Here is a 223254-nt window from a genome sequence, read left to right as displayed (position 1 = left end):
TTCAGAGGTTTGCGAAGTACTCCTCACGTACAACATTGAGTTACAACAAATACCTTCTTATCAGTTCAACATCTTCAAAGAAGTAGGCAGTGTTGTTAAATCTATGGTTTAAGGACAGAGTCTTTTCTGTTCTTTGTGCTTGTTACCACGTGGCAGCTTTGGCACCACAGAGCCCTTCTATGTAGAGATCACTCCCGAAGCCTCTAGCACCAGTGTATTGCAGCCCACTCAATGGGCCAGAGCTATGCTGGGTTTCCTGGGGCTGCCCCATGCACTCAGCCCACCCAAGGGCTGCACTAAAGGGAAGAGAAGCACTCTCTTCTTCTGTGCCACTCTGTTCACACACACACACACACACACACACACACACACACACACAGTCAATCCATGGCCATACTCTGCTTTTACTTTCTTCAGAGCACTTTCCAATACCTGAAATCATATCATAGACTCATTTGTTTACTGTTTTACTGTTTGTCTTCACCTCCATGAAAACTTGGAATTTTATCTGTTTTGTTCCCTACTATCTCTCCAGCACTTGGAGCAGCATGTGGCACATAATAGGCACTCAATAAATATTTGCTGAACAAATGAATTAATCCAGCAAGAAAGAAAAAATTAACAGAATTGGGAAGAACAGTCAGAACAAATTAACCCAAGAATATGTTGAACTCCCCCAAATTAATTCATTTTAAATTACTGGTCATTTGTTAAACAGCCAACACTGTCTACATCACACCAGACTTCTGTTCTGCAATACCTGAAGACATTACACTTGTATGAAGTAGAAAAGAAACCAATCTATTGTCAGAAACATTGGCGACGCATTGCAGCAACTTGGATGGACCTAGAAATCATCATACTGAGTGAAGTAGGTCAGAAACAGAAAGACAAATACCACATGATATCACTTATACGTGGAATCTAAAATATGACACAAATGAACTTATCTATGAAACAAAAACAGACTCACAGACATAAAGAACTGACTTGTGGTTGCCAGCAGGGAGGGGGAGTGGGGACACGTTGGATTGGAAGTTTGGGTGAGCAGATGCAAACTATAATATATAGAATGGACAAACAAGGTCCTACTGTACAGCACAGGGAACTATATTCAATATCCTGTGATAAACCATAATGGAAAAGAATATGAAAAAGAATGTATATATGTATAACTGAATCACTTTGCTGTACAGCAGAAATTAACTCAACATTGTAAATCAACTATACTTCAATAATTTTTTTAAAAATATCAGCAACGTACTTAAGGCTATGCAAAATTCCATTGTAGTTGTAATGACAATAACTCACATTAAGATTTCTACCGGTTGGTAATTTTCCTTCTTGAAACTGCTCAGTGCTTCAGTATTACAACTGGCTCATTATCCAGATTATTAGAAGATTTAACTCTGCTTTATTTCTCTACTCAGCAAACATTTCAACAATTCAATATTTATTAAGTACCAGGCATGTGCAAGGATTAAAGAGATAAATCAAGATTCTTGAACTTACAGGTTACAGGCAAATAAAAGATCTCACAGCTGGATAAAGCACCAACTAAAAATTAGTTTTTCTTTTGTAGCAGAGCCCTTAAATTCACCTCTGATGTATTTGCCATCTGTTTTTTATGGAAAGCTGAGTGAAGACCCTTTAGGACTCTGGGCAAGTAAACCGGCATGTGTCTTCATGGAATTCTGAATGACCCTCAGAGTTCAGAAATGTTAGATAATTACTAAACAATATCAGAAAAAAATAAAGATGCTATTTCCTTTACACAGTTTAGGCATTTAAAATCTAATCTCAGGCGCTTCCCTGGTGGCGCAGTGGTTAAGAATCTGCTTGCCAATGTGGGGACACAGGTTCGAGCCCTGGTCCGGGAAGATCCCACATGCCGCAGAGCAACTAAGCCCGTGCGCCACAACTACTGAGCTCACGCAACACGTCTGCTGAAGCCCACGTGCCTAGAGCCCGTGCTCCGCAAAAAGAAACCACTGCAATGAGAAGCCCACGCACCACAGTGAAGAGTAGCCCCTGCTTGCCGCAACTAGAGAAAGCCTGCGCACAGCAATGAAGACCCAACACAGCCAAAAAATTAATTAATTTTAAATAAATAAATTAATAAATTAAATCTAGTCTCAGTTTTGTGCATATGTATACACCACCCAGTTACGAGTGGCTATCTCAAGGTAAAGGGATAAGAGCTGATTCTTAACTTCTTTTATATGCTTTTGTTTCTTGTACAAATTTTCTACAATTTAACATTTGCAATGAGAAAAATAGATTATTTTTAAAATATTATTTTAAATCTATCAATTAACTATGAAGTTTTTCTATTGCTGTTTAAATTATTGAAATTAAATCTACAGGTCAAGTCCACATTAAATTTGTCTGGTTCTCATGACAATTAACATTGTGCTTAATGTAGGAAGGAAATAGAGGACTAAAGCAAAAAGTCCATTTTGTGTTTGGTTTCTGTGGCATCTCAAGTCTCCTTCTCCTGAACTTGTCTATTTTTTTCTTAGGCTGGGTACTCCATTACACTCTCCCAGGAGTTTGTGTGAGATAGAAGAACCCACTGTTTGGGTTTCCCAAGGACTAAAGCCTGTCCTGCACTTAATGAACTTATTTCTTTGGGATAACATTCTTCAAACGACAGAAAATATACCCTAGATCCCTGCTAGTACCCGTAACACAAAAACATTCATTTACAAACCATAATATATGAGGAATTCCTTCTTGGAAAATACTAATAATAGCTAACACCTACCACAGGCACCTGTCACCCTGTGCGAGTATCCCATAGTACCCATTCTCATAGGGTTGGTCCTCATCCAGGGGCACATGCCAGTGCTTTACTGATATTACTGCACATTGACATCTACATCAGACCCTACGATGTATTTATTATTATCCCTATCTTAAGGACAGGAAAATATTTGGGATCAGATTGAGTTGCCCAAAGATACATGTGTACTAACCCAGGTCCTTCTGATTCCAGACCCCAACTAACCACACAGACCCAGTTCTGGCTGAGGACTGAGCAAGGTCACTTCCTTTCACATGTGGTTCCCAGGTTAAGAAGTGAGTTGCATGAAGTCCATAAATAGCTCCTCACTTTTAAATTTAATGCATTAATTTAATGTCTTATTATCTAGATTCTAAAAATTAACATATGGAAGGAGTATCTATCTTTTAAATTATTGTGTATCAAATATTTCTGAGTCATTGTGAGGAACCTCTAGGTCTATACTTGCTTAAAAATCTATTTAGCTCATACGTACTTTTATAATGTTTCAGAAAGAGAAAAAATCAGAAAGAAGACTTTTCAAAGAAGGAAAAAGCAACATGATGCAGGGGAAGCCGAGTAGAAGATGGGGCTGAAAGCACAGTAACCAGACACTAATTAGAACTTCACACATAGTTATAGGCTGAAGATCTGAGTCAGGGATGTACGGGGCTTCTTTCAAATTCTTCAAAACTGAGTATTTATTTCATTAGTTTCATTTTCATAGAAATACATAATTTACTGCATCTTGGGTTATATACCCTCTCTCAAGTAAATATGGCTGGAGAAACTTATCAAATACCAAGACAGACAGATCCAGTTCATATGAAAATATACCCTCTAGGTTTTTTGTATCCTGTGAAGCTTAATGGGGACAATCAGCACTTTTTTTCTAAGAACAGCAATAACATTTTGCTTTGCTGCTCTTGAGAGCAGTCAGGCACAGAAGGGACAGCTGAGGGGATGGAGAACGACCTCTACAGACATGGATGAGTCTCCTGGCAGAAAGCCGACGGACACAGTCATTTGAAATCTTCTGCTCATTTCTGCTGTTTCCTAATGAACTAAGTCAATTGGTACAGATAATTCAGATATCAATAATGCAGTGAGACCATGATTATCTCATAGGATAAAGAAAAGCCCAGAACCATGTTTTTCCAGTCTGGTAGCAGTTTTTGAACAGTTTTAGTTGTTTCGGTAAGCAAGTACTCATTCATATAGTTTACATATAATTGGATCAGAATGGACTTAGTTATAACTAGTGATAGAAAGACCACCATCAGACCAAGACTGACCCTTAATGAAGGATCCTAGGACTTTATTGCAGTTCTCAAATTTAACCAAAACCCTTCCTGCTGCGTCTCATCAGTGGGCCACTCCAAGTAGGTCTTAGTGTTCATGATCTTCCGCAACTTACAGAAACGCTGGGGGATGGCCTTTTTCTCAATGGGCTCCAGCAGGATGAGAATGGCGGCATCGTCGTTCTCATCAAAGAGACGAAAATGGGAGAAGTCCAGCTCGTACTTGCACCACTCACTCCTCACAAAGTTCTCAGAAAGCACAAAGATGGTTTTGTGGCTCTTTTCAATGGAGTCAATGATATTGTCGATGATCCACTTGCCAGGAATGAAGTCCCGCTTGTGAAGACACAACTTAAAGGGAGGGTTGAAGTGCTCCAGCTCCTGGACCATGAGGTTTTCCACCCAGTAGGAATCCCGTTCACTGTAGGACACAAAGGCGTCATAGCAGATGTCCCTGCGGGGAGCCTTCCTGGGCTTCCTCTTGGCCTGGAGCCAGGCCCACATCATCTTCATGTACCACAGTCCGTGGAAACGGTGGCACAGAACCCCCGCCAGCAGGAGCAACAGGAAAAGGGTACAGCACACCGCAGACACCACGGCTGCCCTGTGGCACTCAGAAGGCGAGAGCCGGGTGTCCCGAACCCGCTGGCCCCGCACGGAGGATGGAGAGTCACACAGGTAGTCTTCCGGCCAGTCGATCAGGACCCGGACCGGGGCCTGCTGCCCCTGCATGAAAGACAGGAAGTCGCAGGAGCAAACGAAGGTGTTACCACCAGCTTCCAAAGTCTTCAGTTTTTGAAAAGAATCAAGTTGCTCCTTAGAGAAAGTATTTATTATATTTCTGCTGATTCTCATAACTAATAACACAGGTAAGAAGGAGGCATCCGGTAGAGTCTTCAACTTATTTCTGGAAATATAAAGTTCTTTGAGTTCTGGCAAAATCAAAGAAAATGAATCGAGATTGTTATTGCTAATATCTAAAATTTCCAGTGTCTGGGGAATGCAACGGGTTAAACTTTGTATTCTTGTGCTGGATAAGTTCAAATATTTCATTTTTCCTGGCCACTGACAAGTTTCAGGCATTGAATGAAAATTATTCTTACTGATATCAAGGTTAATCAGGTTTTTCAGAGTAAGCAAAATTTCTCCAGCTTTTTCTAATGATTTCAAACGATTCTGCCTTAAAACTAAGGTTTTTAGGAAGGGCCAGGCATGCTCACAGGCTGAGTTTTTCAAGGTTTCTTCAGACATTAAGTTTTCACTGAGATCCAAATATTCTAATGATGTTAAATGTTGTGAAAGTAAACAAGGAACCAGAAAAACCTTACTGTTTTCTACTGTGATTCTTTTAACTTTTCCTATGAGTGAATATGTATTACTCAGATCATGAAATAAGAAAAACTGTGGAATATGCAACTTCCGTATTGTTAATGTCTCCACGTCACCTAGGAATTTAATTGTGTCCAATGTCCTAAAATCACCAACTCCATCATAAGTACAGTCATCAAACTCTACTTCTAAGACTCCAGAAACATAATTAAAGAGTTTCAAAACTTCATTAAAACTTTTGTCAGTGATTTGTACATTTCTAAATGTAAACTTTTTAATTGATGTATTCGTTTCATTGGTGGATACTTCTGAAAAATGAAAAGTGTTCAAATTAGTATCTCTCAGTTCTAAATATTCTAAGGAACTTAAAATATCTACAAAAATCTCCAGCAGTAAAACAGGCTGCTTCAGATGAAGAATCAGATGGCTGATGTTCTGGATTGACTTTAAACTCTTTGGCGCATACGTCTGCAGATTTGGAGCATAAATCTCAAGTTTCTCAAGAAGAGTTAGCCCAGAGAAATCCTTTTCCTGAATCTCAGCGAAGCTGTTACTATTTCCTACTTTCAGGATTCGCAGATTTGGGAGATGAGAAAAAAGAGATCTTTCCCCGAGTGTTTTGTATAAATTTCCCAGTAAGTTTAAGAATTTCAAGGCAGAAAGGGATCTGAACCAGGAGGATGAGAAGTTAGATAAACGATTATAGGATAAGTCCAAATATTCAAGACTCCTCAGGGAAAAAAAAGAATCTTCCTCCACTGTGTGAATTTCATTGGCCCCCAGCCTCAGAGTCCTGAGGTTCACACACCTCCGCAGGTCGCTGTTGCTGACATAGGTGATCTCATTGCTGGACAGGTCAAGGCTTTTCACAGCTGCCGTGAGCCCTGAGGGGATGGAGTTTAAAGATCTGGAGCGGCCATCGCAGACACCAGTGGGGTCACAAGACAGAGAAGAAGCCTGATCAGAGGCTCCTTCCTTGGGGAGGCTGATTACAGACCCCAAGACCCACACTGTCCACAAAGCAGGTGGCATTGTACAGTGATCTCACCTACAAAGAAAAGAGGTTCCAATGAGTGATTGTGTTTGACAGCATAGCTTAATTCCAGTTCTTGAGAAACGTTTTGTAAGATGTAGCACATGCATACACACACACACACACATACACACACACACACCAAGAAATAACTGACAGGGAAATAGAATGTATGAATAAGGATAAAAAATGAATTCCCTGACACATCCAGCAACAGACCACCACTGAAAATGACTTAAAGGCACAGTACCATCTAGGAATATGGAGCAGGACCAAATGTGGGTTGAAAGATGAAAGTAAATGAATGATGGAGCATGAAAAAGCAAGCAGCTTAAGAAAAGGGCTAGGCTTAACCATATGGATTTACCACCTCCTATTTGTATACTTCAGATCTTATATTGGAGCATGCCCCTTGCCTGTCCTGATGCCTCCATGAGTTAGAGATCTCACAGTGCCAAACCACAGCTCTCCTTGAACAACTTTCACTGAATACAGCTCCAGGAGGAGCATGCTCTTTAACCCAAAGGTCCCATGCTTGTCAACCTGTCTTGCACTTGGCACTAGCAGGTGGAAGGGGTGCTGAGAACCCCAGGCAGAGCAAGGTGGTTTGTTGGGCCGAGGGACAATCAGACCATCAGAACCTTCTTATCTGCAGTGAACTAAGTGCAGGAAGCAGTGTTTGACTCAGCACATTTTTCAAAAGATCATTTTGGGGAAACAATCAACAGTATTACCTTTGCCAATACTCACGTGTCCATCTAAGGACACGTTTCAGGGCTGTTTCAGGGCTCTCTAATCTGATCCAATGTCTATTTGTCTATCCTTGTACTGGTAACACACTATATTAAATATATGACATATCTTCATATCCAGGAGAGCAAGGCCTTCCTCCCTGTTCTTAAGTTAGTCTTGGTGCTTTGCATATTCTTATAAATTACAGAATCAGCTTATCAGTCTCAAAAACAAAACCCAATGATTTTTTTAAAATAAATTTATTTATTTTATTTATTTTATTTTTGGCTGTGTTGGGTCTTCATTGCTGCATGTGGGCTTTCTCTAGTTGTTGTGAGCAGGGGCTACTTTTCACTGCAGTGCGCAGGCTTCTCATTGCAGTGGCTTCTCTTGTCGCGGAGTACGGGCTCTAGGCATGCAGGCTTCAGTAGTTGTGGCACTCGGGCTCAGTAATTGTGGTTCACAGGCTTAGTTGCTCTGTGGCATGTGGGATCTTCCCGGACCAGGGCTTGAACCCGTGTTCCCTGCATTGGCAGGCGGATTCTTAACCACTGAGCCACCAGGGAAGCCCAAACCCATTGATTTTAATTGACAATGCCATGAATCTATAGATATTTTGGAATTATTGACATCACTACAATATTGAATCTTTCAATCCATGAGTATGATATATCTTTCCATTTATTTGGGTCTTCATTATCACAATAATGTCTTATGATTTTCTACACAGAGGTCTTGAGCACATTTTGTGAGGTTTATTTCTAGGCATCTGATACTTTTGAAGTTTTGAAAATAGTATTACTTACTTATATGTGGCATATATCTATATATACAGAGAGAAAAATTCACTTAAGTTTTACATATTTACCATGCATTGAGCAACCTTGCAAAACTAATTCAGCAATTTCACAGTTTGTAGATTCCTTTTAATTTTCTACATACACAATCATATCATCCAGGTATAATGATGGTTTTATTTACTTTTTCCAATCCTTATACCTTTACTTCATTGTCTTGATTAGTGAATGTTGAATTTTACCAAAAATTTTTTTTCTTCCTGTAACTATTGAGATAAGAACATTTCCTCCTTCACTTTGTTAATAAATATTGGTGACTACAATGGATAAATGTCTGTGTTAAAGCAACCTTGCATTTTTAGAATAAACCCACATTCGTCTGGATGTATTATCCTTGTTATATATTGCTGTATTTATAATATTTTGTTTAGAATTTTTGAATCTATATTCAGAAGTAAAATTGCCCTACAAATTTCTTTCTCCTAATGTCCTCATACAGTTTTTGTTGTTGTTTGATTTTGTTAAATACATTAATTTAACAGCTAAGGAATGACTCAGATTTTCTTTTTGATCTTTTGTCAGTTGTGTTTTTCAAAGAATTTATCATTTTCTTCCAAATTTTCAAATTTACTGACATAGTTGCTTACATCCTCTTATTGTTTTAATGTCTGCAGGACCTCTCTTCTATTCCTTAGATGATATTTGTGCCTGCTTTCTTTCTCAATTGTCTTGCCAGAGGTTTATCGTTTTTATTAGCATTTTTTAAAAATTATTTACTTTATCCATTTATTTTTGGCTGTATTGGGTCCTCGTTGCTACGCGCGGGCTTTCTCTAGTTGCAGAGAGCAGGGGCTACTCTTCGTTGCGATGCATGGGCTCCTTATTGCTGTGGCTTCTCTTGTTGTGGAGCACGGGCTCTAGGCACATGGGCTTCGGTAGCTGTGGTGAACGGGCTTCAGTAGGTGCAGCGCACAGGCTTCAGTAGTTGCAGCACACAGGCTTAGTTGCTCCATGGCATGTGGGAGGGATCTTCCCAGACCAGGGATCAAACACATGTCCCCTGCATTGGCAGCCAGATTCTCAACCACTGCACCACCAGGGAAGTCCTATCAGCATTTCTAAATAACCAACTTCTCACTCTATAGAGCCTCTATTTATTTTCTATTTCATTAATTTCTACTCATATTACTATTTACTTCCTTCTGCTTTCTCTAGATTTATTTTATGGTTCTCATTCTAATTTCCTGAGATAGATGCTTCCTCATTAATTTTCAGCCATTCTTCATTTCTAATATATCCATTTCAGGTCATGAATTTTCATCTAAACACTAGTTTAGCTGTATTGTCCATGTCTCTTTCTCTTCTGTTCTTTCCATACTTTTGCCTCTTCAAGTTTCAATCTAGGTATTTTTTTCTGATCTATTTTCTAGTTTATTTTCCTTTCTTCAGCTATGTTTAATTTACTGTTAAATCCATCCACTGCTTTTAAATTTTTTGATTATTACAGTTTTCATCTATATAATTTCTATTTGACTCCTTTCCACTTCTGCTATGTCATTTTTATAGTTTCAAATTCTCTGCCAAAATTTTCAGTTTTGTCTTTTATTGCATTGAACACAGTAAGCACAGTCTGACAGGTTGCAGAGCACTACTGACAGCCTTAGAAAGCAGGGAGTTAAATGTTAAGGTCTGGGGCAGTCATGGATGGGATAGATAAGGCTAAACTAGAGGAAAATAAGTCCTCACAGAGGATACATCACAGCTTTGATTTATCTGGATGGCTCAGGCAGCCTCGATCTCTGAATATGGACTAAGATTATTTTTGGAACACTAGTGCTCATGGGTACCTACAGAAGCAAAGGAAAATTTTCTCCAGAAGAAGAAAACACCATCCTAGCCCTTAGATTTCTTTCTGCAAACAATTTTTCAAATAGAATGTCCAGTAAAAAATGAAACACAACTGGGCACTAATGAAAGCAAGGTGATAAGCATGAGAAAAGCAGAAACAGCAGACAACAGAAACTAACCCATAGAGGCTGTAGATCTAGCATTGTCCCCACCTCTAAAACTGACAGGGTTAAGATGAAATGGCTATTACTATTTGGCACTATGTCTATCCCATTGTCTTTCTGCTTAATTGGTTTTTGGAAAAAAAAAAAATCCTCTTACTGGAGAACCAAAATTTACTTGATTTTTTTCCACTTTGTAACATATTGTACAAATCTTAAGAAATCTATACCAATTTTTGGCTAAGATTTAAGGTCAAATACGTTCATTTTTTATTTTTCCTGGCTTTTTCTCTTTAAAATGTAAAATTTATAAGAGCAGAGATCTTGGGCTATTTCGTATACATATAATATGATACCTATTACATGGTCCGTTTTCAACAAACAATAATTATTGATGATGCTAAAACTATAGTTAACAACTTGACACTTTAGGTCAGAATTACTTGTCTGTCCTCCCATTTCCCCAAAACATTACAGGAGGGGGCAGAGAACTCCTCAATGTAAGACACTGAGAAAGGGAAGGGCGATGGCTCAAGTTAGACAGAGTGGAGTCAGATCTAATAAAGGTTGTGGATCTGCACAAAGTATAAAAATCATCTGATTAAAGAATTCAGAAAGTTGCCAGAGTGGTGAGGAATTATTAGTCCAAGACTCGGGATAGGATGGAAGTCTGAAGAGTAAGCCTGATGTTGGAGGCGACTTAGCTGAGAGGAAGTTGAAGCCCTGTGGCCCAGAGTGAAACCAGGAACAGATGCTCACTTTAGGGCAAGGGCTGAGATGCCTGGGTGAAGCCAGACTGGAGGAGACTCATGGCCCAGCACATGGTAGAGAAGTGAAAGTGGGCTCTCCATAAAGCCAAGCACAGGGAAAAGGCTACGCCATATTTGAACAGGGGCCTCAAAAATCTCTGCCTTCTGACCCAGGGTTTCCACCTGGCTAGAAGCTAGCCTCCTAGTAATCTCCCATAAGAAGTCAAAATCCAGGCCTGCCACATATGCTGGTGTGGATCTAAATATTAAAAGATATAATAACTAAGCATTTTTCAGAACTGAAGAAAAACATAAGTTTACAAATTATAAATGCATATTGAATCCCAAAGAATAGAAATTCCTCATCTGGCCCCAAAACAATGGAATAATAGCCTCAAAGAGCTGAGAAAACGTACCTGTTAGTCTAGACATCTATACCCATTTAAATAATCATCCAAGAGTAAAGATAAGACATTTTCAGACATCTGTAGACCTTCATCGAAAGAAGTACCCAAAAACATATGTTCTTCAACCCATGGAAAATAAACCAGGTAAGAGTAGGCAACAAGAAGCAACGACTGGATTTTTTAGTGTAACGATAGATAAGAAAGACAGCACTCAGAAACTCAGACATGGCTTTCCTGCATGAGGAAAAAGTAATGTAAATTTTAAATGACATTGTGAAGATTAAAAAAAAAATTTTTTGACAAGCAAACTTATTTGGGAGGAGTAAATACAACTTAGATTTACTAAAATATCTTTATGAGGTCACACCCAAGGTGCCACATACAATAAATTATGCTCAATCACTGAAATCAAAACAAGATATTTAACCAACCAAGTCAAATTCTTAAGTAAAGCAATGAAAAAAAAAAAATAACTGATGGCTTAGAAACTTCCAAAACATGTTGTCAGCTTAAGGCAATTTTCATAAAATCGATACATTATAAAAAGTTTAAAGAAGACACAAAGTTTCTCTGCTTAGAACAGGAAGAAGAAGAAACTTAAAATATTGGTGAATAAGTCATTTTCAATTAATCAGGTCAGCATATTTGCCTTTTTTGGTTTTGGGTTTTTTGGGGTTTTTTTTTTTGGTGTCTACTTTCAAGTCAGCCATCCTATCTCCCAGTTGCTTTTTGGTAAAGATGTGAGTAACAGTGCAGACAAGACCTTCTGCAAGATTACAAGCATCTCACCCCTCACCCGGCTGAATTGTTTACACCCGGAACAATTTACCTCTCTCTCTCTCTCCCAGCCCTTCTTTTTTTTTTTTTTCCAAACAGGAAAAACACTATCCTGGCTGACATCCAAGTTCCAAACACAAGTTGTCATTTATAGACGTTGACGAAGTTTTAATGGCGTGAAGCCCACCCCGGAGCAGAAACCAGGCTCGGGGTTGGGGAGTTGGGTCTCCGCGGTAAGCGGTGAGCGCAGACTCACCGCCAGCAGGACGCACCTATGCAACCTTGAAAGCATCTACCTGAACCTCGTCACCGCCGCTCCGTGTGAAGGGGACGGGGGCGACCGGGGCGCCCTGAGCCGCCGGCGAGAGGGCGGCCCTTCGGGAACCGGAGCCACAGGCCACCCCGCCTCCCGGAACGCGGCCGCCCGCGGCAGCTCCCCGCGGCGCCCCCTCGGAGGCTGGATGGCCCGGCCACGGCCCGCGGGCACCGGGACGCCAAGGGCTGGGCGAACCTCGGCCGCACCCCCCGTCCCTTTCCGTGAGGCCCCCGCTTCTCTCACCTCAGCGGGGCTGGTGTCCACATTCCCGTGCGGGGCCTCGCAGGCGGGGCTGCGGGAGCGTCGACGGCCTCGGGGCCGGGCACTCTCCCCTTCCCCGGGCCCGCGCCGCACGACTGGGGTCCTGGATGCCGCCGACTGGGAAGCGGGGATGCCCGGCGCCCGCGTCCGCGCCTCGGCCACCCTGACACCCTGCCCGTCCGGTACGGGGAGGGCTGCGGAGCGAGGAAGCCCGCCGAGCGTATTTTCGGCCCGATGTACCTGGAGAGTGCGCAGCCGCCGCCAGGCCGCGCCCTCTGCAGCCTCCGGCCGGGACCAGCCCGCGCCCCGGAAGAGTGCGCGGGGACGCTGCGTGTGGCCGGCGCCCTCTCCTCCAGGGTGCGGGGACTACCCGTTCCGCGGAGCGCGCCTGGCACCTGGGGCCCGGGGCCCGCTGTCGCCTCCCTTTCCGTGGGCTCCGTCGGGTGACCGTGACCCAGGTGCTACCCCACCGCCGCCTGGTGCCCGGCCCGGGTCGGAGGCGGGCGCTGGGGTCGGGGTGTGGGGAGATGCTTAAGGCCTCCGCGTGGGATTCCCCCAGCACAGAGTTAGATTTCGAAACCAACGAGAAGGCTTATTACCCAACCAGTATTTTCTTGAAGGCTCGGGCACCCAAAGCCTCTTATTGCACTGAAACACGCCGTCTCCATTTCTTCTGCGTCCTTGGACGCCCAAATGCGGGCTCGCGAATCATGCCTCTCATCCACCTCCCACCCCCCCACCACGACCTTTTAAACACAATTTCCCGGTCAGTATATCTCCAGGGTCCACTTCCACCCGCAAGTCTATTCTCTCCTGCATTACAATAACAAACCAGTCACTATCCAAACCAATGCAGCAAGATTTTGCCTGAAGAGCAGATAAGGACAGCCCAGATTTTTAAAAAATTTCAGTCTTGCGGCCGTCCCCTGGTGGTGCGCTGACTTTCCCTAGCACCCACCTCCCATCCCTGCTCTTACCGTGAAAAGATGTGGGCTCTCCCTTATGTCTAAGATTTTGAACGTAAGTCCTTCCCTTGCGCGTTAACATCCCTGTTTCTCAAAGTGGGTAATTCCTAGTACGAACAGTCTTACATTGGCTTTCTTCATTGCCACAGAAACTAGTGAGACATGTTTGTAAGAGAAACTAGCTACCTTTTCAAAATTAAGCTGCCTTAATATTCATAAACTATATTTTATTTTCATAATTACATTTGACCTTCTCAAATTGAGATTGGAGGCTGAAGAAGCATTCTAGTTCCTCTTTGACACAGGAGGAAATGCCATGCAAATTCTAAGTGGCAGAATTGAGATTTGAAACCAGAGTTTTACCCTAAACCCAGGGTTCTTTGTGTTACCCTGTTCCACATGCCTAGTCTTCATCAAAGGCTCTAGCCTCAGGCAAACTTAATCTATAGGCATGAATGTGAACTTGAGGGGATGGGGTCTGTTTTTCTATACAGTTTACTGATAACAGTGGGGACATTTCTCTGCATCCCTGACCATCCAGGCTCTCCAGCTGTCTGAAACACTTTCTTCTTATCATTTCAAAATCTCCCCCTCTCTTCCTCATGATTTCTCGAGTGTGTCCTTCAGAAAACTTCTTTCCAATTTTTTGCCCTGAAACAAAACCTCTGTTCTTTCTCTATATATCTTTTCTAGTTGAGCTGCCTAGATTGACTGATGTTATTGCTTTGTAATCCCAAAGTTGATTAGAATATTCGGACAAAGTTAAGTAGAAATTATGTATTTACCCACAACTTACTGCCAGTGTCATCTACATGCAGTGAATTTTTCTCTACACTCTCAGCAAAGCTATTAGCACCTTCTACTCAGGCACATCCTTATACGTGTTCAGTTCTTCACGTTTTCAAAGCACTTTCACATATATCTTTTCACCTGAGTCTCATAATAACACGTGAAATGAATAGTTCTGATATTATTACGCCTTCAGTTCAAGTGATTAAAGAACTTGCCTCAACTCAGATGGCTCAGAGCCGAGTGGCAAATCCCAGGTTAGACTCCAAAATGCCTTAGCTTCTTTTCAGTATAAGACCTCCTCTAACTGCCTACACAACTTATTTATTTTTTAAGTTAGAAAATGAACACCATATGAAAAGATAATTCGGTAAAAAGTAACTCTCATGGTATCTATATTTTTGAGAATCTGACTGAAATTCTAAAATGAAGTTATAAAAAAACACAGTCTGTCTTGTTCACATAAAATATTTTGTAAGAGAGAAAATAATAAATATATCTGTCAAAAATCACTTAATGAAAATCTGTAATCCTTGCACTAATACACAGATCGTTGTACACAAATGCTCATTCTTCAAAAATTTTCTACTTTGAAGAGATTTCAATAACATCTGTAACTTTTGAAGAATACTATTTAATAGTGCCTATGCAAAATGATAATAGTAAAACTCTGAATCAACATAGAGCTGAGTTTTGAAACCTGAGACTATTTCATTTTATAGATATTTTTCTTTTAAAAACTAGAATTGTTCTTCAACTGAAACCCTTCCTGCTGGGGATGGCCTTTTTCTCAATGGGCTCCAGCAGGATGAGAATGGCGGCATCGTCGTTCTCATCAAAGAGACGAAAATGGGAGAAGTCCAGCTCGTACTTGCACCACTCACCCCTCACAAAGTTCTCAGAAAGCACAAAGATGGTTTTGTGGCTCTTTTCAATGGAGTCAATGATATTGTCGATGATCCACTTGCCAGGAATGAAGTCCCGCTTGTGAAGACACACTTAAAGGGAGGGTTGAAGTGCTCCAGCTCCTGGACCATGAGGTCCAGTAGGAATCGCGTTCACTGTAGGACACAAAAGCGTCATAGCAGATGTCCCTGCAGGGAGCCTTCCTGGGCTTCCTCTTGGCCTGGAGCCAGGCCCACATCATCTTCATGTACCACAGTCCGTGGAAACGGTGGCACAGAACCCCCGCCAGCAGGAGCAACAGGAAAAGGGTACAGCACACCGCAGACACCACGGCTGCCCTGTGGCACTCAGAAGGCGAGAGCCGGGTGTCCCGAGCCCGCTGGCCCCGCACGGGGGATGGAGAGTCACACAGGTAGTCGATCAGGACCTGGACCGGGGCCTGCTGCCTCTGCATGAAAGACAGGAAGTCGCAGGAGCAAACGAAGGTGTTACCACCAGCTTCCAAAGTCTTCAGTTTTTGAAAAGAATCAAGTTGCTCCTTAGAGAAAGTTTTATTTTCTTGCTTACTTTCCAAGAAGAAGGAAGTACCTGGGAGCATCTTCGACATGTACCTGAAAATGTAAAGTTCTTTAAGATGTGACAAAATAAAAGACTATATTGCTAACATCTACTATGCCTAGTGTCTGGGAAACATTGAGTGTTAGATTGTATAGTGTGACACTGGATATATTCAAGTATGTTACCTTTTCTGGCCACTGATAAGAGTTAAGTAAAGAACCAAGGGTACACTGACAAAGATCAATGTTAGTCAGGTTTTTCTAGAGAAAGCAACATTGTCCCGAGTTTATAGATTATTTTGTCTTAAAAAGTATGTAGGGAAAACCTTTGAACTGACTGTTTTTCGAACTGACTGTTTCAGTTATTCTCCAACCATCAAATGTTCACTGAGATCCAAGTATCCTGTGGATTTTAAATATTGAGAAGGGAGATATGGTATTAAGCAAGCTTTGGCAGTTTCAACTGTGAATATCTTTAGTTAATATAAAAGCATGTTTTTAAAGTTCTGTCATTGTGGAAAATTCTCATAGCTAAGCTCTGTTGTTATTACAGTTTCTACTGGGCCTGGTCTGATCATGGAATCGCAGCCATCCCATTTTCCATTTTCCTGAAATACAGTCTTCCAGTTCTACATTCAATAACTGATTTTCAAATCTTATTATTTAATTACTTCAACTTGTTTTACTATTAGTTTTTTCACTGTGGGCCTGAGTGTAAGAATGTCTTCTGTTACTTGTGATCTCATATGGAGAGTAGTATTTCTGAGTTCTAAATATTTTGGAAACTTGAAAGATTGACAAAACCTTTCAGAGTGAAATTGACCTCTTTATATGTGGTCAAAAGGTACAAATTTCCAGTTATAAGATATATACTTCTGGGAATGTAATGTACAGCATGGTGACTGTAGTTAGTAATACTGTTATTACACCTTCGAAAGTTGCTAAGGGTAGATCTTAAAAGTTCTCATCACCAGAAATAAATAGTAACTATGTGAAATGATGGATTTTAACTAAACTTATTATGATGATTATTTCACACTATATATACATATATCAAATCATTATGTTATACATCTTACACTAATACAATACTACATGGCAATCATATCTCAATAAAACTCGGGTGGGGGGTACACGTTGAGATACAACTACATGCCCACTAGAAAGGCTAAAATGAAAGACTGACAATACCTAGTGTTGATTAGGATGTAGAACAACTAAAACTCTCATACATTGCTGCTGGCAATGCAAAACGATACACCCACTTTGGGAAAGTTTGACCGTTTCTTATCAAATTAAATATGTACTTAATGATGCAACAGTCTCAATCCTAGGTAATTACGCACGAGAAATGAAAAAATAAGTCCACACAAAAGTATGTACTTTATTCAGAGCTAGAAATGACCCAAATATCTATCATCTTATGAACAGATAAAGAAATCATTGTATGTGTATACAATAGAATATCTCTCAATAATAAAAAGGCAGAGCTGCTGAAATATGCAAGAATATGGATGATCTGAAAAGAATTATACTAAGTGAAAGAAGTCAGACACAAACAAATACATACTATAGAATTCATTTAAATGAATTCTACACAATTCATTTAGATTTAAATTCTACACAAAGCAAAACTGTGACAGAAAGCAGGGGTATCAGGGAGCCAGGTTGGGGAGGGGATTGATTGCATAGGGGCATATGGGGACTTTTGGGGGTGATAGAAATGTTCTGTATCATGATTGTGATGGTGATTACATGACTGTATCTCTTTGTCAAGCTCATCAAACTGTACTTTTTATATTGATAAATTTTATTATATATAAATTATCTCAATAAAACTAACTTTAAAACACCCTCTTCTCTCCAAGAGCAAAGGATGGATATATCAGGCCTCCAAAATAGAGGAGCTAACCTTTTGCTTGCCTTTTAGAGAAGGAAGGAGAAAACACCTAATTTCTCTAGCAGGTCATCCTGCCTTGCTTATAAAATGTCTCCTTTTACTTTAATAGGTTTACATTAATTTCTCTCACTTGCAACCAAAAGAGACCTGACTAAGATATTTCCTGATGGAAAGAAAATTGTCTCTCAACTCAGGAAGTCCAAACTACCTAGAAATATAATATCATCAAATCTTCTCATATCATATTCAGATGGCTTTATCCCTTCTGGAATGCTCATTTTCAGCTCTCTGCCTTGCAATACCACTCCATGTGTAATCAGAGCAATTCATCACCCAAATTTTACAAAGTCCATTCCAGGACTAAACTCATCAGACTATAATGATTCCAGAAATTAAGATATTCCTAATAAGAATGGTCTATGTTCATTTTTTAAAAAAAGAAAAGAAGAAAGAAAGAAAGAAGAAACAAAGACCAATAAAATCTCTTAGAGTAAAATTGACTGCTTCATCTGTCAGCCCAGTGACTGAACTTCTACATTGATTTCAGACTTCTTGGTACCTAACTCCAAGGATTGGAAGCATCATACTTAAGTTAATTTAGAACAGAAAGTCCATAAAAGTCTTGTGTGTTTTTTTTTTTAATTTAGAGAATCTGTGAATATTTCAGGAATCTAAAACTTGGGAAAATGAAAAAAGAGAGGGAAAGAGACTTTTCTTCAAGTTCTCTGATGCACTATCCCAGATGCAAAGGGCCAAACCATGAAGATGATGTATGAGGTAAGTTTGTATAGGTTAGGTCCAAATATACAAAACTCTCAAGGACAATGCAAATAATTTTCATCTGTTTCAAGACTGGTAGTAGATGATAGAAAAGGAGATTTCAAATTCACACACAGCTGCTGAATGTGGCTGGATGTAAATTTCATGAGGGCATGGACTTTGTTCTCCTTTTTGCAGTGAAGTATTCCCAACCCTGAGAACACAGCAGGCACTAATCAACTATTACTTGCTTTTTTTAAAAATATTTATTTGGCCGATTCGGGTCTTAGTTGTGGCATACGGGATCTTTCATTGCGGCACGAAGGCTCTCTAGTTGCGGTACGGGAGCTGTAGAGTGCGTGGGCTCTAGTTGTGGTGCGCAGGCTTAGTTGGCCCGTGGCATGTGAGGGGTCTTAGCTCTCCAACCAGGGATCAAACCCACGTCTCCTGCATTGGAAGGCGGACTCTTAACCACTGGACCACCAGGTAAGTCCCAACTATTACTTTGTTGAGTGGTGGATTGACATGCCTTTTCAGAACATCAGTTGGGTCTGGAGGAATGGAGTATGGACATTGAGGACACAGGCGGGACTGCAAGAGAGAGAAGTCTGACCAGTGGCTTCTCGCCCCAGCTTCCTACCCTTGCCGCACAATATCTGACCTTGTTTAAAGACGAGAATGAAGAAATATAGTGTATTGTTTCCAACCACAGAGTCAGACAAAACCATGAGCGAGCAGCTGGTATCATTTTAATATCTGTATGGCCTCATCAGTCAGGAAGAATATGAAGAGAAGGCAGAATTTTATCAATTTCTAAGTTCTTTGGAGTGCCTTGGGAAATATATTGAAATATCTTAAGAATCAAATAACTGCTAAATCCAACCATGTGATGTGGCAGTCTGGGTAGAAGTTGCTGCCTTCCATGTGGATGGAAAAAAATGAGCTCATGATAATGACTCAGATCCAGGGACATGAGCTGTGTGACCACTGCCTTCTCTAGGTTCAGTCCTGTTAACAAAGCATAACTAGGGTTCAGTGCGTACCAGTCATGGTCACAGACAAGAATATTGCCGGCTTCCTAGGCCATATCATTGGCCACCTCTCTATGAATGAATTCCCAAATTATGTATGATGATGTAGTGGTTTCCCACATGTGTGTAAGTATCTTTTACCATATTTATAAGTGTATTCATTATATTAGAATTGTTTAAGAACTCAGGAAAGTTTTACTAAGTCAAAGTTTTACTAAGTTTTACTAAAGTTTTACTAAGTCACTTAAAGAGAACATAAAATATATTACATTTATAAATGCTGCTAAAATTAATTAAAAGTTTAATTAGCTAAGTTTGTAAATGGGACCAAACAAAAGCCAAAAAGTCCCTTTTAAACTGATGTTTAAATTTAGTAGATTTACGAATAGTTAGTCAAACCTAGAAGCTTAAGGAAGGACAAGAGTTTTAACTTGGCACATTTAGTTATTTAGATGTTAAATCATAAAGCCAAAGCAAACTCCTGAATTATCTCTTCTGCAGACAAAAAGTTATGAGGACTTTTTTTGAAAAAGAAAGCCAACATTGACAAAATTCAATTGGAGTCACCAAAGAAGCATTTTGCCATGTTCTTCCTTCCTCTTCTGCAGCCTGTGGCCGCGGCTTCCTCTGGCCTGAGCCGGTTACAGCCTCACCTTCTCGTCTGGTCCTGTCAGTGTCCTGCTCTTCCCTCAGCTCGGGAGTCCTTGAGCTGTCAATCACTGGAACAGATTTGACTGTGTATACACTGTTTACCATGTGCCAGCTCCAGCCCTTTCAGATTACTAAGAGATGATTTGTACTAAATATTGGTTTATATGATGGGATTACATCTATGGGATTAAATCCATGGGTAGGGTAGAGTAAGGCATCATCAGATCCAGGAACTCCACTCCCTGATCAAATATGAGAGTCACTGACTTATCTCCCCAACCTTTTGTAAGAAAACCAGTCCCCCTGAGGTTCCCAGCTCACATACACCATTTGCCCTCATGCCCTCCTCTGTCTCTCACCTTCTGCTGACCTGTTCCCTTCCTCTCACTTGTCGAAGACTTTGGCATCTGCTCACAGACTTCTTCTTAAGGTCTTCCAGGAGCCCAGCTGCTTCACTGTTCACAAAGATGACCCACCCGTCACCTCTCGTCTCCTATACCCCCTCGTTCCCCGAGCTCCTCCACTGCACTACCTCAGTCACTCCCTGGACCCAGGGATTACAAAGTTGTCCAAGTTCAAAGTGACTAACTCAGCCTCCTGCATCTTGCTCAGAGTCCACTGGTCCCTCCCCTTCCCCCAACCCATTGGTCATCTCCTGCCTTGTCTTTCTTCCTTATTTAGTGTAGATTCAGGCCAATGCCTGGTGCAGGCTGGAGCTCACAGGTGGAAGGCTCCAAAGCGGGATGGAGGAGTGGGAGTAGATGCGTATACTAAGACTGATCTTGTGTTAATATCTGCTCTTGAAGTTTAATGTATGTTTGTTTAATGCCTTAACAAGTCTATGAGGCAGGTATTATCTGCATTTTAAATTTAAAGAGGCTCAGAAGTGCTCAGGACTTGTCAAGTGACATGGGTAGGATTGGAACCTCACTCTGTCTGATTTCAAAGCCCCTGCACCATGCGTTTCACTAGATCTCCATAGACAAATGCCTATGCTTCATAATCTTGCTAGTTTTACTCAATGAGAATAATACTATTCAATGAGAATGTGACGGAACCCTCAAAGAATAGAAAAGGCTGGATTTTTTATAGTGCGTATGTACGTGCCCCTATTTTGTTGCAAGATTTCTTCGTACAAATGTTGCCCAAATGCATTGCACAATTCAAGTGTGATTGCCTCATATGAGACACTTAAGCAAAACAAACCTTGTCTGAAACGATACCATTTACTATTTTGAGAAGGAAGCTAAATGATGATTATATGGGACCTTCTCGATACCAGTTGACTTTCCCTCCTGTTTAAGCGAGTTTATGCATGTAATGTGCTTAACAGAAACTTGGCATACAGAGAGATCAATAACTGTTAGCTGGTATTATCATGATCACAATCGTTATCCTTCCTGGCTCATAACAGCTTTTCCCTTATTTCCTGCACACGTACTAAAATATAGGTTCATAAAAATATGCTATTCCAGCTCTAAAGGACTCACATGAATCGCCGCCATAAATCAGCTTCTGGACTGAATCAGAGTTCAGCCGCCAACCGTGGCCCATGCATGCACCATCGAGCACAGGTCCAAAGCCGAACTCGACTGGTTTCCAGGGCTCAGCATAACAGAGCCCCGCCCCTCATCCACAGCGTTATGGGGGCAATGGAGCAAAAGGGCCAGAGCTTTGTCATCAGAGAGACTCGGGTTCAAACCTTGCCTCTTCCACATGCTATAGCGTTATGACTGAGCAGATCACAAGACTCGACTCCGTTTTTACATCTGTTAAAGGGGAAGGATAACTCTTAGCCAGGGTATAATGCCCAAAAGCTGGTACATGCTCAGTGTTAGCTATTATTTTTTAAGAGGCATTTAAACTGTGGGAACTTAGTTCCTGCTCTAGTTTGCTGTAGGTCAGCCAGTCTAATCCAATTGTTGATGGATCAGGAGAAAAATAATGAGAACATTTGTCCTGGGGGAAGGAATCTCACACAGTCACTTGCTCTGCCCACAGCCACCTTTCTATTTCCTGATTCAAGGGGCCACTGCCCCCAACCCCCCAGAATCTGGGGAGACAGGAGAAATATCACCTCGACAACCATGAACCTGCCATGGCTACAGTGGGGTCTGGTCCTCCCTTAACTGTCCATCTGTCCAACAGTCCAGATTGACTTTTAGAAAGTTAGGATACTGTGACTTTTGTTTGTTGTGAGAAATACTATTTCAAAGTGTTTTTAAAACAGGTCTGCCATGAAAGTGCAGTAGGGAGGCAGTGTGTGCTGTGGTTACAGAGAGAGGTTGTGGGCCCTCTTGCTAACTGCGTTTTCCTCTCCAGTTATCATCTCTGTACAATGAACTTAATAGGGTTGTTATGACGATTAGGCAAAGTGCCCTCTGCAAAGCTCAAGCGGAAGGCCTTTGGGAGTGCTATGAGTTGTCTGTCAGTAGAGCCAAAAGAATAATTGTATTTATTTTGTGGAAAATCAACTGGAGAAATGAAACTGCCTGTCCATATCTGTGCACAAACATTCAGCATATGAATGATAATAATAGATGACAGAAGTACACAGTGATGGGGTGGATGAGAAGAGAAAGCAGATTATAGCTCTGTTGACTGAGGAACTCTTAGACCCGTGAAATTGCAGAACTCAAAGCTGTGTTGGCAGATAATAAAAATTCCAAGAGAAAATTAAATGATATGAATGGGTGTGGATATCTGGGTAGATTTTTCCCCCCACTCTTTCCTAAAACAGCATTTGTTTCTAATCTTAAGCTGACTGCCAGGAAAATTACCAGATAACTGTTTGCCACTCAAATAATCAGATCCCAAACCTATTTTTCTGGTCCAATGAGGACAGAAGACCCAACAGGTGAGGAAAGACCTTATCCAATGTCAACCAAATATAAAGTCACTGACCCTCCCCCCATGTCACTCTCAAAGAAGCAGGCGTTATCAAGAAAGAATTATTCCTTGAGGGACCTGGAAAGGACTAACTGGCCAGAAATTCTGTATAAAAATGATGCCATAGAAAGCATTCACTTGGATGAATAAGCCCCTTTGATAAAAGGTAAATACACTAAGGAATGTAAATATTATGGGGCTTCCGACTTTAAGATGAATATGGTTTCCCTCTTACCAACTAGATGAGCTCAGTTTCTCCCAGAAAATGAGGGTTTGCTGACACAGGCGGAGGTGCAATTTGGGAGCAAAGGGTGTGGCCTCAGGCAGGTTCAACTGGGACAATGAAGGCGAAGTATTAGGGAACGGGGAGGGGGGGACCCCCTCAGAAGCAGAGAATAGAGTCCAGGAAAGGGGAGGGGACAGAGAAGGGGGGAGGGGAGGAACCCACTCCAGGAAAACCTCATTTGAGAACACCTTTTGCCTCTTTGTCAAGGGACGGCTCCAGGCCACAACCGCAGGCCCAACAATAGCATATTGTTTCGGAGGAGAGACCTAGGACTGCTCTGGGAGGGGAAGGTCGCTGCTCTCCTTTCCAAGCCCGCGGGCCAGCTCTGCTGAGGAAGCTTCCCTGCATTCGCGGGCACACAGGAAGACTTGTTCTGCTTAAAATCTCAGAAACTTGCACAACTGGACCGACCCCAGCTCTGCCAGGAAGCGGGAAGGACAAGCTCTGTCTTGCCACAGGCTGTCCAGGGAGTGGCTTCAGTCAAATTCCACTCTTGCATCACATGTTTCCAGAAATTTCAGTTTTAGGAAATGAAAGCGACTGCTCTGGAGGACCTGAACTTCCTGTTGGAACCAACCCATGCCCAGCACAGGCCATCGTGCGGGAAGCCAACCCAGAAAGGGGCGGCCTGCAAAGGGAGGGTGGCAAGACAGCAGGACTGTCAGGCACCTACGAGGGGCCAGACATTGGCTTTCTGTTGACAACGTTTACTCAGCGTGTCCTTCTGTCAGGCATGGGTGAACAGCACAAAGTCATGGCCCCTGCCCTTGAGAAGCTCACAGTTTTAAAAAGGAATAAATTTAACAAAACAGAAACAGACTTACAGATACAGACACCAGACTGGTGGTTGCCAGAGGGGAGAGGTGTGGGTGAGAGGCAAAATGAGTGAGGGAGGTTAAGGGGTACACACTCGTTGGAATTAAATAGATAAGACGCAAGGATGTACTGTACAGCACAGGGAAAATAGCCAATATTCTATAAGAACTTTACATGGAGTATAATCTATGAAAATATCAAATCACTGTGTCCTACACCTGAAACTAATGTAATATTGTAAGTCATAATTCGATTGAGAACAAAAACTCACAGTCTTAAAGGGAAGACATAAGTTGTTCAAGTAATTCCAAGAGGGGTAACATGAACATTACACATGAGGCGAAAGTCTCTCAGAATCCCTGTGAAAGATTTATGAACCCCATTTTGCAGATGGGCAAACCGAGGCTCGTAGAGGTCAGAGAAGCTAGTAAGAAGCACGGTCAGGATCTGAACTCCAGTCACCTAATTCCATAGCCCATGTTCTTTCTATCAGCTGCCTTTCAGTCTCTACCATGTGTATGTCACTAGGGTGAGAGCTTGAAAAACGATTTACTCTGAGCTTCATACCTTCCAAGGGTGAAGAGCTATAGAAATAGGTGGATTTGCCAAGAGTAGTAGAATCAAAAATGGCGACAGGAAGTGGTGGCCCCACCCTCACTGGGTCGGTGGTCTTCTGAGTGTCAGTCAGTGTTTCTGGGCCTCAATTTCTTGGGGGTGTTACCTTTTTACGGGGTTGTTAAGAAGATTAAATTAGATGGTGGATGTGAAAAGTAGTTTGTGAGTTAAAACCACTGTTCTCATGCTTATTATTCTTACTACTACTTTTCACCTTTGGAAGATACAGTAGTACCTGCCTTAGGAGCAAAGAGCAGGCGTGCTTACTGCCCAATTGGAAAGATTTGAGCCCCCCAAGCTCAGGGATCCTCTGCTGTCATACACCCCACTGTGTGTGCAGGTGTCACAGGGCCCTCTTTACCCTGCCCCGTGGGAATCCGGGCTCAGTGAACCACGCAAAATGCTGATACTCTAGCTGCTGCTATTGCTGTAAGAAATTCTCCTTTGTCACTGGTCTCCTGTGTTCTGCCAGCAACCATGGGACGGTGACAAGCCAACTGGTTAGCTTGCCTTTGGAAGGTGGAAAAGGCAAGGAAACGGACTTTTCTCCAGAAAGGATTTTAGCCCAGTGTCTGACCTCCAAAACTATAAGATTAAAATTTTTTTCTTGTCTTAAAGACACTAAATTTGCAGTGGTTTGTTAAAGCAGCAACAGGAAACTAATACAGCACTGTCCAGAAATGATCGTATGTGAGGTTTTACCCCAATTGCAAGCTAACCAGTCAAGGAACGACCTTGACTCTGATACTCTGGTCTCCTTCTTTCCCTAATTAACACACTTATGATTACATTGGGCCGGCCCAGAGAATCTAGAATAATCTCCCCATTTCAAAACCAGCTGATTAGCCTCCTTAATTCCATCTGCAGCCTTAATTCCTCCTTGCCGCGTAACATAACATATTCACAGGGTCTGGTGATTAAAATGTGGACGTCTTTGGGAGACGATTATTGTGCCTATCACAAGTGGTAGGAAAGGAATCCACAAGTGTGACAGTGGACAAAGGGAAGCCACTTTGCAATATAACATTGTCACAAAATATCCACATGTTCGAGTCTGGCTGTCCCAATTTCCTGCATTTCTCAGGAAAATTATAACCATCACTACGAAATAAATCCTTATAGTATGTTTATGAAGTTCCCTACATGAGAAATGGCTTTACTGTAAATCGAGGCCTGTCCTCATGGCTTTCATTCTGAGGCTCTTATTTGACAACCAGACTCCACTACGTGACTTCCTGTTTGTTACGTAGCCTATGTCGTAAACCAGAGTATTCCAGACATAATCTACAAGTTTGGCAAAAATGCTAACAGCCAATTTCTCATGACACAGATAAGACCAATGACAGTTTTGTTTTATTTATCTGGATTAAGAAACACTCATTTTATATTATCCTATTTTTTGTTTTAGCATAAATTTAGTTCCTACCATGGATCAAATCATATCATCCTTGTGCATAATGAGAATTGGAACTCAGTAATAAACTTATGACAGAGTTTTAGTTGCTTTAGACTTTTCAAAACATATTATATTTAACATGTTATATTTAATGAATAATTTATTATAGGCAAGTATCTCTCTCTTAAGTTAAACAAAACAAAGTGCTTTTCCATTTATTCGTTCATCCAATAAGTACTTATTGAGTGCCCACTATATGCCAAGCAATGCTGGGGAATTAGAAGCGAACGAAACAAATCTCTGCCCTCGTGGAGCTTAATTCTCGTCAGGTGGGTGGGGAGGCCAACCTGGCGGCGTCACTGGGTCCTCTGTTCAGGGGTCTCATCAAGCTGAAATTCAGATACTGACTGGGGCTCTCACCACAGCCTAAACCAGGAAAAGAGTCACTTCCAATATTTCTCAGGGTTTTGGCTGAATTCATTTCTTGAAGCGGTGGGTTGAGGATTTGTCTCTAGCTCAGGGTCGCTGTTGGCTCCTATAGGGGCCACGTGAGCGTCTCCAATACAACCATTTACTTTACGACAGCTGATTCTTCAAAGCCGGAGGCACAGACAGAGTCTGCTAGCAAGACGGGGTCTTATACCACGTGTCATGATTATAGGACCGACACCTCATCACATTCACCACATTCTATTGGTGAGAAGTAAGTCACAGATCTTGCCCACACTCAAGAGGAGAATATTATACGAGGGCATGGACACCAAGATTTAGGGACCGTGGGGACCAGCCTAGGGTCTGCCACATCGGGACCCAGGATGAGTCCAAAGGGGCCAGTTGTTGTGCACAAGGGAAACTCTGGAACATGGCCCCATGCTACATGTCCAGAGGGCGGAGAGATGGAAATATTTGGTGAGCAACATTCACGACCTCCACAAACAAACATGTAAATATACAACATGTCAAGTGATTAATAAATACTATGGAGAAAATAAAGTAGTGTAAGGGGAGAGGGATTGATGGCATGTGGGAATGGGTATCAATCAGAATAGCTTAGGTTATGCTGCTGTAACAAATATACAGAGACCACTGAGGGTCCAGACAAGCCTCCAGGGAAATTTTGCTCTAGGTAGTGACTCAGCGATTCAGGTTAATGTAAGCTGCACCAACCTGTGGTCAAATCATCTGGAACATGTGGTCTGCCCTCTCACTGCAGAAGAAAGCAAACATCGATATGGTACATTGACTCTGAAGTGCTTCAAACCAGGAGTGAAGTGACTTGTGCTCAGATTCATTATCCAAAGCTTCAAAAGTTCATAAAAAAACAGAAGTAAAACCAATGCAAAACTTAAGTGGGAATTAGTAACCTCACTTGTCTTGCAAAACTAAGTTAAACTAAGCTTTGCTTGTATGACGACTCAGGAAATTCTCAAGTCTAGTCTCCGTCTGTGTTTGATTTCAACAAAAGCGATAAAGGGCAAGGAAGTACAGTCTCCACGTGGGCAATAAGGTGAGACCAGGATAGAAGCCTAAAGGGAGAGAGGGAGTGTCACGGGGACATGTAGGGAGTGAGTGTTTTGGGTGGTGAGAACAGCAGGTGCAAGGCCTTGGAGGCAGAAGCTTTCTTGGTGTCTTTGAGAGATGGTAAGGAGGCCAGTGCTTGGCGTAAAGTGAGAAAGAAGATGGGCTGGTGGGAATCATGTCATGCAGACTCTTGGGGGTCATGGCTCTCACGTGTCATGGAAAGCCACGGGTGGGTGTGGAGTGCAAGTGTGACACAGGCTGACAGATTGAAAGTTCCAGCTCCGGTGGCTCTGTTAAGAATAGACTATCTCAACACCTTGTCTTTCAAACCAAAAGCCCACACACTCCATAACCCAACCTTTGTAGGTGGGGCAGGCAGTGCTCTCTTAAAGCTTGGCTCTCTCAGAAGTCACTTGTAATAGGTCTCTGAGTATTGGATCTCGGCATTATTTTAGGTACTCTTTCAGAATGTATCAATTCTCCATTTCACCTTGAATAATTACTGGGCAGAAGCTCCCTAGCCTGTCATTCTTAGAGATCTGATCCCATCTGCAAATAGTCACCTTTCAATAATGTGCTTTTTATGATACCATCAGCTTCGGAGGTTCTGTAGAAAACAGAGAGAGTAGGTATTTGGTTGTCTCTTCCTGAATCCCAGGCTGAAAGACAAGCCTCTATTTGAGCGCGCCCTTCGGTGGCAGAAGGGAAGAGTATGAGACAAATGGCCATGTGGCGCCTATTAAATCTTCTCCTGGAAGTTAGCACACTGTCACTCTGCGCACATTTCACAGCCAAGGCAAGAAAGCAGGCCAAGCCTGACAATGGGGCATGGAGTATATCCCGCCCACAGCGGGTGCTGTTCAGAGAGAGAGTGCATATGATCTACCTCGGTCACTAGATCAAGTCAGTCTGGTCTGAGATCCCCTAGGAGGTCTTCAGCTTAGAAGCGCAAGTTCCAGCTGAGCGTGGGGCTCTTGGGGAATCACTCTCCGAGGAAGGGTGAGGCCAGGAAGAGGCGCGGTTGTGAGGAGGAGAGGAGAAGCTCCGGGTCGCGGCGTCTGCGGTAGGAGAGGTTCACAAAGAGAGGTGGTCTGCAGGAAGTGAAGGATCAGTTGCCTCAACGAGAGACGGCCAATCCCACTGGGGCTATCTTCGAGCCACTGACCTCCTGCTTCAAGTCGCCAGGATATGGTAAAGGCAGCAAAGCCAAGTAACGTCTGCAGCTCAGCCTCCAGCTTTCGCTGGTGTGAGCTTTTCAGTCCCATCACACTTTGCTGTGCACAGGTCACTGTGGTTTGCTGCACTGCCGTGTAGCACCTCCCAGGGGCCAGGCGCCTCACTGAGGTGGGGGGAGTGGGGAGGGAGGCAGGTGTGATTCAGGAAAGGGCACGAGGTACTTGTATCAGTACATATGCCGAAAGCAGGATGCCCAGTAGGAAGATGTCTGAGGAACAGGAAACCCTGCCCTGTGCCTCGTGTCCTGCTCAGTGGCTGAGGTTGGGCGGGGACCAGCCTTGGTCTCTCCCAGTCCTAAGTTTCCATGACCACACCTCTGTATTAGGCCAGCTTTTCTCACAGGAATGACCTGAGTAAAACAAAACTTCTGTATTTAAAACATCGTGTTTTAGCAACAAGGTGGGGCTATTCCACAGTTTATTCTTTTGGCAACAAAACACACAGCTGAGTCTTCCCCTGGCTGACTCACGGCTGCTGACTCAGCTTGGATTTAATATCACATCAAAGACCCCAGTGGTCATGTTCTCACCTAGGGTGATCAACTATCCTGGTTTCCTCCAGACTGTCCTGGTTTTAGCCATGAAAGTCTCACGTCCTAGGCAACTCCTCCAGCCTGGGCCAGTGGGGTGGCTGATCACCCAACTCATCTTTTTTTTTAAAAAAAAAAATTTTATTTACTTTTAAATTGTTATTGGCATATAGTTGATCTACAATGTAGTGTTAGTTTCAGGGGTACAGCAAAGTGAATCAGTCATACATATACATATATCCATTCTTTTTTAGATTCTTTTCCCATATAGGTCATTACAGAGTATTGTGTAGAGTTCCCTGGGCTATGTAGGTCCTTATTAGTCATCTATTTTATATCTAGTAGTGTGTATATGTCAATCCTAATCTCCCAATTTATCCCTTCTCCCCCTTCCCCCCGGGTAACCATAAGCTTGTTTTCTAAGTCTGTGAGTCTGTTTCTGTTTTGTAAATAAGTTCATTTGTATCATTTTTTAAGATTCCACATATAAGCAATATCATATGATATTTGTCTTTCTTTGTCTGATTTACTTCACTCAGTATGACAATCTCTAAGTGCATCCATGTTGCTGCAAATGGCATTAATTCATTCTTTTTCATGGCTGAGTAATATTCCATTGTATATATGTACCGTATCTTCCTTATCCATTCATCTGTCGATGGACACTCAGGTTGCTTCCATGTTCTGGCTATTGTAAATAGTGCTGCAATGAACACTGGGGTGCCTGTATCTTTTCAAATTATGGTTTTCTCCAGATATATGCCCAGGAGTGGAATTGCTGGATCATATGGTAGCTCTATTTGTAGTTTTTTAAGGAACCTCCATACTGTTCTCCATAGTGGCTGCACCAATTTACATTCCCATCAACAGTGCAAGAGGGTTCCCTTTACTGCCCACTCTCTCCAGCGTTTATTGTTTTTAGAGTTTTTGATGATGTCCATTCTGACTGGTGTGAGCAGATACCTCATTGTAGTTTTGATTTGCATTGCTCTAATGATTAATGATGTTGAGCATCTTTTCATGTGCTTTTTGGCCAACTGTATGTCTTCTCTGGAGAAATGTCTATTTAGATCTTCTGCCCATTTTTTGACTGGGTTGTTTGTTTTTTTAATATTGAGCTGCATGAGCTGCTTGTATATTTTGGAGATTAATCCCTTGTCAGTCGCTTGGTTTTCAAATATTTTCTCCCATTCGAAAGGTTGTCTTTTCATCTTGTTTATGGTTTCCTTTGCAACTCATCCCTTCTAGTGGATTCTACAATGAACTGCAGGGTGCTGCTGTGGCAAATACGTGGATTTTAGCATCAGGTAGACCCAAGTTCAAATCTTTGTGTGTGCTACGTCACTTCCAAGCTGTGCGATCTTAGAGAAGTTCCTTGTTATTCCAAAACAGAGACAGTATTTACCTGTGTGATTTGTTATAAGGTCTGTTATAAGGTTCTCACCTCACCAGTCACCACATCCCCATCACTCACTTTCTTCCATGTTACAGGCCTCTGTTCTCTTCCTCAAACACGCAAAGCTCTCTGTCCCCCTGTGCACTTCCTGTTCCCCTGTCAGGGAGGCCTGGGTATTCCCAGACAGGATCCTTCTTGTCATTCAGGTCCCTGCTTACCTGTTCCCTCCTCATGAGGTCTCCCCTGGCTGCTCACTCAGGAGTCCCTTTCCCAACACTCTCAGGCACTCTTTGTCTTCTCCCTGTTTCATTTCCTTCGGAGGGCTGAACATGAGCTGGAATTGTCTTGTCTATTTATGACGGGGGCAGGCGACCTTCTAAAATGGCTCCAAAGGCCCCCACTTCCTGCTACTCATCTCGTCCCCTTGAGTGGGGGGCAGGACCTAGGGACTTGCTCCTAACAAAGAGAATATGGCAAAGTGATGGCAGGTTACTTCTGAGATTATATCCTAAAGGCATGACTTCTGTCTTCCCTTTCTCTTCCGATCTCTCTCTCTCTCTCTCCCCCACCCCCACCCCGCTTGCTTGTTCTGCTGACGCGAGCTGAGATTATATCCTAAAGGCATGACTTCTGTCTTCCCTTTCTCTTCCGATCTCTCTCTCTCTCTCTCCCCCACCCCCGCCCCGCTTGCTTGTTCTGCTGACGCGAGCTGCCCTAATGGGGAGGTGCATGTGGCCAGAAACTGAGGCCAGCCTGCAGCCAACAACCAGCAAGACACCGAATCCTGCCAACAACTACATGAATGAGCTTGGAAACAAATTCTCCCCCAGCTGAAGCCTTGAGGTGACTGCAGCCCTGACACCCCAAACGCAGCTGTGAGAGGAACTCTGAGACAGAAGGCCCCAAGCTGAGCTGTGCTGATTCCTGACCCGCAGAAACTGTGACATAATAACTGTTGTTATTTTCAGTCACTAAGTTGGGGGTCATTTGTCAGGCAGTAATCAAGAACTAATGCAGTGATGTATCGGGTTTTTTTCCCCCTCTAGACTATTAGCACCCTGGTAGAAGGGAGCATGCCTGTCTTGTTTACTGTGGTATGTCCAGAGCACAGAACAAAGTGTGGCACATAATAGCTGCTCAGTTTTATTGAATGAGCAAATCATGAGGACACGGGCTGCCTACAGGGCACTCAGGACAGATGAAACAAACATGTGTTGAATGAATGAGTGATTTAGTGGCCAATTAAACGTGAGGAGGGTTGGGAAGAGAGAGTGTCTGGGCTGACTTATCTGTAACTATCAAGCACCTAGGCCCCTACTGTGGACTCAGAAGGTGGTAAATGAATAAGTTAGTAAATGAACAAACTCAGGCATAGATTTAAGGAAGGGATAGATTAGAAGTGATAAGTTTCATGTTGACACATTGAGAAATATCGGTACAATGTCTAATAGGCATTCAGAAAGAAATCTAGCTTTTCATAGAATGTTAAATGAGAAAAGCAATTCACGGAATAGTGTGTATATCCTATTTTTGTAGAAACACACACACACAAGTCTTGAAGGAAACATACCGAAACGCTGACTGCTGCTTTGTGGGTGGTAGGACTACAGTGGTTTTCTTTTTTTTTTTTTTTCCTTTTGTTTATCCATATTTTCTACAACAGACAGAACAAACAATAAAGGTATTTCCACTTATTCTTAAAAAGTTGAGAAAGAGCCACGATGGATTTAAGTCAGTACCATGTAAGAGGTCATTCCCGGGGTGGAGAAGTAACACAGTGAGAGGAAGAAGAGAGGATTATGGTTGCTGTGGGCAAAACCCCCAGCATGTGTAAAGTAAGACTTCTGGTCGGGTCAGAGAAAAAGCATTTGGTGTTGACTGTCAGCGGTGCGACCACCTCCTCTGCGGCCAAGCTCCCTCTGTGCCTGCCCAGACAGCCCCCTTCTCTGAAATACGTCTCAGGCCTGCCTTTCAAATCCATTTCTGGCCACACCCCAGCCTAGCCTGACTTTCTCTCACACTTGCACGTCTACTGCTTCCTGCTAGCAACCAGCTTTTCCCAGCCCTGGAGGCTGTCTCGCATTTGACACCTAGAATAATATCCATAATTGTTTTGATCACCCTCCTCATTGTAGCCTGGGCATGAAATCGAGAGCTTAAGACTGCTTCAGCCTTCATCTCATCCCCAGTTGAACTTGACCGGACTTTCACTTCCTATCAGGAAGTGAAACATAGGAAACCAACCTGTTACCTCCAGTATAACCACTATCCACTTCTCCCAGATCTGCTCCAGATTTACTCCAGCGATGATCCCTTTCTTGGCTACCTGGGTTTCAGGCCTACTAGTTACTCCAGCAAACTGTTTTTGAATAGCTATTCAGTAATTGACATATATTTGTGCCTGTAGCAACACAGGGAGCACACACTGTGTGTGAGGAGCCAGCTTGGGCTCCTAGGGCAGGCACAGACCGCAGGGACTGTGGGCTGAATCTAGTTCCCCAGGATGTGGGAGCCTGTCGGCGTGGGTGCCGGCCGGTACCACACGGAACAAGTACTCAACTTCGAGGAACTCCCGGAATGGCGGGGCCACAAGTCACATTTCCGCGGGCACTGCAGGGCCTTCTCCCCTGCAGGAGGCCCAGGCCTTGTTGGCTGTGTGGGGTTTAGACTCCATAAACCTCTCCAACTAGGGGGGAAATAAAAAAACCTTCTCCAAGACTGTACAGCGTGGTTACACATTAGGAGGGCTCAGCGGCATCCGCTACCCGCTGCTCGGACAAGTGAAAGCCTCTCTTTCCCCGAGTCGGACCACGTGACTGGTTCCTGCCAACCAGCTGTAGGCGGAAGTGACGTATGAACATACTGTACGTCACTGCCGGAGCCAAGCCCGGAAGAGCAGGGTGGGCATTGTCAGCCACTCCTGTGGATGTGAATGAGGATCCCCCTTGCGGAGATGGTCAAGTCACAAGAGCACAGTGGCCTCGATACTGAGTCCCACCAGAGGACAGTTACCCTGGAGTGTCATTAGGGCCCGTTTGGGGATCCGTTTGTTTCTGCAGCGTAACCTAGCCTTTCCCAACTAATACACAATCAGCTCTGGATTTTGACACATTATTCTGATTTAATGAACTTTTTTAATTAAAGAAGGAAGGCAAACAAGAGGTTGGTTTCTTTTCAGCAGCGCTGTGGTTCAGGAATACGTGATGGATTGGGGGACGTGGCCTAACCCAGCGCTGCTTGCTCCTTTTGTGGCAGGAATTGCATTTCATATTGAAATAGACTCAGTGGTCATGTTTCGCGCCAGTGTTGCAGCCCACCCAGTCCTGAGGTCACGGCGCTTGGTCTGTTCCTTCCATTTTTGTTGTTGTCCCTTCCATTTTTTAAACATTGTCAGTAAGTTCTACATCTACAGAGAATGAATAAACATCCAATTGGAATAAACATCCATCCAGATGAAATGACACTAGGTAAAGTTTTTGTTTTCAGTTTCTAAAGTAAGAGTTTTCCTTTATAAATACTACATACATTCTAGGTACACAAATAAATACATTTTATTTTACTGACATCTTCTCCGTACTCCAGCGTGAGTATTAAATTGTTCAAATGTCTGGGTCACACAGAAATAATTACTCTGAAATGTTAATTAGAGTTTGCATAAATATTATATGTATCTTTTAAAAGTTGTATTTAAAAGGTGATTTTTATAATACTTGCCCTGTATTTTAACTAATTATAACTAGACTGCATTGCATTTTGTATGTTGCCTATACGAGTGTTTAAAGACATTCTTATATGCCTTTAATCCTAGCCCAAGTAATTACCACATACCTCATTTTATAGGATTTTTATTAGGGAATGCTTAGTGAAAGTTTCACTTTGCCTTTGCCTTTAAATTATGTCCTTTTATCGCATCATGTAAATTTTATTAGGACTTTAGCATTTGTTTTTAACATACTTACTTTCACCATTGTTAAATAAAATATATTTTCCCTTAAGATTTAATTAAAAGTTTGGGGAGGAGGTGGAGTGATAGTAATTACATGCTTATACTAGACAATACCCCCAAATATATATCAATACAAAAAAGGAAATGAAAATCACTCACAATCCCACCCAGCAGATGGTGCACCCTCCCCCTCCCCCTGCCCCTGCCCCAAATTCACTATGGGCTCATACTGCGTATAAACTGTATCCTACCTCTTTCATTGCCTATGTCATTCTCTTACAATGATTTTTAGAGGCTTCCTCGTATCCCAACATCTGAATGTACTGTAATTTAAACCTATTCCTATCGTGAAACATTTATTTGCAACTCGTCAGTGTTCTAAACACTGTAATGAATCTGCTCATACATCATAGGCAGAATAACAACACTGCCCCAAAGATGTCCACAGCCTAAACCCTGGAACCTGTGAATATGTGACTGCATAGCAAAAATATGTGACTTTGAAGGTATGATTAAGTTAAGAACTTCGAGATGGGGAGTTAATCTGGGTGGAACCAATCGAATCAATCACATGAGTCCTTAAAAGAAGAGAAACTTTCCCAGCTGTGGTCAGAGAAAAAGATGTGACAATGGAAGCATGGTCAGAGGGGTTCCACGTTGCTGGCTTTGAGGATGGAAAAAGGGGGCCGTGATCCAAGGAATGTGAGCAGCCTCTAGAAGCTGGGGCAGTCGAGAAAGGAGCAGATTCTCCCCTAGAGCCCCCGCAAAGGAACACAGCCTTGCCAACACCTTGATTTTAGCCCAGCAAGACTTGTGTTGGATTTCTGACCTACAAAACTGTAAGATAATACATTTCTGTTGTTTGAAGCCCCCAACTTTGTGGGAACTTTTTACAGCAGCAACAGAAAACTGATTTTTGTGCACAATTTTTTTTTACTGTTTTCCTTGGGAGTCAATTCCTAGAAGAGTCTTCAAGGTACCTAATACACGTTGCCCACCAATTTACCATCTCATCAGCAATGTACAAATGCCTGCTTCACTTGCCCCTTCCCACCCTGAGACTTAAGTTCCTGTGTATCCTGTTGTTTCACGTTCTTTCATTTAAATTGATGATAGTAATTATATGGAATACTGAAAGTAGCCAACTGAGGGTTTACTATGTGCCAAGCACTATCTAAAAACTCATTCATTAGATCTTCCCAGCAACTCTATGAGGTATGTTACCATTATTATCCCCATTTTACAGAAAGAGGAAACTGAGGCATGGGAAATTTAAGAATGTGCTAAAGCTGGACTTAGACCCCACAAAGTCTGGCCCCAAAAGGGATGTTCGTTGATGAGTCTCCCATTAAAATCAAAGCTCCTGATAGGCAGGGTCGGCCTCTGCCACCTTACTTACTCTAGTGATCCTCAGGTTTTCCCCGGTGGTAACATAATCCAATGTAGTAACAGCTGTCATGAAGAGCTCTGTACATGGAGATTGGTATGTAAGAGCATGCATGTATGTATGTGTGTTCACAGTATGTAAGGAACTGTGGTAATTCTCCTGCCTTTGCTTGTGGTCAGCCACAGAATCATCGAAGTATTCCCTAATTATTAAGACTCACTTCTTTACTGCCAGATACTTGTGCTCACGCACGCCCCTCCCACTCATTCCTTTCCACACACTCCTGTGTATCAGACACTACGCCAGGCACCAGAGACAATACTGAACCAGACAAGAGAGGAGGGCTGTACTCGCGCTGATGCTGTAACACAGACCCCACACAGCAGTAGCCAAACAAGAGAGAACTTATGTGTCCCTTCCCAGTGCAGTCGGAGCCCAGGGCTGTGAGGGCAGGTGCCTCTGTGGTGTCGGAGACCCAGGTTCCTGCTCTCTTGTTGCTCTTCCATCCCCTAGAGCAAAGATCAGCAAACTTTTTCTGTAAAGGACTAGAGTAAGCATTTTAGGCTGTGCCCTGTTCGGTAGAGGAATGAGGAGTGGCTGTGTTCCAGTACAACTTTATCCACAAAAACAGGCCGGAGGCCATGGTGTGCAATCTAAACCTGGGCGTCTTGTCACTTCTCTCATAAATAGACCTATTCTGCGCAGGTCTCTGCCGTCCCTCCCACCACGGGGGTGAAGTGCCCCTGTCCATCCAGGCTCAGGTGCCTGCAAGTGACACCCTGGGCCCCACCTGCCCCCTCTCTGCCCAGGCCTCGCCCTCAGCACGCAGCAGGCCCAGCGCTCTCCCACCTTGGCCTCACGTCCCCACGTCAGCTCCCCACAGCTGGCCTTCTCCACTGCCACCTCCATCTCCCGTGTGAACTGGCTGCGGCTGGAACAGCTGAGGACACCGCAAGGGTCATGGGCTGGATGCAGCCCTCAGGGCTCCCTCATCTGACGGGTCCCCCAGCCTCTGACCCAGCCTGGGCCACTGCCTCCCCTCTGGGCCTCCGACCTCCTCAGCGATTCCACCCCAGTCTTCTCTGCCGCCTCCTCCTCTTCTAAACACGAGGGCCCCTGGCTAAGTGCTCGGGACCCTTCTCCTCCCTGAGAGGCCCCAGTCACTCCCATTGCTCTAGAACCATCCGGAGGCCAAGGATAGACGCCCCCCCCCGGTCTCCAGTCCTGAACTCCACCGACCTTCAGATTTGTCGGGGCCACAGCCTCCGTGCCCACTGCACCTGGGTGTGAGGCCCCCCCCCGACACCGAATAGTCCAGCGCCGACCTCTCGGCCCCCGGCCCCCAACCAGACTGACCCTCCCCCCGCCCCGGGGCTCTTCCTCTCGGTCCAGAGCATCAGCAGGACCCAGCCCTCGAGGCTCAGCAGGACCCAGCCCTCGAGGCCCAGCAGGAGCGCTGGCCTCCCTACGCCCCTGCACCCCAGCCTGCTGGCACCGTCCTGTCACCCGCTGCTGCAGGCGACCGGCTGCCAGGACTGTCCCTCCCGCCCCGCCCCCCCAGGACCGCTCTCCATCCAGCCCTCAGTGTCTGACACTCAAATCAGATGACAGTCCCTCTCCCTTAAGACACCCCAGTGGCGTCCAATGCCCTTCCCGTCCTCTCCTCGGAGGCCTACGAGGCCTTAGGGAGGCGGCCCCTGCCCCGCAGCCTCTACGGTTCCTCTGTGCCTGTGGCCCTGACTCGCGGCGCCCCAGCCGCCCTGGCCTCCCGCCGCGGAGGCTTTGCCCTCGCTCTTTCCTCTGCTGGAGGCTCTGGCCCGCTGATCCGGGCGCAGCCGGCTTTCTCATCACCCGGGTTGTACCTCAGATGTACCTCCACAGGGAGATTTCCCCCGAGACCCCAGGTACCCCTGCCACCTCCCCCGCTGGTCACGTCACCCCTTGGCTGCCCTCACCGCTCGCCAGGACCCAAAATACTCGTTGAACGTTTTTGTTTGCTTCTTCCCTGACCCTGCTCCCGGAATGGGCCAGCAGGACCTTGTCTGTCCTGTCCTCTGCTGCACCCACAGCCCCTGGACAGGTCCCAGCTCCTGGGAGGTGCCGGGCAAATATTTTTAAATGAATCAAAACTTCCAGTTCCCCCATCACTGATTTTAGTCTTACGGCTGAAGATAATATTCCAGCTAAAGCACAGATTTTTACTTTCTTTTGTATAGAGTGGAATAAAAACTTGTTTTGGTCTTTCCTGATGGGGAATTGAAGGGTCAGTGAAAGCAGGAAAATAAATTAGATCAACAATCTGAGCCGAGAGAAGAACGTGTATCTAAATGTCTCACACTCTCTCTGGTGGGGAAGTTTTGAATTTGATATTGAAAATGCTTCGGGGCATTCTTCATCAACCTAAATTATTTTATTTTGGTAAACTACACATAACACAAAACTTACCATTTTAACCGTTTTCACGTGTACAGTCTGGTGGCATGAAGTACATTCACAGTTATGTAACCATCCCCGCCATCCGTCTCCAGAACATTTTCACCTCCTCAAACTGAAACTCTGAGCTTATTAAACATTGACTCCCCATTTCCCTCCCCTTCAAGCCCCTGGTAACCTCTATTCTACTTTCTGACTCTGAACTTGACCGCACTAGGTACCTCATGTAAGTGGAATCATACAATACTTGTACTTTTGTGACGGGCTTATTTCACTGAGCATGTTTTCAAGGTGCACCCATGAAGTAGCATGTGTCAGAATTTCCTTCCCTTCTAAGGCTGAATATCCCACATTTTGCTTTTCCATTCTTCCATCAGTGGACATTTAGGTTGTTTCCACCTTCTGGCTCCTGTGAATAGTCCTTCAGTGAACATGGTGCATAAGCATTTGTTTCAGTTCTTTTGCGTATATACCTAGAACCTAAATTACTTTTCAGCACTATTCAGTACTGGGGATGGGGGATTTCAAGCCGGTAGCCTGAGAGGTTTCCGGTAGCCGTGCATGCTCGGAGGTGCTCCTTGCAGGAGGGCGGTCCCAGGTCACGGTACACTCAGCCTTCGTCCAGGGTCCCACACAGCCAAGGCAAAGAGAAAGGAAAAGGAAGTGAACCCAGCATTGCACTCAACAGTCTCTCCCACTCCCTTTCCAGTAAAGACAAGACAAAATGTAAAAATAAGACATTTTTATTAAAAGCTGAAATGTTTTCAAAGTTTATACATGCAAACAGATAGTTCCATCACGTGGATTTCTAAGATCGCTGACAGGCAGATACAAACCAGCCTAGCAAACACGCACCAGCACCCTAACCCGCTCAGTACTTGTATTTGGACTCAGCCCGTGCACTCGGAGGGAAACCGGACACTTACCAGCATGTCCTTACTGCTGTCGTGCCCCTGGTGACTGGCCTGATGGAGGGGAGGGAACATCCCTGTCACACGGTCGAGCAGAATGGTGCCGGGCTCTCTGCTCCACCCCAGCAGCCCTGCCCACCAGGACTGGTCCGTCCAGGCAAGTGACCAGTATAGCTGGCTTCCCAACACTGGAGGCTCGTTTCAATCAACGGAGCACTTGCAACAAACTCCGGGCCGCCTGAGCCACAGGCCCCTTACGGCAGCAACCCTCGGAATGCCACCTGATCAAAGTCACTTTCTGCAAGCTCCCGGAGAGTCCGATGCCACAGAGGGGGCAATCGCTGCAGTGCTTTCCTTCTCGACTCTTACCTTCTTAGGAGCCGCCCTGCTCCTGATTTAAACATTTGGCGTGTCTGACACGCTTCTCGAGTTATGAAGTTAGGACACACGGATGCTTCGTTTCTATCACTGATTTGTGAAGGATTAAAAACAACAGAGCACCCAGATTTCATTAAAAAATTTATTTTCATATAAAAGTGCCAAAATGTCCACCAACGTCAATCTACGTCAACAACCAGTTTACGCTAGTAATCAAAACACAAGCCTCTTGATTCACATTGTTCAAAACTCGAATCTTTTTCACACGTTCCCACAGTAGCTAGAGTCTCTAGACAGTGGGAAGTTTGCGTTCCTGTTCTCTGTGCTAGTCCATATGTCCAGGTCCATATAGGCACGGAACGGGTTAAACCCAGGGTAGTATTCCTTGCACATGACCGCCTGGTTTTCCATGTGAGTTGAGTGTTCCGTGGTGGGGTTGATGGGGCAGCAATTTTCATACACGTCGCTTTGCGGGGCCCAGATGGAACCAAAAAGTCCAGACATCGGAGACAAGCTTCGGGTGCTTGTGAGGTAGGGCTGAAGGATACATGAGGAGAAGAAAAAAAAAAAAAAAAAAAACAAAACAAAAGAAGAAATGTCTAAAAAAATAAAGAAGCCTTAGAAAGGCAACGGCAAGGTTGACTATGTACCCGTGGCTACCACAGTGGAATCAATCCAAGCTACCTGGACATTATTACACTATTCTCAACCACCTGGGTGGCTTTGATTCCATTTTTCTCAAACAGAAGGTCATGAAATTCCCATCAAACTATTGGTAAACTTTTTTCAACCCAAGGAAGGACCCACAGGTCGAACGCCCTCTATTTGTAGAAAAGCGACAGAGTGGGTGTCAGAGAAGCACGGAGGGTGTCCCCAGGCAGGAAGCCCTCCAGACCTGTCGCTGACACTGCCTGACCTTCCTGGAAGGTTCATCTCATCTCCTCCCACAGATGAAAGGTCAGCAGGGCCACAGGAACACAGCTGCATCCCAGACGGCTTCCTGGTCCAAGTTCAATGTCATCGACAACCATGTCTCCTCAGTGTGGTTTGGGGCGTCTTGGCTGCTGGTGTCTGCAAGCCCCCGCCCATCTGACTACATGTGAGCCCCCTGCAGAGGGTGGCTGGTGACCTAAGGGGAACAAGCCGGGCTCTGGCTGATCTGAACCCTACCCTAAAGCTACAGTGAGACCAGGATGAGGCAGGCCCCGGAAAGAACCCGGGCACAGCAGGACCGGGCGGCACTGACCGGAGAGCTGATGAGGCCGGCGTGTCCCCAGGCGGTCGGCACGTTTGGGGGGCTGTTCCAGGCAGACTGGGAGCTGTGGTCAATGAAGTCTGTCTGAACTTCGGGAGGACAGGGGAAGCCATTGGGGTAGTTAATGTTTTCTACGAAGAACGGGAGACATCGACAGAGGTGAACATTTTTCCGGAGAGAATGGAATTCTCACTCTCAGACAAAAAGCTCTCAAGGCCTTACTATATTGACAAGTTAAAGATGGACATAAAATAATTACTCCATGAGACATACCACCTGGGAAGCCCCCAGGAAGTTCTTCCTCTGGGCTTAATTTCTTGTATTTGATAATTTGATGGGACTCTTTCTAATACACTAAAATACTGCTATACTTTCATAGTAGTAAATACTACCACAGATTTGAATAGTGTCAGGGTTCTTACCAGTCCTTAAAATTTTCTTTTATTGCCTGTCATGCCAATGTCGGCTATCTCCACATACACCATATGCACTGGTAGAGCAATAGGAAACCAAGCACTTCTCCAACAGCAGTAAGAAGTTATAAACACAGCCTCACAGGCAGGAAGAAAGTTACCACAGCACCCCCTTGTGATTATCATAGAGCACTGCATATATCAAAACCCAGATAAGTACAAGCATCTTGTACTTAGACTTGGGCCCAAGAATCTGCAATTTTTCACAATTTCCCCTTCAAGCTCCTTCCCTTCCTTCTGCAGCACCACCCAGGGGCATAAGCGTCAGGACATGCTGAGGAACAAGCAGGTAAATGATTCTACCTCGCCTGGGACTTGTTTGTCTCAAAAGAGTAACTAACCCCAGCCTCCCAATGGATAATCCACAGTTTAGGTCCACATAGATCCAAACGACCCCGTTCTACCTAATTTGAAGGGCTAAACAGATCAGGGTTATTTGTACAAGTCCCCAGACACCCGGGTTTAGAGGGCTTTCTGAGGCCATATAAAATTACATACGGCAGGCGTGCTGGACCCACATGAAGGGCTGACTCAGCAGCCTCCTGGAAGATCATTCTCAAAGGCACGTTCTTTGCAGTTAGTGCCTTCAGTCCACACACCCTTCCTGCTTTGACTTTCTGAGAATAAAAGAATGGCACAGGGAACTTCCCTGGCGGTCCAGTGGTAAAGAATCCACCTTCCAATGCAGGCGATGCATGCTCGATCCCTGGTCAGGGAACTAAGATCCCACATGCCGCGGGGCAACTAAGCCCGCGTGCCACAACTACTGAACTCCCGTGCCTCAACAAGAGAGCCCGTGTGCCGCAAACGACAGAGCTCACGCACCCTGGAGCCCGTGCCACAACTAGAGAGAGAAAATCCACATGCCACGACTAGAGAGAAGCCCGTGTGCTGCAATGAAAGATCCCGCGGGCTGCAACTAAGACCCGACACAGCCAAAAAAAAAAAAAAAAAAAAAGAATGGCATTAGGATGTCCAAATAGCTTTACCTTCTGGAAAGGCATTGTAGTCGTTCAATTCCAGGGGGCAGTACACACTGGGAAACTGGCCTTCACACGTTGCATTCCAATCAATGAAACTGCTACGGAAAACAAGGGGTCTAGTTTCAGAAACAGGATGTCAACAGATCAGGGGAAGAAAGAGGAGTACGATGTTACTGCCCAGTGTCCTCATTGATGCTAATTCCTCAACTCTGGAAAATTAAAGAAGTACTTTATTGTCACAGAATCAAAGACTTACTAACTCAACGCTCATCACCAATGATACAGCACTGCAGGGTGGAGGGCTTGGACTGGATGCCCACTTCCTTTTGATGGGGATGCAATTAATGTACAGCATAGGAAACATGGTTAATCACAGTGTAATACTCTGTGTGGTGAGAGATGATGACTAGACTTACAGGCTGATCATTTTGTAATGTATAAAAATAATGAATCACTCTGTTGTACAACTGAAATAGAATACTGCATGTCATTTATAATTCCAAAGAAAGTCAGAGATGGAGTTGGACCTGTTGAGTACAGACAGCCAAGGACTCAGGGAAAAGTGGGGCCAGGGGAGCTTTTCTTTAAATGAGACAAGAAAAAGCAAATAGATTATGCCTAGATACGGGGGATGGATCAAAACCCGGCTTTCAGTTTGCCAGAAAAGTACTTTCACTCAGACTGTAAAAAAACTGGCCCTTGCTTAGGTGTAAACCATGTAAGCAGGATCAAGATTTGAAAGAGAAAATCGCCCTCACTTTTAACTAAAAGGTATTACATTTAAAAACAACAACAACAACACACTAAAACCCAGCCACGTCTGTTAAGTCTAACCAGAGGCAGAACCCGTGGCTGTGGCTCTGTCAGCACGTGGAGGATGGGACACCGCCGAGGGTCCCAGCACCCACCCAGGGGGCTCAAACACATCCGCTACGAACTGCCACCTTCCACTCGGGGCAAGGCCAGACTATGACTCGTGGTAGATGCTTTGATCCCAACTGCAATCTGGATTTTCCTTATAGAAATAAGAAAGTTAACTACCTCTATAATAAGCTGAACTCCACACAAAAACTTCAACCGGACTCTGATTAAACACGGATATTAACATTTTCTCAAGTTTTCATAATCAAATGATAAATCTAATGGCAAGTTGAAGAAGCTGCCACTGTGGAACTATTTTTCGATACTCAAATTATTCGATCTTTAAAAATTTTAAATGTGTTCAAGATTAATGCCAAGGAAAAATGGAAAGTTTTGTTCTGTTAGCGGGTGGGGATTATGAGGGACTGTTTTTGCTTTTTCAGTTTTGCCTCTAATATATGAATAGCTCGTCTTTTCAGTTTAAAAAGGAAAACACTGACGTGGTCACCGGCTGTGTTACTTTTTTCCTTCCCTGTTTCTCTCAATTCCTGGCTTGTAATTTTTCAGACATCACAGCTCAACTCCAAAAGGCAGCTGGCAACACCCAGCTCAGGAGCTGGGGAGGAAGCCCGGACCTGGCCGCTGCTGCTGCCGTCGTCGGGATGGAGCGCATACCTGCTGTGCACCGGGGCGGGCGCGGGCAGCACGGCCGGCCCGCTGCTCTCCAGGGCGCAGCCGAAGCCGCCGGTCACACACACGGGCTGTGCGGGCCACAGGTCCCCCGGGGGGTAGAGACCTGCGGAAGAGAACAGGCCTCTCAGTCCCCCTCCTTCTCATGCAGCCCCCGGCCACCCTTCCTGCAGGACCAGCTCGACTCCTCCTCCCTCCAGGAAGCCCTGCCCCCAGCCCATATCACCCGCGCGGCTTCCCCACCACTAGAGCCCTTCGGTCTGTAAAGTGCAAGGGCCGTGCGCTGCTTTGACCCGCACTTCAGACGGGACACAATCGTCTCCTGGCCCAGATTACGAGATCATGGTAGTGACTCAACAAGCACTGCAGGGCCTGCCTGCTTCCTGCAAAGCCCCGTCAGGATTCCCAGGACACAGCAGTGAACACGATGACATTCAAGCGAGCGGAGACAAACAACAAACAAAAGAAGTAAGAAGCTGGGAAAACGGTGCTGTTACAGCCCCAGGGATGAGACACAAGGATTCTGTGGCAGTGGAGGGGGCCGACCTCAGCACCAGGGGAGAGAACACCCTGCACCCTGCAGGTACCGGGCATGGAGTGACGTGAGTGAGCCCTGTTTTCCACAACTGCCTCCAAGCCTTCCTCGGGAGGGACCCTGTCCCGGCTCGGCGCTCCCAAGACGTGGCAGCGCCTGCCTGCTGCGTGTGCCAACAGTACGGTCCTGACCTCAGTTTGAACACCATCCCCCTAAACCTTTCCAGGGGACACCCGGCTCCTGCTCCTCCCAGCAGACACCTGCAGCACCTCTGCCTGTCTCCACCTTCACCGCCACAGCCGTTGCTCATTCATGGGATGCACGGACGGACGCCACTGGTTGGTGGCATGGATTAAAGGGACAGACTGGCCATCTGCACATGGGCAGGGACTCCACAAAGAAAGAATAGACTCAACTATTCGAGATGCACTGGGAACCCGAAGGTCTACCAGCCAACCAGGCCACATGGGGACGGGGGGAATACATGGACAGGAATACGTGGACACAACTCTCGCTTTCCAGGCAGTGTGTGCACCCCCAGGGCTGCACCCCCCTGTGGGAGCTGGCGGCAATCACCCACCCGGAGACCCGGAGACCTGCAGACCATGGTGGTCAGAGAGACCCTCGAGCGTTTAAAGAAACACCACCAGAGACCACGTAGCTGTCATAGCTGTGGGGGTCTCTCAAGGACGAGGTCCACCTCCTAAGGCCGCCCTGGTGTTTGGGGCCACGCTCAGCGGCCGGGCAGGGACCCTACGGTCAGCCCCGCAGGGCAGGGCATCCTGCCACGAAAGTCCTGTTGAGAATCGCTGGAACCAGAGGCTGCATGAGCCGATTAAGATCAGATCAACCAAGAACCGCCTCTGCACTCAGGTGCTCATGAACAAATGGACCAGAAGCCAAGACCGCACAGAAACGAGGGGGGTGTATGCTGCTTCGAGACAATCTCGGTGGGTCTCACGTTTCTTTGCTTCCTGGAATGGATGCTCTGACTGCCCACATTCTGCCCTATCTTTCCAAGGATATTTGCTAAACAAAGCCTCAGAAGATGGAGACAGGGTCTCCCCCTAGAGCAACGGGCAAGTTTGCTTCGTCCAACATAATAAAGATAATGTCTCCTGCCTATTATTAAAACAACAAAACAGAACAAAAACCTTAGGTTCCCTAAGCTCAGGGCTCCTTTCCTGTAACGGAAAGGGGCCCTTCCAACCACTGACCACTGCAGATGCCGACGGCCACATGGGCGGCCCTGCATCGCCCCCAAGAGACTGGGGGCCTGAAGGAAGTGTGCTTACAAGACGCTCAGGCTGCTTGCTGTGCTAAGCGTCCTATGCTCTGACCCAGGAGTCTCGCAGCAGCTACAGAATCATGGCAGGCTAACTTGTTAGCTCGTAATAAGTAGGGTAAGCGCCTCAGACCCTTCCCCGGTCTTGACAGTGATGTGACCTGACTCACGTTCAATATCATCCCTCTGGCTGCTGTGCTGAAAAGAGACGGTAAGGTGGTGGCGGACGTGTACCAGACTTACTGGGGTGATCGTTTTGCAATACGTACATATGATGAATCATTGCATTAGTTATACCCCTGAAACTAATATAATGTTATGTATCAATTATATCCCCAAAAGAAAGAGAATAAAAGACAATGAGATAGTGAGGTGAGGTGAGAAGTAGAGAGAGACCTGTCGGGAGGCTGCGGCGAGAAAGAATGGTGGACGTGGGGAGAAGTGATCAGAGTCTGGGTCTGTCTGGAAGGCAGAGGCAGAGAGTGAAACAACAGATCCCATGTGGGGATGAGGAAAAGAGTCCAGGACGACGCCCAGACTTCTGGCCTGAGCAACAAGAAAGCCCAGGTGGGAGGCTGTGCGAGGAGTAGGGCTGAGGAGGTGAGCATCCGGGACGGGACGCCGGTGCAGGCCCGAGGACACATGGCAATGGCAGCTGGCTGTGCCGAAGTGGGAGCTGTCGGGGGGCTGGAGGTGGACGGACCACCGGGAAAGCATGACCCAGAGGAACATGGAGATCACTGGGGTCCCGCAGACACTGCTCGGGTATCACGGCACAGCCAGCCCCAGCGGTTTCAGGGAGAACAGGAGGAAAGGAATCTAAGCAGCAGGCAGACGGCTCCCCCAAGCAGCTCTCCCAGAGAGGCGGGCACAGAAGCAGCCGGATAAGGGGGGGGTCAAGGGAGAGAGTCTGGCTGCTTCTGTGTTAAGGACGGGATGGGAGGTCTCGCGGTATGTACGTGTGCTGGTGGGGATGACCCGTTAGAGAAAACCCGACGCCGGTGCGGAGCCGGAGCAGGACCCCGCAGAGGAGGGCAGCCTGACAACGCTCGGGCCGCAGCAGGAGGGCAGCGGGGGTGGCGGGTGGAGGACGGGGCAGGCGGAGCCTCTCTCTTCCCCAGCAAACAGGAAGCATCTGCTAAGAGAACCGGGCAGAGGACTGACAGGTGGACACGGAGGGGGGCCTGCGGGGTGCCGCAGCTGCCGGGAGGCTGGCGGCTGGCCGGCTGTGTGTGTTGCTCTCCAGTCTCTCTCGTCTGCACGGCACGGGGCAGAGAAGCTGGAGAACTGGGCAAAACCACACCCGTGGCTCTGCAAGGAGGGCGCAGCGCAGGGGGAGGGGGCCCAGAGGTGACGTACCAGCAGGGGGGAGGTGAGGCTGGGCGCCTGAGGGAGGTGTGCGCAGAGGAAGGGGACGGCACCGGCCCTGTGGCCAGCGACCGTGAACCAGGGCTGTTTCTGTAGTGACTTCAAGGCCTCAACAGGGATCGCAACGGGTCATCGAAAAGTAACTGCAGATCATTAACAACGACGAGGTAAAAAGGCACTTGAAACACATACACACAACACGGATAAGACACTAGATGACATACGATTCTCCAGCTGACGACAAAGACAGGAGAACGTGTCAGGCGTACCTGTTTTGACACAGGTTTTCTTTTTCCTCACCGTTAATTAAATCCTCTCTCCCCTCTATCACCTCAGAGAGAAAAGGCGGTACCTTCTAAACCTCCCTAAATCTTGCCTAAGCAAATTACTGAATTTAAGAGTATTTTTTCATCAAAAACACTTATTTTTATTGGACCAGTAAGCAGATCCAACTCACGAATAGTTTATTTCTGTTGATAATCTGACAGCAGATAATGTCTCTGTAACCACAGAGCTGGAAGCCTCCTGCCTTCAAAGTAAAAGTGCTCCACTGTGCTGGGCAGCCTTTAGTCCAGCGCGATTCAAACGAGCGAAAGCAAGAGCTCGACGGTGCCGCAGACACCAGGCTCATCCTGCCACCATTCCTGAGCCTGGTTAGGCAGGAAGGAGGCGCGAGGAGAAAAGAGGTGACAGGAAGGCAAGAGAGGTGAAGGCAAGGAGAAGGAAAGAGAGGGGGCCTGGAGTTAAGCTCTGGGGCAGACCCCGGGAGGAGCAGCTTCCCTCCCCGGGCCCCGCGTCCAGGCTCCTGGGCCGCTGTCCCTGCCTGGCTGAGGCCACAGAAGCTCAGCGCTTGGCCTCGGCACCGGGGCAGGAGGGAGGCTGGATCAGTGGACAGGCTTCTGAGACAAGGGGGAGAGGTGGGGACGGGGGACAGGCAGAGACACGGGAGGTGGAAGTCGGCTAACCGGGGCGCCGGACCCTCCACCTGCTCCCCGCTTTTCTGCCATCCTAGATGGGAAAGGGAACTAAAGGTGGAGGCAACCCGTGTAAAGGGGCCCCACCTTGCTCTGGGGCCGCAGGCCACCTGTGCCTTGTGTCCCAGGAGGGAGCTCAGGGTCCGTGCAGAAGGGGCGGCCGAGGCCAGGGGCCCCGAGGACTCCAGGGCAGAGGGCAGGGGCCTTCCTGACGCTCGAGAGCCGGGGCACAGACAAGCCAGCTCCGTCTGTCCTCAAGCTCCCCGGTCAGCAGCGCGACACGGACACCTGGCCGGTGTCCGGAGCAAGAGCAAGGCGCCTCACCTTTATCTTCTTCAACAGCCGCAGGCCCGGCAGGAAGGCTGGGGCAGGGGACGTCCGCGTGCCGGGGGAAGCTACTCACGTCTCTGTGGGGAGAGCAAGATGGGGGGCCATTGACCCTCTCTGTACAAGGAAATGCTGAATTTCTGTAACTAAGTCTGACTGTGTTTTTCCATGAATCCTTCCCCTCAAAAAACATACAGATACTAGAGACATAAAGGTATACACCAAAAAAGGGCTGAGCAATATTAAATTCCCAAGATCCAGGGAAGTCTTTTTTTTTGTTTTAAATAACATCTACCTTCAATCTTCTATTTTGGTGTAAGGGTATGTATGTATGTATGTATGTATGTACTCATTCATTCATTCATTCATTCATTCATTTATGGCTGCGTTGGGTCTTTGTTGTTCTGCACAGGTTTTCTCTAGTCATGGCGGGCGGGGGCTACTCTTTGCTGTGGTGCGCGGGCTTCTCGTTGCGGTGGCTTCTCTTGTTGTGGAGCGTGGGCTCTTAGGTGAACAGGCTTCAGTAGTTGTGGCTCACAGGCTCAACAGTTGGGGCACGTGGGCCCCAGGGTGCGCGGGCTTCAGTAGTTGTGGCTCCCGGGCTCTAGACTGCAGGCTCAGTAGTTGTGGTGCACAGGCTTAGTTGCTCCACGGCACGTGGGATCTTCCCGGACCAGGGCTCGAACCGTGTCCCCTGCACTGGCAGGTAGATTCTTAACCACTGCGCCACCAGGGAAGCACCCAGGGAAGTCTTGTTCTAACAAACACCAACAGCATAATGCTAACTACAGTTGTCTGCAGTTTCCAATCTGCCTTCCAGCAGCTGGCAGCAACCTCCCACTCCTGGTTTACTCTCTGCCCCTAACAGAAAGAGCTCGCATAGAGCTTTCTTCATCCATTCCATTTTTATGACACCACCCCGTGTCCTCTCATGGTGCCTAAAACCTAACCACACTCCTCACTCTGAAACCCTCTCCTTCTAACATACCCTCCTCTTCTCCCTCTCAGTCAACGGTACTTGTTTATTTTGTCCGATGCTGCAGCAATCATCACGCGGTGCAATTGTAAACATGTGAGTGTCTTCTAGGTTCTTGCAAACTTCTCTGAATCATCAGTGCTCAGTTTTACTTCAAGTCCTAGAAAAGAGTAGCTGCTTCCCATACTTATTGTTACTACTGTTCTTCCTACTTTCAGGAGTGACACCTTCTAACGCGGCCGTATCACTGAAAGGACGAGCGATACCAGAGACGTTCCCACGCAAGCGTGTTGTCTTGGAAAGATTGTACGCCCTGAGTTATTAATAAAATCAGATTTTACCTTCTCACATCCTTAAAAGGTTTTCCTATTTTAGCCTGCAGAACCAAGTACAAAGAAGAAACACACAGAATGAAAGAAAAAAGCAGTACCTAAAACATACTGTAAAAGCTGGAAAAGCAAACACTTACGTGGGATTGCAGATGTTATGAGAAAGATTCAAGGAGATGGGAGCTTCAGAGGGAAAGTCATTTTGTGAAACACTGTCTCCTGCATAAAAACAAAAAGGGGGTCACAAGTTTTTATAAGAATAATTCAACTGTGTATATCCTGTGTTAAGATGCAGATCACTAACATCGTTAACCCCTACGAGTGATTTATTTTTCATTTTTAACTGATATTCACATATTCAGTCAATTTTTTAATTAAAAAAACTTTTACAGGGCTTCCCTGGTGGCGCAGTGGTTGGGGGTCCGCCTGCCGATGCGGGGGACGTGGGTTCGTGCCCCGGTCCGGGAGGGTCCCGCGTGCCGCGGAGCGGCTGGGCCCGTGGGCCGTGGCCGCTGGGCCTGCGCGTCCGGAGCCTGTGCTCCGCGGCGGGAGAGGCCGCGGCAGTGAGAGGCCCGCGTACCACAAAAAATTAAAAAAAAAAAAAAAAAAACCTTTTACATATGAATACATATAAAACTGGGATCATACTTCAAACATACTTTGTGTTTTTGATCTTTTACACAATTAATTATATTGGGGGGACTTCCCTGGTGGTCCAGTGGTAAAGAATCCACCTTACAATGCAGGGGAAAATGGGTTCCACCCCTGGTCAGGGAACTAAGATCCCACATGCCGCGGGGCAACGAAGCCCGCACACCACAACTACTGAGCTCATGAGCCTCAACCAGAGCCCTCGTGCTACAAACTACAGAGCCCACGTGCTGGGGAACCCACGTGCCACAACTAGAGAGAGACAACCTGCACACCACAACTAGAGAGAAGCCCACGCGCCACAACAAAAGATGCCGCATACTACAACTAAGACCTGATGCAGCCAAAAATAAATAAAATAAATAGGTACATAATAAACAAATCTTTAAAAAAATTATATTGGGGACATTTTCCTGATATTTATTATACAACCTCTGAACATAACTAGACTGAGTCTTATGCCCTGTGTTACAAGCAAGGCCATCACTCACCTTTCTCATTCTCCTGCTGTTGGCTTTATCCCCCAAGCGAGAGCTGCGCTTCTATTTTTTATTGAGGTTAAGCACCAAGTTTTAAAACTCTCGCGTTAGCACCATCAGGCATGCTGCCTTCAGTGGCCAAGAAGACCATCCCCGCCACCAAACAGAACACCGCAGGCCGCCCTGCATCCAAGCCCTCATGCGTTCTCCAGAACACAGTAATAAACAGATGTACGTGTGTGTCAGTGGGGGGTCATTAGGCAAACAGTGTCTAAAAAGGCACCTGCAGGAAGGGCCAACGATGCGAAAAAGGCTGAGAAACGGACTGAAATCACAAGTGGGCATTTGTCTAGGTTTTTATGGTGCTAGGGCCCACGTCTCCCAGACAGGAGCTTCTTTATAGGTAGTCACTGCTGGCAGGAGACACAGCAGAGGCCGCTGTAAGGAGCAGGAGGCAGTGGGAAATGGGCTGGGCTCGGGGTGGGGGGAGTTAGCGTCCCAGGGCCTCCAGCGAGCCACGCGACCCCTCTGAGCCCAGGTCCCTGGAGGCACGGGGAGCGCCCCCCACGGCCCTGTGTACAGAGTGAGCGTCCCATGGACGCCATGGTGACGCCAATGGAACCCGTCTCCCCCCTGTCCTGATAACAAAGCTTAACCTGCACTATGTTGACCATGACGGTGAAAAGGAGTGAATTAAATCTTTACGTAGACATGGAGGTATAACAAACAATGCGAGTGAAACAGCCAGACGCGGCATACTTACTGAAGCATGATCTCCGTTACGTAAGTTAAAAACAATTCTCGGTTTTGTTGATGGATATATGAATGTAAAATAAAGTATGGATTAAAAGAATACACAGCAAGCCCATGACAGTAGACTACAGTGAGTCTCTCAAGCAGGAGGAAGCGGAACAGACTATAAACTATTACCTCTTAAAAAAAAAAGGAGGGCAAATATGACAAAATTAAGAGTTATTAATTCTAGGTGACAGAAATATAGATGCTTCTTTGACCTTCCCTGTATCTTTAAATTTTTCAAAAACAAGGGAGGACCACTGTTCATAGCAACATTATTCCTAAGACGCAAAAGGTGGAAAAACCTAAGTGTCCATCAACAGATGAATAGAGAGATAAAATGCAGTCTATCCACACACAGCAGAATATTTATTATTCAGCCTTTAAGAAGGAAGGAAATCCTGACATGTCACAACATGGATGAACCTTGAAGACACCATGCTAAGTGAAATAAGCCAGTCACCAAAGGACAAGTATTGTATGACTTCACTTACCAGATACGAGAGTATTAAAATTCATAGACAGAAAGCAGAATAGAGGTTCACAGGGCTGTAGGGGGTGGGGAAGGGAGAGCTACGGTTTAATAGGTACCGAGTTTCTGTTTGGGATGGGGAAAAAGGTCCAAAGATGGACGGTGGTGATGACTGCACAACAATGGGAACATATTTAATGCCACTGAACGGTACACTTAAAACTGGTTAAAATAGTAGATTTTGTGTTACGTATACTTTACCACCACAAAAAAAAAATGTACAAGTGAAAAAATAAACGTGGAAGTTCTTCGGACTGTTTCCAAGATACAGACTTTAAAAAATACTAATAATAATGGAGGGAGGCAGGAAGGAAGAAAGAAAAAAGAAAGTGGATAAAATGCAAAGCAAAGCAAGCACGGGAATGCAGAGCCCACCGCGGGCGGGCGGCACAGGAAGGCAGATCAGGCCCCTGTTCCCGGCGCCGGGGCAGGAGGGCCAGGAGGCCTCAGACCCAGACTCACCAGGCGGCAGGAAGTGCTGAGGGCCCAGCGTGGGCTTCTTGTCCCCGTCAGAGCTGCTGGCACTGCTCCAGCTGCCCCAGCTGCCCCGGCTGGCACGCACGCTGCCCGAGGAGCTGCCACAGTCTGAGCTGGAGTCCGAGCAGGACTTCTCCACGTGCTTCTTCCCCGGCTTCTGGAAGTAACCCTCTGTGGGAAGTGACAGAGGAGTCGTGTTTCGCTTACAGAGTTTTCAGCCTGGTGCCACTTCCAGTAAAAGGAGAGAGGCCAGGGCTTCCCTGGTGGCGCAGTGGTTGAGAGTCCGCCTGCCGATGCAGGGGACGCGGGTTCGGGCCCCGGTCCAGGAAGATCCCACGTGCCACGGAGCGGCTGGGCCCGTGAGCCACGGCCGCTGAGCCTGCGCGTCCGGAGCCTGTGCTCCGCAACGGGAGAGGCCACGACAGTGAGAGGCCCGCGTACCGCAAAAAAAAAAAAAAAGGAGAGAGGCCACGCAAGGCTCAGTTTCAGGATCTGCCAGCCTCTGTTGATCCAGCGAGAAGGAAGATGCTTCCTGAAACTGACAACGGGCCCTGAGGAAGCCGCGGGGCTGAGCCACGGGCCCCACAGGCTGTGCCGTGGGCCGGACAGTGAACCTGGTCCAGCCTGAGAGAGTCAACACCAGTGATAATCTCGACCTAAAAGTGGTTCTGGAAATAACAAGTACTTCTCTCAAGAAAATCAAGGCTACTCTCTCGGACTGGAGACGTGTAGGTAATTTCTCTCTCTTGTATTAAAATGTCCACCAAGATATACGTATGACCGATTCACGCTGCTGTACACCTGAAACTAACACAACATTGTAAATCAACTAGACTCCAATAAAAAGTGTTTTCCAATGTCCACCGAGAGTTTCAGAGTATTGTTTATGTGTGGGTGGGAAGAACCTCCAGGAAGACCAAGAAACAACGCACATGGGTCTGGGAACGTGCGTGTTGGTGTCTCACCCCGCCCCCCCCAACCCCAGTACTTTCCTCTCCTGCCACCTTCCACCCCACCCTGGACCCAGCCCTGGTGCCCCCAGGTCGCTGGCCGGCAGCCCTCGGCAGAGCAGCAGCCTGGCTCTGCGGGAACCACCTGGTGCAGGGGTGTGAGAACGGCCACTGCCCTCCCCTGGCTCTCCCCTACCCCCCTTCTTTCACCAAGGGAGTCCTGTCTTGAGCAAGCACCCACTGTTGTTCAGCAGTCTGCATGACACAGTCGAGAAGGGCCAGATTTTAGAGGAGTGGGAGGTAGGAGGGACAACACTAGGGGCCAGCCCCGGCTCAGAAATAGCGCAGCCTACTGCCTCATCCAGACAGCTTTCCTTCCAGGCTTGAGTGAAGTGATAATCTCACACTGGGCACTTCCCCGAGGAAACAACAATCAGCAACAATCCCGACAGAAGCACTGTTTTGAAGCTCCACGCGGTTCCATACCTGCCTCTCCCTGCGAGGCAGGTAAGCTGCTTCCAATGCCAGCATCTGTCTTACAGGCTTCCCCAGGGTTTTCCTGGATACACCAGCTCCTTAAGTCGATGTCACTGCTCAGCTCAGACCTTTCAAATGCACTGCACACCAGCTTCAATTCACTCTGTTCCGAAGGCCTGGAAGAGCCACAAGAAAATCATGTCTGCATTTTATCGTGCATACACACATACCTGCTTTCCTTGAGACTTGGCAGAGGTGAAATTGTGAATCGGGGACAACTTGAGCCCTCTTCTCTCTGGGTCTGCTGGGAGAAGACGATAAGTAAGGGGGAGAGATCAGGAAGAACAAGATCTTGCTGTTTGGGAACGAGAATTAAGTTGGAGCTCATTTAATCTCTTCATATTTTACAGTGAGAGGAGTAAAACTCCACAGGTTAAATGAGTCCCCCAGGGTCAGCTGGTAAGTGCCAGGTGCAGGACCAGAACCCATGACTCTCTGTACGTCCTCCTTGGTTTTCGTGTAAAACATGACTCTCAGTAGATGAACCTGCTCCTTGGCGCCTGGGGGAAGGTCTGAGCGTTAACTGAAATCTTTTCTCATTCATTCATTTAGCAAACATTTGTGGAGTGATGACCATAAGCCACGTACGTACTGTTAGGAAAGGTGTGGCGTCTACAAAGAAGAATGAAGTTCTTCCCCCAAGGAGTCCACAGTCCAACACTTACATCTCTCTAACTAGACCATGAACTTGAGGGAAAACCTGTAATACAGCTTTGTAAATGGAGACACGGAAATGTGTCAGGGAACGCTACGTGAAGACCGAGGTGATTATTTCACACAGTCCAACTTCCGTACCTCATGTCACATCTGTAGGAGGACAGGCGTGAGATGAAGCCGATGGTCTCAGTGCTTTGTGACCACTCAGGGTAAAGGGTATAGAGACAGACTGGCAACAGACAATCCAACAGCCACCACCTATGTAAGCATCAGGTTCTCAAAACATTCTGATTACCTACAAGCTACTTGAAAGTTATTCTTTAACAACGTCATTTGTTTCTTTAGCGTGTCAGAAATCTGCTTTCAAAAATATACTGTAACATTTAATGGGCGAAATTCCACCCTAATTTTATATCTTTCTATATGTCCACATCAGAAAAACATGCCACTTTAAAGTGAGCACATAAGTCCATCAAATTTTTATGAAAATACAAGGTGTGACTTTCCTTTCTATAGGAGACCACATAGCAGCTTTCAAATAATTTAGCCTAAGTAAGAATAATTACCCATTAGTAAGCAGCATTTAATAATTTAATAATTACCCATCAATAATCTAATAATGTGTATCTTTCCTTTTTTCCTATTTGCATTTTGCTGATTGCAGGACACAGAACTAGAGCTTGAAGGCCCCCTGGGGTCGCCCGGCCCTCCTCCTGCAGAACAGGACATTCGGGGAAGCGGGGGGCATGTGTTACAGGGCTGAATCCCAGGGTCCGAGCTCCGGATCGCAAAGGGGGCAGACACTGTAAGCAGCGTGTTACGTGCCCCCGTGCGGGGGGTCCTGGCCACCACGTGGGCGATTCTGCCACACTTCCCTCCCAACCACAAGAACAACCGCCACAGCAGGGTGGAGTCCCTTCCCCACGCAAATCTGGAACTGCTAGAGAACAAATCTGACAGCAACACATTTAAGTACCTAGCTGAGCTCACAAGAAAGAGAAATCCTCAGATGCTAGCACTCAAAGGAAGAAAAGCCGGAGCGGTGGGGATGGAGGGGCAAGGTGGGAGGAAACAGGCTCCGAAGCCCACTCGGGAAGCCCACTCGGGACAGGAATCAGGGAGCTCGTCAGCACGAGGGCCACCTGAGAGGTTCCCCAGGGACCAGGGCGGAGGGCGCAGGGGCGTGGGTCTGCCAGAGGCACTCCGTATGTGGCGTCAGAACGGACGGACACGCTACTGACCTGGTGGGAAAAAACTCTCGAGCTGCAGAATTTATGTAAAATTAGGCTTGGAGAGCTACTTCTGCGAACCCAGACGTATGGGATCTGCACAAACACGTCAGCACCTTCATTTTACAGGTTAGAAAAGCAGCAAGGTTTCCCAAGGAGGCTGCCTGACTGCCTGGGGTCATGTCTGGCTCTGCCCCCCACCAGCTCTGGGGCTTCAGGCAAACCTCGCAGTATCTATCTGCAGCTCACTTCCCACAGCGGAAGAACCTACCTTCTGCTGGACGATCGATCGGGGCAAAGATTCTATGCGTGGGGACTATTCTCTTGCATTATCAGGACCCCAGACGGTCAGGGTCAAGCTGGGACCGTGGGCCTGCCTGTGCCCAGGGGTCCTCTACCACCTGCTCCACCAACGCCCCTGGTATGGAGGGATGGCTATGCTTTCTCCCTAAAACCTGCTAAAGCTTTTTACATTTTATTAAGTAAAATTTTGCTCATCTTAAGGGGTTTTCAACAAAATAAATAAAAACATAACCAGAAGATATGTTACTTTTAAGAATATATCTTTATCTCAAAACACAAACATCTACACTCTCATATTATCTGTATCCAACGTAACAAAAATAAGATGGAAACATAATAGCTAAATGTAAAATTATAGAGTAAATAATAGATAAAAATTTAAAGGGACTATAAAAATCACACACCTCAAGACCTGGGCAGCACCCCTTTTCTTGTTTTTCCTACATGCTCGATTTTTATTCCAATTTAAATTTTGTAAGTTTCCTTCTTTTTTCTCCTGAAGCTTCTTTTTCCTATAAGGATCTTCCTGCTAAAGAGGAAAAAGAAAACTTTTAGTAAGGGTTTCAACTTACTAACACAAATAAAACCTGTGTATGGTTTTTTCTTTTAACTTTTGAAGACCAACTTCATCTGAATTCAGAACATTCCAGCACTAGTGAAAACAGACAAACATTTCTCAATCTCTTGTCTGTTTTCATTTCCCTCCTTTCTCTACCTCCCCTCAGCCTCTGCAAAAAGAAAAAAAAAAAATTGCCGCCAATAAAATTTCTAAGGGGCTAAAAAAGAAAAACATCTGTTAGTAATTTATGGTCAGCTTGCCATTAACCTCAGCAGCAGTAAATCCTCCGACCTTCACCTGTTTATTTGGTATGTGCAATTCACATGAATTACTACTGAAGAAAAATCGTGTAAAAACTCAACTGAGGAGTAATTTTTGTATTTATGTTTTTATTTGTTTATAGATGAACTTTAGGAGAACAGGCTAAACTCCAGAGAATGCTCCAAACTAGTTTAAGCTTTTCAAGTAAATAATGCTAAGAACATGCTTGATGTTTTTTTAATGTGGTTCTGAAAAACAATTTAGCATGAGACATAAATATATTACATATAATATGTATGCATATATATATATATACATATAAATAAAATTTTTTTTAATTTGTTTTTTTTCCTCTTTTAAATGTTAGGCATGGTCTACTAACAGGCCCAAGGGGAGGGGGATTCCCTTTTTAAGTAGCTCATATCTCTAATGTCTACTAATACTTTCTCCTCTTCTTCCTTCCACCATGCTGCCCCTTTAAAGCAGAAGAAAAATAAAAGGTTTTAGATGCCTGCAAATTACATGTCTGGGGTACTGAAAGCCTCATGTTTCCATCAAAGCAATATGCTCACTACAATAAACGAACACTAGAAATAAAATGATATTTTAAGTGTACATGTGGTGGGATTATGGTATTTTTTGTTTTCTTCTTTACACTCTGTTTTCTCTCCCAATATGTATTACCTTTTTTCTCATTCTGATGGCATTTTTAAAACATGGTAAGTTAAACATACAAAGTCCTATCCTACAGGACCGTATGCTAATCATTTAAGTTTGATGCTAAATAGACCCGTTAAAGACGTCTGATCAGATGCGATCCAATGTTAAACATTAAATACAAACCACATTTATTCAAGTATTGCTCTCTGTGAATTTCCAACTTTTGCTGGGGGGGAGTGGGGGGTGGGGAGAGACTGCCCCTCCCCTGCCTCACTGTCTACTTAAAACACCAAGAAAGGCTTTTCAACACAGCCAGTACCTGAACCTTTCTGTCCCTCCAGCGTCACCCACAAATGAAGGACCAGCCCCAAGTGGAGCCAGGAAGGGTGATCTGAGCAGGAGTCACTCTGGACATGGCTGCCTTCTCAGCACAACCTGGTTAGAATGGCATAACAGGCCACAAGAAGGGAGGCAGTGGAGGGCTACACCCAGCAGGGACTTGGTGGTCAGAAGCATCGCCACCTACTGTGAGTATCAGAGAGTGAGTTTCAGGAGCACGGGGGACATGCTGGATGAGGAGGTGTGGATGGAGTGCTGGAGAAGCAGGGTCCACAGCACACACAGGAGGGCTGGAGAAGAGGGGTGTGTGTGTGTGTGTGTGTGTGTGTGTGTGACACAAAGAGAGACCGAGAGAGAGAAGCACTGGGCAGTGCAGAGGCGTGGGGCCGGGGTCAGCTGGGGGAGGACAGGCCCACAGCGGATGCCGTAGGTGGGGCAGAGGGGAAAGCACCCTGAGAGCCAAAGCAACAGACTTGTCAGGAAATGGGAGGAAGAAGACAGGGGCAATCGGCCCTTTGTTTTCTGGTGGGGAGGTGCCACATGCGAGGAAGCAGGACTAGCCGGGATCGCAAAGGGTCCACGCAGACCTGAAATTAAGACCAGTCTCTGAGGCTAAACCACCTGGTCTGAACCTCAATCCATGTGACAAGCTGACTCATCTTGGGCAAGTGACTTAGCCTCTCTTTGCCTCGGTTTCCCAGGTCTTCCAAAAGGCTGTTGTGAGGATTAAAGTACCTGACAGTAGTAAGCAGTTCACCTAAGACTTAGCTATTATCATCATCATTGTTGAACTAGTTGAACTAAGTTCTCCGATCTCCCTGAATGAGGGACAATTTAGCTGGCCGCAGGGTGGGGAAATAAGATTTCCTAAGCTTTAATAGTAAAAGAAAAGGAAGAAATCAAAGAGAAATCACAGATTGACTGCACAAAGGCATTCTTAAAGCCACTGTACATAAGTCAAAGCGAATAAAAATAAGAGGGAAAGGGCAAACTAAGAAAAAAATCTGTGATACTATTTGACAGACAAAGAGCTAATACCTTCACCTATGTTCTCATAGAAAACAAGAAAAAAACACTAACACTCAATAGAAAAAAAGTGGGTAAAGGACATGAAATGCAAATTCACAAAAGAAATAGAGAAGGCCAAAAACATGAAGAGATCCTCCAAAATACTTAATAATAAAGTATGTCTTTAGGAGAGACCAATTACCTCATCTTTCCATTTTGGCTTTAAAAACACAAGTGTGTTGACACTGCATGTTTATGCCTGCAAACACGAGGATAGGCTAGGGAAGCCACGTGTGGTACCATGTGTGTCTCTCAGCAGAGCAAGAGAAACCAGGTTAGACATTCACTTCCTAACTTAGAAAAAACATATATTTTTTTAAATGCCAGTGGTAGGATCTTGAATGAATGACTTTTTTCTTGTGTTTTTCAGAATTTTACAAAAAATGAAGGAAAATACTTACTCTTTCCCAGTAAGGGAGGTAAACTGAGATGAGAAACAAAACACAATCACTTACCTATCCCACTGACCAAGATTTTGCCAAAAAAACGGTGCTGCTGAGACCAGAGTAACACGATGGCTGTCGCGCACCGTGCACGAGGGGAAACAGGGACCCCACTTCCAGAGAGCGAGCTGGTGGCACACACCAGGGGCCCTGACAGTTGACACTCTAATTCTATTTTTAGAAACCTATAGCAAGGATGTACCAGATATACAGGCCAGACTTAGTTCATCATGCTATTATGAAAATAAAAAGTTGCAAACAACTTTAATGTCCAACTGCAGGGGAATGGTTTGGATTACGGCACAGTTAAATGATGGAATGTTATGCAACCACTGAAAACAAAGTTTCCCATTAATTTCTAACATGAGAAAATTCAGAATTACGACATTAAAACAAAGCTCCATATACACAATAATAATTATCCCAAGTTTTTAGACACTTGCATAGAGAAGGAAGAGAATACAGAAAAATGCAAAAAGTAGTCTATTTTGGACAGATCTTGTCCTCCCTTCTTTATGCTTCTGTAATAATCATGAATTCCTTTTCTAGGAGGGAAAAAAAAAAGATCTGCTTACAAGAAAATAAACAGCCAGGGCTGGGATTAAAATTTAGTTTGTGGCTCCCAAATCTGGGCTTCAACCTCCTTTGCCAATAAATCTGGAGGAATGTTCCCCATGTGCTATAGACAGATCTGTACAATTTTCTAAGCTGCAAAGTCAGGCTCCAAGAACGTACAAGAAAAACAAACACTGAGCACTGCACTTGGGAATGTGTTTATTGAGAATGATTTTCTCCAAATGAACAATGAAATGGAAAGTACACTCAAGGTGGTTTAAAGAAGAACCTACAAAACTGAGAGTGGGCCCCAGAGCCAGCAGAGAGGAAAGCCCACAGCTCCGCCCCCATCCTGCCCAGGTGACTAACAAGGAGCGTCGGAGCCTCAAGCACAGCCCAAGCCCCAGACCCTCGGCCCCGCCGCAGCCTCCCTGCAGCCAAGCCCGCTGCCTGCACCCAGAGCAGACGTCTGTCCCGCCCAGGATCACAGACCAGGAAGGCAAGGAGGAACCTACCCAAGCCCTGGGACCAAGGCCAAGAATTGTCTGAGTGCCACAGACAGGGGTCAAGACACGGCCCGTGCCCTCCTCAACCTGGTGTGCAGACACGGCCGAGGGCACCAGCACAGAGGGCAAGTCTGGGTGGGAGCCAGGGGAGACTTCGGGGCTGGGGGGCATGTGAGGTGGGGGCACGGCACCCACACATGCGGAAGACGGTGCAGCATCCCCAGCCTGACCCCAGGGTCCCCTCCAGACAGCTCTGCACCTAGGGCCCTGCAGTGATCAGTTCCCACCTCTCCTCCCAGGACACATCTGGGAGGGGTCGGCACCGCTCAGCTTCAGCTGCCACTTCATTGCAGGGCAGCACGGACGTCCCCGTTCCCAATGCGTCCAGTCTCTCCTCCCCTAGATCCAATGACTTGACTTCCGCTCCTGACTGCGTGCCCTGTCTCCATGGCCCGGCCGGCGTGCCTGCCCTCCGTCACTATACCTGCTCCATCAAGCAGACTCAGGCCGCTGGTCTCCGTGCACACTTCAGAAAACTCACGTCACCCTTCAATTCTAAACTCCACGGGGACAACTCCCAGGTCCCAGGCCCAGGCCGGCCTCGCCATGGCAGCTCTGGCTCGGTATCTCCCATCTACCAGGCTCTGCCACGTCCAAGTCCAGCCAACCCCCTCTGTCGGCAATGACCACAGTCACACCTGTAACCTCTTTGATTCTTACTACTGGGCAGTGCCTCACAAGTGTTGCTATTCTAACCCACTTGTTATATTCACTCCTCCAGTCCTCACGAACCTATGAGGCAGAGATACTATTATTACTCTCATTTTTCAGATGAGGAAACTGAGATGTTGAGTAACTCGCCCAATGTTACAGAGTAAGTGTCGAGCTGGGCTCTCACCAGCTGCAAAGTCCATGCTGCTAACCACAAGGCAACACAGCCCTGACAAACATAAAAATGAAGCCCCAATTCCCCATCTTTTAGTTACCCAGACTTAAAACCTTGGAGTTGTTTTTCTGCAAATGGCTCTGCAGGCAAAGCCAGCTCCTCCCCTTTATGCAATCAGGTGCTAAGAAGTCCTGCTGCTCTTTCTTCTCCACTGTCTCCTACCTCCTCTTCCCATCCTTTACCCCTGCTCCTGCCCAGACAGAATCTTGATTACATCACACCTCCCAGCAGAGGAGCAGCCTCCTGGTGAGAAGAGAGCTGGTATCCATTTCTGCCCTCCCCAACCCAGCCTCCAAAACGATAGGACTGATCCTTCAGAAATGCATTATTCACACATTCATTCAAGCACTCGCTAAACCACCACACTGGCTCTTTATAACAGGTACCCTGCCCATCTCCATGAAACTGAATTGAAAGATACTCAATTACGACCTTCAAGAAGATCACAGCCCACAGGTGGTTTTTTTCCATTTCTTGTACACCCTCGTCTACCCCCCACCCCCTGCCCGGTTCAGAACCCTTCGATAGCATTCCATGATTTGCAGCAGGGTCCCCAAACTGGCCACCCTCAGGCCAAATCCTCCAAAAAGACTTTTTTGTTTGGACCAAGGTGCTTTTAAAAATTTGATCCTGGGCTTCCCTGGTGGCGCAGTGGTTGAGAGTCCGCCTGCCGATGCAGGGGACACAGGTTCAGGCCCCGGTCTGGGAGGATCCCACATGGCGCGGAGCAGCCATGGCCGCTGAGCCTGCGCGTCCGGAGCCTGTGCTCCGCAACGGGAGAGGCCACAACAGTGAGAGGCCCGCGTACCGCAAAAAAACCAACCAAACAAACAAACAAAATTTGATCCTGAAATTCCTAAGCAGGCAACCTTCCCTTCCTAGTGTACTTGTGCTCACTTACTTCATGTGTCTCCAACTGAAATCCAGGGACTAAAGTCTAAACGAGTTGGCATGCGAGGGCCTTGGCAAGCTGGCAGGACTCTGCCTCTGCCCTCCCTTTCCTTCCCCTCCTGACTGAGCTGCTTCTCGGTCAGACGACTCCCTCACTGCTCCGAACCATGCCACGAGACCCGGTGGTGCCGGCTGACCCCTCCCCTCCTCTGCTTCTCCACACTCCCCCTGCACAAGTTCCTTCCTCCTCGGGGCTTCCCATGGTCCCTGCAAGCTAAGCTGACATTCCCATCTCTGCAATCCCCTCTACTATGCACTGACTTTAGCACTTGACTACATGGAAATGTCTTTCTCGACAGACCACAAATTCCTGGTTTGGAATGTCTGCGATTTTCTTATTTGGCATCACTCTCATTCCATTTACTTAAATGAAAAGTGCATGCTTTTTGTAGAGTTTAAGCAAAAATCCCATCACTCAGAAATAAGCAGGTTCTCCCACTGATTATTTGGCAAACCTTATTCTTTAATGTGTCTTTTTAAGAACCTATACATACATAAGGACGGGAGGACAGATGATGGGAGAAATTTAGAACACCAGGACCATGCATTATTTTTAAATACAAATTTAAGGCTCAATTTTATTTGAACTTAGAAGAAAATGAAGTGGAACCAAAGGAACGCCAACTTTCAATAATTGCTCCTTCTCCACATGTTACATTAATTGCCTAAGGATCTCTCTAAGGTTAAGAAAAAGATGGTGAAAGATATTTTCGTAGGTTTTCACCCTTTTAAACTACATGTTTCAGTTTTGCACAGGATTGGCTAGCTACCGAGAAAGATAAAATTAAAACTTACTTTCACTTACCTTTCAGTCCCACCCCCTGTTTTTGCAGATTTTATTACTATTTTTGTTTTGTTAAAGTTTTAATATTTGCAATCTGCTTTGCAACCATAACTGCCCACTGTTTAACCAAAGTTCTGGATATAAAATGGACAGAAACTTCAAAAGACCTTTAACACAGTTTCCTCAAACTTCTATCCTGGTTGGCTAAATTTTACTAACTTCATTTTTCAAGGAAGGCTCCCAAGTTCATTTGAGTTTACAGATGAATGTCTGTTGCTTTTGTACCTGAGTGCCAGCTTCACTGGACATAATGTTTGTGTTCACATTTTCATTCTCTTGAAGATACTGTTCCACTCATCCACTGTCCTCAGACATTAGATGTTTCTACAGAGTCTGAGGCAAGCCTAGGTGTGTCTTTCTTGATTTTCCTGCCTTTTTGCACAATTCTTTAAGCTTTAAGTTCAACACCTTAGCCAGAATGTGCCTATGTCCAATATCACACATCAGCTTTTCCTGGTGTACACAGTGTGCCTTTGGATCTTTAAGTTCAGTTTTTCACTCTCACTGGGAAATTTTTCTTCTATTACATCTCTGAATACTTTTCTGATCCACTGTTGGGCCACTTACTGAGACAATCATTATTCTGATGTTGGACTGTTTTTGTCTTTGTCCCCTTATCTATCATCATCTTTTTTCCAAAATCTACAATCTCTTAAAACTTTTCCTCCACATTCACTCTGATTATCTCAAAGCCTTTCCTTCAGGTCAATAAGTCAATTTTCGGCCACTGAATAGGTAACGTACTGTCTACATTTATTGACTTAGCTTTATAATATCTCTTCCAACCTCATCGTAGTATATTAATTTGCCTTTAAAAGCTAGAATTTTATTGAATTCATAGTCTATAGTGTAAAGTATTTTCAGAGTTCCCTTCAGGTCTCTGGATATGTTTTCATCTAGATTGGGATCTTGGTCTGTCTTCTGTACGTTCTACTCCTTTCCTTCATTTTTTTACTATAGTATATTTGAACAGTTGCAATGCTATTTTTTTTCACTGTGCTTGTGCTAATACACAGATAGCTCTGTCCTGTTGTGAAGCAGATAAATTCTCCGAAATCCCTTTCCCACCTTTAACTGGGAACTTTAGTTCCTATGAGATACAGGGCTGGGTTCTGCTTTCTAGACACTTTGCAGTGGCCTACACAGTGGAAAGGGAAAGAGCTGGCTGGGTCAGCGCACAAGCTTTGCCCTCTCTTCTGGGATTCTGTCACACCAGGGCCCATGCACTGAAGCTAGAAAGGCATCCCTCTCCTGTGGATCCTGGATAATGTTTCTAACTCAGCAAGATTTTGCCCTAAAAATGGATGTCGGGTAACAACTGGAGAGGCAAGATATGTGATCTGCTTCTACTCCACCATCTTTACCCAGGAGTTAACCCATTTGTTTAAGAGCAGCGTCTCTTGAAAATAAAAGCTATCTCATATCACCAAAAATTGTTTTAGTATCTCCTGTATGATTAGAAGATAAATAAACTTTCCGAATACATGAACCTCACCAATTATCAATGTGGATTCAAATACATAACTATCCTCTTTGAGAAGTATGAAATACAGATGTACAGTTATTACATAGATATTTGCACTCTAAGTCCTAAACTTAGGTTTTGTTCTAACAGGCAAGAAAAAAAGGAATACAGACCTCGACTGAAGGTACGTCCTGCTTCTCAGAACATACGTCTTCTTTAGACGCTTTGTGAATCTTCTTTTCTGAAGACTTTGTGTCAACCTTTTTCAAAGTTTCACAGTTGTCTACTTCATTCTTGACAGGCACTTGCTGGTTATTCCCTTGAATAAATAAAAATGATTCAATTTCTAGCTAATTATTTCCATTCACATTCCCCATAGTTAAATCTTCTTCCTACACCAAACAATCTCATTTGATTTAATGAGATTTAGACTTAAGGACTGTTTTGACATCCACAGTGCTCTAGAAAGGTATTTTGCTTACAGGTGAAAATGTACTTATATTAAGAGTTTTACAAACAGTCGTTAAAAGAGGTCATGGGAAGCAAGAGCAGGGGCCCCCCCATTATTCGTAGCGGCATTATTCATGGAAGTCAAAAGGCAGAAACAGCCCAAATGTGCATGGACGAATGGATGGATAAACAAAATGTGGTAAATACCGTGGAACACCATTAGCCTTAAAAAGGAATGACTCACTGTGCTACAGTGTGAGTATAATTAGCATACTGAACTGCACACACAAAAATGGTTAAGATGAGGGAAAAAGGGAATGAAGTTCCGACACACGACACAACATGGATGAACCTTGAAGACATTATACTGAGTGAAATAAGCCAGTCACAAGACAAATATTGTGTGAACCTATTTGTCTGAGGGACCTAGAGTCATCAACTTCATCGAGATAAAAAGTAGAATGGTGGCTCCCAGGGGGTGGGGGGACGGAGTACGGGTAATTATTGCTTAAGGGGTACGGAGTTTCTGTTTGGGATGATGGAAAAGTTCTGGAAATGGATGACAGTGGTGGTTGTACAATGATTTGAATGTACTTAATGCCACTGAGCTTTACAATTTACAATGGTAACTTTTAGGTTCTATATACTTTACCACAATTTTTTTAAGTTAGGGGAGGGAGAGAGGGAGGTAAGATCTTGGGTTCTGGTCATGACTCAGACACTAATTAGTTTTACTGATCAGAAGTAAGTCTCTTAAGCTCCCTGAGCTCCAGTTTCCTTATTTATGAAATGACAATACCACTTCCTCTGCCTACCCTGACTGTTATGAAGATGCAACCAGAACAGACAGAAATATAAAGGGTCACCGCCAATAGACACATGAACAGCTGGAGGGCAGGGCCTTCTCCTGCAGGAGACACCCACCTGCCCTGGGAACAGCACCCGCGGGGTGAGAACCAAGTGTGAGACAATCACGCTGGCAAGGTCTCCACCAGCAGGAACCACATCTGAAACGTGACCTTTCCTTTGTTTTTTCAAGTGACTTCATTCCTAAGTGTATTTCTTCTTCTATCCTTGACTTCGACATATGGTCAAATAGGCTTCAACCCCACCATAACTGGGCTCAGTGTTCTAATATGAATCAGAAAGGATTTCAATACCTTCCCCTTTTTTCTTTAACTGAAAATCCCTCACGACACCTTGGCCATCTGTGAAAATGTAGATGCCCACGGTGCAAATACATCACAGCAGAGCAGGTTGCTGGCTCCCATCCAGCCCTGCTGAGGGGCCTGGGGCTGCACGAGGCTCTCAACCCAAACGACAGGAGGGGTCAAACACCCTCCAGACCCTGTAATCCTGAAGCTACAAATCAAGCTCACTCAGAGCAAGATGCATACATTTCAACAATAACGCTTAAAATGTAAGCATTCTTTTATTTTGTTAACGGAAAACTATGTAAATATTACGTAGTTATAAAAATGCTGGGGAAGCATAAATTCCTCTGCAACACAGATTGGCTGTGAGACGCCCACAGAGGAAACCATCCAGGACCGCGAATGAGCCGGGAAAGAGCCAAGAGCAAGGGAGACAGGGTCCAAACAGAAAAAGACATCATAAACAAAGACATCACTTCGGATTCCGGAAGCCATCGGTATGAACAGAATATAGATATTCTCCTCCAAAAACGTGCTGTGACTCTCCTAGGGTCTTAATTCATGAGAAAATGGTTTTCCTCAAGTTTTCTTCATGCCAAGAATAGCACTAAAAGTATTAGTCATCGAAGTTTCTTAGGAAGGATCCAAATTTAATATCCAACACTAAACCACCCCCTAAAAAGGGATAAAGCACAGACTCTCCGAAAATTACTAATGCCTATTGTGGGGGCCAAGAATTAGGACCAACAATAAAATGAATTCAAATTCAGCCTTTCAGAAATTCTATCACGACAATGTTCAAGAATTCAAAAATACCACGAGTGGGCTTCCCTGGTGGCGCAGTGGTTGAGAGTCCGCCTGCCGATGCAGGGGATACGGGTTCGTGTCCCAGTCCGGGAAGATCCCATGTGCCGCAGAGCGGCTGGGCCCGTGAGCCATGGCCGCTGAGCCTGCGCGTCCGGAGCCTGTGCTCCGCAACGGGAGAGGCCACAACAGCGAGAGGCCCGCATAGCGGGAAAAAAAAAAATATCGTGAGCATATACTTCATTTAAAAAATGGAGCCATCTCATGGCAGCCTACTAAGGATGCTTACTCACAGAATTATATGCTTTTCTGCCATTTATCTCATGGAGTAGGAGTATTTGAGCCACAAAGATAACAAAACAAATACAAGAACAGGAACAAGTTAATGGGCCAGAATCCTGCTTGGATTCTACTGAATCAAATCTAATTGTATGATATATTTTGAGTAAACCACTAGATCTTCATTTCCAGTTATCAGTATCTGTGCAAATGAGACTATTTTTTGAATTTCTGCAAATATTGGTATTTCAGAAATTTTGGAGGTATCTATCTAATTCAGTGAAAACTTTTATGTGCTATTAATTTCAAGGTTTTAGGGTATTATTAAATTTAAAAGTTCATTACCCTTTACATTATTATAAGCAGAAACAACGAAAAATTTGCTAACTATTCCTGAGGCCAGAAGCAATTTGCCTCTAGCCCTAATTCTAAGTCTGTATTGTTTTGATCATATAATGAAAAAATAACAGTTATAAACATTTTGAAAAGAGACAAATTTCAAAAGATCACTTACATGACACATAAAGCCCTGCTGTTGTCAGAGCATCAAGAGACTCTGGACCGTGTAACACATGCTTGGAAGGCGTCGCTGTTTCACGATCGTTTGACAGGCTGATGCCAAAAATCAAGTGTGTGAAACAGAGCCCTGAAGAATCTGTCAAGAGACTGCACTTCTATCGGCAATTTTAATTTATGATTTATTACAGGCCTCTCAGAAGGAGACAGGAGAAAGAGCAGGAAAGGGGTGACCCATTTTCTGTTATTCAGCACACACTCTGTTTCTCCACAACAACAATGGTGAGCACGTAGCCAGAGCCATTAATGTACAGCCTGGAAGATTTCGTTCTCACACAAGAAGTTACCCTCAGAAAAAAAAAACCGTCTCAGAATAAGAGAAGGTGCAGTGCTTCAGGCACCTCCAGGAGTTCTGGCGGGTTCGGGATGCCATTTCAGGCACTCTCGGGAGAAAGGCCACCTCCCCAGTCCCCTTTCCCAAAGGCAGTCTTGTCATTAGACCTGGTTCTAAGAACGTCTGTGTACTTTGGGAGAAATGGCTAGAATGTGGCACAGACACTGACTGGTTTCAACTGAGTTGAGTGGAAGCTCCCGAGAGGCCATCAGTTCAGCTCGCAAGGCTGAAGCTGTTTTCTTCAGATTCTAGGAAGGCTCTTAAGATGGAAACACAAAGTGAAATCCGTTTCAAAATAAGAAAAGAACTGATGCTCAAAGTTGGAAGTGAAAACTTGGAAGGTTCTTAACATTTTTGGTTTTCTCATTCTTGAGTGTTCTTTACACCCTGTGACCCCCTGCCTGTCACCATCTGCCAGCTTATTACAATGCTTTCCTTCAAATTCTGACAAAGGAACCCTGGACCCTCAATATGACCAAAAGACTCCATATCTTACCTTCAAACTACAATTTGCTTCCCCTAAATTTCTCAGTCCTTTCTTACTTAAAAAATTCTCAATTCTTTAAAATGTTTAAATTGTAAATTGAAGGCAGGCCACTTGTTTACTTTTTAATTTAACCTCTTTGATATTTTCCTAGAATAGTGATGTAAACAGAAAACAGTCAGAACCAAATACATGTCAGTGAGTGGATTTCCCTGTGAGGAGCCTCCAGCTGACAGATTAATTCTGGAGAGAAATACAGGGCTGCAAATTAGCACCTTTGAATTTGCTGGTATGAACATGGTAGAAAGCCAAAGTTCCTTCACTGAATCTTATGTGATCTGACCAGCAATCACCCTGATACTGCTTAAGAGGCTGACAAGTCAGCTAAAGAGCAGTTTAAAAAAAATTCTTGAAGTGAGAGATTGGTTTTCATTTAAAGCATCATAAGCATACCAGTCATCCGTACAGGGAGGAAAGGTTCGGGGCAGGTTTGCCATCTACAATGATACAAGCAAGCCCTATGTTTGTGGGCTCCCTTATTAAAGTTACTCACACTTGCTGAAGTGTTATTAGATATTATATGGTCATCTAGGCTCAACTACAGGCATTAAACAGCATGTACTGGACAAGAGGATCCGGGAGCACCAAGTCAAATCCTCTGACCCACCCTGGCCCTGCATGGCTGGTCCACGCCCTTCAAAGAGCTCTGATGCAGCAAAAGGCCTTCCCATCCATCCTCCCACAAGGCCACAGCCCTTGCATTCTGCAGGCACATCTACCCAGATGTCTGATGGATGCACTGGACCACAGAAGACGCACTTCTGGAGGAACAAGTCCCTCAAACAAGTCTGATTTTAAGTTTGTGTAAAGTCAGCCTATGTCAAATACTGTCCTCGGGCCTAAATGACACATGAAACAAGAGAAAAACCCAGCTAGACTCACTCCATAATTTCACCCTTTCACGAGAGTTTTGTAGTCTGGGCCCTAAACAGTGTCAGGGCAGAAATGGATGAACAGACACCCCACTGCCCCACCATCAACACCCTCAGACAAGGAATGCTGTGGCTTCATGGAGATCTGGTAGAGGCTTCGTCCAGGGGGCGCACTCACACACTGGGGGAGAGGCCGTGGGGAGAGCCGGTCCTGCAAACAGGAGTCCTCTTCAAGCATGCGCACCGCTGCTAGGGAAATGGCACCAACAGGGTGGAAAAAGGGGCACCAGGAGTGATGCACAAATTGCCCAAACCACGTTCTACTCAGAGGACCCTGCCTTCCTTTTGAATTAGAAACGTCCTTTGATGGAACATTTAAAATTCAGGTTGGTATTTTCCCTACTAAATGCATCAAGCTCATTAGAATCAGCCAATCTATGAATATAATCTTCTCTACAATATCAAGGAGTGAAAAATATGATGTTATTTATATTTAGATGTTTCAGATAAGATCAAAGGTAACCGATTCTTCCAGACTAAAAAGTGTCAAAAATTTGACTCTTAATGGGAGTAGAAATGTGCTTATCAAAATGGTCAGGATAAACACACAAAAATAAGCACAGGCTCTTATGCCAGAAGCCAGAGGAATCAGTTAAAGATTTAATGACAAATGTATGTGTAGGTAGCCTTCCTAGTCTAGTTTTGCTTGCATTTTTTTTTTTTTTTTTTTTTTTTGCGGTATGCGGGCCTCTCACTGTTGTGGCCTCTCCCGTTGCGGAGCACAGGCTCCGGACACGCAGGCTCAGTGGCCATGGCTCACGGGCCTAGCCGCTCTGCGCCATGTGGGATGTTCCCGGACCGGGACATGAACCCGCGTCCCCTGCATCGGCAGGCGGACTCTCAACCACTGTGCCACCAGGGAAGCCCTGCTTGCATTTTTATTAACTGCATTTGCTACGAGAGAACATCTACCTTCTTTTAACCAAGGAACACGACCAGAGAAGAACCAGAGACGGAGCATGCAATGGTGGCAGCTGTTACGTACAGAGAGTTGGTAAGTTTTGTTCCGTCAGAAACATGTCATAGGCTGACTGATTTTTGCAAACAGTCTGAAAAGCCAAGATAAAAGATACTTCGGGGCTTCCCTGGTGGCGCAGTGGTTGAGAGTCCGCCTGTCGATGCAGGGGACGCAGGTTCATGCCCCGGTCCGGGAGGATCCCACATGCCGCGGAGCGGCTGGGCCCGTGAGCCATGGCCGCTGAGCCTGCGCGTCCGGAGCCTGTTCTCCGCAACAGTAGAGGCCACAGCAGTGAGAGGCCCACGTACCGCAAAAAAAAAAAAAAGATACTTCGGAAGAGGTGTCCATAAATTCCAACAATACAATATGATATTCACATCATTCTAATGAATGGACTGAAAAAAGTAAACTTCTTAACCACGATGCTCTAAAAACTTGGTGTCCCGTCCTAAACTTTCCTTCTTAGAAATGGTATTTCAACATTTATACCTTTGCTAATAAAACTTTGTGTGTGAACTAAAAATTCAGTGGCCACAGTTCAAACTAAAGTCATAGATGGGAACAAATTCCACTAAGAACAGACTGGAGACAAACAAGAGAGAAGAGTCACCAAGGAGGATGGAAAAATTACCATTATTTTTCCTGGAAATTTCTGGCAAGTCTGACTGGCACTGAGGTGAATTTCTCGGCAAGTGATTTTCAGGTAGTTTCTTAGGGGTCTTCAGAGGACAGACCTCTCGCTCCTTGAGCTCAGCTATGTTTTCTGAAATCTGAAGGTCCGTTTCCTTAGGAAACATACATGTCTGTACTTCCTCCTTCACGTGACATTCGGAAGAAGGATTACTGACAGCAATTGCATTTTTCAGTGTGTTTTCTTCTTTACTCAGTAAGTTTTGAGGAAGAGTTAGATTCTTCTGCAGGTTGACGTTTAGGGCACCTGTGTACTTGAGGCCCACCCAGGTCTCGCCCATCCCAGCAGGGCACGCGTCCTCTTTAGCAGCAGCCAGGGAGCCACCTGGGGCCGAGGCCTGCTTGTCCTCTGCTGGGGCGCTGGCACTGCCGGCGACGGCTGCGCTGGCTTTGTGTTTCCCGTAATAGACCGAGCACTTGTGCTTTTTCTGCGAATGGCTGTAGGTGGCCGGGCTCCTCTTCGTCGCGTTCTGGATCCTGCTCTGCGGGGGGTTTACCGGAAGGCAGCTTTTCCCTCGACCTTTATCGGAGGGGCTGTAGGTATCGAGAAAGTTCTTGCAATTGCTTCTGGATTTAAGAAGAAAAACATTTAACATAAAGGCAAACCAAGTAAACCTCTCCCTCTCTGTTTCTAACTCCATGAGAAAGAGGGAGCTGTCTGGGGTACACCAAAGAGTTCTCACCTTTCGTTCTTCTAAAGCTCTGGGAGTTTAATAAACTAAGTCCTTACGTGAAGTCTATATTATAATAAAAGAAATGGTGTAGCTGTCACACAGTGACTTAAAGGAAATTGTACTGAAACAAATTTGGAACCAAAATGTATATGACCTTAAAATAAAATCAGAAGTGAGTCATACCAAAGGTGAGAACCCTCTCCCCACACTACAAGAATTCTTACTTGTGAGAATGGGAGCTGATTACATCCATTGGACTATTGCTTTGCTGTGAAGAGGAGCTGGCATTTTGCCTCTGTCTCGTTTTCATGAACTCCATCAGAATGTACTGTGCTTGTTGGAAGGCTATTAAAATCACACCCAACAGGGACAAACTGAGGACGAAAGCAACGGGGTTCATTACTGCCCGGTTGTGACTGGCATTAAAAAGACTAGCTCACTAACACAACACTGTAAATCAACTATATGCCAATAAAAATTAAAAAAAAAAAAAAAAGACTAGCTCTACAGAAGAGAGGTGAATCAACTGATGGGAAAAGTCTAAAGAAATGCTATTAAGATCCCATATGTTATGGATATGGAATGACTCCATAATTTCTGACATCTCTTAAAGATTCAAAAAAAACTGTTTCTGAAAATGTGAATATTTATAATTCTGACATACCAGTTCAATTTTTAAAGACATTTCCAGGATAAAATCACATTTTAAAGGGTCATTCTAGTCTTCTAATCTCAAACTGCCGTTGCACTGAGCTAATAACACATCCTATGTCACAGATGATGTTCGTATGTCTTAAATGTTACGTATAACATTCACATCTTCCACCGGGACTGCCAATGAACATATATGGAACACAACTGTCCATTACACTCCTAGGTCCTATGACTCTCCTACAATTAGTTTAGAGAATAGTAAATTCTCTTCAAGCGTACCAGGAACTACTTTTCCACTCAATTCATATGCTTTGATCCCACCGGGCAATATACATTTCCATGTAACTCGGCTGGACGGTGTCTCCACTCAGTGAGGGAGGAACAGTGGAGAAGGTGGCAGCTTACCTGACAAAGAAGACGGTGAGCCTCCAAAACGACTCTTCCCAGCTGGGTCCCGGAACCACGTCCGCACACAGAGGCAGCAGGTGATGAGGGAGGGTCACGTTGAGAGTGAAGCGAAACTCCAGGTCTGCTGCTGTGGCCAGAGTCAGCTCGCGGATGACCCAGGAAGAGGTGAAGTCTGGAGTAAACCTGACAGCAAGAGGCATTTTTATGAACTTTGATGGTTTTAATTTTAGGAACAAAACAAAATAATCAGGCAGCAGAATTTCTTATTTCTGCAAGATAAATACTAACATGAAAACAACTCAAGACATCTTACCAATGAAAAAAAGTTTTTCCCCACAATATAGTAAATGCGACCCCAAACTGAAATGAGGTTAAAGTCCAATGCTCACACAATGCTGATGTCCCGGGATGTGTTGGGGTCCAAGGAAAACTGCTGACAGTCTAGAACTTCAAATCCATAACCTTGGCAATTATACCCATTAATTTTCAGAGATGTCACAGTTATAGGAAGTGGTCCGATATTCTCAACCTTAAAGCTCTTTGTAATTGATAAAATTTGCTTGCTGTCTTTCAGTTCTAGTGTGGATGAAAAGTGATATTTAGTACAGATGAACTGAAAAATTTATTTAAAATAATTTACTGAATCAACATTTACTGAATCCACAAACCATGATCTACATGATTAAAATGTAAAAAAATTCAATACAAGCTCAAAGCATGATTCCTAGCTAAATTCTAGAACAGTTCTAGATTCTACTACCAGAATATGATAAAAATACTTAACTAGTCAAGGTTTTTCTTAAGTTAAATGATCTGCCTATGTACCAAAAGTAACCAAAATCTCTTCTTTGTTCTTTTACTTATTAAAGGTTAAGGTGAAAAGTTTATTCTTCTCAGAAGCCTAATAGTTTGGATTTACCATGAGCCACCATGCACCCCGTGCCCCAGCAGCCTCGTTCACACCCAACAGGACCAGTTAGGAGGGTGTCTGTGCTTCTGTGTAAAACCATCATGGACACTAGAAACACAGTTCAAACTCCCATTACATTAAGAGGTAGTAAATATTTAAATCCTTGCAAATAATGAGAGCACATTTCATGTTGGGAGTTTAAAAAAGGAAGAAGTATCAATTTTTAAAATATTCCTATAAATTTATAACCCACAATTTATTCCATATTAGGACTAACATTTTATCTGGTTCTACGGTTTATACTCCTCCATAGTTCTAACTTTCAAGGCAACTCTAAACTATTGAATGAATGAATGAAAAAAAATGAACACTCTGATGAAGATTTTGAATGCAAAATGGCCAGTCTTTTCAAACTCAGTGCTCATTCAGCATAGTTTTCTAAAACAAAAAAAAATTTACAATCAGGCGTTAAAATAGCTCTACAAATTATCCAATGGTTTCACCAATCAGTTTTCTCCATAGGAAACATACACTAAAATGCTTTCAGTGTGTCCCTGAAATTAAAAATAATAACAGGAAAACAAGACAGAATTTACCAAAAACATTTTACATCTATTGTTTTATTTTTGGCTTAGTTCTTAAGGAAGTTCTTGGAACTAATATAAACAGTTTAAAAGCATTTAATTTAAATACATGCAAAACTTAGAATTTTCTAATGGAACACTTAACAAATTTCTAAATCTGCACTGTCTGATACAGTAGGCACTAGACACATATGGCTACTTAAATTTAAATTAAATAAATTTTAAAATTGAGTTTTTCAGTCACACGAGCTATATTTTAAGCACTCATTAGCAACGTGTAGTGTGAGTGGCTGCCGTACTGGACAACACAGACGTAGAACATTTCCATTACTACAAAAGGGTGGTTAGCTCACCTTCAGCCTTCTCTCTACTTATTATTTTGGTGTGATTTTTTTAGGATTAGGTAACTGATAACCAAATTAACAGTTTCACACTATTTATCTTAAATATCTGACACTCTACTGGTAACTTAACATTATACTTTTCCCCCCATATCTATTATTTAAGTTGGGTTAAATATCTAAGGCTATTGTTTCTAATCAAGTGGTAGCAGCCTACATATGCTCAAATGTTTGCCTGATTTAATTATTAGCATCAATACAATGAATTTACTGTAAATTTTTAAAAGAATCTTCTCATATCTCCTTTTGCTCTTGGCTTTGGCACCAAGCCTGTCCTGTCCAAGTGCCACATACACAGACCACACACACGGACCACACGCAGGGACTCACGTCTCCGGCAGCCCATCAGTGTGGACTCGGGCACCTTAAAGCGCAGTGAACCTCCAGTGCCAGGAAGTCTCCCTCCCACCTTCAGTAGCTCTCTTGCTCCAAATCCTTCCACACCAATCATGTCGATAACAGTCAAGTTATTCCTACAGAGAAAGGAGATGCAAATAAAAATGCACTGCAATAGAACGGTCACAAGATACAATGCACTTGAATTTAACTATTCCTAATTAGCAAAACAAAATTTTTTAAGTTTTGAGAAATAAACTCAGTTTAAATAGTGTGGCATCTCCTGCCATCTCAGAGCATGGAAGCTGCCAAGCCCGGCAGAGTCAAGGCAAGCTGAGTGGGCAAGAACGAGCAAATGATCATGATCGCTCTCCAGTTCCCACCCAAGAATGGAAACCTATATTTTTCTAACCAGGCATCAGGGTGGTGATCAGACCTACAAGAGACAAAAAGTGAAGGAATAAACTGGGGGGAACACAAAGAAACATGAACAAATTTAGACAAATTGATAAAAATTGTTTATAGGGTGAATTAAGGAGTTTTCATAGTAACTGTGATTGTAAGACATTCTTCCTTAGGGATAATTCTAGAAATGAAATCCTACCCTATCTTTTGAACCAAAGATTTAAAACAGCATCCTACAAATAGCATGTATCTACGCAAGTTCTTACTAGTCAAATAGTAATTCAGACTAGCTTTTGCCTTTTCATTAACTGAAATCAGGATTCCTAGGATGGAAAGTTCAGTGGAAATGATGTTTAAATGATGCAGACTGCACTGAAAGTCAGTTGCCCCATTAAGGTAAACCCCAGAAGCAAAAGACACTGAGATATCTTTACACCTTCATCTAAAGGATTAAAACCTTTATTGAACCACTTAAAAGCCTTTAAAGTGGTGTTAGATGAGTGACATTGTTTACAGAAAGATATGGTGTCTCTCAATACAGAAACCACCAAAAATAAATTAACTAGTATAAAAAACTGAGACTTTCTTTTCAAGCCTGGCACAGGCTGGGAAGCTGGGATGAGGTAAAGCTTATCTCTACGCTTCCCATGACCTTAGTTCTTCAACAGAGAATGGGTTTAAAAGGACACACGTTGTCAGCAGAGCACTAAAATACTTACTAAAACATTAGTTATTAGTTTGTTCTAGTCAGCATTACTTATAATGCTTAACAAAGCGGTCTCTTTTATAAATTTAATTAACTTTTTATTGGAGTATAGATGATTTACAATCTTGTGTTACTTTCTGCTGTACAACAAAGTGAATCACTTATACATACATATACATATATCCACTCTTTTTGAGATTCTATTCCCGTATAGGTCATTACAGAGTACTGAATACAGTTCCCTGTGCTTAGTTATCTACGTGGCAAATCTTTGATACAACACCAATATTCAACAAGTGAAGTCTCTTGAAGGTTCTTTATGATGTGAAATCTGAAGCTATATTAATGAATTTTCATAGTTTGTTACATTAAAATCCAGTGGTCTATCTTGCACATTTTACCAGGGATGATTTTTGGATTATCATAATTAGTTATCTGGAAAATACTGTTCACTGTGATATGCAGATCTTCCAAATGTTGACACATTTCATTATACTTATAAAAATCACATTTATTAATATCCTCACTGTGGTTAACAGAAAAGTACTTTAAGTACTGAGAAGCTATGAAGCTCACAGTGGCAGATACCAGTTTTCCAAAACTCTACTTTTCACGCGAATGCTCAAATTTTATCATTGGCAACAAACACTACCCTTGAAGTGACAGGCTCACTTTGTTCATTTTCAAGAAAATGTTTGCCAAGTACCTGAGTCTGAAACAACCATAGTTTTTATGCTAATCATCCTTTCAAGTAAAAATGGTGTTCCATGAAAAAAGGTGGCTAATTCAGCTTATAATTCAAACAGTCGCCAACGTACTTTTCTTGGAGACAACCATGGATGCAGTATGAGTGCTTTATGGGTACTTCTTTTTTTTGGCAGGGGGCGTGTATAGTTGTTTTACAATGAACAAGCAGACACTTTTAAGAACTTTATCTTAGTGCATTTTCTTTTTAGCAGCATTCACTTGCAGAAGAACAAACTCATATATTAAAGGAAGTCCAGAATAAGAAAGTCATTGCCAACTGATATGACACTGGAAAAGCTTAAAAAATATATATAACTAAAACGTCATTAATGAAAAAATTAAATTTGTGTTAGAAGTCTCACCAATGCAGAGAGAGCTTCAACATAGATCTGTATTTACTGTAAATTTTTGAAAGAAGACTCTCAATAAAGAGTAAAGAGGAAAAAAAAATTCAGAATGAAAAACATTTAGCTGCTTAAATCAGCTGGCAATAATTGTTCATTTAAAAGGAAGGAAAAGAAGTAAAACAAGCCAGTGGGCTCAACTAAGGATTTTTTCCATTGTCCTTTGGGGCTACAGAGAATTCCAGAAGCAAGACAGACATGAGAACAGCGTAAATCCAAACACCACGGAATAAAAACATATATGGTAGTGTTTCAATTATTCTTCTGAGCTGAAGACAGAAAAGTAAGTGTGTGTGTGTGTGTGTGTGTGTGTGTGTGGATGTGTGTTCACGTGTGTGCTCTGCCCTCTGTGACGGTGGATGAGATGCCGTGGGAAGGGTACCGCTGCCCTTGGAGAGGTGGGCACATGCTCCCCACGGTACAAGGCAGAAACCTGACACACAGGAGGCCTAAGTGTGGAGCCTCAGGGAGCTGCTCTCCTCAGCCACTGCCTCTCCTAACCTTGGACACAGCTCATCACTGAGGGCCTGAGTGAGTCAACGTCACCTCTTAGCTAAAGAGATTCTTGAGAGAAAGAGAGTCAGCCAGCCAATGAGAAAGGGACACACCTACCGGATTAGGATGAGGGAGGTGACTTTTCCATAGTCAGCTGGTGTGAAAACTACACCGACCCTTTTCCTTTCCAAAGGCTGCAAATTTAGGTGGAGGATGCCAAACCTGGATTCCTCAGAATGCACACCCTGCAAAGTCATTAATAAATGCAATTAACTCCTAGAGAACAAGAGTCCATCTTCATCAAAATGCATAAACATGACTGCTGTTTCTTTAACGTCTGGATCTGACCACCTAAATCAACCTGTGGAACTTGGTTACCTCGAGAGTTCACACCCATCAAAAGTTCCCGAGCCCGGCTGAGAAGCACAGGCAGAGGCTGCAGGACAATCTGACACGGATGCTGGAAAGGGGACTTGCCGCCTGGACCAGATGGGAGCTGGGGCTACAGGCCTTTGATGCAAAGATGCTTTGGATGGAAAACATTACTGAGAAAACAGAGCAATAGCCTCTGCTTGAATGCTACAGGGATCTGACCAAACCACCTGTCCACTGCTGGACAACCCTAAATTCTCTTTAATATTAAGTTTATAAAGAAACCATCTTTATTTAGTTTCTCCATTTAGGAGAAAGATCTTTATTTACTCACATCCTCCTTTATTCTCCCCCAAGATTTCTCACTTTCTCTGAATAAATTTTGTGTTCTAAATTTAATATTCAAGATTTTGTTCTTCATCACTGTGGTAGACTTTCCCTCTTTCCAATGTTTTTTCTAGCTCCTTCTCACTAAAAATAATTTATTAATTCTTTACAACTGTAACCATGTAGTATGCATAATATTTCTCTTTTCTATATTTTTAGTTTTTAAATTTGTTTTATCCCTCAGTTATTGCTCGCATTTCCCATACCATCTGAAAGAAGAAATAGTGATGGTATTTGATTCATTTTCATTAAAATGATAAACTTCATGGAGGGAGGAATTCTGCTTTATACACATATGAATGTTGAAAAAAAGCTGCCGATTTAGGGTATTAAAAGCATAATAGGGCTTCCCTGGTGGCGCAGAGGTTGAGAGTCTGCCTGCCGATGCAGGGGACGTGGGTTCGTGCCCCGGTCCGGGAAGATCCCACATGTCGCAGAGCGGCTGGGCCCGTGAGCTGTGGCCGCTGGGCCTGCGCGTCCGGAGCCTGTGCTCCGCAACGGGAGAGGCCACGACAGTGAGAGACCCAAGTACGGCAAAAAAAAAAAAAAAAAAATTAAAAGCATAATAACAACAGCACCAATTATTAAATAAAATAGTTCTTATATGCCAGGCTCTGGAATATAATTAGGTATATAAAATGCTAAGCATTCTATAAACCTATAGAATCTTCAAACATGAGTGAAAAAGAGGAGACCTGGAGAGGTTAAATAATTTACCCAGGGCTACATGGAGGGGCCTGGATTTGGAACTTTGAATGTCCAATTCCACATGTTCTTAACCAAAGGAACTGCATTTCTAAAAATAAACCAACAAAACAAAAATGTAGGCCTTTCTTATATGACAAAGAATTCTAATAAGAAGTTTAAGTTAAATTTGTAGTATCTCAGAGCCATTGATACTCTTCTTTTAGTCAATGTAATAAATTAACAATGGTGATATTTCCTTTGTCACAAGAGGTGTAACATTCTCGGAGAAAATCTTCAGTCACAGATTAAAAACTTTTTGCGAGTTGCACCATTTGTTTAAATCTGAATAGAACACCGACATGTAAAAGAAACTGGCATTATTTTTGGAATTTCAAATTACATGTGATTAAATAGTCGTGGGACAAAATACCTGTTAGCATTTTGGACTCATTTACCTCCCAACAGTCCTGGGAGACTGCCTGGAATGAGAGGGGCAGGGCAGAACAGGCTTGCTGACACAAGACCCTGCTGCCTAGACCACTGGCCAAGGGAAAGGAGCTTACTGCTCGTGTGTTTCTTACTATAAATAACTCTCTGTTAAAAATCCACTTAAAAGCTTGCTTTGATTCGTTCTAACTCACAGTTGGAGGTTGGCGTCCCTCTTTCAAGTTAATCTAGAGTGAACAGTGTATCTTTGGAGGGTTATGGGTAGAGAAAGAAGAAAATACCCAAGGCATTTGAATACATGTGTGTATTAGAACCACAGTGACATGCACATGTGTCTATGTGTGTATTTTTTTTAAGAGATGCTTCATTTTTTTTTTTTTTTTTTTTTTTTGCGGTATGCGGGCCTCTCACTGTTGTGGCCTCTCCCGTTGCGGAGCACAGGCTCCGGACGTGCAGGCCCAGCGGCCATGGCTCACGGGCTCAGTTGCTCCGCGGCATGTGGGATCCTCCCGGACCAGGGCACGAACCCGCGTCTCCTGCATCGGCAGGCGGATTCTCAACCACTGCGCCACCAGGGAAGCCCGAGATGCTTCATTTTTAATTGATCTCAAGCACAGAATACCAGTGACCCAGAGAACGACCGCGTGCAAACTCAGAAAGCAGGCTGCCAGTTCCCAGGCAAGCAATGTCCTCGCCACGTGACATGATTACTCCCTCCCTGGGTATTTATGCGAGACCTCATGAGGGCCCAGAGGCTCGACTCCCAGAAATCCTGTTTTATAGAGCAGGTGACTATCACAGAAATGGGTGATCTGCTAAAAACATGAGGCCCGTTTAGTAAGAGAAGATTTCTTTTTAACGTATTTGTTTTTACCTTATCTTGCCCTTAAAAGAATTTGATGGGGCCAAGGAATCTTAAGAGAATTATAAATTCTGGGATCTCGAGTTTTATGGTTTTCTACATAGCTCTGATTCAATTGTTGTTTCCTCACTCACATGAATCTAAATAATCAAATTAAAATGATTTACAGGCTCACATGGACCATGGGCTCCTGCTGCATTAGTTAATTGGAGAAAGCTGTTATGTATACTTAACTCCTAGAATATAAAAATAGAGAGCCACATATATTACATAAAGACACTTGAAACACAAATCAGTGAGGCCCATATGCCCTGTGTTTAGTTTGTCAGCATTTTTTTTTCTGTTTAAAGATGACATCCTACCCGGTAAGGGCAAGCTTTGGTGAGCTGGAATTCACTAGTTGTGAAATTAATCATCTGTACATCGGTGCCAAACCTATAAAGATAAAAATGTTTAAAATAGCATTCAGATCACCAAGAAAGAAAGAAAGAACATGCATGTGCATATAGATACATATGCATTTATTTGCACACAGACCCAATTCACCCCGACCTGTCACTCCTGTGTCCCAGCCCCCCACACTGTACCAGACATGTTGTAAGAGCTCAATAAATATTGTTGAATGAATCATGTTGGCAGCACAGAATGTAAAGCGTCATATGGTGACAAAAGCTCCCAACATGAAGCAATTTTTTTTTCCCCAAATGGTTCACAGCTATGGAACCCGAGAGGAAGTGACTCTCAGCCATGGACAGTTCTATTTCCCAGTGGACATCTGGCCACATCTAGAGACACTTTTGGTTGCCACAGCTGGGGAGGTCCTACTGGCATCTACTGGGTGGAAGCCAGGAATGCTGCTAAACATCCTTCAAAGCACAGAACGCCCCTACCCCCACCCCAAACAGAGACTCATGTGGTCCAAAACATCAGGAGTCCTGAAGTTGAGACCCAGGGATGAGGGCAGGTGTCACTGAGCCAGAAGAGGAAACATTCTAAGTGAAACTGTGACTACTGTGCAAAAATAAGATGTAACAGACGTGAACTATGATCATATTTTTATAACAACACTAGGTTAAAAGGCACTGAACCGCTAAACTCATTTCCTGTGTTGCCCAGAGGTCACCGTGATTTCAATTCTACATTTTAGGAGTACATGTGAAAAATCATGATTGTAAAGGTTCCCTGACAAGAAAAGAATATTCTGCTGGGCCCTGGACTTGACATGGTAATAACATTCAAGACCCACACAGTACCCAGAACTTGGAATTGCCATCAGGGGGTCTGCACTGAGGAGATGGGGGTGGTGGTCACGGGCTGATCCCATGCACATCCACACAGAGCTCCCAGGGAAAATGCAAAGGACGTTAAATAATTCCGGGTCTTAACAGGACCTCCCAACACCCCGCGAGAGGTCTTCACCAGCTGGGCATTACCATTTGTGCAGCAGGTGCGCGGCTGCCTCGGGCTTCGGGTACAGGGAGACAGGAAGAAGCTGCAGGGAGACTGGCCGTGAGGAAGGGTTCTTCACCACAAAGTACTTCACCTAGATGTGCAGAGAGGAGAGTCAGACTGCAGGAAAGGCAGAAGCACTCCTGAGATGCCCCTGCAAAAGTGCATCACCTGCATCTAACCACGAACCATCACCCAGTCAATTCCTCTCCCCTCTGAACTTCAAACTCACTCACGCCTACTGAAGCCCGCATTAGTCAGGATCTTCTGTTGTTGCAGTTGAATACTTTCTTAGCTGATAGATTCTGAACTGAATATAGACTTCAGAAAACGTGTTTGTTTCAAGTACTTTCAGTCTGTTCAAGAGTTTTACTCCTTACTTTGTTCTTCTGACACCTCCCTCCTAAAAGCACTGAATGGCATACGTGCATCACTTCATTTCAACTAATTTTGGCTCTGAGACACTATCTCAAGGTGGCGATACTCTGATAACATAAAAACCCAAGAGTCAGGGTGAAATGAAGAGATGAAAAGACGCAGGACCCTCACCACGCTGTTCCTCAGGGCAGTGGCGCTGAAGTTTAACACGAGGCCAGCCTCCGGGATCAAACGAGGCAGGAAGAGAGCAAAGGGTTCTGACTCCTTGGATTTCTTCGAGTGGGCAAACCGAGTCATTCCTAAAACGTTCCTCCTGTGTAATTCATGAACAAAGAAATTATGAAAAATGATTTTGACAGAAGAAAAGGAAATCACTTCCACTAAAAGGAACAAGGGGATCTTGGGAAAAAAATGACTTATTTGGGATCTGGGTGACACAAACTACAAGATGATCCTGGAAGATCCTGGTTTACTAGAAAGCAAGGAAGTGCTCAAAGAATGATGGACACACAGCGCTCCCATCAGGCAAATCTCGGACAAGTCATCAAAAATAATAATGGTGGTAAGGACCAAAGAATCCATAGTGATGCTCAAAAGGAGTGTAGAATGAACAAAATCATTAGAAACATCACCATTTTTGCAGCCATCAATTCAACAACTGATCCCAGGCAAGGATTAGCAATGGATGCCAAAATCATGGGGTGAAACATTCTTAGGGAACAGGAAATGTACATGGTCTCGAATTATCATAGCACATATGTATTAATTGCAAAAGGAAAACTATCTACAATGGAGAGAGTCAAATGATTCAACTGAGCAATGTCAATAATGGGACAAATTGACATTTATGTCCCTCCCTCAGGTGATGAAATGATAAGGACACAAGACTGACCAAGTAATTAGTACTCTTCCCTGAAATGCTTAACAGGAATGTAAACTTGAAGAAGCAACCCCCCAAAATCCAACGTTGAATGTTCTATATAAGACAACTGGCTAGGATGCTTTAAAACACTGACACTATGAAAGATGAAAAAAGGTGGGGATACCAGTCTGAAGAAACTTAAGGAAACATGACAACCAAATGCAATGCATGGTCCTTGAATGGATCCTGGATTTCAAAAAAGGAAAAAGAGAGGAGGGACCTTTAAGATGCCAGAGGAGTAGGATGTGGAGATCACCTTCCTCCCCACAAATACATCAAAACTACAGCCACACGTGGAACAACTCCTACAGAACACCTACTGAATGCTGGCAGAAGACCTCAGACCTCCCAAAAGGCAAAAAGATCCCCACATACCTGGGTAGGGCAAAAGAAAAAAGAAAAAACAGAGACAAAAGAATAGGGACAGGACCCGCACCTCTGGGAGGGAGCTGTGAAGGAGGAAAAGTATCCACACACTAGGAAGCCCCTTCACTGGCGGAGACGGGGCGTGGGCAAGGGGGAAGCTTTGGAGCCACGGAGGAGAGCGCAGCAACAGGGGTGCAGAGGGCAAAGCGGAGAGATTCCCATACACAGGATCGGTGCCAACCAGCACTCACCAGCCCGAGAGGCGTGTCTGCTCACCCACTGGGGCAAGCGGGGGCTGGGAGCTGAGGCTTGGGCTTCGGAGGTCAGATCCCAGGGAGAGGACTGGGGTTGGCTGCGTGAAAACAGCCTGAAGGGGGCTAGTGTGCCACAGGTAGCCGAGAGAGAGTCCAGGAAAAAGTCTGGACCTGCCTCAGAGGCAAGAGACCATTGTTTCAGGGTGCACAAGGAGAGGGGATTCAGGTAACCACCTAAATGAGCTCCAGAGAAGGGTGTGAGCCGTGGCTATCAGCTCAGACTCCAGAGATGGCCATGAACTGCTAAGACTGCTGCTGCTGCCACAGAAAATCCTGTGTGCAAGTGCAGGTCACTATCCACACCCCGCCAGGAGCCTGTGCAGCCCGCCACTGCCAGGGTCCCATGATCCAGGGACAAGCTCCCCAGGAGAACACACAGTATGCCTCAGGCTGGTGCAACATCATGTCAGCCCCTACTGCCGCAGGCTCGTCCAATGTTCCAATTATAACTGCTATACTCCTCCCTCCCTCCTGGCCTGAATGAGCAAGAGCCCCCTAATCAGTCGCTGCTTTATCCCCAACCTGTCTGGGTGGGAACAGATACTTGAGGGCGATCTACAAGCAGAGGCGGGGACAAAACCAAAGCTGAACCTCCGGAGCTGTGCGAACAAAGAAGAGAAAGGGAAATCTCTCTCAGCAGCCTCAGGAGCAGCGGATTAAATCTCCACAATCAACTTGATGCACCCTACATCTGTGGAATACCTGAATAGATAACGAATCATCCCAAAGTTGAAGCAGTGGACTTTGGGAGCAACTGTAAACTTGGGGTTGGCAGTCTGCAACTGATTTGTTTCTGATTTTTATGCTTACCTTACTATACCTTTTAGCACTTGTTAACACTGGTGGATTTGTTTATTGGTTTGGTTATTCTCTACTTTTCTTTTTATTATTATTTTTTTTACTTTAATAATTATTATAAATTATGTATTTATTCTTTTCTTTATTTTTTCTCCCTTTTCTTCTGAGCCATGTGGCTGACAGGGTCTTGGTTCTCTGGCCTGGTGTCAGGCCTGAGCCTCTGAGGTGGGAGAGCCAAGTTCAGGACACTGGACCACCACAGACCTCCTGGACCCACGTAATATCAATTGGTAAGAGCTCTCCCAGAGATCTCTGTCTCAAGCTAAGACCCAGCTCCACCTAATGGCCAGCAAGCTCCAGTGCTGGATGCCCCATGCCAAACAACTAGTAAGACAGGAACACAGAGAGGCTGCCCCAAAAAATACTAAATTCACAGACACCCCAAAATACACCACCAGACATGGTCCTGCCCACCAGAAAGACAAGATCCAGCCTCACCCACCAGAACACAGGCACAGGTCCCCTCCACCAGGAAGCCTACACAACCCACTGAACCAACCTCACCCACTGGGGGCAGACACCAAAAACAATGCAAACTATGAGCCTGCAGCCTGCAAAAAGGAGACCCCAAACACAGTAAGTTAAGCAAAATGAGAAGACAGAGAAACACAAAGCAGATGAAGGAGCAAGGTAAAAACCCACCAGACCTAACAAATGAAGAGGAAACAGAGGCAGTCTACCTGAAAAATAATTCAGAGTAATGATAGTAAAGATGATCCAAAATCTTGGAAATAGAATGGAGAAAATACAAGAAATGTTTAATAAGGACCTAGAAGAACTAAAGAGCAAACAAAAAAATGATGAACAACACAATAAATAAAATAAAAAATTCTCTAGAAGGAATCAATAGCAGAATAACTGCCGTAGAAGAATGGATAAGTGACCTGGAAGATAAAATAGTGGAAATAACTACCGCAGAGCAGAATAAAGAAAAAAGAATGAAAAGAATTGAGGACAGGCTCAGAGACCTCTGGGACAACATTAAACGCACCAACATTAGAATTACAGGGGTCCCAGAAGAAGAAGAGAAAAAGAAAGGGTCTAAGAAAATATTTGAAGAGATTACAGTTGAAAACTTCCCTAATACGGGAAAGGAAATAGTCAATCAAGGTCAGGAAGCACAGAGAGTCCCATACAGGGTAAATCCAAGGAGAAACATGCCAAGACACATTAATCAAACTATCAAAAATTAAATACAAAGAAGAAATATTAAAAGCAGTAAAGGAAAAGCAACAAATAACATACAAGGGAATCCCCATAAGGTTATCAGCTGATCTTTCAGCAGAAACTCTGCAAGCCAGAAGGGAGTGGCAGGACATACCTAAAGTGATGAAAGGAAAAAACCTACAACCAAGATTACTCTACCCAGCAAAGATCTCATTCAGATTGGATGGAGAAATTAAAACCTTTACGACAAGCAAAAGCTAAGAGAATTCTGCACCACCAAACCAGCTTTACAACATATGCTAAAGGAACTTCTCTAGGCAGGAAACACAAGAAAAAGAAAGGACCTACAATAACAAACAATTAAGAAAATGGTAATAGGAACATATATATCGATAACTACCTTAAATGTAAATGGTTTAAATGCTCCCACCAAAAGACACAGACTAGCCGTATGGATACACAAACAAGACCCGTATATATGCTGTCTACAAGAGACCCACTTCAGACCTAGGGACACATAAAGACTGAAAGTAAGGGGGTGGAAAAAGATATTCCATGCACATAGAAAGCAAAAGAAAGCTCGAGTAGCAATTCTCATATCAGACAAAATAAGACTTTAAAATAAAGACTATTACAAGAGACAAAGAAGGACACTAGATAGTGATCAAGGGATCAATCCAAGATAAAGATATAACAATTGTAAATATTTATGCACCCAACATAGGAGCACCTCATTACATAGGGCAAATGCTAACAGCCATAAAAGGGAAAATCAACAGTAACACAATCATAGTAGGGGACTTGAACACCCCACTTTCACCAATGGACAGATCATCCACAATGAAAATAAATAAGGAAACACAAGCTTTAAATGACACATTAAACAAGATGGACTTAATTAGTATTTATAGGACATTCCATCCCCCCCCCCCCCAAAAAAAAAATAGACTGCACTTTCTTCCCAAGTGCTCATGGAACATTCTCCAGGATAGATTATATCTTGGGTCACAAATCAAGCCTCGGGAAATCTAAGAAAATTTAAAGTGTATCAAGTATTTTTTCTGACCACAACACTATGAAACTAGATATCAATTACAGGAAAAAAAACCTGCAAAAGCAGTTCTAAGAGGGAAGTTTATAGCAATACAATCCTACCTCAAGAAATAAGAAAAATCTCAAACAACCTACACTTACACCTAAAGCAATTAGAGGAAGAACCAAAAAAACCCAAAGTTAGTAGAAGGAAAGAAATCATAAAGATCAGATCAGAAATAAATGAAAAAGTAATGAAGGAAATGATAGCAAAGATCAATAAAACTAAAAGCTGGTTCTTTGAGAAGATAAACAAAATCGATAAATCATAATTAGCCAGACTCATCAAGAAAAAAAGGAAGAAGATTCAATTAAACAGAATTAGAAATGAAAAAGGAGAAGTAACAACTGATTCTGCAGAAATACAAAGGATCATGAGAGATTACCACAAGTAACTGTATGCCAATAAAATGGGCAACCTGGAAGAAATTGACAAATTCTTAGAAAAGCACAACCTTCCGAGACTGAACCAGGAAGAAACAGAAAATATAAACAGACCAATCACAAGCACTGAAATTGAAAGTGTGATTAAAAATCTTCCAAGAAACAAAAGCCCAAGAGCAGACGGCTTCACAGGCGAATTCTATCAAACATTTAGAGAAGAGCTAATAACACCTACCCTTCTCAAACTGTTCCAAAATACAGCAGAGGGAGGAACACTCCGAAACTCATTCTACGAGGCCACCATCACCCTGATACCAAAACCAGTCAAAGATGTCACAAAGAAAGAAAACTACAGGCCAATATCACTGATGAACATAGATGCAAAAATCCTCAACAAAATACTAGCAAACAGAATCCAACAGCACATTAAAAGGATCATACACCATGATCAAGTGGGGTTTATGCCAGGAATACAAGGATTCTTCAAAATACGCAAATCAATCAATGAGATACACACCAAATTAAGAAACTGAAGGATAAAAACTATATGATAGTCTCAATAGATGCAGAAAAAGCTTTTGACAAAATTCAACATCGATTTATGATAAAAACTCTACAGAAAGTAGGCATAGAGGGAAACTACTTCAACATAATAAAGGCCATATTTGACAAACCCACAGCCAACATTGTTCTCAGTGGTGAAAAACCGAAACCATTTCCTTTAAGATCAGGAACAAGACAAGGTTGCCTACTCTCACCACTATTATTCAACATAGGTTTGGAAGTTTTAGCCATAGAAATCAGAGAAGAAAAAGAAATAAAAGGAATCCAAATCTGAAAAGAAGTAAAACTGTCACTGTTTGCAGATGACATGATACCACACTACAGAATCCTAAAGATGCTACCAGAAAACTACTAGAGCTACACAATGAATTTGGTAAAGTAGCAGGATACAAAATTAATGCATAGAAATTTCTTGCATTCCTATACAGTAATGATGAAAAATCTGAAAAAGAAATTAAGGAAACACTCCCATTTACCTCTGTAACAAAAAGAATAAAATACCTAGGAATAAACCTACCTAAGGAGACAAAAGACCTGTATGCAGAAAACTATAAGACACTGATGAAAGAAATTAAAGATGATATAAATAGATGGAGAGATATACCATGTTCTTCGATTGGAAGAATCAACATTGTGAAAATGAGTATACTACCCAAAGCAATCTACAGATTCAATGCAAACCCTAGCAAACTACCAATGGCATTTTTCACAGAACTAGAACAAAAAATTTCACAGCTTGTATGGAAACACAAAAGGTCCCAAAGAGCCAAAGAAATCTTGAGAGAGAAAAATGGAGCTGGAGGAATCCGGCTCCCTGACTTCAGATTATACTATAAGGCCACAGTAATCAAGACAGTATAGAACTGGCACAAAAATAGAATTATAGATCAATGGAACAGGATAGAAAGCCCAGAGATAAACCCACACATATGATCACCTTATCTTTGAGGCAAGAATATGCAATGGAGAAAAAACAGCCTCTTCAGTAAGTGGTGCTGGGAAAACTGGACAACTACATGTAAAAGAATGAAATTAGAACACTCCCTAACACCATACACAAAAATAAACTCAAAATGGATTAAAGACCTAAATGTAAGGCCAGACACTATAAAACTCTTAGAGGAAAACATAGGGAGAACACTCTATGACATAAGTCACGGTAAGATCCTTTTTGACCCACCTCCTAGAGAAATAGAAATAACAAACAAATGGGACCTAATGAAACTTAAAAGCTTTTGCACAGCAAAGGAAACCATAAACAAGACGAAAAGACAACCCTCAGAATGGGAGAAAATATTTGCAAACAAAGCAACCGACAAAGGATTAATCTCCAAAATATACAAGCAGCTCATGCAGCTCAATATCAAAAAAACAAACAACCCAATCCAAAAATGGGCAGAAGACCTAAATAGACATTTCTCCAAAGAAGATATACAGATTGCCAACAAACACATGAAAGAATGCTCAACATCACTAATCATTAGAGAAATGCAAATCAAAACTACAATGAGGTATCACCTCACACCAGTCAGAATGGCCATCATCAAAAAATCTACAATCAAGAAATGCTGGAGAAGGTGTGGAGAAAAGGGAACCCCCTTGCACTGTTGGTGGGAATGTAAATTGATACAGCCACTATGGAGAACAGTATGGAGGTTCCTTCAAAAACTAAAAATAGAACTACCATATGATCCAGCAATCCCACTACTGGGCATATACCCTGAGAAAACCATAATTCAGAAGGACACATGCACCCAATGTTCATTGCAGCACTATTTACAATAGCCAGGACATGGAAGCAACCCGAGTATCCATCAACAGATGAATGGATAAAGAAGATGTGGCACATATATACAGTGGAATATGACTCAGCCATAAAAGAAATGAAAGTGAGTTGTTTGTAGTGAGGTGGGTGGACCTAGAATCTGTCATACAGAGTGAAGTAAGTCAGAAAGAGAAAAACAAATACCATATGTAGCATATGGTATTTGTTTAGATTCCATATATATGGAATCTAAAAAACATTAAAAAGATTCTGAAGAACCTAGGGGTGGGACAGAAATAAAGACGCAGACAAAGAGAATGGATTTGAGGACACGGGGAGATGTTTAAAAAAAAAAAAAAAGGAAAAGAAAAAGACAGCTATCATGGATATTTTGGGGTCAACTAGGGAAATGTGAATCCAGACTGTATATCAGGTCATATAATTGCATCAGTGTTAAGTTTGTTGGGTGTGTAACGGCAGTGTAGTTATTTGTAGGATAATGTTCTCCTTTGAAAAGAAAGTCTTTCCTAATAAAGTACTGAGGGTTGAAGTATCATGATGTCTACAGCTTACTTTCAAATGACTCAGCAGAAAGAAAATGTGTGTATGTGCACATAGATACAGACGTAGAGACAGAGAAAAAAGCAAAAGTGGTAAAATGTAAACAACTAGTGAGTCTAGATTGGGAATATTTGAATATTTACCATATTATACGTCAAAATAAAATGCTAGATATTAAAAATTCAGTGCTGAAATTTCAATAAAGTATTATGTCACAGTGTCTCCCCAGTGCTGAACAAAGAGAGGTGAAAACATACTTGCAGACGTCACCGTTTTTTAATTTCTTCCATCTTTCATACAGTGTATTTGCAAGTTCGGAATCCACATCCCAGGTAGACCAATCCAGAGAAAGGCTCCCTTCCCAGTTAGGATTTTCTACAAGTTAGATCAGATGTACTATTTAGATGTACGGAAAACACAATTCACTTAGTAAACAATGCCAAGGGCTGAGGGTTAAAACTTCTCAAACTGAGAGGACGGTAAAGTGATCAATGCCCCCCTGTCCTCGGAGTGCTTTACTAAAAGTCCCTCTAATTCAATGGCAAATGATATATCAAATCAAAGAAACATGTATAAAACAAAACTAAATCGAATTATGTGAAGGTAATAACATAAAAGACACATGGCTCATGAATACAGTCTGAACCAAGTTAAAAATCATACTCGGACCATGTTTAACAGCTTTATACCTAAAAGGCTAAATAACTGCCTCCACATAAGTGTTAGTCATCATCTAAGCCGGGTTACTAGGCAGGATGCTGGTGGGCAAACAGCAAGCCTCAGAAGAGAGCCCAGCGCGGGGCTCAATCTAGAGAAGGTGCGTGTTTACATCTGTAAGCCGGTCTCCGGCTCACCTTGCCCTCTCTACTTATCTGTTCTGTCTTGTCTGTGCTAAAGAGCATTACCAGGGTAGAAAAGTGGGAATCTCCCAAAGGAAATCTCTGTGCTATAACACTGTCCTTAGATTACATATTTTAATAAGTCAAAAAGCAGGAAGAAAACCAGGAACAGCTTTCTCTATCAACACCCTGGCCTTCAGCCTCAGACAACAACTAGCGCTCCCTATACCATGTTTAATGCTCCTGTACTAGAGTCTTCAAACACAATTCCAAATTATTTTTTTACTAACTTCTAGTCAACCCTTTCATAAAAGAACCAGAATCTTCCAGTTGTTCCTGGCAACAAGGTTGCTATGATGATCAGATAACGTGTCTGAAAAAAATCCCTTACAAAAAGTACAGGCTAAGACTTAAGGGGGCTTTCATTACACAAGCACTCGGATGTTTTGGGAGGATTCTTTTTTTTTTTTTTTTTTTGCGGTATGCGGGCCTCTCACTGCTGTGGCCTCTCCCGTTGGGGAGCACAGGCTCCGGACGCGCAGGCTCAGCGGCCATGGCTCACAGGCCCAGCCGCTCCTGCATCAGCAGGCGGACTCCCAACCACTGCGCCACCAGGGAAGCCCTGGGAGGATTCTTAACAATTTCAAGTCGTTCTATCAATGATCATGCTCTTAAAGAACAGAATATGATGCAATGACGTTAATAGGACTAATTATTCCATCTACAAATACGAATTTTTCTCACTACTTCCCACCCAACCCCAAACTAGAGTTCTACGAAAAGCCTAAGGGCAAAATACTTACCCGCTTTTGATTTTCCCATGAAATAATGCATGCCACAATGTGCTATCACTTCAAAACCCAGACTCCCTTCCTAGATTGAAAAGTAATATATGAATAACTTACAACACAACACTAAACACAAAAATCCTAATGCGCTCAAATGCGTAGCAGACGTTGGCCTCCACCTCAGCGAACTTCCCTTTGACCAGAAGCCAAACTGCTAGAAAGGGGTTTCTTGGCTTCCTTTCTCCTTGAATGAGAGCTCTAACTGTCTATCATAGGCAGGGTCACTACAGTGGATTCTGTGCAATAATCAATGCCCACAGGGACACCCCCTGGGCCCGACAGACACCAAGCTGCCTTCTGAATTCAAGATTAAATTAGTCTCAGGACATTCTCAGAAAGGTTTTTAACAAACTGTACTCTAATCCATAGTAACTCCTAAACTACTCAGGACATTTAAATGAATGTCGCACTTCCTAGGCTCAGCAAGCACAGACCTGCTGCTTCCACACTTTCCTGCAGCCTGCCTGCTCCCTCCCAGTCACGCTTGGTATGCATCCCTTGGTGGGAAAAGGAAATTTCTAAGAAACCTCCCCTGCTCAAACTATGGATGAATGAAATTAACCTTACATTTTGTTTAGTGTAATTTTAGAAGCCCTATCTTTAAGCTTTTAGCTAAACATGAGGCACTTCTATCTATGAAACACCAACGCTAGTAAGTGAGAAAAATCATAAAGATGGTTGCATGAATGTCTCATAGTAAAAAATTAGAACCCAGCATTATACAGAAGAGCTTGGATCAAAAAGAAGCAATAACAGTAACTAAATGAAAAGAAATAAACATTAAGAAAAAATGAGACATGTTTAAGATAAGATCTAAATTAAATACTATTTACCCAGATTTTAGAAAGTATTTTCTTTTTTTTTTTTTTTTTTTTTTTTTTTGCGGTACGTGGGCCTCTCACTATTATGGCCTCTCCCGTTGCGGAGCACAGGCTCAGCGGCCATGGCTCACAGGCCCAGCCGCTCTGCGGCATGTGGGATCTTCCCAGACCAGGGCACGAACCTACGTCCCCTGCATCGGCAGGTGGACTCTCAACCACTGCGCCACCAGGGAAGCCCACAGAAAGCATTTTCTTAATTGTGAACCCTTTCAGGCTTTAGATTTGGCCCGCTAAGGAAATTCAAGGATTATGAGCAGCTGGGAGTCAGTTACCAGAGGTCTAAATAAAACATTTAACGATTTAGTTTATTTGAAGTCATTGTAAGTATGTACTAAAAGCTCAACTGTGTTTGCTAGAGCAAGCACATATTCCTTGCTCCATACATTTTGGAAATAAGTGAAAATGAGATCTATCGACCTGTAATGCCTTATTTCATTTGAAAATTACCTCATATCACTTTATGAGAAATAGAAACTCTTTTCAAATAAAGATTTCTGTATCTGAACAATTTATCATCTAAGATTGGCCTGGTAATATCCTTCAACTTCTTAGGCTGCCTTAAAAAACATGAGCTCAACTCGGTCAATAAAGTCCAAGCACCGTAAGATATGTTAATAAAAAGAAACAATAATTATTACAAAAATTATAACACATATGTACTGTGTAAACAATACCTTGGTCGGGGCCAAGTAAATCTGTAGAGGTACTGCAAAAACAGCACCTATGTTTGTAGTCAAAAATACACGGGTGAATAGATTTATGGCAAAGTCTTTAACGGCAAGTTTCAAAGAAAATATTTTCCAACAGCCTGGAGGTAGAAATAAAGGGCCAGTGAAATTCAGAATCTAAAAAGAAAAGAAGTAAGAGAAATTACTTTCCTAACTAACGCTAATTATGATTAAAATCATTATAATGTGTGATACTAAAGTTTTTCTATACTTCGAGAAATACAATTTTACTCAGTTATTTCCACGTCAAATATTGAAATATTTTTATATAAATGATAGGTTTCATTTAATATTTAGCACGCAACTGTTTTTAAATTTCACAAAAGTAATCTTGAAATGTTCATAGGCAGTATTTTACAAAAACCTAGTATTGTATCATGAACCAGGCTTCTTTTTACTAAATATAATCTTTTTAGAATAAATTATAATTTATAATATTTTTAAATAATGGTAACAGCAAATATCTCTAAAAGATGTATCCTGGTCCCTTTGAGCTCCTTGAACAATAGTTTGAAAAAAATAAAGAGAGCCTAAATGTAATTCTGAAAACGTTAAAAGAAACACACTTGCTTTAAAATTCATAAGTGAAAGTGAGATTTTATAAATATCAATTTCATAGTATTTGACTTTAAACGAAGCTTAAAATAGGCTAAACTGGGATAAAAATACCATGTGTACCTTTAAGACACGCTTGGTCTCCTTGGAAACAAACACATCATTCAATACAACACCACGGTCAAAATGGTTGAGGTACCACATTGACCAAAGCCCCGATGTGTTCTCATGAGTCTCTATGTGAAACTGGGTCGCAGCAGAGTCCATTCGAAAATACCTGTGAACACAGGACACGCATGCCATCAGCCCTGTGTGTACAACAGCTGTTAGCATGCAAATGAGCCTCTAACTGCAAAAATGGTAGCTGCATAAAATGTCAGAGAACAAATGTAAGTACTGGCAAGGACCAGACAAGTTGCCTTCTTCAACCTTCCTGCCCACGAATGGAGCATCTGAAAGCCAGAGGGTGCAATGGGGCCAGGACCAGGATGGCTCACAGCGGCCACCAGGCAAAACCAGGACCCGAATGTAACTCAGCAACTGTGCAGGAGTACTTCTTCCTTCTCCCACATGTGGCCTGGATCTGATCCACAACCTCCGTCATTCAGCTTCTTCCCTCCCATCCTGCAAACCACCCTTTCACTTCCTATTAGCAGTGCTAATGTAGGGAAGGCAAGTCCAGAGAGAGAATCATGCAAGTCTCAGTTATATTTTTAAATCATCTCTAGATGGAGGGGGTGGAGGGGAACCACTCAATACCAGAGAAAGCAGAATTTACCCACCCTTGAGCCACAGGAGAGGAGAGGCACGCTTTTAGTGTCGGAGTGTTTTTTTTCTTCCTGTCTTCTCTCATCCCACTGTCACAGGATGGAGCTGTTTTGAGGTAGGAGGAAATAAATGTGAAGTATCAGTATCTTTTCTTTCATTATGCCCAAACGAAAACAAGACAAATGTTTTATTTGTAATGTTTTAGTTCCTTCACTCTTCTGGCTCCAATAAAATCCTTTCTTGAACACTATCTTTCTGCCTTCCTGGCTGGGTGCCCAGGAAGTTACCCCAGAACGTGGTGTCTACCTACCCACCCCTCTTTCCTAAAGCAACTTCTCATTTCTTCTTTGGCAGGGGGGAAAGAGAGTCAATACTCTGTGGCTCTCCTTTTACAAAAATCTTAAGTAAGAGGCAAGTCCTTAGGTCTGCAGAGATGACAAAAGTGAACAGCAAAGAGGCGTGTGTGGAGGCGTGAGTGAGAAAGGAGCAGCTCAACCTGAGAGCACAGAGGAGCTCACAGCCAAAGTGGGCCCGCACTGCAAAATACTGCTGAGGTATCAAATCACTTTCAAGCATTTCTTGAGTCATGGCAGAACATCAAAACGCTGGTACTGAATTCTTGACTCTGATACTCATACCCAATTCTTTCTGTTCTTTTAGCTATATATATGGTTCCCCGCAAAATTCAAACATTAACAAAAAGATGTGAAAATAAAAGTCTACCTTTCCCCCTGACTTCCCCATTACCTTAGACAAAGGAAACAACTGCCAGCAGACTCCCAAGCATCCTTCCAGGTGCTCTAACATATACAAATACACAGATACCCTTAGAAGAACGACACTGCTGATACTTCACGCCCACGTATGCTTCTTAACACCTGCAGATGCTAGCCCCCCCGCCACCGGAGATGAACTACAATTCTCTGTCAGTGGAGGCTTATACTGTTCTGCTGCCACAAACTGCATATTCCTGTATTCCAGTTTTGAACATCTAGAGTGTATCTCTAGATAACCTTCTAGAAGTAGAATCAAGGATCAGAGAGCACATAGGTACACCTTCAATTTTCACAGAGACTGCCAATTTTCCCTCCCAAAAAGGCTGTATCAATTTATACCCATGTCAAAAATATGAGTTTTTTTTTCTTCCTAATCATTACCAACACAGAATATGAACATTCTGTTTGATCTTCATAGATCTAAGTCATAAATTACACCTCACGTATTGCTTTAAGTTAACATTTCTTTCAATGTAAGTGAGGCGGTGCTTGTTTTCTTATGTTTAAAATGCACTTCTTTACAGAAATCTTTTGAACTATAGGTAAGACCCTGAAGACAGGATTGGGTTTATACTCGCTAGACATTCTGCATTGATTGCTACACAAAGAAACAAACCTGGGGCAGCTCAACCTCTCTGTGAAAGCAGTATGTCCATCAGACTCCTATACAACCTGGTCTTTCAAATCACCAACGGAATTATGATCTGTAAACTCAAAATCCTGCACATGTGGCAGAATAAAAGCAGCATCACCATCACTTCTTCCATCATGCTACCTCTTGTGACTGTTAGGTCTGTGGAATTGAAACCGAGCCCATTCACTTGCTAAAGCCTTGCCTACGCTGTAGTTCTGAGTCATTTCCCAGAGAGAACTGCAGGCGTAACAACTGGATAATGAAAATAAAAAGACAATCGCTAATATTTTTAAAATCTGTACCTTTGCAAGTAAAAGAGGCAATTTTTGTAAAGTTTGTTGTGGAAGTAGGTAGGAGGACCGGTTCAAACTGCAGAGACAGGGCATCTCTCTGTGAGAAATGATGTATATCCTGTAACAAAAAAAACAACCCACAGCACTGCTCTTAGCTGGAGAAGACTGATCCAGTTTGAATCAACCCCATTAAAATGACTAAGTAGCTCAGACTGGCACACAGAACAACTGCTCAGCAGACGTGCCCGTGATGGTACGAAGGGCTGCTGGCAACCTTCGTCCAAATATGGGCTCAAGCAAGGGAGAATGATAACAGAGACAAGTGTTTTCTCAAAAATCCTCGTGTTCTGCAATCAAATACACACTTGTAAGTTTAAACTACACTTTACGAAAGTATTTACAATTACCTGTATCCATATGAGGCTGTTTCCTGAATGCAATATATACATATTCACTGCCGAATCATCTGTCCAAAAGAATCAGAGCAATGAGATTAAAAGAAAGGGCTATCTCATCCTCACACCTTAATACAGGAGTTAAAATATCACATTACACATTTCTGTAAAAAAATGTAACTCACTTTTCAACACTAAAATTTTCTGTTGATTAAGTCACAAGGAAAAAGGACCTCGGCAAAAGGACTGACCTGTCAACACAGGCTCTCTAAATAATGAACTCTACCAGTAGAAAAAGTCTGAGTTTAGGGTCATAGCACTACTCCCCTGGATGAAGCTAACCAATTGGACAGCTTCAAATAAAGTTAAGGCCTCCTATTGATTAGACAGCCCCTCATCTCCTTATTTGACAACCACCCTTGGGAAGAATAAAACTCTGGATCTCAAAATGCAGGCTTCCCTTTAATCCTCACCAACCAACAGAAGTACTCCCTATGGGACAGGAGTCTTCTCTACACTGATGTCTCTACCTGGCCATTCCGGCAATCACCAGAAACTATGAACCCAAGGACAGGAAAGCTCCCCTGCTGACCCATGTCTGCTACAGCCAATTCTGAGGAGCGGAAAGTAAACAGTGTTTGACCAACGATGAAGACTGCCAACTTAAAACTATATTTTGGTACCATTTGTTTCTTTGAATGTGTATATGTGTGTACATACACATACACACTCTCACTTACCAGAACAGTCTTGATAACCAATGGATAAGAGCAAACCCTACATGATAAATCACATAGATCATATGTGTCTCCTACAAAATCTCTTAGAAACTTAAACTGATAAGCTAGGTTATTTTGGGTAAGTAGGACACACAATTTCAAATATAAAGTTCATAGAAATGAACACTGAAACTCACACTACTCTTACTGATCAGGCATCCAGGAATAAGCAGCAGACAACCAACTATTAAAAATATAAACAGCATGATTTGGTCAACTGAGCTTCTGCAAATCAGTAAAACAGAAACAAGAGACACAAGACTTCAAATACTTCGTGAATATTTATATTAGATTGTCGTGCCCATTTAATTAGTTTACTATCTTCAGAATGCCAAGAAAAATTCTTCCCAGGGAAACACTGAATGGTTTGCCGTTGCCACTTAATTTATTTCTTATTTATTTATTTGTTTGTTTGTTTATTTTGTTGCTGCACGCGGGCTTTCTCTAGTTGCGGTTAAGTGGGGGCTACTCTTAGTTGCGGTGCACGGGCTTCTCATTGCGGTGGCTTCTCTTGTTGCAAAGCATGGGCTCTAGGTGCGCGGGCTGCAGTACGTGTGGCACGCGGGCTCAGGAGTTATGGCACACAGATTTAGTTGCTCCGCGGCATGTGGGATCTTCCCAGAGCAGGGCTCGAACCCGTGTCCCCTGCACTGGCAGGCAGGTTCTTAACCACTGCGCCACCAGGGAAGTCCGCTGCCACTTAATTTACCCCAAAATAATACAGCCTTACTAGCAGATGCAGATGGAGAACCAGTTACTATTGCACTGTGCTAATAATAAAAGCAAAGCCTCTCCGTCTTGGATTGCAATGATATGACCTACAAGTAAATGATATAGAATGATGATGCAGGTTAATCAAAATATGTTGTAACAGAAAAGTTTAAAGATTCCACCTTACCTGAGGTCTCAGATTTATCTGTAGCTACATAAATAATAGAGAGATGATCTAACAAATCTTGTGTGTTTTCTTCAAATTCTTTCGAGGCATTTTCCATTGTTACAATTATGCTCATTTGTAGCCGTAAAACATCGTCTGATTCCACATAGCAACTCTGAGATCGGAGGGATGGAAAAAAAGGAAAAACTCAAAAATATCATCTGAATTTTTTCGTTTTGAACTTCACAGGGAAAAAAGCACTTAAGGTAAGGGCATGTGCATTTCTGAGAACAGAACATGCTGTTTTATTTTTTATTCCTAAGCAAAGAGGCAGGAAGGAAGGCAGGAAGAAAACACTAAATTTTTTATTTTACCTTTAGTTGCTGACACACTTTATTATGTAAACTGCATTCCAGTTGCACTTGCAAGAGGCTAGTGTTAGTGGTTTCTGCCTAAAAGAAGAAAAAGGGGGAGAAAGAAATTAAAAGGAAGCAAAAGGCACAATCTACTGTCAATAATAAACAATCTATCATTTATTCAGAAAGGACATTTCTTCATTCATTCACCATATATTTGAACTTTTGCTAAAAGCTAGGTTAAAATTCAATTTACTGGAAATACAATGGTGAATAAAACAGAGAAAAATCTTTTCTGTCACTGAGCTTACATCTAATGGAAATCATAAGCTCTCCCTTGGGCAACATGAAAATTCCTATTATGGCAATAAGCAGATAAATATGTTCTAAATATACACAGGAACACTGCAGTTTGGCATTTCTTATACTTTTCAAACATTTTGTTCCAACGTAGGAATCTGCTCTTATTTTAAAGTAGGTTCACCCAGTAAGAGCCAATCAACGGTTCTGATGTCTGCTTCCCATCTGCAGAGTGAGCATAGACGCTATGAGAAAACCATCGGAGATGCCCAAAATTCAACCGGCTATCACTTTTCATGTGTGGAAGAGACGTGGATGGAAGAGACAAAAGTATATGAAAAGACTGCAGAATTTCATAAAGTTCAAAGATCTGAACAGCCACATGGGATGATAATCGACATATGGGGAAGACAACGAAATGCAAAGTCAATCCAGGGATACAGCCATTTGGGTGGGAGGGCGGGGGCAGCACACGGCGAATACACAGAAAAGTCAGGTAGTGCAGCGCATGAATCTAAAGGATCTCCGCTGTGAGATTTCCTCTTCTGTTCAGTGTGACGTGTCTCGCAAAGTGGGTATAAACAAGGCACTTGGCTTGGCAGTCACAGTCGGAACACCCGAAAGTCTCAGCAAGGTGAGAAGGCATCCCCCGAATCCTCGGCTGACTTTCGTTTTACGTGGAATCACCACAATTATGTTTAATTTGTTAGATTTATAAGAACTACCTAAGTGGGCTTCCCTGGTGGTGCAATGGTTGAGAGTCCACCTGCCGATGCAGGGGACATGGGTTCGTGCCCCGGTCCGGGAGGATCCCACGTGCCGCAGAGCGGCTGGGCCCGTGAGCCGTGGCCGCTGAGCCTGTGCGTCCGGAGCCTGTGCTCCGCAACAGGGAGAGGCCACAGCAGTGAGAGGCCCGCGTACCGCAAAAAAAAAAAAAAAAAAAAAAAGAACTATCTAAGTATATTATATAAAAACACATCTTTAACCACTTCAATTGTCATTCAGCAATTAATGTACAAAACAAGAATAAAATACAGTTGATCCTCTGTTCTGTGGATGCAGACTGGAAGGAACTTGAGCCTCCTTGGAGTGTGGTGTCCAAGGGGGGTCCTGTATCCATTCCCCCACAGATGCTGAGGGACCACAGCACGTTACTTTTTTTTTTTTTCACATTACATTTTAAAGTGTAGTAAAAAATAAGGGGTTTAACCAAGCTTGTAAATAGGACCAAACATTAACCAAAGGTTCTTTTAAAAAGTAATTGTGGGTTTCCCTGGTGGCGCAGTGGATAAGAATCTGCCTGCCAATGCAGAGGACACAGGTTTGATCCCTGGTCCAGGAAGATCCCACATGCCATGCAGCAACTAAGCCCGTGCGCCACAACTACTGAGCCTGCACTCTAGGGCCCACGAGCCACAACTACTGAGGCCGTGTGCTGCAACTACTGAAGCTTGCACACCTAGAGCCCGTGCTCTGTAATAAGAGGCGCGCGTGCAGCAACGAAGAGTAGTCCCTGCTCGCCACAACTAGAGAAAGCCCGTGTGCAGCAACAAAGACCCAACGCAGCCAAAAATAAATAAAATTTTTTTAAAAAGTAATTGCTAGTATCAGCTAGACTTAGAGTAATACCACCTGTAAACTGAACCTCAAATCTTAAAGAAGAGCTAGATCTTCGAATATGTTTTTCTGTGAGCAAGTCCCACATCAAAGACATACACAAAGAAAGCCCACTACTCCCTGAAACTGCGTTAATCAAAGTTATAAGTGACCCCCTCGTATCCAAATCTGATGGAAACCTCTTTGGCCCGACACTTCTCCGCCACGTCGCTCTCTCTCTCGGTGTTCCTCCGTCCTCTTAGGCTCCTGCTTCGCTGGCTCTTCCTCCTCGGGTATAAGCTGTTAGTCATTCCAGATTCCACCTCGGCCCCCTTCTCTCTCTCCCGCGGGGGGTCTGCGACACGCTGAAGCCCCCCACGTTCACCTCAGCAGCGCAGGCCTCTCCGCACACCCACACAGGCAACCAGCGGCTGGGCGCCCCTCTGAATCTGCACCCACGCCCAGAGACCCAGGCCCTTGCTGTGGGTCTCATTACTCATCAAGTGGTTTAAGCCAGAAACCTGGAAACCAACTTCACTTCGCCCCCTCACTCAGCTCCAGCAAATAGACCCAGACCCCAGGTTTGCTGACTGGACCTCCTCAGCAGCCCCTGGATCCGTTCACTTCCCTTTATTCCTAACAAACACCTGAAGGATCAGGGGTCAACTCGCTATGCCGGTAGGCCAAATCCAGCCCGCGGCCTGTGTTTGTATATGAAGTCTTGCTGGAACACAGACATGCTCCTTCTCTCACAAAGTGGCTATGGCCGCCTTCGTGCTGCGACAGCAGAGCCGAGTATGGCCTGCAAAACCGAAACTATCTACTCTCTGGGCCTTTACAGAAAAAGCTGATGGACCCCTGCCCTCGTGGGGGGGGGGGGGGGGCGGGCGGGCAGGCAGGCTGGTACAGTAACTTCCTCCTAGTCTCTCTGCCCTCTCCTCTCCCCTGTCCACACTGCACCAGGAACGAGTTTACGAATAAGCAAATCAGCTCACGCCACTACCTGCTTAGAACCCTTCACAGACTTCCTGCTCGGCCAAAGCCCCAAGTCCTTTACTGCAGCTACAGAACCCGGGCACCTGCCTCGTCTCTACATCCTTGTTTATGCTGCAGCCTCGCCGGTCTACTTTCTGCTCCATTTGGCCTTCAACCTCTGAATGTGCTGTTCCTTTGCCTTGAACTCGCATCCCCGAGCCACCCTCCCCTCCATCTACCTAAACCTGATTCATCCTTCATGTCCCAGCTTAAACACCATCCTCAGGGAGGCCGTCCTTGACACCAACAGGGGGTAAGTGCCGTCACTCACATCCACACCGCCTTTTACCTGACCTTCCATAACGCCCCTCGTTACACTGCAGCAACCTGTTCAAGGTCTGCCTGTCCCAGCAGACAGTAAGCCCCCATCTGCGCTTTTACCACAATGCCTGCCACTTAACTGGCTCTCAACAGACAGCTGATGACGGCAGAGAAGTAGGTGCACAGTCACAGATGTTTGCTTGAAAGGGGCAAGAAACTAAAAATAAACAATGGCTCTAAAATAAAAGCACGAAGCAAAACCTGATATCTGGCGTGTGCTTCTGATCTGAAACTTTCCCCAAAGAAAGTGTGTAAAGAAAAACCCGTATCAACACACTTTCAACATATACGTTTATAATTAAGTTGGGTTTTGTTTCATCGACAACAATTTAACTCTAGGTCTTAACCTGACAAGGCAATTTTCTTGCCTAAAATATTCCTTCACATGTTGAAATTATGTTAAAGTTCGAAATTATGACTTTGAACATGATTAAAAATCCTATCTGCACAGTGATTTGATGTGATTTAAAGCCCAATATTTTGTCATTCTTGGGGACAAATTTAGAATTTACCATGAATGAATTTATAAAGATTCTGCTGTTAGCTGAAAACATAACAAAAATAAACTACAACATTGTTTCATTTGCTGTACAACCTATTTCAGACTCCCACCAGGGGGAGATCCTACACCTCCAAACTGCCCTTGAAGCATGCTGATTTTTCTCAAAGAGAAATTTAAATGTTCACGTCTTTCTCTCCCAAAAGAACAAAAGGATTGCAATCTTGACTTAAAATCAGAAACTATAACCAAAACATGAGCCACCTGGGGCAACCACAGGCACGCTGGGGTTACAAATTACCTCTGAAAGGACCCCAGCCGTTTTCACATTTGTTTTGACCCCTTATGCAGAAGTGTGTCTGGGCAGATTATAAAAGAAAAACAAACAAAACCCTACTTCTCTACTTTCGAAACCTCCCACATTATTTTAATACATTAGATCCTAAATTTGACAGCTAAAAGAAATAATAATTCCTTAGTAGTTTTTTTTCAAGATTTTTAAATGTTTTGATGTGGACCACTTTGAAAGTCTTTACTGAATTTGTTACAATATTGATTCTGTTCCCTGAGGCATGTGGGATCCCAGCTCCTTGATCAGGGATGGAACCTGTAACCCCCCCCAAAATTGGGAAGCGAAGTTTCAACCACTGGACCGCCAGGGAAGTCCCCTAAGTAGTTTTCACATAAGTGTACGATACTATCCCAAGGTAAGTTAGTAGAAAAACAGAAAAAAAAAAAAAAAACAGCAGGTCTTTTAACATAAGTCATCAGTATTTTTTCCAAGTAAATTTGAACAGGCCAAGTCTATTTCTCCAAGGTACTTAAAAGCCTAAACATTCTTCACATGAAAATATGTCTTAGAAAACCATACCAGGGGCTTCCCTGGTGGCGCAGTGGTTGAGAGTCCGCCTGCCGATGCGGGGGACGCGGGTTCGTGCCCCAGTCCGGGAGGATCCCATGTGCCGCGGAGCGGCCGGGCCCGTGAGCCATGGCCGCTGAGCCTGCGCGTCCGGAGCCTGTGCCCCGCAACGGGAGAGGTCACGGCAGTGAGAGGCCCGCGTACCGCAAAAAAAAAAAAAAAAAAAAAAAAAAAACACCAAAAAAAAAAAAAAAAAAGAAAACCATACCAGGAGATAATGTAACAGTCAAGAAAATAGCCCTGTTAAGACTTCTTTTGTATGGCATGTATTTTGTGGAGAAGAAGTATGAATTTAGGAAATGGGATGAAAGAGGAAAAAAATCAACTTCCTCTATTTGCTAAAAAATTGGTCTTTGTGTACCAGGCCAGGGGCAGAGTGTGATTCTGGGGGGCTGTGTGCAATTAAACAGGAAAGAAAATGATAGACAAAGTTCTAAGTCATTTGAGATGACTTTCACTAACAAGAGTAAACCATATCCTGACAGGAGTATATGAGAGTCTATAATGCATTAATCCAGACAGAATGAACAACAGATTTGAAATTATGATGTTCCCAGTATTGACCATATAGGAAAACCATTCATTTCAGGAACATAATGTGTGAAATATTAAAAAAATTACTTAGATATATCCCAACCTGAGATTTCTCCTTCTCATTTTTCTTCCCTTTCACAATTCTGAATGCTAAATTGTAGAGGCGCTTACAAAGGTTAAGTCTCTTATACCCACGTGTGTCTCAGTTAGGAACACAGAGCCCACATAAGCCATGTGACCATTCCAGCCAGTGGCCCACACATATGGTGCTTCGTACAATACATTCTATATAGCAAATCATTTTGTATAAAATGAGTGCTTTCCTGGGTCCCTTCTCCACAACACTCACACTCTTTAACTGAACTCCTAATTTAGTGTCTCCTGCATGACAGACAGGCTCAGCTGAGTTCGGATCCTTCACCCTAATATTAACCATCAGTTGTGTTTCCGCCCTCACCACTACCACTAACCTTCTGGTTCTCAGATCTGTAACCACTGAAACAATATCTACCTATGTTGTCAGACCCACTCACGAAAATATTTGTAAAACCCTAAGAACTGGCTGAAATGAGTTGTTTTTATTTGTTTTAAGGGAAAAAGGGTTGAATATGAGCCATGAAAAGGAATGAAACTGGGTCACTTGTAGACATATGGATGGACCTATATAGTCTGTCATACAGAGTGAGGTGAGCCAGAAAGAGAAAAACAAGTATCGTATATTAACGCATATATGTGGAATCTAGAAAAATGGTACAGGTGAACCTATTTCCAGGACAGGAATAGAGATGTAGACGTAGAGAACGGACACGTGGACACAGTGGGGGAAGAGGAGGGTGGAATGAATTGGGAGATTAGGACAGACATATATACACTACCATGCATAAAATAGCTAGCTAGTGGGAACAAGCTATAAAGCACAGGAAGCTCGGCTCAGTGCTCTGTGACGACCTAGATAGGTGGAATGGGGGTGGGGGGGGGGTGGGAGGGAGGCCCAAGAGGGAGGGGATATATGTACAATGAAGCTGATTCACTTCATTATACAGCAGAAACTAACACAACACTGTAAAGCAGTTAGACTCCAATTTTTTAAAAAAGTGAATAGTACCTGGTCAGAGCAACAGATTTCTTTCCAATATATAATTTAATATTAGACATAAATAAAAATCAATTTTATCATTAAAAAAAAGCACATGTATCACATTTTTCCTTATCCACATCTTTTTAGAAAAGGCAGTGTGGCCAAGTGGCTTTGCAGTCAACACGGACTGAAGATGAAACCTTGGGTATAAGCCCTACCTTTTCCAAGACTCAGCTTCCTCTTGAATAAAACAGTTAATGGACTCACAGCCATGCTACCAGCATTAAACGTGATACATATGCCAATCACAGTGCACGCAGCAGGCCCTCAAAAGGGAGCATTTGCTTTTTCATTCACAATTCATGCATTCATTTAGTAAAATTCCACAACAAATCATTTAAATGCTTCTAGGAAGAATTTTCCCCACATCAAAGTTGTTAGAAGGGAAACTCCTCTTCCCCAACCCTTTGGTTTCCAAGAGAAGGGATTTTTTTGTCTTAAACGTTTCAAATTCTTCTTGTCTTATTTCATAAATGGTTCAAAACCCAAGAAAAGAGAGAAGGGTCGTTTACTACGCACCATCTCCCACCCCCCTGAAATGTGCCAAAAACCATTAAAGACAAAACACAATATGGAGAACAAGTTAACAGTGAAATATTAATTGTTTTGATCGGACCAAGTGGCAGTGGCCTGTGTTGTGCAATACCCTGGACTTTTACACTTGGGCAGCTGGCCCTTAACAACCACAACCTGGGCTGGCAGTTCCAGGACAACCATGTGGGATTTCCACCTTGGTAGGTCATGCAGCGTACAGAAGTGCGATCCAAAGACAAGCAGCTATTTTTACACAATTGGCTGCCTCTGGGCCTTAAGCAAATGGCAAGTGAGCCCTGAAGGTCTGGCTCAGCCCTTGAGCTTGGACCCACGCTTGGCCCAAGTTCAGGCTCTGTGATGCAGGCTGCTGTGGCTTGCCCTTGAGCAATACAGCAGGGCTTTGACCTAAGTAAGCATGGCACAGAGAAGGCTGTGAAAGAAAGGATGTTGCAGTGGAAAACAGTACAGTGGTTCCTCAAAAATTTAAACACAGCATTACAATATCCAGCAGTTCCGCTTCTGGGTTTACACCCAAAAGTGACCGGAGGGGCTTGAACAGGTATTTGTACACCTATATTCACAGCAGCATTACACACAGTAGCCAAATGGAAACATCCCAAAATCCACTGATGGATGAATGAATAAACAAAACACGGGATATATATATACAGTGGAATATTATTCAGCCTTAAAAGGGAAGGGAGGACTTCCCTGGTGGTGCAGTGGTTAAGAATCCACCTGCCAATGCAGGGGACAGGGGTTCGAGCCCTGGTCTGGGAAGATTTCACATGCCGCGGAGCAACCAAGCCCGTGCGCCACAACTACTGAGCCTGCGCTCTAGAGCCCATGAGCCACAACTACTGAGCCCACGAGCCACAACTACTGAAGCCCGCGCACCTAGAGCCCGCGCTCCACAACAAGAGAAGCCACCACAATGAGAAGCCCGCGCACCGCAACAAAGAGTAGCCCACACTCTCTCCAACTAGAGAAAAGCCCACGCGCAGCAATGAAAAACCAATGCAGCCAAAAATAAATACATAAATTAATTAATTATTTTTTAAAAAGGGAAAGGAAGGGAATTCTGACACCTGCTACAACATGGAGGAACCTTGAAGACACTGAAATACGTCAGTCATGAAAGGACAAATACTGTATGAGTCCATGTACGAGGGGACCTAGAATATTCAAATTCATAGAGACAGAAAGTAGAATAATGTTTATTAGGGGCTGAGAGGAGGGGGTAATGAGGAATCACTGCTTAATGGGGGACAGAGTTTCAGTTTGGGCAGATGAAAAAGTTCTGGAAGAGGACAGTGGTCATGGCTGCATAGCACTGTAAGTATAATTAATGCCACTGAATACTTTAAAATGGTTAAAATGGTAAATTCTTTGTTATGCATAGTTTACCACAAGAAAAGAAAAGGGAAAGGGCGGGGGAAGGAAAAACAAAACAAAAACAAAATGGTGCCCCAGTCAGGGCTCTCCTCAAAATAGAGAGAGCTTCCAGAATACTATCTGGTGCTTCTATGGCCCGATCTTGAAGAAACTCTGTTGGGTCCAACTCCAGGCAGGCAGTATAGACAGGCTGCTCCAAATTCTGTTCCTTTTTATGCCTTATCTTTATGGATACGAGTCAGAACTTTGAGAAGGTTGATTTTAAATTCATATGGTTGGTCCACAGACTCAAGAGTTTCCCTCCAACTCCCTGGTCCTACAGCTATCAATCACCTAAATGCTAACCGCTGCTTCAGATTTTCAAGATCCAAAGTGGAAGATACATAGATGGGGGCAGATTTTATAAATAAAGAAGCAATAATGATAATCTTATTAAAGAGATATGTTGTCATCTTGGGTTGAGTCAGAAAAGCAATTTGACAAAATTATTGCATGCACGAAGAAGGCAACCGCTAAGGGCTGTCCTTGGAACGATTAGGCTCATTCCGGAAATCAGAAAGGTGCTAGAAGCTTAGAGAAACACTGTCTCATCTTCCTATCAGGACAAGAGGAACAAAAACAAAACAAAACAAAAAAAGCAAGGCAGGTTGATGAAACAGGAGGGAGAGAGGGCCACCCTTTGGAAAAAGGTTGACATCTTGGGGAATAACTGGACAGAGCTGCAACAGAAAAGGAGACCTTGACACCGGCCGGGTTCAACAGACAGAGACAGGGACAGCCTGGAGTCTAACTCAAGTGAGGGAGCAATATCTCTGTGCTTGTTTGAGCCTTAAAAAAAAAACCACCTCTAATAAAGGAAGACAAGCAAGATCTCAGAGGACTGGAATTGTTCCTCCTAAAGGAACCAGGATTCAGTTCTAGGAACTATGGAGAAACACACTTCTAAAGCCAGGTACAAAACCCACAGTGAGAGCAACTGAGGACCTACCTGCATCTCCAAAGACTGACACAGCTCTACCAAGGGTTACACAAACTCGGGACAGGGTGTGAGGGGTGGGGGTAGCGGAGGAGATCGGAGAAGATGCTCGGAGCACATCAGGTGGAGGGACTGTCACCGCCTGTGCCCTGAGGCAACACACTTGCAAAGTTTATGGAACTAGGACTCAGTCTAAGAGAAGGCACAGCATCGAGGAAACCTACTAAAAGGGAACCAGGGAGAACAAGACAGACTGATGCCAGCCCTAAATTAGATACTGGTCTATTGGGAGAGTGTCTCTGATGTAAGAGCACCCAATGCAGGGAAGAGAAGAAGATTCGGCAGACCCAGAACTTAGCAACTGTATCTCTTGCTTTGGGAGAACTCACAAGAAAATATCTAGAGGAACACCTAGAGGACAAAATAGATTTAGACCAAAAAGGAAAGAAAAAGGTTTAAAAAAAGCGGGGGGGGGGGGCGGGAATGCAGCAATTCCAGCAAACAGCAGTAGTGTAAGCTATTAGGGAAGCTAATAGGAAGCATTAGGAAAAAAAAGAGACCAGCAAAAGCAGCTGGTTAAACAGCCAGAAACTCATCTAAGCCTCCCTGTTAGGAAAAGGGGAAAGGAAGAGACCAGCACATCCTGCAGGCAGAACACAGCCTAGAGACAAAGAAGGACACACGCACAAGCTGAGGGAGACAGCGCGGGGCTCGGGGGCCAGGAGCTACCCCCACTGGGCCCCAAGCTCCCCGAGTGTCAACAGCAGTTCCCCGTCAGGAGTCTGCTGCAAACGAGCTCCACTTGAAACAAGCAGGATGAAAAGGGGAAAACCTTCCCAAAGAAGCAGGTTCCAGAAGCCTCTGTGAGCTCCTGGTAAGAGGCAAGGGAAACCACACCACAAACAGGTCACAAAGTCCCCACCCACAGATGCTCCATCCCTTAACGGAGCGGAGACACCACTCAGCACAGGAGTGCCAGAAACAAGGGCTCCCCGCAAAAAGGAGAGGACAGACACACCTGGTGACTGGACTGCACCACTGCAAGGCTCTGACTCCGAGCACAGACCCAAGAATCTGAGCATCTCGGTGTCACTTCCGAAGAGAGGAGGTGGCTCCTCCCCAAACTCGCCCCCAGACAGACAACCTCTGCCCATAGAGTTTAAGGGCACAGGTCTTGGCCTCAGAACAACTGGCATGAGCTGAAGCTGAAACCAAGGTGATGGTTTCAGCCCTCCATCCCTCTCTTTGGCAAAGATGACGTACTGTGAACAATTCTGCTCAAAATTAGTGCCTTGAGGGCTGGGGGCATGTTTTCCAAACTTGGTGGATGTAAGGTTGATAATCTAATATTCCTGTGTGTCTTGTTAAGATTCTAGACTCGGGCTTCCCTGGTGGCGCAGTGGTTAAGAATCTGCCCGCCAATGCAGGGGACATGGGTTCGAGCCCTGGTCCGGGAAGATCCCACATGCCGCGGAGCAACTAAGCCCGTGCGCCACAACTACTGAGCCTGCGTGCCACAACTACTGAAACCCGCGTGCCTAGAGCCCGTGCTTCACAACAAGAGAAGCCACCACAATGAGAAGCCCGCGCACCACCACAAAGAGTAGCCCCCGCTCGCCATGACTAGAGAAAGCCCGCATGCAGCAAAGAAGACCCAACACAGCCAGAAATAAAATAAAAGAAATAAATTTATTTTTTAAAAAAAAAAGATTCTAGACTCAAGCTCCACTTGAAACAAGCAGAGACAAGAGAGACTGAGTGTTGAACTACTGTAATTTCTGAGAAGCCCTGGGGAAGCCACGCACACCCTGGCGGGGGGCTTTCTGAGAAGCCCTGGGCGGGGGGCGGGGGGAGTTACCCCAGCTGCACACAGGCATGGAGAAGCTCTCTGGCTCAGACCAAAAAAAAAAAAAAGGAATTAGGGAGGACTTAAATTCTCTGCATGTTAACTCACAGGCCAACATAATTTGATATGGGACTAGAACCTTGAACTTTCATGTCTTGCCAAGGATTGCTTCTCTGAATTTTAAATTTCTCCCTGAGAGTTTCATAATAGGAGAGGGTTTATATACAAAAACTTTTTAAAGTGATAAATGCATTTTAGCTATGTGCCAGATACTAGGTTCTAAGCTTTTTACATGTATTCATTTATTCAATAACGATAGCACTCCTCTGAGGTAGCGATATTTTCTGTTTTATAGATAAACTGAGACATAAAAGGGTTCAGTAAACTGGCCAAGACCACTCAGGACCAAGACTTTTACCCAGGTGGCTTGGTTTTAGAATTCACTTTCTTATTCACTTCACTATACAGTTCTGTGATGGGACATCCTTATAAGGCTGGGGTTGGTTTTTTTGTGTTTGGTTTTTTTTTTTTTTTTTGGAATATCTTAATTCTGTTATTTGATCCCCTTTCAAAGTTCTGGTGAGCTTTATTGGATACTTGAAAAGAATTTGGGATGGGAAACAGATGAGGATATGAACTTCAGACCTGGGGCATAGTGTGGCTTTGGAGCAGATTATTAATGAATTATTATAATGCATCTCAGAGCTTTCCAGGGTAAAACTCAACTGTGCAACCCAGCGGTCCACAGAGGATCGACAAAGCAGGGCTGGTACCAGCGGGAGAAGGAACAGGCTCAGAAAGGCAGGAGCACGGCCACGGGAAGTCTGCTCATCTCTGTGCGGAGAGGGAGGGCCATGGGCTTAACAACGGGTAAGCCCAAAGGGTCAAAAGTCTAAAACTGAGGGCTTCCCTGGTGGCGCAGTGGTTGAGAGTCCGCCTGCCGATGCAGGGGACACGGGTTCGTGCCCCGGTCTGGGAGGATCCCACATGCCGCGGAGCGGCTGCGCCCGTGAGCCATGGCCGCTGAGCCTGTGCATCCAGAGCCTGTGCTCCGCAATGGGAGAGGCCACAACAGTGAGAGGCCCGCTTACCACAAAAAAAAAAAAAAAAAAAAAAAGTCTAAAACTGAGGAGCGGTATTAGGAAAGTAAACACTAAATACTCCTGATACTCCTCTTCCTTTGCCCCAAGACTTCCTCTCCCCTCAAGGTAGAGGCAGTTGCCTATTAGGGAGCCACAGACAATGACCCTGTACTGCAGGCAGGGTGACAGGGCGGGGGCTCTTGGAGGAGTTGGTTTCTTTTCTCCTTCTCTCTACATCCTGGGTACGGGTGTTTGTCCTTGATTCAAACATCCCTTCCATAAGAGGAAATGCAGATGGTCAACAAGCACGTGAAAAGATGAATGCTAATCATCAGGGAAATGGAAGTCAAAACCACAATGAGATTATCACCTCACACCTGACAGAATGGTTATCCTCAAAAAGAGCACAAATAACAAACGCTGGTGAGCATGTGGAGAAAAGGGAACCTGGTACACTGGTGGTGGGAATGTAAATTGGTGCAGCCACTGTGGAAAACAGTATGGAGGTTTCTCAAAAAACTAAAAATAGAGCTACCACATGACCCAGCAATTCCACTCCGGGGTATATATCCGAAATATACAGAGACACTAATTTGAAAAGATACATGCACCCCAATGTTCATAGCAGTTTTATTTACAATTGTCAAAATATGGAAGCAACCTAACTGTCCAACAACAGATGAATGGATATGGATAAAGAAGATGTGGTGTATACATACACACACACACACACACACACACACACACACACACACACACACACACACACAGTGGAATACTACTCAGCCATGAAGAAGAATGAAATTTTGCCATTTGCAACAATATGGGTGGACTTGGGGGGTATTACGCTAAGTGAAGTAAGTCAGACAGAGAGAGACAAATACTGTATGATTTCACTTCTCTGAAACACAAAACAAACTAGTGAATAAAACAAAAAAGAAGCAGACTCACAGATATAGAGAACAGACTAGTGGTTACCAGTGGGGAAAGGAAAGAGGGGAGGGGCAAGACAGAGGTAGGGGATTAAGAGGCATAAACTATCATGTGTAAAATAAGCTACAAGGGTACATTGTGCAACACAGGGAATATAGCCCACATTTTACAGTAAGTATAAATGGAGTATAATCTTTAAAAATTGTGAATCGGGCTTCCCTGGTGGCGCAGTGGTTGAGGGCCCACCTGCCGATGCAGGGGACACGGGTTCGTACCCCGGTCCGGGAAGATCCCACGTGCCGCAGAGCAGCTGGGCCCGTGAGCCATGGCCACTGAGCCTGCGCGTCCGAAGCCTGTGCTCCGCAACGGGAGAGCCCAGAACAGTGAGAGGCCCGCGTACCACACACACACACAAAAAAAAAAAAAAAAAAAAAAAAAAAAATTGTGAATCACTATATTGTATACCTGTAACTTATGTAATATTGTACATAAACTATACTTCAACTAAAAAAAGAGTCCCTTCCAATGGGCCATACCACGGTCTACCTGGGGGCTTGGAGTTAGCAACTCTGACCCTCTTACGTCAGCTGACACAGGAGAATGTGGCTGATCAGTAATATAAATTTAGTTTTCTAGCTTCTGATTCTTATATATCCACCAGTTCAGAACCTAAGGAAGAGAGGTGCTATCTATTTACTGGGCATCTTCAAGTCTTCTAACAAAAGTTTCAGGAATATTCTAATATAGTGAATGTTGGCAGAATTATAATTTCTTGCTTTTTAAGGTCATTTATTCAATTCTCAATCATTTATTTACTATGTGTTCTGTGGCGAGGCTCTGTGCTAGGTGATAAGAAAACAAATACTGCTTAGGACATGATTCCTGCTCTTTAAGGAGCTTATAATCTTAGTAAAGGAAAACACATACACAGAAACAAAAGCTTTTGCATACTATCCTTGCTAAGACAGGGGTCTCTCAGGACTTTCAGTAAGGAACTAGTCAATTCTCCAGGAGGCAAAAAAGGAACTAAGCAAGTGCTGAGTTAAAAAGAGGGGCCGAGGGCTTCCCTGACGGCACAGTGGTTAAGAATCCGCCTGCCAATGCAGGGGAAACAGGTTCGAGCCCTGGTCCGAGAAGATCCCACATGCCACGGAGTGACTAAGCCCACGAGCCACAACTACAGAGCCTGCGTGTCCGGAGCCTGTGATCCGCAACAAGAGAAGCCACAGCGATGAGAATCCCAAGCACCCCAACAAAGAGTAGCCCCCGCTCGCAGCAACTAGAGAAAGCCTACATGCAGCAATGAAGACCCAACGCAGCCAAAAAATAAATAAATAAATAAATAAATAAATATATATATATATATTTTTGTTGTTGTTGTTGTTGTTGTTTTTTAAAGGAGGGGCCGAGAAACTCTTCTCTCCTGGAACACTGTTCTGTCCTGCCAAGAGAGCAGAGATTTGAGAGAAGCAAACGGGGCTGATGGGGGGAGGAGACTCCGTGGGCTGGGGGGTCTGGGGGGCGGGGCAGGGGGAAGCCGAGGAAAGGGGAACAGCCCCACCGCTGGGTATCTCCTGCAGCTTCCCCAAGCTCCCTTCCTGTCTCCCATTCACCAGCCCTCTATCTCTTCCCAAACTCCCACTCCACGGAATCACTTTCACTGGAGGGGCCAATGAAAAACAGAAAAAATTTAAATTTAAGCAATTTCCTTGCTTTAAAAGCTGCATTCAGAGGCAGGTAGGTAACGGCGTATAGTTTCCTAACATACAGTAATAACTCTCCAGAGTCTGACAGACTAACATTTTTGTGTTAAAAAAGGTAACTTTTATCAGGCAAATAAATGTTATTCAATATGTGATGTTCCCACCCAGATTTGTAGGAATTCTCAGCTATCACACCCAGAAAATCTGTGTATTTCATTTAACTTATCCTGTAAGACAACAGGAAAACAGGGTAGCCACAGTGGCCTTTAACCTCTCCCCGTTTTTATTTTCCATCTCCAGATCCTCGTTCCGACTTCTGCAACTGATCTGTTACTGAGAAACCTGCCCCTTTCCATTTCTCCTCTGTCGAACTGTGATTGGAAACGTTCCTTGTCCTCCTCCCCACACTGACTTTATAGCTTCCCTTCCAGACCACTGCACTTACTCGACAGGGATCAACACCTAGGAGGCGAGTCCCCGGACGGCAACGTGGGGCACCCTCCCCGAGCCTGGCCGGCACCAGGCTCCACGCAGGCTGGCACCGCAGGCCTCTCCAACACCTGTCCCGGGCGGGCAGGCAGGCACAGGGCCTGACGGCAGCACGCCAAAACCAGGCTGTGCCAGTCTTAAAAGGGTAGCAACTCCTGGTCTGAAGTGTATCAGACATCACACACAACCCCCAGAAATAATCTCTCCTTTACACAATCCGGTAACAGGATACTGTAGACACTCTGAAAAGTTCAGAAAGGAGGCGACAAAACATTCCTCCTGGTCACCTATGTTGAGTGTGACTGTGGTCTTGGGGCTTATTTCTAATTTTTCACTTCTCTGGTTTCCTGTGTTTTCTTATAATTACACTGTAATTTTTTATCGTCACAATCTCCTTTTGAGAGAATTCAATACTATGATACTATGTTAGGACACACAGATCCACTGTTACTTCGTGGGAACTGGGTGTCGTCGGCTTTCCTCTAATTGAAAACCTCTCTGTGTTTCCCATATTGCCTTATAATTCCACCTTTAACAATAAATATTATTTTACAGTGATTCCAATAATATTAATTTAAGTTCTTTTAACTCTCTGAGACAAGGTTATTGCTATAGTGACCCTATATGCCGGATTCTGAAAGAATGACAATTTCAAATATTCTGTTTTGCCCAAATAAACCACTGAAACATTCCTCAAATCTCAATGGCTTGGATTCAAAACAACACTAAAGAAAACGTTAAAAAATAAAAATTCTCACTTTTTCATGAGCCTAACACAACTCTATTTACATATTACATCCCACCATATACTTTACAGTTACAATCATAGAGTACAGTCTAGCTTATATTCTACTATTTGCTTGTCAGACATTTCTACATAAGCATCATAGCTGTAACTTGGAAGAACTATTTAATATTCTACTATGTTGATATACTTAAATTTATCAAATCCTTTTTCCACTGTTGAGCCTTTAGGCTGTTTCTACTGTTCTTGCCGTTATAAAAATGCTGCCAAAAATTTTTTTTTTGCGTATACCTTTCCTGTAACATGAATTACAAAGTCAACAATATACAAATCATTACCTGGGGAAAAAAATTAAAGCATACTGAGCGGGGACTGCCAATCCCAGCTCATCCTCAATCTCCACCAAGTAACCTAAACTCTAAGACCATTCTACAATTTCTAAAATAAGAATAATTACCACCTGCCCTGGTAGTAAATCTGTTGAAGGTCATCTGCTTGATGTGGTGAAAAGGTGAAGTTAGACAAATCTTAGATATTACGACTGGAGATACACTACTTGGGGCTCTTAACTTGGATGCCCACTGACTCATCTACCTATGAAAAACTCTGGGGGCCGCCCTCAAAGTACCAAACACTGAGGTGATGCTGAGATTATGAAAATGAAAAAGAAACAGGCCCGGGCCTAGAGAGCCTCATGGAAGAGCAGGGTAGGGAGACAGCCCGGGACACTAAATGTTAAAGCAGCTTTGAACCGAGCGTCGTGGGACCAGAGCAGAGACTGGCCTGGGAACCTGGAGAGGAGGTGATACCTGAACTGGGTCTCAAGGGACAGAATTAGAAGTAAAATTGGAGTTACAACGGGGGACAAGCTTATGAAGGGGAGACAGTCTGTACAAAAGGATGGCATGGTCTGGCAGCGATGGGAGGTTTGTGAGGCCAGAGATGAGAAGAGCAGGGTGGTACCCCCGAGGCTGGAGAAGAAGCTGGACCCAGGTGACGAAGGACCTTGTAGGCCAAGCTAGGGTGCTTGGGCTGGATCCTGCAAACAACAGGGACCCAGCAGTGTAGTGACCAGGGAAATAACGAATAGCTTTGTTTAAGAAGACATCACCAGCATGTGCAGCAGGTGCACCGGAGGGGAGAAAGCCTGACTGGGGGGATAATCCAGGTGCCAAATGATGACAGGACTGCAACTAAAGCAGAGGTACCTCAGATTCTCACTTAAACCCACTGTCATAGTGACGTCTTGTCTGCAGGGAACGCTCCCTCCATAAACGTCAAAACAAATGAAAAAGAAGGACTAAATGAAAAGGCAAATTAATTCCTCGTGTTTGCCCCCTTCTTCCCCAGAGCAGACACACATGGGCAGCGAGAGGCTGCAATGCACCCCCCCCTCCTCTCACTGAGCTCAGCCCCGGCTAGAGAACCCCTGGCCGGCACAAATTCAGACAGAAGACGAATCACTCAGACACTCCTGGCTTCAGCAGAAGAAACGGAGCCATTTAATCCAGTTCGACTGAGCAGGAAAAATGCAAAAGTAAGATATGAATGGACACACACAAAAAGGACTGGAGAGCTCATACTACAAAAAAACAGAGATAACCTAACAATTTTTTCACGGGCACCCTAGTTTATTTCACAAGAGGGACACATTATTTTTTGTTGTTATTCCAAAAAACAAACTGGGGCTTCCCTGGTGGCGCAGTGGTTGGGAGTCCGCCTGCCGACGCAGGAGACACGGGTTCGTGCCCTGGTCCGGGAAGATCCCACATGCCGCGGAGCAACTAAGCCCGTGAGCCATGGCCGCTGGGCCTGCGCGTCCGGAGCCTGTGCTCCGCAACGGGAGAGGCCACAACAGTGAGAGGCCCGCATACGGCAAAAAAAAAAATAAAAAAAAAAAAAACTGAGATCTTGAACCAATTACAATCTATATGACTTTATGAATATTCACACTGGTTTCCCCCCTATTCATAGAAATAAGATCAAATAAAATGGACATATTTCATCTGACCATTTTCCCTAAATGTATGCTCTTTCAGAAAAGGAGGATGAAATATCAAACAATGCCCTTTTCAGGGTGCTTTAGTAAAGTTATACTCTGTGACCTGGGGTCGGGCTCTGTCCTGGGGCTTTACAGGTGTTCATTTAACGATCCAACGAGAGACAGTGAGCTCAGTGGAAGGAGCACAGGCTTGGAAAAAGACAGACAGAGAGAGGAAATTGGCTTTTGACCCTCATGGAAGTACTTAATTTTTCCTCCAGTTTGTATCCCTAAAATAAATCCACGGTTTTTTTTCCTAGCATTATTTAAATTTGATTTGGGAGCTTCCCTGGTGGCACAGTGGTTGAGAGTCCGCCTGCCGACGCAGGGGACGTGGGTTCGTGCCCCGGTCCGGGAGGATCTCACATGCCGCAGAGCGGCTGGGTCCGTGAGCCATGGCCGCTGAGCCTGTGCGTCCGGAGCCTGTGCTCCGCAACGGGAGAGGCCACAACAGTGAGAGGCCCGCGTACCGCAAAAAAAAAAAAAAAAAAAAAAGTTGATTTTGTCATAGCTAACTGAATCTTTTAGCAGCTCAGGAGACAAGACCAAGTGCTGCCACAGTCCCTCTGTGTGAGGTATCATGTGGTAAGCTGCAAGGGAAAGTGAGCCAAAGTGTTCTGATTACATAAATTTCTAGTTGCTACCTTAGGAAGCAGTTTTAAGTATGTGTGAGCAAAGGCCAGTGACAATCCCTGTATCTGAAAGACTCAGGACATATTCATTTCTGCCTAAACCTTCTCGTTCTTTAGCTTTCTACCAGATGCACGTTCCAGCTCTGTCCTGGAGAAGATTCAGCCATGAGCACTCCTTCTCCCACCCTCCTTCCCCGTTGAGAGAAGAGACCTCTTAAACTCAGCAGCCACCCCAGATTATGGGTTCTGGACCACAGGCAAAAGGTAGACAAAAACACGGGACAGAAAGAATATCAAAATAAAGATACTCCTTTCTGGAAAAGGACAGCCGGCAACCTTACAGCCACTTAAAACACAACTTGAACGCATTTTATGTGTGCAGTTTAAATGCAAAAATATTATAGTCAGGATTTTTTCTGAGGAATGCCATAATTATTTCTTAAGTCTAAATTTTGTAGGTTTTTGTTTTTGTTTCTAGGTGTAGTAAGCCTTGAAAAAAAGACTTTAAAGTTTCTTTTTCTGAATCACTGTAAAAATGAAAGAAATTTAAATAATTGCCTTTTAAGAAATATTTTTTGATATTTAGACCTCTCAATACTGGGTTCCAACAAAAGATCAGTCAAAAAAATTGAGTTTTACCTTCAAACTCTGAAATATATCCTACACTGTCACGTCATAAGAGTAGGGACACTGTGCTGTGTTCACTGCCCTATCACTTCCTGGAACATTCAAGAAATGATATCTAATAACTAACTGTTGACTGACTGATAGGGGGAGCTATGCTCAACAGGGGCAGCCTTAGACAGTGACTTGACTAAACTCATAGATCCCAGTATAAATGAAAATGGAGAGAATCTACCATTGGGAACAGAGCTGAAGCTGAGACAGTCAAGAATGCCGAGACACTCCAATGGGGGAAGTGTCTTTTTGTCTTTTCAACAAATGGTACTGGGATTACTGGAAATGCATACGAAAAGAATGAACTTGGATCCCGAGCTCACACTATACACTAAAATGAAGTAAAAATGGGTCACAGACCTCGCTACAAGAGATGAACTATAAAACTCAGAAGAAAACACAGGAGTAAATCTTTACAACCTTGGACCTTGTTAGATTTGACACTAAAAGCATAAGTGACCAAATAAAAAATACGTGAACTGGACTTCATCAAAATTAAAAATAGGGGCCTTCCCTGGTGGCGCAGTGGTTGAGAATCCGCCTGCCAATGCAGGGGACGCGGGTTCGTGCCCCGGTCTGGGAGGATCCCACATGCCGCGGAGCAGCTGGGCCCGTGAGCCATGCCCGCTGAGCCTGTGCGTCCGGAGCCTGTGCTCTGCAATGGGAGGGGCCACAACAGTGAGAGGTCTGCGTACCACAAAAAAATTAATTAATTAATTAATTAAAAATAAATTAAAAATAAAAAGACAACCTAAAAAATGGGAGAAAAATACATACAAATCATGTACCTGATGAAAGTCTACTATCTAGAATATATAAAGAACACTTACATCTCAACAATAAAAAGACAAATAACCCAATTAAAAAATGGGCAAAGGATCTGAATAGACATTTCTCCAAAGAAGATATAAAAATTATCAAAAAGCACATGAAAAGACGCTCAACATCATTAGTGATTAAGGAAACGCAAATAAAAACCACATGAGGTATCACTTCACACCCACTAGGATGGCTATAAAAAACAAAACAACAACAAAAAAGCCAGAAAATAACAAGCTTCGGCAAAGTTGCAGAGAACCGGAATCCTCATATATTGCTGGTGAGATTGTAAAATGATACAACCACTTTAGAAAACAGTTTCACAATTCCTCAAAATGTGAGACATACAATCACCATTATGACCCAGCAAAATTCCACCCTTACATATACACCCAAGAGAACAGAAGACATACGTCCACACAAACTTGTCCATGAATGTTCAAAGGGACATTATTCATAATAGCCAAAAAAACTAAAACCAATCAAAAAAATGAAACCAACTGATAAATGTTTAAACAAAATGTGGTATATGCCTATACAATATATCATTTGTCAATAAAAAGGCAGGCAAGGCTGGTAACATGGATGGAACTTGAAAACACTACGCTAAGTGAAAGAAGCCAATCACAAAAGAGCACACAATTCATTTACATGAAATGTCCAAAACAGACAAATCTATGGAGACAGAAAATAGAGTAATAGTTGCCAGGGACTAAGGCAAAGAAAATGTTCTAAAATTAGACGGTGAGGGCTTCCCTGGTGGCGCAGTGGTTGAGAGTCCGCCTGCCGATGCAGGGGACACGGGTTCGTGCCCTGGTCCGGGAAGATCGCACATGCCGCGGAGCAACTGAGCCCGTGAGCCATGGCCGCTGAGCCTGTGCGTCCGGAGCCTGTGCTCCGCAACGGGAGAGGCCACAGCAGTGAGAGGCCCGCATACCGCAAAAAAAAAAAAAAAAAAAAAAAAAAAAAAAAAAAAAAATTAGACGGTGAGAGAGTGGTGAATGCTGCACAACTCTGTGAGTATGCTAACAACCGGGGGGGTACACTTTAAGTGGGTGACTTTGGCTGTATGCAAATCATACCTCGATAAAGATGTGAAATATAGATAAAAATGCAAAAAAGGAAAAAAAGAAACAAAACAGAGTTTCGTACCAGCTAAAGCAGAAACAAGAAAAGCCAAGTCACCGCCGTGGTAGGGGGAGCTGGCCAAAACTCCCCTCGGCCCAAGTTCATGGGCCCCTGCAAAGGCAGGCCCCGGGCTGGGCCGCGAAGATATGGAAAAGCCAAGTCAGGTGGCCCCCACTCTCGTGGGGCTTAAATTCCACGAGTGAAAGAGACAGTGGCTAAGTAACCACACTATGTAGGCGTGGGATTATTTCACCGGATACGAGTCCTAAGGGGGAAGGAAGTCAGTTGTACTGCGGGCCAGCCGAGGTCTGGAACTGAACGGGAGAGACAGCAAGATCCTTGGAGAAGTCAAGATGAGAAAGGAAGGATGAAGTGAGGGTTAACTGTGAGAAAAGCTGGGGGAGGGGCGTCCGGGGAAACGCCATGCACAGAGGTCCAGGGGCAGGAGGGGAAGAGACAGTGTGAGTTAGCAGAGAGGGAGGGAGGCGGGGGAGGGACAGCGCCAGACCACGCAAGGCCTTCCAGCCACACGAGGGGTTCTGTTTAAGTCCTAAATCCTACGGGAATGCACGGAAGGCAGGTGACTGATGAGGTCCAGCTTGCATTTTGGGGAAGAGGACTTGAAAGGGCCAGAGCAGACGCTGGCAGACCAGTTAAGGGGCTGCTACAGTGGCCCAGGTGAGGATGGCCTGGATGTGGGACAGGGCAGAGGGCACCACGGCAAGGACGGGATCGACCAGGCAGAGTGGACGGCAGGGCACGCTCTCATCACACCGAGGCCTCTGAGGCCCTTAATTCCACGTATCCTTAAATTAACAGCATTAACTAAGGTAATCTGAACACCCGCCTCGGTTTCAGTGCTTTTATCACCACTAACATGGCACCAGGCACTCAAAGCTCTCAGTCACCAGAGAAACCTGGCCATTCTCAGCTGCCCCCTCCCTCCCCCCAGCTGAAGGACAGCCCCAAGATAAGGCTGAAAGTGCTCATAGGAAAAGCCCTCGCTGTCAGCACATGCAAATTAAACTTTCTCTAGGCCTTCCAAGCCCTTACAAAATGCAGGTCAGATCACGGCAGTCTCCAGCCTAAAACCTTTCAATACAGTCCCACTGATTTTAGAACTTAAACCAAATCAAAATTTGCAAATAAAAAGAAATCTTCCTTAAAATCCTGAGGAAGGGCTATTCCATTTTATAAAAAAAAAGGAAATAGTATGTTAAATCCCTAAGAATGACCTATTGGGTGGCAAAGCACCCAGACATTTACATTACAGGTAAATTAATTTTGCTTCTCCCTCCACTGGAACGAGAGCTCCATGGAGACATAGGTGCCAGACTCATGTCTGGCCCGGAGCAGAGGCGCAGTGAAACTAGTGGTGAAGGAAAGCCTTGGTACCACGACCTACAAGAAGTTCGAGCAGTGGGCTTTAGTTATTCATTAGAAAGAAAGGGTAGGTAAGGTGGTACACTTCATAATATGTTGGGTCAAGTGCTTTTGGAATTTCAACACTTATCTGCAGTTGCAAGGAAATATAAATAATCGAAGGGAAAAAACGGCCAACCCCATAAGCGATTAATGAAATACGCATGAAAAGAATTTTAAGGTTCCATTATATACCTACTAAGACATTGCAAACATTTCTCTCCCCTGAGCCACACCCAGGCAGGACTCATGGCAGGAGGGCAGGAGAGGGAAAGACGCTTACAGTAATGTCATTACCAGTGACCAGGGAGGGTCTGGCTCCCTGAAAAGCACCCTGGCAAGATTAACAAGCCCTATAAACCGGTTCGTAGACTTTAACTACAGAATCCTCTTTACAAAATACACCCCAAGGAAACAGGTAGTCCAAAAGAGAAATAAAGAAACCTGTAAAATACATACACGGCCTAATGGTAAAAATAATGAAAAACCGGACACACTGCAAACGACCAACAATAGGACTAGTAAACTATGGAATATCAACACCGTGGACTATACAGCCGTTAAAAAGAAGCATACGGGTTCCACTGACACTTTACATACATACGTTATTTCCATATGCACCAGGATTTTTTCCAAAAGCGGAACATGTTAAAATCCCACTTCTGACTAGGTTAAAAGGTCTGTCTGTGCTCTGTGTAAGACACATAAATGTAGAGGCTACAAAGTTTGGTATTTATCAGCATTCGGAATAAATGTCCTACTAAAATCACCTGTGTTTGTGAAAGCTGAACGCTCTGGACCTGTGGGAGCAGAAAGTAAGCATTTGGTAGCTGTTTCACAGACCCTTCTGCGGAGATTCTGCGAGTGCCAATGCCAGATACCTGCAGGAAAAAATTTAAAAATCTATTACTTTGGAAACACATTTGACATAGTGCTGAAATACCTTTCCAAAGGAAATCTGTGTTCGTCAACTTGGCCGTCAAGACTATTAATCCAATTATTATATTTATCTTTGTCCTCCAAAAACAAAAATGCAAACAAAAGTTGCTGTACTTAAGCTGAATGTTCCTCAATGCAGCAAATCTCTTCAGAAATAGACAGCTTTTCTGATATGGGACCACGAGGTACATGAAATCCTGTAAGAATTAGCCACCAAAGTGATAGATCTTGTCACTTAAATGAAAGGTGTCAGATACTGCTTAAGACAGAGATTCCTGACTCTTTCTTGGGCTTCCCTGGTGGCGCAGTGGTTGAGAGTCCGCCTGCCGATGCAGGGGATACGGTTTCGTGCCCTGGTCCGGGAGGATCCCACATGCCGCGGAGCGGCTGGGCCCGTGAGCCATGGCTGCTGAGCCTGCGCGTCCGGAGCCTGTGCTCCACAACGGGAGAGGCCACAACGGTGAGAGGCCCGCGTACCACAAAAAAAAAAAAAAAAAAAGACAGAGATTCCTGACTCTTTCTGTGAACGACCACAAAAAGGCTCCTCTCACTCCCTCCCCGGTGCTTTGCTAGAATAGAGAGCTCCCTGGGGACGGGCCCCCAAGCATGCAGTCCGTGTCCCCAGAGGAGAAACAGTCCTGAGCCCGGGAGAGGAGGAAGCAAAACCCCCAGGGGCTGCCCTCACAAGCTTCCTATCCCTGGACTGCTGGAGGTGAGTGTCATGCGTTTTGAAACCCCATTATATTTTATACTAGAAAACCGTCCGATAGATTTCTGTTTGGTTCTGATACCCTTTCGAGATCCAAGGTGCATTCCAGCCGTGCACTTTGCATGAAAGATGGCCACCTGGCCCGTGGGGCAGAGGAAGAAGGAGGGCTGGTTAGCTGGACATCAACTAAGCAGCCTTATACTTGAGTGACACAAACTAGGGGGCAACATTTCCAAAAGGATTTTCTTTAACATCCAAACTCCTTCATTACATCAACAGCCAAATTATATGACCAACGGAGAAAGCTACTTACATGATAAGAAAGAACACCATGTGAGGAGGTATTAATAAATAAAGAACTTTCAATGCTTCCTTCTTCAGTAGGTAAGAAAATAATTCTGAAGGACGTTTTCCCCATTGCTGGAATTACCTGAAAGAAAGCTACCTCATTAGCCACTTGGAATGGCCCCTCTTTGACAAACTGTCTTTCACAGTCTTTCTTCTTGACAATTCCTGTTAACAGATATGTGTGTATTCTTGCACCCTTGATTAATGCATATCATGAATCCCCGAGAATGTCCAAACAGATCAACATCCAACAGTCTAAGAGAAAATATCAAAGAACACACCGTGGACTTAGGGCAAGACAGCTTTCACCCCGAGTGGAGCCACGTGCCTCATACCTTTCCTTTGCCCTCTTCTTCCTCCCGCATGTGTTCAAGGGCCTGTGTCTAACACACTTCCACCTCCACTTAAGTAAAGAGAACCACCGGCGTACCGACATGTTGCTACTTAGTAAAAGTCAGGGACGGCGTTTATCTGGACAGACTCTCATGATCAAAATACTGGCCTCCCCCTTATTCCACTTCCCGAGTCCCAGTATTAAGAAAAAATGGGGATAGTAAGGAAAATAAACTCTAGTAGTAACCTGGATCTTCGTTAAAAGTTAAAGACCTTTTAAAAGTTTAAAAATTAAAGTTAAATTGAATTACTAAAATTAAGACTATTAGGGACTTCCCTGATGGTCCGGTGGTAAAGAATCCACCTTCCAATGCAGGGGACGTGGGTTCAATCCCTGGTCGGGGAACTAAGATCCCACATGCCGTGGGGCAACTAAACCCGTGCACCACAACTACTGAGCCCACGCACCGCAACCACTGAGCCCACGCACCGCAACCAGAGGGAAGCCCGCGCTTGCTCCGCAACGAAGAGCCTGCTTGCCACGATGAAGACCGACGCAGCCAAAAAAATAAATAATTTTTTAAAAAAATTTAAATTAAAACTATTAGAAGATCAGGGTTCTGAGCTCTGCGTTATGGTGCAAATTAGCTTCACAAGGATCCACTCACCCCCCTTAGGCCTGTATTTTGAAAAGAGTCCTAACCATCCTAGCACGCTTGCCAGGTGAAGAGATCACCACTGTAAGCTTGTACTAGTTACTAAATGCTTCAGCACTGGTAGTCACTATGAGACAAGTAATATTAAGGTTCTTTAACTATGAAAAAGTCATATTGAATACACATGCATTACTACATAGTTTAAATTCGTTAAACTTTTTTTTTCCACATAGATAATCAAGAGCCACCAAAATTATGAATCTGAACAACTGAAAAAATAAATGCTAAAGCAAACACATAGAAGGAAAGAGTCTGGGTAGCAGAAAAAAGGGGAGACAGGCAACAGAAAGTGAAAAAACTACAGGCAAAGAAAGCAAGAAAAGCTGGCAGCCCGCCACAGCACAGCTTCCAAGACGCGTCCACACTCACCCTGCAGTGAACGGGAGGCACATGGAAATGTCCCGCAGCTGTAAACACGGAATTCACCACGACCTCGCTCTCCCTGCTAGGGTTATAAGCATAGAGAATCTTTGCTGCAGGGTGTCCCAGGAACCTAGGAGGGGAACAAGGGGAAAACGCAAGGGATTGTATGGTTATAAACAAAATCATCCATCCATCCACATATATACTCTAAACCCAGAAAGCTGTTGATCTTCATTACAAAGTTAAAAGCAACAATCCTATTGTTAATAAAGCCTTCTATCCACAACAGTCAAAAAAAATTTTTAATCCTTTCTTTTACAAGACACTCAAACCAACCCACAGTAGCACCCCACTGATTTTTGTATTAGAAGAATTCAACCCATCTAGGCCACTGAATGCTTCCAAAAAAACACCTAGGGGGAACTAGGTATCTGTCTGACTTGGGTCTCTAATGCAAAATAAAATATGTTTAAATAAGAAACTGTACTCATAGAAAAAGCCAACCTTCTTAGGGTTCATTTTCTGAGTAATAAATTTAAAGATACTTTTGGGGGGAATGGATTTCAACTGGCAAAGAGACTGTATTAAGTCTTATAAAAGAAAACTTAATTGTTAAACACCATTCTTCCGAGAAAAATGAAAGCTCTGCAGCACTTTCTAGCTTTGGCTGTTATCCATTTAAATCATGAGTCTTTCAGAAAACTCTAATGAAAGCTTTGGCTCCTCCATCCACAAATATGCATACAAAAGTGTTATAAATACTTTCAAAACTTTCCATGACCCTCAGAGTTAAGAATCTCTGCTCTTCAGCAAATACCCTAACTAATGGAAACCTTGATGTTGAATCTTTTCAGCAGGGCTCTCCATCTACAAAGGTGGGCTCTGACAAAGGAACTGCAAGAAGAAAGGGGCCAGTTTCTAGCCCAGCTACCTGGAGCTACCTGCAATGTTCCCTCAAATTGTTTACTCTGATTGCTACTACCCAATACCAAATTCACTCCAGATAAACCGTGTTGTGATAAATAGAGAGCCAGCAAAAATTTCACTGAAGTCATCTCTCCAGTTTTAACACCCTCAGTGGCAGAGACCCTTAAATAAACGGTTCTCTTTAGTATGGCCTAGAAATGAAACTATATTCTAAATACAGGGGAAAACATCATCTACATTATGTTTGTGTTTCTCTGATTTTGTTCCTATTTCTCATATTAAAAACTAGGGGTTCACAGCTGAATATTTTTTAAAAAAAACGTGTGCTTTAGGAAAAATTAAGTGCATGCTGTTTCTCTTATATATATATAATAGGATTTCCAAAATACTGTATCAGTGGCATCAAACCCTTGGAATTTTTCTTTCAGCTCTTCCTTCAACTTTTAATCACAAGTCTTAGTTGAAGGCTTAGTATGTCCAATATGTATTTTAAAAGTCCTTAACAGCCAGTTACAGATAAAATACAATAAGTGTGATTAAAACTTTGATTTTTTTAGAGTGTTCTTAAATAAAACAACTAAAAATTTTTTATACTATCACAGCACCTCAGAAAGCCCTGTGTCAGGTGTACTAGGCTCACATCTGCCTCTTCCCTCAATTAAATTAAACAAATAAGAACTTCCATGATTTTAGGTTTTACATGAATAATATGAATCAATCAGCAAAGTTATTAATACTTATCCTCAAAGCTTTTGTTTCCTTCACATAATTGGAATACAAGATTTTTAGTTTCAAAGGATACAAAAGAAACACCTTAAAAAATAAGACCACAAAACTGCAATGTAACAGAGCCCAATGGCTGTGTCCACCAGAAACCTCACCAGACCTAACAGAGAATGCTGGCTGAAACCTAGTCACCACAGTACTATTTTTATCCTATTTTTTTTAATTCTATTTTTAAAAGTGTTATGAGGATAAGAATTTCCTTCACTAGTGACAACTGCAAGATACTCTATTAATTTAATACTACAAAAGAATGATTAAAATTTCTTATGAATGATTAGCACTTTTAATCTCAGGACCAGCAGAATATTAACCCTTAACATAAGCCCTAAGAAGTAGGCAGAGGCCAACTGAATAACATGATCCTGATTCTGCATCCTAGAGGGAAACCAGAACTATGGGAAGGAATGAGGTTTGCTCAAGATCAACGCCAAAATAAACAACAGCAAAACCTGACCTAGGGCAGTGAAGAAATGAGAACTCTCTAGTTAAAATATGTATCTAGGGGCTTCCCTGGTGGTGCAGTGGTTGAGAGTACGCCTGCCGATGCAGGGGACACGGGTTCGAGCCCCAGTCCAGGAAGATCCAACATGCCGCGGAGCAGCTGGGCCCATGAGCCATGGCAGCTGAGCCTGCACGTCGGGAGCCTGTGCTCCACAACGGGAGAGGCCACAGCAGTGAGAGGCCAGCGTACCACAAAAAAAAAAAAAATGTGTATCTAATGCCTATGGATTAGACCATTTGTTAGATGCAAGGTAAAACTTGACTAACTTTTAAAAAGTGTTCCAATTTAGTCTATATTTTGTTATTACTGAGATTTTTTTTAACTTCAGCAAAAATAATTTATTCCCATAACCATATCTTGGATCTCAATTATGAGAAAAATAGCATGGTACATGCTGGCTTAGAAATCAAAAGATTTACTCTGTCACTTCCAGTAAAATGACCTTGGGAAAACTGCATTACTTCTCAGCAACAAATATATGAGCATTTGTAGCACATGCTCCAATACAGAGATATTTGGAAATGATTCCCTCTCTTAGACAACACCTACCTCCAATATCCTTCCAGGATTGCTGTAATCCTCAACTCACAAGAGACAAGATTGTACTTTAAAAACTATAAACTACTACATAAACAAAACTGAATTATCCAAAGGTGATTCAAGTCTAAAGCTCAGTAACCTTTTCAAATCAAGAACTTCAAACATTTTTTTTCAACATGCTTCCAGCTATTAGAACCAGAAATTCATGTGCAGAGCTAATTAACATACATAGATAATACATACATACATCCAATCATGTGCACTGACGACTGTAGGATTTTTTTATATTACTGAAGAGTAAATATACTATGGACAGCCAGTGTCCCATGAACTGGAACTGTTATCCTAATCTAAGTGTATTTGCTACTATCCGTCTTGTTATATCTACCAATCTGTAACATACACTTTAAAGTAGGTCCTGCACTGAAATTTCCTTTTACAATACTTTTGACAAAAGCAAAGTGATCTCAGAATTTGAAATCAATGAGGTTTGATTATAAAACCTCATTCTTTACCTAAGAATAAAAATATAAAAATTCAAAAACAAAAAAGTAGACGCCTAGAGTCTTGTAAAATCAGCAAGCTCCCTTCGCACTTTTATCACTTCTTCCTATTACAGACTCTCCTTAAAAAGCTCAACAATGTGCTTTTAAATTTAAAATTCATTATTCTTCATGGCAGCTCTGATATTTTGATGATCAGAAGGAAATGGAAAGAAGGAAACCAGATGAATAAAGGAGAGCACACCAGGGGACCACCACTAACTCACCCCAGATGCTCTCCTAGCACCATGGTTATTTCACTCACATAACTTTTCTTGCAACTCAAAAAAGTTCTTTATAAAATTGAAGTGATGTTCCAGGCTGCTAAAACAAGCAGAGTTTTTAATCCTGAAACACTCGTTTACTTCCACCTTGAAACTCTACTAACGTGAAATTACATCTACTGAGTGCAGCAAAATTCTGCATCCAGGGAGTCTAACACTTCATTACAACCAACACGAGTCCGGAAGTTCCCTCCTGAGCACAGCTTCACCCTTCTCCTCCTTAATTTCTCTGAGTTCCCAGATCAGTCCCTCAACCGACACTCAGATCACATCCCCTTCATCTCATGGTTCTCAACAAGATGTACTACAAGGAATTACAGCTTCCACGCTGTCTTCCCCACTTAACTTGTTTCCAAAGCCTCAATCATAGTAACTAATGTATGTACAATTTTGAATCCCAAAGCATAAGGAGCAGTAAAAACTGAGTGAATAGGTGAATCTAATTTTAAAAATTCAGAAACCATCAATATGTAGTTTTTCATTATAAAATAACCTGCTTCGTTTCAGAAAAACAAAGACTTACTATCAACTTAAATTATAAGGTACATTCATTAAAAACTAAAGAAAGGGCTAAAACAACTCTTAGACTCTCCTTTTCACAAAAATATTCCTTTTAACAAGTTCTAGGATCAATCTCTCTTGATATTATCTATATATTTAAAATATATTTAATGTTATATATATACATAAGAGATATCCTGAAAGCAAATAGTGTAAATAATAAATTATTAAAAATTATAAAGAGAAGATACTTACTGAACTCCAAAATCTAGAACTGATGGCTGAAAATGTAAAGCTTTTCCACTAAATAGCTTGTCTGAGAAGCTAAAAAAGAAAGGACAAGACAGATTAACTTTTGTTGTGTTTTTAAAATTTGAATGCTGAGTTAAGAGGATATACTTAGGCTGATAGCTCTAATGAGATATAATTTTACTCCCTTATAAAGGAGTCTGAACTAGATTTTAAATGTTTAAGTTGAATTATTCAAAGTCTAATATAATTCTACAGCTGCAAAAATTTAAGATACTCTTAGATTATGGTTAGTATAACTTCATACCAAATATATAGATTCTATAAGCATTCAGATAAAAAATGGAGATAGATTTAATTTTTAATAGGCTTCATTTCTGGGTGAATTCAGGAAACATATCTATTTTCACAAACCCCAAATCAAGAAAAGACATACAAGGACGGGGGTTGAGGGTAAGGGGTTGCAGAGGGAGGGAGTTTCCGCCTCTACATTCGTTAGACAAGTTGTAACAGGGAAAGGATTGGGAGCATAGCCAGGGTTGCTCCCAGAGGTTGAAACCATCACCAGGTCTGTATTTTTAAGATTAACAATCAAATAAAATCCCATATGGCAGGTCATATTTTCAGCAGTTGTTAATCATTACTATGATTTCATTTTCCTTCAGAACCAAAAGCCAGAAATTAAAATACTAAAAAACATATAAAGACAGTAAAAAATAAGCTGTAAGAATATATATATACACTTAAAGACATAAAATACAAATTATATGTAAATATATATATAAATATAAAATATATACACGTGGGTGTATCAAGAAAGTAACTGTCATACGACATTTCTTTTAAGAAATTTTTTTTTTCTCTTTTTAAAACAGTAGGTCCTTGTTGGTTATCTATTTTAAATACAGTAGTGTGTACCTGTCAATCCCAAACTCCCAATCTATCCCTCCTCCCCCACCCCTCTCCACTGGTAACCATAAATTCATTCTCTAAGTCTGTGAGTCTGTTTCGGTTTTGTAAATCAGTTCATGTGTATCATTTTTCTTTTTTAGATTCCCCATATAAGCGATATAAGATATTTGTCTTTCTCTGTCTTACTTCACTTAGTGTCACAGGACATTTTAAAAGCCATGTACTCCAAAAATACTTAACTGGAGAAGCTCCTAAATGTAGCATGCATAACTGTTTTCAGAGACTCAAGTAAGTTTTCCAAAATACAATCTTTCCATGTTCTCCTCCCGCAAAGTAGCCCTCCACCGAGCACAGTCCAGAGGCTGGTCCAGGAATAGACATTTGAGTTTGAAACTTGCCAGCTCATAGAAGTGCTATGACCTTCAGCAAGCCCCTCTCCCATTTTTCTTGAAGGTGCAAACAATACAGAGAACCCCTTCCAAAATCCTCTTCTCATAGGAAGAATCCTGGCTGCAATCCCTTCTTCCTCTCTCCACTTTTCTGCCTCTGTGTAAGCTTCCCTTCCTCCATCTCCTCTCCTAAGAATCCTTTCTCTGGTACCTCTTATGTGTATCTCCTTTATTCTACCTCAGCATCAACTGTATTAATAATAAAGGTGACCTCAGTCTCCAACTGCCAACCTCCTCCCTCGCATCCAGTTCAGGCAGGTGAGAGGTATGCTATTTACTGGGCTCTCTCAAGCCCCCAAAGGCCAGTACTAACTCCATGACTTGCTTGCAAAAGAAGGCCACAAACACACACCCAGTTGCCTCCAGAAATGTTTTGAAGAGCCACAGGAGGCGACGTAAAGAGTTGCCAACATCAGACGCACCGCAGTCACCCCCACTCCAGACCGAGCTGGTCAGGGCTCAGCATTCCAGAAGGAAAAGAAAACAGGCAACTTCACAGGCCAAGAATGATCTTAGAAAAGTCAGACTACTGTATTAGTAAAAAGTAAAAGAACTAATGATGGTCTCTTCCTGCCTTGGGTACTGAAAGTGGATTTATCATCAGATTTCACACACAACTTCTGAATGAAGACGAGGTTTTGGAGGATTTAAGTAATTCACCCAAGATCACATAGTTACTAAGAGGCACAGCCAAAATTCCAATGCAGATCTGTCTGTCCAGGTCAGAAACCTGAACCCTGCATGGAGTTCAAGTCCATCCAAGTTCACATGACCTACCCAAGGAACCAAGGCAGTCTCGCCTGCCAGGAGAGGGGCAGGGCTTCAGAGCTGAGACCCAAAGCCGTCACTTACCTTCTCAAAAGTCCCAGCCTTAGTTATCTGTAACATGAAAATGACAACGGTATCCACCTTATAGTTATCATGAGGTTAAAATGAAATAATGATGTCTTTGCTTCACGCCTGGCACATAGTTAAGTGCAATAAACATCAGATCGTGTTACTAAGAGGATGACTGTCATCTAACAGCAAAAGCAATGAGAACAGATGGAGAGGCCAACTGAGTGTGGAGTCAGAGCTGACCTCAGGATTTAGAAGTCCCAAATGGGGTAGTAGTAATTATCTCTGAATAGAACAAGTGAAATATAAACCTGGGCTGCCTCACACCATAACAGAGTTTTCTAAATCCCACAATCAGGAAGTTTTTCATACCCAGTGAAAATCAGACATTTAAGGTTCAACCTAAAGCAATATGGTAGAAACTTCAAAGAAACTATTTTTTGACCTCACAATGGAGAAATAAAACCATGTCAGAATTTTTTCCTACAAGTCACAGAACAGATTTATCTTTCTCATTTGGTCAGTTTCAGCTCACTTGACTTTACAATCTGGAAACTAGATCAAGTTGTACAAGGAGATTTAACATCACTCTATGAGTTAAAAAGTTCGTTCCCATAGATAAAACCATTTTAGACACAGGTACTGACCTGGAGAGATCTCACGCACATACATATGACCTCAAGTATCGAAGACTGAAGGGGGAGAAAAATCAGCAAACTGCCAAAATTTAGTCGACTATGGACATCAACAATTATCCTCAAATATCAGTGCTAGCTGGGAAATTATACTGTGTTTAAAGATGCCAAAGTTTTCATTTCTAAATCGACAACATCAAAGAAATAACTTAAGCCTCAAGAGCTTCAGAAATAAAAGATACACTGTCTTCCCTTTCCTTTTTCTCTCAAAAGTCAGCATTACCCTCTTCACATCTGTACCCTTAACAATACGGATGATTCTTTTATGTGGAAGTCCACCTGGCCTCTTGTACTCTTAGGAGTCCCCACATCTGCCATAAAATAAAGGCATGCATCTTGTAAAACTAAATTATAAATTCATGCCACTTATTTCTAACTTTCACCCTTTCCCCATCTGCAAGACGATTACAAGGAAAAGCCCTTTATTAAAAGAGAAAAATAAGAGCGAGCCCGTTCTGCTTCTATAGCAGGAACAAGGCACAGAAATAAGACATAAAAGTGACAGCAAACTGAGGCGAGGTGCTCCTGTTACATGGACCCCGTCCCGTGCCCACTTATTCTGAAGATGCCCTCCTCCTGCAAAGAGTCGCGCCTTCCCTCAGCTTCAGGACATGTGGACAAGGAATTCCACACGTGCTTTTTTCAAAGAATATCTTTGCCGAAGATTACCTGACATTTTTATCTCCTTTCTCTCTCTCTTTTTTAACTTTGGCCATCTTTATTCTCTGTATATAAAACAAAGAAACACAGTTCGAAAAAGTGGCTAGTAAGAGGAAAGAAATTTCACTGGAAATGAGAAGACCTTGGCTCAGGTCCCAGCCAGGAGCTCCCACGTGACACAAGGCTTGGTCTCCTCTTCAGCAAATCGAGGGGGCTGGGCTGGATGATGCCAAGATCCTTAGAAAAGCCCTCGGGGATGCCCAGTCCTCCTTCCCAGGAAAATTAAATCGATCTGTGAATATCAGATACACCCTTTAAAAAAAATTCAATTCAGTAACTTAGATATAAAAATGAATTAACTGTAACCAACTGTTCTGGCCATTCACAAATGTTATCCATCCAAAACACATCATTTCAGACGCAATGCTCCTCCTCTTGGGAACAAGCCCAGGGGCTCGGGCCCCTGCCTCACAGCCCTCGGCTGAATTCGGTGTGGCCCAGCTGCACGGGGGGGGCGGGCAGCCAGCTCAGAAGAGTCTCCCCTGAAGACCGTGATCCAGGAGGCCGGGCCAGGTTTGTGTGCCAACAGGCGAAACTCAAAGATCAAGAGAGTTCAAAGAGCGGGGCAGGAGAAACTTACTGCAAGAGTCAGGAAAGGCTTCGAGGGCTGGGGCTCCACCGACAGCAACCCTCAATGGAAACTGAACCAAGGCACCTCCAGCCAAGGTAACAGCTTGAGGAAGCACAGGTCACTTTGGAGAACACCCTCTGAGCATCTGGTGGCTCCAGCCAGATGCAGAGCCGGGAGCGCAAAGCCGGGCGGGGCGGTGTGAGCAGGGAGGAAGGAGAGCGCAGACGGGAGGGCAGCCCTGAGACTGAGAAGGCAGCCCTGAGACTGAGAAGGCACTGCCACTGACAAGGCCACTGCACTGTTAATCCCCTGGGACCCTGAGCAGGACAGAGGGACTTGTAGGACTCAGCTGCTATTCCCAGGGACCTTGGAGGAATTCAGCACTTCTCTCTTATGCAATGGAACCGGAACCCACCCCTGTACAGATATAAGAAGCCCCAGCCTGCAGCAGCCCTTAGGAATCCTGCCCACAGTCAGACTGGCCACCGCAGGGCAAGGCCTGCACAGCCCCACCAATGGCACTGACGCTGCCCTGAGTACCGCTCGGATCCATCGGTACCAGCTCTAGGGCCTTCAGTTGAAGAACAAATGGCCCGGGCTGCACGATTTATGAAATGAGTTCTGTAACTACACGAGTTATAAAATTCTACATCATAATTGTGGTAGTACAAGTTGTGTTCTGCTTTACTTTTTTTTTGTTTTTTGCGGTACCTGGGCCTCTCACTGCTGTGGCCTCTCCCGTTGCAGAGCACAGGCTCCAGACGCGCGGGCTCAGCGGGCATGGCTCACGGGCCCAGCCGCTCCGCGGCATGTGGGATCTTCCCGGACAGGGGCACGAACCCGTGTCCCCTGCATCGGCAGGTGGACCTTCAAGCACTGCGCCACCAGGGAAGTCCTCTGCTTTACTTTAATTAAAAAAAAATACTTCTCCCCAGAAGTTTATGGAAAGGAAAAAAATATGAAATACACAGGCATGTCTACTTAAGTCAGAAGTGTCATTCTTCCTGGTAAATTAACGATTCGCAAAGAACCGCTTAAAAATGGAGGCAGAGAGACTCCCTGGCGGTCCAGTGGGTTAAGACTCTGCTCTCTCCCCAACAAGAGCACAAGTTCAATCCCTGGTTGGGGAGCTAAGACCCCGCAAGCCGCAAGCCAAGAGGCGGGGGGGCGGGGCGGGGAATGGAGGCAGAAACCCGTATTCTTCCCCATTAAATTCCCAGAGGGGAAAAAAGTCATTTGGTAGCAGACAATTTTCCTAGTTTCTTCTCCTATAGAAGCCCTGGGCTTCAAAGTTGAGGAAAGTCCTTGGAGCAGTACCAACAGTGGTCTGTTGGAGGCGGTCTCACTGACAAGAGATCTGGGATTTTAAGCCACCTGGCGCGGTGATGGCCAATCCCTCCAAGGCCAGGACAAAAGTCCTCCACAGCAGTCTGTCCCCTGAGTTGCTGATGCCCTTCTCCATCCACAGAGGAGGTGTTCCTTCTCTCAAAGACGACCCCTACCTCGCCTTTCTGCGTGGGTCCTGAGCTGATTCCAGGGCCTCCCAGCCCCATCCTGCCCTCCCCAGGGTTTTCACCATCTCCTTACCCACGCCGTCTTTCTCATCCACTTACACACGTGTAACTCACGCCCCCTCACTTGAGAAGAGGCCCTAATGCTCCTCACCTGCTGCAAGCCCTCTCTGCCCTTTGCAGCAAGCTTCCGGCGCGAGGGACCGATGACGGCAAGCACGTCCACTGAGCACTAGCAGTGCACGGGTGCTGTGCCAAGGGCTGATTACCCCGTGTAACCCCACACACCCCATGGGTGCTGTCAGTACCACACACAGGGACACAGATGCGCTGAGCGCTTGAGTGACTTGCCGAAGCCCATGCAGCCCACTTAGAGGCCGGTGGCTGAAGGGGACCGTGAACCCGGCTCAGAGCCCCTCCCCATGCTGCCTCCGGCCCCCTTCTCTCCCGCATCGCGCCCCTCCCTCACCAAGACTGCTCTTGCTGAGGTCTCCAGGGACAACAAGCTGTGAGCTCGAGGGCCGCGCTGACTCACTCTAGGGGCTACTCTCTCCCGAAGTGCCCTCCCTTGGTTTCTAGGCTGTCTCGCCCGGTCTTCCTCCCCCCACCCCACGGGTCTCCCCCTTCTCACCTCCCCCAGGTCACCCCTTCCTCCGCCCTTCCTCAATTCTCACTCTTTCTGGACCCTCACACTCACCCCTTAGGCTCACCCATCACCAACCGGGTGATGCTTCCCATACAGACATCTGGATTTTTCTGACTGTCCAGCATCTAAGCTTCCTTACCACATTCACAGATTTCCCACTGTCAGCCCTGCTGAGCTGTGAAAGGGCCAATTACAGGTGACCTTGAACAACACTGGGGCTCAGGGGCTCCGCCCCCACACGGTCAAAAGTCTGCCTTACCTTTACAGTCAGCCCTCAGGATCTGCCCCCTAGCTGCGGTTCTGCGCCCACAGGTTCGATCAACTGCGGATCGTGCAGTCCGTATTGATAGAAAGAGAGCACGTTTAAGTTCACCTGCACAGCTCAGACCCGAGTTGTTCGAGGGTCAACCGCCCTAGTTTTAGTGGCCCCGCTTGCTGCCGGGCGCCAGCACACGACCTAGACTTGGCCAGGTTCACCGGCCCGGGGTAGGGCAGCAGCTAATGATGCCACAAGGAAGGAAGGAGGTGGGGCTGTTCTGGGGGAGTAACCACCACAGACGGGGGGCCGCAGGGCCCGGGGCGTCCTCAGCAGTCTCCTTCCAGGACACGCTCTGGCTGTGGTTCTCGCTGCAACGTCCCCTTCTTGCTTGTTTGTTTTCTGAGCCTGGTTCTTAAGTCTTCCTTGAGATTCTGTACTCTGCCTAACATCTTCTCAATGAATTCCTTTTCTGCTTAAATCAGCCAGGGTTGGTTTCTGTGGTCTGACTGATTCATTTCCCAAGCCTGTGTATCTGTGGCCTGGACTCCTCTGCTGAGCTTCTGACTTGTGCTTCCAACTGAAGCGGACACCTTCCCGCAGACGGCCCCCCGGAACCCCCAAACACAATCCAAGATGGAGCTCAGCGTCTTCCTTGGTCTCCCCAGTGGTTCACAGCCCTGTCTGCCCCTCCTGGTGAGCGACAGCCAACCCGCCCAGCCGGGAGCCCTGCTGACACCCTGACTTCTCTACCTTTCTTAACTCCACACGTGGCCGACACTGAGCGCCGTCCTGGCATCTGACACGCTGATACCACACAAAGCCATCCTCTCCTTCTAGTCTCACTAGCAGGACCTTACATTCAAAAGACGTTACATTTGCACGTTAAAGAATTTTAAAATATATTATTGTGTTTACACATTTAACCATACCACAGTCCACATGCTATAAAGAACGCCTTTAGTTAAGTGGTTAAATAACCATGCAAAAACCTATAAAAGAAAAGGCCAGTAATTAAGCGTATGTTTCCTACTCCCAGCCCAACTTTCTCTTTACTGTAAAACATGGCTTCTCATCTATGGTTGAAAGACTTAACATCTTTTCCTAGACTCTACTACATGTTAAAATAGTTTAAAATGATTTTTAAACCTGAAAAATACAAAATACATTTTGCACTACCTTTCAGCTCTAAGACAAGTTAGCATGAAAAAGTAAATCAGTACTAGACGTCTCCAGCAGTAACAGTCTTGGCCAGATGCTACACGTGGTGAAGAGGAAGCCAAACAGAAATTCACACAAATGATAAGTGAGTGGGGAGACTGGGAATGAAGGCCTTTTCCTCCTCAATCATAAGTGGACAATGCCAGTTGGTGCAATACTGTAGCTATATTTAGAAAACCAACCAACCAACCTGCCCATATAAATTTAGATATTAGTTCTCTGAACATGAGCAAGCTGGTTTTGTCTTTTTTTAACTGAAGAATTGTTGACTTACACTATTGTTAGCTTTGGGTGTACAGCAAAGTGATTCTCATATATACACATTCTTTTTCAGATTCTTTTCCATTATAGGTTATTACAAGATACTGAATATAGTTCCCTATGCCATACAGTAAATCCTTGTTGTTTATTTTATATATAGTAATGTGTATCTGTTAATCCCATACTCCTAATTTATCCCCTGCCCTTTCCCCTTTGGTAACAGAAAGATACTCACTGACATGAGAACAAGCTATTTTTTAAAGCTCAACTATGACCCTTTAAGCAACTTGGTATATAAACATCACTTTTTCTTCAACAAAATAATTTTACTTCCTAACACACGGCAAACATATATATCCAATGTGTACTCATCTTGCACATTTATTCACAGATGACTTCCAAACTACAACCGCCTTGATATTTAAGCAGGAACTAAATGTTACCTTAGTTGATATGAAAAATGCTTTTAGATGGATAACAGTATGAATATACTGGATTGGTCATAGCAGAATTTGATTAATTAGATTAGTTCTATAAATTTAAAGCTTGGGAAAGCCATTACTTTTGCACCTGACGCTTTCAGACGAATAGGATGCAGCAATATCGGCTTGTATTCCAGAGAAATTTCTTTAGTTTTTCTGGTGATGGAACCACCATCACCAGAAAAAAGCAGCAATGTCAAACCCCACCAACACTAATTCCTTCACTCTACCTGCATTAGACATTACCGCAGCCAAGGCAGTTTGACCTAAGAATCCAAAGAAGAATAAGAGGCGGCCTAACTTCCATGGGCCTACAGTCTCACGTATCACTCAAGGTGGAGCACAGGCCATAAGAGGGAAAGATGCTGTGAAGCAGGTTCGGAAAAGCTTTCTGGACGAGACAGCATTGAACAGGGCCAGAAGGCTGCATATGCCGTGTTCAGGTGAACATGGAGGAAGGGGTTCCCGACAAGGGAAACAAGTGAAGGCGCACGGACTTCAGGAAGGTTGGTAACACAGAAACGGAAGAACCTAAGGGGATTTCTTATAGCTTCTTGGGAGGATGAAAGAGTAATCCTATATACTTTCAAGGTCCAGAACAACATTTTAATTCAAACACAATGCACTGATTGACTTTTTTTTTTAAATCCCAATGTGAGCAAATACATCAAAACAATTTCAGGCAATTACAAAGAATATTAGCAATATTGTCTAAAAAAATCTAATGAAGGGTTTCCCTGGTAGCGCAGTGGTTGAGAGTCCGCCTGCCAATGCAGGGGACGTGGGTTCGTGCCCCGGTCCGGGAGGATCCCACATGCCGCGGAGCGGCTGGGCCCATGAGCCATGGCTGCTGAGCCTGAGCATCCGGAGCCTGTGTTCCGTGACAGGAGAGGCCACAACAGTGAGAGGCCCGCGTACCGCAAAAAAAAAAAAAAAAAAAAAAAAAAAAAAATCTAATGAAAAATGCCTAAGCGTTTTAACTGTCCTTCGAAGGGCCAGCCCTCCTGGCCACGGCATCAGTGCATTGCAAAGAGCAAGGATTCACGTGCTCTGAACATGCCCCTATTCAACAACCTCAAGTCCTCTCCCTTTAAAAGAGAAAAACAAAATCTACCCTCTGAATGCAAATTTTTTTTTTGAAAATAGGAATGTAGAAGAAGCTTTGTGATTGGCCTATCAGGCTTCCCACTTAACATACTAACACAGAGCCCACACTTGCCCACAGCGCATAACTCACTACTGCCAAGCTCACAGCTTACACGATAGAATCCCACCATCAGCATGGCTTAAACCCTGATTTTTCTCATGTGAAGCCCAAGGCTTACTGACGCTGGAGAAACCATCCCAAGTGTGCCCCGAAAAACAAGGACTTCTTAACACAAGCCAGAGACTGGGGTTTTCTCCTAGGGATGGAGGGGCTGGTAACTTTAAAATGTCTTATGTCAAAACCAACTTGCCCGGGCTTCCCTGGTGGCGCAGTGCTTGAGAGTCCGCCTGCCGGTGCGGGGGACACGGGTTCGTGCCCCGGTCCTGGAGGATCCCACATGCCACGGAGCGCCTGGGCCCATAAGCCATGGCCGCTGAGCCTGCGCGTCCGGAGCCTGTGCTCCGCAACGGGAGAGGCCATAGCAGTGAGAGGCCCGCGTACCGCAAAAAACAAACTAACAAACAAAACAAAACAAAACAAAAACCCACCAATTTGCCCTTGAGAAATAATGGTCACGGTGTCATGGTTTCTCCACTTCCACTTTGTTTTTGGCTGGGCACATTTCCCAAGCTCCCTTGCAGCTAGGTATGGCCATGGCACCAGGCTCCAGCAAATGGGATGTAGGGTACTGTGGCGGGTGTCGGGAACCCTCCGGCCCTCCCTCCACCCTTCCTCCCATCCGCTGCCACGAACACAATGCCGCCACCTCGCACCCTGAGGACCACGCTGGTGCCCTAGGAGAAGGAATGCGGGGATCCTGGGGGAGCGTGGACCCCTGAAGACTGCCTTGAGCCAGAGGCAGTGTAAAGCATGTTTTAAACCTCTGGTACTTTTGTAGCTCTGTTACCTCGAAAGATAAGTCTAATTGAAACAGCCTCGCCCTTTTCGAACATCGGAACTGTCAGGGGCCACTGCTCAACAGAACTAACACTCTCCAAGAGCCCCACCCTCCCAGCCTCTGCTTGCCCTGGCGAGGTGGGTCCAGCAGTGCCAGGCTTTCATGTGGTCCAGAATCAGAGCTTCCCGATAAATCAGCAGGCTGAATGGCTACAGCAATCAAAGTAACCCAAACCTGACAGCAAAACAAAAACTCTAAGCAAAGAAAAGACGGTTCCTGCTGTCCCACACTGCGAAAAGCCAGTGACTATGGGGGTGGCCTGTGGTGGCTCTGGTCACACACTGGTGCCAACTGAGAAACGCCTGTATAGGAACTACCCTCAGGACCGGTAATACAGAAATTACCTTCTAGTTTAGAACCTATTGTTCTACCTCGCAACTGCACATGTAGAGACAAGTCTCACACAGGGACCTGTCAGGACCTCTGTCAGACACTTCAGGGAACCCAGATCCATGTGACCACAGCAGAAATAAAAGAGGTGCTGTAAGGAACACACAGGTGATGTCCCCACCTGGCCTTCTAGGAATAAAGTCTGGGAAGGGGCCTCGCCAATCAGAGCCCGACACCAAATACACTGCGGGGAGGGCAAGGAGTAAAAATTATTCTACTCTTGAAAGACTTGGAACTTCCTCAGTCATTGATACGCATGACTTTCTTCCCCAGGGCGCCTGCAGGAACCCTACAATGGGGAAAGGCTATCTTCCTGCCCTACCCAAAGTCCTTCAACACTGTGACAAAGTGCAGAGCTCATGCAAAACCAGAAGAGGAAAATCGAGGCCAGACTATGTCCTGTTTCCTAGTCAGGCTTGGGAGAAAGGAGTCCAAAAAAGGTTACAGCGGTGAAAGAAAGAAATGTGCTGAATTCCCAGGGCCTAGAGTCACTGGGTCCCCAGCAGAGACCAACTCACAAAGGTAGAATCAATGAGCTAGATGAGTACAAGAGATCATTTGTGTGACCAGAATTTCAGTTTCCGGTATTATAAAGTTAAGATATCACCCCTAGATCCACTGTGAAGATTAAATGAAATCTGTGTGTAGAGAGCTTTGCAAAGTGCCTGGGGTGTGGTGGAGGGGGGTGTCTGTTCTAAGGGCAGCAGAAAAGCAAAATGGTAAAGATTCATGTTCCGGTTTCCACGGACTCTCCAGAAGCAAATCAGGACAAGATCAAAAAATGTTTCAGAATTTCACGTACTGAGGAGGGGGCGGCTTGAGTCTGGGAGGTGGACTGAAACGCCTCTGACAACCCCTGAGAGCTGACAGCACCGGCTGCTCTCCGCTGGAACAGCAGCAAAGTAGCAGGAGCCTCCCTTTCAGTTCAGCCCAGGGAACTTAATTGTTCTTAATTATACAGATGCCACTCATATGTAAATAGTGCATGAAGGGTTTTCCTTTTAAATTGTAATTTTTCTTTCAAACCTTGAAGCACTGAAGTGTTACTGCTGAAGAAAGAATGGCCCTGAGGTCACGGGGCCCAGGAGAGAGGCACCTGGGCACAACCTGCCCTCCCTTTGTACAGCCCTGCGGGCTGGTTACCCTCCCACTGGCCGGGCCTGCCCGGGTCTTGCTCCCAGGTCTCTAACACCCTCCCCTCTCCTTGCAGCATTCTCCAGCCCAGACAAGCACAGTGTGAATCCCCCCACCACGCGTTCCAGAGCCCAGCAGGGCAGGGAGGAACAAGGATCAGCCAGCGGCAATGTAGCTTCAGCCCTTCAATCCTTCTGTCAATGAACTCCAATTGCAAAAGAAGTCCAGCGTGCTCCAGTAAAAACTGTGTTGCTAAGATAATAATACAACTTGGGGGGGCGGGGAAAGTAAATAAACGGAAACAAAACTGTCCTGGGCAACATGATTAAAACTAAAAACATACAGAGGAAAATGAAAAGGCAATAACCAAAATATTAACAGGCCATGTTAGGATGGAGGAATACTAGTAACACTTCCCCTTCCGCCCAATTTTCCAAATTTGTTACAGGGTTCAATGTCTTTGAGAATATTAACAGTTTTCAGTTATGTGCTTTTAGAAAACTCAAGAGCCACAGGAAGGTACATTCTTCTTAAATACAACCGGTAATTATTTCTTTTTATCATTCAAGTAACACATCTTCACATTTACAAGTTATGTGAAAGCTAACGGAAGTGTCAACTCTCAAACACTTCTGGTTACTCTGCTCCACTTCCCGGACTCTCCAGGCTCTGCCTCCTCCACCTCTTTCAACAGAGACCCCCAGGCTCCAGCCCCAGGCCTTCTTCTTCCCCACCTACAACCACTCACCGGCCGATGTGACCCAGTCTCCATCACCTGAAATTTACATCTGGGCCCAGCCCTCTCAGCAATCCCAGTACTCCAGCTGCGACCCACAGGTCTACTGGGATGTCTAAAAGACATTAAAAAAACTCTTCACCCCTGCATCAACAGCCGTCTTGGCTCAGCTGTTCCAGCCAATAATCTTGGAATCATCATTGACTGCTCTCCGCCTTACGCCCCACATCCTTCTACTGGAAATCCTGTGAGCTCTGCTTGCAAAACAGATCCAGAACCACACCGCCTTCCCACCTCCACCCAGGCCTGGGCACCACCCTCTCCTGATCTTTTGACCACTGACTGCAATTAACTGGGCTCAAGTGGCCTTCCCACGGTCTAGGTCAACACCGGCCAGGACAGCCTTTTTGAACCGAATTCAGCTGGTCTCACCGCTCTGCTCAAAGCCCCTAAAGACTCCCCATCTCACGGGTCTCACAGGAACTAACTCCACAGCACACCCTCCCCGTGACTCACCTTCAATTCCCCCCCCACCTTGGGATACTCTGCTGTAGCCCAAGGTCTTCTGGCTGCTCTGTGAACACTCCAGGCACAAATTCCCACCTTTTAGGCCTCTGCACTGGCCATTCTGTCTGGAACATTCTTTTCCCATGTAGCCTCATGGCAAGCTCCCTTACCTCCTCCAAATCTTTGTAAAATCTCACCCAGACACTCTGCTTATAATGACAGCCCCACCCCATGGTCCTCATCCTCTTTTTTCTTGCCCTGTCTTTCAACTTTCTCCACACTACGTATCGCCTTCAAACATCCATACAATTCAGTTGTTTATTATACTCAGATTTGCCGTCTCTTTCCCACACCCTATTAGACTGCAAGCGCCACCGGGACAGGGATTTTGGTCTGTTCTGTGCAGAATGTGTCCCAAGCATTTAGACAACAGTTGCTCAATAGCATTTGCTGCATAGGAGAAAAACTCTTCAACTGGTGTCACGGATTTTTAAAATCACAATCCAGGTCTCAGACTATCTTTCTAATTACCCAGTATAAAGTTAGCCTCACCAAAATATATCAGAGACCACAGGAAATGTCATGAAAAAAGGTTTCCTAAATTTCAATATAAACCTTGACCAAATCTAACTGCTTAATAAAGGAGAAACAGGGCTTCCCTAGTGGCGCAGTGGTTAAGAATCTGCCTGCCGATGCAGGGGACACGAGTTTGAGCCCTGGTCTGGGAAGATCTCATATGCCGCGGAGCAACTAAGCCCGTGAGCCACAACTACTGAACCTGCACGTCTGGAGCCTGTGCTCCACAACGGGAGAGGCCGTGACAGTGAGAGGCCTGTGCACCGCGATGAAGAGTGGCCCCCCCCTTCGCCGCAACTGGAGAAAGCCCTCGCACAGAAATGAAGACCCAAACACAGCCAAAAATAAATAAATTCATTTAAAAAATAAAAAAGGAGAAACAAACTATGTATAGAAAAATTTTTTAAACCAATGTCAGATGCCATGGAGCAACTAAGCCCACGCGCCACAACTACTGAAGCCCACGTGCCACAACTACTGAAGCCCGTGCACCTAGAGGCCATGCTCTGCAACAAGAGAAGCAGCAATGAGAAGCCTGCACACCACAAAGAAGAGTAGCCCCCGCTCGTCTCAACTAGAGAAAGCCCGCGCACAGCAATGAACACCCAACACAGCCAAAAATAAAAATAAATTAATTTTTTTTAAGTTACCTTTTAAAAAAACAAAACAAAACAAAAACCAATGTCAGGCAAGTTATATTTTTTATTCACCTTAAAAAGAAAAAAAAGTCAGGTCTAGTCATGCCAAGGGTATACAAATTAGAGTGACTTACTAAATTACAAATGCCACAATTTTTAATAAAATGCCGAGACAACTAAAATTAAGAAACAGAGAGGATATTGAGTCTACTGAGAGAAATAAGGCCTTGAATCAGGCACTGAACCATGCAGAGATTAGGCTAGGACCTAGGACCGTAAGAAGAGACCCTGTCTGTTAACCCCTGGCTTGGGGAGGAGCTTCAGGAAGCAGCATCCCAAGCCTGGGCCTATTCAAACCTTCTAACTAACATCAAAGCAACAACATGCCTGAGATGTCCACTCTGGTTCCATTGCTTGAATGAGTGGATTCATAATCCCAGAAGGAAGAAATAAATCTAAGCCTATATAAATAAACAGCAGGTACCCAAAAATAGAGGCAAGCTGAGGTGACGCCCGGCACCTGATCCTAAACCTCACTTCTGCTACCTCAGCTGCACCCCGGGTTCAAGCCCCAGTGGGGAGATATGTCCCCCACACCCACATCCAGTGCCCCAGCTACCGTGGTGGCGAATGTGGACAATGTGGAGATAAAAGATCTGAGGAATGGAGAGGAAGTCCCTGACTCTGCTTATTCCCAAAGCCAACAGCCCTCCTTCTTCCAGGTTGTGAGAACTAAATAATAAATTCCTTTTAATTCGAATCTGTCACTTGAGGCTGAAAAGGTCCCAACTAACAGTTAGATGAATCCAGTAACTAAAACCTAATTCACGAGACTGGGTCCAAAAGTCAGGAACACAGGTAACCTCTGGAACATTAAAATACATTTTATCACTATTTATGGAAAAAAAAATGCTTTCTGAGAAACAGGGTGATTCTGCAAAAGCCCTACTAATCTGCATCCCCATCAAAAGACTGTCCCTTAAAAAGTACAAACTATATTTTCTTTATAAAAGAACCACAGCTTCTTTTGAGGGACAGAAACATTCTAAAATTAGACTGTGGTGACAGTAATCCAACCCTGCAGATACACTAAAAAAACCACTGACCTGCACACTTTACATGGGTGAATTGTATGGTATGTGTAATATATTTCAATAAAGCTGTTTCGGAAAAAAAAAAAAAAAAAAAGCAAGTACACATGCCAGCCTCCTAACTCAATCATCCTGTCAGAATTCAACGTAGGAAAGGAACGAGGAGGTCATTTCTACAGATGCATCTTCTCAGACACGTACCCATGGAAGCCCCACAAGCTCATTTCCTTCCTGTGCACACAGATGTCTCTTATGCATAATGAAAATGCCATATGCAGATACGTTTGATTAGCGTGTCCACGATTCCCATTATATTATGCAGCACTTTGTAACAAGCTGCAGTTAATGCCTGCCTATTATCCAAGTGCAAAATCATTCCGCCTAATTTCAAGCAGCCTGGCAGCTGCAGGGGAAGGACAGCCTTGCCCTCCAGTGGAGGCCCATTTGCCATATAACCCCTGTCGCTACAAGGACCCCAATCATCTAGAGCTAATCCATTTCAATCAAGCAGGCACATCTGTTAGCATGTACCTCCCAAATGCCAGCATGAGAAGATGAAGAGAAGGGCAGAAATCAAGACGAGTGTTTTGGGGTTTGGGGATTTGGGGTTTTGGTAGGTTTTGTTTGTTTGTTTGTTGGCAGGGGGAGGGGAGGCAGTGAAGACATAAAATAAGAGCAGAACAGGTGCTTACACCAAGAAATGTTCTCCCCTTGCTGTGTCCACCCCCACACTCATCTTCATGGATGTGTGAGCCCTGATCCTTAAACCACCTGGCCTCTAGAGCTCAATGAACTCCAGTGCTACTCAATAACTCTCAATTTGCCAGTTCTCCAAATAATCCTTTGACCTCTCTTCTGAGGAGGCATTTCCGTGTTTCAAATAGCCTCCATTGTGGTTTTCCTTTAACTATAAACAGAGATAAGAAAATATACTAACAGTACTTCATACAATGAATCAGGGAATTATACTGTGACATTCCATAGTTAGTACAATAACTATGCTGCATATAAAGTATTCAGTTAAATTTTTAACTCTCATTACAAACAACTCAACTTTTTTTTTTTTTTTTTTTTTTTTGCGGCATGCAGGCCTCTCACTGCTGTGGCCTCTCCCGTCGCGGAGCACAGGCTCCGGACGCGCAGGCTCAGCGGCCATGGCTCACGGGCCCAGCCGCTCCAAACTCAACCTTTATTCTGCATTCAGTAACACTTTTCAAAATATATTTCTTTCCTCTCTTAATAACAAAAGAAGGAAATCCTGTATACTCCACACTAGAAATACTGCCACATTCTGGCAGTAGTTACAGAATTAATCCCTTTAAATCCAAGAAAAGGTAAATCCCCTGTAGCAGAATTTTAAAATATGTAGCTCCTAAATATTTCCTTCTTTTTAAAAAGAATCATCCTAAGAACCCGCTTGTAGAGTCAAGAAATTATTTAGTCCGCTGGAATTCAATTTGGCCACCTCTCAGGATAACCAGAAGAAGCTTTTTGAAAATATGGATTCCAGAAATCCACCATTTCCTCCTGAATCAGAATCTCTGGGGACAGAGCTGGCAATGTTTTGGGAAAAACGTCCCCAAGCAATCCCATCACCCTTGCACCCACTAGAAGAACAGGAGTAGATGTGTTTGGGAACCACAGATCCATTCATCCATCTCTCTGCAGCTCATTCTGAGATCCGTCCAGTGATACTTCTGTTTCCAATGCAGCTCATTCCCATTATAAAACGTTTCAGTCTCTGCAAGAGTCAGGTGACAGGAAACACGCTAGCTGTTTTAAGCAGAAAGGGATTTTAATTTAGGGAATTAAGTGCTTATGAGATCATTGAAAGGTTCTAGGGAGCCGGCTCTAGGCTGGGCCTCCAGGAAGGAGCTCCAGAGCAACAGGGAACTGCCCCACCATGGGCGCTGGCCTCTGTCACACGGGAAAGGTGGAGCCCCTTGGGAGGCTGCCCTGGAACCACTGAGCCAGGAGTGTCCCAGGACCTGAAAACACTGCCTCTGCCACCACCAGATGTCCTACGGCAGATATCCACTGAGTCGGAGGGTGGGAAGAATCACTCACTCTAATGCTCCAGAGGTTGAACTTACACGAGCTGCAAGTGCTTTGATGCTACTAGTGCACTGCACAGTGGTCACCAGAAGGCAGTCCAGCGGACGAGCCTACTCTGAGCAGAGGCCCTCACCTCTAACACACACCAGCGCAGCACTGGCCTCCAAGCAGCCTCTGACCCCTCAAGTCTCCCTCCCCTACGTGACCTCCTCACCTCCTCGGGCCTCTGTCCTCTCCGTTTTGCCTTCCTGTGGGGACAATGCTCATTCAGATCCCACGACTGTACCTAATGATACCTTTTGAATTTCTTCTTCTTTAATTCAGCTCATAATGCAGCCAATCTAGATCTTTTAGGGTCCTGATTTTTATCATCCAATAAGCTGACTCTTTGCCCCCAAATCCTGTCATTCACCAAATTAATGATTCTTGAACTGAACAGATAGGATTAATTTTTAAAATATACTAATACCACCTTCACTGGAAAATTCTGAGATCGCATTATCAAGATCTGACCAAATTCAACCAGCATTTTTTACATGGTATTTTCTGGGCTACATGTCCAACACAGCATGAGATGCTACAAATGCCCCTGACCACAAACAAGGAGTTGCTATATTCAGAGGAGTAGCAGAGACTTAAGAAAACTTAAGCGAGAACTTTACGTGTTGCAAATAGAACATCTGACACCAATATGAACCATGAACTGCTCAGACCTGACACAGTGATGGTGGTTCTTAAAACATGGTCTCATGAAATGAACGTACGGAAACATCTTGTGTAACAGCCCACAGAGTCCACTTTTGCAATCAGATCTTAGTTAATTCAATACACTGTGTGACTTCAAAACATGGGCATATATCAAATCTGAAAACTCTCCCACAGTTACCCGGATGGGGTGGGGAGGGAAGGCAGATCTTTCGAGCAAATGAAATCATTCCTGACCCAGGAAGCAGGCCAGAGAACATGTGTGTTCTCTAATGAGTAAAATTAATCTGGTATCGCATTATTACCCACATTAAGATATCCCCCCGAGGATTCAGTCCTCTCTGCTCATTGGTTTTTCACCTCTTTCAACCCACTCCCTTCCAAAGCAGCAGCGTCTGTTTCTAAATAAGGAGTCCACACCGATCTCTTACTTTACATGCTTACTTCCGGTAAGTGGAAACATATACACCGAGTGAGCTCTCTTCAAGGTATGGTTGAAAAGGTGAAAGATGCACACCCACAAATGTTTGCTGATTTAAGTGGAAATTTTACTTTCATTTCTTTTGTAAAAGGATTCCAGCCCATCTACCACACTTTAGAAGCACACTGTATGCAATTTCCTTAAATAGAAAATTCAAACTAATCCATCATTTCTTTTACTACTGCAAGTACAACCAACTCTATGTGGGACGGAACATTTCCATTTTGTACAGATGAAAGTCAAAGTTCATGGACACTAAATTCAGTGTAACTTCTCATAAGCACCAAGATAAAATTAATCACAAAATATCCCAGAAATCACCAATGATCTCGGAACGGACAACAGTGGTGTCCCGAAGCCCTCTGGACAGTGGGGGTAAAAGCAATGGAAGGTTCTTCCTCACCTCCCAGGACCCTTCCTCCTTAATCCAGAGGAGGCCAGCCTCCCAGACCACTGAACACAAAGTTTCCCCACAGAAAGGGAGCAAAACTGCAGCGCCTCATGTGACCCACAACATACATGTCAGATAAGAAACCACGCTGCACAGCCACATAGCACAGGGAGATCAGCTCGGTGCTCTGTGACCACCTACAGGGGTGGGATAGGGAGGGTGGGAGGGAGGGAGATGCAAGAGGGAGGGGATATGGGGATATATGTTCATGTATAGCTGATTCACTTTGTTATACAGCAGAAACTAACACAACAACGTAAAGAAATTATACTCCAATAATGATGTTTAAAAAAAAAAGACACTGAAAAAACAATCACATTAATTTTTTTTTTTAATCACATTAATTTTTAAAAAAAGAAAGAAAGAGAGAAAGAAGCCACGCTGCTGCTTTTCCAGAGCCTAGCCTGTCTCAAGCCCACACTCTCCCAGGGAGGCAACGGCTCCCTCCCCCTCCCCCAACCCACCTGCAGCAAGCCCTTTTCTCCCCCTGCTCTATTAGTCTCAGAAACTCTAAAGCTGAGGCATATGTTGTAACCACCTTGCTGATTGTACAGCAACTTTAATACAAACACTTTATGAGACAGGCCAGGAAGGGAGCCTCCAAGAGACAACAAGACCAGTATTTTCAAGGAAGTAAGAGGAGAAACAGGAGAGAATGGACACGAGGAAGGTATTTCCTCATGTGCAAGTCAGTCTTTCCCTCCTCTACCTGCTTTTAAACTGACACTTGTTCTCACTGTTTTTAATTGTTTTACTGTTTTTAAACCTAGAGGTTTCCCCCTACATTTTTTCGCAGGTGGATGTTTTATCTGCATTACTGCAACCAGTCTGTACACTCTATTTTTAAAACCAATCCTCTTTTTTCCATATTTTAAAACATGCCACATGGTTTTCTCCAGTCACTGGAAAAGGATACACTAAACATAAAACTCGGGCTTTTCAACCCACACAAATCCACCGGTGCCAACTGCTAGAAGCTCAAGTATGGCCTCACTCTCTGTTCTGTTTTCATAGCCTAGGTTCTCCCTATCAATAAATTTCCATTTTTACAACTAAATAACCCGCTCTTTGAAGAGGCAAGCTGTAACCTGTTTTATATTATCTAGTGCCAAAATCTGAAAGTAAGCAGAGGCTACACTATTTCACCCCCAGTTCTAAAAGTCCAAACATATCCACACTGCTGTCCACATCAGAGACAGAACTCGTGGTGAGGGCCTGTCTGGGCCACAGCAGGCCAAGTAAACTCGTAACAGACCACAGGACAGAGCAGCTGCTCACACGACTGGTACAGCCGACACTCGAAACACACAGGGCCAGAAATCAAAGAATCCTCTCAAATTGCAAAAATATGGAACCAAAGAGATGAAGCTAAAGGGAAACAAATGAAAGACAGTTCACTAAGGCAGGAAAGGCTAACACATGGAGAGTGGCCCATCAATGCCTTAGATCGCATGCTGGTCACACATGCAGCACTGTGGAGGGCGAGGCACCTTCCAGACAGCTGGTCTTAAAAGGGGCCATCCTCACACGGAGACAGTCCTCACCTCCCCGCCACAGCGCATCCCTAGAAACCGGAAGCAACGTAAAGCCGATCACATGTTCCCATAGGAACTACAACATTACAATTGTACAATCAACGGGTTACCTCCCGGTCAAAGGCACCAAATACACACCAATGGCAACGCTGCACAAAATCTATGACACAGCTACAAACCCTCCAGATATTTAACAGAAAGTGGTAAAAATCAAGCCCAAACACTGAAATTTTGTGTTAGAAGTGACCTTACAGACCAGAGGGTCTGAATCTCTCCTTCGCCAGGTCGGGAAATGGAAATCCAGAGGACCACTTGCCCACCGCCAGGGATCTAGTTAGAAGCCAACTGAGAAACAAACCCAGGCCTCCTACCAGCCAATCATGTGCTTCTAGACAAGCTTACTTTCTTTACAAAAGCCCCTAGAAACAGGCAAAAAACACACACCGTTATATACATGCTGTCTCCAAAACAAGACATCCGTAAAAAACATAACCCATATAACACATTTCACCTGCCAACATCAGTCATTAAAAATTATATATCTGGGGCTTCCCTGGTGGCGCAGTGGTTGAGAATCCGCCTGCCGATGCAGGGGACACGGGTTCGTGCCCCGGTCTGGGAAGATCCCACATGCCGCGGAGAGGCTGGGCCCGTGAGCCATGGCCGCTGAGCCTGCGCGTCCGGAGCCTGTGCTCCGCAACGGGAGAGGCCACAACAGTGAGAGGCCCGTGTACCACACACACACACACACAAATTATATATCTGTGTGCTTGTTATTAGCTACCATTTTTCTTTTTGGTGTTTTTTAAAAGTTACAAAGTACTGGGAGAAGGCCTGGACTGCCCATCCTGAGTAGCCCTGGCTTTTGGCCATCCTCTCCTTCCAGTTAGAGGCTTGGCCTCTCTGGCCACCAGGACCTGCACGTGACCCAAGGCAGGTCCATCGGAGCCCTTCCCCGGACCACATGCACCAGAAAGGAATTCTTGGGGTGGGAAGCTTTGAGAAGGGACACCTAGCATAGCCAGTGGCCAAATTCCCCACTAGACTTTGAGAGGCCGAAAAAGTCAAACAGAAGTGAAACATAGGAGGGAAAGACAGCCTCCCCACACCTAAAGTGAGGTGTGCTGGTCAAACAGTCTTAGTGAGGAGAGTGGGATAAGAACAATTTCTATCCTCGTGGTTCTTTTCTGAATTACCTAATCTTGCTACAACAAACATGGCTTTTGTAATGAGAAATGTAATAAGAAAACTCTGTCATGAAGGGTAGGGCTGGACTAGGATGGACTCCCTTTCCTGACTGCCTAAGCCTCTTCTGATTGGCTGAAACCCTGGGTATCCCCCAGAACACATGGTAAAAAACAAATAAAACTTTCTGCATAATCTGTGAGGCTGACTGCAGGGTGAGGGTAATAGCTTCTTTTCTGGGTGTGGCCCCCATTCGGACATAAATTTTATTGTATTATTTTTTTTGATATGATTTCTCATCCCTAATTTATTTATTTTAATTTTTGGCTACATTGGGTCTTCGTTGCTGCGCACGGGCTTTCCCTAGTTGAGGTGAGCGGGGGCTACTCTTGGTTGCGGTGCACAGGTTTCTCATTGAGGTGGCTTCTCTTGTTGCAGAGCATGGGCTCTAGGCGTGCGGGCTTCAGTAGTTGTGGTACATGGGCTCAGGAGTTGTGGCTCGTGGGCTCAGTAGTTGTGGCTCACAGGCTCTAGAGCACAGGCTCAGTAGTTGTGGTGTATGGGTTTAGTTGCTCCGTGGCATGTGCGATCTTCCCGGACCAGGGATGGAACCCGTGTCTCCTGCATTGGCAGGTGGATTCTTAACCACTGTACCACCAGGGGAGTCCCAGACATAAATTTTAATTTTAACACTAGCTAACTGCAGACCTTTTCCCACAATCCTATTGATAATAATATGTTAACTAATGATCACATGAAAATTCAACTCTAAAACTTGAGGGTAATTAGAAGCATGCAACCTCCTTTCTGACTGCTCTCCTCAGAGCATCCTTCAAAATAGCTAGCCAACAAACTGCAAAGGTCAGCCTTTGCATTTCTAAACCCCAGTTCCTCTTCCTCCAAGACTTCCCCTTCTTTTTACCCCAAGTCTTACCTTTGGAATTGCATCAGATCTGGTTTCCTCCTACACAGTGCAGTGATGTTTTCCTTCAAATTTTAAATTTTTTGCTTACTTGCTTGTCTCTCTCCCCTCTCCGTCTCACTCTTGAGACAACTGTGCCCTTCTCCAGCCTTAGGCAAACTGCCTAAACTCACGTCGTAAAGGAGGAATCCCATTCGACAGACAGCAACGGAGACAAACTAGGAAACCCCTAAATTTCACAAATACTTCTACTTAAACAGCAACATAATTCTGGCAGTTTTAATTAACGTGGTTTGCCAATGCCTGACGTAATATTTGGGGATTATATTCACAGGAAACTCTATTTTTTTTTTTTTTTTGACCGCGCCGGGTCTCGGTTGCGGCACGCGGGATCTTCATTGCGGCACGCAAACTCTCAGTTGCAGCATGTGGGAACTAGTTCCCTGACCAGGGATGGAACCCGGGCCCCCTGCACTGGGAGAGCAGAGTCTTAGCCACTGGACCACCAGGGAAGTCCCATCAGGTCTTATTTTGACAGGAAATACCAAAGGCACGACAAATGTCCACGGCAAAAAAAATATAGGTAATTAATTGTACAGTCACATGGTCTTCAATTTTTTTTTTTAGACCAAAGAGAAAACAGTACCATAGAAATATTACACAATAGTTAAGTGAATAGACAAAGCCACAAAAACCTACTCAATCTTTCAGTCCTATAAGGTCTAACCATCAACTATCAGAGTGGGCTCAGGGAAAACCCAGCAGCCTGCAGAGGCCATGGGGATTTCCTCTGACTTTTCTAAATCACCAAAGGCAAGTGAAGGTAGGGCCTCAGGCAAACCCAGGGCAGAAAGTGGTCCCTGGCGGGTGGGAGTGGGAGGATGGGGAGGCCCTGGGGGGGGGGAGGGTAAGGAACAGAGAGTAAAGGATGGAGGGACAGCAGCAGGCGTGGCCTTAACAAGGAGACCTGGGAGCGACCACCTTCTGGGCAGGCTCTCCAGTCGCTCGAAGAAACACACTGGAGACACAGAAATTTAACAAGAGCAGAAGGACCCTGCCCTTACGAACTTCATCTCACCTCATCTGGTGCAGACAAGCCAGAGACTAGAGAGACGCAGGTGGAAAGCACAACGTTCTTACAGAGGGGAGCGGCCGCTGGGGGAGGGGTCAGGCTTCCTGAAAGCGACACCACCTCTGCTTCCTTCATCCCGTCGCTTCCTTGCCCTGGTGTCCAGCACACGGCCTCCCTCCCAGCCCGCCTCCACCCCACCCCGGAAGGAAAGAGACTCCCTCTCTGAGGCCTCCTCATACTTGCACATAGTGAAAGCCAGCACACCTATTTGCTACCAACTTACGAACTTAGAAAGCTGAAATTAAAGGGCACAACACAGGAACTCAAAACCCACAAGCTGAAGCTTCAAAGGTGACAATGTCCCATTTCACACAAGGTGGTTAAGGGTTCCCACTCCTCTGCTCCGCTTTCTCCCCCAGCGCCTTCCCCGCAGCCGACACACAGTCGCACTTGATTCCTCACCGTCTTCCGACTTACCTTCCACGTTCCCCCACATCCCTCACATCCGAAGAGGAGGCCAGAGGCCCCGGTACGCATGTGATTCAACTCTGAGCCACTCTGCCCTGAGACGTAGCCTCAGTAGAAGCACAGACACCAAAATAGCAAGAGTCATGCTGGGTAGGAGAGTTACAGAATGTTTTTCTTCTTCTCTGTATTGCTGAAAGACTGTGAAATAAACGTGCATTTCTTCCGTAATAAGAGTAAGAAATAAAGAACAAAAGAAGACCAACAGCAAAACAAAGCGTACAGGCTACAACACAGACATGAGGCTCAGTGAAATAAGCCAGTTCCAGCAGGACAAACACTGATGATTCCACCTCCATGAGGTGCTTAGCATGGTCACACTCATAGTGACAGACAATAGAAGAGTGGTGGTCAGGGGCTGGGGGACGGGGAATGGGGAGCTAGTGTGTAAAAAGCACAGAGTCGCAGTTCTGCAAGAAGAAAAGAGTCCTGTGGATGGACGGTGGTGGTGGCTGCTCAACAGTGTGAAAGGACCCAATGTCACTTAATGATTAAAATGGTAAACTTTATATTATATATATTGTATCACAACTAAAATAAATAAAATTTGTTTAAAGAGTTTTTTGATGTGTGTACACTACTGCTTCTGTTTGTTTTTTTTAACATCTTCATTGGAGTATAATTGCTTTACAATGGTGTGTTAGTTTCTGCTTTAAGACAAAGTGAATCAGTTATACATACACACATGTTCCCATATCCCCTCCCTCTTGCGTCTCCCTCCCTCCCACCCTCCCTATCCCACCCCTCTAGGTGGTCACAAAGCCCCGAGCTGATCTCCCTGTGCTATGCGGCTGCTTCCCACTAGCCATCTATTTTACATTTGGTAGTGTATATATGTCCATGCCACTCTCTCACTTTGTCACTGCTTCTGTTTTATGTTTTGGTTTTTTGGCTGCGAGGCATGTGGGATCTTAGTTCCCCAACCAGGAATTGAACCTGCACCCCCTGCACTGGAAGGCGAAGTCTTAACCACTGGACCACCGTGGAAGTCCCAATAAATAAATTTTTTAAAGGAACAATCTTCAAGAATTTATTGTATCTAAACTACGGTCCATCTGTATTTAACACATACTTTTCTCGAGTAATGCACAATGGTCCCAGCAGTTATAACAGAGGCTATCTAATTCCTAACCAGAACAGTGAGGGTGGACATGTGTACTGAGAGAATCCTGCCTAGAAGGCCAGGGCCCAGAATTTTCCCTGGAGAAGCAGCGAGCCCCTTCCCTCCCAAGGATACCAGCACCATTACCCACGACATAGCCATCACCACCATTAGCTGAATCCCCAACACATATTTACCTGATACACGTTCTCTCCATGCCCACAACCACCCTAGGAGAGTAGGTATGGTCCCCAGTCTACACATAAAGAAACGAGGCCCAAGATGACATAGCCGAAAGCAGCTGAAGCCTGGGCATCACCCACCTGGGGCCGGGCTGCTTTCCAGCATGGACCCACCATAAAGCCACTGCCCCTGAGTCATACACACACACACACACACACACACACACACACACACACACACACCTGGCTTCCCGGGGTGGACTGCAAGTCTCTCCACCCACTCATTACATACACGCTGGACCCCTGCTCTACAGCTTCACGGCACCATGGAAATACTGGATCCAAAGACTTCACCAGAAAAAGCAGAAGCTACAACCGCCCCCTGGAAGGTTCCGCAGGGCTTCTCATTAACTAACTCCAAAGAGAAGGGAAAGGAGAGGTCTGTGTGGGGCTGGCCTTTCCTGAGCTCACATCAAGGTTAGCTGTCTATTTTTAAGATGGATGCAAATTGAGCACTCTATCTTTGGGGTTCATTTTAAGATTAAAAAAAAAAATCTCCCTTCTAAATCTTAAGTAAAACTGGCACCAAGAACGATGGATCATGGATGTGCTTGAAACCTCCAGAGACCCACACTACCACAGTCCGCTCAGAGGAGGAAGTGGGTCTGGCTGTCTGGCACAGGGAGGGCCCCCTTCCCGGCCCCAACAGGAACCCCTGGGCCGGTGCTGCCGCCTTCATCATTCACGTGGCCTTTATGCACTGGGCTTTACCCTGGTGGTTCTGTTTTCACGTGCATCGATGTAAACTCCCTGTGGTCAAGGGCTGTCAAACTTCCCTATTCATCCTGGCATCTAATCCTGTTTCCTACGCATAACAGACACTTGGTAGAGCAGGTTCTTCAAAGAAGCCTTGTGTAAAAGGAGAGTGTGATCGGAGCCAAGAGGCCACCTTCCTAAAGACTCAGTGAATTTCTGTCTCAAAGCCTGACCAGCCACTCGGCTCCGATGGGGGCCAACCAGGATGGCGTCAACGCATCCGACGGCCGGGGGGCCATTTCCCTTTGTCCCTGCTGCTAAAACTGGCCACATCAGAGAGGCACTAAATTCACGTGTCTGCTTTAAAATTACATTTGCCTGTTGTTTCCCTCCTATGCAAACCAAAGAAAATTAAAGTTTCAAATTGTTCATTCTCCATATTCTAAATGTGTTGGCCAATATACAGGTAAACACGGCCAAACTCCTTCCATAGCAATTTAAAGTGTCTCCCTGCTTTCCTCCCAGCTTTTCTCCTTCTATGGTGTTAATGTCACCTGAAGTTTAAGTAAAACTTTACAATCTCTGTGGCAAGAGTAAAAAGTGATTGGATGTGGGTACAAAGTCTCTTCAAGTTCAAAAATAAGTATGCTGGGCCACCACTTAATTTTCTATCACAGCTTTTGTCACTTCAACAACTTTCACTGAAAGCGTGGCTGCAAGCAGCCAATTCAAAACAGACAGTATTTACACATGACATCAGAACAAGGGCTGTCAAAATCCCAGAGAATTTTCTCTATTAAATCTCTAAGCAAAGAGCAAAAAGTATTGCATACTACTGCCCCGTCTCTGCAGCTGACCAGCACACTCCAGATGCCTCCAGATACTTCTCACCTCTCTAAGGGTGCCGGGTCACACCACCCACGTAACAAGGCCCTCACACACCGAATTTCTCCCCTGACAGGAATGGCAAGGAGAAAAGTATTGCACATACAGACTAAAAACTGATCACAGCATAGGTAAGAAAGGTGGTCAAAAGTTTAAAATACAGCAAATAAACCACGGGCTCAAGTCTCCCAATGTCTGTATGGCCCCAACAGCTAGGATGCCCAGGTGCCTGCCCTGACATGGGACAAGGAGAAAAGAGGAGGTGCCATGGGCAAACAGCTAAATGATCGGCACATTGTGTCCCCCGGAGTCACAGATACCATCAAAAAGCTGAAAAATGGTCCTGATACATCCCGGGGATACTGCAAATAGAGTCTGGGCACCAAATCAGCCTATTGGATTTTATAGTAAACATATACTAACATATACCAAAGCCTGTCATTACTTTTTGAAACTGTCACACATGATTTTATTTTATTTATTTATTTATTTTTTTGGCGGTACGCAGGCCTCTCACTTTGTGGCCCCTCCCGCTGCGGAGCACAGGCTCCGGACGCGCAGGCCCAGAGGCCATGGCCCACGGGCCCAGCCGCCCCGCGGCATGCGGGATCCTCCCGGACCGGGGCACGAACCCGCGTCCCCTGCACCGGCAGGCGGACTCTCAACCACTGCGCCACCAGAGAAGCCCCATGATTTTAATCAATAGGAAATTTCTCACCTTACCCAATTCTCCCTTTGCACACATCATGCTAGAGTCTCACCAGTCTATCCCCTTCCCCTGCAACGTCACACACACGTACACAGACCTTCTCTCCAGGGTGAACTAATGCTGAGACAAAAACCAAGTTATTGGCTATGTTTTCAAGCTTTTCTATTCCATTAACCCTTTCTCTGCTAATTACACCTGCTTCTTATTTTCAGAGACCTTGACACTGGGCTCAGCCCCTTCTGATTCTATTTTCTCTTTGGATCTGCTCTGGGATGTCCTGCCTTGGCTTTTCTCTTATACCAAAACACCGCCTTTCGAAAGACTCAGCAGCATCCAGCAGTGCTCTCCAAAGATGCTCAGGAGATGAGGAGACATTTTTACATTAAGTTCTCAATCTGACAATCACAGCACAGAACACGTCCGGGGGAATTGGGGAGAAGCCAAACACCTGCTGACCAGCCTCAGTTCTAAACCTGGACAGGGCTGGGGTCAAATTACCGCCCTGCGTGTGCGCCCCGTTCTCCAGGCAGGTCTCAGCGCTCACTGAAAGCCAATCAGAAAAGTTCTGCTCAACAAAAAGCTTAGTGAGTTCTTTTTGCCCCATTAAGAAACACACACTCATATTAAGTTTAGGAAATATGGAAAATCAGTGATAAACAAATCACCCTGAAACCCCAACACTCAAGTTGGGCAAATTCTCAAGCCATAAAAATAGGGTTCCAAAAGACTCCTACTCCATGCCAAGGCTTTATAAAGTGACTTTTAAAGTGGTGGATCACAGAGTGAGTTAAAAAAGAGGCTATAAGGGCACTGAGTAATTTGACTGGGTTATCACAGGAAATCAGCAATGTACCAAAATAGATTTTCAACTTCTGACTGGCAAAGTTTGGGAACACACGATGGCATAAACACACAAACTGCACAAAGAATTATCTTAACTGTTAAAAACCTTTGTAGAGTGTTTCTTTCAATGCTACCATATTTTTCACAAGCCTACTAGGAACCAAGCCTCAGATGAACAAAAGGTGCCTCACCTAAATGCCAGAAAAGCTAGTGAATAGATTCCATTCAATTTAGCTTTGAACTGAATACCTAACATGTGCCAGGCAGGGCCCGATCCACTTTTATGAGGTTTGACACTTATTGCTTGCGGGGTGGGGAAGGGTATTCTTTAAGGGAAAAAAATACACAATATACTTTACTTTTGAAAATTTAATAAAAAGCATAACCGTGTGGGCACATTCCTATGCTCTCTCCCATTGAGAATGAGTGCGTTTGTGCAGGTGGGAGGAGGGGCAGGAAACGCTTCCTAGAGGGGGGCTGTCAGACAGAAACCGACCTGGAGGAAACCTCCAGGCTCAGGAAACAAGTCCAATGGTGAGAAATGAAAAGTATATAATACCAACTGGGTCCTCTTAGATTAAAATTACAAAGATTAAGAAAATAGTGATTGGACTTCCCTGGTGGTCCAGTGGTTAAAGACTCCACGCTCCCAATGCAGGGGGCACGAGTTCGTTCCCTGGTCGGGGAAGATCCCACGTGCCACACGGTAAGGCTAAAAAAAAAAACACAACAAAATACTGGTACTCAGGGCTGGGAAGTTTGTGGGCAAACCAGCAATCCTAAAACACTGACGTGAGAAGATAAACCAGAACCACCTTTCAGGAGGGCAATTTGGGAAAAAGGCTTCAAAACATGCCCACTTTTTGACCCAGCAATTCCAGTTCTAGTAATGCATCCTAAAGAAATGATTGTTCAAAGATGCAGATGCAGTGCAGTTGGGTTTTTCTTCCTTTTAAATAAATCTCATATATAAAGTATTAGATTTGAAATTACAGAAAATTCATAGAATGTACTACAATGCAGTCATTAGAAGTGATGGTCAGAATATATTAAGTTTAAAAATCAAGCGAAACTAACTCGAAAAGATATCTGCACCCCCATGTTCACAGCAGCGTTATTGTAATAGCCAAGAAATGGAAACAACCTAAGTGTTCACCGATGCATGAATGGATAAAGAAGTTGTGATGTGTGTGTGTGTACACACACACACAAACACAGAGTAGAATATTACTCAGCCATAAACAACGAGGAATCCCTGCCATTTGCAACAGCATGGATGGACCCTGAGGGCATCATGCTAAGTGAAATAAGTCAGGCAGAGAAAGACAATACTGTATTATCTCGCTTATATGTGGAATCTTAAAAAAAAAAAAAAAAAAAAACCTCACAGAAAAAAAGATCAGGTATGTGGTTACCAGAGGTGGGGGACGAGGAAAGGGGGAATTGGAGGAAGGTGGTGAAAAGATCCAAGCTTCCAGTTTTGAAATAACGAAGTACTAGGAGTGTCACGTACAAGGTGATGACTACAGTTAACACAGCCGTATGGTATCTAGGAAAGCTGTTAAGAAAGTAAATCCTGGGAGTTCTCATCACAAGGGAAACAAGTTTTTTCATTTTTTTGCTTTTTCTCTTTACTGTAGCCATATGAAATGATGGATGTTAACTAAATGTGCTGCAGTAATCATTTCACAATACATGTAAGTCAAATCACTAGGCTGCACACCTTACACTTACACAGTGATGTATATCAATGATATTTCAATAAAACTAGAAAAAGGGGGAAAAAATCAAGTTATAAAATTATACGTGTCAAATAATCCCATTTAAAAATATATAGTAAAAATTATATACTTTATTAATAGAAAAAAGTCCTGGCAGGATACATTAAAACCTTACAGTACACAACTCAACAACAGAGATACAATGAATCCAATTAAAAACTGGGCAGAGGATTTGAACTGGCATTTCTCCAAAGAATATAAACAAATGGCCAATAAGCACATGAAAAGATGCTCAACATGACTGGTCATTAAAGAAACGCAAATCCAAACCACAGTGAGATGCCACTTCATACCCACTAGCACAGCTATAATCAACAAGCTGCCTTATAAGTGCTGGTGAGGATGTAGAGAAATCAGAACCCTTGTTCACTGCTGGAAGGCATGTAAAATGGTACAGACACTTTGGAAAACAGCTTAGCAGTTCCTCAAAATGTTACACGTAGAGTTACCATAGGAACCGGCAAATCCACTCTTAGATAAATACTTAACAAAATTAAAAACATATGTCCACACAAAAACCTGTTCAGCAAAGTTCACAGCAGCATTATTCATAACAGCCAAAAGCTGGAAATGTCCCAAATGTACATCAATTGATGAATGAACAGACAAAAGGTGGTACAGCCACACAACAGCATATTATTTGGTAATACAAAGGAAAGAAGTACTGACATATGCTACAATGTGGTAAAGCTAAATAAAAGAAGCCAGTCACAAAAGGCTGACCACGTATGACATGATTCCATTTATACGAAATACTGAGAATAGACAAGTCTATAGAGACAGAAAGTACATTAGTGGTTGTCAGGGCCTGGAGTGGAGGAATGGGAAGTGAGGCAAATGGGTATGAGGTCTCTTTTTGGGGTGATGAAAATGTTCTAAAATTAGACAGTGGTAATGACTGCACAACTGCTAATATTCTAAAAACCACTGAACTGAACACCTTAACAGGGTGCATTTATGTGGGACTGTGTGAATTACATCTCCATAAGGCTGCTATTTTTCAATGTATTTTATGTTTTTTTAAGTGACGTGTTAATTCCTGTAGCTGAATTACAATGTTGTGTTAATTTCTGGTGTACAGCAAAGTGACTCAGTTATACGTTCTTTTTCATATTCTTTTCCATTATGGTTTAACACAGGATATTGAATATAGTTCCCTGTGCTATCTGGTAGGACCTTGTTGTTTATCCATTACCTACCAGTTTGCATCTGCTAATCCCACACTCCCAATCCAACCCTCTCCCACCTGCTTCCCCCTTATAGTTGATTTACAATGTTGTGCTAGATTCTGGTGTACAGCAAAATGATTCATATACATACAAACACACACACACACACACACACACACACACATACACACACAATGTTTAAAGCTGCTTTTTAAAATACAGTAGTTATTTCCATATTTTATGGTAGCTTTAATTTTCTTTACATTTTATAGTATTTTCTAAGAAAACATTAACAGGCATTACACTTACCAGCTGGGCAAGCTTGAGTGAGTACTAACTTTAACTTTGGTTTCCTATTATTAAATGGGGAGAGCAGGGATACCCATTTTAACAGCATCTATCTCATGAGATGGAATAAATGAGATTCCAATTGTAAAAGGCTTTAAAGAGTATCTAACATAAAGCAAACACTTAAAAATTAGCTATTATGATTATAACCTTTAAAATTAAGAAACGATTTCCATTTTGAAAATGGAAACATGTCCTCCTACTGATGTCACTACATTCTTGACTCGTTTCTCATCATTTAAGAAGCAGTTCCCTCGTTAGTTGACACAAATGCCAAGTACAAGGTAAGTGAGGTGCAAGAGTAACACAGCACTTACTTAACGACAGCCTCTGGCCCTATCAGGGAGCATCTGCTATTGAGCAGACCCCACACTATGAGCTTTGTGTGTGCACTATATGCATTACACTTTCTCAGCACGCTCTGGGAAAGGTACCATTAGTCCCTTTTTACGGAGGAGGAAATCAAAGCTTTGCAGGGATTTATCTGACCAAGGTTGTCCAGGGCAAGGGGCTGAACCAGGATTCAGACAGAGGTTTATGCTTTCAAAGCCTATGCTTTGCCATATCCAAGGGAGAACTGGTACCTGAAAAAAAGCTGTTCAAAGGAATCCACTTAGGGCTTCCCTGGTGGCGCAGATGGTTGAGAGTCCGCCTGCCGATGCAGGGGACACAGGTTCGTGCCCCGGTCCGGGAAGATCCCACATTCTGCGGAGCGGCTGGGCCCGTGAGCCATGGCCGCTGAGCCTGCGCGTCTGGAGCCTGTGCTCCGCAACGGGAGAGGCCACAACAGTGAGAGGCCCGCGTAACGCAAAAAAAAAAAAAAAGAATCTGAAATTGATTCCTTTTAAATGATGGGTGCCAGCATATCCCTCAAAAAGGCTTCAAAGTACCCCCAGGTGTGCATCCTCTTGGCTCTGGAGGCCATTGCTCTGCATGGATAGACCTCAAATTCAAAAGCCGGGGATGACAAGGAAGCACAGGACAAGAGATTAAGAAAAAACTACCCAAAATCTGATTCTAATTTGGGCTGATTCATACACATATTCTTCGACAAAGGAAGAGTCAGGTATCAAAATTATAATGTAAGGATGAGTGTTTTCGTACCCTCTCACATCATCAGACATGCCTTCACTTTAAAATGAAAATTTAGCCTTCTAACAAAATAAACACTGTTGTCCCTTTCCTGACAGATCATATTCCAGTTAGCAAGATCAAAACAAGGGCACCATAAAAGCAGCCGCCAGTCTATTACAAAAGAAATCCTGATGCAGCAATTTCAACTTTGGCTGCCCATATTCTGATTCAATTACTCTAGGGTGGAGCCAGTAGCATCAGTATTTTTTTTTAACTCCCCAGGTGATTCTAAAGTGTGGCCAGGATTGAGAATCGCTGAACTAATTAATAACTAAATATTAAAATTTGTTGTTAATTGTGGAGGGGTTATGTACATTCCTGATTTGTAGATTAACCCAAGGTTAAACTATTTTAATTTTCATGATGTATTATTAATAATTTAGTGATAAAGTTCTATACAGATAAAAATGTACCAACTCTTTTTTTTTTTTTTTTTTTTTTGCGGTACGCGGGCCTCTCACTGTTGTGGCCTCTCCCTTTGCGGAGCACAGGCTCCAAATGCACAGGCTCAGCGGCCATGGCTCACGGGCCCAGCCGCTCCGCGGCATGTGGGATCTTCCCGGACAGGGGCACGAACCCGCGTCCCCTGCATCGGCAGGCGGATTCTCAACCACTGCGCCACCAGGGAAGCCCTGTACCAACTCTTTAAGTCACTTAAAAGCGGACATTTAAAGCAAACATTAAATCAAATCCCTCAATTGAAGGAAACCTATGAGATACATCTTCAATCAATGTGTGCTGGGAATTTCTTTAGTGGATGACATTACCTACAATACAGAGGTGAGAAGAAAATATTAAATGAGAAAACATTTACAGAACCTAGCACATCGTCTGGTACATAGAGGAAACTCAGTAACTGTGTTTTCTGAGTTCTGAACTTAGGATTCAAATGGAACATCTATATAATTTTCTACAATTCCAGTCTTCATTGCCTGCTTTCATTTGACTTACTGTGACTTCTCAGATTAAAAAAAGAAATAACACGTTCAAACAGGTATAATACACATACCAAAATTTGATACTTGGACCCTCCAATTTTTCTAATCCTCCTGGCTCAAACCTCAGAGCTATCTTTGTTAAACTCATGAAAATACTATAAGCATATAGTCAACACAACACACAGCAGGGTAAAAACTGAAAACTATGTCTGCCTCACTGTCATTGACATACACCCAAACATCCCTGTCCCACCCAAATCCATTCCCCAGAGGTAGTGCTGAATGCTGTCTGATTTTGCCCATCAATTCCTTATTCTAACCATCATTAAATGCGATTCATTGCTTCTTTCATACTCTCCTTAAATCCACTCAGGTTCTACTAAGTCCATCCTAGGTCAGGCCTTTACCAGTGCCCCACCCCCGGACTATGCTCAGTGTCTTTGAGCTGACCTCCCTGCCCCCAAGCTGGTTTCCCCACAATCCATTCTATGCATGTGTCAGGTTCTTAGTTGCCAGTCACAGAACCCTTTCTACACGTTTTACAGGCATTTACTGCAGCAGAGGACTAGGCTGTCTCCTAGGCCTAGGGTCTAGGCTGAATCACATTACAGGACTGGTCTTGTAAGGGAGCAGCTACCAGTACCAGAGCCACCCCGCTCCGCCGTGATCAGAAAGCTGCCTCTGAAGCCACATCAGCGTCAAAATGGGTATTTCCAGCCCTGCCTCTTTTTTTCACGTTTCAGTGTCAAATCCAAGTCTTGGTAGGGGCTCACACTCAAACCGGCAGCACTTAAGTCAAACGTCTGCGCCCTAACAGCAAGAGAGGCTGGTTATACAGTGTGAGGGCTTCTTATGTTTGGGGGTTTTGCTGGGTATTCTCTGTGGAAAGTCAGGATTCACGATACAGAGAGCTACCCAAATACACAGAGGATGTTCAAAAGGTTCTGGAAAACCACAAAAGAACAGAGGTCTATGGCAATGAGAAGAAATTCACCTTTCTAAATTATCACCTTGACCACAGTCTTCTACGAAAGAAAAAGTATACGTGGGCACGGAGATGTGCTGTGGGTAGACAGCCTCCAGCTCCTTCGGGGTCTGCCTCAGCCACCCACCCAAAAACAGGCCCTTCAAACGGCAGCCCACACCCAGTGACTGATGGAGACGGGGTGCAAGAGCCCAAGACCGGACAGCTCTGGTGGGCGCGAACCCTCCGAGGCTCCCTGTAGCGCGGCCAGGCTCTGCAGACCCACGGGCAGCTGACTCCCCTCTCTCCACCCCATCCTGCTTCTACCCCTCCCTTCCACAGGCCTTCACCCTTCATAAACATCCTGCACACCAAACCCCACCTCAGCAGCGGCTTCGAAGGGACCCACACGGAGACAGAAAACCACCTTCAAGAGCTTCCAATTACGGTTACGGGGATGGTTTTTACTCTCCCACCCTTGTCTCTTCCTCCATTTCAGTCTTAGACCTGCAAACAAAATATGAAATGCTCACCCTCAGTCATCTTCCTGAAGCTTCCCCAGTCACTTCTTGGTATAAAGTGCATTCTCTCAAAAACTCCTCCATAAGGGCTCAAAGGTGCAGAACTCCCTGAGAGTGTGTAAGCTTAAAACTGTTTTTCTAGGGGCTTCCCCTGTGGCGCAGTGGTTGGGAGTCCGCCTGCCAGTGCAGGGGGCGCGGGTTCGTGTCCCGGTCCGGGAGGATCCCACATGCCGCGGGGCGGCTGGGCCCGTGAGCCACGGACCGTGAGCCTGTGCGTCCGGAGCCTGTGCTCGGCAATGGGAGAGGCCACAGCAGTGAGAGGCCCGCGTACCACAAAAAAAAAAAAAAAAAAAAAAAAAAAAAAAAACCTGTTTTTCTAGCTTTGATACTTGAAGGACAGCTTGTCTGGATATAAATCCATGGTTGGCACTTAAAGATCTTTTGCAAATGCTGCTCTACTGTGGCCTTGATTTATAAGTCATTTTGAGTAACGTGATAATGAGCAAATCCTTGTTGCCCCTGTGCATTATTCAATCTTTTTGCAAGTCCTTGAGAATTTTTTTTCTTTTCTTTGAAGTCAAGCGCTTTTTCTAGAATATATCTCCACGTTGATCTTTTTGGGTTAATTACCCCCGAGTACTTGACAGACCCTTCCAATTTATAGATTCAAGTCTTCTTTTATTTTTGGAAAGTTTTCCTGGATTTTAAACATTAGTACCACTACACAACTTTGTTTTTCTTCTTCACAGTCTAATTATACGTAAGTTGTTTCTTTGCTATCATCTTCTACTTCACTTTCTCTCTGATCCTTCTTGCTTCATGGAAAAGTTTTCATTTCTCACACAAGAATTCAAGCTTTCAAAACCCGGTATAACACATCCATGAGATTTACGTTTGTCACACCAAAAAAAAAAAACCCCTCTTCTCTGGCCAGCAGTGCCCTGGCAGAACCCTGGATCTCACTTCCAATTTGATGTCCCTCATTCCTCTCAGGTCCTCTCCTGCTTATTTCAAGAGTCTCTCTCTTACCATTCTGACTCCAAGTTACCTCCATTTTTCTGAATCCTTATTATTTTATTGCCCACCTCATTTTAGTGGCATGAGACGTATTAGCCGGGCAATAAAATTATAGTACTCTCTCATACCATCGATGTGTCATGGGCTTTACAACTCGTTTTCCAAACAGAATGAGAGCCTGAATCCTGACAACTTAACATTTCCTTTTCCTCTTCAGTACATCATGTGCTTTCAACTTCTAATTCAAGTGATACACAAACATGTGTATACTCACATTATAATTAAAGAATGAGCTTACGGTTTTGGAGTTCATTACAGACAGGTATTACACTGCAACTACTTATGGACAAAAACACATATAAGTTGTCTTCACCCTCCCTCCAAGGTCCCCCGACGCTTGCTCTACACCCTATGGTATGCGCCTAGCCAGCCCTAACCTCCCCTCTCCCACAGGCCCCCTAGAACTGCAGGCACTCTCACGGCTCAGCAAGGCTGCTCACTCTGGAAAACAAGTTGAGATTCAGCTGAACCCATCCATCCTTGACAAAGGTATACGGTCGGGGTAAAGTGAGAAAGAGGCACAGACTCAAGGGTTCTGCTTCTCATACACCTTAAATGTCACTAGTTTGTAGAAAAAGCCTTTTGGTAGAAGAAAATCTGGTAATCTTGTTAAAAGAATCATAACATTTTGCTAGTTCTACGGAATAGTTGAAAAAAACATCACTTATAAGAAAATCTATATTACAACTCAGACTAACCGAGCCACAAAATAATTATCATTCTAACAAGCCAATTTTTCTCTTGCTTGAGATAAAACACAAAGAACCGACACATTTAGCTTTCACTATTCATTTAAAAGCAAAGACTTCAATATATTTGAAAACAGTATTTATTGAAAAGCAGTGAGTTTTCTGTTTTTTTCTTTCCTTATTAAAGATTTGCTTCTAGTCTCAGCTGTGATTCTTCCATAACATAACCTTACACTCATGACCCTCAATCATTTTCAAAGCACTTCCATAACCAGCATAGTATTAAATTCTTGCAATGAGGCTGGAAAGGCGGACATTTAACCTTATTTTGTCTGTAGTGAAATAAACTCGGCAGTCAAATGACTTGCCCCAAATCGCATCACTAGCAAGCTGTAGGACCCAGGTTCCCTGAATCCTTGTCCTAGGCTCTGGCCACGAAACTGAATTAAGGCATGAATTTAATACACACCTAACATTTTTTTCTTAACTATTTAATATCTTGGTTTATATCCTAGTACTTGCTTTAAATAGAATTTAGTATAAATAATGACTGAATTTGAAAACAACAGTCACTGAGACAGAATCTACTCATTTTGCTATATTTTAAATAGCTGTCCATTTGTGCCTACTCCATTCTATCCTACCTAATATGGTTAACCCTGTGCTGGTTTATGTTTAAAAGCTATGTTATGCTCCAGGGGCAAGAAGGAATAATAACCAAATCCCTGAAATGTGAAAATTCCTTTGCATTCTAAAAAGGGATAAGGGAAAAAAATGAACCGAACAAGAAAGTTACAGCAATGGAGAACATCACGCAAACATCTGCTAAGTGTTAAGGTTCTTGAGAAACTTCCTAAGTGAGAAAGTACTCTCCGAGTTAAGTGTGAGAAACTGAAATTATGTCTTTGCTTTAATATACAGTTTATACAGTTTAAGATTAACCTTTAGGCATCTCTGAGTTTTGCCAACTAAAAATAAACCTCAAGTATTTGGGTCAAGAGAAATAAACATAGTCAGGAAGACTGAAAAAAAAGATCGTCCTGCAAGATGAGACTTTGCAGTAACTGGCTTTCTAGAAATTTCATCTCTAGGAACAGGGTCATGGACCCCGTGGTTATCCTCCTAACGGAAGGGAATAATGTGAAACATCTAAGATGCAGATTTCCCAGGAGTGACAGTAGAGAGTTAGAGCACTCCCAGGGCAGAGAGATCAAATAACAAGAAGCTATAAACACTGAATGCTGCAAGTGTCCTCTAACAGTCAAAGGAATCTGTGCAAATTGTCTCCATACCAAAAGGGTACTGTATGACTAATACCAGCCTCACAAGACAGTCTCAGTAATTTCCAATTTTCTCCGTATCGGCAGCTCTTTTCAAAAGTAAGGTTAAACTGAACTTTTTCAGCGGCGCTCATTTAAATGAATTTCGGCCATATTAAAAGCTTCTGTGGTTTAATGCCTAGTTTAACACATAATTCTTAAGTGGACCAACGTATAATTTAATATATCAATGGACCTTTGTGTTAAGTCCCAAAGAGCTGAAACAAATCTTATACTCCAGAAGTCTGGGATCTGGTGTACTGATAATTAAAGCCTACTGCGACAGAGAGGATGCTAGGTACGACCACAACAGCCGTTTTTTCCTTCCTCCTTAAAAGAAATGCTTAAGGGCTTCCCTGGTGGCGCAGTGGTTGAGAATCCGCCTGCCGATGCAGGAGACACGGGTTCGTGCCCCGGTCCGGGAAGATCCCACATGCCGCGGAGCAACTAAGCCCGTGAGCCATGGCCGCTAGGCCTGCGTGTCCGGAGCCTGTGCTCCACAACGGGAGAGGCCACAACAGTGAGGCCCGCATACCGCAAAAAAAAAAAAAAAAAAAAGAAATGCTTAAGTAGGCACATGGCCGCAGAACAGACTCCTTTCCCCAGCCTACCTTTTGCCTGAGATGCAATCATGTGACTAAGTTCTGGAAATAAGATGTATATTGAAGTTTGGGGACTACCTCCAGGACGTGACCTTAAGTTGGGGAGGGGGGGTAGTAGCCAAATGCTACTGCCACTCCTTCTTCCTCCCTGGAGAGGATACGAACGTGACCCTGCAGGGTAAGCAGTCATTTTAGACCAGGAGACAGAGGAGCCACGACCACGGTGAGCACGGAACCATCGCAGCAGCCCTGGCCTGCCCACTGCACTCTCAGAGAAGCAGTCTAAAGGTAAACGTCTATCTTGTTTAACCCACTTCTATCCTTTTTACGCCACTGAGTTGTCTGTCTCATGAAGCTAATCCTGGTCCTGATACACTGCTTCCCCAGCACAGTAGATGCAGTGATAGTAACAATAGCAGTAACACCTGCACAGACACCCGGACAGCTCTTACCACGTGCCAGGAAATACAGTGGATGCTCTGCACACATTATCTAATACTGGCAACAACCTTGTGAGGTGGGCATGCTAAGTTCCATGTCCTCATTAGGCATCCTCCATGGTCAAACAGAAGACCCCTGTGGTGTCTTCATTAGCGACCTGGCCTGTTCTCCACCAATCCCCACCCGCCTCCCAGGAAGAACCTTCAAGAACCATCCCCTTCTCCTTGCTGTTCTGAAAGTCCAGGGCAGGCTTGGTGGACCCCCTTCATCGTCATGTTTTAGGCCTTTCTCTGTCTCCTCATCAGTTACCATCTTCAACCATTTTCAATCTTCCAGGATTTTTTGGAAATTTCTTATCAACTGGTAACTCCTCTCCCAAACACTTGTTTACTGTGGGCTCTTTCTACCTTTTAAATTTCTATCCTGTCATATTAAATGAGGTCTTGGGAGAGAGAGGAGACGAAGTCACTTGGGGCCCAATTTTCACAACTCGGAAAAAAAAGTGTGTGTGTGTATGTGTGTGTGTGTGTTTCTTTGGGCTCAACAGGCTAACACAGGTCCAAATCAACAGGATGAAACCTTAACAAGACCAAATGTAGGGCTTCCCTGGTGGCGCAGTGGTTGAGAATCCGCCTGCCGATGCAGGAGACACGGGTTCATGCCCTGGTCCGGGAAGATCCCACATGCCACGGAGCAACTAAGCCCGTGAGCCACGGCCGCTAGGACTGAGCTTCCGGAGCCTGTGCTCCGCAACGGGAGAGGCCACAACAGTGAGAGGCCTGCATACTGCAAAACAAAAAACCAAAAGACCAAATGTAAATACTTACACTTAAAGTTTTGTGTTTTTTTAAAGAAGGTAATTAACTACCTAAGTATATATTGAGAAAGAGAACTGGTAAAAAGAAGAAAAAGGATAAGAGAAAAAGAAAGGCTTAAGGGTTTTTTGTTTGGTTTGGTTTTGCATTTGCTCCAGTTTTCATTCAGCCGTCGTGTTCTAAGTGGGAAGAGACAGTGCAGCCGCGCTAATAAAATCTTAGGCTTCATTAGATCAGAAGAGTCCAGACAAAAAAAGAAATGAATTCACTCCATATGACACCACTGGGATCTCAACTGAACCCCTTCAGCCAGTACTGGCCAAAGTTAAACTAAAAGAAAGTTCTGACCAAGTTAACATTGGAGCTGAAAAAAATGAGGAATAAGTTAGCCTGGAGATGTTTAAAAAATAATTAGGTAAAATCAACCAAGAGACGAGATTTGACAACCGTCTCCAAATCTGTGAAGAACTATCTGTCCTCCAGCAGATAGAACGGCCCTGCTCTGCAATGCTCCACAAGGCGCACTGGAAGCAGCTGGGAGAGGCCAAGACGGCAGACGGGAAACCCCATCGCGGGACAGCTCAGCAATGAGACGCTCAACGATGGGAAGTCAGCGTCAGAGGCAGTGAGCTCCCCAGCACCCGACACGTTCAAGCCGAGGCTGAATAACCCATCAAGTGCAGAGGACGCCATAACGGCGCTGATTTCTTCATCGGCAGAGGGTTAGACGACTCCCACCGGGCCTGAGACTCCAGAAGACGCTCTGTGGCCTGGCCATAGCAAGCTGCTGGGCGGGTGGCTGCTGGGCAGCTTTCACACCCCCCAGGGGCCTACGGGGGCTCCGGCGCCTGAGGTCTCAGCGTCCCTGACCGTGGGAAAGGGACGGCCCAGGACCAGCAGTCACAAGCATAAGGCGCAGTCTCAGCGCCATGGAACAGTGAGTTCAGGCCTGACCCAGCCCTCTATACTAACAGAAGAAAGAAAAGAATGTCTAGGATAAGCCAGGTAAAGGTTTAGGAAAATCAGAGGCAGCCCAAGTTCTCTATGTAAGACTGCATTCCAAGAGAAAGACAACAAAACAGTGAGGCTTCCACGTTACAAGGCAGAACTGGCCCCGCTGTGCAGGACTGGGAGGTTTCTCTTAACTCCAGAGGGTTTTGGGTTTTTGTTTTTTTTTTTCAAGAAGGACTGGCAAAAGCTCCAAGCTGACACAACTGTAAAGTTTGGAAAAGACTCTCCTGCATATGTTGTATAAACTTCTAAATGGCAACTTCTCAGTTTCCAGCTTCTAACCACTAGTTTCCAAAGGGATTGAAAGGGAAAAAGATGAAGGCAAGCAGGAGGCCCAGCCTTGTCCAGAAGGGCCGAGTGAGAAGATCCTGGGGTCCCAGAGGATCATGGGATCTCAGCTCTTCCTTGTTCGCACTCTGCATAAATACTAAGGCAGGAAACGATTTGCATCCTGTGAAGACAGAGTTTAAAAGACCTGTTTCACCCTCCACCTCCCTACCCACCTCCAAAAAGACACACTACACACACTCTCTCTCTCACACACAGTGCAATTATCCATGTATGCTGTACTAAAGGAGGTGCAGCCTCTATTCCAGAATCCTGCGAAAAACATTCTTATGAACGAATTCACTAAAACACATGTTCCAGGATTTCAAATTAAGCAGCAAGCCGGAAATGAGTGGGAGAGCCAGGAGAGCTGGCCTCGGCCCCCTTGGCTCTGCGGCTGCAACCCTGCTTCTCCACCCAGAGTGGACTTTTAGGAACAGTTCCTTGCCGGGGAAGGCCCCTCAGAGTCTCCTCATCGTCCTGGGGGGCAAAAGCACATAAAGGGCTGGAGGGAAAGGGCTCCCTGTACAGGCCTCCTGGGGACCCCCATCTCTGTCCAGGACCCACTGAGCAGTGTGTGTGTGGATAGAGTGAGATGCTCTCTCTCCAGCCTCTGCCCTCTTCTCCCACCCGCCTCCTCAAAGAGAACTGCAGGCAGGCGGAAAAGGAGCCATGCCTTAAATGTGGAAACATAAAAAGGCAGGGAAGGCAACACAGCCTTTTTCTTAATTTAGCCAGAAACTTCGAAATGCTTGAACACTGGCCTCTTCTACCAAAAGCTTTAAGGATGCCAACGGAAGCTGAATCTACGAGATGTGGCTCTGGACGTTCATTTTGCAATTCTTTCAAGATTTCTTCATGTTTGAAATGTTTCACGAGAAGAAGAAAAAAATACTTAAGTTATTTCTGCATTTTGAGAGGCATCTTTGCGAACACAGATGAAATGGTAAAAAGTGGAAAAGATCACAGTCTTTGATAGAGAAGAGCCAGGCACTAGGGTTTCTCATCACCTTCTAATTTCAAGGCTGTGAGTGCAGCGCCCAAATTAACTTTCTTTTCTACCGCAGCACCAGCAGACGTGACTCAACTGTGGCGTGGAAAATGCTTTATCTGAGATGCAGGCTTCAAAAATAAGTCTTTGAAAATATGAATAACATAAAGTATAAGACCTAATTTAAACAAATTAACTCTCTAGGTAGATGACCCTACGGGGCAAAAAGTTTCAAACTAGGTGACGGAGTCACGGGATTGTGACCAGTTTGTCTTGGGGGCCGGAGGAGAGGCACCTAAAACACACGTGTAACAGGATGTTTTCAGCTTCAAGCAGCACGAGGCCTGACTCGGAACAAGCTCAACAGGAGTATTTCTCTCACATGACTCATAGGACCCGACATCCCGGAGCAGGTGGTCCTGGGCAGGCTGTTTCCACGGCTCAGTGATGTCATCGAATTCCCGCCTTGCCATCCCTTCAGCATCACGGCCCCACCGCTGTTCTGGGGACGTGAGGAAACCCTTCCCAAAGTCCTCAAACAACAATCCCTTCAAAACTGTCCTCGTAACGTCCAATCGTAGATCGGTCAAGGGCAAAGGCAAGGGAACCGCCATGAAACTGTCATGGTCACTCTACACGCGCGTCTACGCAGAGGGCACCGACTCAGGCTAATTGCAAGCAGTCCCTGGGGCTGAGGGAGGAGGTGGCCTTCCCCGCAGTGGGGGCTTCTTGAGAGGCAAACATCCCTTTGCCTCGGTGGGCCTCTCCACCCCCAGTGTAACAGAGCAGCCTGCGTTTATCATTTGTATTCCAAGCTTCTACAGCAAATTCTGCTTAAATACAGCATTCAGTGATTTTAAACGTTTTTTTTTTTTTTGAAACTGTAGTTTAGACCCAACTTCTAGGCAAGTACTATTCGATACCTTTCTAGAGAATTCCTAACCATTAACCACAGCCCGATCTATGTTGACACCCTCACTCCAAACAGGATTCTCTTCAACCAACCACTTTCTGTCTTCGGTTACCCCACCCCAGAGCGCGGCTGGCCTGGCATCACGAGCCTTGCTGGCCCTCGAGGAACTGTCTTCAGACTTCTTCTCTGGCCAGGGCTGGCCTCCGTGCCCTAAGCCAAGGCACAGCCACATCCTTTGAACAGGCTGAAGCAGTTCACACTTGTTCGGTAAAGAGCTGCTACCCCTCCCCCAGGACCCCCTCACACCTCCCCAGGATGGAGCAAGGAAAGGGCAGACACCTGGCAAAGCAGGGCCCCCAACGCCACTGCCCCCGTCAGAGCATCACCTCACCCGCACTAGGGCGTCAGCTCTCTCCCAGCCCCTCTAACCCACAGCTCCTGGTAAATAAATAGCTCTGCACGATTCTCCCTTTCCCAAGGCCTCATAATCCTCCTTCGCAAGAAGACAAGTTCCCACTCTCCAGGTGAGACAGCCTCAAACAAGGTCTACCACGGGATGCGAACTGCCTCAGCGAAGGGGCTCTCCCTGGCTGCCGTGCTCAGATGCCATCAGGGACCCTGGTTAGCTATTCTCAGTCTGTTTCCCCTCCCTATGTTGAGTTTCCCTAAGCCAAGATGTCTTACTTTTTAATGTACATTATGGCATAATAGGCAAAAATAAAAATAACAGTTCACTACCAACTGAAAACACTGAACTACTTCAAGCGTATTCTTCCAGACTGCACAAGTGATTCTGTGCAGCCTCACAAGGTAGTTCCACGCTTGGCATAGCACCCCTGGGGGGTGTCATAAGGACAAAACAAAGTAATATAGGGGGAAGCCTATCACAGAACCTGGCGCAGACCCACTGAACCGACATCACTCTTTAAGATAAATGGTTCCATTACTGAAGTACAACTGACCTATAACATTATATTAGTTTCAAGTGTACAACATACTGATGTGGTATTTGTATACTGCAAAATGCGCACCACAATAAGTCTAGTTAACATCTGTCCGTAATTTTTTTCTATTAAAAATTCAGTATCATGAACCTCTTTCTCTCACAAACATTTCACTAGGACATTATCTATACGGATGTACTGTTGGACACGTAGGCAGTTTCTAATTCTTTCCCAAAATAAATGAGGTTGTTTCTAATTTTTTCCCACCATAGAAAGATGACCATCATTTTAAGTATGTCTTGGTAAACTTAGCCTACTGTTTCCTTAAGACACAGAGTATAATTTCTTTAAAGCATACACACACTTTGATATGTGCTGCATATTCCACTCTGAAGAGCTTCCTTTACCTGTAACCTTTTTAATCCTCATGCGACCCTGTGACTGTGAAGTATGTAGTATTACTGTCCCAATTTTACAGAGGAGAAAACTGAGTCTCTCAAGATCACATAGCTGGGAAAGCCAGAGATAGGGTTCAAACTCTGAGCCTGTGGCCTTAGCCACACTAGTACTGGTTCCTCAAGTGCAACAATTCCTTAAAAAAAGGATGCTCCCTGGAGAAGGGACAGGTGCAGGCCAGAGCAGGGTCCCTTGATGTTACACGGCAGGTGCAGCTAGAACGAGGACAACCCTCTCGATCTTGCAGCGGGTAACACTGGAGTGCTTACGTGCGCAACGCTGTTCTAAACACCTTATGTGTATTTACTTAATTCTTACAACCAACTGCAGTAGGTACTATTCATAATACCCACATTTGAGGGAAGGGGAAACTGAGGCACAGAGCTTTGGCAACTTGTTAATAAGTAGGAAGGGAGATCCAAACCCAGAGGGTCTGGCTCCAAGCACATCTTCCAGCCCCTGGGCTACTAACTACCTCGAGGGTGGGAAAAATGCCCTGCCTCCCCGCCGGTCATCCTTCCCATCTCCACCTGAGTCTCACATCTTACTTCACAGCTCTCGCCGGGACAGCCTCCAAAAGCTGTGTAAGTTTGGAAAACTCACATACTATAAGAGCGTAAATAATTCTTAGATACTAAAAATCCATATTTGGGAAACCAAAAGAAACCTTAAAAAAAAAAAAAGTACTCTATAAAAAAGCAGTACTCTACAAAAGTACAGATGTTCCTCAACTTACCACGGGGTTACATCCAGACAAATCCATCCTAAGTTGAAAATATCATAAGTCGAAAACGCAATACACCTGACCCACCGACCGTCAGCTTAGCCCAGCCTACCTTAAATGTGATCAGAACACTTACAGTAGCCTACAGTTGAGCAAAATCACCCAACACAAAGTCTATTTTATAATAAAATATTGAGTATCTCATGCAATTGATGGAATACTGTGCTGAAAGCGGGGAGCAGGACGGCTGTCTGTATCGGCTGTTTCCCCTCGTGATGGCGGGGTTGCTGGGAGCTCCGGATACCCTGCCCAGCATTACAAGAATGAATCATACATCTTATCACTAGCCCGAGAAAAGATGCAAATTCAAAACTCCAAGTACAATTCCTACTGAATGTGTATCACTTTTTTTTTTTTTTTTAAATTTTTGGCTGCATTGGGTCTTCATTGTTGCAGGCAGGCTTTCTCTAGTTGTGGCGAGCAGGGGCTACTCTTCGTTGCAGTGCACGGGCTTCTCATTGCGGTGGCTTCTCTTGTTGCAGAGCACAGGCTCTAGGCGCATGGGCTTCAGTAGTTGTGGCACGTGGGCTCAGGAGTTGTGGCTCGCAGGCTCTAGAGCGCAGGCTCAGTAGCTGTGGCGCACGGGCTTAGTTGCTCCACGGAATGCGGGATCTTCAGGGCTTGAACCCATGTCCCCTACATTGGCAGGCGGATTCTCAACCACTGCGCCACCAGGGAAGTCCTGAATGCATATCACTTTGGCAACATTGTAAAGCTGAAAAATTGTAAACTGAACTACTGTAAGTCAGAGACCATCTGTACTACTAAAAAGTAATACAGAGATTAACTATATTAAATGTGTATGGAGGGCTTTTACTATGTTTAAAAAAAAATTAATGCACAGACCATACAAACTGGAATAAAATGACTAACGCAACAAAATATTTAAAGTTGTCCCTAAACAGACTTACAGGAATAAAAGTGATTTTTACCAACCTCCTGAAGGATTTTAGTTACAGAGGGACAGAAAACTGACACGGATCACTGAGAAAACAATACAAAAGACTGGAGATCTAACTTCATACTATTAAAACCTATAACCACATCTACCTGGTCAAAATCCCAAAGTTGAGGGAAGGGCATAGACAAAAAAATAATAATAATAATACATGCAATCCAGGCCCTCTAGCTGTTCTTTTTCTTGTTCCAGTTTCCTATTCTACTTACTTCTCCCCTGCTCTTCTTTTATTAGTCAGTATTACAGGTGTGCAGGTCTCCTGAAGCATCTCTCTCCTTCTCCAGTTTCCCCTTTAGCCCCAATTCAAAAGCAGAAATAAAAAGAAAAGAAAATGTAGATAGTATTGTGTATTTAAGTGAGAGATGGTCCTTAAACTCAGCAAGAGACCAGGTTACCTGATATCTGTGTGTCCATGAACCCTACTCCATATGCCACAAATACACTTCTGAACTCACAAAAACAATACCCAGGACGCACGTCTGAACTGGGGTTTCGTTTTTGTCGTGCTTGTTCCCTTTAGCTGTCAGCTCACTTTTTCAACCTGGAATTTCGGTTTCCAACGGGGAGCAACACGTTTTCAATGGACCCTTACTATAACCACGGTAACTTTAAGGAGTTTAGGCAATTAGGAATAACCTCCCTTAATTATGGTCTAAATGTGGTGAATTAATGAAACCCATTCCCAACTACCTAAACACATTTCAAATTAAAACGGAAGCCTGAATTTACAACCCAGGTTAAATGGATTAAAAGATTAAGGGCTAGAGCGCAAGGGCTTTCTCCACCTCTGTCTCACATTTCAACCTCAAATTACCCCAGCCCTCTAATGACTGGAGGAGTCACTGTGAAAGTGCCTAATTACCCAAGAATTACGCCAACCATAACCAATTTCAAGATCACAGATCAGATGTTCTCAAAACATGAATCTGCTAATTAAAGTTACATGAAAGTCAAACCAACAGGCAATTTGGATGGGACATCCATCCACCTGAAAGTAGACTGATGGATGAAGTATTAAAACCCACAGTAGGGCTTCCCTGGTGGCACAGTGGTTAAGAATCCACGTGCCAATGCAGTGGACATGGGTTCAAGCCCTGGTCCGGGAAGATCCCACACGCCGCGGAGCAACTAAGCCTGTAGGCCACGACTACTGAGCCTGCGCTCTAGAGCCCACGAGCCACAACTACTGAGCCCGCGCGCCTAGAGCCCATGCTCTGCAATGAGAGAAGCCACCACAATGAGAAGCCCGCGCACCGCAACGAAGAGTAGCCGCCGCTTGCCGCAACTAGAGAAAAGCCCGCGTGCGGCAACGAAGACCCAATGCAGCCAAACATAAATAAATGAATTTATTAAAAAACAAAAAAGAAACCCACAGTAACAGCAGCTATGCCTCACCATTGGCACTATCAGACACCCGGATCGTTGCAGTCCAAACATACAGAGGCAGAAAGACACTCATCTTGATTCAAGCATTTCCAGGGAAGAACAAAAGGATTCTCCCTCCAAACCGATGAATGGCTCACAGGGGTCTGCGCTTCAGCATGTGCATCAACCCACAAGGATTCACTTGCTGGGTTTAAACTGGGAATGAAACAAGTTCAAGACATTGATACTTCCACATGCAGCCCCAACACAGCACACATGGCCTGGCAGCGTTTTCAGTCGTTGTATTTTTCTGAATTCTAATCAAAGGACTGTGGTTTGATTTCAAGGCTTTGCCTGTTTGCTAAACTTCAGTGTATACCGAAATATTCTTCAACCTTCCCACTTATTTCCCACAAGTTAAAAAAAAAAATACTTGTCCCCGGCGCCCACAGTTTTGTGTAAATAAAGAATTCCCATGGATATGCTCTTACAGATACACAAAGAAATAATTTAGAAATAAAACCCATTCGACCAAAAGGCCAGGTTCAATGAGTCGGTAAGAAAACCCATGGGCCCTAACGCTGCCCCTGGGGCCCTAACGCTGCCCCTGGAACCCTGGCAACCCAGAGCTGCGTGACCCGTAAGTGCAGCTCTCAGAATGAAAACACCCGGCCAGTCTAACACCCAAAGTTACTTCCTAGGAGCCCCAGAGTTCAAGGAGGGCAGGAGAAGCAGGTGAGGGGACCCTCAAAGGGCTCACAAATGAGTCTCTGTATGCATTAGGTTGAATCGTGTCCACCTAAGATGACATGCTGAAGTCTCACCTCAGGCCTCAGAATGTGACCTGACTTAGAAACAGGGCTGCTGCAGACCTAATTAGTTAAGATCAGGCCATACTGGGGTAGGGCGGGCCCCTGACACAACACGGCTGGCGTCCTTTTAAGAAGACAGCCGTGTGAAGACACGGAGACACACAGGGAGAACGGCATGTGTGGCAAAGGCAGGGGTGGGGGCATGCGGCTGCAAGCCAAGGGACACGAAGGTCCCCAGAGAAGCAGCAGAAACTAAGAGGAGGCGAGGAGGGGTTCCCTGCGGGTTTCAAAGGGAGAGCGGCCAACACCTTGGCCTCGAGAACTGAGAGAATACATTTCTGTTGTTTCACGCCACCCCGTTGGTGGTACTGTGTTACGGCAGCCCTGGGAAACTAACACTGCACACTTGAACTTGGGCTTCTTCTTCCTGCCCTCCTCCGTCCTGCCCTCTCCGCAGGCAGACACTCCCACTGCACCATGAAAGAGCCCCAGGGAACCCCCGTCTGTGGCCTGCTTGGGGAGCACAGGCTCAGCCAGCCCAGGCCCTGGTCCCAATTGTCTCCCTTCTCTCCAGCTCCCACCCGCCCCTGGGCACCAGCCCCGCTCCTGCGGCCAGGCCAGCACCCCGGACCCAGGCTGGAGCGAGGGGGGGAGAAGGTCAGGCAGGATGTGCAAGTGGCCTTCAGTGTGGCTGGAGTCTGTGCTGTTCCCGCCCACCCCAGTTCCTCACAGAACTTGTAGAACATTTCTTTCAGTTTTTACTGAAGTAGTATCCTTCGGCCTGCCCCAACAAGCCCCCTACAGACTCTCTCTCTCTCTCACACACACACACACACGTGCCCAGAGGGAGCTGGGCCAGGGGACAGATCCGAGTACACACACACCCTGTACTGCCAGTGGCCACTCCCATCCCATCACTGAGACTTTCTGTTCCCGGGCCGAGGTTTCCTGCCAGACTCACTTCCCTTATAATGAATGAATTATCCCTGAGAAAGTTCCTCAGTTCTCCCTGGAAGCCGACCTCGATGGCCTGCTGGGGCACAGTGGACCCCGACGGGGGGGGGGGAACCCACCCCCACCCCGTAACCAGGACAGAACTCATTTAGGAAAATCGGATCAGCTGGCGGAAGGCTGGTCCCATGAAAGGAATGCAGGAGTCCTAGGTTGGCTCAAACCCCGGGCCAGCGACCAGGAGCCGCGCTGGGCACAACAGCCTGTCTCCCAACTGCTACCCGCTGCTTCACCTCCAAGACCATTTCTGCATCTCATTGTTCCACCTTCAGCCAAAAGTGGATTTTGAAATGTGCCCCCTTCGATGCCTCAGCCTGGACCAATGGCATCCACGTCTGGACCTGAGCCACATCAGGATCCCCTGGAGGGCCTGTGAAAGCAGCTCGCCGGCCCCTCCCCTGGAGCTCCTGATTAAGCTGGGCCTGGGGTGGGGTCTGGAAGCCGGCCTAACAGGTTCCCCGGTGGTGCTTCTGGTTCCAGGACTGTGCTTTGGGAAACGCCGCCCTAGCCCCTCCACTCCGCACTGGGCACAAGTGACAGCTGGTGGCACTACTGCAGCCGGCCTGCCCCTCCTGCCCCCTCTCCCCGGGCACAGCCTGCAGCGTGCGGGGCGTACCACTCCCCAGGGCTGGGGTAAACCCTGCCAATCCAGAGGCCCCACCGAGCCCTCGGCCAGGGAGGGGTTCAGGGTGAGCGTGAACCCATGCTGACGTGTGAGGCGTAAGCGGAAATTGCTGAGGGGCGCTCCTGAGAAAGAGGCGCAGGAGGAAGTTTCTCCTAGGCTGCCCATGGATGTTCAAGCAGGCGGCTGGAGGCCGTGAGGCCCGGGGGGAGCTGGGCAGGACCGGCAGCCAGCAGCACAGACAGGTGGGAAGGACCCGGCTGCCCGGTGCTGACGCCCACCTGCTCGGCAAACCAAGCCAGCACCGCCCTGCTCCCGGCTTCTTGTTAGGTGACATAATACGTTCTTTATTGTTTGAGCTGGTTGGGTCAGGGTTTTCTATTACTTGAAGCTGAATATATCTAATCACAAAGCAAAGCAAGCTAACAGGATAGCACGTCCGTCCAGGACAGAGGGCAACCTCTCAGCACACATGACAGTGGCGTATGTTCCACAAATAATCCTGAAATTCCAGATTTGAATTTTGCAGACTATTCCAAAAGCTATGCAGCTGACAGTCAGTGGGTGAGCAACACCCAGAAATAGTGTAAACTGAAGAAGGCGTCTAGCACCCCGTAAAGGGTTACTGAAGACCCAGCTCGGGTCTGTCTTACAAGATCCATGCTCATTTTTTTCAGGGCTTTCCCAGGAACCCCCACTACTAAAGCTCACCAGAGAATTCAATTGTTTTCACCTATCAGTCTTCGACTTAGTCTCCTTCTGCAGAAAGCAGGTACCAGTACATCTAGTTGTGAAAACGGTCTTCTAACCTATTCCACTTTAGAGACAAAGCAGACAAGCACATCTAGAAAGAGGACAGCTCAACTTATGTGCCTGTCCTGCCACCACACAGCTCTGTGATCTTAAACTGTTTTACCTTTATGAACTCATTCCTCATCTATCAAATGAGAATACCAGCACATATCCACCTGGTTTTCTAAGGACAATGCATGTGAAAGTACTCTGTAAACCATAATGTACAAGGGCAATGACTTAAATCCAGTTTTGAATGGATTAATTGGATTAACATGGCCTGATTTTGAGAGATAAAGATTAATCATGTTCCCAGAAGAATTACTTCACAAAAAATTCACAGTACATACACACACCTGCCGTGACGATCAACTGGAACACTGTTGCATGTTATTCAAACTGGACTTCACCTATTATCAATAATTTAGTGGCAGCTAAAGGAACCAACATCCACAGGGCACCATAACCCTGGAAGTTACCATTGTACAAGGCATGACATCAACGTGGATTAGTTACCGTGCGCATTTTCAAGACGTCAACTCAGGAGGTTGTGCCTCCGCTTTTAAAGAAGCTGCTCCCTGGGAACTACCTTCGACGGCGGCCGTGGGCTCCTCCGGACATCCCACAGGTGGCAAATCCTCTTTTCTACTGGAGAAGTTTAGTTTTAGCCCAACAGCCTCATGTCCTTAGAGCCGTGTTTACTTGGACAAACTGGGTAGAAACCACAGGACTTGGAGTGAGGGAAAAAGCAGGTATGGCCCTAAACCCATGCTTCTCAGACCGGGATAAGTATCTGTGGAGCAGAGAGAGAATGCCAGGAGGTAAACACGGCCATCTTCCTGAAACATGAATTTTATTAAAAGATTTCTGGAGGGGCTTCCCTGGTGGCGCAGTGGTTGAGAGTCTGCCTGCCGATGCAGGAGACACGGGTTCGTGCCCCGGTCCGGGAAGATCCCACATGCCGCGGAGCGGCTGGGCCCGTGAGCCATGGCCGCTGAGCCTGCACGTCCGGAGCCTGTGCTCCGCAACGGGAGAGGCCACAACAGTGAGAGGCCCGCGTACCACAAAAAAATAAAATAAAAACATCTTTATTGAGCACGTCTGAGAAATACTGTCCAGGCTACCACAGTAATCATTTGTAAAGTGTCAATGTTCTTTTGTTACATTTATTGATGGGGGGGTGGAGGGAGGGGAATCACTGTTACTCTGGAGTCCTATTTCCTCTGCAGAAGACTCTAACAACAAACTCATAATTTGATGACAATTCATTTAAAATGAGAGTAACAAGCTCCCAGGAGACCCCATTATCACATTACTGGTGTTCCTAGACAGAGAACACTGCCTTGGGAAATCATATTTCTCCTTTGAACCCTGAAATCCCAGGCTCTGCCCTCTTCTTAAGCAATAAGAAGCTTGGTGTCACGACACATCTCGAACACCTTTACAGAGCTAATCAACACTGCTGCCAATACTCCGGGCTCCACCTGGGGTACCTTTATTTCTCATCGACCCAAAGCATAATAAAGAGGGGCCAAACAGCCAAAACGTCAGCTTGTCTCTTAAGAACTACGTTGGGTTTCCAGCGACAAAACACACAAGTCTCTCTCTTGCTCACAGCACTACCTTCTCTCTTGTCTAAAATAAGCTCCTCTGAGTCTTTTATACACTTTTTAACCATGTGATAATTTCCGTGGGCAAGTCTTCCTGACCTGTTGAATCTGCCTCACTCTTTCTTCAGAGCACCCACCCGACTGCATGGACTCCATAGTTCCTTCCCTGTTAAATACTGCGACACGTGTGTAAGTAATCAGCCAGGCCACGGAGTGCCCTGTGGAAGGACGCCTGCTGAGGCTCGGACTTTTGGTGCTGAGCTTAGCCACTTCTCCTCAAGGCATCCCTAAGTCTAACATATTCAACACTGAGGTTCTGGCACTGGATGACCACATTTACAGAACACACCCAAGCTCTCCAGACTTCAATTCCCCATTTTTATTTCTGGAATATCAACATTAATGAAGTGGTTTGCCTGTTTTTGTTCTAAACTAACCTTCAAAATACACCTGGAATTATGAGAGTTGGTTCAAATATACCTTTTCCATATAAAGATACAAATTAGCACAAGCCTAACCACTCCAGAGTATGTAAACAAAATATATCCAGGAAAAGTAAAAATTGCAATGAAAATCAGAATTAAGATTCTGATCCTATTATATTATTCTTCTAACTGATTTCAAATGAGGGCTAACTAATTATATAAGTGTCAAAAGCTTTGCTAGAAATTTCACAACCTAAAAAAAAATCTCAAAGGGGTTTTGTGGCTTAACAAATTTAATATATACCAAGAACCCTGTTTAAAAGCTTGTATTCTAAGGCCAACACCCAAATTATGAGCCCTATTACAGTCCAAGGCAATTCACTTCACACTGTCAGGACCACGAAGAGCATGACTGAACGCGTTCACTGCCCCCCTCTCGGGGCCACAGGACCCTGTAGAAGGTTCCACAGGGCACACAGAGACAGAGCTAATGACCCATTCTCGTTAAAAACACGCCGACTGCAGTAACCCAATTTTAAAACTACAACCCCTAATCCTAGTACCAGTACTGTGGTTTCAATGGCAAACTGTGCTTGGATATGAAGAGCACGTGAAGCGTGACACGCAATCAATTTAAAAGACTTAAAAACAGGAGGGTGCAGGCCTTCATTTAGCAGCTCCTCTCCTAGGTGTTAGGTAGTAGATTAGGTGCCAGGGGGTCAGTTGACTGAGACTCAGACAGGTGGGTGGGCATCCCGAGAAAGGCAACTTTTAACAGAGGAGTGAACTTCCGGGCCGGCAGAACTGCCGTGGTGTGTGTGGAGCAGGACGGATGGAGTTGGTCGGGTGAGAGGTGTGCCAGGGAAGAGACCAGTGTCTCGGCAAAGAGAGGGGGAGAGAGGCCGTGCATGAGGGGAAGCGCGGCTGGAGAGGTGGCCTCTGTGCCATGCTCAGAAGGTAAGGCTGCTTCTAAGAGGAATGATGGTCAAGGATGCACATGCTTTAGATACATCAGTCGGGTAGGAACCTGGAGAACAGACTGGGGTAGCTGTAAAACCAAGGCAGGAGACCATGTGAAGAAGATGCAGCCAGACCTGGTGACCCACTGGGGACGAGGCCCATGAGAGGAGGCGAGGGGCGTCCTGATTTCTGACTGATGCAAATGAATGCACGGGGCACTGGCCAGCAGAGGGGGCGGGGCTATGCCAGGGGAGCAGCCGAAGCGGGGAGGGCCATGGGGGAGGCCGGGAACCTGAGGGGACTGAGCCCAGGAGCTCAGTTCAGGACATGCTGACTGGGCAGCACCAGAAAGCAGAGAAGAGCTCGCTGGGCAACTGCACAGGTGCAACCCCTGGGCAGAAGGCACCACCGAGTTCAAGTTCCTTCTCTCTCTTTAAAAACCCAAGAGAGGGCTTCCCTGGTGGCGCGGTGGTTGAGAGTCCGCCTGCCGATGCAGGGGACACGGGTTCGATCCCCGGTCCGGGAAGATCCCACATGCCGCAGAGCGGCTGGGCCCGTGAGCCATGGCCGCTGAGCCTGCGCGTCCGGAGCCTCTGCTCCGCAACTGGAGAGGCCACAACGGTGAGAGGCCCGTGTACCGCAAAAAAAAAAAAAAAAACACAACCCAAGAGAGCAGGCACCATCACCCAGGGAAATGACAATGACAGATGGGAAGAGAGGAGCGTCCAGGATGGAGCCCTGGGGAGGCAAGTTCAAGTTAAAAATGCCCGATCCTATCAACACATAAGGAACGTCAATGTTGTGCTAAAAACACAGCCTTCTATTTCTGAAGAGAAACAAAGAAAAGTGGAAAGTAGTTCCCTTCCCCATGGGGGCTCTGAGATAACTCACTGCCAGAAGGAAGCTCCCTGAAGATTAAGTCGCTTCTGTCTGCAATTACATCTTTCAGTATGTTGCTGAAAGGTTAACGAGATTTTCTTCATGTACTGACGAAAACGGTTTCAGGAGAACACATGTTGCTGCTGCTACCAATCAGATAAAAGTACATTAAAAGAAAAACAAAACAAAAAAAACCTTCCACAGACACCCCCTGGCCGGTCAGTATTTATGAATTTAGCTAACCAGTTTAAAAGCAGAATTAATATACTATTCATACTTTGCCAACGCTTAAACTGTTCACATTCTAACAAATGTACTCCAAAAAGGCCTTTTGGAGATGCGTCCAGAGAGCCAGACCAGCTTCCCAGAGAGTGTCAGCTCTAGGAAGAGCTGAAGTCAGCTCGCTCTCCTTTGCTCCCGTCACTGACTGCCCAAGAGCAATCTTTCTTTCTCAGCAGAGGAACAGATTACTGCTGATATTGGAGAACACCCAAGAGAAAAATGGGGCTGGAGAGGAGTGAGGTGAGAACGTTTTTCAAATACTGCTTTTCTGGCTTTCAACCAAGTAAAATTACATAGCATTCACAGAAGATGAAGTCAAGATAATACAAACAAAATCTTCAAGGAGGCCAATTACCCTAAAAGCTTTCCCAAGCTCTATTTGAGATCACAGGCAAGCTGCTCTAGAACCCTGCGCCCCAGAATCTACAGTGGTCCAGCCAGGACCCCGCCTTGGCCAGTCGGGGGGGGAAACACAGAACCCCCTTCACTGCCCAGACTCTCTCCAGGGACAGAGGTCAGTGCCACTGACACTTTTCCTAGGATGTACTGAGCCTCTGTTTTACGGTCAAATCTATTTCCCAAGTTACTAGCTGTTCCTCTACATGGGTTCTCTCAGAGACAGAGCATTCGTTTTGTGGAATTCATATGTGCTGCCTGTGCTGACTTCAAGTTCACCTTAATGTCATTAAGGTTAGCATAGCAGGGTAGTAATTAAAATGAAAATCACACAAATGTTTGAAAAATGTGTAAGGAGCTATTAGTGACTTCATAAATAAGGTTAAGAATCAATGGCATTTAGGGCAAACCTGGTATTGGCCTATAACCCAAAGTATAAAATAAATATCCATGACATAAATAAATAACTGAATAAACCAATAAATGAGAGAGAACAGACAAATCTTCCATACAGAGGAATTCTAAATAATTTATGGAGGTGGAGCTTATTCCACTTAATGACTTCCCTCCAAAGAGTGTAGTATGGAAAAAGGTAAGAAAAGAAGATCTTTAGTGGAGAGAGCTAACAAACAGTACCTCAGACAGGTGGTCAAGGTCAGCATCAAAGTGTTAAGTCACGCTGACAGTCGATACCCTTGATATATGAGGAGAATGGCAACTTATAACTGCGGTCTTCCTCCCCCAAACCCATAACCTCAATCTAACCATGAGGAAAAACCTCAGACAACCCCAAATTGAAGGATGAACTCAAAACTGCCACGGTTTCGAAAACAAGGGAAGTCTGACAAACTGTCACAACCAAGAGGGTGCTGAGACATGACAACTAAATGTGGTCTCCTGGATAGGATCGTGGGACAGAGAACATTAGTTAAAAACCAGGGAACTCCGAATAAAGTGTGGAGTTTAGTTCACCGTAATGTACACATGTTGGTTTCTTAGCTGTGACCAACGTACCACAGTAACATAAGGCATTTACACTGGGGTAAACTGTGTGAAGGGTAAATGGGAATTCTCTGTACCATCTTTACAGCTTGTCCGTAAATCTAAACCTATGCTAAAGCAAAAGGCCTAATTTAAAAGTAGCAAGAGATTCTATGAGATTGGCAGGTATTAAAATCTTCATTTTTAAAAAAATCCCAACTGCACAGTAGAAGGTAAATGAACAGTAAGTACTTAGGTGACTGACTGACCCATCACAGGACATTAGACTCAGAGAGAATTCATTCATTAGACTCAGAAGAGAACACCAGAAGCTACATTTTCAGAAAATGGACACAATGAAGGTTTTCTGGTTGCAGCATCCAACCTTCATCAGCATCTTGCCTTTACACAAAAGGCAAAAAACCTCAACAACAACAACAAGAAAAAAAAAACCCAAGAGGCTTGGAAGTCCAGCTAAAAGGAAAGCGACTAGGGATAAAATAACAGCAAAACACTGGAATATTTGATATCGAGAAGATTAAAACATATAAATCAGGGTGGACCAAACTGTGAGTTTTGAAATCAGTTCAGTAGTGGCAACCAGCGTCTTTTTAACAAAAGAAAATGAAATAGAAAAGTTCTGTGGTTGTGACGGCTACACAACAATGTGAATGTACTTAATGCCACAGAACTGCACACTTCAAAGTGGCTAAAATGATAAATGTTATGTATGTTTTGCCACAATTTTTAAAAAATGAAATAGAAAATACAGTACACCTCTCAGAACTTTCCACGTATCTCCTTCTGCACCACCTTCAACAAGAACCAGCATTAGCATTCCTCAGCTCTTCTTGCTCCCACTCAGATAGGACTGTGACAAACTTTGAACTCTGCCCCGTATATTTAAGTAACCCCAACATTTAAAATGCTGTACTACTGAATCACTTTGCTGTACAGCAGAAATGAACACACTGTAAGTCAACTATACTTCAATTAAAAAAAAATTTTAAAAACATACATATGAGTCAAGGAGAAAAAAATGTTTTATGTTATACTATGAATTTGAATGTTTGCAAAGAATGCAATTTCTGGTCTATTATAAATATTGCCATTTTTAATAAAACTCACTTTTTAAAATATATTCAAAGGAATCTATATTACCATATAATGATATCCATCATTATTCATTTTTAAAAATATACAGATAAGCTTTCCTATATTGCTGGATATTCCCTCAAAGAATTTTAACCTGGGCTTCCCTGGTGGCGCAGTGGTTGAGAATCCGCCTGCCGATGCAGGGGACACGGGTTCGTGCCCCGGTCTGGGAAGATCCCACATGCCGCGGAGCGGCTGGGCCCGTGAGCCATGGCCGCTGAGCCTGCGCGTCCGGAGCCTGTGCTCCGCAACGGGAGAGGCCACAACAGTGAGGCCCGCATACCACAAAAAAAAAAAAAAAAAAAAAATTTTAACCTAATATAGCTTTATGTTCAAAGCCTTTTTCAACAAAACTATGGGTATAAATTGAGATCTTGGGGTTTTTTAAATATCCTGTGACCACAGGGTCTAAGTGTCAAATTGTTTTCTTCTGAATTATCATAATTTTTATTAGCACACAACTGATCTAACAAATTTTACAAATTTTGATAGTTAATTAAACATAAGAGTTCAAATTTTATTGAAAATGCATCCTTTAATGAGGTTTATGGAACTTTTCCCCCCTAATTGGTTTATATGACTATTACTGCTAGAATGAGACAGGGTTAATTAGCATCAGTTTAATCTTATTTTCCTTGTCCCTTTTTTTTTTTTTTAATGTAAACACTGAAAAAGCTTGTTCACATACATAGATGTGACTGGAAGGAGCTTTGTTACAGCACTGACCCTATACGCTCCACACTCCCTCAGCATTTTATCTGCAAATCACTTTTATGATGGTCTAACAACTGACAATTTGATTGGATTCTCCTTCAATATTATAGAGAGTAAAGATCTGAAAACCACCAAAGTTACTAATGAATTCATCATCCAGAATTAAATCACTTTCTCCTAACCAATACTTCAAACTGTCCCTTTGCCCAAGATGAAGCAAGAAGCAGGATCGGGGCCCGGAAGGAGGTCTGCCTTTGTCTGGCAAAGTGGAGAAGTGAGACTGCTGCGAAAGAAGAGGTGGAAAAGGAGAACTTGCGACCTCAGATCAGTTTTAGGAGAATATGTGGATGTTGGGGATCCAGAAGCTGATTCTCTGAAAAGTTATCCCCACGCCCAGGTACCACTTAGAGTCTTCAGGTATCTCCAAGGGACCAGATATCCCAGTCTGACAGCAACTAACCAAGAGTGCCCCTTGGCCAAAGCATTCCCTTAAAAACTGTAATTTACATCTTTTGATTTGCTGGCCCCTGCTTAAAATCTTTTAACAACTCATCCCACACTTAAAGAAATTAAAACCGAACCTCCTCACTATGGCCTCTAAGGTCCTACCTCATCTCACTATCCTATGAAACCACACTGGCCTTCTCCACGTCCCTGGATTGCCACCAGTGCTTCCCACCACAGGCCCCTTGCACCTGTCATTCCCTCCGCTCGATGCCTGGCTGCTCTCACACAGCCTCCAGACTTCAGCTCAAACGTCACCTCCAACCACCTAAGCATGCTATCCATCTCATGATTCTCTACCACAGCAACTGAATTCTTGATAGTTCCTATTGTAAGCATAACTATTTTATTTTGTTTACAGTAATGTCTGACTTCCCTACTACACGCAAACAGGTCTTGGGCAGTGTTTTACGTCCAGCACCCAGCACGCTGCCTGACGCTCAACAGATGTCTGTAAACAGGTTGGTGTATGCACGCCATGGGAAAGTGAAGTTGGGGGGGGGGGGGGCGTGTTTTAACAGCTTTCTGTGCAGCCTTATTTTAAAACAAAGCCATATTCATTATTAGAGAGTATAGATACCCCAAATGCCAAAGAGAAAGGCATATCACAGATAATGTTAAATACATAAACACAGACATATCCCAAGACTTCAGACAGCATCCAAAGTGGGCAGAGAAACTTAGCATGGATTTGCTCCCATTTTTTTCCTTACCTCTGTTCTTGAGACTCCTCCTCTTCTTCAGAATCACCCTATTGAGAAAGAACATGCTTTAACAGTTGTTTCAAAGAAACACAAAATTTCCCAAAAAACAAAAACAGTTCTTCAAATCCCACAGGGGTGATGAACTTGTCTATACCAGTGCCTGGCACACAGCAGGCACGCAATAAATACTTATTGAAAAAAAGAATGACACTAGAATGGCACCACTGAAAGCCAGAAACTCCCAAGTGATGCCTTAGATGTTCACTGTAAGTAAACATGCTACCTGTTTAAAATCGCCACCAAAACACAGTCTCAAAATTGGTTTGACATCACTCCTCTCTCCAAAAGCCTTTTTTTGGTGTTTAAGTTTAATCGCATAAGATAAAATTCAACGATAATTAAAATCCCCAAACATAAAGAATCCCCTAAATGAGCACCTGATAGATTTTGACTTATAAGTGGCATAAATATCTCACTCAAATGCGCTTCCAAAATCTTCTCCGAGACCTACCATGCCACACTGTGACCAGAAGTCACATACCAGGTGGGTAAAAAAGAGAAGGTGCTTGCAACAGAAGCAAAAGGGCAGATCCAATTAAACGCCACCTCGGCACTTGCCCGGCACCCGTGCTCTTGGCACGGCTCTATGCTCTCCCGAAGCTGCACCGCTGGCCGCGGAAATACCCACCCTTCCTGAGCCTCCAGCTCCCCCAGCCCGAGGCCCTGCTGGTTGCCCTGCCCCCAATCCTCCTGGGCCCAGACCCTGCTTCACTAACACCCTCTGGCTGTTAACCCACTCTTGGAGCCACAGAGCCCCAATCCCTATCTGCAGCTCCAGCTTCTCACTCCATCACACATGGAGATAAACACCAACCTTCCCACAGGAGCCAAGGCTCGGGCACGTTAGGTCAGACCCCACAGTACGTGCAGGACCACTTAACCCACAGCTGCGGCCCCACCGCCAAACACCTCCAGGCTCTATGCACCCTCTCCCCGGAAACAACGACACCAGACTTCTCAATGCCAGGGGTCCCTGCCAAGGGAAGGGCCCCCTTGTGTCGAAGAGGCCGCCACACTCCCTGACCCTGGGCAAACCTGAGGGTCGTCCTACACGGCTCTCCTGCCGTCACCTCCAAGCGTGAAGATCTTCCCATTCATCAGAAATACAGCTCAGACCTGTCCTTCTCCATCCCTCCTGCCGGCAAATCGGCCCAAGCCATCAGTACCCCAGGCCTGCGCTACCACTGTTGACGGGCTTTTCACTCTGTTTAAGACTGCTGCCTTTCCAGGAGGTGGAGAAAAGGGGGAAACCCTCATCCACTGCTGGCAGGAATGTAAACTGGTGCAGCCACGGTGGAAAACAGTATAGAGGTTTCTCAGAAAACTAAAAATAGAGCTACCATATGACCTAGCAATTCCACTCCTGGGTATATATCTGAAAAAAAAAAACAAGAACACTAAATCAAAAAGATACATGCACCCCAATGGTCACAGCAGCACTATTCCCAGTAGCCAAGATATGGACGCAGCCCAAGTGTCCATCGACAGATGAACGGATAAAGAAGATGTGATATACACACATACACACACACACAAACACACACACACACACACACACAGGAATACTACTCAGTCATAAAAAGAATGAAATTTTGTCAGTTGCAGCAACATGGATAGACCTGGTGGGTATTATACTTAATGAAATAAATCAGACACAGAAAGATAAATACTATATTATACCACTTACATGTGGAATCTGAAAAAATACACCAAACTAGTGAATGAAACAAAAAAGAAACAGACTTACTGATATAGAGAACAAACCAGTAGTCACCAGGGGGAGAGGCAAGATAGGGGTAGGGAACTAAGAGACACAAACTACTGTGTATAAAATAAATAAGCTACAAGGATATATTGCACAGGACAGGGAATATAGGCAATATTTTGTAATAAATATAAATGGAGGATAACCTTTAAAAATTGTGAATTACTATGTTGTACACCCCAAATTTATCTAATATTGTACATCAATTACACCCCAATTTAAAAAAATTTTTTTTAAAGATTGCTGCCTTCAACCCAGCCTGTGTGCCACTGTGAGACCAATCTTTTTCAACATCAGTCCTTACTTAGGGACCCAGCAGTCAAGGTCACCGTGTTAATCTCTGCTCAAGAACCAACCTCCAAGCTCCTGAACCTGGAATTGAGCAACCGTCACTTGACCTTGACACACCCATCCCAACCTCTACAGCCACACTTCAGCAGGGCTCTGGCTCCCATTCAAAGCATAAAACACACCTCCCCTGTGAGGCTCTGGGCTAACGCAAGTCTCTAAGCGGCCACTCCCTCCCCAAAGCCTTAACAGACCCTCCAATACACACTGCTCCTCTCTCCCTCCGCTCCGTTCCTACATTTCAGCACCTGGATCCAGCTTTATCTCCCCAACAACACCGAGCTCTCAAAGGGCAGGGACCAAACCCCTTAATTTCTCCCCACTCCCTCTTGGCAGTGCCTCGGGACCTTGCTAGCTATTCCAATTCTCTCACAGCTTTCAGGGTCTAGCTCAAATACAGGCCTCCTCAAAGAGACCTACCTTGACCTCTTGAAGTAAAACTGCAACTGCCATCACCCAAATCTTCCTCCAATCTGCCACCATATAGCATTGATGCCCTTCTAACAAACTGCATAACTTATAATTTATTCTATTTCTTACTTATTATCTATATGCCTCCATTAAACTGCCAGCTCCACAAGGGCAGTGATTTTCTTCTTTTGTTCCTCATGACATCCCCAGTACCTAAAACAGTGCTCAGCCCACAGTACATGCTCCATAAATGTCTGCAGGGCTAAGCACAGTCTAGGTGCTTCTTAAATACTAGTGGGTATTGCCCCACACCTGTGAGATGGCTATCATCAAAAAGACAAAAGATAACAAAGGTCAGTGAGGATGTGGAGAAAAGGCAGCCCTCATGCACTGCTGGTGGGATTGTAATCTGGTGTAGCCACTATAGAAAACAGTACAGAGGTTTCTCAAAAAATTAAAACTAGAACTACCATATGACCCAGCAATTCCACCTCTGGGTATTTAACCAAAGAAACCTGAAACACTAACTTGAAAAGATATATATACACCTATGTTCACTGCAGCATGATTTATAATAGCCAACACACAGAAGCAACCTAAGTGTCCACTGATAGATGAATGCATAAAGAAGATGTGGTATGTATATACACTGGAATATTATTCAGCTATAAAAAAGAATGAAATTTTGCCATCTGTGACAACATGAATAGACTTGGAGGGCATTATGCTAAGTGAAATAAGTCACACAGAAAAAGACAAATACCATATGACCTCACTTACTTGTGGACTCTTAAACAAAACAAAACAGAACAGAACACCAAGTCCATAGATACAGAGAACAGATTGGTAGTTCCCAGAGGCAGAGGTGGGGAGCGGGCAAAATGGATGAAGGGTGTCAGAATGTATCAACTTCCATTTATAAAATAAGTAAGGTATGGGGGATGTAATACACAGCATAGTGACTACAGTTAATAATACTGTACTGCATTATTTGAAATTTGCTAAGAGTAGATCTTTTTTTTTTTAAAGTAAATCTTAAAAGCTCTCATCACAAGAAAAAAAAATTTTTGTAACTATGTATGGTAATGGATCTTAACTAGACTTATTGTGGTGATTATTTTGCAAAGCTCCAAATATAAAATTATTATGCTGTACACCTGAAATTAATATAACACTATATGTGACTAATAGCTCAATAAAAATTTTTCCAATAAAAAAATTTTTTAAACCAGTAGATATAACTATTTTTAAAACTTCATTTGGACTTCTCTAGCGGTGCAGTAGTTAAGAATCCCGTCTGTCAATGCAGGGGACACGGGTTCGAGCCCTGGTCCGGGAGGATCCCTCATGCCGCGGAGCAACTAAACTCATGTTCCACCACTACTGAAGCCGGCGCGCCTAGAGCCCGTGCTCTGCAACAAGAGAAGCCACCGCAATGAGAAGCCCGTGCACTGCAATAAAGAGTAGCCCCCTCTCACCGCAACTAGAGAAAGCCCGCACGCAGCAACGAAGACCCAGTGCAGCCAAAAATAAATAAATTAATTAATTAAAAATTGGGCTCTGGAGCTAAACACCGCCTGGGTTCAAATCTCACCACTGCTGTGCGTGTTCTTATCGCCTTGAGCAAGTTACTTACCCTCTGTGTGCCTCAATGTCCTCATATGAAATCAGCTCACAATACTTCATAGCTTTTAGGATCTTAATATGAATTAAGACTCGTAGAGGGCTAAACAATGCCAGTAGTACTCAACCCACTTTGGTGATGATTTTTCTATGTTAATAGTGGAATCTGATTCAACCAAAAAGAAATTTCTAAGCAAAAAGATTTCCAAATGCTAGTCTATGCTTCCCAGCCTGGGGCGAGAGACTATTACCTCACAGGGTACCTGAGATACTCATTGGGCCACTTCCTGTTTCACTTTCTACCAATTTCTGATATTTACACACTCAGGCTTAAGTGGGCAAAATAAACAAGACACGGGATTTTTCAAGGCAGAAACGTTCTTATTCATCACTGTACCGCAGGGGCCTATCCGGGCCAGGCATCCCTTCTCAGACCAACATGCTTCTGCATCAGGAAACAGCTCCTACTCGGCACCGATGTCCACGTCCCAAACCCAACCACGGCCCTTAGGAGTGAGGCTTCTCACCCCAGTGAAGTCTGAATGGACTAAATGAACAAACTGTAGATTGCCCTTCTTGCTCCTAGAACTGATACAGAAATGTGATTATTAAACAGTAACAGGAACTCAACGCCTAAGGCATTCCACCTGCCGTCTTCAGGAGTGGCTAACTTCATGAATAGGGGAACTGGACAAGACACTGAGCACTGCCTCTCCTCCACCAGGATGAACCCCTGAAGGCCTACTGCACACACAACATCGTGGCCACGACGGGGCACCCAAGCATAGACACCCAAACCCTCTTAAGGGGAGCCCAGTTAGGGCAACAAGGCACACACAAGACAAAGGAAAAAATCCAGACACTCGAGAAACTCAAAGGGGAGGAGAAATGGAGACAGTGCCACGGCCAAGCTAGGGGTCAGGAAGGACTGATCTTGGACAAACGACAGGGCAATAGCATTTGTGCTTTCATTCAACAGATCTATGTTGGGCCTGCATGGTCAAGGGGCAGGCGAGTGTGCCAGAGGACTGAGCGGAGCTGCAGACAAGGTCACACTGCAAAAGGCCCCGAGGGCCAGAGTGGCTCACAGGGGGTCATGGAAGTTTCTGACCTTGAAGGCGGAGTAAGAAGGTACACCAAGCAGTACCTTGCACGCAATCACTTCTTGACAATAAAACATTTTGACGAAAACATTTGTTTGGCTTCTATATAACATCACCACTCTGGAGTCAGTGTGGTAAAGCATGAATGAAGTAGAGTCAGAGAAGAAAAATCCTGTAAATCTAAGAATAAAATTACATGTTTTTTTCTTCCTTCTCATTATCACCATGGATCAAGTTTTAATGTTCTTAGACCAAAACATTTTACAACATAAAAGAGTGTATAACAAAAAGATATGAATAATGTAACTTATCTATGCAACTGCTGGGCACATGATAGTACTGAGTTAGCTGCACTGGTTCAGCCCCTTCAAAGCAGGAAAGCTGTTCTATGCTCTCCAGTGACCAAATCTAGGGGTCAGATGAGATACTGCCAAAAAAACAGGTAACCTGTATTAAGCGCTTACTAAATTCAAGGCACTCAATCCTCACAAAATCCTCTGAGATTGGCACCACTATTAACCCCATTTTGCAGATGAAGAAACCAAGGACAGAGAGGTGGAAAGCGATGGAGCCCTGAGTCAAATCCTGGAAGCCCAGCCAGAGGGATTTATAAGGCTGGCAGTTTATAACAATTCAATTATTATATCTGGCTTTACTAATGATGCATTATTCAAGTTCTTGGTCACTTAAGAGACCCATTAAAAAAAGAAAAAAAAAGGCCCAATCTATAGAAAACATGTCCAAAATATATATACATATATATTATATGTATAAATAATGAGTGTTGGCAAATGTAAGTATTCAATTTTTTAATGCCACATCTTCAGACGTTCCTGTTTCACTGATCATTGAAAAATCGTAGCTTCTGAAGCCATCTTTTAAGTCTTCCTGAAAGGAACCCAACTTACAAAGTAGGCAGAAAACCCTCATATTTACATAACACCTATAAATATTCTCTTTTCAACAGACTCCCTGACACACATGAGGGAACTTTTTCTGAACAAATTCAAAACACTTTGAAAAGAATTCCCTAAAAATAACTCTCTTCAGAACTCTCTGCAGTTTACACACACATACACACACACACACACACGTGCAATTTAGATAGATATGCAGCTTAGATAAATACAGACAGACAGACCCATATCTATCCTCACCCTCACCAAGGTACATGTAGGGTAAAACAGTCTCTAAAGCATACACATATAGATGGAGTATTTAGAAAATGATTTTGAATATCAGTTTCACTTTCATTATAGCTTCGATTAAAAGAGCTTAGGTATAAATGCTTCTATAGTGAGTATTCCAGAGAACAGCTTCTAAAATTCTAACATTTTTAACCAAAACAAACTGTATTATACATATAAACAAAACCAATTAAGATTTACATAAAATCACTTTTGAGCCTATAAATAAAATCATTCATCATATCAGGGGCTTCGACATTTCCATCTCTGAGCACAGAGACTGAGCCTTCGACTAATGCTGTAACAAATGAAAGTCTATCATTTCCTTTCCTTTCAGTCTGGGCTGGCTTCCTACACTAACCAGGAAGAGGTAGAGGTAACGACTGAGTAAAAATGCAAAAATGTATAGCTATACACCAGTGCTTCTCAACCGGGGCAATTCTGCTCCCCAGAGACATCTGGCAACGTCTGGAGACATTTTTAGCTGTCACGACTTGCAGGCAGGGAGGAGTGACTGCCACTGGCATCTAACAGGTAGAGGCAGAGATGCTCCCAGGACAGTCCCCCACAAGAAAGAATTCTCCAGCCCAAAGTGTCACTAACGCCTCTGCTGAAAACTCCGATATACACAAATACGACTATAACTGCATTTGTGAAAAGTCAAATGCCAAATGTTCAGCACGGTTCTCTCAGCAGGAGTTGTGTGATTTCCATTTCATTCTTTTCATCTTTCTGCGTTTTTGTAACACTACACATCTGCCCTTTACAATCAGGGGAAAAAATCTATTTAGGAATAAACTTCTAAGAGAAGGACAGACTATTTGCTCCCCATCCTGATGGGGCTTTTTCTCCAAGGACTGGTCTCATTCAGCCTGCTGGCCTTCAGGGAAGGTCCAGTACATTTTTCCTCTAAAAAAATCACCTCTCCACCTTGAAGCTGTTATTCATTAGCCCTGGTTAAAATGAATATTCCAAATATCTCAAAACCAGCCCTCTAAATGATCCACATAGGAGGAAGAACACTGAAATGTAAAACTGCACAGCCCCGCCAGTGAAGTTATAGCTACACATCCTGTTTTCTAAACAGCCACAAGAGACAACATAGAATTAAGCGCTGCCACCAATGTGAGAAGTAATGAACATCTTAAAAATTACCGGCACACAAGCTGACTATTCCCTTACAATTCAAACCACTCCCCCACCCATCCAAAACATGCATTTGGGGTCACTACTGTCGCTGATGAAAAACAGTCAACAATATTATATTTAAATGTGTACATCTGCAGTCAATGAGAAATTCTAAAAGTTAAATCTTAAACACAAAGGTTTTGCAGTACTCTATCTATTGAAGCAGTAAATCTGATGATGCCAGATTTCCAACAAATCATTAGTAATGATTTTTCCACATGCAATCATTATATCACACGGGGTGGGGGTGGGGGATCCAAAACCTGAAATTCAAGTTCTTAACCAGAGGGTGTATTCTAACACAAATTAAAGACACTTGGACAAAACCCAAGATTACAATCCTTTAAAGTCACATCTTCATCCCAAAGATACTTAATGCCAACGGCAAGGACCACTCACTAACATTTCTGAAATCAATATTGCATCCTCCCGCAGTCCTCAGGCACACAGCACGGCTCACGGAGAGATCAGGGCACGGGTCCCTCGCCCACCCCTGACCGCTGGCGGCCGAGGGGCCCGCCCGCCCTTCCCCTCTGCACCGCAGCCGCCGGCCGCGGCCCTGCTGAGGTGGCCTGGGCTCCCACCTCCTGAACTTGGGGCCGGCGTGACTCACGCCCTGTCACATGGCACGGGAGGAGGCCGGGCAGGCCACCGTGGCCAGGTGTTCAGGCTTGGCCCGACCGTTTATTTGCCTTGCAAAGTGGCCCAAGCGCCGGTGCCGCCGTGGGGGCCGGCGGCCTCCGGGCCTCTCCTCCCTTGCACCCGCGCAGCCGCCCTGTCACCTGGCCGTCCTCACCTGAGTGGGCAGCAGGAGTTCCCCTTCCTCCGCCTGCCACAGCTCCACCACGTTCGGCAAGGGCTCGACAGCTGCACCAACACCAAAAAACACACCGCGTTTTTAATGCACGGAAAAGAAACGCTTCCTGTTTCCCGACTGTCCCCCCGTGCACCCGCCTCACCAAAACAAGCCTCCCTTCCCTTCTAGAAGCGCAGGCCACCCGAGGACCGAGCCGAAGATCGGAACACAATGGACGGGGTGCGAGCCGGTGGCCCCTCGGACGTGCGGGCTCGGGGGCTCTAGCACTGGGGGGACGGAGAGGAGAGGCCACGCCACGGGACCCTGCGCTCCGCATCCCGCAGCAGCTGGGACGGGCGTGTGCGGGACACGGCCCGGGCAGCCAGGCTAGGGGAACAAAGCTGCAGGAAGCCGGGCCGCGGCGGGGCCCCAGCGCGCGCCACACAAAGCGGGGGCTGCGCCCAGAGCGCCCGGGGCCCGCGCACAAAGGCTCCGAGGCGCGCGCGGCTAGCGGTCCGCGCCGCGGTCCCCGAGCCCCGCGACTTCCCAGCTTTCTGTTGGCGGGGGGGCGGAGGGTGCCGGAGGGGACGCCGCGGTGAGCAAAGGGTACCAGCCCGGAATTGCAACCGCTTTCCTTCCTCCTTTCCCGTTCCCCCCCTCGCCCTCTTATAGCTTTCAGCAGTTCCCCCAAAAGAAAGGGGGGGCGGGGTGGAGAGGGAAGCCAGCGGAGCGGCGCCAGGCTGACCTTGTCCCTGAGCCCCTCCCGGGCGACAGCAGGGCAGGAGGACCTGGAAGACGCCCAGCAGGAGGTTCACGGCCGCGGCGGTGAGGCAGTAGCAGCCCGGCTGCGGGCGTCGGAGCCCCGCCATGCTGCTGCTCGCGCTCCTCTGCGCTGCTCGCCGCGCTCGCCTCTCGCTAGCTGGCGCCCCGGCCTCCTCGCCCCGGGCCCGCCCCCGCGCCTCCTGCCCCGCCCAGCCCCGCGCCGCGTCGCCTCCGCCCCCGCCGCCGCCGCAGCTGCTGCAGGCCAGCCTCGGGCGAGCCGCTCGCTCCGCGCGTGTGCGCCGCAGATAGGGAGGGACGGAGCGCGGCGGGGCGCGGGGAACGTGGACAATGCGAAGGCCGCGGCCGCCGCCCCGCCCGGCTCAGAACACATGGCTGCGGGCCCGCCCCGCGGCGCCCTGCGGCTGCCCCCCCACGAGGCTGCGGGGCCCGGGCACGTTCCGCGGGCGTGACAGGGGCGCCGAGAGCTGGCGGGAGGGGCTCCCGGGCCACTATCGCCAAGAACTTTGGGGTGGTTTCCTCTTTGTTTGGGCACGCGGGCCACGATCGGGTTATTACCCACAGGGGCAGGGGCGGCGGTGGGAGGTGAGAATGAGGAGTCGCCCAGCGAGAGCCCCCGACAGGGTATTAGTGGAAATAATGCAGTGGTTGTCAGGAAAGGCGAGTGCAGCCACATGGCTACTGCCAGTTCTGCAACGAGGATATCCGGTGGCTGCAAAGTCTGTAATTTAGAATTAAAAAGAGCTCTCCCAAGACCCGAGAGGCTGACCTCAGCGCCGCGTGGCGGTGGTGGGCCCGGCCCCCACTGTGGAGACAGTCCAGTTTGTGACAGGTGGGGAAGCCTCTTCCTAGGGGGGTTAGAGCTTTAAAGACCCTGCACACACTCCTTTCGGATTCCTATTGCAAAATTTAGTCAGCCTCTTCCGAAACCTGGTTGGGGTCAAGGACGTGGTGAGTAGCTGTCTCTGACATTCACAGGGTAATATAAATGATACTTGGAACTACATTTTTTGATGCCTATAACTAAAAAGTACGTCTAAGATCTGAGATCTCTTTTAAGTTAATATCATGCCTTTGCCAGCGGTATCAGGAGCAGGATTTTTTCGGGGATCTATTTGCGCGACCTGGAAGTACTGGCAATCTTAAGATATTTTTAGTTAATTTCCTGCTTCCAGAGTAGCTTGAATGAAATTCAGAGAATATGAGCCATGTAGAATGAAGAGGGTAAGTGACCGTTGGCACACCTGTCTGCTTACATTGATCTTCTATTTAATTGCTTCTGGTGCCGTAGAGTCTAGACAATGGCAAAGCAGTGGTCGAATAGCAGGACAGATGCGGAGAAGGACTAAATCAATTATGGATCCTCTCTTTCCCAAGGACATAATACAGTACTGTGAACCCAATCTCACACTGTCTGGGCATAACTCTAAACAAGGTTAAATAGCCTCATTGCTTGGCCAGAACTAAACATTTAAGAAGGTTAGCATAAATATAAAACCTCGATGTGAAAAAAAAAGAAGGGCACTTTGCATTATCCACTCTCCGGTATTCTCTCTGTCCCTTGCCTTTTTTTTCTGTGTTGCCTGCCAGCATCTACCTTTCCTTAGCAAGGATCTCCAGTCCCATCCCAAACCGTCCCTTCTTTATTCTCTTAGTTTCACTGCTCTAGGTTTGCATTTGCCCCTTGGGCTCCGAAGGTCTTTCTTCTACTGTGTTAAGGAGGCCTTCTGCGACAAGAATACTTGCCCAGCCCACTTCAGCAGTAACTGCACTTTCAGTTTGTTTCTACATGAAAGTTCTCTCATTGGCCTATTTGTTTACAATACGTATTTTTAAGTCCACTTATGACCATACTACTTAGAAAGGAAAGCAAGCAAACATCAACAGCCTAACAGGTTTTATTCAACATGTTTAATAAACAGACACAACCCAAAACTTTACTAATTTTTAAATTATTTTACTTTTTAGTAAAAGTCTTTCTCACACCAACCAGTATCTCAGAATCAATGGAAATGGCTTAAAAGATAGAAGAAAATTGCTATGGACCATATATAAACACAGCTCTATTTTTTCTTCTACTGAAGACTTTTTAAAGGCCAGCTTAATTTTTCAAGTTGTAGTCTTGTGGACTTTACAAAGTTGGTAATGCTATTTGACTGTTGTTCAAAAAGCCAGAAGCATGTATCTGCAGTGCCATGAGTTTGGAGAGGGATACAGGATTACACAGCTGTCTTCTTAGATAAATCTGACCTACTTAGCCTTCTCTGGAGGTATTTTTCATGCTGACTCATGAACAACAGGAAAGTTATGGCCCATTAAGTAGCATCCACGTTTTGAAGTAAATTTGTTCTCCAAAGAAGAGTCTGTCATTTGTGCTATATTTCCATTATTCCCCTGTGGATAATAGGTATTCTATTAGAGCTGGAAAAACTTTGGCTATTACATAATAGCCTAACTGCCTCATTTTACAGAAGAAACTGACGCCCAGAAAGGATGAAAAATATCCAAGTTATACTGGCAGAGTTATGGAGAAGTATGTATGAAATAATGTTAACTGGAAGAAAATTAATGTAAACATGAATTAACTCAATACGCAAATTATATACAGAAGATTAAAGGGTAGAAGAGACACAGGAGATATTTTACTAGAGTATATCAATTTTAAATTAGATCCGTGTAATTTTGTTTTTTTAAAACCACTCCTAAAATCAACTAAATCTATACTTATTTTAAACATGCAAGATATTGACCATGCTTTTGGCTTACTTTACCCTTGTTCTTTGTTTCTTAATGAGTACAGATGAAAACCAAGCAAGTTTATAAATGTGAGTTATAGCTCGACACATCCCACGTAAAGTTGACGGGGAAGTGTCAAGCCCAAATCACTTATCTCTAATCCAGAGAAGATTCAACACACCAGGTCACAAGGTGGTTGTAAAGATTAAATGAGATACTGTAGGGTTAGCATCCAGGATAGGGGCTCAATAAATGCTAGTAATGGTATTACCCTGTGTTCACGTTGTGGGGACGTGCCAGACGTGCATGAATACAGTAAATTTGATACTGATGTTCAGTTACTTGAATTACCTATTCATTGCTATTTACTGTCATGTCTTATCACTCAGACATGCTGGAAATGGGAATGATTAATGAAAATGTACAGGTAACAGCTGTTTTCTAGCTCATCTGTTCATACATTTCCGGCCTCACCCCAGTAGAGACAACAAAACCAAGACTTTTCTCAAATCATCACCACCATCATTGCTGGGACGCAAGCCTCATCCTTGCCTGGGAGGAAATGCCCAGAAGGGATGGTTCTTGAGCTTGGCAGAAACCTAGGCATTATGGTCAGGTACTCTTGAGATGAAAACCTCCCCCTTGACTCAAGAGGACCCTTCTTACTCTTTCTTCCATTTCATCTCATCTCAGGAAGCATCAATTAAGTATTCACACCTTTCTTAAACTACTCTGTTGTGTTTTTTTGTTTGGTTGGGTTTTTGTTTTTGTCTTTGGCCGAGCCATGTGGCATGGGAGATCTTAGATCTTAGTTCCCTGACCAGGGATGGAACTCTTCCCCTCTGCAGTGCAAGCACAGAGTCTTAGCCACCGGACTGCCAGGGAAGTCCTATTCTGTTGTGTTAATAATCCATTGTCCTTTTCTGCTGTGGGAACATCAAGCAATTTGGGGGAGCAACAGTATTCACAGTTAAAAATAGTCATCTTTCTCCATGTTTTTTTAAACTCATAAAACTGTACAATAAAAAGGGTAAATTTTACTGAATAAAAGTTAATTGATTAAATGTTTATTAGGTAGCTTTTTAATAAATTAAAGACAAAATTTTTAAAGAGAGGCTAGAATGTGTTTTACACAGGACGCCTCGAGTGTGGTCCTGACACATGTTTAATAATGATACATGAGTGAAAAAAAAAAGTCACCTTCCCAGCCTCCTTTGCAACTTGGCATGGCTATTTGGCCAACTTCTGGTCATTGTGATGTAAGCAGACTTCTACTGGCATGGCTTCAAGGAATGCTGCTGTTTTCCTGATGAAGACGAATAGACTCAGCTAGTACAAGAATTTTGCTCCGTGTTCCTCTTCCTGATGGAATATAGATGTGATGCCCAGAGGTTTGGCAGCCTTCAGACAAGCCTGAGGACACAAACTACCCACTGAGGATGGTGCATTGGAAAGGCAGAAGTCTTGATCCTAGAGGGATTACAGAATTGCTAGATTGTCTACCTTTGAACATCTTGTTTGATGTTAAACATCAAGATGTTAAACATCTTTGTAAGATGTTCTTATTGTGGTCAAGTTTTCTGTTACTTCCTGTCAAAAACAATCGCAAGTGAGAGAAAGAAAAAACCAATACAAAAATGAAAGTGAACCATAATCATTAACAATAACCAGTCTCAAAGATATTAACAGAATGCTCATAGAACAAGAGGAAATAGCAAGTAATAGTTGGTTTGTTTTACGAGTGCAAGTTAAAAGAACTATCATGTATCATTTTATATCAACTAAATTAGCAAAGTGAATAAAAGCAACAAAAGTAAATACTGATTAAAGGGCTGCAGAGAAAGTGTTTAGCACTTAGTTTATTCTCCAGAGGGCAGTCTACTCTCCCCAGGGCCATCACTGTAAGTCAGTGTCAATGGCACTCCCATCAAGTGCAGCAGACAACTCCTTCTACCATCCTCAGTCTGTCCCTACCTCCTCAATCTGCTTTGCAGCTGCTTCGTCCTATGCCCAACCTTTGAAAGTAAGAGGACCCCGGGCCTTGGTCCTGGATATTCTCTCTCTCTCTCGATGAATTCATCCAGCCCTGTATAGTTAAATATTATCTATAAGCCGATGAGTCTCAAGTTTAGAATTTTGGCCCGAACCTAAAGTTCCACACTCATATATCCATCCAACTGCCTGCTTGCCATCCCCACTTGAATGGCTAATAAACATCTCAGACCTAACATGTCCAAACTCTTTATTGTACCAAACCTGTTAAATCCCCACTCTCCCTAACCTCCAGTCCATGGCAGCACAATCTACCCAGTTGCTCAAGCCAAAAACCAAGGAGTCATATCTAATTCCTCTTTCCTTTACAGCCTTTACAACCACAAGTCTGTTCTCTATGTCTTGTGAGTCTATTTCTGTTCCATCGTTAAGTTCATTTGTGTCATATTTTAGATTTCACATATAAGTGATATCATATGATATTTGTCTTTGTCTGACTTAGTTCACTTAGTATGTTAATCTCTAGGTTCATCCATGTTGCTGCAAATGGCATTACTTCATTCTTTTTTACTGTTGTGTAGTATTCCATTGTATACATGTACCACATCTTCTTTATCCATTCATCTGTTGATGGACATTTAGGTTGTTTCCATGTCTTGGCTATTGTGAATAGTGCTGCTATGAACATAGGGGTGCTTGTATTTTTTTGAATTACAGTTTTGTCTGGATATATACCCAGGAATGGGATTGCTGGATCATATGGAAACTCTATTTTTAGTTTTCTGAGGAACCTCCATACTGTTTTCCACAGTGGCTGCACCAACAGTGTAGGAGGGTTCCCTTTTCTCCACACCCTCTCCAGAACAAAGTATTATTTCTTATGTCTAAAGAGAAGGGAGAACTGTCACTGGGCACTCACTTTACATTCGTGTCTTATGTAAACCTGGCAAAAACTCAGTGGGATTAGCCTTATTGTCCTTATTTTACATGTTAGAAACTGAAACTGACAGGGTAGATAGTTAATCTGGAGTTAAAATTGGACTGTAATTCTACTGCACCATAATGTCTCCAAAGATAAAAAAGCAAGAACTCACTTGGAAACTTCCATTTTTTTCCCCATGTTTCAATTCTACTTATTTTAGGATGCTTGTAGGAAGGTTAGAAAAGTCTATGCAGGCCCAGCTACGGTGATTAAGAATAACTTATGATTGCACATATAGCTACAAATCATACCCCATCTGTACAATGTCCAGGTGACAAATTAAGGTCAATATGAAATTCAGTAAAATGTCATTTTTCTTTTGAGTCTCCACACTTTTGGACATACAGATCTTGTCCCTTTACTGATTTTTATACATACTAGTTTACAGTCTATTTGAGAAAGATATTTGTGTAAACTTCTAAAATAGTGGCTGCATTAATTGATTTGTTTATACTTGCTATTAAAATGTTCTACTTGGGAGTTCAAAAGGTAGACCAAAGAGGAGAATTTATTTTTATCTTCCTTCACTTCTTTCTTTCTTTCTTATTTGCTACTGGAAAAGTATAGAGGTAGATTTCATTCATAAGGTTGGCAAGAATTGCAATTCTGTAAATTGAGTCAATTTCTTGGTAGATGATCTTGGAAAAACTGCTTTTTTTCTTTTTTTTTTTTTTTTTTTTTTTTTGCGGTACGCGGGCCTCTCACTGTTGTGGCCTCTCCCGTTGCGGAGCACAGGCTCCGGACGCGCAGGCTCAGCGGCCATGGCTCATGGGCCCAGCCACTCCAGGCATGTGGGATCCTCCTGTTCCGGGGCACGAACCCGTGTCCCCTGCATCGGCAGGCGGATTCTCAACCACTGCGCCACCAGGGAAGCCCAAAACTGCTTTTTTTAAGGTCCCACTTAAGCTATAAAACAAGGCCCAGCCTTAGTCTGGGAAGCAGAAATAGTAAGCACTTTTTCAGCTCCATTTAACAGTCTAAAGTGATTCCATTGTAATTCAGCTTCCTCTTCTAGAAATAATGATAACCTTCATATATTGCTTATGTCATGCCAAGCTATATCCTAAGAGCTCTGCTTATATTAAGTCATTTAACCCTTCCAGCAACCATATGGGGTGTAGGTACTATTGTTATCCCTAATTTACAGATGGAGAAATTGAGGCACAGATCATAAAGCAATAAGGTGCAGAGCTGAAATTCAAACCGAGGCTGTCTGTCTCTGGAATCCACATTCTTCACCACCAGAGCAATACGGCCTTTACTCTCATGTGAATGGACAGTGATGTAATGGTGATCATTAGAAATGTATATAAAGCACATGGAAACTGGAAACACTGAATAAAGGCCATTATGGCACCAAGAAAACTAAGAAATTCTCTTTAAGGGGATGTCAATAGTGTACAACCAACTTCTGGTCACTCAATGTGTCGTGGTTCCAGAAAAAAATGGCATGCTTAGTATTGGAATTGGGTCTGTCTAGGTGAGGTAACCCTGAATTAAGTCATGTGAACTTCTACATATTTCTGTAGAAGCTCCCCAAACTAATACCATCTATCAAGTTCCATAACTAGATAGGATTCTAATAGTAGCATTTCAACAACACTTATCTGACTTACCCACCTAAACAATCTAACTGCAATTTTGGAAAATGTGTTTCACGACCTTGAACAAGGCACTTCACCTCCCTGGGCCTTTTCTCTTGACTATAAAATGAAGCCATAGAATGATATGACCTCTAAGGTCCTTGCCATGTCCTACGTTGAATGATTTTCTGCCCAGACCTGATGGCTTGAGAGCAGGAAGCCTGCCTTTTTTTTATTCATCCTTTCTTACTATTCCAAAATCCACTGAGTAAAGCAACTTCACAGCTTCCTGAATCTGCGTGCTTTCAGATTACAATCATGTTAAGTTTGGCACTTAAAGTTCAAATAAAAAGCTGCCAGGTCAGCAGCAGGGAGCCAGATGTTGTGGTTCTGACGTAATAAGGGGGATTGTTCTTGCCGTTTCTTCAGACCTGTACTGCCAGGCTCCAGCCACTGGCTAAGGATACAGTCAGCAGAATCTAGGGTCCTGTCTGGGGGGCCTGGTCAAGTTACCAAACCTCTCTGTGCCTTAGTTTCTCTTATTATCTTATCTTATTATCTTATCTTATCTTATTATTATCTTATTATCTCCATTTCTGTGAAATGGAGATAATAATCATCTACCTCATAAGTCGTGGCAGAAAAATGAGCTCATATATATAAGCCTGTAGAAGAGTGCCCGGCACATGTTGTTTCCTGTATTAAGAAAAACAAAATGAGCACTTGAAGGAGGTCAGCCCGAAGAGTTTGTAGGATCACAGCAGGAGAGAAGCTCAGGTGATGGCCCAGACGATGCTTCTACCGAGTCAACGTTAATGCCAGGCCCACATGAACAGAATGCCCTCATGTTGTGAAAAGGCCCCACTCCAGTTCTTCTATTTAGAAACGTGTTTCAATTCCCAGGCGGGCAAGGCAATATAGGGCTTCCTTATTTTCCCTCCAACTGCAAAATAAAAACTGCCCAGCCATCGGGAAAGGAACATCTCGATTAAGATCTGATCTGCATGATCAAACAATACACGCTCACAGGGCACAACGATTCCACATCCTGCTAAACTCAGACCTCCCACACGCCTCCCCTCGGGAAAGAAGCGGCACCCAAGCGATCGGGGGTCTCCACTGTGCGCAAACTCAGTTCGCCGCACCTCGCCACCATCGCGGTACCCTGACCGCCTGGCAGAGCAGGGGAGCAGCCCTAGAAACCAAGCAGCAGGCAAACAAAAGGCAGGGCAAGCAACCCGATCAAGCCAGCCGGTGCATCCCTAACTGGGGCTCAGCTCTGAGGCCAGTGCGAGGCCAAGGGCAGAATCACACACAGCCGGGGGTGAGCCTCGCGCCGCGGCTGCAGCTCCTGCAGCCAGACGGCTGGAGAGAAAGCCTCCAACATCAGCCGGCGGCTCTTCCGAGACATCAGGATTCCCAGAAAGTGAGAGGCGCACGACGGAGAAAGCACACCGTCTAGGACTCGGGAGACAGGTTCAGACTCAGGGGGCTGTGCCCTTGGTCCGTCCCGCGGCCCTGTTTCCTCTGTGAGCGCTTTAAACCGGGAGCTGCGGGTAAATGACTCGGGGAGTGGAAGGTTGGCGAACTGGCTAAGAGACTTTGGCAATTACCTGTGTGTGAGGAAAGAAGGGTCTAGACTAGAGCGGTACTGGCAGTTTTGCTAAACGGCAATCGAGTTTTTCCCGCCAGTGTGTAGGCAAATTCTTCCGAGTCAGCCCAATAGATTTGAAGAAATGATCCCCTTCCGCTCCCCTTGGAAATTATTTTTGCTCTGTGTTAAAGATCATTCCAGTCCTGACATTTTTTTATTGCTAGATCAGCCTCCATTAAAAGTGCAAATTAAGATAACTCTGCATATTATTTTATAATGATTAAATTAATGACAACAAAAACGCAAATTATTATGAAACCCAGTGTTGGGAAAGATTCAAAGAAGCCCACTCTTAACAGTGCCAAGGACAGGACAAGTTGGTACTTTTTCTTGAAGGCAACCGAATACAGAATAAAAGCCATAAAAATGCTCATACCTTTTGACACAGTAATATTCTTGGAAATTTGTTTTGAGAAAATCATTTTCAATGAAAAATATTTGACAAGGTATTTATGGCAATGTTATTTGTAATAGCTCCAAACTGGAAACACGTGAAATAAATCCACTAACATGGAAATGGCAACGATAACTATGATAGATTTGGTGAAAAACTACTCAGTACAGTGAGAAATATATAAAAGGTTTTTAAAATACTGTACAGAGAAAGAAGTACACACACGTGAGGCTGGAGCAAAAGGGACTTCTAGGCCATAAAGCCGGGAAAGGGTGGAGGACAGTGTTTCTTTGGGGCAGAACGTGAGGATTGTGAAGTGGGAAGGGAGACGCAGCTCCACTTGGAAAGGTATGAAGTGGCAGGATCAACAAGGACAAGGCGTATGGATTGAAACACAAACCGAGACCTGAAACTGTGGGAGAGGAGGTGGGTGAGGGGTGAAGTTGGTAACCCCAGTGGGCAAGGAGATCAGTGGTCGGTCCTCTCTCTGCCCCTCCAGTGAGCACATAATCAAAGGCACCTCTGAAGGAGGAAGCCGGTATGCAGGTCAGTGGCTTAGAGGGAGAAGGGGTCTGAACAGGAAATGGCTAAGACTGTCCTAGTTGTCAAAGGAAGTTGACGTAATGAAGACAGGACTCTGGGAAAATGTTGCTCAATTATTAAGACCTAACACTTCAAATCACCTCTGAAAAAAAAAAGCCGGGGTGGTATCTTAAAACAAACAGGTAAGAGGTCAAGAGGATTCGATGGAATAATATGTGTAAAAGCACTGTGCCAACTGAGAAATGCTTTGTAAGTACTTGCTCTGAAGACTAGGGCTTCATTCTAAGGAAGAAGCCTGCAAAGTTAGCCAGTATGTTCTTAACTCTAATCATAAATCAATAGACGACTTTATAAATTCTTACAGTTTTAGTTTTGAACAAGTAGTGGTAAAATCATATGCTTGTATCTTCACCATTTAACCATGCTGACTCTTTTCAAGAGATTCCTGGTGATCTCTAAGCTAGCCGTAATTAAATTGATTGACTGAATTAGAGAAATAATCTAAAATGCCAAATCAACTATGATTGGCTCCATGATGTTCGTATTCTGCATGTTTTATGTGGACCAATTTCTTTTAAGTCTTTATTGAATTTGTTACAATATTGCTTCTGCTTTATGTTTTGGCTTTTTGGCCACAAGGCACTTGGGATCTTAGCTCCCCAACCAGGGATCGAACCCGCACCCCCTACAATGGAAGGCGAAGTCCTAACCACCGGACCACCAAGGAAGTCCCCTTATTCTGAATATTTTAAATCCCACGACCACTCATTCATTCATTCATTCATCCAGGTCAATCTGGAGAGGAGTGCTGTGTCTGTGTAAGCAGGGTAAACCGTAAGGCAATAGGAAGTTACAGAACACTGTAGACTTTAGGGAAAGAGAAATACGAAAGCAGGGATACGTTATACAAATTGTCCTTTCTGCTGATCAAAATGAGTAAATAACTTACAACTTTACAAAGGACAACATTTGATCTTTCTTGCTAAGCTTATCGTGCGGCCTCACAAAGCCCGCTGAAGTATGCTCGCTGCGTGCTTGCATGTACACGCACTTACGTGTTTCCTTAATGTTCGGCTCACCAGGGCCAAGGCTCAGCTTCTACTTCTGCCTGAGAGATATCAAGTTTCAGTCCTGTTGTTTGAATCTTCTATACCTCCCCCACAACCCACCCACCTTCTGTGCCTTATGAAAATGAACACTTTCTTTTGACTTTCTTCTTGGGACCACTGGGTCTAGGTTTTTTTCCCCTACTGTTGTTAAACATCACCTGTGTCATTAAGCCCAGTGTCTGAAGGGATAGGGCAGCACTTCTAGCTGAAAAAGGCAGTCATCTTGACTTGATACCGGTTTATCCTTGTGATGAAAGTACCGTTTCATTTTTGACGGCCTTAATTTAGCATTTATCCTGGGGGTTGGGTTTTGTGTTGCCTTTACGCACGCGCGCGCGCGCACACACACACACACACACAGAGCCGAGTTCTTTTTAGGCACCTCTCCAGCTGTGAGTTTAGCAAGCCTTCCTGCTAATGAGGAGACAGACAGAATTACTGCTCCAAACATTCCCCTGCCACTGATCCAGAACATGTGTTATCATATCACACACTCTAAATTGATTCCGAATCCCTGCCAACAGGGCACAGTCTGCATTCCAAATACCAAAGGCCCTGGGACAGTGAGTTGTAAAACAGAAATAGGCCATGCTTCCTTCTTTAATTTGATGTAAGCATGAGTCAGTTTGCTAAACATAGTTGATTCTTAGAATATGGGTTTTTTTCTGAAAACATAGAGCAGCCCACAAAATCTCTATGCCTTAATGACAATAGACTTTATCCTGAAAGTCCCCAGCCCCCCAGTTGTTAATGTCACTTCCAATCTCTTGGTGAAGGGTGGTTAACAGGAAATAGGGCAAGGCTGAGGGGAGCTCACATTTAAGATAATAAAGTGACTCTCATTCAACCGGTGAGAGACGTAAACAGTCTGACTATGACGGTCTCCTGGGAGTAGAGGTCTAGGATTTCAAATGGTATATAAACAGTTGCAGAATCTCTGCAATTACTCTGGAAATGAACTCCTAGTCCAGATGGCAATGTAAGGAATAATCACCTATTTTCAGTCCTGTGCTATCCCGTATGTATGACCTGAGCTACTGTCAATGGATTTCTTGTTCAGAATAATTGTGTAGATTATCGAACAAATATTGCTAAAACTTCTCTTTATTTTTGTGAGTCTTGAGGACTGAAGAGTGGGAGCTGGGAAAAGAGAGAGTAAGTGTCACTGGGAACCTGGCATTGGGAACATCCTGGGGATAAGCAGGGCAGCTGGTTGATCTCAGAAAGTTCTGAGTCCCAACTTTGTTACCATGGTGATACCATTCCACCCCATAATTTCACGTGGCAAGGTCTCCATTGTGTCATCACTCCTGAACACTACCCCATCCCACTCTTCTTTGATCCAACTCTTCCTCACTAGTTCCTAAGAGATAGCCACACAAGCAGACATAGGTACAGGGAGTTCATGCTTTGTGACAAACGGGTTAATGCCAGAGGGTGACTTGCCAGAAAAGTACTCAAACTTTATAGGAGTGGGTTCTGCATATTTTTGAATTAAATTTCATTGTATATGGAAGAGTGGTAGTATCATGTTGGCATGGCTTGGTTTTCCCCAAATGTATCAGCTAGTGCTAACTAATAAATAAAATCTGACTAGCTGCACAATTACCCCAGCTGATTTTCAGGTTGCTCTGGCATAATGAAGACATTGCTCTGCTAGCCAGGCCTGGAGGCCTGGAGGCCTGGCTTCCAGGACCAGCTTATGGTCCACCAGCTGAGTGATTTCCACTCATACCCTCGAGTTCTTTTTTTTTTTTAATTTTTATTTTATATTGGAGTATAGTTGATTTACAATGCTGTGTTAGTTTCAGGTATACAGCAAAGTGATTCAGTTATACATATACATATATCCATTCTTTCAGATTCTTTTCCCATCTAGGTTATTATAGAATATTGAGTAGAGTTCCCTGTACTATACGGGAGGTCCTTGTTGTTTATCTATATAGTAGTATGTATATGTTAATCTCAAACTCCTAATTTATCCCTCCCCCCACTTTTCCCCTTTAGTAACCATAAGTGTGTCTTCAAAGTCCGTGGGTCTGTTTCTGTTTTGTAAATACATTCATTTGTATCATTTTTTTTTTTTAGATTTCACATATAAGTGATATCACATGATATTTGTATTCCTCTGTCTGACTTACTTCACTTAGTATGATAATCTCTAGGTCCCTCCATGTTGCTAATCTCTAGGTCCATCTATGTTGCTGCAAATAGTATTATTTCATTCTTTTTTGTGGCTGAGTAATATTCCATTGTATATATGTACCACATGTTCTTTATCCATTCCTCTGTCGATGGACATTTAGGTTGTTTCCATGTCTTGTTGAGTGCTCTGTTTCTTTAACAGCAAGATGGAGGAGTTGGGCTGGTGTTGCACCCTGAAGCTCTTTCCTAGGTCTGAAGTCCAATGATCCTTTTCCTTACTGGTCCTTTCTTCTCTGAGATTAAAGATTTAACTGTACATTTCTAGGTTGATTTGTTTGATATTGCTAATTTCAAACCTTTAAGAAATGAAAATAATAATGTTTGAAGGAGTGTATATTCTCAAAATAAAGGAATTCAAACCTTATGATACAATTTTTTTTGTAAAACTGATTTTTTTTTTTAATTTATTTTCTTTATTTTTGGCTGCATTGGGTCTCCTTTGCTGCACGTGGGCTTTCTCTAGTTGCAGTGAGCAGGGGCTACTCTTCGTTGCAGTGCGCAGGCTTCTCATTGCGGTGGCTTCTCTTGCTGTGGAGCACAGGCCCTAGATGCGTGGGCCTCAGCAGTTGTGGCACACAGGCTCAGTAGTTGTGGCGCGTGAGCTCTAGAGCACAGGCTCAGCAGTTGTGGTACACAGGCTTAGCTGCTCCGTGGCTCATGGTATCTTCCCGGACCAGGACTCAAAGCCATGTCCCCTGCATTGGCAGGTGGATTCTTAACCACTTCATGACCGATTTTCCTCTGTCCATCCTTCAGCTTCTAATTCTCGTACGCATCTTTCTCACTGAGAATTCACTCAACAGTGACTGCCCCAATCTGAATACCATGCACTTTGTCACTGGTCGTGTGCCAGGCCTGGGCTGTGCCTTCAAGCCCGATGGCGTTCGTCCGGCCTGAGGGGTCCCCTCCTCTGGTTGCACCATCACAACATCTTCAGATGTTTCAAGACGGTTAACAGTGAAAGCCCTGCCGAGCTGGTGCTCTGGCTCCCGGCCCGGGGCTTGGAGTGCAGACGTCTCCAGGGCTGTTTGTAAATGCGGGGATGAGCTGACTCCACAGAGGAGCTTGCCTTCCTAATCCCACACAGCACTCAACTCCCGGAGAAGCACCCAGACTCTGAAAGGGCCAGCTCACCTGTCACAGGGCCAGAAGTTAAAGAACTTCTGGGGAAAAAGGTTGGTGTCATTTCCACTTGTCCTCTTGTGTAGATATTTGTATAACAGGGAGAAGGGCAGTGAACTTTAAAAGGGGGTGGGGAATCCTCCATTTCCCAGGTTCACTGTTTCTCTTCTCCCTCCAAGAGAAGCTTCTGGGCTTCTCATCCAGCCCCATGATTCCAACTCCCACACCCTGAACTGTGTCTCTGTCCCCAACTTCTCTTCTGGGCATCATGTTACTAACCACAAACCCACGGCTCTCCCTGGAAATGTACAAGTTCCTCAAACTCCAAGAATTCAGAATCGAATGAATAATCTCTTCTTCCATTACCTCTCTTGGTTTCTTGCTCAAGGTCAAAGTAATGATGTCACCTTCAAGAAACTCGATGTCACCTTCAACTCTTACTATTCTCTTAATACTAGTAAGTGCTACTCTGACTTTTCTCATAAATGTCTGGCCCTCTACTCCACTCACAAAGGAACCGATGGGTTTTAGCTCGAACATCCCTTTACTGCAGTTCATCTTGATGTTGCTGCCAGGGACCCCTCTAAAATGCGGATTTGATGATCTCCCTGCCTTAAAACTTTGGATGGGTTCCTCTTGCCTACGGGATACAGTCCACATTCTTAGCAGAGCCTGCGAGGCCATCCTCTCTGACTTCTAGCCCCGCCTCCAGCACTTCTTTACTTCCACCCCTCCCCCAGTCACCCCCCACTCCAGGAGTGAACTGATTGCGTTTCCTAAAAGGCTCACTGAATTTCCCACCTCTGTGCTATTGCTATGCTATGCTCTCCACACAGAGTAGCTGACCCCTTTCTTCCCTTTGCATTTCTACTCATCTTTCAAGACAAAAATATGTTGATGTATTCTTTCAAATATAATTACAGCAGTCATCACCCTATGCCAAGTAGGGCAGGAAGCTACCTTAAAATTGGTTAACGGTCACCCCCGCCCGGAAGTAGCAGCAGACTGCTTGAGCCAGACGGATGGACAGTGGATTTTGTAACTCCACGAGATGGTCAGTGCTGTTGGCCTGGTCCCTGTCGCCTGGGGGTACCTTCTCCACTCTCGCAGGAGGGCTGGCGACCCTCTTACCTATAGAGGCAGAGCTGCTCACCCTCTCTTCTGCATTTCCCTCAAGTAAACTTGATCACCGTTTTTTGATCGTATGTGTCTTTGTACCCCGGGAACTTGGTACATCTTCTGCACGTGTTTCAGAACCAGGTGGCAGTGTCCTCAGGAATACTCACCAGAGCCACCTGTGTCTTCCACTGGACTCAATGCAAATGGCAGGGGCACCAGGGACAGCAGCAGTAGACATCACCTCCTAAAGTCCTTGGGTGTGGCTGTGCTGGTGTGTAGAGCCAGGGCACTCAGAGGACACTGAACAATTAGGATTATGCCCATGAAGGGTGATAGGCAGGGCAAATTCAGGGAAAAGAGCATTCATTCATTCATTCATTCATTTTTGTTTAGGATTTTGACGATATACCTTCTTTGCAAACCATCTGTAAATCGTTTGGGGTGGTCACAGCCTGGACGATATGGCCAAATTCAAACCCATTCAGACCTTCATCTTCCCCACTTGAACCACATCCCCACCTTAGGTCACAAGGTACTCTCACTCTAACTGGCCGTACCTGCCCCTGCATCCACTTTGGGATTATTCTCCTTACCAGGGGCTAGAATGTTACCTAAGACCTACCCATCCCTCATTCATTTATTCAGTCAACAAATATTCCCCGAGGCTCCACGTTTATGGGACGATGCTGGGAGGGGCCACGAGCACCGGTGAGCACCAAGCTGGTCTCCACACCAAACTTGTTCTTATTTGGGTGCTTCTTATTAAGGCTTCATTAATGGTTTAGCCACTATTATCTGAACAAAAAAGCAAGTCACACACCTGCCATGAGGTATGACGACAGCTCAGGATATTTGAAATCCAGTCTGCTCTGGAAAGTGTAATTAACATCCTCCTTTCTGTCCACACTGCGGTGCTGTCTGTGCTGCAAGGCACTAAGGAAAGAAACAGTTTTCTGAGTCTGGATTGGAGTTGTGGATGAGACTAGAGCCTGGTGGCAAAGGGACAGTGGGGATGAGAGTGAGAAAAGACAACAGCCCCCCTGGAACTGCTTCTCATCTCGTGATGCTAGTCAAGAAAGCTACTCCGTGAAACACTTGTTAGGTTTTGTTTTGCTCTGTTTTTTTGTGTATGTGTGTGTGGTACGCGGGCCTCTCACTGTTGTGGCCTCTCCCGTTGCGGAGCGCAGGCTCCGGACGCACAGGCTCAGTGGCCACGGCTCACGGGCCCAGCCGCTCCGCGGCATGTGGGATCTTCCCGGACCGGGGCACGAACCCGTGTCCCCTGAATCGGCAGGCGGACTCTCAACCACTGCACCACCAGGGAAGCCAAGTTCTGTTTTATTTTAAATAGAGTTCATAGACACTACTACCAGATTTCAAAACTCGGCTGGTATAAATAACTTTGGACATGGTTCAGAGAAGACCCCCAGTGAGAACTCCCAGGATGAAAGTGTGGGCAAAGGTGTCTATTAATAGACAAGGAAATGGAAATCGCTTAGCTTGAGGGACAGTGGGCTTACGATAAACTTAATCATGATCTTTAGTGGATAAAAGACCACAGAAGAGCAATGGACCTGTAGAAAAAACACACTGTCTTCCAGCTACTCCATTTTAGAATCTCTGTTCTTAAAAATGGGTGATAAAAGTACACATGATTTTGTTACAGTGAGGTTGAAAAATGAAGGGTCCCTGAACACTATGTGCAGGGTGTGGTTTCTACAAAAAGTAGGAAGGAGCCTCTGCATTCCGAGCGGTAAAGGATTTTTAAAATAGCCGTAAAATGTACTTAATGCCACTGAACTGTACACCTAAAAATGGTCAAAAGGGTAAATTTTACGTTACATATATTTTAAACATACACACACAAATATCCACAAAATAAGGCTAGAGCTAACACGTTCCCAATTGCCAAATAATGCCACTTTTAGGAAAATTATTTCACAGCACCCAAAATATACCAACTCCCATATTTTTCTAGGACTCTAATGATAGCCTCAGTTTTCTTGCAAAAGCAAAGGACTCTTAAAAGGAGAAATGCAAACTGTTAGCACATAGCCTTCTGACTTGAATGCAGACGCAGAGCGATTGGAGGTAGTGGATGGTCAAAGCATTGTCTCCTAGACCACCTCTGTGCAGAATTTCAGTCAAGGCTGGGGAACAGTATACCCGGGAGGCTGGCTGGGTGGGACAATATTTTCTACATCAGGCCAAAATGTCTAAGAACGGAGTGGAGAAGTATGAATTCGTGGGCCTTCTTCATTCTTGAATTTTCTCCTTCCAGATCCTCCTTTCTCCACTCCTGAAATTAGAACTTCCTTCCATTTTCTTCGTGGAACAATCAGTGGTCTAACTTGTAAGCTGAAACTACAGGGCCTACACAGTTTCCTCTCCCAACTGTCTTGACAGGAAGAAGAACACTGACTTTCTTGTCCAGCTTGAAAATACAGGCCTTTTCTAGTTTTAATCTTCCAGAAAATAATTTTACATTAAAACAGCTCAGGATGACTTGTAAGAAACACGAACGTGTTCCCGCAAAAGAAAATCTTTTAAAATCTATCTAAATATATATTAATATATTTTACATATAGCTATATCTAAAAATCTTCAGGGCTTCCCTGGTGGCGCAGTGGTTGAGAGTCCGCCTGCCGATGCAGGGGACACGGGTTCGTGCCCCGGTCCGGGAAGATCCCACATGCCGCAGAGCAGCTGCCCCATGAGACATGGCCGCTAAGCCTGCGCGTCCGGAGCCTGTGCTCCGCAACGGGAGAGGCCACAAGAGTGAGAGGCCCGCGTACCGCAAAAAAAAAAAAAAAAAAAAAAAAAAAAAAAAAAAAAAAAAATCTTCAAAAGGTCTAAAAACTCTAGTGTCTCCCATCCCCCTTTTGTAGTGCCTTTGAGTGATTTCCATGGGGACCATGTCTGTGCCTCGGCTGTTGTAAACGCTCCTGTTTTCCTAGGCTCCTGCTCTGGGCGTGAAGAGATGGGCCAGGGGTTACTGACAGGCCCTGGTACCGTGCTTAACAACACAGACTTCAGAGCCTACTGAGTTGGGGAGATTATTTTCAGGGCCAGCTGTCATTTCAAAGCACAAGGTGAGATTCAGCGTGCCTTCCCGTCTGCCATTACCACAGGTGCCCTGCAGTGACTTAAAGAAAAAGGACTTTTCGATTTGGGGGGAATAAGATCAAAAGCCACCCCCAAAGATACTTTTGAGCTGATAGGGGGAGTCTTATTTCAGTAAAAGGCACAGAGTTTTGAAACTAAGGTTAGAGCTGAGAAGAGGAAAGTTATGAATTTCTTTAATTCACTTGATCTAAAAACCAGAACCTAGCTCAGAACTCAGTGTCCAAAATTTGGATCCAGGAAAGGTATTCCCTTGTCAGGAATTCTACCTGAAAGAGCGGAGGCATGCCTCTTCCTTTTTTTTTTTGCTCCCATATATTCCACCCAGAAAACTCTTATGGGGGCTCAGGGGTCAGGGAGAGAAAGAGGGGGGCAGGAATCAAGAAGACTGAGGGTTAACTCAGTCCTCAGTCTCATCCACTAATGGATGGTCTCTTGTCTGTGAGATTAAAAAGAACCCATCCCAGGAACTAAGAGGCCTTTGAACAAGGCCCTTGAAGTCCAGCCCCAGCCTCTTCTGCAACCAAATAAATGCTAAAAAATGTATTTGCTGCTGTAGCAGTTTTTAAAAAGTGATGCGGGGGCTTCCCTGGTGGCGCAGTGGTTGAGAGTCCGCCTGCCGATGCAGGGAACACGGGTTCGTGCCCCGGTCTGGGAGGATCCCACATGCCGCGGAGCGGCCGGGCCCATGAGCCATGGCCGCTGGGCCTGCGCGTCCAGAGCCTGTGCTCCGCATCGGGAGAGGCCACAGCAGTGAGAGGCCCGCATACCGCAGAAAAAAAAAAAAAGTTTGTATATTTGAAAGTTGCCAAGAGAGTACATCTTACAAGTTCTCACCACAAGAAAAACAATTTGTAACCATGCGAGGTGACCGAAGTTAACTAGTCTTACTGTGGCGATCAATTCACAATATATGCAAATATCAAATCGTCTTGCACACCTTAAACTTATACAATGATATATATCAATTATATCTCAATAAAACTGGAAAAAAGGTTTGCTTGTTAAATTCTTGTGATGTATTTAAGGAGTCTGTTAATAAGTTTAAACATAGTATATGAATAAAGAAATATTACATTAATATTGTATTAAAAACTCATAAGATCTGAATGATTCATGCTCATAAATTTGGTTTAGCTCTTAGGAAATGTCTTCTGAATCGCAACTGGGAACATAATGACTCCAATCACACCCGCCGTTCGCCAGCTGCCTGCCCCCGATGGAGGTGCACAGCTTATTTTTACAATTAGCCTTGAGCAAGAGTTGATTACATGTTTGATAAAATAACTTCTTGGGGCACATTGCTTTCCTCCTACTTTTCCACCCTCTTTCCCTCTTTCCTTCCCTCATGAACACCACATAAAAGTTTGTAATTTTTTTTCCCTTCTTTTTAAAGTACTAGCATCAACGTTGGATGAGAACTTCATTCCTTTCTGAATGCAAACTGCCCACGTTCCAGTCGGGAAATATCTCTGATCTCTCTCCAACCTAGGCAGTGGCCTTTTAAAGAGCTGGCCTCTCATCCATCACCAAATCAGGGTCTAAGGTTCAAAGGACACTTCCTGTGTGTCTTTCCCCGTATGTGGCTGCTTCTTAGGGGGAGGTGGGCGGGGTAGCGCGCTGAGAAATAAAGCCCTCTTGTCCCCTAGTTCCTCTTTCTGTTTCTGCAGTTTTCACTTCCCCTCCCATCAGAAACCCCCCTGTGACGGTAACGCTTTCTCCTCTCCTTTCCCTGTCATTTCTTTTGCGTGTCTTCCCTGACACCTCTTCCGGGCTGGCCCCCATCACCCCGCTACTGCTACTTTCTCTGTCTTTACATCTTGACTTTCATTTCCCCCAAGGTATTGGCAGACGGTTTCAATACTTTCAAGAGTACCCTTCTCATTTGCAATCCCAGTTGGCCATTCCTGGTACTTTTTCACGCTGCAGACATTGGGTGAAGGAGCAGGGGCTGACTTCTGACTGCTGTCACTTGCCAGCTACCACCAGCCATCTGGGATGAAAGGGAGAGAACTTGTGTGCAGTTCCCTGATGCTCCCTGGTGAGTCAGAGAGAGATTTTTGGGAAGCCTTTACCTCCCACTCTTTCTTGGAGCTACAGGTCCCCACTTCACCGCAATGGTGTCTTTTGGAAAAATAGAAATTACATAACGTCGTATTTAGTAAGCTGCCTCTGAAGCCTAAAATCTCATCAGGGCCTTTGCTGCCTGTCAAAAATTCCAGTCCTGTAGAAACATCTAAGTTCCATCACAGCTGACTCTGTTTACATGATTCTGACTTGGTCCCGAGAACGCTTTCTGCATCTTTTCATTTTAGTGTGCTGGTGTGGTTAAGCCTTGCTCATTCATATCCTACTATATTCTAGGACGTGTACAATTGCCCAGACGTGATAAACTGGTTTATTTCTGCACTTTATTCCAAAAAAAGAGTTTGCCGTTCGTAGTGGTTATAAATATCAGTCCACAAAATCATTTTTGCAAGAAATATAATTTTATTTTCTACCTCAGTTTCTTTTCCATTTCAAGCCCCATCCTGCAGGATGGGAGATTTAACCTCAGCCCTTTCTGAGGCTCTCCCCTGCCTGTGCCACAGTTCTGGGGTCTCACCTAGTATCAGGGGCTTGTGCAGCTGGTCGTCTGCTCATAGAAGCTCCCTGCCACGAAGATGTCCCCTCAGGCCTGGCAGCTCTTGACTGCTGCAGTGCCAAGTCTGGGACATGGGGTTCCTTGCCCATGGACACCCTTCTTCTCCTTAGCAGTGCCGCTAAGAAGCAGCGCCCAGCTCCCCTCAACTCTCAGGACCCCCAACTTTCCCTTTCTTTCCTCTTCCTCCCAGCCGGGAGGAATTTCTAACAGCAGGAAAGTCTTCCCTTCATGTTTCTGGCCAAGATGCTTTGACTACGCCCCCTAATCCTCTTCCCATTGTCTTTAAGCCAACAATTTACCTCTAACCAGGAATATACCACCCTCACTAGGACTCAGGCCTTCGAAAAAAAAAACAAAGCCAGGATTTCTGCTTTTCAGGGTGGCCCCCAAAACAGCAAGCACGAGGCCACAGCTGAACAGTAAGAGAAAGGGGACCCCAACTCTCACTTCAGGTCACACTTTCAGCAGGAGTTTTTGAACACAAGCACTGAATGTGATAGTTACAAAGGATTTTAATTTTATTTATTTATTTATTTGGGGGTGATTAAAAATATTTATTGAGGGCCTACTAAGAGCACAAACTTATAGGCATACAAAAAGTATAATCACCTCCATTTTCTAGAAATTTATTCTTTTTTTATATCAATATTTTTTATTGAAGTATAGTTGATTTACAATGTTATGTTAATTTCTGCTGTATAGCAAAGTGATTCAGTTATATATATATGTATATATATATATACATTCTTTTTTAATATTCTTTTCCATTATGGCTTATCATAGGATATTGAATATAGTTCTCTGTGCTATACAGTAGGACCTTGTTGTTTATCCATTCTATATATATGAAAGCTTACAGGGACTTCCCTGGTGGCACAGTGGTTAAGAATCCTCCTGCCAATGCAGGGGATATGGGTTCGAGCCCAGGTCCGAGAAGATCCCACATGCCAGGGAGCAACTAAGCCCGTGTGCCACAACTACTGAGCCTGTGAGCCTAGATCCCATGCTCCACAACAAGAGAAGCCACCGCAATGAGAAGCTCGCGCACCACAACGAAGACCCAATGCAGCCAAAAATAAATAAATAAACAAATAAATTTTTTTTTAAAAAAAGCTTGCATCTGCTAAACCCAGCCAAGGATTTTTAGGTCTCTGATTGAAGAACACCCTTCTCTCTAAGTAGTTGTCTAGTCTTTATATAAACATGTGTTTGTAGAGTAAAAAGTTGCATTTCTTGAAAACTAGTTCACGAGTTATTCAAACTCTCTTTCTTGGAGAAAATTAGGAAGGCATTTCTAAGTTTATGTGTAATATTCCTCCTATATTTTAGGACCACTGAACAGGCCCACACCTCTGGCTTGCCCACTGATTTTTATAACTAAGAAAGTGAAAAGTAATTACAAACATCCAACAGGGTAGAGGAAATCTGTTTTCACTCAGTGTGCATCCTGGAGAATCATCCTGCTTCCATCCTAAATATCATTCCAAACTCGGCATCATTCAGCAGACTTTTAATTATGGCCCAGGGCTGTGGCCATGACAGCGTTTCCCATTTCACTTATTGATTTATTCAGTTTCCATACAAGTAGCTACTTCAGCAGCACTTTGAAATAATTTTGTTTTCAAGATACTAATGGACATTCCTATATGGACCTACAGTTTACAGAATGCTCTATATCCATTACCTTTTGACTCCTCCTAATCACTATAAGTAGTTGTGTTTTTTTTAAATTAATTATTTATTTATTTTTGGCTGTGTTGGGTCTTCGTTTCTGTGCGAGGGCTTTCTCTAGTTGTGGCAAGCGGGGGCCACTCTTCATCGCGGTGCGCGGGCCTCTCACTGTCGCGGCCTCTCTTGTTGCGCAGCACAGGCTCCAGACGCACAGGCTCCGTAGTTGTGGCTCACGGGCCTAGTTGCTCCGCGGCATGTGGGATCCTC

The 223254-nt window shown here is 44.5% G+C and overlaps 2 protein-coding genes and 1 pseudogene across 9 annotated transcripts; all 3 read right to left on the bottom strand.

Annotated features, from left to right (window-relative positions):
* Positions 1 to 4076: 4076 nt before the first annotated feature.
* LOC131758487 (toll-like receptor 2) lies at positions 4077 to 13058 on the bottom strand. The gene is made up of 2 exons (XM_059066682.2): positions 12479 to 13058; positions 4077 to 6463 (listed from the first exon to the last, which is right to left on the bottom strand). The coding sequence occupies exon 2, from the start codon at positions 6445 to 6447 to the stop codon at positions 4096 to 4098; it is 2352 nt and encodes a 783-aa protein (XP_058922665.1). The 5' UTR covers positions 6448 to 6463; positions 12479 to 13058; the 3' UTR covers positions 4077 to 4095.
* A 1901-nt stretch (positions 13059 to 14959) lies between these two features.
* Positions 14960 to 20481, bottom strand: LOC131758136 (toll-like receptor 2; annotated as a pseudogene).
* Positions 20482 to 39921: 19440 nt separating this feature from the next.
* Positions 39922 to 200281, bottom strand: TMEM131L (transmembrane 131 like). Of its 8 annotated transcripts, none has more exons than XM_059066667.2 (35): positions 200076 to 200281; positions 199331 to 199401; positions 190859 to 190896; positions 130316 to 130384; positions 125985 to 126108; positions 124532 to 124648; positions 123341 to 123451; positions 99824 to 99901; positions 99471 to 99624; positions 97806 to 97864; positions 97408 to 97516; positions 95710 to 95800; positions 95051 to 95204; positions 94319 to 94489; positions 92719 to 92788; positions 91334 to 91451; positions 83255 to 83396; positions 82690 to 82799; positions 81619 to 81691; positions 78619 to 78746; positions 75739 to 75881; positions 73903 to 74089; positions 73511 to 73696; positions 72676 to 72825; positions 71719 to 72344; positions 65230 to 65375; positions 56864 to 56988; positions 54220 to 54386; positions 52769 to 52954; positions 49990 to 50068; positions 48542 to 48624; positions 44041 to 44161; positions 42511 to 42602; positions 41040 to 41179; positions 39922 to 40330 (listed from the first exon to the last, which is right to left on the bottom strand). In XM_059066667.2, exons 1-35 carry the CDS (start codon positions 200197 to 200199, stop codon positions 40055 to 40057), a joined length of 4818 nt encoding a protein of 1605 aa, XP_058922650.1. In that variant the 5' UTR covers positions 200200 to 200281; the 3' UTR covers positions 39922 to 40054. The 8 variants fall into 8 exon arrangements, with proteins under 8 accessions (XP_058922650.1, XP_066891804.1, XP_058922651.1 ...); XM_067035703.1 differs by having other exon boundaries at positions 42511 to 42599; XM_059066668.2 differs by having other exon boundaries at positions 56864 to 56985.
* Between the last annotated feature and the right edge of the window lie 22973 nt (positions 200282 to 223254).

This window comes from Kogia breviceps, chromosome 6 (genome assembly GCF_026419965.1).
Source record: "Kogia breviceps isolate mKogBre1 chromosome 6, mKogBre1 haplotype 1, whole genome shotgun sequence".
NCBI lineage: Eukaryota > Metazoa > Chordata > Mammalia > Artiodactyla > Physeteridae > Kogia > Kogia breviceps.
The sequence above is the reverse complement of the archived record's forward strand: the minus strand, read 5'-3'. Positions and strand labels throughout refer to the sequence as shown.

What these genes read in the sequence shown, in the direction of transcription:
- LOC131758487 (XM_059066682.2), bottom strand. Translation starts at nt 6,447, where the DNA reads ATGCCACCTGCTTTGTGGACAGTGTGGGTCTTGGGGTCTGTAATCAGC.
- TMEM131L (XM_059066667.2), bottom strand. Translation starts at nt 200,199, where the DNA reads ATGGCGGGGCTCCGACGCCCGCAGCCGGGCTGCTACTGCCTCACCGCC. An exon ending in ATGGTGTTCTTTCTTATCAT is followed by an intron (nt 123,452 to 124,531) that starts GTAAGTAGCTTT and finishes TTTTTCCTGCAG; the next exon opens with GTATCTGGCATTGGCACTCG. An exon ending in CCAAAGCTTGCCCTTACCGG is followed by an intron (nt 78,747 to 81,618) that starts GTAGGATGTCAT and finishes ATGACTTTGCAG; the next exon opens with GGTGTGCATTCTGAGGAATC.